The 243,793-nt window shown below is 46.3% G+C and overlaps 2 protein-coding genes across 2 annotated transcripts; one reads left to right on the forward strand and one right to left on the reverse strand.

The window, feature by feature from the left end:
- Positions 1 to 8,248: 8,248 nt before the first annotated feature.
- On the reverse strand, positions 8,249 to 172,664 carry LYSMD1 (LysM domain containing 1). Its single transcript, XM_069649860.1, has 3 exons — positions 171,791 to 172,664; positions 23,760 to 24,079; positions 8,249 to 9,206 (listed from the first exon to the last, which is right to left on the reverse strand). Exons 1-3 carry the CDS (start codon positions 171,962 to 171,964, stop codon positions 9,035 to 9,037), a joined length of 666 nt encoding a protein of 221 aa, XP_069505961.1. The 5' UTR covers positions 171,965 to 172,664; the 3' UTR covers positions 8,249 to 9,034.
- A 145-nt stretch (positions 172,665 to 172,809) lies between these two features.
- VPS72 (vacuolar protein sorting 72 homolog) lies at positions 172,810 to 238,015 on the forward strand. The gene is made up of 6 exons (XM_069649852.1): positions 172,810 to 173,174; positions 198,093 to 198,245; positions 219,198 to 219,324; positions 220,198 to 220,374; positions 229,712 to 229,856; positions 237,386 to 238,015. Exons 1-6 carry the CDS (start codon positions 173,058 to 173,060, stop codon positions 237,759 to 237,761), a joined length of 1,095 nt encoding a protein of 364 aa, XP_069505953.1. The 5' UTR covers positions 172,810 to 173,057; the 3' UTR covers positions 237,762 to 238,015.
- The last annotated feature ends 5,778 nt before the right edge of the window (positions 238,016 to 243,793 follow it).

Here is a 243,793-nt window from a genome sequence, read left to right on the forward strand (position 1 = left end):
TCTTGAAAACGTAGGTAGTAGTCCAATCATAACTCGTTCCCATTAATTCAAGTAAGTCAAATTAGTCTACCGAGGTCAGGCCACAGATAGAATTTCCATACATTTATCTTGCAAACCTAGATGACTGTATTATTGTCATTCAGGAGCCATTTTGAGAATTAGAACAATAATGATTTACGGTGAAACGCATGACCCTGATCCCTGGCCACCAACCAGTGATAAGGTTTGAGAACACAAGATAAATTGACAGGTGAAGTACTTTAGAGAACCATGGTCTTCAGTCCCACCCAGGGGCTATCATTTTGGTTGAACTGTCTCATAATTTCCAAAGCAGTCTCTGGATTTGGGGAATTGAGTTGGGAAAAGGCTGGAAAGACAATCTTATTACTCCAGCTGATCAAAACCAACCCTTCTAGGGTGAGGTTCGGATACCCGTCTGGTTAAGACAGGCATTTACAGTTTTCCGCTAATGAAAAACACTCAATTTTTGGGAAACACCAAAGACTGAAGGTATAATTCAGGGTGTTCCAGCGCTGGTCCAAATCCCGTTGACCCAGATTAGTCAAATGAGGGAGGTGTTCAGATTTGCAAAAAGACAGTGGATTAACATTGAACTTCAAAGCTCTTGCGTTTCTATTCATATTACTCTATAATTAATTCCTCCCTCCTTCTGAATGGAAAACGCTGTTGCAGTTTTGTCGGAGAGGATCTGGACTATTTTGCCTCAGGGAATTCACAGGAAAGAGGATGCTAAGTGAACTCCCTGTGGCTGTAGTACGTTTACGTGGAGAGAGTTGTCAGCATTTGATCGCTTGACCTTCTCTATATCATTTCAGGGTGCCTCCATCATGTCCAGTAAGCATCACTGACGACTAAAACCAGAGCTCTCGGGGCAGAAAAGAATCTCCCTTTAATGAGATTAGATTTTGTTGAGCACCAAAGAACCAATTTGAAATGACTTGTCAAAAGTATCCAATCATTTCGCTCACCTTCCACCGGGACCACTGAAACCGCTTCTGCTTCAGGTGTATGGACATATGGTGACATATGGTGTATCTAGGAGGGTGATGGGGAGGAAGAGGTGGCAGTGTAGAGGGAAGGTAGGCCTGGTAAGAGACTTAGCTATAAAAAAACAAGATTGTGAATAAACCATAGAATGTATCATGAACATCGAATGCACGCAGATAGAAAACTTGATTACCTGTAACCACTCTATTGTTGAACATGGGTACAAATTAACTGTTTTTTTTTAAAAACGTTGGCGAGCCAACATGTTTTCCTTTCTTGTGCTTATGGGGCAAAGAAAATTTAAATATGCACTGTGGAATCGTTGTTTGGGGAAGCTTTTCAATGGGGTGCTTTAAAAACATTTCCTGAATGTCCTACTTCAGTAGTGGAATGTGAGATTTGGGAACCACCTTTCTTTGAGGAAGGATTCCAGGCGGTTTCTGAAGAAACTGCAATGTGTGGCCAAACTGGAGGATGTCCAAGAACCTTGTACCGATTGTTTTATCCTTACACTTTTCAAAAGATGTGGAAATTAGGACTCCTGCCTTGTTGTTAGACGTCTGAATGAACTTTAAACCAAGTTTGTTTGGTTGCAGCGGGTTTTCGTTTTCTGGGTCTCTTTCATCCCCTTCTCTGGGCAACAGTAGGGTCAGGAACTACAGGCATTTACTCCTAATGGGGTCTGAAAGGTACAGAAACTTCGCCCAGAATGACCTTCACAACAGTCTCATTAACATAGCCCTTCCCATACCTGAATTAACAGCTCATTAACATGTTTTACAAAGCTATCTGGCCATTGAAAGGTGCACTGTCAGTGTTTCCCATAACAACCATTTGGGCTGTCGCTGCGATCACCACAAAACTCTTCTAATGAAGATGCCATTATTCACAGAACCTAAATCCCAGAAGTAAAACATTACAAGTTACTCACTGCAGTAACTAACATACTCCTAGTCCCTCGTCCCCCCTTTCCTCCATACTCTTTGTGTGTCACTAGTGAGGGACGTGACTGTAACCTTTTCTCCACAGAAAAATTGCCTTTCCCTTTAAATGGGGACGTGTACGGGGGCGTGGCCACAGGAGCAAGCGCTCCCTTGACTACACTTACCAGCGTCACACTTCAGTCCCATTTGACGCATCGGCTGCATTAATCCACCTATGGCCTCTGCATCTTTTTAAGGGGGAAGATGGTGGGAAGTATGGAGGAAAGGGGACTATGGACTAGGAGTACATTAGTCACACTGGTGAGTAACTTGTAATTACTCCTGCATCCCGTCCTCTTTCCTATATCCTGTTTTGGTGTTTAACACTAATCATAAGCCCTGGGGAGGAGTGCAGTTGAACTTCTTAGGCAAACCCCGGAGAGGGGTGGGACACCTCCCGACACTGCAGGGCCAGGGGCAGGATAGGCCCCAGCGGGAGGGGGATGGGAGGGCGATCCGCCATCTCCTGTCCGGCCACTGCAGCACTATTAGGATCTGCCACGGATGACGAGATTCCTTGACCTTGTGAAAGGGGAGTAAGAGGGGGGGATGAAGGAAATGTGTAGGTCCACATTCTGTCCCACTGCATCTCCAATGCATCCCCCATCGAGCATTGTCCCCTGCCCCCCAAGGAGGCGAACTGCTGACATGCCCGGTTGTGTTCCATCGCAAAAAGATCTATGCAAGTATGGCACCACATGTTGAAAATGCTCTGACGGACCTTCCTGTCGAGTTGTCACTCATAATTGTCAGACCCCAGCCTGCTGAGCCTGTCCGCCTCGAGGTTCAATACCCCCGGCAAATGCTGTGCTCAATGGCCCACTCCCATATGCTGATGGCCAGCCTGCAAAACAGGGGCACCTGGTACCACCCTGTTTGTTAAGGTAGTACATGCATAAGGAGTTGTCTGTTTGAATGCACACTGCACAGCCCCTGACTGTTGTCACAAATGCTCTGAGCGCAAGCCAAATGGTCATCAACTCCAACCAGTTGGTATGGTTCTGCTGTTCCTCCACCGACCACAGCTCGTGCATGGCATGGCTGTCCAGGGTGGCTCCCCAGCCCCGGGAGGAGTCTGACGTAACTGTGTGCTCTGGCTTGTTTGAATAGCCTGCCTGCCCTGAGGTTGGAGTCCTGCCTCCACCACCCAAGATCCTGGTGCAGGCTCGCCGGTATGGCAACTGCCGCTGACTGCACCCCGCCCTCCTGGTTCCAGGAGTCTGAAAAGTGTAGCTGCAGTCTCATTTTGTGCCTAACAGGTGCTGATACCACCATGCCGTGGTGACTGTCCTGATGAGGAAATGCCAAACAGCTGCCTTGATGATAGCCACATTTGCCCATGTAGGACATATCACCTGCCCTTGTGTGTCCCATAGGAGTCTCAGGATCACCAGGGTTTGTGTGGGCTGCAACTGCGACTTCTGGAAGTTGATGGAGAACCCCAGGTAGTGGAGGGTGGTCATGAGCCTGTCTGATGTGTTCTTGACTGCCTGGGAGACTCCCCCCGACCAATCAGTCATTGAAGTTCGGATAGACATGTAGGTCCTCCAACCCGAGTTGTGCAGCCACAGCGTTCATGAGCCTCGTGAAGACCCTTGGTGCTGAGGTGAGGCCAAATGACAGCACCTTGTATTGGAAATGCAAGCCCATGACCCAAAACCTGAGGAACGATAGATGGGGCTGCCAAATAGGGACATGTAGGTATGCGTCCCTCAGATCTAGGGAGGACCTCATCTCCCCCACACAGTGACTCCCCTACCAGAGCTGGCATAGCCATTTTGAACTAATTCAAGGGCAGGTACATGTTTAAGAAGGATATATCTAGGACCACTGGGAGGCCTGCCTGGCTCTTCTTCTCAATAGCGAATATGCAGGAGTAAAAGCCCAACCCCGGCTGAGGGATTGGCACCTTCTCTACCACTTAGCTCGCTATAAGGGAGCGTATCTCTGCTAGGAGTGATGGTGTCCCAATCTGCAGGAGGGGCAGAGAAAAGGGAGGGGGGACGGAATGGAGAGACAGAAGCCTTGCAAGACCACAGACACAAGCCAAGAGTCAGAGAACATTGTCCACCAGGATTCATTGTGGAGGGCCAATCTGCCTCCCACTGGAGTGCTGGGGATCTGATGCATCCCGTCATTGTTTCTTTGCCTCTGAGGTAGTGGTGTGGGAGAGGGACTGGAAGAACCCCTTCTGCAAGTATTTCTGTTGCTTCCGGCGGTGTTCACTGGGGGACCGGTCAGGCGGCCTGGCCCTTCGGTATTGGAAGCCCTGAAATCCGCCAAATGTTCGGGCTCTATCTGCCCGAGATTGCCCATGGCCATGGCCAAAGCTTTTGGCTGCCGTCTTGGTAAGAATAGCCATTGACTTGGCTGTCTGGGAGCCGTTTTTCTTTTTGTCAAGCTCCTCATCCATGGTGGAATGAAACAAACTGCCTCCTTTGAATGGCAGATGCAGAATTATTTCCTGGACATCTGGGTTGAACCTTGTGGCTTTGAGCCAGGCCATCCTTCTTATGTCTGTAGATACGTATATGGCTCTACTCGCAATATCAATATGGGCGACCGTGGCTTCCAAGAGATCATGTGCCACTATCTTGGCCTCCACCAATCCTGCCTTGAATAAAGCCTGCTTGTGGGCTGGAATGTCTGGGAGGAAGTCAGCGATTTCACGTCACAGCCTTTGATTTGCTGTGGTGAGGATACTGTCGGCATTTGCCTGCATGAAGTGAAGCCCTGCGTCGGAATAGACCTTTTTGCCATAGGCCTCAAAGACCTTCTGCTCCTTGCCCAGTAGCGCTGATGTGGATGTGCTGGTCGAAGACACCTGGGGTTTGGCATACATGAAGGCCGCCGCAATGATAGACAGCGGCTGAGGGTGTACGGAGAAGAGTAGTGCATTGCCCTCGACATGCCAAACTTAGCATCCAGCTTTGTGTTCACTGGCTGTGTGGAGTGTGGCTTAGCCCAAGTCTTCTTAGCCAGGGCTTCGACATCCTTATGTAGAGGTATACCTGACCTGGAGTCTATGCGATTGGTGAGAACCTCTGTCAGAACGCCAACTTCAGGCTGCGCCTTTTGAGGCTGGGAGATGCCCAGGTACTCCGCCAGGCTGGCGATCCTGTCATGCAACGCTTTCGCCGAGTGTACTGCTGATCGCCCGTATCAGGAGGGCCCACGGGGTCCACCAGAGGTGGAGTGGCCAGAGGGGGAGGCACGCCAACACCCATGGGGGGCCTGGAGGGTGGGGCCGGTGAGCCCATAGGTTGAGGGAGCGGGGTGCTTCTATTTGGAGCCTGAGGCTGGGCCCCCTGCGCTGGTACTGGCTGCTGAGGGAGCATGGGAGGGATTATGTCCTGGATGATGCCCTTTAGAATGTTACCCATCAGCGGAGACTGCATGAGCGTCATTTGTTGGAGAAACACTCCTCGCAGGCTGGCTGAACGCGCTCTTGTCTGCGCAGGCAGAGCATGTAGCCTTGCTGTCAGCCCCCACTGAGTCTGTCATGTGTAACTGAGGACTCTGTGTAGTGCATAGGCCTTCACACTGTCTGATAAGTTGTGGACCATGTGACCAGTGACGTAGATACCGGTGTCCAATCCGCTTTATGCATTGTTTCCCACCTTTGGTGTTCCCCCGACTGGCGTGCATCTTGTCTGCCTAGGCCACCATTTTGTCTGCCCCTTTAGGGTGTGCCTCTGTGGTTGACACGGGCCTGGGCTCGGCCTGTTTGCTGATGCACATAGGCTCTGCAGCTACCTGAACCTCAGGCCCTTGCCTGGTAGGTTTTTGACCCACGGCCATGGTCCCACTAGCGCTGTCAGCACTGCGAATAGGTGCCCCCTCAGGCGTAGGCCTGGTGACAGAGCAAAGCCCCTCGGGACACGTCCCAGTGTTTGAGCCAATTGGCTCCTTGGCTGTGGGACCAGGAGGATCCTTGAATCCCTCAGCCACCAAGCCAATAACTATTTGAGCCTCAGTACCCTCCTCTCTGCTGGCTGATCTTTCTGGGAAGGGGTCACCCTTGCAGGGTGCTTTGGAGAACAATATACTCATCTTCTTGTTCTTCCTCATACTCCTAAATGTGGTCTGGAGGAGGCACAGCAAACAGTTCCCTCCACTACGCGACCCGGTTCTTTAGGGACCAGGGAGTAAGCGCGTTGCATGCTGAGCAGCCGTCCCATCCGCGGTCTTCGCCAAGGCACCAGAGGCAGAGGGTGTGTGGGTCCGACCTAGGAAATGAACCGTCGCGGGACGGGCACCTACTGAAGCTCGCCGTGGCTGACATGTGCCGGGGACAGACGAGGCACCCGTGGATGGTGTATCTGTAAAAATAATAGTTAATTGAAACAAAACAACAAAGAAACTAGGGAAAAAGGCATGCAGAATTATAGGCTGCGAGGCTCAACCACAAGCACTGGAGAATTTGGTCTGATCCAGTCTATGTGGAAATGGGGACAGGGGTCTGGTGCTGTTGGGCGTTGTCAAGGGCCATACCCCCCGTCCAAATTTAGAGGGAAAGGCAATTTTTCTCGGGCGAAAAGGTTTCGGTCCCGTCCCTCGCGACGATGGGGAAAAAAGGACGTGGCTCAGGGGAAAAATGTTTTTATACCTTCATGTCTTGGTTAAAGGAAAATTCCCTCCAACACCAACTCAAAAATGTCCCTTTGTTTCTCTTGAGAAAGAAATTTTGTTAAGCAAATGTTTCCCACAAAGTTCCTGGTCATATCTTGTTAAAGTGGTCACTGGCCTTCATTAAAAGATGTCCGGTACACAGCACTTTTACCGGACCGGCCAACTACAACTATGTCGGAGGGGTGACTGATTTACTTCCGTAGGCAGGGGCCAACAGGGAGTTTAGGGGGTTTTGGCAGGTGCCCTTCAAAAATCAAGTATCAACTTGCTTCCTCAACTTCTGGATTGAATGCGATCCTGCCCTGTTGGCATTTTACATGGAATGGTTGATGTCACCTGGAGGAAATTCCCTTTGGAGTAACAGGTTTTATGCATAATGGGAGTAATTTTTCTCCCCCATCTGGATCACCTGCAACACAAGTGCAGACTGCAAATTGTGCACTCACCACTAGTTATTGACGTGTTATAATTGACTCTTGGAGAGTAGGAAATGGTGCGATGTGTAAATGTGGAATATGCAGGAAGTGACTTTTTAGATTTTCTTATGCCTGGCTAGTACGAACTTTTTACCCCTGATAAGGGGCATCATCTAGTAGTTGGAGGCGATACAAGCCCTGACAAGTCATCCTCCTCATCATATTAAATTCGAAGAGGGCCACCCCCTGGAAGCTATTATTCCTGCAGGAAGGTATGAGCCAGATCTCCTTAAGTTCTGGGAAGCTCCTCAAGACCCTCCTCATCTCCTCTTCTTTCTCTCTTCCTCTCCCCTTCCCATCCTTCCCTTGCTCCTGCACCGTTCTGCTGACTGGCTGCTTGGTGTTCCTCTGATCTTACAGGACACAAGGCCCCCCCTGTCCAGTCCCTCTGAACTTGTCTTCTGGTCTTCCTACTCTTCCACCTGGCCTCCCTTTCACTACCGGGTTGTAATTCGCCTTGGAGTCCCAGCCTTCCTTGCACTTAACTCAGGGCCCTGCTGCTCTGGCAGCACTTCTCCCCGTACCCCCGCACATGCACTTCTCGTCTGCACACTTGCACAATCTAAATGATACTAGGCCTATTAAGAATGTTTGTCCTGTCCTTCCTTGTCCCCCCCCTCCCTTGCCTGGTTGCGCCTTGAAACACTTGTGTATTGCGCATTATAAAAAACATGTCAATCAATCAATAGCTAGAGATCAATTCTTCCTCTGGTCTCTGACGTTCTTGGTGAAGTAAAAAAATCTCCTCAGGAGAAACGTCTACTGATGGACGCATATGGAGTTGCCCAAGTTCCTGAGGTTTCAATGTCATTAAACCTTTGCTGACAATAATGCATTCTAAAATAGCAACAATGATGGTAAAAGATGTTCATGAATTCGGACACCAAGGCACGTCTTCCCAGTAGCATGGCTCATCAGATTCCCAGGTGAACGTTTCAAGGTCTTCCTGTGCCAGGCCCAACACAACACAGCCACAAGTAAATTCTACAGTAGGAATCCCCGAAACTGTGCAAAACATTAACCCCAATCAGCACCGTCCTCCTGAGAAATGGCAGTCAAGGAAAGTGGAAGAAGGATGCTCAAGGTCGTTGCCAATCACACTGCAGTCAGGGCGGAAATGATGATGTCATCAAAGCATGGCTGTCTCAATTCTTTTGCTGGTGGGAGCCAGTGCAAACATTTTATTATTTTCAAGTTTACAAATATGGTTATGTACAGAAAGAATTACTGGGCTGGCCCATTTATAACTTCTTCCTCCTCTTATCCCACCCCCACTATAAAACACATCCCACCCGCCATATCACCCTCTCAGATAGTCCTTACGTCTGCAGCTATGGCTCAACAAGCCTGTGCCCCCTTGCCCCGTTGGAAGCGGCCTGCACCACATGTCTGATCTTCTGCAGGCGTCAACCTGAGGTTAAGGGGAGTGGGGGGTCAAATGACCACCAGAGTGTGTGAAATGAGTGGATGTATGATAAGTTTGTGGTATTGAGATATCAATCCTCTGAAGTGGGGATGGGAGATGTCTGGGTAGGACAATGCTGAGAGGCCACTGTGCGTGCCCATTTCCTTCTTCCACCCTGTGGACCAACATATGGCAACTCTATGCCATTGGCGGCTTGCCCCTCCTCAGTGTCCAACATGGCAGTGGAGAGCAGCAAAGCATCGCAGAGGTGGCATGGCTGCACTGCAAAGCCTGTGTGGAACACACACCCCTTTCCTCGCAGTCCTCTGAAGGGCAGCAGGGTGCTTCCGTCCATGGGCTCGCAGGGAAGAGCGCCATCTATAGGTTCACCCAAGTAGTGTGTAATGTGCCACTGGACAACCTCCTAGTGTTGCAATGTGGTAGCAAGTGTGCCACCCAGATTACTTTCTGGTCACAGCGTGAGAGGCTTATTCACGGCTTTTCCGTGTGCCACCCGGACACATTCTCTGTCAGAGTTTAAAGATCTCATCCTCTCGGTCCTTCAGTGTAGCAGCCAAGGTGGTTCTGGTAAGTGGCACTGGCCCCAGCAGAGATCGCTGCTGCGCATGCGCGGAGGCGGCATGGTTGGCCCTGGGGGACCGCGAGCTGCACCTGCTGCTGCACTCCGCTTCTCCAATGCCTCTGCAGAGAGAAAGAAAGAACAATAACATTTAGCAGAGCTTGCAGCTTTTACAATTCAGAATACAATACAGAATCTTATCAAACTATTCATTTAGCAAATGAAACAAAATAAATGGCAGTACATTCAATTCATATAACACATGAGCAGGAGTTCAAATGAATTTAAAATTGGAATCTACTAGCCACGTACAGAAATCACTCGTCTCCAGCACGAATAGCAGTTCTCCACATCTTGCCAAAAGTGAAAGATCAATCATGTGCATGTTTTGGCTCTCATTAGGACATCACCGGTGACATAAAATGTATCACTGAACACAAATAAGATAAATAATATGATTGACAGGGTAACTGTATAGAATCAATTAAAGTGCTTTTATAGACCTCAGGGCTAGTACAAAAAGTTGCCAATGACATAGGGCCTCATTACGAGTCACCCGGTCTGGAAATAACGGTGGCGGTAAATCCGCCGCCACCGTTGTTTCCGGAGTGGGTGATCCCGAGTCCTGCAGGCGGGAGGTGTCATTCCTGCCAGGTCTGACCTGGCGGGTTTAACACCACCCGCCTGCAGGCGGACGGGGAAACACCAGCACCATCACCATCACGAGATGGTGCCGGTGTTTCCACGTCCCCATTCCCATTCAGTCCTATCGGACTCAATGGGAATGGGGATTTACCGAATTCCACCTCCGGAATTCCCGGGTCACCGGGGTCGTAATGTCCCGGTAATTCCAGGAATCATGGAGGCGGCATGGTAATACGAGTCCGGCGGTAACCTGCTGGAATTTCAGTCACGGTTACCGCCGGACTTGTAATGAAGCCCATAGTCTCGAATGCGCTGGTATTAAGTCCATGGCAGAAATGAGGCAACAAATGCACAAGCTTAGGATCTAGGGTATAACACATACAACTGTGCTGCCATCTTTAAGGTCCCAATTAAACGTTGTACTAGCAGAAGTTTTAAAACCCTCTGTCTCTCCCTTAAAGGGTCAAGACATAGAAGAGGTCAGCCACAGTTTCCTCAATCCCCTTGAACAGTTGCAGCTCTACTGCCCGGGATCCAACAATGCAAGCCAAATGCATATTGTCAACGCTTATCTTGGTATAAGGACAGCAAAGGTTAGAGGAGGGAACTTAGAGAATCAACATTTGGTTTAAGGTACCAATTCTGTAGGTATTCACAATGCTGCATGAGTACAGACTATTGGCAACAATTTCTGTCAGCAAGCACTTCTCCCTAGTGTCTAAAGTTATCTCAAACGTCTGCCCCGGGAGGTGGTCTGCCAGTCTTCAAACACTACGCTTCAGGAGCTACAGAAGCTAGCAGCATCTTCCAACAGAAGTATATACAACAAAATGCCACACGATAAAATGCTGTGTATCCTGTGGCCAATCCCATGGTAAGAACAAGGCATGATGGAAGCTTGCCCATCAATCAGGGTACCACGGAAGCGTGCCCTTCAATGATCGTACCATTACTACAGAATCTTACCCTTCAATGAGGGTACCACAGAAGTGAGCCCTTCAATGAGGGTACCACGGAAGCGTGCCGTTCAATGAGGGTACCATTACTACAGAAGCTTGCCCTTCAATGAGGGTACCACAGAAGCTCGTCCTTTAATGATGGTACCACAGAAGCTTGCCCTTCAATGAGGTACCACAGAAGCTTGCCCTTTAATGATGGTACCACAGAAGCGAATCCTTCAATGAGGGTACCATTACCACAGAAGCGTGCCCTTCAGTGAGGGTACCACAGAAGCGAGCCCTTCAGTGAGGGTACCACAGAAGTGTGCCCTTCAGTGAGGGTACCACAGAAGTGAACCCTTCAATGAGGGTACCACGGACGCTTGCCCTTCAATGAAGCTACCATTACTCCAGAAGCTTGCCATTCTATGAGGGTAGCAGTACTGCATTCTTCAGAACAGCAGTCGGTGCCCCCAACCACATAAATGTGAAAGCAGGAACCTATCATCAGCCCTCACCAGCTCATCCTCTAGGAAACAGACCCACAATTCTGCCCTATACAAGCCAGCTTTAACAGTCTTTGCCTGATAAACATATACTGTAGACCCTGCTACCACCTTTCTCAATGACGCCTAAAATTATAGCACTCCACCCGCAGCTTGTTGTGGAATACAAGCGCTGTCTCCTAATGGTTTCTGTCAGCTCCAACCAACCAATAGAAACTGTGAAAGCCAGGTATAATCATGCACATCATTTGGTGCTGTAAATAACCCTTCTGCTTGACTCTTCAAGTTTCTAAGCAGGATGTTAATCTGTGACACCATTATCACCCAATCATGCTACTCAAGTTTAAAGACCTTGAGTGTAACAGACCGCATTCTGTTTCTAAGGTGATTGCATTGTTTCCGAGTTATCTACATGGAGGGAGAGGGGGACAGAGGGGGAGGGGGAGAGAGAGAGAGGGAGAGAGGAGGAGAGAGAGAGGGAGAGAGAGGGGGAGGGAGAGGGGGGAGAGAGAGAGGAGGGGAGAGAGAGAGAGAGAGAGAGAGAGAGAGAGAGAGAGAGGTGGTGGGGTACGGTAGGGGCAGGGAGAAGAGGGCATGGGAGGTTCCACCCCATTAAGAAGGAAAAAAAGGTCATATTGGCAGAGTCGAAGTAGAAGACCACAAAATAAATGTGGGTGATGGAATTACATAGAACCCTTGCAGCAGTGGGGGAGTGGTATATGCAGTGGGGGCAAGCACACAACAGTGCATCAAGGATTGCCCTACCCAGGAAGCCCCGGTTAATGCCCCACCCTCAACACTCACTCACTGTAATGCTTATTCATTTTCTTTAACCACCTAATCACAAAGGGGCAAGTTTAAAATAATCATGGCACAACATCTAAAAAAAAAAAAAAAGTATCAAAAAAATGGGAATAAAACTACAAAAGAAATTAAAAAAAACAGAAACAGTGAAGAATTGCAAAACCAAATTCAGCAAAATGTAGAAAGAGTGGCCAGTTAAAGGAGAAATCGAATGAATAATGCAAAGGAAGCGATATGCAGAGCGACGGCCAGTGGAAGAGCTGGAAGGGGCTGAGCTGAAGCCATCTATTTTACGGACCTGCTGAAAAGAAAGCAAATCAAGTTATCAATCGAATTAGGATATTGGTGAATTGGCACTTGAAGAGGCTCCCACAAGTGTGGAACTTAAGCTATGAAAGCCTGAATGGAGAATCTGCAGCCAGGGAACTTTGGGATTTCGAAACACACGAGTTTTTCTGCAAAACATACAAGTTCCTTTAGGGTTAATGCAGCGGATGACAAGGGTGTTGAGAAAGGGAGCCTGTGAGAGAGGGAGCCTGTGAGAGAGGAGAATCGACGGTCCAGAGGAGAGGAATCGCAAGACGAGCGAAGGGAGGACAGATGGAAAAGATCCTACCACCGAGGCAAGCTGGTGTTCTCTCCCTCTCTCCCTCCCTCCCGCCCCCCCTCTCTCCCCCTCCCCTTTGTGGGTAGCAATACACATTCTCAGACTGCTGCGGTAATTCATAGGAGGGTGGGAGCGTCAGGGGAAGAAGGGAACAAACAGGTGTCTGCACAACAATGTCTGAATGTCCCTCAGCGCACCCTACACAGCCCTTGGGTGCCAACCTCTCCCCATGGGTGCCAACCCCTTCTCAGAGCAGGTGCTGCTGCACCTTGTTTTTTTAGCAGCCAGGGCCTTCGGCTGCCCTCACACTGCCTCTCAATGGAGGTGGAGGACCAGACAAATCATTGACAGAGGGAAAGTCACCGTGAGTGAAGGGGCCCCTGGGCTCAATGCTGCAGGGCCGTTCAGTGCAGAACAGAGGGAGGGCGGTCATTCAAGGATCGCTTTACTGGAATACTCGCTACCTGCCATTGCTGAGGGGCAATGCACCCGCAAGAAGTAAGACATGGTGTGCTCGGGCCGTGCGAAGGACTGGCACTCATGCCACTGTGGCTACTATTTGCTACATTACTTTTTTCCACGCTCTACAGTATAGGGAAACGACTTTCTTCATCACACATGCGGTTGCTTTCACAGAGGCATGAAGTTGGTCCCTTTGTCAAGTAGGGTGGTACTGGGAAACACCATGCGCAGAACAAGAGAAATCAAGATCACATATCCCTCTGCAAAATAGCTTAATTTTTCAATATCATTAGTCCCTAAACTTTAAGAACACATGCAAAAATCTAAGTAAATCATCAATGTAAAAGATATATTTCCTTCTATTCCGTGTCATGTAAAGAAAGAAGCGTCAGACAAGCGTGTTCTAACACACGTTTCATATACTGTCCACCATAATGAAGGCCATTAGGACACCAGGTACAGTTCAGTTCAGATCCACTCTGGGTATTGCTAAAACAGACCAGTAGAATACAGTCTGCCCAGCTCCATAGATACACCTTATTCTGTGCCTCTAGTTTGCAGCAAAGGCCGACAAATTTCGGCAACTCGGTCACATTAATCCCACTCACGGGTGATTATAAGGCAGATATGATCACTCTCACCTCCATCTACTCTACTATCCAATCCTGTATGGCGGACAACTGGCTATGCCTCAATAGTGAAAAAACGGAATTTCTGCTCATCATTTCCACCACCACCTTGGGTAACCTTGATCAGCAATACATTTCCTTCACCATTCATAATATTCCCATCAAGGTATCCAATAACGTCAAGACACTTGGAGTTTACTAAGACTCTGATCTTACCATGGAAGACAAGTGAATGCCATTGCCTTCTCTTCAGCCTATTGCTCCAAAAATTCTCAACGCAGCAAGACCTTTCCTATCACGCCAGAATTGCCTTACCATTGCTAGGGCAATAATTGGATCAAGGCTTGATTATTGCAATGCCCTCCTCGTAGGGACCTCTTGCAAAAACTTGGCCAAACTCCAACTGGTTCAAAACAACGCCCTCAGGGCGGCCACTGGAACCTCAAGGAAAGATCACATCTCCGTAATTAGAAGGCAGGCTCACTGGCTCCCTGTCAAGAAGAGAATCCTCTTCAAAACCCTCTCCCTCGCACTTAAATGCCTCCATGATCTTGCACCCTCACACCTTGTCCAAAGAATTGTTAAACACACTGCCACAAGACCTCTTAGGAAGGGATACTCCAACATGATTCTCACGCCCAAGACTAAAAGAATCCACGCTGGGGATCTAGCTTTCCCTCTATGGCCGCCTTCCACTGGAATGCCCTTCCCACTCACATAAGAATGATTGAGTCTCACCAAGATTTCCGCAAAGCAATCAAAACCAAGCTCTTTATATGAATACTGTCAAATGCTCACTGTGTAATAATGTCTGCACACTTGTATGTATACTTCTGTACCTGTAATCAAGAGACCTTACGGTCGCATGTGAACCACTTAATCTAAAAACTCTACTCTGCAAAATCTCATGTAACAGCGCCTCGATGCCTCTGGGCTGCAAGTGCGCTATACAAATGCAAATAAATAAATAAATAATACATAGCTTGTTTTTCAGAACCCTCGAATCTTCAGGGCAGTACATCCTTACTTGAATTCGAACGGAAGCAAGGGTTTCAGTACATTTTTTATGCATTCATTAAATGTGCACCCTTTTCCGTTCCTTTGTGTACAACAATATACAAAAAGGTTTACAAGGACCTCCCTCTCAGGTTTGAAATGGCAGTCATATATTGTACATTTGAAAATAAAGGTGCTTCTAATTCTTGCCTCTTGAATGATCTGGGGAAGCGTATGCAAAGGGAAATATTTTTTCCGAGTGGTCTTCCTGCGCGCAAGAGAGACCGCCTGGGTCCCTTCATGTGCACTCGGAGTACTAGGATTTCCGAGCGATGGTGTCTGCACAGGGCCAACATCCCTCTAGATCTAGAACTACCTCACATCTCAAGGGTACTGCCACTGGCTTCTTGGTAGATAAGGGAATTGCATGTCCCAAACTGGGCAAAAGTCCCCAATGGCCCCAAGGCACAACCAGGCACCTGCTGACAAACGTGGCAAGGTCAATGGCCTCGCTATACAGCGGCCCATCCTCCGTTTATAGGCCTAAAAGGGTTTCTCCTCTCTTACTACAACAAAGCATCCCAATAACCCCCCCAAGGCCACTGTTTAATGAGTATCTTATCCTTGAGTCCAGAAAGCTTCCTGTCAAAGCACATTTGTTAAAAATCTACTGTTTTGGACTCACTTATCACCTCTGTAAGACCAGCACCCTTCTAGGCAGTTACCCTCAGCCTACCTACACTGGCATTTTGCAAGAATTCACTGGTGTTCACAGGAGTCGACCCCCTCCCTCCCAACGATAATAACATGCACGTGGCTTCTCCTTGTTCTTCTGCCATTGGCAGGGGAGACAATTTTTGAATTCCCTGGAAGGGCGGGAGTTAGGAGGAGGTCCTGGTAGCTAGATTTTTGAGAAATGCTACTGAACATTTATCACAGCGTTCCCCCGGGGGTTGGGGGCAGGGTCCGGGCACCAGAGCACCCACATACTCTGCGCCCTTGGGCATTGGGAAGAGCTATGTGTGAGTTTCCCTTCGTACAGTTCGGCCTCCCTTTTTTTAGTGTTGTGACAGATCATCCAAACCCTTCATAGCGTACCTATGTTCTGGAGGTTGTGATGGGGGGAATTTTCTGTGGATCTCACTGACCCACACGCAGGTGTAAAGGCCACATTGTTATGTTTGAGACAATTATTGCGTCTGCAGTATCCATCCCAGTCCCTTTAGTAGACTGGTTTCCTTCCCCACCTATCTAAGCTTTTCCTGGGAGCTTGGACTCTAGGAATCAGTCAGCCTTCGTGGAGATCTCCCTTGGGTGTTGCAACTTGGAATTTACTGAAATGTTGTCAAATAATGGATTGCCAGCGACAGAATGCAAAACATCTACAGACTATGCAATTGCGGCCCTTTGAACCTCCATTTGAATATCCATTTCAATCTCCTCACACAGCAGCCAGACACTGCTCACTACTGTGCTCCAGCTCCTTCACACTTTCACTAAAACACTGTATGCAAAGGAATTTCTGTGCAGTTCCTCAACTAAAATTTCAAATTATTCGGCATACCCACCCAAAAATGCCAAAATAAAACTCACACGCACCTCGATCTCAACAGAAACCTGAAACCACCACAAACCGCACACATCCTGCAGTGCAACACCCACTACCCCAAAAGCACCACGGAAAAAAGCCACAAAGATGCAAACCACCCATGCACACGCATACGCAAAACAGGGCTTCACCACTACCGACCAAAACACAACCAGCACACAGTGACCAGTTATTCCGAACTGAAACTACCAACAGCACATGAAAGCTCTTTTGCGCTCTCCCTCTGGATTCCACTAACCAACCCCCGAGCCCTACTTCCTTTTCAGATCCGCAAGAGCGCCTGGAGACCATGAAAATGGCAGCGGTGCGCAGTGTAACTCACACTAACAGAACATAACTTCTTCCATTTACTCTGTAGTTTCCTGTCGGTATCGGCAAAGCCTAAAATAGCTGTGGCTCCCACCTGGGATCAAAGACACCGCAAGCCTGCACTCGCAGGGCAGCTTGTGCAACGTGCACACAACTTCAAAAACCTTGAGCCAAGCTAAAGCATCCCACCCACAATCCTCCTTAAGCATATGCGCTGGAGGGATATGGGTAAAGCTTGCTGGGCTGTGGTGTGTGCTTCCTAGGATTGTCAGGAGATCCTTCAAACTGGTTTCAAAGCAACATCTGCCATTTGGGTTCCTTCCCATTGCTGAGCTTTTGGAAAACTTCTCACCTTGGCAGGCACTGCTTCCTCAAAGTATTTCTCTTTCACCACTGTAAGGATCTACTGGATTCAACTGTCTATATTTGTACTGCGGGCCATCTTGAGTTCGTCCACCAACTTTGCGCTGGAGACATATGGGACCAAGTGGAACCCTGTACACTCTACGCCCTCATTCACTGCACGGGGACAGTGAGCATTCAAGTCCAATGTACTCATCCGCCAAGTCAAGCTCTGTCTGTCACAGCTGCACTCTAACTTCTTGGGGTCTTTGGGGAGCAAGGCCAACTTGTCGATTTTCTGTATCTTGATATGGGTTTGATTCCTTGACCATCCGCTCTAATTGGTTGTTGGTGAAGGGCTGCAGGACAGCCATCTCGGCTCAACTGCTTAAAGCTTGAAAATAAAATATTTATGCTTGCTATCCCCAGCTTGCATATTTATATATCGCCTTCAAATGCACATTTAATGCAAAATACTATTCCTGAACAAAATGTTTGCCAGGTTTTTTACCTCTTCCAAAGACCTTAATATCGAGAAATATTTGAAATCAGCTGCACAGTTTCCAATTAGATTATTCTGAGCTGGTATGCAACTAGCTTTTGTTAAAAACCAAAAACGTGTATTCTGCAGTTGTGTGCAACCAATCGTTTAGGACATACGTGCAAGGTCATTGACTCCCTGTGCACTCTATGTGCCATCACTCCATCCGACAAGAAGAGTAAGATGTTGAAAACTGTAAAGTAAAATCCACAGGGAAACAATGATCTTCTCAAAAGCATACAAAGGACTTCAGAACAAGGCACCCAAAGCAACCAATTAGCTGGACAGTCACTGAAGCTATATGTTGATTGGATGGATGGCTGTGGAGGTCTGCATCAAGGAGAGCACAAGTCGTCATTGTGAGCCCAGACTTCTGTGCTGGGTGATGAAGAGTTCTTTAGACTGGACTGCACTGCCAACACTGATGAAGTCGGTTTCAGATTGGCCGGGGCTGCTCAGAACAGGAAACAAAGACTTCACTTAGTGTTTTCCACCAACAAGAAAAGAAGGATGCTGGAGGTTTGCCACTGCTTCTAATTTGGCGATTTTCCTAAACAAGTTACATAAATCCTTGTATTCAGCAGCCGGGGTGCCTTAGGAGTGGTGGCTTCAGCTGCTCCAGTACCCTGTAACCATGTTTACGGAAGCACATTCAATCCCAAGCTCCAAGCAATCATCTGAAGTCAACCTAAGAACAGGACTTCTACCACACCACTGCCGCCCAACCACTGCCTTTGCTACCCTAAGGCAACGTTTGGATGAACTGGAAACGAGCGAGAGTACTCATGATTCTCGATGCCCATAGATATTCCTATCCCTTGCAGCCATTCCAGAGGTCAGGCAGGGAAAGACTAGTGTATTTTTTAGAGGGGTACCTGCATCTTCACTGAGATGGGTCCTTTAGCTTCTTCAAGTCATAGGGGTTCGCTTAAACCTAAGGTTTCCAGCTTACTGAGTGATAATGATCCTGTTTGTTTGAAAAGAAGTAATATCTTAGTAATCTTTTCTGAGATACCCAGTCTGCCTTGTCGTCTGCTGATAATGTGAGAGTGGAATTTCCTAATCGGGCAAAGATTAAGCAATGCATTCTCCATTTTGGATCCGGTTGGTAAGGGAAATGGTCTTGAATGAAAAGGATATTTTAGAAAACATGGGATTTTTGTTAACACAGTATGATTGTCAGGAAGAGGAGATTGGATCCAAATATGGGGATAAACTATCCATTCCATCCTTTACAGATGGCACAAGGAACTCTAGGTTCCAGAAAATTAAAGAGTGGAGAAATGGGATGACCCCAAATTGATCTGCCATAACCTCGGTGTTGTGGAATGAAAGAACTCGAGGAAGCATATGGTAGTTTAGGCATATACAATTTGGTGGAAATTCGTTTTTTGACTTGGAATACCAGAGGGAATGCTCATCTGTTGACCAACGTGGACAGAGGGAATTGCCTTAAGGAGGCAAATTGTATAGTCCTCCAGGAAACGTGGCTTATGGTCATGGATGGGTATCAAGTAATTTCGCAGGCCTCCAGACAAGAGTAATTTGGGAAGACATGCCAGGGGTTTAACCATTGCAGTGTGTAACTCCCTGGGATTTGAAGCTAAAGTTTTGCCCAACCTCCCATATGGACTCTTGGCTGTCACTTTAATGAATTCTGAAGCCGCGAGTATACTTTTCATTAATGTATATTGGCATAGAGAGAGGTCTTTGTCCCTCAGATGACTTTCTTAGCATAATTACGGATTGTGTGATTCAATGGCAAGTTATTACTAGATAGGGCCATGTCCTCTTAGCAAGTGATTTGAATTCAAACTAACTTTTGAAATGGTCCCTGCTAGTTTTAAAACACTAGCAGGGTGGATATGTATTCTGTCTACGTCATCTTTAGGTTTGAACTTAATTAATGATAAGATTGGCTCGAAAGCAAGAAATCATTCAACGTGGTACTGTGGATCTACTGAGTCCACATTGAATTATATTTTTGCCGATGATTGCCTCTTTGAAAATTGTTAGGATTTTTCTATTAAAAGAAATCAGTGGAGTGACCACTGCATGGTAAAAGCCCATTTTAGAATAGCGATTAACTATACTGGGCTAGGCGGGCCTACTAATTTGGATGTGAACTGCAGTAATAACTCTATTCATTGGAACCCAAGAACTATTGGTATTTTGAACGGTTACTTGAATAAAGTTATGAAACATACTTTGTTCCAGTGGAAAATGGAAACTTTTATTGTAGTTCATTACGATACTGCGGTTGAAGATCTTTTAACTCCTCTTATGCAGTATCCCTTATGTAAAACTGGCAAGGTGAGGAGAAAGCATACTCAAACATTTGATGAAAATGTTGCTAATGAGAAGCGTTCTATGCGTCGCAAAATAAAAGAAATGAAAACACTCAGATGCCGTTAGGGAAACCCAGGAGTATAAATGTAAAAAGGTAAAACAAAAATATTAAATGTTTAAGTCCCGCCTGGCTAAGATATTGCAGAGAGACTCTTAGCTGATCCTTCAAGTACTAATTAAGAAGGACGTGCAGGCCTTCTGGACTATTGTGAAGGGACCAGATGTGAGTCACTGTATGTCAGCCGAATTCTGTTTTGGAAACTGAATGGGAAGAAGTTTTATGAAGAGTTATACGCACCTAATAATGCAGGTTTCGAATATGGGTCTATCAAATCTCAAATTTTGGATCGACTCCATAATTAATGGGCGGAAGTCAATATGGTTATAGATGTAATAAAAGTGAGTACAATTTCAAGAGCTGATAATTGGGCTAATCTCCCTCTGCCGGGCTCAGACCAACTTCCTATACGATTTCATCAACTACTGAAGACTTTTGAATGTGCGTAGGGCTTTTGCTTGACCCGTTGCAGGAACACTTCGATTTCACAATTCTTTATCCCTTTTCACATTTGCCACCTTTCAGCTAAATCCCTAACAGAGACTTTCGAATGAGCACCCACGTGGTGCAGGACCACTCGGTCTACGGTATCGTATCTTGGCTTCAAAGTTCAATCACTCATCCGCTGATTGTGTTCATGTCGCTTGCCCCAGACGCTTGACACACTGTTCTGTTTTCATTATACAATGTTGCTGCCTGCAAACTTGGCTTCAACACAGACCGTTCTGGTATCAGTCTGCCCAAGTCACCGGCTGTGCTGACTTCACTGACGCTGCTTTGTTGTAGGAGCCAAGGACAGTACCACAGCGGCAAACGATTCTCCCGCCTTCACCATCTACGTGGGAGATCCCTGGGTACCTCTGACACACAATGCAGCATTCTTCAGCCTCGATTCCTGTTCTTACGTTTCCTATTCTCGAAGGTTCATGAAAGTAACAGTCTTTCGTTGAAAAGGTCACGGGCACGTCCCTCCTTGCAATCCTCTTTGGTTTTGCCGTCTTTCGCCTTGTATTAAACTGTCATCTTGGAGCTGCTGCTCCCTCATGTGCTTTGCCTTGCTCAGAGTGTGCTTTTGTGCTGTGCCTTTTATCCATGTGGGGAAGGGTGATGGAAGTCGGGTGTGTGTAATGGTAAGTGATTGCCTGACCATTGTTTTGGGACATGTCCGGTATACTGTTCGGGTGTTAACTCATTTTCTCTCACAGTGCCCGGTCTGTGAGAATGTGTTTGTGTTGGGAAAGGGGGTGGTGGGGGGGCAGGGGTTTGAGTTCCTAAGTATCCTGGGGTAAAGGTGTTACAGGAAAGGGGATACTGCGTCTCACCATCCGGTGTCCCACTTCCACTGCCCGAGGACCCTCACCCAGGTGATCCTCCTGCACCGGTCCACCCCCAGGAACTAGATCCAAAAGCAAAAGCCATGTCCTGGCCACCTGGATGACAGATCCCCGGGGACTAGCGGGTGAGACACCTTCAGGATTTTCATATAGGCTAATTGACCAAGTGGGCAGTGGCCTGATGTTGTTCACCATACCTGGGTTTCGCTTTGCTTATGTGCTGCTAACGGGCCAAATGTCCAAGGTTGGGAGAGAATGCCAACCAGTCATGAGGGCCTATGTAACAATGGACCATACATTGTTGCAGAAGCCAATCTGCTGCCGTTATTCTGCCATTAATCTGTATTATATGTAGTTGCAGGTAGTTCAACGCATGCCTACCAGATAAGGGGCAGCCAATGGTGTTACTAACACCTAAAGAGAGTATAGGTATATATGTTCCCCTAACCAATCCCTCCTTTCAATAGGTTTTTACTATTTGCCACGTAGGATGACGTCATAGCTGACATACATCGAGCTATAAAGTTTTTGTCATTGAAATTTAATCGAGAGTGAGCAAGCTGCAATCTGTTTGTTCACCAGATTTCCCTACTTTATTGAGCTGATAATAAAGTAGTATTCTTCCATATTCTTTGAGTCTGTCTGGTTATTTGGGTCTGAGGTAGTTTATTGGTAATTCCATCCAGCACCTGGCATGCTCCAAGTGCTACTGCACATTTTGGTAGCAGTGTGGATGGTTCTGGTCCAGTCTCCTGAGTCCAGATCTATAGCGGTCGGCAGGTGCCCCTTTGAAGAAATTCCACTCTGATTCCCACAGGTGCCCCGCGGACCGAAGGCGAACTGGTCGACTGGGGAATATTCGATACAGAGGGACTCGAGCTGAGCAACAGATATAAGTAGAGTGTCGAAGGTGGCAAATAAAGGGGAGGGATTGCACTGCAAGTGTGTACATAGATCTATATAACAGGATTTGGTTTAAGAGAAAGAGAGAGATACCTCCAAGGGGACAGAAGGACACGCATTAAACTCCCAGAAGGTTTTTTTTTTTTTTTTAGAAATTCCTGAGGCAAGGCCGAGATGAAGAATGCATGTCACACTTCAAAATGGGTTAAACTAGAGATGAGCTACCTTTACTAGAGAAAGTAGAAGGCGATCGTAGGAAATTAAAGTGCACATTTGTTTGGGGTTATAAATATGTCAGCATAAAACGTTTAATTTGTTAAAACTAAGACATAAAACGATAGTAGTAATCTAGTTGGTTATCAAGAGTCTGAAATCAAACGATTGACGTCAATCGGAGGAGGATAAAAGTTGAGAAAAAAATGTGAAATAAGATTCTTAAAGTGTCAATAGCAGGATGGCAAGAATCAATAGGACTATAAACGAAGGAATGAAGAGAACATTATTGTATTGTGTATTGTATTTTTGATTCATGGGCCGCGATTGATGGTGCCGGCCCGAATGGATTGTCGTGATATTATTAATTTAAGCAATAACAGAATAAAGGAACTGCTAGGTATTGACAGTTAAAGGCTAATTGTCATTATGGGGGACACTCTCCTGCTACACTTATGCAAAACATTACTGAGATAGACACCGAAGATTAGGAAGTACCATGCCGAATGGGTAAAATGCACGGCTGACAAAATGTTAATGCGTAGGCCTCAAAAAGGTTCACTATCAAGAATATTGCAACACATGACAACATATTTACATGTTGTATCCTCAGGGAAGAAGTTACAGAAAAGAATAGCCATTGTAGAATTATGGAAAATGTATCCGAGCAACAGAGAAGACCTGCCCAAAAAGTGGTGGTTGCTTAAGAAGTATAAAGGGCAGGACACAATGCCCTCGGCTCCTCCTCCTTCTGAAAACAAGTGTACAGACACTGGCAAACAGGGGTTTTATCCTTTAAAGGGGTTAAAAGCAGCAGTGTGGTATGTTAACCCGACATATGCGCCCCCAGTTTATAATAGGGAGGACAACATGTAAGAGAGCAAGATAAAAGAATATAAAGAGCATGATGAAAGAAGGGAGACAGAGATAGAAGAGCTTAAGAGACAAAAAGAAGGGAAGGCCAAAGTCAAGCAAGTGACAATAGTGCAGAACGAGTGGATGGGAGGACAGATATTACTCAAATTAGACGGAAAGGTCATCAACGATATTAGAGAAAGAGAAGAAAGAGGAACGGGAAAATGAGGAACAGGCACGAGAAAGGGCATACAAAAAAGAGAAGGAAAAAGAGAGGAAGCAAAAGGAAGAATGAAGAGGTATGAAGAACAGACAAAAGCAAAAGGGAATAGAGAAGAAACATGACTAAATAGAAACACAGATTGAAAGCACATAGGTTGCAAAGAAGGCAAGAGTAAGAAGCGAAAAGGGAGATGAGAAGAAGGGAAGAAGAAATGAGAAGGAGTAGGGACACAGGGATGACGAAATAGATCACATTGTTAATAGATGTATAGTACCAATTGAAGCAAGAGAATGCCAAGTAGAACAATACTAAGAAGAATGACAGATGTGGCACAGTATATGCTCAGACTTACAAGATGTCGCCCTCCTTAAGTTTTTTCACTGCTGCAGATTTGGACATGCGAATCTTTGAATCAAGGTTCTGGAGAAAGTCGGTAGCGGACATATCCTGGGGATGGGTGGCTTCTTTGGACTGGTTTCCTGATGGGTCCGTCCTCCCTTCATCTGCTTGTGCTGCTGAATCCGTACCCTCCAACCCTTCTACTGTCTCCTCATCATGACTTTTTCCATTATCCAGTTGTTTAGGGTCTGTCAATATTGGAATATGCAGAGTCTTCTTTAAGAATATAGAGTCGTTAGTATACAGTCTGTTGGCTCGTTTGATTTGCTCAATCTGCAAAAATAAGGCACAACAAAGTCTGGTCAGTATCTATTCAGTCAACATGTGCATATTAATCCATGCAGAAATTTACACCGTTCAACAACAGGCAAGCAACGCCAAAAAATGACCTGCTGAAAACAGGGAGAGAAAATACTATCACATTAATGAAGGCATATAATAGGTACCAAAAGAACATTGCCATTAAAATATTCTGGACCATTGGTGTACCCCAGCATATAAATTCACTACTTATCTACAAAAAGATGGACCCCACTTCATGCAGTCATATATTCATTACATTAGGGAAGAAGAAAACAGAGGCCTAAAACGGCAAAGTTATGTACAGCGTATTAGGTTAGAGACTGAAACCAAAAGCAGGAAAACAGACTGCAATGTCCGATACTACGGCAGTGCTCTAATCGCATCAAAATAAATGTCTGTAAAGTACTCACTCCAGCATGTCACTGTTTTAAAATGTCCTTGTCTCCAGTTAACATGATAGACAAGTCCTGGTATTCCCTCATCAACATTTGAGAGACATAGGCTGAGTAGTTACTCGTTAGTACTGGCCAGGGAAAAATTAATGTATTTGTCCCCCTTGGAGTAAGGGTCTTCCGATGCAACTAAGGGTTTACTCCATGCATTCGAGAAGAGGGGCTCAGTTCCTCTATAGCGTTAGATCTTGCCATGAATGGAGGCACAAACTATTTTTCTGGGTCTTCCCATTCCTTCCACATGACCTCCATCCTTAGGTTAATAAGGAGCAGTTGCAATGAGGTGGTGGTGACAAAATAACTTAAATATTTGTGGAATGGGTGCGCAGCAGAAAGCCTGTTGAATTCCCCTTTATCCCGGACTCTCTAGAGCTTGCCTCTTAAATATTATCCCCACGTCCTCCTGAAGTGAGTCCTTCTTTAGTGTCAACGACATTCCTCCCTTCTTCTCAGAGGATGCTCTCAATTGTGGGGTCCTCCTCCTCCTTTTGGGGGCAGCAGGCTCATTAAGTGCAATGATCAGGGCTACCATCACCTCTGCAAAAATGGCGGTCACTAATGCACCATTGTTCCAACGTTCACCACTGGACAGAAAACCAACATTTCCACCAATGTGATATATATATATATATACCCTAGCAGCATATATATATATATATACATATATATATATATATATAGGGATGTCTTTGGTTCACCAGAAATTCTTTTTCAACATTGTACCAGGCAGGGAGGGCAACATACCTGTTCCACTGTGGGCTTCCTCTAAGATTCTTCTTCAGGGGAACAAAGCCACTCTGATGGTTTAGACCTGAATGCCCCAGAAGTGAACCTCTGATACAGATCACAAGACAGAGGAATCCAAGGAAAGACCCACCTGTGGGAACCCTTGGAGGGGAGGGATGTGGGGGCAAGAAAACGTTTAGGCATGGGCACGTAGCGGACAGCGGAGACCAAGAAGGACGCAAAGACCTCTTAATCCTTAATAAACCTGTCAATGAATTACATACAGATGGTTAACTAAAAGGTGATGGGGAACTTCTCCAATAAATGTAATCAGAACAAAACGGTCATGATGGATTTCTCCTAGTGACGGTTTTTCCCAGTGGCTGCAGGTGCCAGGCCCATTAGCCCTAGCGTTCAAGTCCAAGCCTTGGAACTACTGGGCTCAACTGCCACCTCACTCTGCTCTGGCATTTGTGGGTTCAGAACAGTCTTTCCTTAGCTCTAGGTGTGGAATTTCTGAGGTCCCACACCCCTGGGCTACTACACTGAGTGCTCGAGTCCTTTTTGTAGATGGCATGGAGACCTCTAGATGTCCACTGAGCATCCTGTCCACACCTGGGACGCCTTATCCATTTCCGCTCTACACTGATCATACTCTTCCCTGACCCTCTCGCTTTCCACCTCCCACCATCTGGGCCTACTATGGCCAACGTGGACCACTGTAACCGGCCTATTTTGGCTGGCTTGGTTCCCATTGTCCTCCCAGTAATTTTGCTTTGTAGATCTTCTTCACCACCTCCTCTGTAACACTTTCCTCTGATGTCACAAATGGTTCAGTCTCACATCCCAGACTCTGATGTTACCTCCTCTCTCCTCTTCACTCTTGCTGTAACCAGCTCCTTCCAATCTCTACTGTTATTACTCCCTTTTACTTCCCCTCTGCTTTCAATGTATCCCTTCCAGTCCACTCCAGATTTGACGTCCTTTTCTCTACCATCCCCGCTTGAACTCTGCTGCAGATTTTACCTCCTACTTTCCTATCACCACCACCATGCCTTTCCTTCCACTGCCTTCTTCAGACCTCATCACCTCCTCCTGCTCTCCTCTTCTCCATTCCTGCAGCCTCCTGGTCTTCCACCACCTTCCATTCTCCATTCAGCCATCTCATTCATACCGAGTTCTCTCTTGTCCGTGAGTGGAGCTTACACCGAGGTTCTCCACTGTGAATGGTGATTGAGGGAGGGCTGGGAAAGGCTGGGTTGCCCGCGTGCACCTGGGGCCGATTTGGGCTCCGGCATTATGGTTCAAGCATATATCTGGCCTGTCTGCGACTTTACGTTTTAGATCGGTTCCTCTGATCCTCCCTAAAGGCTCCCAGCCCTGTGTTGAGAGCTTCTGCTTTTCAGCGTGTGAATGTAATACAGAAACTAAAGACAGGATAAGCTTCGTCCACTCACTGAATAGTCTGTGTGCTTTGGGAACTTGTAACATGTTATTCTCGGCAGGGAATTCCTCTGCCGAGAGACAGTGCTTTTGTAACTTGGTTTTCCCTCCCATACAATCCTCAGCGAGAAAGTCAAAGGGTTGAAATCTGCTGTACTGCCCGACTCGTCCAATGTCTCTTGAGTGGTAAAATAACTACCGGGATGTTCTGAACAAAGTTTTAGAAATGTTACGGGAAATGTTTTCTTGAATGGGGAAAGGCACACTTTTCTTCACTGGAGCTCGAGGTCTGTTTGAAAAGGGCTCACGTCAAGGCTCTCTTATTTGGCGAGTGAGTACCTTCTTAAACTGCAGGCTTTCCCCATAGGTTTGGGTAGGTGTCATTGTGGGGACAGAAAATCATTCATGAGGTTTTAAAATGTATTTGAACACAAAAAGAATTGGCATAGATAATGGCAGTAGCATGAAATATTCAGCCATCATGGTTGATAGCACAATGAACTAGGCACTGTCTTTGGCATGTGGGCCCTGGCAAAAATAAGCAGATAAAGGCTGGATCTGCCCAGGGTGCTTTTTGTATTAGACGGCGGAGGGTAGCCCCTCAAAACTACCTCCGAGGTGGGAGACGGCAGAAGGAACGGAATCATGTGAATAAAGGAAGCGACATGTGCTTTCATTAACGTTGACAAGCTGAAGTTCGCTTCCCTGAAGTGAGAGACTGCACCTTCCAAGGATATGAATTGGTCTTCAAGGATGAATGAGGCGTTTATAAGGAGGTCCATCAGCGCTTCAGAAGGAAACGAAAGACACAGATATGTTCTCTGGGGGTAGTTGCTGCCTTTATTTTAAACATGGACTTGCTGCCGGTTAATTGTTGTATTACATTTCAATGTAATTACCTTCCCTGTATGTACTTTGCGTTCTTACACATAAGGTTTTTATCTTTATGCCTTCCTAGTGGACGGATGTATTTGGGAGGTTTGAGGCCTGCAATGAAGCATTATGGCCGTCCCATACCATGTCCTGGAAACCAAGGTAAAGTAACATGCTGCCCGCAGGCCCATCCACCACTGGCTTGGGATGAACCAAGCCCCTAAATCACTGCCTTGGTGGTTTCCAGAACCAAGCAGTAGACTATGTCACAGCATATAGCTACAAGCCTGCCTGGGGCGTAGACAGATCTCAGTTTTGTAAGAAAGATGGGGCAAGAAGACTAATAAGTTTCTTTTCTTTGCAATGCCAATGCATTGAAATGCAGATCTTTAGAGTTTCCTGCGTTGGATGGTCTGTTCTTTTTCGGCGACATCCACTTTGATTTTTGCTGTACTACTGAAGAGGGGCAGAGGAACGTGTCCATCATTGCGTCGGCCCTTCCCCCATGTTGATATTACAGAAAGGAATGGTGTACATCGCTCCTGGCATCTACCCCCTCCCCAGCATTGCACCACTGGGGGTGAGAAGCTACTCGCTCAGGCAACTCTACAGACCCTACCCAGATGACTTCATTGAGGCAATAAACCTGTAGACAGTGTAGCAACTAGCTGTAATCATGAAGAAGGCAAATACCATCATGGCTGAGGCCAACACATGTAGAAGCATTAGACACGAAGCGCCTACACATCCAACACGAAGATACACAAACACCAAGTCAAATTACACTTCGACACGAAGAACATGCTTGCATCCACTAGGTTAGAAAACATATACTCTCTTTTCTATGCTGAAACACAAGATGCACAAGAATACATATAAAGCTTGCTTAATGCAGAACGCAACTGAAATAAGTGGCCATGCAAACCAAGATGGAGTATGCAGCCACACTTAGGTGAATTGGAGACATCAAGAAGCCACAAGACTGCAGGGCGACCCTGACTCACTGAGTCAGCAGAAAAGCAAAGCCTGAACAGCTCAAGTGCACATGTTTAACCAAGGTTATCAGGGAAGGAAAGGTTTGGATTAGCACCGGAAAGGTACAGATGGTAAACATGTCCCAGGCGTGATCCTTTCCGAGGAAGCAAAGAAACAAATGTTGCTGGAACGTCAAATTCCCCCCTACCCAGATCTGACATCGACAGGAAAGTAGCTCGAACAAGTCTCTAGAGGCCAAGGGAGGTAATGACACTCACAGTAAAAGGGCTAAAATACTGAGCAGAATCATTTGTGACCTGTAGCTGGCAGAGAATGCCTATTCATTAGAGCCAGACATGGGCAGACATTTGGTTCCCTTCCATTTCTTTGGGACTAAAGATACAAGACAATGTGAAGTTGAAAGCTAAATGTCCTGGCTTGCGGCCTAGGGAATCAGAAAATGGTAAACTCATTGGGACACGCAGCACCTTAGGGCCCTTCTAATCTCCTTCAATTATTGCTCATGTGCTGGTAACCGCCCAGGGTTGCAGGGCTGAGAAAGTCCAACCCCGATTCACCTTTAACGCTGTATGGGTTTGTAGAGGTGTGTGGCTTTAGCCATAGTTTATGGGCTAACCAGCCATGGCGCTGTATATCCTTAGGGCCGCAGGTCATGGGAAACTACAACCCCCATGTTTCCCAGCGGCAACGTGGCACACGCATGTGCCGCCAGTTCCTGATGAGCCTGCAACTGCCTGTGCTCCTTGCTGATTGTTTTGACCTTAGTAGCATGGGCAGGACGTGGAGCGGGACGCTGGAGGCAAGAGTTTTTGCCGGACCCTGGGGCGGCGGTGAACCCGCAGGAGCGGCGGTGAGACTCATGAAGTCAGACAGAGGTCAGAACAGGAAGCATTTTCCCCACTCGCAGCGTCTTCAGCTACGAAACAGTTGATACATCACGCCTTCAGCTATATGCTTGGGGAAACAGAACCCGAGATAAATAACCAGCTACTGTGAAGCAAGTTAATGCATGCATGCATAAGCGGAATGCTAGTGCTCTAATGGGAAGTTGCTTCCCAGGCAGGGGTTGTGATCGGTCTTGCATGACATGGATTGTGAGAATACATTGTGCATCTATGTGCACCCTGTGAGGAAACACGGCCGCGATTTCTGAATTTCTCTTCCTGCAAGCCATGCGCTGGGATTGCAAGTGTTGGGACAGTCTTTTTGAGCTAGGAGAAAGGACGCTGTGTGAAACCATTGCAAGGACAATAAGGGTGCAGTGTCCATGGGGTCCTAGGAAGATTTGTGTTTGTACCTCAAGTATTCATGTGTATCATTCCATTCATGGTTTATTTCATCCTGTGACCATCATTCCAGTATGCTGTGCTCATGTGTATTTGTTTCATTATGGTCCCTTCATGTGTATGTTCATTGCTCTGGTTAAAATAGGTTATAGGTAGGAGTTTCAGTATTGGAAGGACTGTGCAGACACTCAATTAAAAGGGTGTTACTTATGGGTTCAGATTTGCATGACTTTCCCTTACATCCCCCATACCTATCCATTTATGTTAACCTAATCCTCTGTCCGGTGACCCTCTTTCCCCGACCTATCCACAACCTTTCCATAACCCTCTTCCCACCATTACCCATCTCGTGATGAAATGTTTTGCAAACATTAGGGACCCGTGTCAACCAAGGTAGGGGAGGGGGGTCGTACTCCATTCGGCATCCGTGGTTAAGGAAGGGTTGCGGATAACCCCCGCCCTTTTGGTGCGACAAACGCTCATCTCAACAGTGTTGCAGCCACCACTCACAGTGTGCCCCGATTACATGTTATCTTTTTGTAGGTGGTTTCAGGTGGAGCTACTAGATATGGCCTGTTGGTGTACTAACCCCCTACTGAACCCATAACCAATTGAGTCACTCACCCAATCCCATCCCACCTTACTGCTTTTTCCTGCCGCAAGCCTGAAGCACTGTGTCGTTCCGGGGAGGACCGGATTGCCAATCGCGGGTGAAAACCCAGACAGTCGTCAGAAGCCACCTTGGGTGACATTTCTGCCTGCTCCCCACGGGACGACACTGCAGACCGGAAGGCAGAGTGGCAGATTGTGGGAAGAGACGCTCTGAAGGCGTGAGCTGACCAACTGATGTAAGTATGAAACCAGTAATCTGACAAAGGTGGGCAGGAAGTGTTGTATAAGTTGTGGGAAAGAAATAAAGTGAGAAAGTTTCCCTGTAGCCAAGGCAGTAGCCAGGGTTGTGGAAGGTGGCACCTTATTACGTATTACCGAAAAAATTCAAATAAATCAAAAAACTAAGAGACGATTCCCTGTGTCAAGGCATAGAAGAAGGGCCACATCCCTAAGGGGCAGTTATAAGAAAACTATCATAAGTGAGGCAAGAAGACAGCCGTGGGTTTGGGGTTATCGTGTTGTTTTGGGAGTGCACTCAGACGTATGTGTGTAGAGGTTGTTGACGTCAGTAGAGAGAGGTGAGGAAGATCGACGGAGGGGTACTCGCCGGAAATAAGTTCTAAATAGGATTGGGAAGATTGATAAGAGGAGGTTGTTGGCCCATGGCAGGGGGCACATAGATTGCAGTGAAGTGACAGAAAAGATCTTGGTCTTGTGGCATGAGGTAATAACCGAATAGTGGGGAGCCGGCTCGAGGTTGTGGAAACAGGTTGTTCTGGTATCGATGCAGGCTCCAGGAGCACACAGAAGTTTGGAATTGGCCGTAAAGGGCAGAGTTTGGAGTATGGGCAGCGGTTGTGGTGCACGCCTCAATTGGTGCTGGTGAAGCCAGAGAGGATTGCAGGAAGGTTTGAGAAGTGTTGAAATTTGAAGAAAATATATTGATTTTTGATAAAAGGTTACGAAAATAGAGTGAAAATACTTGTGTTATGAACAAAAGCCCATTTTGATGTTAAGTAAGTATCGTCAGTCAGAAGTGTGACGTGCCATCATGGGAGACACTCCCCTAATGCATACGTGCAAGCTCCTTCCGCTGTATAAAGTTAAGATTTCCAAGTATGGCATGGAATGGACTCGCGAGACAGTGGGCAAGATGGTAAAACCTTGGCCCCAGGAGTGCACTCTTTCGAAACCTGTGCTGCAATACATGACCACGTATTTACATGCCAGATATAAGGACAAGAAGCTGCAAAGCAGGCTAGCAGTTCTAGAATCATGGGCGATGTTTGGGGACGAGGTGGAGGACCCACTCAGGAGAGAGTGGATACTTAATCTGCTCCTCCTGCGGCTAACTCACACTCTGACGCAGGCCTCTTTAACGTGCATCTCTCCATCTCCAACACTCTGGCAATCTATGCCCCGGTCATGAGAATCCATCTGAGGCCTACCTCCAAGTCCAACTCTTGGTATGACTTTGATCTCGCCAACCTTAAACGCAAGTGCAGGGTGGCAGAGAGGAAGTGGAGGGATTCGGGGGCATCCTCTGACAAACACGCCTGCCGGCTACTCAAAGGCAAAAGACAAACTCTATGTCATCTCCAAGAAGAGAGCCCATATCCAAGCCTGCGTCCATGCGGCCTCTAACAACACGGACAAATCTTTAAAATCTGAAAGAAGCTGGCCAATACTACTGCAGTCTCCACCTCTCTCGTCCCAGACGCTCTGCACAGAGCTGGCATCTCATTTCACCGCTAAAAATCAGGACATCCTGTCCTCACCTTCCTCTTCCTCTCACTCTCTCAGGCACCACTTGACGGCATCTCCTTCACCTCTTCTTTTTTCCTCCTTCTCTCTCGACATCCGACGATGTTTCGAGACAAGTCCAATCGATGAAAGTTTTGTCTAAACAGGTGCTGCCCTGCTCTTCCAGAACCATCAAGGACCACATTGACACCCTTGCTGCAGTCTAGGCCGATTTCTGCAATCACTCTTTCACCACTGGATGTTTCCCCTCTCTCCTCAAGCACTCCCTTATGCACCCCTCCTAAAAAAGCATTGTGCCAATTCTGCCTGCCCAATTTCTATCACTCCTTTCCTGGGCAAACTTCTGTCAAAGTTGGCCATTTCCCAGCTTACTCTCCAGACTGAATCAGTTGGTTGCCTCCACGCCCATCAGTTTGGCTTCAGAGTAGCCAGAGGCACGGAAACTGCTCTTCTGAACACCTGTGAAGATCTGCTCTCTACTCTTGACTCTAGCTCTCCTTCTGTCCTCATCCTCTTTGAGCTTTCTTCTGCTTTCGACACAATCACTCTACCCTGACAAATCAACTTTGTGAGAACCTGGGCATCACTAATCAGGCTCTGGCGTGGCTGACCTCCTTCCTCTTCGACCGGCCCTCCCAGTTGCAACTTGGATCCTTCCTCTCAACCACCACTCTCTCTACATATGGTGTCCCCCAGGGCTCTATCCTCTCACCCTGGCTCTTCAATGTCTATCTGGCCCCTTTGGCCCACCTGATCTCCACCTTCTCCTCCAACTTTCATTGTTATGCGGATGACACTCAACTCTCCTTCAGGCTTCCCTCAGCCGCCTCTTCTGCCTCGCTCATTCCTAACTTTCTATCCGCGATTCAGAATTGGTGCTCCTCCAACAATATCTGCCTTAATGCCAGTAAGATGGAGATCCTTCTCATTGGGACCCTTGCTCCCGTTTTCCCTCTCTCTGGCTGCCCTCCTTGCACCCTCTACCCTCGCCTTCCTGTGAGGCAAAAAACATTGGTGTCAACTTCGACTCCACTCTCTCCTCTCCTCACATCACGGACCTTGCCAAGAAGGCCAACTTCCAGCTCCACCTCCTCAAAGGTATTCTATCTATTAGAGTGGCCCTTTGGTGCATAGAGTGGGTCTTAAGTACGGACATTTCTCTTTCTATCTTTTCCCCCTCAGACCACTCTGCCTCCTGTTCTGGGTTTGCTCCCATCAGAGGGGCCGTGTGTGCTTCTCCTCTCCTCCTCATCTCCACCTTCCTCCTTGCCCCCCCCATATGCCTCCATTCTCCCACAACTGTCATCATGCTCCTCTTCCTCCTCAAAATTCAACCGTTTAAAAATGCTTTTCCCCGCCGCCCTTCATGGCTCTAACGATCTTGGATCCTCCCTTCCTTTGCGGAGACCCCGCTGTGCTCCTCGCTACCTTGAGGGTGGCCCCACTCTCCCTTCTGCTACGATATAATGTCCCAATCCTCCTTAGTATCCCCTCATCCTCGCCGGGAAGCGTGTGATTTTTCATCATCGCCTCCATTTCCCTAACCCGGCTCTCCCAACTCCTTTCTTTTTCCTCTTTACTTTTCTCCTCGCTCTTGCTTAGACAAGCCTTTTAACTCCGCCTTCTCTTCCTTTTTCTACTCAATTGCACATCTCTCCCTTTCTTCCTCTCCTTCCCTTGTTGACCTTCTGCTTCCTTCTGTCATTCCCTTTCCTCCTCCTTTTTTCTCATTGTTTCCCTGTCTTCCATTTCCTTTTCCGTCTGCTTCTTCTAACTCCCTCCTCCTTTTCTCCTGACGCTTTCTTTCCTTTGATTTTCCTATACCTCTTCTATCTCTTTGCCATTCTCTTTCTTCCTCCTCCAACCTCTTTCTCTGTTGTGCTTCTTTGTCTTTAGCTTCTCTTTCTCCGTCTTTGGGGTCGCTCTTCTGTTGTCAGTCTAGTTTAAGCAATATCTGTCCTCCCACCCACTCGCTCTTGTCCCTCCCTTGTCACTCTCTGCTAGCTTCACCTGCAGCTTGCAGTGCTCTTTATACTCTGCGGATGCAGTGACTTTGAGTTATCTAACTTGGCTCCATCTATTGAGTCTTCACTGCTATATGCATGGGGTGCACACATGGGATTACTGTAACCTGCCTCTGCCTTCAATTCTACCAATAACACCATCATAGTTCAAAAGAAAGTCAAAACCTTAGGAGTAGTCCTTGATGAAGAACTCTCCATGAAATCCCATATTTCTGGCATTAAATCTAGTTGTGGTGCTATAAACAAGAGAATTAGATATATTCGACCATTCATATCGGAAGAGAACTGTGCTCTATTGTCCACTGCATTGATAAATTCAAGATTGGACTATTTTAACAGCCTCCTGGCGGGCACCACAGCCTCTAACATCCAATCCTTACAAGTGGCACAGAACAATGCCGTGCGTAATATTTTCAATCAGTCACGTCACACACACATCTCTACTTTTAGGAAAAAACTCCACTGGCTACCCGTCAAACACCGCATAACGCATAAAATGCTTACTACGACCCATAAATGCCTCAGTCTCAGCGGACCAACCTATCGGTCATCCCGTATAGGCATCAAACCTAACGTGAGGAACCTTCGCTCTTCTTCTGCGGTCACTCTCAATTATCCTAAATTTAGGACAGCTAAATTTGGAGGTACTACATTGGATGCTGAGGGTCCCCTTTTATGGAACACACTTCCAGCTGGTATACGGCAGATCCAGAGCTATACAGCATTCAAACGTGCCGTAAAGACTCACTTATTTAACCTGGAATAATCTCCTGACTCGCTTCTCCATCTGCCTCTTATGCTTGTTTGTCTTTGTCTTGTTCTTGTTCTTTGTGCGCCCTGAGGCCCACGGGGATGTTGGCGCTTTACAAAAATTAAAATAAATAAATATTTGCCCCAGTGTCTCTTGGTATTGGTAGTTCTGCACCATAAGCAAAACGTTTAAAGAAATCTTTCTCTTTAAGCATTCGCCTTTTCACTTCCCCTTTTGCCAGGGTTAATCTTGACCATTATGCATTTCAGAGTTCATTCACTTTGCAGCTTCAATTCAGGAGTCAATGTTAATATCACAGGCTTGGTTTTACCTCCCCATCTCTGTCGTTCACCCGAGAGGGTCGCCGGCATCCTTGAAAAACAGTGCAGTCTTCTTGTCTGGGATTTGGCTCTCTACATGGTTTCCCCAACCCTTTGCTCTGGTCCCTCCTGCTCCAGTGGGTTCCCCTTTGCCCCAGACGTTCTGATCCTTCTTGTGTTACACCCTGCTCCAATTCTCATGGAGCTCCCTCAGTCGAGCTCGGACCCCTTTTTTAGCTTTTCATACGGGTCTCCCTCAGTCAGACTCAGACCACTTTACTTCACCCATGGGTCTCCCTCGGTCGGGCTTGGACCCTCTCGTTTTGCATAAAGGTTCAATAAAAAATAAATTCTGGACTTCAGATCCCACACAATGCAGCTTTCTTATTTTGCTCCCAGTTCGCCAGCTCCCCAAAATGGCATTCTGCAAGTTCTGGGAGTTTGTGGGGTTTCCAATGGGGCTTTTTCGGGGTCAGGGTCATCCTACCTACCCCTCATGGGCCTGGGTTTAAATTTTACACCCAGGGGATGAGCCTTGGCTTGGGTTCTGTCAGATAGCTCCAGCTGCCCCTGGTCTGGCTGCCTGGAAGCACAGCTCTCTTGCCACACTACAGCCTCTCCTGCACTCACAGGCCCAGTGACTTGGCAGCCTGACCTCCTTCTCAGAGTTCCTTACCAGGGTCTCTTCAGCTTCTCCTTGGCTCCTTTGGACAGCACGATCCTCTCAGCCTCGCCAGCTCGCTCAAATGTGCCTGTGTGCTCTGCCTTTTATACTGACTGGGAGGCTTAACAGGTTTCAGGTGGGAATGATTGTGGAGGGAGGCCTGACCTTGCCTGGCCTCATTATCGGGACACAATGGCGACTGCCCATAGGAATCCCTGGTGCATTGGCTGCGATGGGTAATCTTCATAGCTCCCTTTTTCTTCTTCTTCTCCTTCGTAGTATTGCTAAACAATGGGTGGAGGTGGACATGTAATGGCATTGCATATATTTCCTAAAGGCAGAGTGGGCATGATGGTGACTGAGCGCCAGACCCTGCTTGGTGTTATTAGTGGGAAATGGCACTTGCATATCATTATAGGCAATCTTCCTAGTCTTGGTCTTTGGGTTTTTATAGTGGATGAAGGCAGTGTGGGAGTTTTCATTTTTCTTAGGGATCATCGAAAAACCATGTGCATATTTATCAGGGTGAAGGGGGCAGATTTATTGTTGTGGGTGAATGGGTTTTGGGCGATAATATCCCCTGATGACTGAGGGGATGTCGGGTAGGGATACATTGGAACAGGGGGAATGCCGTGTCTCGGCCAAGGGTCTTCCTCCCACATTCTGCAAGGCTCCCTTTCCCAGGTGATCCTCCTTCGCTTGTCTGCCCCCAGGGTTGGATCCAAGAGCTATAGCCCTCCCCTGGCCACCTGAGTCAGGGATCCCCAGGCACAGCATGGGAGAAAAGCCTCAGGTTTCTCACAGTAAACTCAACATGACCATCTCATTTACTGAGCAGGGGATAGTGTGCTCCACTCCAGGGATCCACTAAATGAATGCACAATAATTTATTTGAGCATTTTGTGGCTAGACAGCACAGAGGTGGGGTGCCCCTAGATCCAGAGGTATTCCATTATGGAGTGAAGCCCGTAGAACTTCTGTTCAGACCAGAGATTCCCATGGACGAGAGGAGGGACATGTGTTCACACTAAAAACGGAAGCAGTTATAGTAAGGCAAGAGAGAGTAATTCTTCATGGGACGGATGATGAGGGGAAAGCATGGCGGGTAGTAATCGCCCTAGACGTAAGACTGACTTGGCAGATGAAGAGTTCTTTCGAGATGACTATTCGTGTTATGAAGTGGTGTGCTTTATAAGCATTACTTATAGAGAACAGGGAAGTACCACACAGGATGACCCTCATAAAAAGGGCACCATCATTTCATGACACAAATACCAGATGTCTTGTGGACCAACAGTCAAATTTGACGTTGGCCTACTGAATGAATTGGGGGCAGTCAAGATTAAATTGAAGCCAGGAGCAATTTTGCCCAGAATGAAGCAATATCTCATGTCCAGAGAAGCAGATAAGGACATTTCTTAACAAGTTCAGCACTGTTACAACAGGGGATCCTAGTGCCATCTGAGGCCCTATGTAACACGGCTGTGTACCCAGTGAAGAAAGGAACCGGGGGGCTGAGAGGGGGGGGGGAGACATGCAAATTTATTCACGATTTGCACCCCTAAACAATATTGCTGAGGCATAATTTCCGTTAGTTTCCAACCAAGCAACCATATAATGCAAGCCATCCATTTCACAGTGAATGATCTGAAAAATTATTTTTTCTCGATAAACCTTCGGGAAGAATCACAAGCTTTGACATTGTTTTCATACAAAAATAAAAAGTGTAAAGATACAAGATTACCTTTGGGGTACTGCGAGTCTCCTTCTATATTTAACAGAGTACTTCAAACGGATTTGGGGAAAGTACACAAGTTCAGTGCAGTAATTTAGTATGTGGACAATATTTTGGTGTGCAGTGAGACAGAAGAACAGTGTTGAAAATACTGAGTACAGCTGATGACAGCCTTGGCATACAAGGTGGACAAGGCCAAGGAACAGTATTGGCAAAAGGAGGTTGTATACATTGGGCAGTTGATCTCAAAGGAAGGCACATACATTAGACCCCTTCTAGCAGGGCTCAAAGAGGTTCAGAGAGAGAACAGCGAAATAGCCTGAACAAATGAAAGTGTAGAAGCCTTTGACAAATTGAAAAGAACAATATGTAAAGCACAGCACCGGTTTTGGGGATCCCGGATTACAATGAAGAATTCTACCTATTTTCACACTCCAATGGGGTGGTGATGACAGCAGTACTCACACAAACCCTTGGCTCACTAAAGCAGGCTTTTAGATCCTGAAATGAAGGGCCATTACCCCTGTGAACAAGCATTGGCTGCAGCAACCTGTGCACATGAGAAGTCAGCGAATATTACAATGGGCTGCAGAATAACACTGCATGTGAAACATGCCCTATATGCCATTCTTGAGAAACCCAAAAGCACATTGACAACACTAAGAACATCTGGGTATTATGAAGGCATCATGAAGCAAGACACAGACAACAGACTTGTATTTCAAACTAAAGCACTTTATTAAATCAAATGTCGGGATAGTTGAAAACCTATCTTGCCCTATGCTGAAGTGGGATTTCCACATTGGGATAAAACTAAGGAAAGTCTGAGACAAATAGTCCCACTTGAAAGTCTATCTGTGTCCACAACCTATACTTGCCCTCACCATTTAGACTCACAATTTGTAGGGATGTTAATAACCAAAGAAGCAAAGTTCATGCAAAGTTTGGTGCTTCTTCCAGCTCTCAGGTCTCTTTCCCCTAGTATATGATAGAGCCACAAAAAGTCTCAAGATCACTTTGCTCGAGCTCCAAGCAACATAGTTCAAGATAACCGTCAGGGTTCCCTTCCCCAAGTCTCATGCAACACAATTACAAATAAGAAGGGAGGGTCTTGAGAGCTCGCTCTCAAGACAACATGAACAGGTTTTTCAGTCTCAGGACTCCCTTCCCCAAGACTTCAGCTTCACCTTTTGTAGTTCGTTTTACTAGTTGGTTTTCCCAGTATTCTGGGTTTTTAGTATTCAGGGTTCACTGGTCTAGGTGCAGTGATCAGACCACATGGGCCACCCATGATAGGTCGCACAACCAGAATCCCTGGGCTCTTCAGCTCTTGCTGGTTCCTTGGCACTTGCTCCTGTGCCCCCAAGGGATTCCTTATTGCTTGTTCCTGTGCCCAACATTGTTCCATGGTATTTCTGCTTAATGTCTTTAGGTGGGCCTCCTAGCCTGGTATACAACGTCTCACTATTTTGGCTTCCCCTTGTCAGTCTCTTGAGCTGTACTTTAATGTTCTTATTGTGCTCCACACATGTACATTGCTTAATCGTTTTAATATGCAGGGATTGTGAATTGCTTTCAATTTAATAGTTACTTGTGTTGCTTATGGTTTTAAGTTTCATTCTGAAAAAATCACTCTTGTTTATTTCGAAAATGCATTCTTTTAAGTTGAATATAAGTTTGCTTTTCGTTCGGTATTCAAGATGCACTTTGGTAGTTATATATAGGTTTATTTTCAGCTCGGTATTCAGAATGCACTTTTGTGGTTAAATGTAGATCTGCTTTCAGTTCGGCATTCAAAATACATGGACAGGCACTTGCCTGCAGTCCGTTTCAGAGCTCCGCGCTGTCTGCGTGCACTTCCGACAATCAACAGCGGTCTTCTCCTTCTCTCAGCAGCTCCTGCTGTTTCTACTCTGCTTTTTCAGCTGGGAAACACCACCGTCGGGAGCCCTGCTCACCTGCCAGATGCTTCTTGGTCCAGTTCTCCTTCGGCTTTCCAATGGACGTGAAGGGTGTCCTCTGTAATCCTGGTCTGCCGAAGGGCCTGGTTCAGCGTCCAGTCCCACCACGGCTGCCTCCTCAAAGAGCATGTCCCTTGCTTCTCCCTCTTCTCCCTTGGGTGCGCCCAGTCCCTCAATTAATTTACCTGCAGCCTTCTAACAGGATAAACAGTATTTAACCAGATTGGATTACCTTCACCTGTTCTGAGTAAATCCCAAATGTTCAAAGGAAAAGAAGACATCTTGAACCAGTTCTTAAAGGTTCCAAGTCAATATAAAAGTTCACAAAAACCCACTGGTAATAATTCTTCAGCTTTCAGTTGAAAAGATCCCCTTCCAAGTTCAGCCAATAAAATAGCACCAATGGTAATCCTGGATGTTCTCTTTCTAAGATTAATAGCCACAGTTCCAGGATTAGGTTCACTTCTTCACCAACTGTACAATTGATTAATACCTCTGCAGTGCTTTTGCTATAATTGTCAGGATGCTACAGTTTCTATGAGAACAGTCTCCTTTGTTCCACAGTATACTACTACTTCAACCAACTTCAATGTGACATTCACTGATAGTTTTTACTCCACCACAGAACAGGTACTTCTGTTTCTTCTTCTACCATTTGGTACTTCAGTATTGTTAGGCATATAAAGACAAGACTCTTCAACCTCTACAGGTAGGCAAGGCACTCTCATCTGCCTTTCTGTCACTTAAGTAATTCTGCTTCACTCTTTACAAGTAACCAGCTCCCTTCCTCCGCTTTCCTTACACCTTCTTTGTTCCAGTAACTTTTGTTCCAGTAACTACCCTTAGGCTGTATTTCCACTCTTCCAGCTTCAGGTAGTAATGCCACACTTGTATCAGAGGACACTGGACCTTGGACAACCTTCTAAACCAGATGAAGTTCTTAATAGGGCTGGCATTAATGTGCAAAGGGTTCGCCTCTTGGCTTGAGTAATGCTTGTTCTTTGAGACAATGGAACAACTTCAAGAATAAAGGTTCAGTCTTCAAAGGAAAACAAAGATTTAGGCACACGCGATCACTCTTTCATATAGATTTTTAGCTTTAAAGAGATGCCAGTGATTGTATTTCTTATTTAATATCACGAAGACGGCTTCCGACTCCTGTAAGGAAATACAATAGGTCACACGCAAACTTCCTTTGATGCTCAATGTTCGTGTAACACTTGGGGAAAGTAAGGTTTTCGGAGTGGCTATAAAAAAGCGTTCCCCTTTTTATGAGAGAACCGCAACCACTCCTGCAACAGTATATCCTTCGACAATGGTATTAAAAAGGTTCTCCTTTTTACGTGCACACTATTGCACTCCCTAATAGTGCGCTCGATACATTTTCATGGTTAAGAAGATTTCCACAACGATTAACAGTTTATACTCACTTTAAACCTCACGCAAGTAACTTCTGAGCTGGTAACAGTTACTGGCAAGGCTTGTAAAGTGAACCTTAACGCAGAGCTTCATTCACCGGCTACAGGAAAACTGTGGTTGCAGACTGGTTCACGATTGCGACTTCAACTGCTACTACTGCTTCTTGCACTCTTGGGGCCCACATCATTCTGCAGCACTGGTGTCTGGGGTCAGGCCGCGTTAAATGGGAGCCTCCTTCACCCATCAGTCCCTCGGCTTGCCTTCTGCTCTGGGCCTCAGGCTTCAGTACGGTCACAGCAACTAGGCACACTTGGGGTAAGCTCCACTCTCAACACGTCTTCCACAGTGTAGCCACGGCAATGGCGGGTTTTAAACCATAGCACCCTCTCAGAAATTACAGGTGAAATCTGCTGTCGCCACGCTCCAGCGTCCTTTCTGTGATCACACTTCCTCGTGAATTGCCCAACTCATGCTCTGCTACTACTGCTTCCACTGCCAGCCTTCCAACTCCTGTTCCAGCTCCTTCTCCCTCTCCTCTCCTGCTCCGACCTTTTATGCCTCACAGGTTTGCCGATTGGCTTCAGGTGTAAGCCATTGACTTAATTGCCTGACCTGTGCAATTGCCTGACTACTACTTCTACATGCTTCTTCAGTCCTCTTCTTCGTCTCAAGTCCCTGTAAGATCCTGGGACATGTAGTTTACTTTATCAAAGTAAGATTTTTCTATTTCTGAAATATCTTTAAGTGTAGATTTAATTCCGTATGTGATTATAACAAAGGAACTGCATGTTTTAACTGGGCTAGGGGAAGATGATTTAGAGAAGACAACATTTCTGCCATTCCTTGTAGTGTACCTTTGGTAGTGAGGAGGGATTTTAATTTTAGGCACCAACAAGATTCCTTCTTTTGGCCCAATAAGTTTTGGTGCTACAATTTTAGGTTTTAGCGAGATTAAAATGACAGTAAGCTTTGACCTCTTCTGGCACAGTGGTAATAGTCTCCCCATTAGAGTAAAAATACTGTGTCTCATCACACAGCATCTCCTCACTTCTGCAGGATTCTTCACAACTGGCTCATAAATTCACTAAAATTCACAGCGACCATTGCCATGGTAAAGTGCGCAGCCCACACGAGGGGGGGACATAATCTCCCACGGCAACAAAGCAGCAGATGCCAAAAGAGCAACATATTTTCCTGAGATTACTGAATTTGACAACCAACAAATGCACACGAGCATGCAGCATGATATTGCAGGAAGATTTTAACTCACTGCCCATTACACAGATCATAGAACTACAGGGAAGAGCCACGCCAGAAGAGAAGGTGCTGTGGGGGAGGAAGGGATGTTCAGTGGCCCCCACAAAAGCTCTATGGTGACAGGAGACGCAGGTAAACCGGTTATGCCCCTTGCATTACAGCAGGTAACATTAGAGCAGCTCCATAATCCAACCCATACAAATAAAGAGAGTCTTGCAGCAAAGATTGCGGAGCACTGGTTCACTCCAAATTTGGCAGCGCATGTTGCCGCCTTTGTTTTTAATTGTGTTGCGTGTCAAAGATATACAGCAGGACACACATTTTGAGTAGTGAGAGGAGCAATAACCCAGCCCACTGGGCCCTTCCAACATCTGCATATAACGTCTACAGATACATGTTAATAGTCGTATGCCCTTTCTCTCACTGGATTAAAACTGGTTTGTGCACCAACCCTGACTTTACCTGTGCTGCAAAATTCCTCATACAAGAGGTATTCCCATGATGGGGTGAGTGCGAAGTCCTCCGGTCCAGCAATGAACCACATATCGTGAATGAAGTCTTTGAGCATCACAACCCTACTGGGGATTAAGCATAAATTCTCCTGCGCTTATCACCCGCAAGTGAATGGAGTTTGTGAGCGTCTCAATGGCCTGCTCAAGGAGAAAATAGCAAAACTAAAGATGGCATTGAAAAAAGGATGGCTCCATTCTTACACGTAGCCCTTTTTGCACTACGCAACCTGCCCAGCTCTGACCACCACTTAACTCCTCATGAGCTGGTGACAGGACGCTATATGCTTTTCCCACTTCCTCCTCCCACTAGAGCTCGAACCGATGCCCAGAATGCTGCTGTTTTGGGAGCTGAGATGCAGGAGTACCTTGCAGCAGTGATGGCTAGTGTTTCTCCCCTCCCCACAACAGATTTAAGCACAGCAGGGGAGGTTGACGAACAAGGAAGACGAAGGATCAGTAGACCCCCAAGAACTGCTCAAACCCCCTGACCCCACACCCCATATACTGGAAGGACCGTTTTGCTGAGAAACTTTAACAGGATGTGGTAGAAGGCACGTTTTAATGTACCCTTTACAGCGGATAGTGTCACCCCCACAGTAGTGAAATTGGTAGGGTAGGAAAGAGAAGTTGTTTCCCTATTGGAAGTGTCAAACTCTGTACAGGTGAGACCCCCTGCCCAACGTCCCAGGCGTAGCAGCGCAAGAAGAAGAACAACAACAAAGAGTGCAGACATGGGCCATGACAAGAAGCAGACTAGCATTAACAGAGAATTAGTGCAGGCAAACTCAACCAACGTACTTGCATGAACTACATCCGTAGAAGATTTTTACCTACAGGGTAAAACGAGAGAGGAATTTTTTCGATAAACAAAGAGAAAAAGTTTCAAATTTGAATCTCTCTTTTTTCCATCTATGCCTTTCCCACATATGTAGCCAATAGTTATCAAGTACTAAAGAAAAGCAACCTATTACAGCCTTACTCAACAACCCAAACATCCAATTTATCTTTGTGTGTACATTATTAGCAATATTGATTCAGTTCTTTTTGTAGAGTTCTAGCATTTACAAAATAAGGGTGAGAATATAGAGAAAAGAAACACAAAACAATAATGATGGTAAACAATGCTGTAGATTTTGCTAAGCATCAAGTTATAGCTTACAGACAAAGAAATGACATGCACACTTGCAACACATAAATTACACTGGTAGGCAATTGTAGCTATATTTTTTGCATTCTGCTATCTCTACCTCTTTACTCTTCTAGCATTACGGAAAGCAGCACTGTATCATGCACATGTGACACCTAACAGAAGTAATGACCCAACCCCTTACTAGTGCCACGAAAGAGAAAAAGAGGCTCAAACGGAGCGTCAATAACAATTTCGAGCATGTTAATGCCTACATAACCAATTCGGCCCACATTACCAATAATATGTGGTACCGGCACATGACCCATGTGGGGAGAGAGTCATCAGGAGAGAGCTGCTATGTTTGTTCTCTCATTCCCTACGCCATGAGCGCCTCCAGGACTTTCGTAGCCACCGAAATCCCAGCGACTCGGGCACAGTGCCTAATGCACTTAACACTTTGCATGACTAGGGTCCAGTTCCAAGGGAAGTGGCCTACGCTATGATGGATGTCACAAAGACGTTTCCCTAGGAGGACAGCTATATAAAAATGCAGACATTGATAGAGGATTATTGGAGCACAGATAAAATTATACAATATACACTAGATGGCCCAAACAGAGGGGAGGCTAGAATCGTGGCACAAAAGGACTTGCAGTGCCTGATAACTGGAAAAAGAGAGGCAGGGGGAATGCCTGGATGCTGGGAGCAGCCCAAATTACTAGTCTATGGACAGGTATTTAGAGGAGAAGGATGGGTCGAAGGGCTGAAGGGATGCAAAGTACAAGCGCTCCTGACAGTTCCAGTGGAAGTGGTAAAAAAAAGATGAGGCACACACTCTAGTTCCCAGTCATGTATACCTGCTGCAGTTCAGTTGATCTTCTCCTCCAAGCGCTTTCATGTCTCTAACAATTTTCAGGGAGGCAGTCTTTCTTTTCAGGTGTTACTGATTAGGTTCAATTTAAGTCTCAAGGAATTCTGGTAGCTGTAGTGATAGCACCATTTTTTCAAGTCAGGTGACCAAGAACCAACTCCACTCCAAAAGCACAATGTTTTCCCATAATTGGAGAGGGAGGAAAACCACCCAGTGGAAGTGGTGCAGAAAGAAAATAGTTCCTGAAGGATTGAACAGCATATTCAAAGTACTCACATGGGTAGAAAATTAAGCCGGCCCTCTACCCATAATGCCTCACTATGTTACAGATGACGGTCCAGTAAAGGTTGGAGAAAATAGAGGGTGCAAACACATTTTGAAGATACTTGGCATGAGGGTTAGCACAGCAGTACTTATGGACCACTATTGGGCGTGTGGTTCCAAATCTTACATGCAGTTGCCCCCAAACTGGGCAGGGATATGTTCCCTGGTTCTATTGAACACACCAGTCTTGGTGGTGCCCCAGAAAGACAAAGATAGATGGGCTCCCCAAAATGGGCGCACACCAGAGGAAGAAAGGGTCCCTGGAACTGAACAGATTGAAGAGAAGAAATTACTTTTCCAGCAAGATGGAAGTGACACTTAACGAGATACCAGAGGAGCATAGGCTGTTCAGCAGACCAGAGATGTTTTTCGACCTCTGTTGTTCCTGGAATACAGGCAAATGTGAACACCAAGTTGTTGCACATTACGCGTTGGGAGCTGTTACAGACAATGAACGCAACAGTAAAGGGGTTTAACGCCATCAAAGAAGAGCTCGGAGCAGTGAGGCTCATGACTCTTCAAAATAGGTATGTCCTCGACTGTATTACAACAATGGAGGGCGGCGTCCTGCTGTACTTATATACTTACCCACGATGAGCAAAATGGGACCCTCACAGAAGCAATAAAGTTGCTATCAGCCATGCATGCTAAAATGGAAGGAGAAACAAACGCAGTGGGGGCGGATGACGATTGGCTGGCAGATGCAGCCCTACAGATAAGGTGTGTATCGGTCACTTTTACCCACCAAAAATTGGTACATACTCCCCAAAAATAAAAGCAGGGAGTAAAAATACCCCAACAAAAAATAGGGAAAAGACATGTAAAATCCTGTACCCCTACTTTCACCCTCACAGCTCATGGAAATATTTGGACCAGTAGTTCACGTAGCACCACTGAAGAAACTACTATTGTAACTGCCTGAGTGGAAAAAGCAAACATGTATCTCTTTTAATGTGCATGAATAACTAGGTGCAAAGAAATAAATATTACAAAAATATTTCTGTTGTTCAGTGAAAACATTTTTACTTGCTTATAAAATACTGTCACTGGGAAATAGACTTATGTTTTGACTCCCTAAAAAATTATTTCACTCCCAACTTTAAAAAATAGGGAGTAAAGTACTACCACTTCCAAATCTTATCTGGAGTACAGGGCGTATGTCTTTTCATGGATCCTCTAGTCGATGGCCAACGGGCTAAAAGTACTCATAGCTGCACTAGTGTTAGTGTTAGTGTTATTCGGATTCTGTGTCGTTAGTGTAGCACAATGTAAGACGTCAACCCAGAAAAACGATAGGAATGAAAATACTAGTAGATGTGGATACTAGAGAGAGCGGAATGAAAATACTAGTAGATGTGGATACTAGAGAGAGCTGAGCAAACACAAACCTTTGACGTGCTGCAGTCACACCTGAAACAAATTTCCCCCTTTCCTCCAGGTACGAAATTCTTTTATCCCCGGGATGCCCGCAATTACGTGGGACGTTGGTTATGGTACAAACCAGACGGGAAGTGCTGCTGTATCACCTGGAGTGTGGAACCTGAGGGGGGTGGTGAAGGTGTGGAACCCCCAAGGCACACATTGGTGGGGAAGGTCCTCCAGTAAGTGTGGTTGATGACTTGATCAGAGAGGGAATAGAGAGGCAGATGAACGTGTCCATCATTGCGTCAGACATTCCCCCGTTTTGACGTTACAGACATGAACGGTGTACATCGGTTCTGGCATCTACCCCCTCCCCACCATTGTGCCGCTTGGGTGAGAGACGCTACTCGGTGAGGCAGCCCTACAGACCCTACTCAGATGACGTCACTGAGGCAATAAACCTGCAGACGATGGAGCAACTGAATGAGCTGTAATCATGGCTTCATGGCCGAGGCCAACACACGTAGGAGCATTAGGCATGAAGCACCTACACATCCAACATGAAGATACACGAACACTAGGTCAAATTACACTTAGACACAAAGAATATGCTTGCATCCACAAGATTAGAAAACATACACTCTTTTCTATGCTGAAACGCAAGCAGCACGAAAGCACATATAAAGCTTGCTTAATGCAGAACACAACTTAAATGAGTGGCCATGTTAGCCAAGATGGAGGACGCAGCCACACTGAATGGGAGAAATTGAGATGCCTCAAGCCTGCAGGGGGACCCTGTCTAGCTGAGTCAGCAGAAAAGCCAAGCCTGAACAGCTCAGACAGCAAGTGCACATGGGAAGGAAAGGTTTGGATTAGCACCCAAAAAAGGTATAGATGGTAAACAGGTCCCACGCATGAGGCACAATCCTTTCAGAGGAAGCAAAGAAACAAATGTTGCTGGAAGGTCAGATTCCCACCAACCCAGACCTGACATCGAGAGGAAGGTAGCTTGAACAAGTCTCTAAAGGCTAAGGGAGGTAATGGCACTTGCAGTAAAAGGGCAAAATCCTTATAAAATACTGAGCAGAATAATTTGAAATGCGATCTCCGCACAGGTGACCTGCAGCTGGCAGAGACTGCCTATTCATTAGAGCCAGACATGGGCAGACAGAGACCTTTGCTCCCATCCATTTCTTTGGAACAACAGATACAAGGCAATGTGAAGTTGAAAGCCAAATGTGCTGGCTTGCGGCCTAGAGAATCAGAAAATGATCCTTATTGGGACACGCAGCACCTTCGGGCCGTTCTCATCACCTTCAATTGTTGCTCATGTGCTGGTAACTGTCCAGGGTGCCATGGCTGAGAAAGCCACCACTGACCAATCCCTCTTCACCTTTAACGCGCACCTCAACAGTATTGCAGCCAATGACATGTTTCCCCATGTATCGTTTTGTAGGTGGTCTCAGTCGGAGCTACTAGATATGGCCTGACCAATTGTTGTACTAACCCTGCACAGAAACCATAACTAATTCAGTCACTCACCCAATCCCATCGTAGGATTTCTGAATGTATCTTTTACTGTGACGTTATATTTGCTTACAAACTGTCGACAATAAACCTGAAAGGGAGGGGGGAGGGATTTACTCTGGCGACTATCTACGCCCCAAATAAGGGTCAGGACACTTTTATCCAAAGTGTCTTGGTTAGGCTGGAGAAATTCACGAAAGGCCCCATAATACTAACAGGGGACTTCGATATGGCTTGGCACCCAGGAAAAAATAGGTTGACAAAAACCAAAGGGACCCAAGGGAAACCCTCGATGGAACTAGTAGAAAAGGTCGAGAGGTTAGGTTTAGTGGACGTATTGGAGGGAGAAAGAAGGGGACAAGGAGGGGTTCACGTTCTATTTGCACATCCATTGCTCTTCTTTAAGAATAGATTATGTGTGGACCTCAGAAAACTCCTGGGTCGGGTGGGGGCCATCGAGGTGGCGGCGATCCCATTATCCAATCACGCTTCCATATTGGTACAAATAGCTAGAAGGCGAGGGCCCCCCCGGGTCTCTGGAAATGGGGGTACCGGGGGCATACCTTCTTTGGAGACAACAGGGAGGCAGAGACTTCAGGGAAAATGAGATGGGATTACTTTAAGGCTACTATTATGGGAGGAATCGTGGCAATCAAGTCACGTAGGGACATGGAGTTAAGACTAGTGGAAAAAAAATCTAGAGGGGAAATTAAAGGGCGTAATGGCCAAGATGGGCAGGTGAGCCAGTGGGGCTACGAGAAAGGAATACAGAGCAATAAAGGCCCAGCTGGAGATCATACAGGCTAGCTCAGCAGAGAAGACATTGGCGTTCTTAAAACAGAAGTATTATATAAAGGCCAATAAAGCAGATATACTGCTGACCAGGATGCTGAGAAGGGAGGAGAAAGCAAAAAGGATTCTTACGGTAAGGGGTGAAGGGGGCGGGGGGACTAATACAGACACTAAGGACATAGTGCAAGAGTTTTCAAGGTTCTACTCAGATCGGCCAAACCTTTAGAACAGAGTCAAACTGAGTATTTGAAAGCAAGGGAGGCGGACCAAATTACGACTCAAAAAGAAGCACTAGAGCTAGATATTTCGGTGGAGGAAGTGTAGACGGCTATCATGGTCCTCCCCATTAACAAATCGCCGGGACCGGATGGTTTCAATACAGAATTTTATAAAATGTATAGGGAGAATTTGATTCCGTATTTGGTCCCACTATTTAACAAAATGGGGCGGGTGGGAAGAATAACAGCAACCATGGAGGAAGAGAAAGTGGTCCTCCTCCCTATAGAAGGGAAAGGTCCTACGGTATGTGGCTCGTATAGACCATTAGCCCTAATCAATACGGACGCAAAGATCTACACAAAGGTCCTGGCTAACCGCTTGGACCAATTACTTCCCAGGATAATTGCCCCCGACCAATCAGGGTCTATTAAGGGTAGACAGACTAGTGATAACACTAGGAGAATAGCTCAGCTCATAGAAAAGGTTAACAAAACAAAGACCCCAGTGGTCCTAGAAGTGTTGGGCGCGGAGAAGGCTTTCCACAGGGTAGAGTGGCAGTTCCTGCTCATAACAATGCAGCAAATGGGCTTTGGGGAGAAATTCCTTACAATGATTAAGGCCAATTACCAGAACCCATCGTTAACACTGTCTATAAACGACCTATTGTTGGAACCCATAAAGGTTCAGAGGGGTACGAAACAGGGATGCCCTCTCTCCTCCTTGCTTTATGCTATTTATATGGAGCCCCTTTTGGCTGCAATACGAACAAATGGGGAAATAGAGGGGATCCCGTTCAGGGGAAGGGTCCACAAGATTGCTGCCTTTGCAGACAACATGCTATTGACAATGGGGGAGTCAAGGGGTCCCTGAGAGCTATGGAAAGGGAGATGAGAGGTTTTGGGAAGGAAGCAGGGCTAATGTTCAACCCACTGAAAACAGAAATATTGAACCTTACAACTCCAAGGGAGATTGTGGAGGGGCTTAAGAGCAGCCTGCCATACAGATCGGCCAAGAAACCTATTTTTGAATAAAATGGACTAGAACAACAGAGGAACTATTTTCAGTCAACTACATGCCCCTACTAGAAACAATTAGAAGCAAACTGGTGAACTGGGGGCCCCTATCAATAACCTGGATGGGTAGGATCAATGTGTTGAAGATGGTGGTTCTCCCACAGTTATTGTATTATTTTACGACTCTCCCCATCCAAGTCCCGACCTACTTCTTTCGAGCAGTACAAAAACATACGGGCAGATTTGGAACAATAAAAAACCAAGGATAGCCAGGAGGGTGATGATGCTACCTAGTAACAGAGGGGTGCATGGAGGAGACGGATCTGATAGCCTACATTAGGGCAGCTCAGATTAGGATATGGAGGGACTGGTTGAAAGATGACCGGGGAAGATCTAGAGGGCAATGAATAGTGCCGTTATAGGGGGCAAACATCGAGGAGTTACTGTGGAAACCGAAGGGAGATAGACCCAAGAATATGTGTCACAGTAAAATACTGTCTGTGGGAGGTGACCCCTGGGATGAGGCAATAAAATGGACCCAAATTACCACATTTCTGTCACTGTTTACCCCAATATTTGACAACCCAGGGTTTACCTCGGGTCAAGGGGAAAGGGGTTTTGGAACATGGTGGGGGGGGCGGTTGCCTTAAAGTGCGGGATATGTTCACAGGATCAGAATTTAAAATGTTCCACATTACAAGGAGGACTTTGGGCTGGAGGAGTCAGAGAGATTCTGATACTTTCAGATAAGACACTGGGTCCGGCAACCCACAATCAAAGGGGCAGCTATGTGAGAGTTAACCCTCTTTGAGAAGTACTTAACATCTGACTCTGGAGATAAACATATAGTGGGAGCAATATATGCTTTAATCAAACTGGGGGGGACACCAGGTGAAAGGAAATACATGACTCTTTGGGGGGTAGCCGGTCAAGACTTAGAATTAGGGGACTGGGAGCAGTTGTGGGCCTGTATACTAAAGTTGACAAGGTCCCTACGAATACAAGAACTATGGTTAAAGTTCATGTTCCAGTGGCGTCTAACCCCAGAGAAACTACATGCATTCTACCCCTTGGTGTTGAATCTTGGCTGGAGACAATGCAGAAAGGTGGGCACCTGGAATCATATCTGGTGGGAATGTCCCCACATACAGGAATATTGGTGGTTAATAGAGGAGGCAATGGCTGAGGCTCTGAAGCTGAAGGGAGGTGATAACAGAGGCCTGTCTATTTTGGGGATGGGGGGTCGTCTGCAAGAACTACCATCCAAAGCAGAGCGGAAAATGTATATCATTTTGACAATGGTGGGTGCATTGGGAGTAGCACAAAAATGGAAGGCAAAGGAGCCCCCTACTGAAAGTGAGTGGGAGGGAAAAGTGTGGAACTTTGCCCTCCTGGAATGGGCCACTTACTCTTTGCATAGCGACCAACAGGGCTTTCAGGAGGATTGGTCAAGGGTCATGGAATTTATCTAGAAAGGGACAAGTGGGAACTGGTGTCCAAGAAAAATTAGATTGTTAAGATTGGTGAAGTGAACCAGGAGGATATCGCTCAAGAGGTTCAGACTCAATTGGAGTCAAGATAAGCTTCCCTATTGGAGGTCGGACTGTGAGGGGGTGGTGGGGTTACAAATGTGTGTAAACGTTATGAAAATGATAATAAAAAGTTACAAGGGAAAAAAAAACTGTCGATTAGCCTGAAACAAGTTGAGAGAAACTGTAAATCACTGTGATAATCACTGCTGTCCCCGTTTTATATGGCTACCATTTTTTGGTCATGGGATTCCCCCTGGCCCAGCCGCTTGCTTATCCATAGGAGGTTTCTTTCCCATTACAATACTACTCTACAGCTTATGTTTTAGGACACTATGGGCTTCATTATGAGTTTGACAGCCAAACTCTGTTGCTGTTGCCGCTACTTGGATCAGTGATATGGCAGGAAATACTCCTTTTATTCCAGCGTGTACGGTAGCTCCTGCAGGATAGATTATGTCATGGTAACAGCATCTCTGGCTAGGAATATTATCAGTGCCAACATGCTCCTCCGAACCCTCTCAAACCACTCCCCGGTATTAATTTACATTACAGGACCGATTAAACCCACAAAACTATTACGCTGGCAATTTAGGGCTAGTGCACCTGATGACATGATGTTCAGGGAAGAAATTGGACATCATATACAAAGTTACTTTATAGCTAACGTGGGTTGGGTCTCTGACCCAGGGGTGGTATGGGAAGCCTTTAAGGTTTATATTAGGGGATGTTGTATTTCAAAAGAATGAGGAGTCCTGAAAGCTCTATGCAGGTCCATGAACACACTGGAGACTGTTATTAAATACATGGAGATACAACAAGGATCCCAGGATTCCCCACTGGTACGGAATACGCTGAGAATGAAAAGGGAGGAGTGGAGTCTATTGGCAGCCAGCGAGGAAAGGTTTATTGGAGACCCTATTGCCACGACTGTAAAATACGGTGAGGGCGACCAACCTATCAGGACGTTGCCCTGGGCTATCAAGCGCGACCAGCAACTAGAGGCCATTATTAAAGTAGAGGACCCAGATGGGACATCTAGTAAAGATCTTGAGGGAGTATTTTTGTGATTTATTTTACGACCGTCTGTACACGTCCCAATTGGATGTTGGACATAACACTATAGCACAATCTCTAGATAAAATAGCTCTGGGGTGTTTGAACCTCTCACGGACGAGGTAATCTGCAATGCAGTCCTCTCCCTCCCTAGCGGAAAGTCTCCCGGCCTGGATGGGATAACGACTGAACTTTACAAGGCCTATGTGGATTTCCTGTTGCCACATCTGCACGACATGTACGAGGAAGCTAGATCCACAGGTGTCCTCCCTGAGCCTACCAGAACCGCCCTTGTGACAGTGCTGCATAAACAAGATAAGGACCCCCTAAAATGTAATTTGTACAGACCACTGTCCCTAATCAACACGGATAACAAAATCCTAGCTAAAATACTTGCTGACCGACTTCTACCCTACATGCAGGCACCGGTCCTCCCAGACCAGGCGGGCTTCATACCGGGACGGTCCACCCAAAATAACCGGAGGCAACTATTTACGCTTATGCATAATGTCAATCCAGAAATTCCAATTGCTGTGGCCGCACTGGACGCTGAGAAGGCCTTCGATTCTGTAGAATGGCCTTTTCTGTTCGAGGTCCTCCGTCGCTCCGGGTTCTGCCTCACATTTCTACATTGGGTCTGTTTGCTATACACTGCACCCAGGGCCGCGGTGTACACTAACGGAATGACCTCTGGATATATTTATCCAACACGGGGGATGCGTCAGGGCTGCCCCTTGTTACCAATTCGGTTTGCCCTGGCAGTTGAGCCATTGGCCTGTTGCATACAAGAAGACCACTCCCACCGGGGTATTAAGATTGATACATTATCTTCTTGTAGGTGGATGACATACTATTGCACGTGAAACATCCCGGGTAGAATCTTTGACCATTGGTACAGGAAATAGGCAGGTTCAGAGACCTCTATGCGTTCAGAATAAACTGGTCTAAATCAGAGGTACTACCTCTGACTCCAAGTGTCCAGCAGTCAGACATAGGAAGGGACTTCAGATGGTGCCCACAGGGCATTCGGTATCTGGGTATTCTAGTGTCCCCATCTGTGGGAGATCCATACAGGGAAAACTATGTGAAGGCACTCGAAGTTTGTTTATTTGTTTATTTATTTATTTGTTATGCGCACCAAACCCGTAGGTAAAAGGGCGCAGCAGAATGAGAATGCAAGGCTTACATAGTTACAAACACAAGTTACAAAATTAGCATGAATACAGAATTTTACAGAAGGTCAAAGTATACACGTATTTACAGCGGTATCAATATATGCAGAAGGGAAAACCCTTTGCTGATGCAAGAGAGGAGCCAAATAGTGTGCCAGGGTGCACACATACACAAATCACCTCTGTGTATCATTCAAGGCTCTAGGTTGGGACCTCGTAGCAGGCAGTCTTACAGGTCACAGCTAGGGGTCTGTAGCGATGCTATGTTTATAACATTTTTTCTTAAATGACAGTAGTGTTGGGCAGCTCTCAGGTCGTGAGGCAGTGAGTTCCAACATTTGGCGGTCTTTATGGGGAAGCTATTACCACCAATGGTTGTAAGTTTGTATTTGGGTATGGTCAGACAATTAGCATTGCCCATTCTAGTAGGTCTACGAGTGATTCTTCTCTGGAGTTTGGCAATCAGATACGTGGGTGCCATGTTGTTGCGAGCTTTGTTTGTCAGAGATAACAGCTTCAGCTGTATTTTTTTTATCTGTGGATAACCATTTATGGTGTCGTCTAAGGGGGGAAATGTGGGTTCTTTTGTTTATGCCTAGGGCTGCTCTTAAGGCATTACTTTGTAGGGTTTGGAGCTTGTGAATAGTAGTTTTATTAGCACCACTGTAGAGAGCATTGCAGTAGGTGATTCTGGAAAGTATTAAGGCTCTGGCCAGGATCAAGCAGCTCTCGTCGGAGAAGAATGGCTTTCCCGCTCTGAGAAGCTTACACGTGTAGGCCGTGGAGGAGGTCAGTGATTTGATCTGTTTATCGAAAGACAGTGTAGAGTCTAGGTAAAAGCCGAGGGTTTTTACCTCTTTGGAGACTTTAATGGTATTCCCATCAATGTTGAAAGAGGAGAATTCCTGCCCTAGTTTTTTTATATTAGCTCGTGAACCCAGAATTATCAACTCAGTCTTATCATCGTTCAAGCAAAGGCCTTGGGTCGTCATCCATGCTTGGATGATAAGATGTACTTTGTTCACCAACCCCGTGTCTTTGCTGTGATCCCCAGAAAGCGGGAGGATAATCTGGGTGTCATCTGCTGAAGAACTGGAGCACACAGGTAGAAGGATCCATGATCCCACTATCTCCCAAGCTGCTTGTATTTCCCTGGCCAAAATGGTACATATACTTAACAATGCACCCTCCTGGCTGCCTGCAAGCTTCTGGTCCTGGCTCAGAAGCCTGATGGTGCAACTAGCCTGGGCGGGCAAACAGGGAAGATTGTCCTACGACACCTTTTCTCTTCCCTAGGAACGTGGTGGGTTGGAATACCCAGATTTATATATATACTTCGAGGCTGCACAGATTCAGTACTCTGTGTGGTGGTGGTCCCCCACGGTAGAACTCCCGCATACACACTTAGCGAAAGCAATCACTTACCCAAACGTCTTGAAGGGACAGCTATGGGGAAAGCTGGAGAAATTGGTGCGATCCGAGATCCAACCAGTGGAAACCACATGTAAAGCCTTGAGTCAAATATGCCGGATGGTGTGAGGGGGGTGCCTGTTATTCGTTGAATCTGCCCATATTTAAAGTACACAGTGTCCCTGAAAGCCAGAGGCGAATGGACGGCGGTGACTATGCTGCTCTATTTTCATCTCAGGGAGATAATCAAATCCAAATGGTCAGGTTTCCCACAAGTCCTGTCCCCTGCCCAATACTTCAATATGTTATTACCCCGCTGTCCACGAGGAAATTGGTATCCACCATCTACAGGATGATCAAAACACAGAAGGAATTGAAGGGTCAGAACTTTAGAATCAGGTGGAACTGGCGCTGGGGAAAGTGATAACTGAAGAGCAGTAGAAAACCGTTTTCATGCAGACCCATAACCTGTACCTGAATAGCCGGTTTCGATGAATCCTTTTTAAATTCCTACATCAGGTGTACTATTCACTTGCCCGCCTGTATCGGTTCCGCACATATCGGACCCTTCTGGGAAAAAAAAGAAAAAAAAAAGAAAATCGAGGATGCCATGTCTCACATGTCAACGTCGCCGAGGCATTACTCCCCAGAGCTGTAGTTGTTGGCAATGATTGAGGGGCGGTGGGCGGCGGATTGGCTCCCGAGCCGAAAGTAAATTGCTGGGGATGGCATCAGTAATTGCCAGATCTCTAATTGCTAAAACCTGGGGAAAGCATAAAGCACCAGGTTTTCAGAGATGGCTGATCTTTATGAATACGTGCGAAAAAAGAGAATCACAATACTCAACAACGCTGCCAAGTGGTAGCAGACTACTTGATTACTGGGATCCTTTCAGACACTACTTTGCCATGCAGAACTCACCAGCCTATGAAGGGAGTCTTACAGCAGCGGTGTCTCACTTCCCATGAGAATGCATAACTCCATGTATGTGGGAAGGTACATTTGGTAAAAAACTGAGCCATGAGCTGAGAACTCCTGTGTGCTGGGACAATATACGGTTATGTGAAATATTTGGGAACCAAGCTTAACGTGGTCAAATTCTTACAACACTGGGACAGACCCTGTCATATTGTATCATGCCTAATGGTTGTATCTGTATGGTTAAATTCGATGCACTGTATTTGGTTGCTCAGTGGGAGGGACGGGGGCGTTACTGTTCTGTTGGTAATGTTATCAGTTACCGTTATATCAAACCAATAAAGAAAGCTTTAAAAACAAAAAAAATAACTATGTTGCCTCTTTATAATGCAGGCGTTTCCATAGACTCACATTTATAACATTACAGCCTATTGGCTTTTGTATAGTTTGGTTTAGCTGATTTTTATGACTTTGGTTGTCAAAACTATCTAGTAAAACTCTCTCCCTCGCTCGCAAGTGTTGCTTTTGCTCTGCTTTCATAGCAGAGGATTCAAAAGTGCTTGTCAAGTTACTTTTAGCCACACACAAGTGTCTCTGACTCGCCGAACAATTTCCTTGCATATGCGAGCAGGAAACGATCGCTCCGGTATCCCACACAGGCTGTAAACTCACTGGGTAAGACATGCTCTTCTATTACTCTTGCAGGATTATTCTTCCTTTGGCTTCTCATGATGCGGCAAACCTCTTCTTCCAGCTCGCCGCCACTTGAAAATTGAGCCGTCATTGCTCCTGAGGTTGTCTAGTGTACGCCTGCCACCAGAAACCTTGAGACACTCAGGTGCACACTAGTCATCTGTGACGGCCTCTGGAAAGGGAAAACGTCCCTCGACTTCGCTTCCCGCGGCACAGCCTCTGCAAAGTAGGTTGCTAGAGGGCAAGAGGGCAAGCTTCCCTCCCAAACGCTTCTTGCTGCACGCCCTCTGCAATTCAGGATTTGAGAGGCACAGACCGTCTTAGGACCGACAGTTGCTCTCTGCCACGCAATGATCCTGCGTCTTCTCTCTCCTCAAGCAGTTTTGGACTGTCCGCGTAAACCAGGCTGCTTCTACTTCCTGCTACTGCTTTCTCCTTCTCTCCTGCTACTCCTAATGTCCTGCACCCGATGGGGCAATTTAAGGTGCAAGTCATTAATGTAAATGACCTGACCACTCCTAGAGTACTGCACCTCTTCAGTCATCTTCCTCGTCCCAGTAGGGGACTTGAAGTCCCTAATGACCAAGTGAGGTTTCTTATGCGATTTTCACTTCAGCACCTCAGGGTGTAACGGAGGTCTTGAGTTTTACAAGTCTCTGGGGTTTTAAAACGCCTTCTATTTCCTCTATGGTCTACGAGTTTTGTGAATGTTTTTACCCCTGTTTACATGTGTATTTTGTGATACGGCAAGATGTTTTTTTACAACAAGCCTTTCAATACTTTGGCATTACAGCCATCCTCTCTAGAGGAAGAAAAATACTGCCTCTCGTTCCCCTGAGCCTTTTCTTCTCAGAGGTTATCCTCCTGCAGAACACTACCCCCAAGGTCAGGATCAGAAAGCATCTGGCCTTCCCTGGCCACCTGGGAGGAGACTTTAGGCAGGGAATTAGTGAGGAGTCCGTAGGATTCATCACACATAGTTCAGAAATAGGGTGCAGCTTGCAGGCTCAGCCTGGAAAAGGGGCACAGCTGGCCAACTCAGGAACTGGCCTTCAGCCCAAAACATCAGGTATTAGGCATCAGCCTGCAGGGTCAGGAATGGGTGTAGCTTACAGGCTCAGGAACTGGGCTTCAGTCCACAGAGTCAGGAATGGGCCACAACTCACCGGCTCAAGGATTACATGCAATTTAGAGGCTCAAAAATTGGGCACAGCTTACCAGCCAATAAATGCTGCCCTGCTTGTGGGATTGAAGATAGCATGCTGTTCTCTGTGATGATGTTGATGTCATGTCACCTGTGGAACCAACCATGGACTAACCATCATTTAGATTGCTAAAAATGTTATTTTACTAGCGATTTATATTGTATTTGTCAGGCTTCTCCAGCTCCTAAACTCCAAACCCGGAATTGAATCCACGTTGCATTGCTTGTTCTTGTTCCATAGGTGTGTGTGGCCGCTGAGCGATTCTCCTGGTCTAAATGGTTATGTTTAAAGGGGGCAATTACAGAGATTTGAAGGAGGCAGGCGAATGAGAATGCTGTGCAACGGGGTGTCTGACAAACTGTCCTCTTCAACATAGACCCTCAGTCCTCCATGTCTAGTATTTGCCTTTTGAGGATTTCCCTCCATGATGTTGCCTTTGATTACTATGGTTGCTATGATTCCAGCCCATCGTTGAGTGAGAACTAGGTCTTGTCATTGTCTTGAATGGGGTATGAGATGTTCTAGCTAGTCACTGTAAGAGGAATGAGTTCTATTGATTTCATTCTACTTCGAGCTGACTGGGTGCCAAAGTGCCACCTAATGAGGACAAAATAGGCAAAGATGGCATTGTGGAGGTATAAAGGTTCTTTGGTTCTGCTTATAGGTTGAGCTTTAGCACCATTATTAATTTTGGCATGTAGGGTATGCTTTTAGCACCAACAGTGGTTTTGGCTCATATTAGCACCTGCGACAGGGGGCACCAGTTTAGTACCCAGTACGGGGGACTGAGAAGCTTTGGGCCCAGGGATGCCACCCACGCTGTGGACCGCCCCCCAAACGCACCCCCCACCCAGAGCTCGCCAGCCCTTCATGGAAGGAACTTCTAGTCTTAGAGGGCTGGAGGGATAGAGGGCACCTCATTCAGACAGGCCCAACGAAGGTGAAAGAAGTGACCGTAAAACACAGGATGGCATGAACCCCAAATAATTGCAGAGGAGAAGGAATCAAAAGCTTTGGTATTTGGCCCCAAAATATACAAATGAGGGGTAATTCACAAAACATTTTCCCAAATCTGCAGGCAAAGTAGGATCTCGGGATGAGTGGACACTGGACACAGCAAGACTCCTGAACATGACTCTCCAATGTTGGGGCCTTCAAGGACTGCATGTGCTGGGTATTAAGTCCAATGATTCGCTGAACACAGTAAGTTTAAATGGTCTTTATTTATGTTACAACATCAGCAGCCCCACCCATTACCCATAACCACAAGGGTCCTTCTTCAAACATTAACATTCTCCCCTGGAACCGTGGGCGCAGCACAGAAAGACACACGGGGGAAGCGAAAAGTGTGTGTGAGTAATTTGTTTAGGGATAGGGAAACTGGTGCAGTGCAGGCATAGCAGGCATAAGGGTGGAGGTGCAAGGTGTTCAATGGGGTATCGTGGTAGGGGACGTTAGAGCAATATGCAAATATAAGAGAAGCCATGTTTTGTAGGCCCAGGTGAGGAAAGTATTCTGTAGACAGCTTATAATAAAGGGCTGCAAGCTTTTATGATAGCAATGGTCATTTTTGTGAATATTCAGCAGAAACAGTGCACAGAAATGTTGCAAGACTGAGGTTTCCCAGGAGAACGCAGCTATCAGAGTCTCTCCATGAGACACTTCTGAGGCCACCGAGCGAGGGACCTAGGTGTCCAAGAAGAATTGGTAGAAGAAAAAAATAATTTGGGGCAAACTAGAATTTGGTCCAATTCCCATTTTCTATTTATTTTGTGTTACATCATTTAGTGCACGCTGAAAGGTTAGTGTTGGGTAAGGGCCGAATGTACCTTACATGCTGCCTATGGCTGGCCCAAAAGTAAGTAAATGTGGGTGGGGGGGGTGGTAGTCGGGTGCAGGAGGTGTGAGGGTTGTCAGGTGGCCGGAAACCCCCAAAGCAATCGTACATACCCCTTCCATACACCATGCCCCATGAACCCCCACAACCAAACGCCATGCCCCATAAACCCCCACCCCCAAGCAAATGGCATGCCCCCCAAACCAAACATCATGCCCCACCCCCCAAGTAAATGCCATGCTCTATGACCCCTTCCCCAGCAAACGCCACCCCCATCCCCTTCCCCAACAAACCGCTATCACCATGCCCCCTCACCCCGCCAACAAAACACCATTCACATGCCCACCGCCCACCCCAAAACGCCACCCCATGCCCCACCAACCCAAAACACAATCCCCATGCCCCCGCTGACAAAACGCCATCTCCATGCCCTACAGCAACCAAAAAGCCATCTCAATGCCCTACCCAACCAAATGAGAATGTACTTACCTGGGGAAGGAGAGAAGGCGGTGGGCATCTTCATAAACATGTGCTGCGGCTGGCAAGGCTGAAATGCCTTCTGGCAATAAGCATTATTAACCACGCCAGCTACAGTGCTGGCCCTCCATTTGTACGCGACTCGTACTGAAATAACAGAGGGTCAGTATTTTTGCCAGCCCGGCAAAGACTTTCCTAATGGAGGGCGGCCATTGTTGCTTGCAGAACACGCTGCATTAGGAAATTAATTAACCTTGCTGGGCCGCAAAACACAACTTGCCGGGCCGCATGTTGTGCACCCGTGAGTTAGCGTAATGTCTAGGAACGGAGTTAGGGTGGAGGTTTAGGTCAAAATTAGGGCCACAGCCTTGTTCTTTTATGTATTTAAAAATAGCTTTTTTGGCGACCTTATTGCCGGCAACATGTTCACATTTTGTATTGTTTGTATGGAATAGCTACATTTTTTTTAAAACTACTTTTTGCTGACCCAACCCTGCAAATGCCGCTCTCCTGACCAAGTCGTCAACATACGATTCCAGGACTCTTAGAGACGGACCTTGTGGATCCCACCTGCTCATAACTGCGTTGTGCCGAGTTCTACAAAGAGGTCCTGGGTCACAGGAGTCAGTGATAGACTACAGGCGACTTTACTGTTCAGGTTTATCTTGGAGCCTGCTGCTTTATGTGTAGTGTTAGGCTCAGGAAGCTCAGGTGGGCTTGGAACCTGACACTCATATTGGGCTGACTGCCCGTGTGCCAGGCCCTTGTCTTAAGTGTTGACAGGTATGCTTGATACCTGTTGCCCAAATGCTGTCACAACAACAGCCTGCTTTGGAGATGGGCCTGACAGTGCTTGCGCTGCCTTACCACAAAGGAGGAATAGCCATTGCATATCAGTCTTGGTCTCGCCCACAAGGGCAGTCCAACACCGAAATGCCAGGCAAACCTCTTTTGTACAAGAGTACCAACAGCAACCCCAGACACGTGTTTCAGCCTTGTGGGTCTCATCAGTGAGGTGGAGCTGCGCCTCTCTCAGGACAGTGAGCAAGGGGTCCACGTCTAGGTTCCCCCAGGTAATTTAGGGTGACGCGGGACAAAGACTGATATGCAAATGGTTATTCCTCCTTTGTGAAAAGTACAGTGAGCAAAAAAGCGATGGCTGTGGACTCTGAAAGTGGGTACAAACCACAGAACAGGTTATCATGCCATGTTCCTTCTAGAGAGGGGCACCTGCTACTTGTTTTTGTATTTTTGCAAGGAACTTGGGGTTGGTCACCCTAAATTACCTGGGGAAACCCAGACGTGGACCCCTTGCACGCTGTGCTCAGAGAGGCACAGCTCCACCTCACTGATGAGGGCCGACTGATGAGGGCTGAGTAGGCCGAAACACGTGTCTAGAGTTGCTGTTGGCACTCTTGTTCAAAGGAGGTTTGCCAGGCATTTCGGTGCTGGACTGCCCTTGTTGGAGGGACAAATACTGATATGCAAATGGTTATTCCTCCTTTGTGAAAATTACATTGAGCAAAAAGCAATGGCTGCGGACTCTCACAAAGGGTAAAAAGCACAGAAACGGTTATCATGCCATGTTCTTTCTAGAGAGAGGCGCCCAATACTTTTTTGTAAACGTGCAGGAGAACATTCTACAAAAAGGAACAAAAAAGGTAATTCTTATACTGAGCAGCAAAGCAAGAGGAGGCAGTCAGAGACACGGAATGTGATGGTGAAGGGGAACAGGTGATCTGACACATGAGCCTATCAGTCTTGGACTACAACAAATACTGATTTTGTTTGGGATTTGTAATTTGTTCTTGTTCATTTTTGTTTAATGTGCGTGGCTGCTCGAGAAGTAAAGGGAAGAGAAGAGCGTGATATGAGCCTCCGGTCTTGCCAGAGGGCTAGATAACGGGTTGTGTAGAGGTACTGTACGATCAGACGGCAAAAAAAGGTCCGACCGTACAATATGACCGAAAAATACCACCAAAGGTTCAAACACCAAAAGTTCGAACATTTGGTGGTAGCATTGCAGGTAAGTACAAAATAAAAAAAAATAAAAAAAAAGACTGCAGGGGTGTCCCCCACAACACCCCACTCACTATACTCTACAGCAGAGTATAGTGAGCGGAAGTTGCGGGGGCAACCCCTGCAGCCCCTGTAGTATGTGTGTTCGCATGAGAAAGGTGCAAACTTTTGGTAGTTCGCACCTTTCTCATGCAAACTTTACGGCCGTGGCAAAATCAGCCGCGGCGGATCACTTAGAATCTGTGAAGAGGCACTGTTGGCGAACACAATATATCTCTCTCATGGGAACTATTTATGGATTTCACTTAAGATGAAACATTAAAAAAAATCCCACTGTGGGGCAACAAAGGATTATCCATGATGGTCCCTGTGTTTGTTAGTAACAGGAGATGGGCTCCATTCCTGAGTGCCTCGAAAAAATACGTTTCTATTGCAGTTTGTCTGACAGTCTTCCCTTCACAGCTGGACTGGGTCGGGGAGAAGGCACGCCCTGGCCTGGTACCACCAGCATGCAAGAGTAAAGAAAGCATGGGCTACAGTGGGATGTTCCATTATTAAACAGAGGGGGAACTAGTGAATGCGTCCTTTAGGTTCCTCGTGACAACGTCCTCATTGGCACTAGTTAACTGAAATCCCCTAAATATTTAAGAGAACAACGGTTTGTTTGTGGAATAGACAACAGTGTAACACGAAAAGCAAAACCGATCTAGAAAATAAAAAAAAGACAGCAGCACTTACGATCAACAATAAACTAAAGAAACACACTTTTTTATATTGAGAATTAGCCTACAGGATACTTGGAAAAACATCCTCCCGATAAATGATGGCACACGGTCCCCAATTTCCTGGGATGTGCACGAACCTCGTTTTAGGTAATAAGAAGCATGTGAGATGAGAAATGTAACTAACTAAGCATGTCATCTTGCCACAAGTGAATCATTCATACGGTTCACAAGATATTTTTCCAAAGTAATGTGTTTTACAAATACGACCAGAACATACTAGAGGTTAAGCACAGGGGTATGCCAGGCATAACATCCACAGTGGCCAAGAGGGTGCCCTGCTCCCAATCGTTGCAGAGTTGCAGAATGTGAGGAAAACTCTAGTTTTCTGGATTAGAACTCACTACACACATTGAGCTACAAATCATGGTGCTGGAACACTATTTGGTATTGCACAATCCCATTATCAGCTTCTCGCTCTTACGACAGAGGTTTGAGGACCATTTCTTTGCTTATTTACACTACCCTAGAAGACTGCTACACTGGCAATCGGTCCTTACGAGGTAGTTGAAGCACGATGGAAGCAGCTATTCCGGGCCAGCAGTTCAAATGGAGGAGAAAGGCGGAGAGACCTGGAGGGACGATGAGGAGGGAATTGCCATGGCTCTTTTCAACTCAGACCCACAAAGCCTCCAAAAGGGAAATCATAAAACCGGGAAATCCTGCGGGCGTGTGGTATGACAGCGGCACAAAGGGCTCTCCCGCGCTTAAAGTCAAACCGGGAGAAGCGTTTGCCGCCGTGATGCCGTCCTAACCCCCCCCTGGCCCCCCCTCCCCCCCCCCCCCCGAGGCAAAAAACTCCAACAGTTCAGCACAGCCGGTGAGTCAGAGAAAACAGATAGAAAAACTGTCTGTGCTGGCCCAAGGTTGCAGGCAGCAACCTTGATGAACAAAGAGCTTGTGTAATTGAATATTAAAGAAACCCTAGAAAAAGGTTCAGAGGCAGAGTGATAAGGCGTTGCAGGGGCACTCATTAGAAGGACTCTGACTGGAGCCCTTTTGGGTTCTATTGTTTTGTTGAAACTACAAAAACCAAGAGGCCTTGGGAGAGACTAGTGTGAGGTGTTAAAGTGGTGGTCCTACGAGGGTCGAGCCAAACCCCTCATACACTCGAAAGTCTTTGAAACATTGGAGAAAACTGATTGAACTGTGAAATTGGCAATTGTGAACCCGACAGAGGGATGCCTGCGAGTTGAGGGTAAATAGTGATATACCCATGCACATTGTGATGACAAGTGTGAACCCGGCTGAGGGATGTGCACAATGGATAGTTGGTGAAAAGAACATCGAGACTGTTGAATTATATGTTTCTTGAGTGAAAGGCCATAGTGAACGTGATTGAGGGAGGCGAACGTTGCAAGAAGGATCAGAGCCCAGCTGAGGGGATGCAAGGGGCGAAGAGCAATCGCCAAACGTGGAAGGATTACAAAAGGAACTTTTGTTTACTGTTTATGGCACAGCAGGCCTTCTAAGGCAAGAGACATTTGCAGGAAAGCGACTTGACCCCGGAAGGTCCTGGCATCGTTGAAAGGAACTTTCACCTTGCTGTGCTCAAAGATCCTGCCTTGTCCAGTGCTAAAAACGTGGGGAAGGGAGACCCCAGCCATACCATCCTGACTTATCATTTGCTATGTTATTAGAGTTTATATAGCACACTTTCACCCGGAGGCATCTTGGTGCTGGGAGCACACAGCACACATCTTGGTGCTGGGAGCACACATAGCTAAACACTGTAGCCTAAAAGAGAAGGGTCTTCAGGGATCTCCTGAATTGTAGATGATTTGAGATATTTCTAAGTGCTGGCCGCAGGTCATTCCACAACTGAGCTTCCGCCACAGAGAAAGAACGCCCTCCCACCCGAGAACGGCGGATGGAAGGTACACAAAGCAAGCCAGCAGAGCTAGAAAGCAGAAACCGATTAGGGACATAGCTACTGAATTTGTCACAGAGATACTCCGCTCCCAGGCCTGACAAGGCCCGGATAACCAAACACATTGATTTAAATTTCACACGCTGAGCAATGGGTAGCCAGTGTAGTATGCGCAAGACTGGAGTATGTGCCCTATATACGCGGATCTGGTGGACAGCCGGACAGCAAGATTTTGTAGGCGCTGAAACCGCTTGACGAGACCGAGGGCAATAGTCCGACCGACTCAAGACCATAGCGACTACAACTGGCGGTCTAAGTTTGGAGGGTACAAGGGGAGGGGGTACTTTCCTCAAGACCCTCAAATGAAAGTATCCTGCCTTACACACTGCCGAGACCTGGTGCTCCATCGAAAGGGTCAAGGAGATCACAACCCCCAGATTCTTTATGGTGGTGACAGGAACAGGAAGGGAACCAAGGGAAGAAGGCCAGAAGGTGGACACCCAAAGTGAAGAATCCGGGGGGCACCCACCACCAGCACCTCTGTCTTGTCACCATTAAGTTTCAGCCAGTTGTGGTTCATCCAATCTCCCACGGGAGAGAGACACCGGAAGAGGCATGACAAAATCTCAACCTGCTAAAGATGTAACCAAATAAGGATCTGAGCGTCGTCCACATTTGAATAGCATCTCAAGCCGAAGGAGCAAAAGAGACACACTAGTGACTGAATGTAGATATTAAAAAGTATAGGGGACAAGGTGGAACCTTGGGGAACACAAGAAAGGGAACAGCAGAGTGAGAAAAACAGAAACAGTACAAGAATTTGGCCTCTCTCTGCCAGAAATGAAGCAAACCAGGCAAGTACTTGTCCGGAGATACCAGCTTGGGCTAGGTGGGCCAGCAGGGTGGGGTGGTTTAGTGAACATCTTTCTTTTCTTGAGAACACTGTCCCACACTAATTTGTAACTTAGTTGTAAGGATTGGCAATAGGCTTTTTTAGTATAGGCCCTTTTTATTTGACAAGACACCACTAGGACTGCCTCATTATCATAGTTTGCTCCCATCTTAGATTTAGGTTGAGATCAGGTGTTTTTCTAAACCCATTATAAAGTTTAATAAACACCCTTGAACTGTGATCACGTGTGTCTGTCTTTACTGTTGCTGCCATGAGTTCCTTACAAAGTCGACCCTGAGACATTGCCCCTTACCATCCACAGGTGGAAACCCAATAGTGTTTTATACTAGCCTGCAACCCTGTCCATGTGTTCAGTTCCCCTAAGAGGATATCAGTCACATCACTTATTCATAGCCCAAGTCCTGCCACGCTCAGCACTGTGTTCAGTTATCCTGTAGCACCCGATGAAGGTGTCACCATGGCTGCACCTGCAACATAGAGTTCACCAGGGCTTAGCGCGCATGCCAGTGCTACACCAGAGGAAAGAGGCACCAGACTAATTGCTTCCTCCATAGTGGATGCCTTTAAATATGTGATGAATGCGGACATCGCAACAACCATCCGAGCCTGGCCCCTATGTCCGCCTGAGACCCTTATCAGGGAAGAAACAGACCAAGAGAAGTGAAGAATATCAAATTTGAGCGGTCCAGACCAGATGCATGACTGGAGAGCTCCAGATTGGGAGAAGAGGCATTGCGTCATCGAGAGTATGTGCGACCCTCCGATGAGCCATGCATCCAGACCCCACAGCGAGGGACATGTACATGCATGATGGAGTGTTTGGAGCGACCGATTCCGGCACAGATCTGATGATTAAATACTATGCCACCTGCCTCAAACAGGGTGAGAGGCTCTCAGAGTATCTGTCGATCCTACAGCTGATTTTCAGCTGAAGGGTATTTAACCAAATAGCCTGAAACTGGTCGGGCTGCAACAAGTTACACATGGAGTAAGATCTGCTTATGCAGTTAGGGCTCAGACAAAGGCCCCCAAAAAAACCTTTGATGGTCTGGTCTGGGAGGTGGTACTCTGGAAGGGGAGATCAAGGGCACCAAGTCAACTGTTGTCCCCATACACCGCCTCAAAGTATGATCCGAGACATCAAGTGGAGGAGTTGCGCCAGACTATCCAGGCGATGCAGCCAGACTATCTACGCAATGCAGCAGCAGAGTGTGCCTGTCAAGCCACCACCTTTAGTGACACGCAGGCCACCAAAGCACAGAAGGGGCTCTACACTGCCAGCCTGGCAGAGGGAGCACCAGCTCTTCTGGCGTGCTCAGGAGCCATGGCCACCCCAAGTGTACCAACAGCATGTGTGGACAGCAGAGCCACCTTACGTATGTGCACGGAACGAGCCGCAGAGCGGTTCCAGGCCTTGAATACTGCAACAAACGTGTTGGAAGCAAATGCCAGCGAGGTCAAAGAAGCAGAGCACATGAATCTTTGTGATCACAAAGCTCAGAACGAGTCAAGACTGAGATCAGCAATCTTTGCCACCAGATGGGCCCAAGGCTGCAGTGACACCGCCGGTGGGTAAGTCATCTGGGAATGAACAATCCACCCAGGCTGGCTAGTCGACCTGAGAGGAGGATCACCTGTAGTCCAACTACCAGCAAATGCAGCACCTGAACATCTTGGGGAGTACTAGACCGGTGTGTAGGACCACCAGACACCATCCAGACTCTGACACAGCCCTCTCTAAATTGCATCGTTCTATCTCCAACACTCTGTATCCTTGCCTCTGTCATGAGAGTCCGTTTGAAGCTTACCTCCAAGTGCAACTCTTAGCATGACTCCGACCTCGCCGCCCTGAAATGCAAATGCAGGGTGGCTGAGAGGAAGTGGAGGGCTTTGGGCGTATACTCTTACAAACTGGCCTGCCGCCAGCTCCAAAGGCAATACAGATTCTCTGTCCTGTCCAACAAGAGAGTTTACATCCAAGCCTGCGTTTCTGGGGCCTCTTATGAACACAGCCAAACTCTTTAAAATCTGCAAGAAGCTGGCCAATACTTCTGCAGTCTCCACCTCTCTTGTTCCCTCCCAAGACTTCTGCACAGCTCTGGCTTCTAACTTCACCACTAAAACTCAGGACATCCTGTCCTCGCTCTCCTCGCCCTCGCCCTCTCCCTCTGTCCCCCTCTGGCCACCTCCTCCTTTCTCCTCATTTTCTCTGACAACACCCAACGATGTTTTGGACAAGTCTGATCTATGAAAGTGTCATCCAAACAGATGCTCCCTTGCTACTACAGAACCATCAAGAACCACATTGAAACCATTGCTGCAGTCCTGGACGATTTATTCAATCACTCTTTCGCCACTGGACCTTTCCCCTCTCTTCTCAAACACTCCTTGTGCACCCCCTACTTTAAAAGCCTTCTGCCAATCCTACCTGTCCGGCAAACTATTGCCCGATCTCGATCACCCCTTTCCTGAGCAAACTGCTGCAAAAGCTGGCCATTTCCTAGCTTACTCGCCACACTGAATCTGTTGGTTGTCTCCATGACCATCAGTCTGGCTTTAGAGGAGCTACAGGCACAGAAACTGCTCTCCTGAACACCTGCGAAGATCTGCTCGCCAATATTAACTCCAGCCATCCTTCTATCCTCCTCCTCCTTGATCGTTCCTCTGTTTTTGACACAGTCAATCATGCCATCCTGATCAATCAACTCCGTGAGAACCTGTGCATCACGAATCAGGCCCTGGAGTGGTTGACCTCTTCCTCCTGGACGGACTCTCCAAGGACCAACTTGGGTCCTTTCTCTCCACCACATGTGGTGTTCCCCAGCGCTCCATCCTCCCACACTGGCTCTTCGATGTCCAATTGGCCCTGTTGGCCCACCTGATCTCTACCTTCTGTTCTAACTTTCAGTGTTATGCGGATGACACTCCACTCTCTTTCAGGCTCCCCTCAGACTCTGCTTCTCTCTTGCTCATTCCCGACTGTCTATCCGCGATTCAGGTTTGGTGCGCCTCCAACAATCTCTGCCTTAATGCCGGTAAAACGGAGATCCTTCTCATTGGGAACCCTGCACCCGCTTTCCCGCTCTCACTCTGGCCGCCCTCTGTAGGCCCTCTTCCTTTACCTTCATGTGAGGCGAAAACCATTGGTGTCATCTTAGACTCCATTCTCACCTTCTGTCCTCACATCTTGGGCCTTGCCAAGAAGACCCACGACCAGCTGCTCCTCCTCAGAGGTATTCTTCCTTTTCTCACTTTCCCAGAAGCTCACTGTCTCCAGAGCCCTGGTTCGCTCTAGGCTGGACTACTGCAACAGCCTCTATCTGTTTTCCTCTACTCTCCGCCCTCTGCAACTAATCCAGAACAGGACTGCAAGACTTATCCTTGGCCTCAAGCCCAGGGACTTTATGTCTCCAGTCCCAAAATCTCTCCACCGGCTCCCAGTGGCTGCAAGGATCAAGTTCAAGATCCTTTGCATCATCCAGAAGGCTTTCTGGGGCCTCAGCCCGCACTACATCCAACTCTCTCTTCCAAATCACCATCCTTCTCGAGCCCGTCGCTCAGCTACCTCCAACTCTCTGAGGCAGAGAGAGGTGGGTAGATCTCTCTCCTCTACAGATGCCTCCCTCTGGAATGTCCCCCTCAAACTTGAGCCAGGCCACCTGAAGTTGTGGAAGCAGCCCAAGACCGTCGTCGTTTTTATTTATTTTTTTTTTCTCCCCCTCCCCCTCCCCCTCCCTCTCCCTCTCACTCTCTCTCACTCTCTCTGCCCTGCTGCGCTGACTGGTTGCTTGGCTACCCTCAGAGTCTCAATGGGTACCAGGCTCCTCCATAAACAGTCTCTCTCTGCATTGCCTCAGGCCTACAACGCACTTAGGGGCTGTAACTACCCAGTACACAAGTCTACCTCTATGTTTATTCGGTATGCATTGTAAATAGTGTTTTGGGGATCCCCCTTTGTATGCAAAACTTCTAAAACCATGCTGGTGTACTTGAAGAAAGGCAGAAGTGATCAAAAGAACTTAGGAGACTGTACACCAGCATTTCATTGAACGCCTTTGCTTTTGTGTGCCAAGTTATTATGACCCAGTGTTTTCTTCCTAAGGGGTTTGGGGAATTCTGTCCTAACCTTTGCATGTCTGTTCCTGTCAACTTCAAAGAGGTCCACCAAGGTACCATCCCGCCGCTACACAGGAACTCCTAGAAGATTCTGGATTGGATGCCAATGGATCCAGAATGCCAATGGACCCAGGATGGACAAGCTACCAAGAGGAAGCCCAAGGTCATGTCTGTGAAGAGTTGAAAGGCTAAGCACTTATGGAAACATCCCAGAAAACAATCCAAAAGTAAGAGGCGCGTAACGCAGCATTGCTTCAAAAAGGAAAGACAGTGATGTGACTATGCAATCCTTGTGGAAGCCTTTTAGAATGTTTAACTACTACAGCAGCATTCAGGGATAAAACGATATTCAACAAAACTTCCCTCTCAAACGCCACTCTAAGAGATGAAGCAAGGACATGTATTTTCCAAGACAACCAAGGGTAGAACAAAGGGATGGCATCAAAATCCACATCAACACCTTCTCCAAAGTTAACCTACATATTGTTGGGAACCAAGGTCTGGTAATCCAATAAAGTACAGCCAGGATTAGCTGTGTCATCTCCCTTTCTGTCTGGAACTGGGATGCGAAAGAGGCGTCTAGAGTAATGAACACTAAAACTACAGTTCACCACTTTGGTACTGGGACAAAGAAGATGCCTGTAGAGTGCATGGAAAGTCAGGCATGTCCCTTTAACTATGGTCATGCAAGCCCAATTGGGTGTCCCCACCAGCAACCTGTTAGGTGGTTGCAGGTGTACAAAGGGAGAACAGTGGAACAGCAGAGAGAGCAGTAGGGAGGCCTGTACGGAAGAGACCAGCAGGGAACTTGTGTCATGAGGCGACAGCTGTGGTGAGACCTGAGAGGTAGCCAGGACACCCAACGAGAGGGGATGCAGAGCTGTCAACGTGTGCTCTGAAGCACCTGGAATATGAGCGGGGCATACAGAGACCAGCCAGCTCGCCTGTAAAGCAGATTAGAAGCAGGAGGCACTCGAGTGAGAGGGGGAACACAGAGCCCGGCCCACTCGTCTGTGAAGCAGAATAGAAGCCGCGTAGCAGCCAGAGGAGGAACGCTGAGTGTTGGTGAGTGGAAAGAGGTGGCACTCAAAGCAGTGGGCTATGCATGAATACTAGAGTGCCATATGACCAATATTGAATACCAAACTGAATGAAAACTCAAAGAAGAGTACAACTATGCACATTAAATACCGAACTGAATGAAATTTTGAAACAAAGCAAAACTACATGCGTTGAATATTAAAATTGAATAGCATTTGACAGGCAAAACTAATAATGGATGAAAGTTAAAAAGGAGGTGCCCTTTTTGAAAGCAACCCACGGAAAAAAGTGCCAGTGTGAGAGCGTGCAACAGAAAGGTGGGGAATACATAAAACCACCTTGAAGGGAACTTTTATGAATAGATACAGTGCAGCAAGACCAAAGACTGACAAGAGCTGTGTAACACATAATGGCAAAGCCAAGAGGCTAAAAAGGAGATGCCATGAGAGGGCAAATCTTCACATAAAGCCAAGAGGTCGACAAAAAGAAGCAAAGTGAAGGGGAATTCGGACACGGGCAAATACAGAAGAAGGGCTGAAGAGCCTAGGGTTACTGGTTGTGCGACCTGTGATGGGTGGACCGTGTGGCCTGACAAATGCGCTTAGTCCAAAGAGCCCTGAATTGTGAAAGTCTAAGACATTGTGAAATATTACAAGAGCACTGTAAGTAAGCTGGGTATGAAAACCAGAAGGAAGATCAAGTTGACCCGGAGTTGTGTTGAACTTTGAAAGCCTGAAAGCCTGAAACAAATATTAGTTGCTACTTTGACGTCTTGGGGAATGGAATCCTGAGACTTGACGAACTGCAAACAGTGTCTTCAGAACAGAGCCTCAAGACCCCTTTTACTTTTGAACTGTGCTGCTTGGAACTTGGGAAAGGGACCCCAACAATTTGTGAAACTGCCCTGAACCTGAGAAAGGTAATCTTGAGACTTTTGTGGAACTTTCTTGAACTTGGGGAAAGGGAGCTGAGAAAGAGGCTAAGAGCTGGAGAAGCTCAGAACTTTGTGTTGATCACCATTTCTTTGATTACTGACATTCCAACACATTGTTTAGCTTTAGTTTGAGGGCAAGCAAGATTTTGGACACAGGCAGATTTTTAAGTTGAACTCTTTGACTCAAACATTCCTTAGTTTCATTCAGGTAGGGAAATCCCACCTTGTCAAGTTAGGCCTTCTGCCATCCTGACATTTAATTTAATAAACCATTTCGTTTTGAACTTTGAATCTGCTGCCTGTGTCTTGCTTCATGCGTGTGTCTTGCTTGATGATGCCTACACAAATGGCATCACGAGTGGGGTGTGCCTCAACCAATACAAGTCGGGGGACCTTAAGATTTGAAAAGCCAAGTTGGGGGACCCTAAGATTTGAAAAGCTACGTGGCAGAGCATTAGACACCTCGGTAGCTATCAAGGGCTTGATTGGGTTTGACATCTGTAGTAGTAGGGATGAAACAATTCCTCCAGGTGAAACAATTCCTCCAGGCAAAAGAAGATTGATACCTACTGATTTGATACTAATTACACCCCCCGATACACACATAAGACTAACACCCAATGTATTAGCTTGAGTAATAGACCCAGACTTTAGAGGTGATGTTAAGGCGTTGTTACAAAATCACGCAAGAGACCCATTCCAAATTCATCAAGGCGATAAAATCGCTCAGAGGGTACTTGAGAAAGCAGTTTAAGGAAAAGTTTTGAAAGGAAAGAAAAGATAGAGATACTCAAGGTTTTGGAGCGGCTGTCGAGACATCTGATGGCCCTCCCAACCCTGAACCCAGAAGGGCTAATGGGGAATAGCCGGAGACCATTTTAGACTTAGCCTTTGCCCAAAGAAACAACACCCCTTGTTAGCTGAAGCATTTTTTCCAAGTGGTATCAGAGCCTGATGGTCGGGAGAAAGGGGAATCCTTTTTCATTTTAAAACATGGACTTCTCTATAGAGGAGACAACACTTCAGAGAGCTTGGTAAAAAACACAGTTGGTGGTCCCTAGAAATCACAAGCAAGTGGTCCTAGATATCTCTAGCTATCGCCCATTCATATCTGACGCGAGGCCATCTGGGGCAGTCTAACACTAAGACATATAGCAAACCAGTTCTACTGGCCCGGAATCCACATTAACATTAAAAACGTAATCCAACTGGCCACCAGGGGGCGCAGAGACGTCCATGCACTCTGCGTGAGCTCCGCTGCAGCCGCCCCAAAAGATGGACTGAGCCCCCATTTTTTGGACCTCCCCCCCCCCCGGAGATAAAGCGTGAAGCTGCTGTGTGAACATCTCCCCCAACACCGGGAAAAATCCGGACCGAAAACGGACCTGGGATCCCGACGAAATCCGACTTCCAAGCGGCGGCCGTCCGAACCGGAGAGAAACCAACCTGGCACACGTGCGCTGCAAGGCATTCTCGGGAATAGCCCACGACAGGAACTCGCGAGCGGAGCCTACGCGATTGCGGAGGATCACGGCCCTGAGTAAATACCTGACATAATCAGGTGGGTGCCCTAACCCTAAACCCACCCGAACCCTTGTTCGAGATACCTCCTCTCCCAGGCATCCGCGAAGGCCCCACAACACGAGGCGAGGCCTGTTAACTACCCGCCCCCCTTCGTGTGGCCGAACACGGAGTTCAGGGCTGCTCGACATCTGCACCCCACGACCCCCGGACCGCATTTGCTCCCCCCCAAGCGACCAATAGGCTACCTAACGGATCATCCGGGAACTAAGTCGAGGAGAGACTACACGGCACGCCCGGCTCCACCTCGGCAAGCGTGGTGCACCCACGGACCGGCCTCCCTGCACATTGTAGAGGGGCCCCGCCGGTCGATCACAAGCACCCCTGAAACCGAGACGAGAAACCCACCGGAAGTATAGTCTGCCGAGGACCCACCAGCAGACGGGGTGAACGGGACGACCCTCCGAACTACGAACCCCGGCGCAGAACGCCGTAGCGAGACCCCAAATCACGGCACGTGAACCGAACAGTGCTCCGACTGAAAATACATGCGACACATCTTCAGACCTGAGGCCTCTCCGGTGTACACCTCGCTGGCGAAACCATACCAAACGGAGGGAAAGGCCCCTGGACACAGGGCGTGTGCCTCCTCTATCCAAAGGAACCGAGTACACATTCCCCGCCAGCATCACAGCAGTGTATTTCGAATACCCAAACCTAAAGCTGCAACCAACCCGCCACTGCCAAGAAGGAACTACCCCATGTGCCTTCTAGCGGATCGGTACAGAGGGTAAGGCACCCAAAACAGGGGCTTGTGCCTCCTCTGCCCGTCGCTTTGAAGAGAACCCCGCATGAACTTCAAGCACAAGCTCCTGCACTTCGCCTACGTTCCCACCCTTCCCGCTCTGACTGAACCAGCAATGGCAAACAACATCACTGCGGGAAATGAACTAGCGGCGGCAACGAAGGGAGACATTGCTGCCCTTCTGGGCGAGATAAAGAACTTGGGCACTAGCATAGGAGGCAAAATAGACAGGATTACCCAAAGACTCGACAGCATGGAAGACAGGCTTGAAGGGGTGGAAAATAACCAGACCTCAACCGATACGTTAGAGATACAACTCGGACAGAGAATAAAGGACCTGGAACGCAAGGAAGATGAGTTCAGACTCAAATTGGATGATTTGGAAAATAGAGAAAGAAGGAACAATATACGCATCTTTGGAATTCCTGAGAAAGAGGGGGAAACGGAGGCAGATCTCAAGGAAACACTTCACAATATTATTAAACTCCTCACAGCAGATGATGAAGTGGACGAACCGATAACGGAACGAATACACAGAGCAGGTGGCCCCACGGGTGGTCCACGATCGGTTCTTGCCCGATTCCATCGCTTCAGAGACAAAGTCAGAATTCTCGAAAAAGCCAGAAGGAGCGACGAGATCACGCTAGGAGGAACACGAATCTCAATTTACCAAGACCTTTCCTCCCTGACCCTGGCCCTAAGGAAAACATGCGGTCCGCTCACAAAGATGCTCAAAGAAAAGAACGTTCGATACAGGTGGGGCTACCCCTTCTCACTTTCATTCGAATATGATGGAACCAGGGTCAGGCTGAGATCCGAGAAAGAAATACAAACGTGCATATCTAACCTCCTTGGCACGCAGGGAGAGGAGGCCGGCCCAGGGGAGACACATGAAGGACGAGAGTGGCAAATCCAAGGTCCCAGGAGAAAGAAAGTAAAGGGGTCACGATCTCCCCAGAAGCAGAAAATAGAATCCAAGTGACACTGGTAAGACAGTTCCAATTAAATAAGCAAATGATGTAATACGGAGATACGAACACGCACACGTTTCCCTAACTCTAATGACTAAAATTAGGGGGGAACCAAGGAGGGGCTCACTCCGGACAAAGATAACATATTCGGTTAAGGGGCGTGAAGTAACGGCCCCCCAAAGTGGTCCGATGCCGACCTGGAGCAACAGGCCGGGTTCGATCGGACGCCTTCAATTAGGACTGGGGAAGGGACGGAGGGAGGGTGTGGGACAGGCCACAGGGCCGAGGTGGGTCAAAGCAGCGCACATACTAAACCAAGACAAGCACAGCAGCAAGCAATCCACGAGTACAAAGCATTACCAATCACACATGAAGAGACTGTTTCCCATGCGAAAGAGCAATGACAACAGACACTAATACAAGGAAAAATGTCTCCTTGAGAGTCGGGACACTCAATGTGAAAGGACTCAATTCACCGACGAAACGGTCCCTCGTTGCCAGAGAATTCCGTAGGGCTGAAATAGACATCCTCTTCCTGCAGGAAACGAAATATATAAAAGGAGAAGAAAGACCGATCCTTGGGAAACGAGTTGGGAATGAATACTGGGGCTCTGGCCCGCTTAGAAAAGGAGCGGTGGGAATCCTCATCAGGAAAGGCATAGCATTCACTCCTACCAGGACATGGTCTGACGTGGAAGGACGAGCTCTGCTCGTGAACGGGCAAATAGGTAAGGTGAACGTAACAATTGCGACCCTGTACTCCCCGAACACGGGTCAATTGAGATTCCTCTCTAGAACGATTCCCAAGATAATACTAGAAGCCACCGGGCACATTATCTTGGGCGGAGACTTTAACCAATGGGCGGACCCGGTCAAAGACCGTAAACCTGGGAACCCCAACACGAGTCAGCAGAACAGACTTGAGCCAACTGAGCTCGCGCAAATGATGGAAATGTACAATATGATAGACGCGTGGAGGGCACATCATCCCGAAGAACACGGTTACACCTTCTATTCCGCTCCGCACAATACATACACCCGAATTGACTACATATACTTATCCAGAGACCTCGCTGAGGCTACAGCTAAAGCAGGCATTACCCCGATTACATGGTCAGACCATGACATGGTCCTCACAGACATCCAGTGGGCAAATCTACCGACCAGGAGTGGCAAATGGCGATGCAATGAGAGCCTCTGGAAAGACGCTGTCTTCAGAGCTGAAATGGAGATGGAAATCTCCCAATTCTTCGAAACAAATGACAATGGGGAGACGTCCAAGCAGACCGTCTGGGAGGCAGGGAAGGCTACCTGGAGGGGGATTCTGATACGAGAGGGCTCCTCAAAAAAGAGGGAACGTAACCTTATCGAACAGAGGCTACGAACAGAAATCCACCAACTGGAGAGCAAACCTGACCCAGACGCAGAAATAGACCCCATAAAAATGAGTAGAGCCAGAGAGAAAAGAAACGAACTGAAACTATTAGAACACGAACAAGTGGTGCGCAAACTGAGGTTTCTGAAACAAAAATTTTATGAAAAGGGGGACAAGTCAGATGCACTTCTCGCTGCCAGGCTTCGAGAGCAGAGAGCGGAACGAAGAGTACTGGAAATCTCTGAGGATAACTCCCCAACGTCATACGCTCACACCACTATCCCCGAATCCTTTGCCAACTTTTACGAGGCACTCTATTCATCCGAAGCGAACCCTGAACAAATAGATACAGAAACGTACCTGTCCTCGATAATTGTCCCCCGTATACCACAACAAGAAGCCGAATTGTTAGAATCCCCTATCACAGAATCGGAAGTCCAAGCTGCCATAAAGAGACTAACCCTAGGTAAATCCCCGGGTGAAGATGGTTACACCGCCGGATTCTATAAAACTTTCATTGCAACTCTATCTCCCTTCCTCACAACCCTTTTCAATGAGATAATGGACACGGGGAAACCCCCGGACTCCTTTACCAGGGCACTGATCACAGTGATCCCCAAGACAGGGAGGGATCCCACGAAATGTGCCTCGTACCGCCCCATCTCCCTACTTAATCTGGATGCGAAAATGTACACTAGAATCTTGGCTGCAAGGCTGGAAACGCTAATCCCACAACTCATACACCCAGACCAGGTTGGATTTGTGCTCGGGAGACAGGGGGCTGACACGATGCGCAAAACCCTCCATCTCATTCACACTTCCCAGACCCTAGATAATGACCCGGTCCTACTCTCTGTTGACGCAGAAAAGGCCTTCGACAGGGTAAAATGGGGATTCCTAAAAGCGGTATTAGGTAAAGTGGGAATGGGCACGAGGTTTATGACAGCAATACAGGCAGTATACTCAGATCCTAAAGCCTCAATATTCGTGAATGGTGAATATTCCAGATGGTTTAACTTGCAGCGTGGAACTAGACAGGGATGTCCCCTCTCGGCTATTCTCTTTGCACTTTCACTAGAGCCCCTGGCAATAACGATGAGGGCCGACCCCGTCCTAGAGGGTATTCGTATGGGGTCGATGGAATATAAAATTGCCCTCTATGCAGATGACATCCTTCTCCACATTACTAACCCCCTTTCTTCCATCCCTCGAGCCCTCTGCCTGCTGGAAGAATACGGTAGACTATCCGGGTTCAAAGTAAATAAAACCAAGTCAACACTCTTTCCCCTTCAAGGCTCAGAAGATGAAAATAACACCAAATTCTCTCCCCTGGGCCTTAAAATTGAACACACAAAACTACAGTACCTGGGGATACAAATTACGAAAAAGCTGAGTGGCCTATATGAGGCCAACTTCCCCACCTTATTAAACCAGTTCCGGTCTGACCTGGCAAGATGGGATAAGCTCACAATATCTTGGCTGGGTAGACTTAATGCAATAAAGATGGTATCCCTCCCTCGATTCCTATATCCCTTCCAAATGTTACCCATCAAGATCCCGATTGGTTTCTTTACTGAAACCAAGAGGGCCATGCTCCGATTCTTATGGCAAGGGAAGAAAGCGAGGATCCCGTACAAGATCTTAACACTCCCCAAAGACAAGGGAGGGGTCGGTCTCCCTGACCTACACAAATACTATGAAGCATCTCAACTAAGAGTACTAATCCCACATCTGCGTAATCGCACAGTCATTCAGTGGGTCAACATGGACAATCATTATTTCTCACCAGCCACGGTCTCGGAATGGCTCTGGGCCCCGAAGGAAAGAATCCGAAGAAAACTCAAAGGTCACCCCATACTGAGCACCATTTGGGATATCTGGACACAGGGAAAAAATATGCAGAACATTACCACCTGGCCAGCCCCTTTAAGCCACCTATGGTCCCCTGGAATCAACGACCACATTCCAAACGTAGGACGATATCAAGCATGGTATGAGGCGGGATTGGAAAGAGTTGGGCAACTACAAAGAAAAGACTAATTTATCCCTCTCCCAGAATTAACCGAAGCCCTCGGAATAGGCCCACTATCCACTTTCCAATATATACAAATCAAAGGCGTCTTGACGAGACCTCTGTGGAAGCCTAAATTCATGAGAGACCTCACTCCCTTTGAAAAGATACTCGACTCAAGAACTGAAATGAAGGGGCTAATATCCGACATGTACACGGCACGGATAGAAGGGGAGGGAGTGAACACGGACGCACTAAAAGGCAGATGGGAAAGAGACTTTGCTGAGGAGATCACACCGGACCTATGGAATACCATATGCCAAGCGGCCACACAAATATCCATCTCAAACCAATACAAGCTCCACGCAATCAAGTTGCTCCATAGATGGCAATACGATCCAGTCAGGCTATCCAAGATGTTCCAGACAACCAAGCCAGAATGCTGGAGAGGATGTGGGGAAAATGCAGACTACTGGCACATGTGGTGGGGGTGCCCCCGAATAAAAGTCTTCTGGTCTGAAGTGTTAGGATGGATTAAAGAAGTCGACAGCATTATCAGAACAGCGAATCCCTACCTCATGCTCTTCGGCCTCGAGAAGGATGGTGATGACTGGATCAAAATAAAGGATATAGCCCCATAACTGCTACTAGCGGCAAGAGCAACGCTGGAAATGAAATGGAAAGCCCCCACAACCCCTACGAAAAGCGAATGGACCAACGTTGCCAACAACATTTGCATAATGGAACATATCACAGCGTCACTACACGGAAGATCGTCGCAGATTGAAGCCCTCTGGATGGAATACAAGAACATACACCTACCCAACGGATGCCTCAACCATAGACTGACCACCCCAAGAACAGAAGAGAGAAACGAGGCTTAAATAACATTGAGTCCGCCACCATTAAAACGTCCTTTCAGGATTGAGGAAGTTCCCGACAACACACACTAACTCTGATTATCATAAGATTAACGCTGCAAGAACTGTGCCAAACGCTGCTTGACCACGGGAGGGAGGGGGGTGGGCAACAGGGGTGGGGGGGAAGTCATGTTTACAACCGAACATTATGTATGAAGATCGTGTCTGCCGGACAAACACGGAATACATGGAATTTTATAATTCAGTTCTATTGTTATAAGATATGTACTGCTTTTCTTATTGATGTACCATGACTCACACTTGTAAAACTTAATAAAATCAAATTTACAAAAAACGTAATCCAAGTGTGTGTAATCTGCCAGAAAACTAGCACTCACATACCACCACCAGTTCCCTTAAATCTGTTACAAATAATTGAGGTCCCCTTTTCGCAGATTGGTATGGACATTGCAGGACCCCTAGAAACTTCTAAATTGGGGGATAAATACATTTTGGTCATAGTGGATTACGCTACACGATATTCCAAGGCTTTTCCCATGAGGGCCAACATAAAAAAATAATTCTGAAACACCTGCTCCCTTTCTTCTCTCGAGTAGGGTTTTCAAAGGAGATATTGATTGATCAGGAATCTATGTTAATGAGCAAGCTTATAGAGGAAGTTAAACAACTGTTGCACATCACTACCCTTAGAATATCTGTGCTTCTTCCCCATACAGATGGCCTTGTGGAAAGATTTAATAAGACCCTCAAAACCATACTCCGAAAGTTAGTTGAGCAGGTTGGTAAAAGAACTCGGATCAAAAGATACCCTGGGCCTTGTTAGCAGTACAAAAAATCCATCGGGCCTCAACAGGATTTTCACAGTTTGAACTCCTTTATGCACAGGAACCACGGGATGTCCTGGATAGGTTGAGAGAAACATGGGAAGAGAGAGAGAGAGAGGAGGCCCAAATTCCACTTTCCCACACAGCAAATAGACTGAAAGAACACATGACGGCTCCAAGATCTTTAGCCTAGACTCACATGGTTAGAGCACGATGTAACCCCCCGGTCGGGGGAATGAAAGAAAGAAAGGATCTCTGGTGTGTGAAGCCACGCCGGGAACCCACAAATGGAAAAAAAGAAACTTGGATCACCGGCGCAAGAGCCACGCAGGGGATCAGGAAATAAACATTAAAAAACTCGAGTAAGTGAGGGTCCCTTTACTCTAAAATTAAACAAAACGGTGCTGGCACGAGCCTATCGCCTGTCATAATGGAAGAAAACCTGCTAAAGCGGTTGAGGCACTCTGCTCTGCGCCGTCGCAACGCCCTATGCTGGCGCTCCCTAGGTGGTCACTGATCTCCAGGCACCTTTGATTACTGGAGCTCCCCATAGGTGGGGAGTGCCCAATGTATTTAGAACACCCTGCGGCTGATTTTAAATCGAGGATCCACCCCCACCCCACCCCCCACACCCCTTTGACAGGTGACCCTCCTGGACTCCCTGGGCCACACCTGACAGACGTGGCCCAGTTGGAGTGGAGTTGTGGGGGGGCCCACGCTTAATAGAAGTGTTGAGCTGCTGCAGTCAACTGCCATCATCTGCCCCGAAAGCCATCACAGAGGAGAGCAGAAGACAGAAGATCAAGAGAGCAGCAGCTAGAGACCTTGAGACAGCCCTGGCCAGGTTGTCTTGTAAATAGGGTCTTTATAAATAGTTTTTAATACAGTGCACTGTACAGACTTTGTATATATTTTTAAAGGCACTTTTATATTTTTAATGGACTCTTTTTTGTGATTTTTTTGTAGTAACGCAGCTGCTTAGAAGTAACGTGTGTTCTGCCCCTTTTTGTACAAAATTCACAAAACTCTGCTGGTGTATCAGAAAAGTATATAAGTAAGCTTTTACCAACTAAAAAGAACCATACACCAGCATTCCTTTTGTCCGCCTCTCCTTTTGTTCGCCATTTTCTCTAACCTTGTTTTCTCTCCTTAGGGGTATTCGGAGGTGCCTGCTTCCCTACCCTTACCATCTTCCTAGCGAGGTACACCAGGGTTGATCTTGAACCCAGGAGAGCAGGGTTTGGAGACAGGCAAGAGGCGGGTCAAGTTATAAGTGAAGGGTTAAGCTATATATTTGTGCCTGCCTACACCCGTCTCCCAATAGGGTGCATTGGAAGATCAACCCGCTACATTTTTTGGATGCACTGCTGAGATCACCTTTGGTGTGCGTATGCCCTCCCTATCCTACCTACTTACTTACCCTATGCCTACCTTTATCCCTTCCTGGGGTAGTGTATAGTTTGCTAATGTAAGTTTCTGTTTTCTTGTAATCAGTTTTTTGTGCATGTTTTGGATAGGGGATTTGTATATAGTATTATAATCACTTTGTTTTGATTTTACTGATTTGCCACTTTGTCTGACAGGCAAGTACCATCCTCATGGATCGGCTTCAGGTAGCCAGCTGGGCTGAGGGTGAGGGGATTAAGCCTGACCATTGGCTTATCATAGACAACGTCCCTTGGAGCACACATCTACATCAGGTGCTCAGGTTGACGGAGTCCCTAGAGTCCCTCTCTGGCCAGGTTAAATGCCTGGGTAAAGCTCCTGGCCTAGCAGGAACCAGTATCCTGGTCTGCTATGGTACTAAGAAAGTCGGTCCTGAGGCATTAGCCCTTACCATCCATGTGAGAGGTCCAATAGTGTCCTATCCTCTCTGGGCATTGAACACATGGTCAGGGTTGCAGTCTAGTGCACCAGTCACACCACCTGTGCTTACCCCAAATCCTGCCTTGCCCAGCGCTGTGCCCCTCATCCTACAGCGCCCGGTGTAGATGCTATCATGGCTGCACCCGTAAGCACCCTTATCCTACCAGAGCCGAGAGCACGTGCCAGTGTTACACTAGAGGACAGAGACGCCAAACTGATCACTTCCTCCATGGCGGATTCTTTCAAGGACATGTTACACGAGGCCATCAAGACACCATCTGAGCATGGCCCCTATGTCCGCCTTAGACTGTTCGAGGGAGAAATCAACCCTGAGGGGTGAAGAGGAATACCAACTTTGTGCAGACCAGACCAACCAGATGATACACAACTGGAGAGCTACAGACCTGGAGAAGAGGCACTGCGTTATTGAGAGTCTGCACGGTCCTGCATAGGGAATCATCCAGGCACTGCGTGCCACGCATCCAGACCCACAGCGAAGGGCATCATGCACACGCTGGATGGAGTGTAGTCCCATGCACAGCTGATGGTGAAGTACTACATCACCTGCCTCCTAAAGGGTGAGCGTATCTCCGAATATCTGGCCAGGACCAAGACGATTCTTCAGCTGGCTTTGCAACGGAAGGGGATTGAGTCAGACAGCCTGAACCTGGTCAGGCTGCAACAGGTCATGCATGGAGCAAAATCGTTGCTGCTTCTGCAGCTACAGCTCTGAGAACAGACCCAGAAACCACCAACCTTTGATGAACTGGTCCGAGAGGTGCGTACTCTGGAGGGCTAGATGAGGACAGAGTGGATAGTTTACTGTGTCAACTGGTGTCTCCATATGCTGCCACGGATGATCTGAGACATCAAGTGGAAATGTTGTGCCAAACCATCCAGGCGATGCAGCTGCAGAGGGTGCAGGCCAAGCCACTGTGTGTAATGACATCCAGGCCACCAGAGCGTGGAAGAGGCTCTACACTGCCATCCCTAGAGCAAGATAACACTAGCTCTTCCGGAACGCTCAAGAGCCATGGCAGCCCCAAGTGAACAAACAGCGTACCACACCACTCCAGCCTTGGCAGTTCTGCCATAGGTGTGGACAGGAGGGCCACACCTTCCATATGCGCACAAACCCACCTGATTATATGCAAGTCGCAGCAAGATTCCAGGCCTTGAATACTCCAACAAACGCAATGATGGGAAACGTCAGCGAGGACCAGGAAGCAGAGCACCTGAATACTCAATACTACTATGCTCCAACCGAGTAGAGAAAATAGGCCCAAGGCTGCAGGGACACCACAGGTGGGCAAGTCATCTGGGAACCAGCATCCACCCAGACCGGCTAGTCCACCCGAGAGGAAGATCACTGTAGTCAAACTACCAGCAAGCGCAGCACCCGAACATCAAGGGCAATACCTGACAGGCTCTTAGGAGGACCAAAGCACTTCTGGATAGCGTCTCACAGATGACCATCGTTTATGAGCCGTTCTAGAGAAAGCACCTGGCGCATATCCCATTGGAGCCCTTGGCTGGGCTGAACCTTCTCGGCGAGGGAGACAACCCTTGCAAATATCTGGAGTACACCCGGGTCAGACCGCAGTTTCCATGTGATGTATCTGGAGTCAGCGCTCCTATCGACACTGTGGCTCTGGTCTGCAGCAGTCAAGAGTGAAGAGTGAATCAATTTATCGATGTTAGACGCCCTGGCTGCATTATGTCGGTAGATGGCTGGACCACAATATGCCAACACGTTGTCCATGCACTCCATGTGCCAACAGGCATACTTTCAAAGAGAGATGCAGGCCAGAGCTCCACCTGATGGACCCATTGAAGATGTTCGTACCACCCGGTTCAGGCAGATCAGAATCCCGGCACATGCCACTGTGATGGTTCCTGGCAGAGAGCAACTCAGCGGGGAGAAACGACCAGGACGTATTGTGATGGAGGCACCAGAACGTGGAGAGCTCCCAGGGCGTTTACTGGTACAGCAGACCCTGGTGACAACGGATGGAACTGACCTGAAGACCATCAAGGTACCGGTCATTAATGTGACCAATAGTATGATCCTTGTACCAGGATGCAACATCATTGAACAGTTCCACCTGACCACACCTGTAGCACCAGCGAGTGTTGCCACCAGCTCATCCGAAACAGCATTGGATCCAAAGACTTTGGTCTTTGGAGACTCTCCAATCTCAGAGAGTGACAAGGACCACCTGAGGGAGCAGCTCAACCTGCGCACTGAGTCATTCTCCACAAGCTCCTAGGACATTGGCAAGGCCCATGGAGTGGAACATCGGATCCGAGTGTCTGATGACAGGAAGTGGTCACAACGCCTGGCCCCAGGAGACCTGGAGGATGTATGCTTTGTGAGAAACCTGAAGGTGTCTCACCCGCTAGTTCCCGGAGATCTGTCATCCAGGTGGTCATCGATATTGAATCCAGTTCCTGGGGGCGGACCAGTGGGGGAGGATCACCTGGATGGGGGTGGGGGGGGTCTTCAGGAGTGGAAGTGGGACACCGACGGGTGAGATGCAGTACCCCCTTCCTTATAACACCTTTTCCCCATCCTACCCGATAGGATATTTAGAAGCTCTACCCCAACCTTTCCGACACAAACACTTTCTTACACCATGAAAGACAACGGACTAACACCAGAGCGGTTTACCTGACACGTCCCAACACAAGGGTCATGCAGAGTCATTCAATTGACGATAACTACACACACCGGACGGCCCTTTCCCTTCCCCCAGGGATAAAAGGCCAAGCACGATAGCACACTTTGAGCAAGGCCAAACGCATGAGGAGGCAGCTATTCCAGGAAAGCAGTTCAAGAAAGGTGGCGAGACCGGAAAGGACAACAAGGAGGGGAAGTGCCCTTGCCCTTTTTGAACCAGACCCGCAAAGCCTCCGTGAAAGGAATCATAAGACTGAACTACAGCTGACGGGTGGTGTAACAGATGTCAACGTTACGCGAGATCCTCCCGCACTCATAACCGAGGTGGGGAGACATGCTTGCTACCGTGGTACCGTCCATGACTCTAGAGACATGATACGACAAGGAGTTCAGCACAGCCGGTGACTGACAGGGTGAACCGATAGTAAACCAGACAGTGTTGAGCAATGGTTGCAAACGGCAACATGATATGAACAAAGAACTTGTGTGCTAATTAACCTTTACGAAAGACTCTGGCTGGTCCCCGTTTCTTGTGAACATTATAGTACCAAGAGGCCAATAGGAAAGGCCGACATAGAGAAGGTGGTCATATAAGGGTCGAGCCAAAATCTCTTGCACAATCGAAAGTCCTCAGCCCATTACCAAGTCCTCAGCCCATTACAATGTCAAACTGTTGACATTGTGAAACAGTTTGCGCCCGGCTGAGGGAACCGCCGTGAGAACGTTGAATGTGTGAAGCCTGACGGGGCGCTAAGGTGAAGCCTGACTGGGGGCTAAGGTGAAGCTTGACTGGGGCTGTAGAGAAAACCTGCTGGAAAACGCTAAGGGAAGTGAATCCTGCAAAGTGTTTCAACTAAGTGAACTATGTTAAACTGGCAAATGTGAACCCAGCTGAGGGATGCCCACGAATGAGAGCAAAAACATAACACCCCTTAAACATTGTGTCAACAAGTGTGAACCCGGCTGAGGGATGTCCACAGTGAACGGTTCTATAAAAAGAAATTGAGTGTCTTGAATGCTACAAATTGCTGATATTGTGAACTAAAGGCTGTAGTGAATTCGGAAGAGGGAGTACAACGTTGCGAAAGGATCAGAGCCCGGTTGAGGGGGATTCATGGGTGAAGGGAAATCACCCGACGGGAAGATTACTGAAAGGAACTTTTGTTATGTTGTTTATAGCACATCAGGCCCACTGAGGCAAGAGACGGTGTAAAAGAGACTTGGCGACAGAAGGGCCTGATATTTTGGAAATTAACTATAAGCTTGTGCTGGAGAAGCCCAGGAGTGGGCTGTGCTCGAGGGTCCTGCCTTGTCCTGTCCTAAACACGGGGGGGAAGGGAGACCCCAGTTATACCATCCTGACTTATTTTTTTTAATACTTCTTTCTTTTCTGGTGAACATTATCCCACACTATTTTGTAATTTAGCAGTAAGGATTGGCAATATTATTTTTTTAGTATAGGCACTTTTTATTTGACAAGACACCAGTAGGACTGCCTTATTATTTGATGGGTGTAGCCTGCTCCCATCTTAGATGTAGGTTAAGATTAGGCATTTTTCTAACCCATTTTACAGTTTAATAAACACCCTGGAACTGTGATCACTTGTGTCCGTCTTTACTATTGCCACCATGAGTTTGTTACAACCACCATCTTTGGATGATCTACAGGCAGGGATTATCCAGGAGTCCAGGAGCCCCTACGCTTCTCCCATTGTCGTCGCCTAGAAGAGAAATGGGGATGTCAGGATGTGCACTGACTACCGTTGATTGAACAACCGCACTATTCCGGACCAGTACACCATGCCCCAGGTGGATGAGGCACTCGACTGCCTGACTGGGAGTAAGTGGTTTTCAGTCCTGGACTTGTGTAGTGACTACTACCAGATCCCGATGCATCCGGCAGATCATAAGACTGCTTTCATCAGTCCCTTGGGATTTTACGAGTTTGTCAGGATGCCGACGGGGGTATCTCCGGTGCGCCAGCGACTTTCCAACGCCTTATGGAGACAACCGTACGTGCCATGAACTTCCTGGTGGTACTGGTGTACCTAGTGCACATCTTTGTGTTTGGGAGGACCCGGGTGGAACATAACAGGAGGCTCATGAAGGTGCTGGATCACATTCGGGAGCAAGGGCTATAGGTCAGTGTGGACAAGGGCCAGTTTTGCCAGACAAGTGTCAAGTACATCAGACACATAGTCACCGCAGATGGCATCGCCGTGGATCTGGCAAAGATGGATGCCCTCTTCACCTGGCCAAGACCTCAAGGAGTTACAGAGTTTCCTGGGATTCTGTAATTACTACAAGAGGTTCATCGCAGGATATGCCAACATCGCCCCGACCACTTGTGGACCTCACCAAAGGGTGCCCACCTTCCCAGAGGAGCCGGAAGAACACTGCCAACACTGTGGACCATCTATATCACCCATGGGAGTCCTGTGGTGAGCATTGGACTGACCAATGCTTGCAGGCCTTTGAAGGGCTCAAGCAGACTCATCACACAGCACCAGACCTGGCCTACACAGATCCGCAGTTACCTTACATCCAGCATGTGGAAAGAGTTTGGAAGGATTGGGAGTTGTTCTCTACCAGGAGACCAAGGGTGAGACAAGATCGGTCACTTTCGCCAGCCGAGGCCTGCATTCAGCAGAGAGGAATTACTCAGTCCACAAGTTGGAATTCTTGGCATTGAAGTGGGTCATTAGAGAGAAGTTCCAGGATTACCTCTACAGCGCCACCTTCTGGGTGAGGACGGACAACAACCCTCTTATGTATGTGTTGAAGTCGGCTAAGCTGGATGCTACCGGACACTGTTGGCTCACTGCACTGTCCACATACAACTTCAGTCTACAGTACAAACCTGGACACACCAATATCAATGCCGATGCCCTCTCTCGGAAGCCTCATGCTCAGCAGGATGATAGAGCTGGATCCACCTCGTGGAAAGGAGTGGGCTTCAGCAGGCATCAGAGCGATCTGCCAGACAGTGAGTCAGCAGGAATCAGACAGATCCAGGAGCATGGATTGCTTGGGATCCTCTGCTGAGGCGGTACCTGCAATCTACTGCAACATCACCAGTCTGGAGGTATATGAGCTACCACATCTGACCCGAGATGAGATCCGTATGTCACAGCTAGCGGATCCTCTACGGACTCTCGCGCCCCACCGAGGACCTCATACTGCAACATGCTGGACGTCTCTCCCGGTAAGTGGGTGTAGTGAGTACTATCACTCATGTGCTCATGTACCTATACGCGGGAAGGGACCCAGCATTCCGCCATTCACACCGGAGGCCACTTCCACACAGCAGCCCAGTCCTTTCTTGACGCTAGGTGTACCCTCTTGATCTCGGATCACAGCTTTTACGTTCATTCAATTTTGTATTTCCCCTGTGTTTCTTTACTTTATCAGATTTACTTTTCCAGCCTGCATCTGCCTGACCCAGTTCCTAAGTAATTTGGTACAGCTTCCCAATAAGCTGAGGCTAGTCGCCTTACAGCACCAAGGTAAGCCATCTGCCTCATGTCTTTTACCTTCACTCTTCTTGAGCCCTTTACTATTTTCCTTTAGCCGCTGGCTTTTTCCCAATCCCATTGTGTTTTTCTTGCAGCTCTCCATTTGAAAACAACCCAATTATTGGCCTGTTTGACATCTTTTGGTCATCTATTGACGCCTATGGACCCCTGGCGCATAGATTCTACATAGGCCTAGGTTGGTTCAATTGTTATTTCATTTAATTAGTTCATCACGGCTTTTCTGCCCTCACTAGCTGGTGGTGGATGGGGTATGTAGGTGTGGTGGTAGCACTTTTCTACACTTGGTCTAGCTAGTAATTTTTGGATTTGTTAGACTTAGTTTTTATAGTCCTGGTTTGTGCTTCCAGGGTCCACAATTGTCGTTGGTCCCGAGGAAGGTGGGCATCACATGTACACAGTGCAGAAACACCCCTTTTGATATTATTACATTGGCGTTGACGCTTAACGATCATCAATAGTATTAACTGTTGTACATATTATGTCTTCATAAAGTCATTGTTTGTATTCTGTAAATCTCTTTGAAGCGTTTGATCATGGTTTGCCTTCTGTAAATCTATTTGAAACGTTAGCACAATTAATTTGGATCGAAGTAGGAGCATTTATGCCCAACAAGGACTTATGCTCAGAAAACATTCATGTGCGGTCTAATTAATTTCGCCTACATGTAATAATAATAAAACATATATACATGCTTACAAATCTACTCAGCCAAGTGTTTGAATGTCCTAAGCATCAGGACTCAGTCCTGCCTTGCATGTTTCATGCAAAAAAGGTTTGTGAATAATTACTATTTTGAACCAGTTCTGATGGGAACATCTTGTTTTGTTACATAGCTAACAGATCCGGGCATTGCTCCCTTCCTGAAAGCCAAGACCCTGGAAGGGATGTGTCCAGAGGCGTCCTTCAAGACACAGAGCAAGCTGCAATTCCGGAAGGAGTGGAAGACGCTCATGCAGAAGGGTGGAATCCTGTACAATGAAAACAAAGTTAGAGACCGGCTCCTACATCAACTGGTTTTGCCACAGACATTCCGCTGAGCTATACTGTACACACTCCACGAATAGCACGGATATCTTGGCAGCGACAGAACCTTCGAGTTGGTCCGCTCAAGATTTTTCTGTCCCAAACTAGCAGCAGATGTCGAGTATTATTGCCAGCGCTGAGCCAGGTATAGACCCTGTCTCGTCCTGCAGCCTATCTTCATCATCTGCAGAGTTCCGGGCCTATGAACCTCGTCTGCATTGACTTCCTCAAGCTGGAGATGGACAGGCGAGGAGCAGAGAATATCCTGGTGGTGACAGACCACTTCACTCGGTACGCGCAGGTGTTTCCCACCAAAGATCAGCGTGCCACCACTGCTGCCCGCGTATTGTGTGAAAAATACTTTGTGCACTATGGTGGGCCGGCCAGGATGCATTCCAACCAGGGATCAGACTTTAAATCGACATTCATCAAGCAGATACTGGAGATGGTTGGCATCAAGAAGACCCGTACAACTCCATATCAGCCTCTGGGGATGCCCAAGTGGAGACGTTTATTAATAATCGTATATTTATTAATCGTACCCTCTTGGCCATGTTGGGCGGCCAGAGGAGAAGAACAGATTGAGTCAGCATGTGGTCACTGCACAACTGTACGAAGAATGATGCCACCGGATTTACACCATCGCAGACCTGATATGAAATTAACATATGATACACCAGGGGTCCAGTGTGAGGTTTCAGTCTATTCCTCTCAGTCTTCCTTCCCTTTTCTCTAGAGAAGGTTCCTGGAGTTCAAAAGGTAGGGCAATCTAGATTCTGAGCATCCAGAAGCACGGTAACTGCTCTTCTGAACACCCATGAAGAACTGCTTGCATCTCTTCATTCTAACTCTCCTGCCATTCTCATTCTACTTGATCTCTCCTCTGCATTTGACACAGTCAACCACTCCATCCTCATAAAATACCCTAGGTATCTCGGAGCGGGCAGTGGACTGGCTGACCTCCTTCCTCAGTGACCGCCCCGCCCAGGTTATCCTGGGCACTTTCTCCTCTTCCACTTTTACCTCCACCTGTTGCGTCCCCCAGGGCTCCAATCTTTCTCCCTGGCTCTTTAACATCTATCTTGCTCCACTGGCACACCTATTTTCCACCTACTTCCAGTGTTATGCAGATGACAAACAACACTTCTTCAAACTTCCCTCTGATCCTCTCCTTACTTCCTCCATCATTCCTGACTGCCTATCTGCCATCCAGTCATGGTGTGCCTCCAATGATCTCTGCCTCAATGCCAGCAACACTGAGATCCTTCCCATTGAGACTCCTGCTCCCTCTTTCTTGCCCTCACTCTGGACACCCTCTATGGGTTCTCCCCCTTCTTCATCTGAAGCTAAAAACATTGGAGTCATCTAAAACGCCTCTCTTTCCTTCCTCCCTCAAACCTAGGACATTGCCAAGAAGGCCCACTTTCAACTTCACCTCCTCAAATTAATCCTTTCTTTCCTCACTTTTCACCAGAAGCTCAATGTCTCTAGAGCTCTGGTACTCTCTAGGCTTTATTACTGCAATAGCCTCTTCCTTAATCCATCTTCGTCCTTGCTACATCCCCTCCAGATAATCCAGAATAGGGCTACAAGACTTCTCCTTAGCCTCAAGCCCAGGGATCACAACTCTCCAGCCCTAAAAACTCTTCACTGGCTCCCAGTTGCTGCAAGGATTAAAGCTGGTGGCCAATCTCTCTCCTTGGCTGGCTCCCTACTATGGAACAGCCTGCCCCTACCCCTTCATCTTGAGCCGGATCTCATCGAATTCCAGAAGTTCCTCAAGACTTTCCTTTTCTCCTCCTCTTTGAGCCCCCTCCCTCCTTAGCTAAACCTCATAGTCGCTGAGATTGGTGACCAGGGCCCTTGCCTCCCATCCCCAGTCGCCTTCAGCCTCCGTCAACTCCCAGCACTTACCTTGAGTTCACCTGACCTCAGTATCATTCAGGAACAAAATGTGTATGACCTCATCAGACAGTTTTGTGCTTTAGCACCTGTAAGCATTTGTTGTGCTTGATGGAATTACCAATAAAATACTTCAGACCCAATAACCGGGCAGACTCAAAAGGGGATGGTAAAATACTGCTTTCATCTCAAGAAGTAAAGCAGGGCGAATAAACACCCATCAAATCGATTCATGCAAGATCACAATGTTTTAACATGTATGCATACCTTATATAACGCTAGATGCGTCACCTATGATGACATCCGACGTGGCAAACTTCATAAACCTATCATGGGATGGAATTGAATAGGGGATTATGTCTACATATAGAATGCATAAATATTAGTTTTTCATTGGCGGCCCCTTATCTGCAGGACACACCCGGAGCTACTTCTAATCGCATTGTTTAGGGTATTCGTCATAGCATCATAGCAGAAAATGTGGCAGCGGAATTAAAAGTGCATGGCAGGCTATTCCAATTGGTTGGCAACCCAAATTCAACCTTGGACATTCTGTTTGTTAGCAGAACGTACATAGAAACGAAAACCAGGTGGTTGGAGATACATCAGCTTTCCCTTCGTTTCTCAATTAGGCCACCCTCTCTCATTGATAGGCCTCATGCCAGTGTCTTCTGTTTGAAGGTTGACCTTGCCAGTCTGCACGGTCTCGCAACATTTGAGCGAGTGTAGGTACACTGCTATCTTAGCTCCAGGCCTAATTAATAGCCCTTGTTGCGAGCTCTTCAATACATGTTGTAAGACCATGAAATTTTCCATATCGACTGTGCTTTGAACCTTATTTGATTCAGCTTTTGCTGAGTGCAGTTCTCTTTTTAGCCTTTGGAGACTTGCTCACTCCATCCCATATTGACTCTGTGCCCTTTAGTCATTCAATATTTGGCATCAGTAAATCTTTAGAAAATATGTCCTTGCGCATGGTCTGCTCGTAGACTCCCTTCGTGATTTTCCTTCATCTCTTGAAATAACAACCTTGGTTCAAAGACAATGTACTCCCCTATTTATTTTCAAGGAAAACAGCCTCCACATAGTCTTTCCACATTAAAACTCTGGGCCCGCATTTTGAGTTAGTTGGGTTGATTGACATGAGCTGTCGACTATCTTGTTCTGATGGTAGTCAGAAACATTGAATTTATATCTCTCATAAGCAACCTATGTACCTTGCGTTTCAGCATATGTACAGTTGTTGACCAGTGAACATTTTATCCTTCTTTGTATTCGTAACTACTCCATCATCGAGCACATATTTCGATTACTCCTTCAGTTATAGCAGCATTCTTTTCATATTGTTTCAGCATACGGTCATATCTTCTTTCTGACATTCTTTTGTTATTAGACTTCATTTTAACGTACATCCAAGTCGCACACCATTTTATTCATTCTGCTTTTCGACAACTTGGCAAAGGACATCCTTCTTGATCGGTTTCCTCCACTGTTTCAACGTTAGGGTATCTTCTGAATGGCTGCCTGAGTGCATATAATTTTTCATATAGTCGATGTGGTATGGACATGTCCATTAACTTGTGCATGGATTCCCAATTGTGGCTCCTCGTCGGTCACTCCAACAGGGATGGGGTGAGGGGGCGTTGACTAGGGAGAATGCGTCCACTTGCTCCTCTACAGTTTACTGATGTTTTTCGAGAGGATGCTGGGAGAGTGAAGGATGTTTATCATCACATCTGCACGCCAGTGAAAAAAGTGGTGCACTTGTAGCCTTATTGGTTACCAAAGGTTAGAAAAGATACCATCATTTAGGAAGTTAAAACCATGCAAGAGGCGAATATCATCGAGCCTTCTAGTAGTCCTAGATCCTCCCCCATTGTGTTGGTGGCACAACCTGATGGAGATTTTGTATAGATTTTAGAAAGGTAAATGACAGCTCCACCTTTGACGCTTACCTAATACCCTGTATTGACGATTGCATGTCCCGGATAAAGAGAAAAATGCTTTGCCACTCCGATTATTTCAATTTGAATTTCCTGCCTTTTGGTCTGCATTGTGCTCCGGCAACATTTCAGACATTGATAGATAAAATCTTTCAACCATGCACAAATTTTGCAGAACCTATATTCCGACATTGTGATGCATAGCAGGACATGGAAACACCACTTATACCATCTTGACACCATCATGAGAATGCTAAGAAAATCAGGGTTAACCGCCAATCCTAGAAAATGCAAGCTGGCACAATCTGTGGGTAAGTATTTGTTTTTTTTGTGGGTAATGGCACTGTCCAACCACAACAAGAGAAGGCGAGAGCTGTTCTAGATACCCCCCCACTCCAAAAACTAAGAAAGATCTAAGGGCCTTTTTGGGATTAATCGTGTACTACTGCAGGTTTATCCCAAAGGTTCTCCAGCAAAACATCCAGACTAATAGACAAATTGAAAAATTATGAGCATCAAAAGATCAGATGAGATCTGTTACACAACCTTAAAACAGGTCCTATGCCAAAGCCCTATTTTAGCAGTCGCCGATTTCTCCAAAAAATTCATCCTTCAGACTGATGATTCCTCAATGGGATTAAGAGCGGTTCTGTCAAAAAATCATGATGGCTTGGAACATCCAATCCTGTACATCAGCAAAAAGCTCTTTCCCAGAGAGAAGAACTACTCAGTCATGAGGTTAGAGGCACTGAAATCAAGTGGGCAGTAATTAATATAAAATATTATCTCCTAGGTCATAGGTTTTGCCTAATAACAGACCACTATCCTCTAGTATGGATCAGTCAGAGGAAGGAATCCAGCCCTCGGGCAATGCAGTGGTTCCTGGACATTCAACCTTACTGCTTCACAATAGAACACATAAGGTCAGAGAGCAAGGTAACGTAGACTTACTCTCTCGGTTTCCCTGTGAAGCACCTTGGTCTAAACCGCATTGGGGAAGGGTATGTGAGAAACCTGAGGGTATCCTCACTCCTACTCCTCCTGGATCCTCTGCTCAGCCGGCCAGGGAAAGGCCCTCAATCTTGGATCCCGACCCTTGAGGTGGAGAAGCGAGGGAGGATCACATGGGTGAAGGGTCCTTAGAGATTGGGAGTGGAAGTGTACAGGAGGACGGAGCGTCCTCTGACGGGCCCATAGGTCAGAGCTCACCCTCGAGTACCTGTAAGACAAGATAGCTGCACCTTGAAGAGGATGGGGTGCTGGATTCTCTTACTCCGACACAATCCAATAAGGACAACTCAATAGTTTGGCAAACGGAAGTCCGTTTAATGACAAGTACAAAAAACGGGGAAACAAATGGTAATCAACAGTGTCGTGATCGCCTGTCTCGCTTCAACTCCCCCGTTCTCCATTCACACAGTCATTCTTATGGGCGAAATTCATCATCATTTGACGTGTAAAACTCAAAGTTTGGCATGCAATTCTATTGGTTGGAAAATGTAACTTGGGTATAGGTGCTATATCTGTATATGGTAACAGAGCGTGAGGATTGGATAACTCTTATCGGGTGGGCGTCTACGCCCATCCCTCTACATCACACGTGATAGACGTCACTACAAGCACGACGTCTAATTGGTTCTACAGGCTATAGGACCCTAGATTATTTGGTCCATTGGGATTGTGTGGGTTACACCCCTAGGCATAAATCTCCACTTTAATTAGCAGCATGCAGAATCGACACCCAGATGCGGAGTGCCCCTAGATTCACCTTGCCTCCCTTCCATCAATTAGTACTTTTAGGGCTATGTGTCAATTAGTTGGCTGAGGATGGCCTCGAAACTGTAGTTTATTATGAGGAAAAGTTATGGCATCCTCGGGTTCTGGGTGACATCAGACATTGGTACCTCTTCTACCTTGGCTGGTCGCGTGTCTGTTCACCGTGAATCTGCTTCATGTTCCTTGTATTCGTGTATTTGATTCTCCCGTTGCCTCGCCACCTGCCTGGGGCCTCTTTATCGCGACCTTCGCTGGCTGGTATGCTCTGTAGTTTTGATTCTCCGAGGTTGCCGCTCTCCTCCCTTCCTTAGGTTGACCTCGAATTCCCAGACATGAGCTGCTTCTTACTGAGTTTCGATTCCGCTCTTTCCTTTGGCTTTGGCTGGAATATGAATCTTGGCCTTGAAAGCCCTTTGCAGCCTGGGCTTAATTCTGCTTTTACAAAATGGAGTCGCACCTGTATAGTGTGCTTCATTGAGGTAAATATATAATTGGCGCTTGCCGCTCTATTCTTCTACCAAGCATTGCAAACAGTTCGGTTTTCTTAGCATTGTGCATTCCAAGCCTATTTACAAGCGTTAGCTGGTTGGATACTTCCATCTTGCTTCACAGCTACGTTTCCTTACATCTCTCTATGTATCAACATAGTTTCTTCTTATAAATCCATTACATCATTATTCATTCCATTTCGTCCTTGTGTGTATCTTTCGATTGTTGTTCATGTTCAGGTTATCCTTTTCGCTTGTCGTTTATGTGCATCTGTACGACTGTCCAGGCTCTTATGTCCTCCATTAGGGCTCTTTGGGTCTCTTCGGGGACGGCCTGTAAGTAGTCTTCACTTCGGGCCAGCTGCTGGTACGGTTGCCTCGGCGGGTACCGAGCCGCCCATGGTTGTCTGGTTATAGGCACTTCAACAGGTATTGCTCTTCTGATGGGCACTGGGCATAGGCTCAGTGCAGCTCTCTGTTGGTTCAATTGTTCCTCATACGTCACATACTTTGGCGAATATGTTCCTGGTACCTCAAACTGTGGGGTTGGTGTGTAGGCCATGTCTGGGACCTCCTCTACAGAGGGCCCACACACGAGACATGGTATCCCTTTTCCTATTGAAGACCAACCTAACCCTTCCTCATCCTTTATGGGATGCTGAAAACGGCTCCCCTCATTTCCACATTTTTGACCTCTGAAAGTACTGGGACGAGGAAGAGGTGACTAGGAATAATGAACACTAAAACTACAGTTCACCACTTAGGTAATGGGATGAAGAAGATGCCTGTAGAGCTTGAAAAGTCAGGCGTGTCCCTTTAACTATGGTCAGGCAAGCCCAATTGGGAATCCACACCTGCAACCTGTTAAGTGGTTGCAGGTGTATAAAAGGAGACCAGTGAAACAGCACAGAGAGCAGCAGGGAGGCCTGGATGGGAGAGACCAGCAGGTTACTTGTGTCGTGAGGAGAAAGCTGTGGTGGGACCTGAGAGGAGGCAAGGATGCTGGCCGATGCCCCAGACAACCTGTGGAGCCCAAGGCAAGTCAAGCTGTGAGGCTGTCACAGGTGTGGAAGCCTCCGTTGCCCAGAGAAAGTAGCTGGCCCAGAGGAAGAGAGGGGACGCTGGCCGCATCCGTGGGACCGGGTTGCCGAGCTGCCGACGTGTGCTCTGAAGCAACCGGAATATGAGCGGGGCTCATGGTGACCGGCCTGCTCACCTGTGAAGCAGAATAGAAGTTAAGTAGCAGCAGGAGGAGGAACACAGAGTACCGGTGAATAGAAAGAGGTGGCACTCAAAGCCGGGGGCACTCCTAGGGATCAATACTAAAGTGCTGTATGACCAATACCAAAATCCCGAACTGAATGAAAACTCAAAGAAGAGTTACATTATGCACATAAAATACTGAACTGAATGAAATCTTGAAACAAAGCGTAACTACATACGTTGAATAATGAATTGAATACCATTACACAGGCAAAACAAATAATTTATGAAAGTTAAAAGGGAGCGCCCTTTTTCAAAGCAATCCACGGAAGCACGTGCGACTGAAAGGTGGGAATACATAAAACCACCTCAAAGGGAACTTTTATGAATAGATACAGTGCGGCAAGACCAAAGACAGACAAGGAGGTGTGTAACACATAATGGCCGAGCCAAGAGGCTAAACAGGAGATGCCATGAGAGTGTAAACCTTCGCATAAGGCCTAGAGGCCACGAAGGAGAAGCAAAGTGAAGGTGAATTTTGACACAGGGGCAAATACAGAAGAACCTTTGTGGGCTGAAGAGCCTAGGGTTCCTGGTTGTGCAACCTGTGATGAGTGGACCGTGCGGTCTGACAACTGTGTCTAGACAAGAATTGTGAAAGCCAAAGACATTGTGAAATTTAACAAGAAGGAGCACTGTAAGTGAGCTGGTGATGCAAACCAAAAGGAAGGTCAAGTTGACCTGGAGTTGTGTTGAACTTTGAAAGCCTGAAACAAATATTAGTTGCTACGCAGAAGTCTTGGGGAATGGAATCCTGAGACTTGATGAACTGCAAATGGTGTCTTGAGAATGGAACCTCAAGACGCACTATTTTGCTTGGAACTTGGGAAAGGGAACCAAAGGATTTGTGGAACTGCCTTGAACTTGAGAAAGGCAATCTTGAGACTTTTGTAGAACTTTGTTAACTTGTGGAAGGAGAGCTGAGAAAAAAGCTATGAGCTGGAAGAAGCTCAGAACTTTGTGTTGATCACCTTTTCTTTGATTATTGACATCCCTACACGTGGTTTAGCTTTAGTTGCAAGAGCAAGCATAGGTTTTGGACAAAGACTTAAGTTGAACTCTTTCACTTAAACTTTCCTTTCGTTCCGTTCATGTAGGGAAATACCAACTTAGCTTAGGGCAAGTTAGACCTTCTACCATGCAGGCATTTGATTTAATAAACCATTTCGTTTTGAACTTTGAATCTGTTGTCTGTGTCTTGCTTCATGATGCCTTCACAAGTGTCAGTCGCCCACACCGAGTGGTCTGGAGATCAGGAGTAAAAGAGTTTCCTGCAAGTTTGCCTTCACAGCACATAAACCCATTATTGGTTTGCCAAATGTGTTGCATGTATTTGGAGAAAGGCTGCACAGCAAAGACATTATTCCAGAAGTGGTGGGAATGATGTGCATAGATAGTCCGCTCTCATTTTCAGGATGTCTAGGCCATCAGATGAGTTTCACGGTCACCATTTATCAAGTGTATTTTTGTGCTCTCTAGCCAGTTTAGTTAAGCCATTGCCATCATATTGTGGCTCCTAATCCGAACAAGATAACCGTGTAACTCTGCTTCTAAGGAAATTAGAGCTCGGAATATCGCTTGGAGCTCTTTCCAGTTACATGACCGTTCGAAAATGTTCTTGTGACGACTTTCCCTGAAATTCCATTTCTCTACACATGACACCCCAACTAATTCCACTTGCACCAATGGTCACTACTTCTCCTTTGGCTGCTACATAAAGATACCTTTTTCAAAACCGACTGAGCAAACCCTGCATCTGTTTCCGAATCGCCAATGTTACTGGGATCACTCCCTCGAACTCCTGGCTCTAAAGGTCCAATTTTGCATTATACATTTTACAACAGGTTTTATATGAAACCTCACCCATGGTACTAGAAGCTAGGCCCCAATTATATCTTGCATCTTACATCTTGCTGATGCTTCTTGATAGATCCACAACTGCTGAAACCTCGCATGAGGAAGGAATGCACTGCCCAGTTGGGTGCTTATCCTGGCCCCAAAGAACACTATATTGTGAAAAGAAGACAAATTAGGTTTCTTTTTATTTACCAGGAATCCCAGATGTTGAAGGAGATTATATGCCCCTGGAGTAGCATTCTTTGACTGTAGAGATGTACATGTAACCCTACCTAACGGAGTAGATCTATAACTGGGTTGAGCACGCTGGTAAACATTCATGTTGCCGTTTTCAATCTGAGTGGCAAGACGGAACCTTCTGCCCTCACTTTGCATGTCTATTCTTCCAAGGACAACCTCTTCAAGTTCCGAATAAAGAACTCAACTTGTCTGCCTGGAAGGGTATGGAAATTAAGATTTAATGAGCAGTAGTTAAAACCAGCTCCTGGGTTTCAGGCATTAACATAGTGGGTGTGAGCTACTGCTGGGGAACCAGGAACTAGTACACAGCTCACTGCACAGCTAACTTCCACCGAAGATGTACACTAACATTCTGCATAATCCATTATAGTTGTGTCCTAGATGTGTCCTAATTGTTATTTATTTGCATTCTCAAACACTCAAGTTTGTCACAGATGCAGGTTTGTATGGGACCAGTTGGCCTGGGGAGCCAAACGTAGCTCTTGATAACTATTGGTTTTAGGCTAACCAGGCTCTCCTAGGGTAGAAGCTGGAACTAGATATCCCCTAGCAATTTTGAATCATACACATATATAGATATCTTCTTGCAGCCACTGTTCAACTTTTATTAGTATTAGTGTATTTATTGAGCATGGACCAAGCTTTGGGAATCAAAGGAGCGCTTTACAATCATGGGGGTTGGGGAATGGTTAGGCAAGCAGAGAAACAATGAGAGAGGATCTAACAATAAGGGAGGATGGGCATTTGGCAGCAAGGGATCTACAGCAACCAGGGGAGGAACAGTGGGGATGAGATCACCCAGTCTCAGGTAGGGTGGAGAGTGGAAGGTGTGTGAATCTAGGTGTTTGGGAGGAGCCATTCATTGAAGAGGAGGGTTCTGAGCTCCTTCTTGAACTATACAAGCGAGGGGCGGGGGGGCAGTCTAATGTTGATGGGGAGGAGTTTCCAGAGTCTTCAGGCGTAGGTAGAGAAGGCCTGCTTTCTGGTTCTTTCTTTCCTGCACCAACGGAGTTAGAGTCTGCACATGTCCTTACTGCTGGTGGATCACAGGCCTCCAGAGAAGCAGAGTTTCTCAGCGAGGTAGCTTGGGGTCTTCAGGGTGACAGCCCTGTAAATGATGCTGCAGGATTTAAAAATGATAAAGGCGCGGGGGCGCTGTTGAGCGCCGAACAAGATGGCTGCCTGAAGCTCGAGCTCCGGGGCCGGCAGATCGCAAGATCCTAAATTGGCACCCTCACCACCTGATAGCCGATCCCGGCTTACACGTTTCTGGAGCCGCTACCCCAGGGACCCAGCTGATCGAATCCCGACAAAAATCGGAGCTGTGGAGCGCGATTCCTGGGCGCCGCCGTACCATCCCCCCACCTGACTGCAGCGCTCCCGCGCCAAAACTCAGCCCCGGTGGAGCGGACAGACTCGCCCGTGGGCCTGCGGCGTGTTCCCGCCTCGGTGGATGTGCGCCGCCAGGTGGCGGTCCGCCTCTTCCCTGACTGGTGGTGGGATCTGGAGGCGGCTGAGGTTCGTCCTGAGACCGCGCACTGCCGGCTCGAGCGGCCGCGACCCGGGCACACTTGGAGAGACGTCTGCCCTGCATCGGGGCTGCCCGGGCCCCTCTCTCCGTCTGCTGGACCTCGCCGTGGTGCCGCCTCGGCGGGAGCTCTCCCCCCTCGCCGACAGTGGGACTCCGGCGTCCGGGGGACGCACGCGGTGCTACCAGATCCTCGCGGCCACCAGGTACGTGGGTCGGGGAGGCCCCGCGGACTTTCCTGGGCGGCGACATTGCCTCACCCCCTCCCTACAGGGGTTTGCGGATTACCCGCCGGCACCCCCCGGCCTCTGGACCCATTGGCGGTGGTGTCGCCCCGGGCCTGGCGCTTCCCCGGCCTGCATCTGTCTTGGCTCCCCCCCGGAATTTCTTTCATCCCCTCGCTCCACTGGTCATCACGGGCTGCGTGTGTCTTCATCCTTGGGGGTCTCCTATGTTCTGAGGGGGCCGCGGGGATCTCGGTGTCACTACTTCGCCCAGGACCTTTTGTTCACCGGCTGCCTGCCCTATCCTTCATCACTGTGCTCGAGGCTACGGCCTGTCCACCCTGCGGGGCATTGCGCTGGGAGGCACCCCCCTTCACTTATCGCACTCGGCCACCCATATCTGGATCCCGGCTCTCACAGTGTCCGCTGGGCGTCAACGCCCCCAACCCTGGGGTCTCCCACCCCCGAGGTCTCCTCGCGTTTCTCCCCACGCCTCCCTGGGCTGGCTGAGACCTCGCGGCCTGCGCGGGTGGCCGCAATATCGCATCTATACGGATTCACAGCCACGGCTCCCGCTGCATTACTCCCTGTCTCATACCATACTTCGCACTTTCCCTCAAGTGGTACAGGGCCTGAGCTCCCCCCTTCACTTCTCCTGGGGCGGCCGGGGTCCCCCCCTCACCCCCACTCGACCTCCAACATCGCCAGGATGACCAAGGGAGGGGCGAGGAAACAGAGCTCCATCAACATGTTTACTAAGGCTGCGACGAGATCATCAGAGGAGACCACTGAGCAGGCCCCTGCTGCACCTCCACCCGACACAGTACCGGAATCCCAAACTATGATGGACTTTATTCGCGAGGGCTTCACCGCACTCCACTCAAAACTGGATGACATGAACGGTACTATATCCTCCATTAAGGCCCACATCGAGCGGACTGACAGCCGTGTGTCAGAAGTCGAGACACGGGTCGGGTCCGCAGAGGATGCACTGGGTGCCCTGCGCTCCGAGGTCACCGCTCTCTCCAACCGAGTCCTTGAAGTAGAGAAGAAGAACGAGGACTTGGAATCTCGATCGAGGCGTAACAACCTCCGCATCATCGGGGTTCCCGAGAACGAAGTTCATGAACCAATGGAGGACTTTGTCGAGCGCACATTGGTCTCGCTCCTGGATTCTCCCAAGCTCTCCCCGCACTTTGCCATTGAGCGGGCACACCGAGCCCTGACGGCTAAGCCCAGGCCTGGTGCTCCACCTCGGCCCATCATAGCCCGGGTGCTGAACTTCCGTGACCGAGATGCCCTCCTCAGGGCCGCTAGACTAAAAGGGGAGCTACTATTGGACGGCGCAAGGATTCATCTTTATCCGGACTTCTCTACGGCCGTCCAACGTGAATGCAAGACTTTCCAGGCTGTGAAGCGCAGGCTGCGGGACCATTCAGTCAAATACGCTATGCTCTATCCTGCCAAACTCTGCATAGAACACGCCAACCAGGTGTTTTTTTTCACAATCCCGGAGGAGGCCTCCAGGTTCATCGACGAACATTTCCCTGGTTGACCCCTCCCCTCGGTTCACGGTTTTGCAGTGATCCTTCTGTCCCGACGTGGAGGGCCAGGCAAGGCCGCCTTCCTGCATCGGGGTTACTCTGATCCTCTATTCCGGAATCTGATTGTTTTGTTCATTTTACAAATATGTGCCACATTAACATGTGCCAGAACCCTGTTCAAGTTATTTGCAAAGGTCTACTGTGGGCACCTTTTGTCTTATTTGGATCTGCCGCAGCCCAGACTGCGGCGGCTAGTCCGGCCCTCAGGCCCCCAGGCGCTGATGCCTCTGGTTTGGTTTTGGTTGAGGGGGGTTGGGATTGTCATCCCTCTGTTTGGGGGGGATGTGGGTGGGTCATGTCAGGGGTTTTGTTGTTAAAAAGTTGGCGTTGGCAGCGAAGGCGAGCCGCGAGGTCGTGCTCAGGACTTGGTGCTGCAGGGCTGAGAAATTCGCCCACTGGGTATTGACATTTTTCCTTTTTCAACCACCACTGCATCTGTGACCGAGAGTGACCTAACCTTCATGAGCTGGAACGTACGTGGGTTGGGAAACTATAAAAAGATGAGACAGCTCCAGTTGCAGACCGAGCGTCATGGGTCCAAGATTCTGTTTCTACAAGAGACACATGCCCGCGCGGAACAGTGTATGCGTTTTGCCAAAACCTGGGGTCCCCATAGATTCTTTACCGATTTCTCCACCCAAAGCCGCGGGGTCATGACCCTCATCCACAAGAGCCTCAAGTTTTCTCTTATTTCCTCACAAATAGACCCTCAAGGCAGATATGTGCTGCTTCATGCTACGCTACAACACAGGGAGGTGGTCCTGATGAACATTTACGGCCCTAACCTAGATGACCCTGATTTTTATGTACAGGTCACTTCCCTCCTTGACGGCTTCCACCTTGTCCCCATCCTTTGGGGGGGCGACTTCAATACGATTTTCGATGTGGCCCTTGACAGATCTGGATCCAGGCCCTGTCTACTCTCCAGGGCAGCCTACGCTGCACTATCATCCCTGCCCCGTCTCGCCATGGTAGACGCGTGGAGGTTCTTCTACCCGGACTCCCGTGTGTACTCTTTTTACTCCTCAGTCCACGATTCCTATTCCCATATTGACAGATGGGTGATCTCCAACGAACTGGTTAAGAGCGTTATACAGCTAATGATCCTCCCCAGAACCCTGTCTGACCACTCTCCAATTACTGTGACCATCGGTTGGGGTCCTGATCCCGGTCGGACATGCAACTGGAGGCTGAAACCCCTGTCCCTACTGGACCCGGAGTTCTGTTCCGAGCTCGAGCGGTCGATTGAGGAATTCTTCGAGACTAATACGGGTTCGGTAGCGTCCCAGGCCACTCTATGGGAGTCATTTAAGGCTTATATCAGAGGAATTGCGTTGTCCAAAGAGAATGGGGTCCTTAAGTCAATCCGGAGGGATCTTGCTGCTAGTGAATCCAGACTCTCTACCCTGGAAGCTACATGCTCACTTCACTCCACCCCGGGCAACCTGGCTGACATAGGGTCGGAATTGGACACGTTCCGATCCCTCGCGGATCGCGAACAAAGGTTTTTGGATAGTCCTGGCATGGCGGGGAGATATGGGGACGGGGAGCGCCCCGGTCGATTTCTGGCACGACTGATCCGTCATGAGACGGGGTCCCCACACATAATCGGAGTCGAAAGACCTGACGGCTCCATGGCTGTCTCTTCGCAAGACATCAACAGGGAATTTTTCACATTTTACGAAACCCTATACTCTAACTCAGATGAGGTGTCGGTAGTGGAGATCGACTCCTTTCTCGATGCCCTCCCTCTCTCAGCCCTGTCCCCGGAAGCCGCGGCTTCCCTCGATTCCCCTCTCACACTGGAGGAGCTGTCGGACGCTATTGACTCCTTATCCTCGGGGCGTGCCCCCGGTTCGGACGGTATCCCGGTCGAATTTTACAAGCATTTTAAGTCACAGCTGCTCCCTCACTTGCTAGCTCTTTGTGAAGAGTCTGTGGAGGACGGTGTATTCCCCCCTTCACTCCGGGAGGCCACAATCGCAGTACTACTAAAATCAGGTAAATCCCCCTTGCAATGTGGTTCATACCGGCCGCTCTCACTTATAAATTGTGACGTCAAAGTATACGCCAAGGCTCTGGCGCTCCGGTTAGCTCCCCTCCTGCCATCTATCATCCATCCAGATCAGGCGGGTTTCATTCCGGGTCGCTCCACCTCTCTGAGCCGGAGGCACCTATTTAATATAATCAACAGAATCAGTCCTGAGACGCAAGCAGTGGCTGTCACCCTCGACATGCAAAAGGCGTTTGACTCGGTTTCTTGGAGGTACCTATGACGGGTTCTCGAGAGTTGCAAATTCGGCCCCTCCTTTCTCTCCTGGGTCAGATTGCTTTACTCTTCCCCGGTGGCCAGGGTCCGCACCGACGACCACTGCTCCCCCCTCTTTGAGATCGCCAGGGGGACGAGACAGGGGTGCCCCTTCTCTCCCTTGATCTTTGCTATAGTAATAGAGCCCTTCGCTGATATGCTCCGCCAACTCCATGCTCACAGAGGCCTCGGCACTGCGGGCCAGTCGGACATAGTGTCCCTATATGCGGATGATGCATTGTTGTTTGTGCGCTCTCCCTCCATCAACTTACCCCCAATATTGGAGGACATCATTCGGTTTGGTCGAATCTCTGGTCTTAAAGTTAATTGCTCGAAATCCACTCTTTTCCCACTCACAGAATGCACTCTCCCTCCTCCTGACACCTTTGGCTTCACATGGGTTCAATCCACATTCACCTACTTGGGAATAGCAGTAACGCGCCAGCAGGCGTTGACCTTCCAGGAAAACTATCAGAAGTATCTCACACACCTGACGGCTAAGGTCCGGGCCTGGGACAAGCTCCCGATCTCCCTGGCAGGCAGGATAGGGCTATTGAAGATGGTGGTGTTGCCCCAGTTGCTTTACAGGTTCGCTAACATACCCTTGTGGCCAGGGGGGGGGCTTCTTCCGGGACTTGACTCGCACTGTGAATTCCTTTCTCTGGCACTCGGGTGCGGTCCGCCTTAAAATTGATACCCTGTCTACTCCCATCTCTAACGGGGGCTTCGGTGCCCCTAACTGCCTCAAATACTGGCTGGTATCCCAAATCCAATATACTTCTCACTGGTTTAATACAATTGACCCTCCCCCGCATGTCCGACTCGAGAAGCTTGCGGTCTGTGACTGGGATATCCGCTCCTTGGTGATACAACCCGCTCCCTTAGCACTGGACTCACAGAGCCCGGTCGCCTGCACATCCATCGCATTGGCGAAGATGTGGAGACTAGTCAAAACTACTTACGCCTTTCACGGCAACCTCCCTCTCTGGAATTTCCTCCCGGGGGTCCCGCGGGTCCCACCAGGCACGGTTCGTCGCTGGGCGGACGCAGGCTACGAGCTGCTGCGTGATGTGTTTGACCAGGGTATATTTGTTGAATGGCCCGATCTCCCGTTGCCCCTGAGGAGTGACCAGGGTGTATGGCTCCAATACGCATCCCTCCGCAGGACCCTCAAACGTAATTATCAAACGTTCCCCGCGCTGCCTCCGGACGACCCTGCTATTGAAGAGCTCACCTCCCCTGGCCCCACAAGAGGTAAAATCTCCAGGTTATACACAATGTTGCAATCCAGATCTGTCCCAGACTTCACTAAACTGAGGCGTGTGTGGGGGGTAGACCTGGGTGTTGAAATGTCAGATGAGCGCTGGGCACATCTATGCGAGCGTACACATCGAGTGTCCTTCAACTCCCGGCTTAAACTCATTCAGTTCAAAGTACTACACAGGTTTCACTACACCCCAATCAGACTACATCGCATGTCCAGGGATCACCCTTCCAGCTGCCCTAGATGCTATCGGGACGAAGCCGACTACATTCACATGATTTGGTCCTGCCCTTGCCTCTCACAGTTTTGGGAGGCAGTTTGCTCGACAATGTCTGCTGTTCTCGACCATCCCATTGTTCCTTCCCCGTTGGTATGCCTCTTTCATGACCTCCCAGGCCCCTCCCGTGATTCCAAAAAATTAGCCGGCCTCTGCCTGCTACTGGCGGTGCGCTCCATCCTGCTCTGCTGGCTTCGCCCCTCACCTCCCACACACGCCCAATGGCTGAGAGCGGTCACGTGGGCCTCGGACTCTGAGGAAGCCTGGTCCCATACGCAACCTGCCCACTCCAGACCTAAAAATGTCTGGCTTAGGTTTCGCTCTTACATGTCCGATCTAATCGCGACACCGGATACCTCCCCCCCCCGCCCTCTTCCCCCCACCTGCTCGGGTCCTCACCCCTATCACGGTCTTCTGTTGCCCTATCCATGCTGTGATTGTACCCATTGATTGTGCTATTATGTGAAGTAACCTCTGTGCACCTACATTATGTATACTATATTCATATTGTAACGCCTTACGCTGTTCGCTTGTGTTTTGCTGCCACGCTGAATAATAAAAAGAAGCTTAAAAAAAATAAATGATAAAGGCCTGCAGCAGGAGCCAGTGCGGTTCGAGCAGGGTCAAGTTGATGGCTGAATTTGCAGAAGTCAATTCCAGTAAGAGCTGCTTAATGGTCAGTTCTTCCAAAGTCTTATTCTTTCTCCATCATTGTACATAGTTTAGAGTCCTTTAAGGTTGACTGTGCTAGGTACATCATATGCATCCCTGATATTATAAAGATATTACAGTGGCATCTCCTGGGGGGCATATCTTCTGCAGCTCTGGGTGCTTTGCCCAATCATGATGGTGATCATGGAATCTACTTTGACATTCTCCCCCAGGTTAATATTGTTGCCTTGTATACAAATTTAGGTCACATGATCTTCTCAAGATAAGCCTATTCTCTCCCCAGAACTTTTTGAACAGTGAGTAGTACTGACACTTTGCTGAAGCATTCTATGTGGTCCTCCACTTCAAATTACTGGGTATGGGAATTCCAAATGTTCCAAAAGGTGGGGTGAAGATCCCTGGTCTTTTATCCGAAGTGTAGAGGAGCAGCTGAATGCCTCTGCAGGAAGTCCTTCTCCCCTACCTCCTGCATGTTGGAGGCCTGAGTTTGGTCCATATTTTACACCAGCATTTGTGACCATACCCTGGAGAATATTCGAAAGGAGGTACCCACCGAGAAAACCCTATCAAATGTATCCCGAGGAGACAACAATCTGAGGGAGGAACTCCACGAAGGAATATGAAAAAGCGCTAAAGAGGAGATGGTGATGTTAGGAAAGGCGAGCGCGACTCCGAGAATATTCACTGAAGAGGATGATTGGACCTTATAGAAACTGATGACGAAGTTAAGAATCAAGTAAACATTCACTAGTGAAAAGAAGATTGCACGTGTGACACACTGCAGAAAATGCAAGCCGTTCAATAATTGTACAGATGCTGTAACGCAAGTAGATTAAGCAATCTTAGAAGCCGCTATAAATAGTGATTAGACTGTAGGCAAAGCCGCCATTGTATAGAAACTAGACACCAGTGTCACAAATTTAATAAGTCCAGACCCATGGAGAGGATAGGCTGAGAACTGTGTTGCAGCAAGAATTAGCTCCGATCGTGGACACGAATGGCGAGGTTGTTTGGCCTCGTGTCAAAGCAGAAGCAGCCAAGACTGTTTATCTATTCTTGAAGGCAGTGAACGTGAGAAGCTGAATCCTCCCTTGTTAAGGTGCAAAGAAAGAACACCAGGTGTGCCAAGTTATATTCATTTAAGATATTTAAATGCTGAAAAATTGACGAAATCGTAGTCTCCTATCACGTGAGCCAAAAATGGAAATAAGAGTTGAGCTTGGAGTTCGAGAACAACAATAGTGCGTGCTCGCACTCCCTTATATTCCGAGAGACAAGAATACCCTGTAAGGCCAAGTTCAAAGACAATCTTCATGGCAGAAGGCATGGGTAATGAGAGATGTTGGGCTTGTTGGGTAGGAAGGCACAGTCAAGTCCACCTGCTGGCACCTGGATTTGAGCTCCGTGTTGCTTCCAAATGTTCCAGACATGGCATGAGCATGCCAACCAATTATAGAGGGCCATATAACGAAGGGCCTTATAGTTTGAGAGCCAATGATGCAGTGTGTACTTAATATTGTTGAAGATTACACGTTTTAGAGGTAGGCATAAGTTGCCCACCTGACAGACATCCAATCACAATCCCACCCCTTATAGAAAGTATACTCAAATGTTTTACCCCTTGAACCAATCACAACCCCACGTAGGTTTTTCTTATTTTTATTTTAGTATATAAAGGTGATTTTTTGTGAAATGTGCAGAGAGATCGATTGAACGTCTGTTGATGTCCTTGTAACTCCCGTTTTATGGACAAATGATATTAAAACAGCAAACTTCGCTATCTTCCTGAGTTGGTTTGATTAATTGGTGTCACAGTTATTCTGCAACCACATCCATTGCATGCAAGTTATCCAAAGGGTTCTAAGCTCACAAGGAATATATTTACATTTGGCAACAGGATATTGGTCTTCCTCTCAGTCATGTGCCTGGAGCACTTTTTCCACTTTCTTCTTTTAGAGCTTGAGAAAATGCAGGGATCGAAATTACGAATGAATAAGCAGAGCTAAAACTAGCTACTGGGTATTGTGAGAATTCAGGAATGAGACACGGACACAGAGAGCTTATGACTGGGGTCATACATTATTACTAAATCAAAAGTGGGTTGGAAATTGACTTACTAACCCTAATCTAGGAGGTATTTCCCCTACATCAATCGAAAACTAAGGCCTCTGTCCTTTGTCAAGATGTCCAAAGCAAAAATATGTCCTGTGTCAGAAGTCCTATCCTGTCACTCACACGCTAAACCTAACTCTATGCTGCAAAAGATGTTCTCTCTGGTTTTCAAAGTGCACAACTGTTCAAATCCAACACACAAAGGTGTAAATCCAACCATAAAGTTCCAAATGGACAATGTTCACAGTTTCAGGGTATGGCTCCCTTCCTCAGATTCAGTTTCACCAATATGAAAAGTTCAAACAAAGAATATCCACTTTTCTTGTAACCCAAGAGGATAACTCCCTCCTCCTGATGTATTCACAGTTCTCGAGGAAATGGCTCCCGTCCCGTTAGCCGCTGCGCCTTTGCCGTGTTCTGCCCTAATGAGCCCGGTTCCCGCTGTCTCGTGCAGTGGGCTTTCTGCTTTCCGGCTTCTCTCTCTGTCATCTGGCTTTGCTTCCGATGGCATGCCTTCTCTCAGCAATCTGACCAGTGCCAGCACAGGTCGGGTACAACTCAGCATGCACAGCTCTCCCTTCCGTCTGTCAGCTGTGGCAGATTTACATTTCCTGGCATGATTGAACAACTTCCAAAGACTAGACTGCTGTGTTGGTTTATCAGTCTTAGTCATCTTAATTGCTCTGTCCCTCTTTCTCATCCCAGTTGTTAGCATGCTGTTTCTTGTGTGATTTTGAGTTAGATGATGATGGAACTCATTGGGAGAGATCATCACTACCCATTGCCTATTCCTCATCTCAGTTGTTGACACACTGTTCCCTGTGATATTGGGGGATACTTGAAGTAGACCTAGCAAGTGGTTGAGGGAGACCGTTGCAATATCACACCAGGGCATCAGGAATGGAGGGAACATCCATAAAGGTGAATGGGGGTAGAAGACTTTCTCCAACGATGTTGTGTCATCTTCCGGAGGGTCGCCCTCCACGCCCCATGTGGTCCTCCTTCATATAGCTGACCCCAGGGTCAGGATCAGGTAGTGTATGCTGTCCCCTGGCCACATGTGGAGAAGCTACCTCTAAGAAAGATGTGAGGATATCATTAGATCCATTGCAGTATCCAGCATTAGCCAGTGACCAGGAGCTACCACTTGTGAGGGGTCAGAAATGTGAGGTGGACAATTTTGTAAAGAGTTTTCAACTTAAGCTGTTTTATTAAAGAAAACAGGTTGAATAAACACCTCACTATCCCTACTTTGACGAGGATTTCCCTGCCTAAAACAAACTAAAGGAAACCATCTAACCAAAGGCTATCTAACCCTCACACTAATTCAACAATCAAAGCAAAACGCAAATGTTGAATTACAACAATATATAACATATGACATGGTTCGCAACGTGAGCAATGTATCTTGTCATGATCTGGATGAAATTCCCTTCCCCAGATCAAAAGAAAGGATTTCTCCACAGTTCAAAGGAAAAACAAGGAATACGTTTTAACAGAAAGTTCCTGTGCAGTTCTTAAATTCTTGTACTCAAATTCGCAAAGTTCAGTTGCTTCAATAAAGTACAACAACAAATAATTTGGTCAGGATGGTTTACCACAACTTTAACTGCAAAGAAATGTGTAACTTTTCTTCAACCAGCTTTCACATTTCTTCAACCAGCTTTCATTTCTTTTTTTGTTGGTAATTTACTGCCTATTTTTCTCTTTTTGAGCGTATTTGCCAATTTTTTGGGAGTAAAAGTGGCCGATACACAGCTTATCTCTAGGGGTGGATAGTAGTGCCTCTGTCACTCGCACACAAACAAAGCGGCTGACCTGGCGCACACAAGCAGCACCCGAGCGCTCTGGTACCACTTGCAAGTGGGGAACTCGCTGGGTAAGTCGCTCTTGCGCAGTGCTCGCTGTCCGTTAGCTTCTGTGGCTCGCCTGGATCTGGAGAACAGTTCCTTGCTGTTTGATCTCCCTGCTGCTACCACACCAACTCAGAGCTTCCCAAGCTCTTACGAGTCCCCTACGCGACCCAGTCACCAGAGTGGTTGCGGCTATTCCCACCATGCCAATCATCTGTTGCACAACCTCTGCAAGGGGGATAAGTAAAGGCACCAACCATCTCAGGCCACTCAGTGGTCCCAGCATATTCTCGCTCTCATAAGCAATCGGTCCGGTCCAATAGCACAGCGAGTAGAGCGCTCGCTTTGACATCTGTGCAGAGCCGGCTGGCGCAGGTTCGAATTCCGGCAGGGCCAAACTGAGCCTTTCATCCTTCCGAGGTCGATAAATGAGTACCACACCGTGGGTAATAATAAGCAACGCTCAGATGCCTGAGGGTTCGTAGCGCTATATAAATGCTAAATTATTATTATTATTATTCCGCCTCCATCTGCAGACACGGCCCGCACAGCATACACTGCTTCCTCTTCATTGGCCTCCCTGGCTTCTCCAGCTTCTCCACAGTATGCACCTGAGGGGGCCATTTAAACCACCCAGTCTCCCTCAGATGTGGACAATCTCCACTAATTATCTGATTACTACAGTTTTGTTGCTCTGCATCCCTCTTCCTCCACCTATTAGTAAGGGAATTATGGGTCTTGAAGTCCCGAAACACAAAATTTGTTTTCTTAACTAGTTTCTTACCCTGGTTTTGGTCTATTTCTTATAACCTTCACTGAGGGAATGTTATGCAAATCAGCTATCAGACTGGTTTGAAAAGATGAATATAGGTCTTTAGTCTTACACTTTTGGGAATTAGGCAAATGTTCAATTGTCCAAGTTCCCGGAATCTGAGAAAGATGTCCATCTTTATTCATACAGGGTTTCTGATTAATTCCACCCATACTAAGATGGTTAACTCGTGCAACATAAGGGTTATGGTGGCAACAAGCCATGATATATTTTGGGAGAGTAAACATTTTTCCTTTAAAAGAAGGTGAATACTGTGCCTCATTCCCTGGATTCCTCTCACCTCACTGAGCCTTTTCTCCTCAAAGGTGATAGTCCCGCAGAGCACCACCGCCAAGGTCCAGATTAGGAAGCATCTGCCTTTCCATGGCCATCTGGGAGACAATTTTTATTTTTTTTATTTGCTTTTATTTTATTGAGAATGATTGTTTTAGTTGATAGAATCAACTTTTTCAATAAAGAGATTTCATAAAATAGTCAGTTACAGATTAAAACAAGATACATAATATAAGTTAAGTGCAGAGCATAACGATAAATACAATATAAAGCAATAATCTAATAGCATTCGAAAACAACAATTTTGGGTTGATTTTTCATGATCAGCCTATTATAGATGCATACTTTGAGGATTTAAATTCAGGTGTATAATAAACTTTACAGTGTCAATGATCAAGGAGCTTTTGGATGCATTAAATATTTCGATCCACATTTGGTCTTTAGTTAATAATTGTCTATCTTTAAAATGTTTAAAAAAGTATAGTTTTCTTCTCTCAGATAATTTAGTGCATTTGGTTACAAGATGAAACATGGTTTCTGTTATGCCGTCTAAGTTGCAAAATCTACAGTTTGTGCAACTTTCCTGGTCCTTAGAATATAGAGCAATTTTAACTTTGGTATAGAATAGATTCAATCTAAAGTGCAGAAAGGTATTCGCAAATTGTTTATCTGGAAATATTTTAAGATAATTGGGTATCTCATTAAGTGGTTTTGTTATGAATGCTCCAGATTTGTACGCTTCATAGGTTTGAGATTTCTCGCATGTTAGAATCCAATCATGGTTATACAATTTAAGTTTTGCTTTATGTGGAAAAGTAAAAAGTAAGTCGAGTGAAATGTTTGCATCATTTAGAATATTGAGGCAATCAATTTTCCATTTTATAAAGGAGAAGAGCTCTCTTTTACTATAATTTTTCTTAGTACCTGAAACATATTTCTCGAGGAGGGCGTTGAAAGTAAAAATGTTCTATAAAGTGATATCATAGCCCATGAGTCAACCACCTTTAGAGATATCAAGCCAAATTTGTATCTAATAAGGGCAATCAGAGTACTTTGAGGAACTGGTAGATCTATTTTCCAAAACGTGCTTTCAAGAAATTCCCAGTTAACAGATTTCTTCATGATTTGGGTCCGACTGCCATAATTGATTATAGGCATTGCTTTCTGTAGATAGAACATCCTGGCAGGTAGCCTGGAGAAAGCTCCATATTTTTACTGTAGGGACTTTGCTTGAATAGCTAAAAATCTCATTCTTGGAAGAAGTTTCTCTTTGTAGAGTTTATCGAGGGGATCACAATTAATATTGACTCCTAAATATGTGTACTGGTTTGTTTTAGTCAGTGCAAGTCCACTTGAAGTTCAAGGCAGGATTTTTACGCGAGTGGTGAAAGATTAAGATGTTGGATTTTTTTGTGTTAATTTCTAGCTCATTCTCATTCGCATTAAAGCTGCTAGCTTCCTCTGCAAACTAATAGTTGTTCTATAAAAGAGAACCATTTCGTCGGCGTATAGTAGGTACGGAATATGATGGCATCCCAATCGGGGTGAAAAGGAGCTAATTTTATTTAGAGTTATAAAAAAATCACTAATATAAAAGTTTAAAAGTATCGACGCAAATGGGCATCCCTGTTTTAAGCCTGAATTAGTGGAAATTGGGCTGCATAGTAAGCCATTAGTTGAAAATTTGATTTTAATGCTAGTGTTGGAGTAGAATCTATAGATTAGATAGAAGATATCATAAGGACAATTAAAATGTAATAATTTGTTCCATAAACCTGATCGAGATATCGAGTCAAACACTTGTTTAAAATCAATCAGGGCCACGTAGACTGGTTGCTTATTTTGGATAGCTTGAATTTTGATAGCCGAGATTATGAACAATTTTAACGAAGTGCCAATCCCAGGGACAAATCCCGATTGGTGAATATTTGTGGGGTTATTATCAGTTAGCCATCTCATGAAATCGCGAATTATAAGCCTCGCTAAGATTTTACCCGGCACATCTTGGAGTGCAATGGGCCGATAATTTCAAGGATTAAAACGATCATCTTTTTCAAAAATCGGAATTATAATAGCCTTTTGCCATGACGGCGGTATTTGCTTTGATGTGATAACTTTTGAGAATATTAAAAACAAAATTTCGGGCCAGACCTCAGGGTTTTTTTAGAATGGCATTTGTTAGCATGTCAGGGCCGGAAGCTCTAGAGTTATTACATTTTTTGATTATCATTAAAATATCTAAAGTATCAAATTTAAAATCTGATAAGTTTGAAGATTCAATATCAATCTTTACATCAAGAGAGATTTCTTCAGGCTTCAAGAGGAGTTTTTGAAAGTGTATTGTCCATGACTCTTCGTCAATACAATTCAATTGAGTGGACTTTTAGGCATTTGAAGGAACACAGTTTATTATCTTCCATATAACACCAGTTGATTTAGTGAGTAGGGCACTTATCATTCGTTCAGCATCCTTTTGTTTTTGTGCAGCAAAGACCTGCTTGACTCTATTTCTATATTTATTTTTGAGTTGTCTTTTGTCTCTGGCGTTTGTCTTAAAAGATAATAGTCTTAAAGCTTTGCGCAATTCAGATTTTAGAGTATGCACTTCAGAGTTCCAAAGATGTTTGCAGTGGAACGTCGGTTTTGTTTGATTTGAATTAATTTGGCTATCATTTGAATAAAGTCATTGTAGTATATCTGATCATCTGTTTGTTTGTCACAGATCTTCTCGCGAAGGAGAGATGTGTGACGAAATGTCCATTTAAGGCGATTACCAGGACAATTTAGATCCAGCATAGGTTTATAGTATAGAGGGGTCTGTACCAAATTCGCAATGCAGCGAGTTTCCAATAAGTTGTGGTCACTTTTTTCTGTAGGAATGACTTGAAACGCCTCGATAAACCTATTTGTGTTGTTGGAAATAAATACATAATCCAAAAACTGAAGAAGAGGCGCCTCTCGACCAAGTTGGTTTAGGAGGAATATCATTCGGGAGCGTTGCATTCAAAATTGAGAAATGTCTTCATTAGGGTTAACCATTTATCAGCTCTAGTATTCGTGGTGGTAACAGACTTGATATAAATTCATGTTAAAGTCACCCAAGATTATGGTGTTAGCAATGCTGGGATCCAATAGAGTTTGATCTAAAATATTCTCAATCTTATCAATAAAGTAATTTGCAGTTGGAGACGCTGGGTTCCAGTAGATATTTAAAATCATTGTTGCTGGAAACAGAAGATGGTTTACATTATTAGTACGAATAATTATAGGTTGTATCCCAGAATCAGGACTTGGCCATGATTCCAAAGTCAGATTAGAGTAAAATCTGGCAGCTAGCAAAAGGCCAGCAGCAGGTCTGCCCATTGCCGCTTTAGAGGCTGCAACTGTAATGACATGGTGATCAGGCCAAATAGGTGAAGTGATCATCCATGTTTCCTGCACGGCAACTAGATCGTATTTGTTTAGCAGTAAGGTTTTAGACAAGAGCAGATGCGAAAAGCCCAGAGTATTCCATGAGATTATACTACACGCATGTTGTTCCAAGGGGGATTGCTAATAGTTCTTAGCATCTTTTTCTCTTGCATTTGCTAACCAACTCCATTAAGATAGTATTGCTGGAGGGGCAGAGGAACCGTTGCAATTACAGCATGGCTCAGCACGAGTGTTCTGGTTACTATGTTGGTTAGGAGGCTGATTATCAGTAGAGTTGATTCCTATTTGGGGATTGATGAGTACGACTTCTGTTAGGAGACCGTTTTCAAAAAGAAGATGTCTTTGTTGCCAGACATCATTTTTGATTATATGAGAGGCTATATTTACATCGACAATGTCCTGATGGCCCGGAATTGGATAGCTTGAGATATCAGAGGAGTTGATATGTTTCAATTGAGGAGTAGTTTGAAATATTGTCAACAAGGTTGTTCTATTTGGAAAAGGGTCAGAGTAAACTCTATCAATCATTGTAAATCTTAATATTTCATCTTTAAGATTCCTGGTTAAAGAATCAGTTTGATTATGCATGATATCAAGTTGCGAGATTTGGATTCGGAATTTCTGTAGTGGGTAAAGTTGGGAAAGGGTTACTTGCTAGAGTTGTTTCATCAGCTAAAGGAGGGGAGACTTTTGGAAAAGCAACTCTTTTTACAATTTCCTTCTGTTTTTCTTCAACGGTCATAAAAGACTTTGTGTCATGGTCTAAATTGACACAAAAAGTCGGTGAGAGCACCGGGGGGGTTGCTTTTTGGTGATGCAAACTGAGATGGATAGATTCTGGCATTGAAATGTCATTATTTGAGTATACGGACATATTCATCAGTTGATCATTAGTGACAGAATTGTTTACATTATCAATACCATTAGTCAACATGTCATGATTTGCAGGTTGAGGAGTAACAATAGAAGCCTTACCTTTAGATGACTCCACACTTATGGTAGGAGGGAGGACCAGGATACATGGGTCTTCTAGGCTCGTTTTGTTATTTCTGACAGGTGACTTCACATATTGAACTTCGTCCCCAAAGATGTTTGAGACACATTTTTTAGTTTTTGATTTCTTTTCATTATTTTTTTTGGCTGAAATGTGGGTTTTAGATTTTTTTTTGGGGGGGGGGGTGATTTAGAGATATATTTTGCTCATGTTCAAATTGACAAATTCTTTTTCTGTTTCTCTTCCGTTTTCTGCGTTTATTTTGTGATGGACGAATGAATATGTCATACAGAGGCGGAGAGATATGGAAATCATGATAATCAGTAGGGGTAGGGTGAAGTAGTTCAGCGAGGTTATTGTGTTCCATGGAGGGCGAAATTGGTTCATGAGAATTTGGATTGGAGCCGACGTCCTCATTTATGTCCTCCGTCTCACCTGGTAAGATGTCATTTAGGGAAGGTATATCAGCAGATGAAGTAGCATTTGCAATAGTTGAAGGGTCAGCAGTTATCTTCTACATCGCTGGTAAGTTGAAAGCAAGCCAATCAATTGTTTTGGTCAAAGTTATGATCGGGGCTTCCTGAGATGAAGCTCTGGAATCTAACAGTTCAAACAATTTAGTCAATGTATACATTGTTGTATTGATGGCTGTTAAGGGGGATTCCAAAGCAGGATTCGAGAGGGTTGTGGCATTGGTTTTGCAAATGAAAGTGGAGCTGCCAAATTTGCAGATTCAGGGGAAGAAATTAGGTCATCTGGACAGTCCGTAGGAAAGAGATCAGGGGAATTAGATAGTCTAGATGCATTGGGCAGAGGTAGTGTGTGCATTAGATCTTTTGCATTACTCCGACCAACTGCCATCACAGGTATAGCTGGAGTGGAATGAGCAATTGGAATGATTTGCGTTAAATGGGATGTTGACTGGTGAATGTTCAGAGTTTGCAGGGATATGGTGTGGCCCGTTTAGAATTTGGGAGTACAAAGCGGGCGGTGAAAGAGGGGTTATTGAGGGAACCAAATCCCTCGAAAGAGAAGGTTGATAAGAAGGAGTAGTAGGTGACTGGACTTGATCATGGATGCACTCATGCCTAGTTTTATTCGAGAGAATATGAGTTTTGAGCAAGTTCAATGTTGTCACGGCAAAAGGAATACTCGTGCCATTTGTAGCATAATTATCAGATGTTTGAGTCTGAATAGTATTGTTACGCTCACCTGGCCACAGGGACGCCACCCAGCCGGGTTACTCGCTGGTATGCTTCTCAGATTTGCCCTGATGTGGTCTGCAGGGAAGGTTCTGCCTGAAAATACAGGAGGACTGTGTTCAAGGTTGACTGACTGGGGTAAGTATCCTCCCTCCACCCCGTATGATTTCAGTCCCTCTGGCGCCCTCTCTTCACCTTGTGGTAGAATTAGGCGTGCTCTCAGCCCTGCCTTCTTTGCATTGTCTTTCATGGGTGAGTGCGGTCCAGTTGCTTCACTGACGCCGGCCCGTTTGATATTGTTCAGGTAGGTCTTATTGCTGTTCTTTAGTTTTGTTGCTATCCTGCATGCCTTTCTTTGTTTAAAATGTCTTTTTTTTCTCCCTTACGTATGCGGAGCTTCAGTGCGGCGAACTGGCTTGGTTGAGCCCCGCTGGTTAATGATGGCGCTTCAAGTGCGCTATGATGCGGTAAGTAAGCGCTATGCGCAGCGCTGAAAAGTCTTGCCTTTGTTAACCTGTGTTTTCCTTCCTTGTAGGTCGCGGTGTTGTTCAGCGCGAGTGGAATGTCCAGAGTGGTGCCAGCCAAGAGGTGACCAGCCAGGTAAGCCTTTTGAGCAGTTCGTAATTTGTAAATGTTGACTCTGTCTTCCTCTTTTAGGTTGTTCTGTTTTAGAGGCGTGCAGATTCGAGGAAGCTGTTCTCAGTAGCTGCGAGTGTTTAAAGATGAAGACTGCAGGTAAGATGCTGCTGCTAATGATATTCCTTTTGTCTCCTTGCAGGATCTGCTTCTCCGAGGTTCGAGGGAATAGCTGGACACGGTGAGCGTCACGTTGCAAGCTGCAAAGTAACGCAAAGCATGTTGTCTTGCTCGGGTGTGGTTTAAATAGCCCAGACAAAATAGTCCAGGTAAAGTAGTCCCTAGGCTACCACACCCAAAACACTAGACCGCTTAGCTTGGTTCTTAGGAACCAAGCTATGTGGATGCCTCCATGTTGGCTGACAGTACAATAAAGTAGTTCCCAAGCGCATTGTTTTTCATGGTGTATGAGCCTGGCGCCATAAGCACCAGGACTGGCCCCAGGAGGGCTTTTGAAGAGGATGCCAGGCTTAAGAGGCCCGAGTCCTGACTCCACCTGGCCAATGGGTTTGCCAGAGGGGGTTTTGGGCGAGGGTCATGACAAGTATACACTCATGATTGAGCAAATGTAGTACCTAGAAGAGAAGATACATGAAATTCTGGGCGGATGTGAACAGAAAGCCGAGGAGCAAAGAACGGGGGAGGATACGGCATGCCGGAAGTTAGTCTATTCATATCGTGAAGAAAGGTTAGAAACTTATATTGGACAATAAACATGTGGCTACAGAAGTAGCCCGTGAGGTCTAGAGTTACGTTCTGGCCAAATGCTCAAGCAGAGACAAAGTCCTCACACAAGTTCAGCAGTTAGCAGAATTATGCACTACTAATTGGGGCGGGCGAAGTAGCCCGCGTACCACAGCAGTGCAAAAGGGAGCTGACCGTTTCCACGTGGGGAGAGAAGAGTCAAACAACGTAAGTACAGTTTGCATACGCGGCTATGTCAGGGATTCCACTTGGTCAGAAAGAAAACAGCTGTACGGTTGGTCACGGCATGTACACTCGGGAACAATGAACGGCGAACGTAAGCGTTCCAGACACAGAACAGCAAACAGCCACAGGGTTCTAGCCGGAGGAGACAGATTGTTTGACAACCAAGCAAAGGGGTTTCATAGGAAGGGACAAATAAGAACAGTCATGTGTAACAAGGCGGATGAAATAACAAAGGTTTGCAAGGAAACTACCTCTAGATTAATGGCACACACAAGGAGTTGATTGTAATAACTGAGCACCTAGCATCCAGCGAGACAGTGGACAGCAGACAGTACTTGCCAGTACTTGTCGCAGTGCGCGGGATGCAGGCTTTAGGGCAGGAAGTAAAGGGGGCATGGCTAGAGAGAAGATAAAGAAAAAAAGAACGTTATTAGCATTACACGCTAATAAAAGTCTCTGAAATCTTCACGTTCAAAACGTGGATAGTTGAAGTTATGTCTTTACCCAACGCAGATTGAAGGAGATTTGTGAAAGTAGAATCCAGCAGTAGTTCAGGCAGGGACTCCCACAGGACAGCAGACAGTACTTGCCAGTACTTATCGCAGTGCATATTTATTGTATTTATTTCAGCACACAAAGCCCTGAGGAATCTAGGCGCTAGTTACAGAAAGTGCGTGGTACATAGGTAAAATGCAATAATATACATAAGGTAGTAGATATAATTGGAGCATATACGTGGACTGGCAAAGCCTGCCCTCAGATGTGATATCACACTACTCTGAAGAGGATTTCCCTGCCTATCAAAATAAACTAAGGGAAACACTCTAACAAAAGGAATCTGTCCCTCACACTTACATACAACAAATGTACATAATATATGTCAATTCAAATATAACAGAAATAACAGTTCTGTTCAACATAGACCTGATAACTGTTTCTCTTTGTAACCTGGGTAAAATCCCTTTCCCCAGATTCAAAGAAGGATTTTAAACCAACAGTTCAAAATTAACCAAGTTCTGTCTTGTCGCAAAGTTCTTACTCCAAAAGTCTCACTTGGATTTTGGTCAACAGTTCAAATTAGACTACCAGTCTTTGTCTCTCCACTTGTAGCAAAGAGTTCAACACAACTTCTTAGAAAACAAAAACACTTCTACAGTTAATCTGTATCAACAATAATGATTTTCCAGGATGATTTCACAGCATATTTTAGTGGTCTTGCCACTTCTTCACAGCCTTTCACCACAACAAAATACTTCAATGGCTTCTACTAACCTGCCAGGTCTTCCCCTACAACGTCCCTGTCCTGGTATACTCGCCTGCCAGGACTAAAGAAACTCCTAACACTACTACAAGTACTTCTCTGGTAAAGTCTACTTCCAACAACTTAGTAACTTTTCACTTTCAACAACTTTTTTTAATCGACGACTTCTCCTGGGAAGACATGAAACACATTGGTGCCGTTTGTTCCACACTTGTGATTGCCACATGCAATGCAGGTTATGCTCCTCTCCTCCTAAATGTTTCCTATCAGGGGGGCTGCTCTCCTAACACTCTTGTTTTCCCACTCTAACATCAACCAAATGCTAAAAATTACTCTCACACCTGCTCTTCTTGGGCTTAGACAAGGCTTATTTAGGTATTTTCCAACTATTGTCCCCTTCTCACTCTAGCAAAAGGACCTGCAATCTGCTTGCTTCGTAATTGCCCTCTTTTGGCTTTGGAAATACTGGTTCTTATTAACTGATTTTAGTATTACCCTCTCTTGACTTTGGCAATAATAGTTCTCGCTAGCTTCTTGTGATTTTGCCCTCTTTTGGCTTTGGCAATTAACTTTTGTAAGTATAATTATAACCGTCTTGTCTGTTCCCAAAGCTCTTACTTTGCCACTTTAGCTTCTTTGTATCAGTTTGATAAGCATAGTCTTATTATTCCACCTAAACTTCTTAACATCAGTTTGGTATTCAAAACCATTGTTTATGGCCAGTGGGCTAGTACGGAGTATTCCGGGGTTACACAATGCCAGTCATATGACATGTCATTTATAACTACTCTGTACGCAAGGGTTTCTAGGCGTGACAAGAAAAGGGAGGGAAGACTGAGGGGGGGGGGGGAGACAAGAGTTAACTGCAGAGTTACAGTTACAACCCCCAGGTCTGCGGTAGGCCCAGAGAAAGTCCAGGGGAGATAATCATGAAGGAGCCTGGTGCCCAATGAGACTCTGTGGGTAGCCAAACAGCCAGTTGGCGCAACAGACAGGTAGGTCAGCAGAGGAGTGAGAGAAAGCAGAGGAGAAAAGGAAGGCATTGAGCTGCTTCCTGAACTTCCGGTGGTCCAGCACATGTTTGAGAGGGGCAGGGAGGCTATTGCAGAGGGAGGCACCTGCGAAGGAAAGGGATCTACCCCCCACTCTCTGCCTGGAGAAGCACCTGACCCTCAGAGTTGGGGAAAGCTGAGCGAAGGGCTTGAGAAGGTAGGTATTTGGGAAGAGAGTTGGATGTGGTGCAGGCCCGGCCCCAGAAAGCCTTGTGGGCAATTGAGAGGGTCTTGAACTTAATCCTGAGCCACCAAGACCCAGTGGAGAGATTTCAAGGCTGGAGAGATACGGTGCCTGTGCTTGAAGCCAAGGATAACTCTTGCAGTCTTGTTCTGGATTAGTTGCAGAGGATAAGTAGAGGAAGGCAGATTGAGAAAGAGGATGTTGCAGTAGTCCAGCCTAGAGAGAACCAGGGCTCAGGAGATAGTGAGCTTTTGGGGCAAAAGTGAGAAAAGGATGAATACCTCTGAGGAGGTGCAGCTGGTAGTTGGCCTTCTTGGCCAGGTCTGTGATGGGAGGAGGTAAGGAGAGAGTGGAGTCGAAGATGACACAAGGGTTTTTTCCTCACATGAAGGAAGAGGGCCCAAGCAGGGCAGCCAGAGAAAGTGAGAGCGGGAGTAGGGGTCCCAATGAGAATGACCTCCATCTGACTGGCATTAAGGCAGAGATTGTTGGAGGTGCACCAATCTTGAACGCGGATAGACCAGAGGCGCCATTTGTGGGTTGCCAGATGTCGCAACTGCGACCCCTGTTGTCTTCCTTGTTACTACCCCTGTGGTCTCCTTTGCTACCCCTAAAAAAATTCTTTTTTTAACAAATGGAAGTTCCTGGGCTGTTTCCAGCACCATGTGGCTCTTTGCTTCTGGAGTGGCTGGCTTTCTTGTCCAGGCCTCTTAAAAACAGGGGGCTACTTCAAATGTAACAGTGACCCTAAATAAGAAAGACTAGGAATAGGAAATAGGTTGTCTTTCTGGAATTCTATATAATAATTGCTGCACTCATTAAAGGTTAATTTTAGGAACACTTCAGGGGTTGAGTCACTGATTTAGTCTGTTCTTAAACACCTCAAATTCACAATGCAGACAAAAACTTCAAAAAAGCATTTAGAGTAGAATAAGCATCCATTTCGGACTATGTATTTTGCTTTTCACAGGTTGCAGTTATAGCCTGTTTTTTCTGCAGTTGTCTGTGTTACTTTCATCACAAGACATTCCATCTCAGTGTCCTCGGTCACTTGACAAAATCCTTGTCCTAAAAGCTTGTGTACAGTGTAGAAATCTTTGACCATAGCGCATAAAGTGGTCCTTGATTTCACTGTGCCACAATTAATGCTTTGTTCCATCTATGAGGTAACAAGTGCCCAGAGTACGAGATGCCGTGTGAGTGCACTGCTTTCCCTGCACTACTCTAAATTCTTTAATACACAGTTATGAACCCTCCCAATGGTATGCATGTTGCCAACCTATGAAGCCTGAAAAGTAGATAGACGCAAGCTTGACATATGGCCAAATTTGCACCAGACCTTCAGATGAACTGGCCTGCTGTACACAGGTATCAGTTTAATTGTATCCACTATAGAATGTAATTTGCTTTCTGACTTTGAGAACATTTAGGCATGTAATTGCTAATTTTACTATAGCCGGTAAGATAGCTCAATGGGTTGAGCGCTCACTGCTGTGATGTGTGTGTGATCTGCAGGTTGCAGGTTTGAATCCTAGCAAGGCCAACTCAGCCGTTCATCCTTCTGAGGTCAATATAGGAGTACCAACATCGGTCGGGTGATATTATATGTACATTTGTTCTATATAAAGCACTTAAGCGTTAGTGCTATACAATGACACATTATCATTTGACCTTGGGCATCTGCTTGCATTCACAGTAATTTGGTAATATGGGCTTATACATGCGCTTATACACACTGATATTAATGATACATATGGTGATCCATTATTGTATGAAACGTATATCACATTATAGTGATATCATAACCATATTTTTCGTAGTGTACTTAGGAACAATGCTATGTGATGCCAGTTCCTGTTTGGTCAAGGGGTAAAAGGTTGTGTGCCACTGCATCCCGTGACGTCACTTTGGGGTGTGTTCAAATGACATCACTTCCTGTGATGTCATCGGAGGTCAAGGGTCGTGTGATGTCACTTCCGCAACCCCTGGCATTTTGGTGAAATGACGTCCCTGGGATAGACAGTCAGGAATGAGCAAGAGAGGAGAGGAGGTTGAGGGGAGCCTGAAAGACAGCCGAGTGTCATCTGTATAACACTGAAGGTTAGAGGAGACGGTAGAGATCAGGTGGGCCAAAGGGGCAAAGTAGACATGAAAAAGCCAGGGTGAGAGGAAAGAGCCCAAGGGAACCCCACAAGTGGAAAGAGAAGTGGCATAGAGAAAGGACCGAAGTTGTACCTGGGAGAGTCGGTCCAGGAGGATGTAGGTCAACCAATTCAGGTCCTGATCTGTGATGCCCAAATTCTCACGTTGATTGATCAGGATGGCATGATTGACTGTGTCAAAAGCAGAGGAAAGGTCAAGGAGGATGAGGACAGAAGGACGGCTGGAGTCAAGGTGGGTCATTACGAGTCGGGCAGCAAGGGATACCGGGCACCGGTAAGGAGACCGGTGCCGGTAATCCCTTACCGCCCGATTCCGAGGTCCCTTGGAGGGAACCGTAAGGAACGTGTGGTCAAACCACACGTCCCTTACGGGTCCCGCTAAGGGACTATGGCGATAATAACTGGCTTGCTAGTCGCGAGCCCGTTATTAGCGCCCTCCCCATTCTCATTGAGCCCTGCAGGGGCTCAATGGGAATGGGAAATGGTTTGTTCAATGGGAACTTACCGGTCCCGCCAGGGTCGGACTGCACCGGTAAGTCGCCATTGAACAAGACCGATGCCGGACCCGTTATTGGAGGCAGTCATGGCGCAAATAGCGCCTTGACTACCTCCAATCTCAGAATGAGGCCAAGGATTAGAGAGCAGATCTTCACGGGTGTTCAGGAGAGCAATTTCTGTGCCTCTGGCTGCTTTGAAGCTAGACTGATGGTCATGGAGACCACCAAAAGATTTATTGTGGAGAGTAAGCTGGAAGATGACCAGCTTTTCCAGGTCTTTGCCCAGGAAAGGAGTGATAGAGATTGGGCGATAGTTTGCCAGACAGGTAGGATCAGCAGAAGGCTTTTTAATGAGGTGGGTGCACAAGAGAGCATTTGAGGAGAGAGGGGAAAGATCAAATGGCGAAGGAGTGATTGCAGAAATCTGCCAAGGCTGGAGCGAGTGTGTAAATATGGTCCTTGATGGTTCTAGAAGAGCATGGGAGCACCTGTTTGGACAACACTTTCATAGATCGGACTTGTCTAGAAACATCAGGGAGAGAAAGAGGAGAAAGGAGGAGGAGAGGAAGAGGTGGCTGAGGGCTGGTGGGGGTCGTGAGAGGGAGAGGAAGAGGACAGCGAGGACAGGATGTCCTGAGTTTTATTGGTGAAGTGAGAAACCAGAGCCATACAGAGGGCCTCACCAGGTACTGCATACGCATCCACTCGCTCCGCTGCCACAATGCCTTCTGCTTCCTCGGCTTCACTCTGCACGGCAAACTGATTCTCTTCTCTTCCCGCAGCCCATGCCGTTTGAGAGAGGAGCGGTCCTCGCTCCACAGACACTCTGTGCTCGCCTGCCACTGAAGCCCGAGTTACGAGGGGGAAGGCTTTTCAAACTCATGCTTACCGTTGCGCAACCTCTGCATTCAGGGCCATCAGAGGTGGGAATGCTTTCCATAGCAACACTTCCTGATGCGCAATCTCTGCATGCAAGGCCTTTCAACTTAGAGACTCTCTCAGGACAATCATCGGCCCTGGCAATAGCGATGGTTCCGGCGTCTCTGCTTTTCTGTTTCTTCTGCTGCCACTGCAAAGTGGAGTCTCTGCAGACATTCCACTGTCTACTACTCCCAATGGCCTGCACCTGAGGTGGCCGTTTATACTCAACAGTCCCCCTCAGGTGTGGATCATTAGAACCACTAGAATGCACATTACAGTCTAGTGCCTCTGCATCCCTCTTCTTCGTCCCAGCACTTTGGGGACTTTAAGTCCCATAATGCCCAATGTTGAAATTATCTCTTATTCTGGAAAAGGGTTTTAAATTCACCTACTTTATTTTTATCATTAGTTATACTTTCAAAAGGAATTTTAAAAGGACTCAATGATAGGCTTGGATGTAAAGGACAGTTGGTTTTATCAGAACTTAAAAGATGTTAATGTTCTTATATTCACTTTTAACATTCTCCTGTTCACTAATGAGTGCGTCTTTAACACTATAAATGTGGGCACCCTTGGAAATTGTAGTTTTACAAATGATTGATTATGACAGTTTTCACAACCACCTAAATGGATAGTTTGGGGAAAGGAAACATTACTCAGACAACAAGCCATTACATATTCTGGCATCACTGAAATCTCTTCCTCTGAGGAAGACAAATATTGTGTTTCTCCCAACTGAGTCCTCTTATTCCTTTGGGGCCCTTCTCCTCCCAGATGTTCCTCCCAGCCAATACCAACCACAGGGTTAGGATCAGGTAACAGATGCCTTCCCCATGCCACCTAAGAGGAGACCTTAGGCATGGTTGTTGCGAGGACTCAGCAGGATTCATCACACACTTTGGAATAGTGTTCCGCCTATCGAATTTCAACATAAAATACATACCTATAATTTTGTCCATTAATTATGACCCCTTATGTTTTAAATGTTGTATGGATGTGTCTTAATTTTTATTTATAGATTGTCCAAAACGCACAGCGTTAAATTCACAAAATAGGTGTGTTTGTTCGGAATCAGGTGGCCTGCAGAGCCAAACGTTGCTCCTGGTAGATTTTGATATCAAGCCAACCAAGCTCTTCTAGGCAACAAGCAGGAGCTAACTAGCTCCCAGCTCCCCTCAATTTCGAACCCCAAAATGTATTTTAGTTGCAACACTTCTCTAGCTTTGTATTTATTATGTGCTATATGCCAAAGCACTGTACAATTGTCACAACACAGTGCAATAAAACAATTACAATTGCATGAGATCAACCAAGAAGAAAAGCTTTAAGAGCAGAATGTAAGAGTGAATATGAATGCATAGAGAGTAAGGATAGGGGAAAAGCGTTCCAATGTATATGAGCAAGTAAAGAGAAGAAACGGAAATCGAGACTGAGCACAAGGTGGGGATAGTACAGTTAAGAAAAAGAGATACGGAGAGCGAAGAGCTTGCGAAGGAACATAAAGGGAAACAAGAAATGAAAGGTAAGGGAGGGCAAATTATAAAGAGATTTAAAACCCTGCAGAAGAAATTACATTTAAGGAGAGATCGGAAAAAGAGCCATCCAAGAGATAATAATGATAAAGAAATAGAGTCACAAGAGAGCATAAAAGACGAACAGAAGAATTAAAGATAGATTTGAGAGGAGCCAATCACAAGACAAGAAGACCAAAGAGAATACAGGAGCAGTAGAATAGGCAAGAAAAGATAAGTGATGAGATTAGAAGTTTAGCTTCATTGAAAGTAAGACATGGTCTAGCTTTGAGAATATAGAAAAGATGAAAGCGGAGCGTAAGAGTAAAGAAATGAAAGCTCAAGATCAAGATAAAGACCTAAATTACGGGCAGAAGAAGAAATGGGAAGCAAAGAGGGCAGAAAAGAGATAGTGGCAGGGGGAGAAGGAGGAGGAATAGTAGTAGCAGGAAAGAAAATAAGTTAAGTCTTATAAGAATTTAAGACGAGATAATGATCAGCCATCCAAGATTTAATAGCTAAAAGGCAAGATGAAAAGGTATCATGGAGAGCAAGAGTAAAGGAAAAAAAAGAAAGTTGAGTGTCATCAGCATAAATATGGCGAGACATCCCAAAAGATGAGATTATAGAAGCAAGCAGAGACGTGTAGAGAGAAGAGAGAAAAGAGAAAGCGGCCCAAGACCGAGCCCTGGGGAATCCCATGTAGAAGAGAGACAGATGCAGAAGACTTACCGTTCCAAGACACTGAGTACGAGCATAAACAGGAAAGAACAGACACAGAAAATACAAGAGAAGAAAGAGAAGTCAAAAGGAGACATGGTCAACAGTATCGAAAGCAGTAGATAAATCAAGTAGAATTAAAAGATTAAATGTTTCTAATATCGAGCTGAAAGTAGTGACTCACAAAAAGAAAGGAGAGCAGCTTAGGTAGAATGAAATTAACGAAAACCAGATTGAAAGCGAGGAAAAATAGAATTGTCTGGGACAACAGGAGGAAACATGAGAATAAACCAGACATTCAAGAAGATTTGAAAGACAAAGAAGGAGAGTTATAGGCCTAAAGTTATAAGGAAGAAGAGAGAAATCTAAAGAAGACGACTTTCTCGTGATAGGAAGAACAGTTGTGTGTTTAAATGAAGAAGGAAAAGTTGAAGAAACAAGAGAAATATTAAAAAGAGAAATTAAATAGGAAACTAGAGAAGTATATACCTTCAGAATAACTGAAGAAAGAATCAGATAGGCTGGCACAGCTGTAGGGTGTGCAAGAGCTAGCAAAAGCATAGTGTCAGAGTTAGAAATTGGAGAAAAAGATGACAGAGCAGCAGAATGTCAAACACAAATGTGGGTATAACCCTCTTTTTGTTATAGGGCGGCCCGACTCATGAGGGACTCATCAAATATCATATACACACAATTGAGTGCAGGCTACCCCCACCACCCTTCCAAACAATATGGTACGGATAGTGACCAACAGCCAGGACAGGGGTACACATCCCCTATCGTTTTGATAGACAACAATCAAACTGTTAAAACAAAATATATTCACTATTAATATTACAAAACAAGTATTAAAACAACATGTAATAAATCATATTATAGCACAGCTAAAACGTGGAGTATAATTCTCACAGAGTCAATCATCAAGACTGCACAAAAATAGTGTAATTAGTAACTGGTGTGATTTAGTGCACTATGTTGATCCTACGTGCACTACATTGGTCGACACTTTTGTATGTCCAACTTGGGGGTCAACTGACATTCCAGTTTACATTTGCATGAAAATTGAATAAAGGTTTTACAAGTTATACCTTTTGTGTCAGTGTCATACTTGCAATACAATGCCTCCCTTACATACCACAAAATCTGTTTTTCCTTCAGGCAACTTCAACAAGACTCTTGACCTCTACAGGTTGGAAAGGCACTCTTCCTTCTTATTTTAACAAGAAGGGGCCACCTCTTTGCCTTTCCTTTCGATCTTGCAGCTACCACGAAATCTGTCTTTGGCTCCCAGCCTGCTTCTTCTTAGCTTGAACAGTCTCAGCTGTACAGATTTAAAAACAAGTGTCTTTAACAAGTACCCAACTCCCTTCCCCAGCTTCATATTTATTTATTATAAATGTTTGTAAAGCGCTACTCCCACGGGGGCCTCAGAGCGCACAAATTAGACAAAACAAACAAACGACACCGGGCCAACATGGCAATATCAAGGCGGAATCCAGAAGTGCATGTTGGTCAAACTGGGAGATTGTAAAGCAAAGTTTTAATGGCTTTCTTGAACTTTACTAAGGTAGTGCAAGATCTTAAAGCAAATTCTTGAGGAGCCGGTACATCAAAGCTAGAACCCTTAAAGGTTTTCAACTTTAAATGAGGCTAAGGAAGAGTCTGGGAGTTATTAGAACAAAGTGTTCTAAATTTTTCCTGACGAGATATCATATCAAACAGGTATTGAGCATTTAAAAGTCAAAAGGTGAGAATCTTGTGCCTGATTCAAAGTTTTACTGGCAGCCAATGTAGTTTTCTCCTAAATTCAGACACATGGTACATTCTGGACAGACCAAAAACAGCTGTGACTGCACAATTCCGTTTAGTCTGGAGGCTATCCAGATTGGACTGTGAGGAACCCGTAAGCAGGATATTGTAATAATCAACCTGTGCGTTAATTAATGCAGTGGCGAGGAGAGGTCTACCGTTTACAGAAATAAAAGGTCTGATCTGATGGAGAAGCCTAGTAATGTATCCACAAGAGGACCTGTTGCTTCTTAGTATGTTCTGAGTCCAGCACGTCCCCAAGGTTTTCACCTTGGTGCTGACTGGAATTACACTACCCAAGATATTAAAATGGGAGTATCGAGGATCAAGCTATTTTTAAGCGCTGGCCAGAGGCAATCACTAAGAGCTCAGACTTATTATTTAATGCCAACGGGTTAAGAGACATCCAGTTTTGAATCTCATTGTATACATTATATATGTGCTCCACATCGATATCATAATGCCATTGAGCTCAAAAAGCACCTGGGTATCATCTGCGTAATTCACGTAGACGACACCCATGTTATCTAGTAAGTCAAGAAAGGTCTTACATAAATATTAAAGAGCGTGGGGGACAGACAGGAACCCTGTGGTACTCCACATAAGGAAGTAACCAGGGTGGCCTCAGCATTGCCCACGGCCACTCTAGACGATTTAGGTCCAAAGATAGATGAAAGCCATAAAGCAGCCTTCTCGGAGCAGTTGGCAACATTCCTCATCCTCTCATGGAGAAGTCCATGATCTGTAAGATCGAATACAGCGGGGCGGTTCAACAGCATTAAGAGGGCAGGATGGCCCTTCTCCACGATACTCGACATACTAGACTTAAGATCCAAAAGCGCAGTTTCAGTCCTGTGTTGGGCTCTGAAACCTGACTGCCGTAAGCCTAGAATGCCATTTGTCTCTATATATTTTTGCAACTGCACATTGGCGACCCTATCAATGATCTTGAAAGGAAATGATACAGATGTAATGGGACGGTAGTTCCCGGCAACTTGTCGATCCAAGGTAATATTCTTCAAAATCAGTGTGATCCAAGAGCTTTTCAGTGAGGCAGGAACAGTTCCTTCACAAAAGGAAGAATTTATCATCTTCATTATCCAAGGGATCAACACATCAGCAGATCCCTTGATTAAATTCGAGGGACATGGGTCACCAGCACATGAGGTGGATTTCAGGTTCATAATGGTATCAGGAATCTCCTGTTCCATACATTGATGGGAGTAAAATTTAGGGCAAAGTGTAGGAGAGTTCATTTTAAGGGATGTTTTAAGAGGGATCGAGTCCTGCATGGAGCAATGTTAGCTAACTGTTTAGCAATCTTTGATGAACACTTTCATTTAAGAATTCATCCTGAATAGACTGGCACCAAGCAATATCCTTCGTAATAGGGTATAAAGGGGAGGTTTTATTTTCAAACTCTGAGAATTTTGTAAGTTCACTAGATGAAGATTTGGCTCCATCAATGCGAGAGTTGAGGTTTTGTGCCTTAGACTCGGTATTGCTCATTTTTATAGTTCCGTACTGCATTCTTATAATTACTTAAGGTATGAGAGCATAGCCATTTGCGTTCCATTGCGCTTTTCTAGCCTCAATGATGGATTCACTAAACCAGGTCTTTTTAAGACTTTCAGTCTTCTTAATGATGATGTTTTCTGGAGCTAGAGTGTCAATAGTGCCCTGAAGAGATTGGACTAGATGGTGAGCCAAATGAGATGGGTTGTTATACATGGGAATCTCACCTAACCTGGAAACAGGTTTTCTGTATTTTATTTCAACCAATTTAAGAGGTAGACCAAACTTAAAAATAATTAACAAGTGATCTGACCATGGGCAGGTCTGAATATGGATAACAGGGTCTGAGATATTTTGAACCAGGATCCAGTCCATTCAGTGGCCACCTTGATGGGTTTTTGCTCCACAAGTTAAACAAATCCTATAGCTTCAAAGGAGTATAACAATGAATGGACATTAGAGCCCCTTTCCTCGAATATATACACACACACATATACACCTTCTTGTCTCCAGTAGTTACCCCAAAGCTGTATTGTCACTCCTCCGGCCATGGGTAACCTTGTCACCCTTATATCAGAGGACTCTGGGTTTTTGACAGCTTCAACAACTTTATAACAATGAAGTGCAGATCCTAATTGAGCTGGTTTCTCCTTCAATGGGTTTGTTCTACTGGCTTGGGTAATACATGTTCTTCTCTTCTCTTCAGCAACTACTACAACTGCTGCATTAGATTTCAGTCTGTTACAAGCACTCAGGTTCTTAAAAGAAACAAAATTAGGCATACGCAATTTTGTTTAGATGACAAACTGCCACTTTAAAATCATGCATTTCTTCTTTTTGGTCAGTGTTATGCATCAAAAGAACTTGGGAAACACACTTTCATATGCACACCCTCTTCTTGATGTTTTACAAGCCTGTAACAAGGCAGGTAAGACAACTTCTACTTCATAAGGCTTACCGGCAGCGTTCTCCTCTTTAATAGGAGACATGCCACCGCTCAGCAACAGTTTATTTTTAACGATGGGGAAAAGCTTTTTCTACACGCAGGTACTTTAACTTTGTTGGTATAAGCATGTGATACAATTGCCTTGTTAAAATGACTTGACACTTCTACAAACAACTTTTACTCTCTTTTTTGTGCACAAGAGTGTGAATTAAGCTGGTTACAGTTACTGGCAAGGTTTTCCTAATGATATGGATTCTGGAGTTTCCTTCACCAACTCCACAATCACAGCGGCTGCGGGCTGCTTCTGCTTCCCGACTTAATTTCTTCTGCTGCTACTGCTACAGGCGCTCTTGGGACCCACACCCCTCTGCTGCATGGGTGTCTCCAATCCAGCCTCATTAAGGGAGAGTCTACAACTCTCCAGTTTCCCCAGGCTTGCTTCTGCACACCTTGGGTGGATACACAACTTCAGCTCTGCATTCACAGCAATTAGGGGCACCTGGAAAGACTGCCTTTTTCTCCCAGTCTCTTCCAATGCTGCCACCGCCAAACAGGGTTTGAGATCATAGGATCAACTCCGAACCTGCAGATGAAATCTGCTGTTCCTCTGCTCTGGCGTCCCTTCTGCGGTCACACTTCCATGTGAAATGCCAGCCTCGTGCGTTGCTCCATCTACTTCTGCTACGGCCGACCGACCTTCCTGCTCCAGCTTCTTTTTACTGCTCCCTCATGCTGCAGTCTTTTATGCCCCTGAGATGGGTTAATTGGCTTCAGGTACAGGCCCTAACTGCCTGCCCTTACCAACGCTATTAGGCCTGCTTGCCTGTCCTTGACTCCTGCCTGCTTCCTCATCACTGAGGGATTGTGGGACATGTTGTCCATTTTATAGAAATATGATTGCTCTACTTCTTTAAAAGGGTTAATGATGGTCTTTCCTCCCTTGGTGTTATTAATAGAGGAGTTATAGGGTTTAACCTTTTTAGAGATGGATGGTACAGTAAAAGGCACATATCCAATGTTCCTGTTGGCATACCTTTGGCATTGTGGAGGATAAAGCATTTTAGGGGTATAAAGGATTGGTTCAACACTACATGGAGTCACTTCCTTAGGATTTACCTTCTTTTCCACTTCAACAATATATTTGCTCATTAATCATTTGAGGTCTAATGTGAACTATGCCACTTGAGCCAAGAACACATATTCCGGTCCCCACCCGTCATCATAGAAAATCTTTTTATGTGGTTTAAATGAAGAACCGTGTCAATGTCCGATCCATCGAACATGAGGTTGAGAACCAGTTGCCAGGGTCTCATGCTTGTCAGAGTTTTAAATAGAATGTTCAGTTGACAGCTAATCGTGCTCTGAAGGAGTTTACGGAGGACCAACTGTGAGTGTCTATACCTTCTGAGGCAACTTAACCAATGACCAATTGTCAGCATCTCAACCTTGGAAGCAGATTTAATGGATTACTTATTCCTAAAAAGGGGAGTTTGTGTTGACCATTGGTTAGCTTCTCATCCTCCTGTTGTGAGTTAACTGAGGGCCCATGTTCATCTTCTTGTCTGAGGTGCGTTAAACTTTCTGTCATGGATTTATTCACCACTTGGGGGGACAGAGGGCATCAAGCCGGTTTTGTTTTACTAGGTGGTTAGGACGTGGCAGGTAGGACTCCACAAAAAAAATATAATATATATAAAATATGTATAATATAATATGGCTCAGGAAAAGGACCATAATGCCTTATCTAGATATGCAAATGTAAGCTGGTAAGCAGAGTATGCGCATCTGCTGGACTTACAAGCTCCATGCCGTCATCTATTAACAGGACAAGGTAACAACTGAACAGCACAGGTTGAGAAGGGTAGACAAGGCTGAATTATACACATTAACTCCCAGAGGTGCACATCTTAAGCGCAGAGGAATCATGCCTCCCACACAAGTATAATCATCCCCATGACGTTCCTAGCAGGCCTCAAGAATTCTCAAGAAGCCCAGTCCACGGCTTTGCTCCTACAGGGGATACAGTTCAAAACCCACTCTCATTGTAAGTATCTGTAGTTCATCTCAGATTTCTGGTCTAGAGAACCTGGCTCTTTGTGGCCGACGAAGCAAGTAGACGAGCGCATGCTCTACTATTCTTTGTGCATGGTTTCAACAGACCCAGGGTGGCAAGGACACCTTGGCAGTTGTGGAAGGCTTAAAGGCCTGACTGCCTCTGAGCCAGAGCAGGTACACATCATCATGTAACACAAAAGGGTGTCTGTCTGGCATTGTATAAAAAAGGAAAGTCATCTGACCCTTCTCTCCTACTTATCTTGTTTGTCGTACATCCGTCTTTCACAAAATCTAATGAACACAACCTGGATTGGGAGCTTGGGGTATATTTTCTTATTATAGAGGATTACCTATTACTATACTTTGATAGACTGATCTCCAGTAAAACACCAGAGTCTCCAACATGAACTAAAATAAGTCTAGCACAACAGACATGGAAAAACCTCTTAATAATAATAATAATAATAATAAATAATCTTTTGGACATCAAGGTGCCAAGCTTTTCAAATTTTACAATATCAAATTGACCACTCCATTCCCTTACCTTCTGTTACCAACAACATTCATTTTTAAATAGTCTATTCTGGATGATGTCCCACTTGGCATTCACCGAATTAACAATTTGGAGTGTGATCTGATGTATGACATATAGAGAAGGTGGGACAAAAACTGCCAAACTTCAAGGACTCCTCGAGCGAGTGCCCCTCGTGCATTCAATACATGCCTCAAAATGTGCACTCGCCACTAGCGAGTAATAATTGATGCTTGGCGAGCAAGAAATGGGTGGTGTGTGTGTCTATGCATCTAAATAACCGAGAGAGTGCGAGTGACTTTTTGAGCCTGCTGTGAGAAACCTGAGGGTATCCTCACTCCTAAACCCCCTAGATCCTCTTCTCAGTTGGCCAGAGAAAGGCCATCGCTTTTGGATCCTGACCCTGGGGGTGGAGAAGCGAGGGAGGATCACCTGGGTGGAGGGTCCTCAGCGAGTGGGGTACCCATAGGCCGAACATGGTATCCCCTTTCCCTATTGGTGACCAACCTAACCCTCCCCGGACCTTTATGGGCTACTGCAAGACCTGTGCCCTAATTTCCCCACATTTAACCTTTGAAAGTACTGGGACGAGAAAGAGGAGACAGAGTAATGAACACTACACCTCAATTTTAACACTCTGGTACTGGGACAAGGAAGATGCCTGCTCAGTATGGTGAGAGTCAGGCATGTCCACTAAATTATGGTCAGGCAAACCTAACTAAGGAGCCACACCTGCAACCTGTGAAGTGGTTTCAGGTGTATAGAGCAAGAGCCAGAGAACACCACAGGGAGCAACAGGGAGGCCGGCGGGGGAGATACCAGCAGAGGGCCCTTTCCAGGGGGAGTGTTAAGGAGATTTCTCACTGCAGTGCTAAATTCCTCCCTTCTTAGAGACCCCCTGTTTGTTTGCCGGACTTCGGGACTTTTTGACCTTGGAGTGAGCCCTTTTTCTCCCTCCTCCAGGTGTTTTGGTCTGATTTGGATTCTGTATTGTCTTTGTTTTTGGAGCCTGACAAACTCCATAGGCGTCATCTTTTTACCTTGTGACACACAGCACCTTCAGTGCAGTGGCACAGGGGAGTCCTTTAGATTTCCCAAAGGTTTAAATACCTTCTCTTGGTTAAACTACTGTTTCCAAGAGCAGTAAAGTGAAATTGACTTTACTTACCTTTTGTAACTTTGTAGACCCAGCACACACTATCTTCCATATAGTGCTGGAGTGGTTACTAAGTATCCCCTTTGTCTATTTTCTCATTTAACATTTTTATGTTAGCCTTTCTACAGTTAATGGCTGGTGGCAGTGGTTTACTTTTTCCTACCATTGTGTGTTTTTACACCGGGCTGCAATGGAAGCTGCAGTATAGCACCCATGGGTGCCCATTTTGTAAAAATGGCCCGATCTTCTTTTTTTCGCTATTTCTTGTTGTAAAAGTCCTTCTTGAGATTTACTTTGCACGCCAAACAAGGTTTGGTCCCTTTGTTTGATTTGTCTTTGGCGGGGTTCACTGGTGAAGCCCACCTCTGGCTCCAGCGTGTCTGGCAGGGCAGGAAGCTAGAGAGGTGACCAAAACTCCCTGTGCTTAGTCTCCTTGGTTACAGGAATGTACCCAAAGGCGATTGGCTGGCTGGCTGTCCTTGGAGGACAGTCACCCAGCTGTGTGAGTGACAGCTAGGCTACGAATGAATGGCAGAGACTTGCATAAAAGGGGAGGTCCTTTGCAAGGAAGGCAAAGCCAACGAATCTAAGTGATTTGACCGCAGCTGAAACTACCGCGGGCAAAACGTTTGCATGAGAAAGGTTTGAACTACCAAAAATGTGCACCTTTCTCATGCAAAGAAACATACATACTCACAACCACACACACACACACAACACACCCATAACACCCCCCCCACCCACATCCCCAACATAAACAAACCCCACTTCACACCGGGTTCCTGCAGCGCCAGTTCCCTTTCACTTCCTTGAAAGGGAAACGGCGCCACAGGGTCCTTTTCTTTTCTTAACGGAAGGCTGCGGGGGTACCCCCCGCAGCCCCTGCTATCTATCCAATAAAGTATAGTGAGCGGGGCAAAGCGGAGGACACCCCCGCAGCCCCAGTTTCTTTTTTTACAATGCTACCACCAAAGGTTTGAACTTTTGGTCAATGCGACCCTTTATTTTCGGCAAAATTGGCCTAGACCAAGCCAACTACTGGACGAAGGAATCCAAAGAAGAACTTGGAAGAGAAGCTTGCTGCAACTCCAGGACCGCTGGTTTGCCCGGTGAAGCCCTGCTGCAGGGCCGAAGCTCCGAATTTCCCTCAACTAGAGAAGCCATGCAAAGGACGACTTCTCCCCTTGGGTTGGTGGGACCAATCAACCCTAAAACGAACTTGTCTGGAAATCCTCTCTTTGCTGGCTGTACTTCCATTGCTGCTGCAGGAACCGAGTGTCAGGAGACAGGAACACCAGAATTGAGTGCATTGTTTTTAAGCCAGAAAATCCAGGAAAATCCTCCGAACTCCCTCTAAGCAAGGCTGACCAAGCCTGAGCCACCTCAACAGAGTGCTGGACCCCAGAAGCAAGGAAAGCCTACAAGGTGTCCAAGAACCGCATTGGTGCTATCGCAAGAAGTTGAAATCACAAAGTGCCGCTGATCTGAACTTTGCCATTTGCTGCTGCCGACCTTCGAATCGTAGTGCATGAGTCCCCAGACGTTCTCCCCCTTGTTTCTACGACTGAGGCCCAGGAACAACAGAATCTGCCGTACTACAACAACAGAAGCCTGCTGGAACCAATTTCTTCAGACCTAAGGTACTGTGAACTAAGGGGTACTTACCTCTTGTTGTGTAGCTTGCTTGCTCTCAGTTGAGACTTGCATTGGCTGCCTGTTGCAGAGTTCATTTTCAACACAACTCTCTTAACATTGTGCAAGACTTTTTACTCCCCTTCAAGAAGTGCCTCAGCTCCCCTAGACTTGCTCCAATGCATCAGGCTCTTCTAACCTCTGACTTTGTGTTTTGATCTGTCCCTCCAAATGTCCTACATTCTTTACTTGTATAGCTGGGAAAGGGTTAACTTACATTGCTTTGGGAGTGGGGGGGTTCAAAAGTGCTTACCTGTTTGAGAAACTAGTTAACCATGTTTCCTTCCCTAACCTTTTCCTTGTTTACATCAAACTCAGTATTGCTTTAAATGTACGAGTGATATATCAATGTCCACAGTGGCCTAACTATTAAAGTCACCTCAGAGTGTAGGAAGTGTCTGTGTGCCATCCCCAAAGGGTATCTACTGATTCATCGAGGGTGTATTTGTGTAGTATATTTTAACGTGTTACATATTGGCACCCTTCTAAAACAGGCTTATTCAAACTGATGCTAAATTAATAAATAATTGTTTAATCAAGAAACCTTGAGTATAAGTGTTATTTGGATACTTGTCGCTGAAAGTCTATGTTACAACCCTACAGCTCACATTGACCCGTCTTGAGCTAAGCCTGGCTGCTCAGTCACTCTGCAAACTTGTGCAGTACATGCTAATACCAAAGGATGGGTTAACTATTGCTAAGAGGACAAGGCGGTGCAGTCTCCCACAGGCTACTGCATACAATCTCGCATAACATGTTATATTTACAGGATTTTTGGATACGACATCCTCATTATTCCCAACAATAACAGCACAGTATCAGCAACAGTTGAAGGGCATTCACATTAGAATTTTGCCTTGAGAAAGACCGTAGAAGGTCGAAACAGTCAGCAAATTACTCTGGCTAATGATAACCACTTGAATACAAGATCTATTTGACATTTATCTGTGCGACTCCAGTGAATTATTTTTTTTTTGGACTTTAATTTGTCATCACATTTGCAACTTCATGTAACCATCTGAATCTAGCAACGCGAATCACCAGTGGAACTCAACCCTTGTTGGTTTTGTTGTCCATGTTGAGTAGGTTAGAGGTGCCTACAAGTTCCACTACCTTGCAGCAGCTAGTGAATTTTACAGCTATACTTCGTGAATTGGATTTAGGCTCGAGTGCTACCGTGATCTGGCATACCTCAACCTAACTGTTGTTTGAATGTGACTCTGACATGTATGGGCTGAGGAGCCTAGGGATCCTGGCTGCGCAACCTGGAATGGGTGGACCGTGTGGTCTGACAACTGTGCCTAGACCATTGAGCCCTGAACTGTGAGAATCTCCTTTGGCCCAGGCTCATACTTAAAGTAGACATGTGTTTAGGGAACTACTTCATTTGAAGTTGCCAGCCAACATGGAGGCATCCACATAGCTTGGCTCCTAGGAACCAAGCTATGCGGTATAGTGTTTTGGGTGTGGTAGCCTAGAAACTACTTTACCTGGACTACTTTCTTGAAGCTATTTAAACCACACCCGACTTGGATAACACGCTTCGCGTTAGTTTGCAATCCTGCAACGTGACGCTCACCGTGTACAGCTATACCCGCGAACCTCGGAAAAATAGCACCTGTAAGGAGACAAAAGGAACATTGTTAGCAGCAGCAGCTTACCTGTAATTTTCATCGTTAGCTGACCACAGCTCCTGCAAACAGCTTCCTTGGATCAGCGCGTCTCCCGGACCGACGGATCTGCAAAAAAGGAAAGAAACAAGATATTAGAGACTTTTCAACATAACGAACTGTGCCGAAAAGCTTACCTGGCAAGTCGCCCCTCGACCAGCATCGACTCGGAATTCCACACTCTGGGTGAGCCCCGCGATCTATGGGAAAGAAAAGACAACAGGTTAGCAAAGGCAAGGCATCACGGCGCATAGCACCCACTTACCGCATCATAGCGCTCATTACACGCCATCATTTACCGGCGAGACCTAATTCAGCCAATGCATCACACTGGACTTCCGCACATCTAAGGAAGAGAAGAGACATTTCTTAAACCAAGAAAGGCATGCAAGAACAACAACAATATACAACAGCAATAAGACCTACCTGAAAGACTCCAAACGGGCCGGCATCAGTGAAGTAACTAGATCGCATTCGCCCACAAAGGACAATGCGCCCCTGCCAAGAAGGCAGGACGGAGAGCACACCTGAATTAACAATAAGGTGAGGAGAGGCCCCAGAGGGGCTGAAGGCATACAGGGTGGTGGGGGGCTGATTACCTCAGTTGGCCAGTCTTGAACATAGCCCTCCTGTATTACAGGCAGAACTTCCCCGCTGGCCAGATCTGGGAACCGCAGAGAAGGATACCAGAGTCCCTACGGCTAGGTGGCGTCCCTGTGGATACCAGGTGGGCGTAACATATACGTACAGTCGCTTCCTGAGATAAAGTGCCATTTTCAAGTTTGTGAGTAAAGACCAGCCCACACGTGGGGAGTCCAACCACAACAAATATATTAGGGAAGGCCGATATTGTGCAAAACCCAATTCCTGCAATACAGGTCGTATAAGCCATTCTCTGGCCTGTGCATAGGCATGACAAAACAAAAGCAAATGTGCCAGGTCCGCGCAAGGTGCTTCACACCGGGAAAGATCGCTCTGCACACCCCTTCCCCACCCCACCCTGATCATGCTGCCACTACAGCCCTTAGGTGGATGGAGTTAAACATTGCCCTTGTTACCAGAACAGGATCCGCAGGGAACTCTGCCCATAGCAGATAACGCTGGACGCCCGGGGACATAATTGTCATCAACCCACAGTTCTTTGGCTTCAATATTTATGTGCTTTCTCTTTCCATTCTCACAGACTCACATAGGCAGGCAGTCCATCGGTTTATCTCTCCCCAAGAGAGCATGCTACTGGGAGGGTACAAATGCGAGGTATTGATCACCCTCAGCGGGTTCTTATGTGAGACAGCCATGGGACCTTTCCTCCCACGTTCTTGCCCATCAGGAAGATTATCAATTCATGGGTAGGTGATGCTTTACCATTACCCCAAACCTGAGCCAGTGTAATACCGGCTGTAGAGAAACCACGTCCCGATTGGTATACAGCCTAATTCCAAACGTACTCCAAAATTCGGAGCCGAGGCTGGCAAACCCAGCAGATTCTTGAGGAATTGATTCTGCAGGGTCTGGACCGCATGGACATTTGAATATCCCCACAGTTCCATACCAAACCTGGCAATCTAGGCCGCTTTGCCCTTTTACAGTTGCAGCAGTGGAGCAATTGGTTTAGCTCTGAACATAAACATGGCCCTGGAGACCCCACTCAGAGCCTGCTTGAACTGCCAGGCTTGTTTAGTTACATGGGCCATAGGGCCAACGTTAGCAGAGAATCTAACCACCAAGCAATCAAGATAATCAACCCTGGGGATAGCACTGTTAATACAATGCACAGCCCTAAAATTAATCCTCTGGCTCCTCTTCCAACAAGCCATCACCGCCGACTTTGCTGTATTTACCACCAAGTCCAGCCCCTCCATAAAGTCAGCATATTCCGAAATAAGGGCCTGCAGAGCTCTAGGTGTGCGGGCCTTCAAGACAGAGCCATCTGCACACACAAGGACCGGTAAAGGCCAGCCACCCAGTTTTGGTATGTCTGGGGCAGAATTTAAGAGGTGCTTATATAGACCATTTATGTATATGCAAAAAAGGTAGAGTCGCCAAAACGCATCCCTGGCGTACCCCTAGTTTCACTGGAAAGAAACCTGTGCAGTGCCCATTTGTGCAACTCCTGACACATGCTTGTGTGGAGCCATGCAACCTGGCCAGAAGGCTTACCAAGGAACCCGGGGCAATTTATGGACCTGAGCATATCCCATAACTTTGTCAAATGCTGTGCTCAGATCCATGAATGCCAAATAAATTGGCTCCTCTTTCAAGTCAAGTGAATGTGCCATTACCAAGTAGAGGTTGAATACCTGCTCAGCTGTGCCCAATCCTGGCCGAAATCCTAACTGAACCCGAGAGAGGACCCCACTATTCACAGCCCAGTCCTCTAGTCGGGCCAAGATGGCACGACCTAGTATTTTAAACAGAGTACAAGAGTGAAATGGGTCTGTATGAAGCCGGGGAAGCCTTGGATCCCTTCTTGTATATTGGCTGGATAACCACCATGGACCATGAGGGTGGGATAGCCCCACCCGCATATATTGCATTAAACTCTTGTGTTAATACTGGTGCCCAGAGGTCCAGAGCCATGACAAACAGATCAGCTGGGACATTATCCGGGACCGGAGCTTGGTTACAACGCTGGCAACCAATGGCCTTTTTAATTTGGTCCACTGAGAACACAATGCTTGCCTCAGTGCCTGTCCTTTCACTACATTCCTGACTTCCCCTAGTCGCTTGCCCATCTTCATCGGCCCCACTCCCGGCACTATAAAGAGCTGAAAAAGGGTCCATCCATGCCCTGTCTGTGTTAGGGAGAATTATCATAAATGTGCTAATTCCCTCTACCTTAGAGCCCTCCAGCTCTTTTGCTAACCTTTGGTGCTTTGAACTTTTCAATTCTGTTTGTTTTCTGTGTTTATTTCTTTGGTTATGGAGTTTTAGACAACTCCATAGGCATAATCTTTTTTTGTCACACAGCACTCTCAGTGCAGTGACGCAGGGATGTCTTTTTAGACTTCCAAAAGGTTTAAATACCTTCTCTGGGATACGCTACTGTTTCCCAGAGAATGTAAGGTTAAATTGACTTTACTAGTCTTTTTAAATTGCTAGACCCAGCACACACTACCTTTCTATAGAGTGCTGGAGGGGTTACCTAGTATCCCATGTGTCTAGAAACTCATGTAGCAATCAAATGCTACCCTTTCCTACCAAAATGGCTGGTGGCCGTGGTTTTACAACAAACTACCACGATATTTCCCGACCGCGAACACCGGTAGCTAAAAATCATGGGAGCCATGTTTTTCAAGATGGCGCCTTAAGCCCCTTTGTTTAAACGGGTCCTGGTCTTCTTTTTTCGCCATTTCTTTTTGGAAAGGTCCTTCTCGAGTTTGTGTCTGCGCGCCAAACTAGGTTTGGTCCCTTTGTTCATACGCCTTTGGTGGGCTTCAGGACTGAAGACCGCCTGAGTATCTGGGGTGGGCAGGAAGTGAGGGATGTGCCCGAAACTCCCTGTGCTTAGTCTCCTAGGAGACCTAAATGCACTCTGGCGTGATCGGCTGGCTGATTGTCCGGCAAAGAACAGCCACCCGGCTGGGTGAGTGACAGCTAGGCTGGAATGAAAGGGAGAAAACTGTTTAAAAGGTGAGTCTCTTGGACTGGAAAGCAGAGTCAACCACTGGAACGAAAGAACCGAAGAAGAGCTGGAAGAGGACGGCTGCTGCAACTCCTGGACTGTTGGTTTGCCCGGTGAAGCCCTGCTGTAGGTCCGATTTGCCAAGTTCATCTCGACAGAGAAGCCCCTTCAAGGGAGACTTCTTCCTTTGAGTGGGTGGGACCAATCAACTCATAAGCCACCTGGATACCATTCTCGGAGCTGGTTAGGTTTTAACCAGGGGGGAGGACACCAGCTTGTGTGCTTGACGACAGCTACTCGAACCGAAGATCTTCCATTTTGCCAGCTTGTTTGACCCGTCCCCGTGAAGTGCAGGTGTCCCCCGACATCCTCCCTCTTGTCCCCACGGCTGAGGCTCAGGAACAGTGAGATCTGCAGGAAATGCCAGGGACCAACGTCTTCAGCTGCATCTTTTCTTCATATTAAGGTCCTGTACCAACCCGATTGAGAGAACTTACCTCTCGCCGTGAAAGTTTGTGAAACTTTCCCAACTTGCAGGCCCAATCAGCGTATGACCCAACATATGATTCTTTTTCGTACAAACTACTTCTGAGAACTTTGGCATAGACTTTACAGTTTACTACAAGAACTGCTCTTTCCTATCCAAGACACTTGCCCATTGACTTTGGCCTAGGCCTATTGAACTGAATCGAGTCCTCTAGTGAACTAAAACTATTTGCACTGCCTAAAGAAAGTATTTGTGATCTATCTGATTAACTTGTGCCTTTTACTACTATTTAAAAGTAACTGAAATGCCATTTTGCTCCTATTTCAGGTGAGCCTAATTTACTCAGAAACTTAATGGTTTGGTATTGAAGTATATTTTTGTATAATATTAAGTTGCCTCCTTCTAGTGAATGTTTTCTAAATGACTATGTAATAAATTAAGAAGTGTTTTACCAAGAAACCTTGAGTGTAAGTGTCTACTTGAACCACTGTGATTGTAAGACCTCTATGTAACACCCTTGTACTGCTCACATGCCCTCTTGAGATAAGCCTGGCTGCTCAGCTCGCTACCAAAAACTGTGTAGTACAGACTTATACCAAAGATTGGTTTTGCTTATACCTGTAGTTCTAATTGTGTGTGGTGGTCCCGGAGGGTACTGCATGCAATTCTGGCTAAACTCTGGCGGAAGGAAGCCGGCCACAAGAATAAGGCCAGTGAAAAAGGCCCCGTTACCCCTTGTGCAGCCCATTCCAGCACCCCTCAGGAGACCGAGAGGGCAGCAGCCCTTCTCCCCCTGCTTCTGCAACTTCACCCCCAGCCTGCATGTCGATGTGCGATCTGCCCTCTGCACGTGTTCTTCTGACTCCAGGAATCGTGCTGAGATCTGTCCAATGGCTACCTTACATTGCGGTGAGCAGTGCAGCACCTATCAGTCATTTTTTAATATTTGCTCTGCGTCTCAATGCTAGCAGACATCGCTGTAGCAGGATCAGCTGCTTTCTTCAGAGACATGCCTGGCTCTAAAATGGCTGGCGTGACGCGGCCTCATACTGAGGCTGGCTTCAGTTGCTAGGCAAATGGCCTGCATTTACTCAATACACATCCGCCGGCAGGCGGAAGGAAGCCAGCCACGAGAATAAGGCCAGTGAAAAAGGCCCCGTTAGCCCCAGTTTGCTCCAGTGAGCGATGCTGTGGAGCACCAAACCGCGAGGCTAATTTTCCATGCCACACCAAGGATACCGAGACACTAACACAGTACCGCAACCAGCCTAAATTCCTAGTACCATTGCCAGCCATCTCTTGTGAGTAGACCTCCAGCTGCATTTCGCCCTCCGCTATATGCCGTGCCACTGCCGCACTTAACGTGATTGTGCCGTACATAGACTTCTAATTGTTCTTAGCCTTCTGCTACATTTTTGTGCCGCGTTTTGATTACTAGTTGTATTTAGCCCTCCGTAGCGTACCATGGCATTATTGCATTAATCCAAATTGTATCGTGCCTAGCCACTGCCGCATTTCGTCCAGCTACGACCCACACCCCCGCCTAACACGGCGAGACTTTGCAATGCGCTCTTGATTTGATTGCTGCCCTATCAATTCCGCCACACGGAGCTTAACCTGCAGTCAAATGCAGCTGTTATTTAATGACCTGCCCATGTATGCATATTTCGCCTATTAAGAAATTCCTGCTGCTAAACTGCCTCTCGTTACTTGCACATGACTTTCTATGCCGTGCAATGCATAATATCATTACCAGCACAGCATAATGTATGGCCTTATACACTAACCACGTTGTACAATGCCCTATAAACCACTCCAAGTGTTCCACAAATGATGTTCTAAAACACTCTTGCATCTGCTGTAGTTACTTTTAAGTTTTTATGACAATATGACTGCTGCCTGTACGCTGTTATTTTAATGTTACCTACCAATGAGTGCCACCCAGCCTGATTACTAGCCCGCATTGCAGACTACTGCACCCAGGCTTAACCTAGCCCTCTGTGACCACGCTGTTAAATCTAGTCCACTGTGCCTTAGCTTAACGTTGCCTACTGTGACTATCGCAAACTTAGCCTACCGTGACTACATTGAACTTGCCTATTCTGCCTATGTTGTTTACTTTAGCCTAGCATGTTTATGCTTGACTTAGTCACTGTGTCGATCTCTAACTTAGCCTACTGTGACTACATTGAATTTAGCCTATTCTGCCTATGTTACTGATCCTAGCCTACTGTGCCTTTGCTCAACTTAACCGACTGCGACTATATTGAATCTAGCCTACTCTTCACATGCTAACCTAGCCCATGCGAACCATTGTGCCAAATCTGAACATAGATTATCGCAGCCTACCACTCATACTCTGAATCTAACCTGACCTAGCTTACGCCAACCAGGTTTTAGCTTTAGCCCACCTGATCCTACCTACAGTTTCCGGTACTAACCACCACACTATGTATGTCAGTAAAACCTTGCTGCTATCAGTACCTTTGCTGCTCCTACAATGAATCTCGATAACCATGAATCAAATTAAATATGCACCCTGTCCTACACTGAACAGAAATACCAAGCTTCGAGCTAGACTCTCTTCCCTCTACGAACCTAAAATGACTAGCTACACCCACTTAAACCGCCGTACCAATCCTAAACACACCACTCTGCATATGGCGCAAGTTCACAAGCAAACCACTTCTGCTGCCAAAACGAAAGAACACATACCAGTAACCCTGAAATCCCAGAGACTACCTAGTATAACTACGATAGCTGGAGCATTGATTAATGCCAGATCCGTTGTTGCTCACGCCACCGAAATAGCTGATATTCTAACATCCGACAACCTCGACTTCCTAGCGGTCACAGAAACCTGGCTGCATGATGCAGCAGGCCCAGTGCTCACATTAGCGATCCCACAAGACTATCAACTCTTAAGAATGGACAGACCTAATTCCAGAGGAGGCGGCTTAGCTATCATTGCTAAAGCCAACCTGGACTTAGACTATCCACGCTATCCCCACTAAAATCTTGCGAGCTACTATCGGCGAAACTGCCCATATCCCCATGCCGCACTCTAATGATCTACCTTATATACAGGCCACCAGGACCCATAGGCTCATTTGAAGAGGACATATCTAGCCTCTTAGCTAACAACATAAAATACTCATCCCAGGTAATCATCCTAGGAGACCTCAACTTAGGATTCAATGACCCGGATGACAAATAAGCCCAAGCATTAGCATTAGCTACCATGCTTGCTGAACACGGCCTTATTCAAAAAGTCCTCGACCCTACCCATGATAAAGGCAGGACCCTAGACTGGGCAGCTACCCTAAACTGCCCAACAAGGATTACTATATTACACCCCAACTCTGGACCGATCATCATCTAATTGATTTCAGCTTAACACACAAACCAATAAAGAAAAAATGATGGCACCCCCTCTTCCCACTAGATCGAGAAAAAAAAACGTCACACCAGACAACATCCGACCTCTTCTCCTCCCTGTGATTAATGCCTTGCCAAGCAATTCCGACCCACATATGCAGGTGGACCACTATAATGACACTATGGCTAAGGTCCTAGATACTATTGCCCCACTTAAGGTATGCAAGAGCAAACAACAAACTCACCTTAACACCTGGTTCACCCCTCACCTTAAAGAACTCAGGCTGAAAACAAACTAAAACTCAATAATTACAAGAAGGAAATTATCCAAACAAAAAAAGTCTACACTATTTGTGATCCTGCGAGAGTTAGAATCGCCCAAACCCCCACCGGACAACGTACCTAAAGACAAGCAATGGTGCACTTGCATTCAAAATGCCCTAGTAAACAAAATAAAAACACTACAAACTAAAATTGCAATAAAAAAGCCTCTCTCCCCTTGGCTGAAAATCCCACTACCACCACTCCTAATGACAAGCCTGATTTAGTTCCACTTAAATTCTCCACGGTTTCCCTTCAGGAAACTGAAAAAATCATTGCCTCTCTAACACCATCAAACTGTAAAGGTGACAACTGTCCAGCCCAAATAATTAAGGATGCAGCCAGAGATCTAGCCCCCTGTATCTCTAAACTCATTAATGCCTCCTTTTTATCTAATACTGTCCCAAGTAGCTTAAAAAAGATCCTGGGTTCTACCCCTTCTTAAAAAACAAACGTTAGACCCTTCCATCCCTGCAAACTACAGGCCTACCACAACGGTCCCATTCCTCCTTAAGACAATAGATAGAGTAGCCTATCTGCAAATTCAGAAGTACCTTGAGACCAACCAACTCCTAGGCTCTCGCCAATCGGGTTTCAGACCCCAACACGGCACGGAGACAGCACTAATAGACCTTAATGTTCAAATTGACGAGCTCAACGACAAAGGTACAGCTATGCTACTCCTCCTTGATCTGTCGGCAGCTTTGGACTTGGTGGATCATGCAGTATTTTGCAAATACCTACCTTCGGATGCCCACTTTTCAAGTGAAGCCATAGCCTGGGTCCAGTCCTTTTTAGATAACAGAAGCATACACGTCTTCTCCACCTCAGCATTAGCATACCCAATTCAAACAACATGTGGCGTCCCTCAGGGCTCCTGTGTCTCACCAACCATGTATAATATCTTTACTAAGCCTTTATTTGACAAATTGGACAGACTGGCTGTCACCTACACAAATTACGCAGATGACACTCAGATCCTCATTCCCCTTTTGGGCAATTTCACTGCCTTAGTAAATGAAATTTACATCCTCATTCAGGCATGGATGGCAACCCATGGCCTCTGCTTGAATGACAATAAAACGGAGATCCTGATCCTTGGCTCGGTCAATAACCTAAAAAATCTTGACACCAACTATAGTGCCTTCAATATTGATGGTAACACAATTACAGTCGCCAAAGAAGTGAAGACACTTGGCTTCTATCTGGGCTCCATGCTAAATCTAAAAAAACAGGTAAACTCTTTGGCCTCATCCACGGCTTACACTGGCAAACTCGGAGCATGCAGACCTTTCCTCTCACTAGCAAACTGCATTATCTTAACTAAATTGGACTATTGCAATGCACTGTACTTAGGAGCCAATAAATACATCATTAATAAATTACAAATATTGCAAAATAACACGCTTAGAACGGCCCTAAACCTCCCCACAAGAGAGCATATATCTAATGCTAGGAGAAACCATCACTGGTTGAAAATTAGCGATATGATCCTCCTTAAAACTATATCATTAGCTTTCAAATGCCTCAACAATGCAGCCCCTCCGTACCTGAAGGAAAGAATAATTAGAAAAACTTCTGTACGACCCACTAGGTCATCCAACTGCTACTGCTTCCAAATACCCAGATTCAGACTTAAAAAAACAGGAGGCAACAGCTTCCCAGTAAAAGCAGCCTAGCAATGGAATGCACTACCAGTTGAGCTCAGGAGGGATCAGTCTTATTACAGTTTCAGACGCAACACCCGCACTTGGTTACGCCTTAATGACCACTAGACTGACGACTGCAATTGTATGCTTATGTATATATTTCCTACCTGTACCCCGTCGACACTTGTAACTAAGCCTCCAAGTATTCTATGTACCCGTCTATAACTGTAACTAAGCTTTAAGTATTCTTGTGATGTTGTGCGCCCAGCTTTCTAAGGGTTTGGTGCGCCCTACAAATAAATAAACAAACATGTCCAGAACAATTTGGAATCATTATCTCTTGCGGCTACCAGCCAAGCTTCCCATGCTTCTTCCTTAATTGCCCTTTTTCCGATGGCCAGGGTTTTCTTATAATGTGATCTAGCACTTTTAATGGCAGTTTGGTGAATTCCATTACTGCTCAGGGCAAGTAGGAGATTCAAACCATCCGCCCCTTCTCTTACCTCTGTTTGCCTGGGGCACAAGAAAACACCTGTGAGAGTTGGGTCAGCATGGTTCCAAACTCCTCCAGGATGATTTCACCATCCAGATTCCCCGAAAGCAGAGTCTCAAGTTCATGCGAGCTTGATGAGCCTGCCTTTCTTAATAGATCATCCTTCATATCTTCCCTCCATTTAAGCCTTCGCCAGGAGACACTTCCAGGGGACACACTTGGCAGGGCCTGAACACCCTTGGAGCTGACTAGATCTCAGCCTTGATGGGAAAATGATTGCTACAGATGTTATCCAAAACCCCAAACCATGAGGCCCCAGTGCTCAACTGGCACATAAAAATAATCGACCGTTGAGCTACTGATTGCGGAGGAGAAAGTAACTCTGCCAGGGATGTCCCCACCAAATCGCCTTTTATAGTGTGAGAGCACAGGTAGTGTCACACTCTCATACTCTGCGCCCACGCCAGCGCCATATCTCTCACCTCAGGCTCGGCTCATATCGGTAAATTTGCCTCGCAGTAGCTTTATCCTTCAGCAGCACACCAGCACGGCCAGTCACGGAAAGCACAGACAGCCGCACCCTTTCCTGTGACAGGCATCGCCACAAGGGGGACCATGAATGGGTTTGAACCCTTCCTCTTCCTCCCAAGCAGTGACAAACAGGGGGCATGGCCTCCGGGAGCAACGATGTCTGAGCCTCGGGGTCAGCACACCAGCGGCACCATTTCCCACAGCAAAATCTTGGGGAAGGGAATCCTGAGACTCGAGGAGCTGTAAGTATTTTTCTTGAGAACAAAGCCTCAAGGCCCTTTTCTTTTGAACTGTGATGCCTGGAAATTAGGGAAGGGAACCCAGAGGATTGTGTGAAAGTATTACCTTGAACGTGAGAAAGGTAATTCTGAGACGTTGGTGGAATTTTCTTGAACTTGGGGAACGGGAGCTGAAAATGAAAGCTAATAGCAGGAAAAGCTCAGGACTTTGCGTTGATCACCATTTCTTTGATTATGGACATCCCTACACGTTGTTGACCTTAAGTTGTGAGGGCAAGCTTAGGTTTTAGACACAGACTTTTAAGTTTAACTCTTTGACTCAGACTTTCTTTAGTTTCGTTCAGGTAAGGAAATGCCACCTTAGCATAGGACAAGTTAGGCCTTCCACCACACTTACATTTAAGTTAATATATTTTGTTTGATCTTTAAGTTTGTTGTCGGTGTGCCTTGTGTCACGATTCCTTCACACTGCCTAGTAGTTTACAACTTGAAATGTTTACCCATGAAACTTGACTTTGTGTACTAACTTACAATTCTCAAAATCTGCTTGGAAACACAAATCAGCACAGAAGGACAAAGCTACCACTCTTGCCAGTGCCAGCCTGTCCATAATGGGAGAGGGACGCTGACCCACCAGTACCCTCTCCATAATGGCGGAGCAGAGCCAGCACAGTGTAAACACCAAGCACCCCTCCATTGTATTGTGAAGCAGAGGGAGCGCTTCTGGGCTGACTTAAACAAAGGGAAACGTAGTAAGTACTACGCTTATTGGGGCATCATGATCGCTAGCCCTCAGGGCTCCCCAAACCACAAACCACTTCTACCTCGCAGGTGGGTGCGCTGCTCCCCAACATGTTCAGAGCGGGACTTAATGCATGCATTCGGCTCTTCCAAGAGCAACTCAGCTGGCAGGTGGATAGATGACTAGATTAAAGAAAGAAAACGCTGAGAGCAAATTAAGGGGGAAGTCTGTCTGGGATGAAGTGTGATTTTAACAATGATGCTCCAGGAACTGGTCCGTTCAGAAACATCGAATTCTCCCCACCTCCTTGCAGGGCTCATGATATTCTTTTTTTTTTCTCAACTAAAAAACTAAAACAAAACAAAAAAAAACAGAGAATGCGCAATATAAACATGGTTTACAGCAAACTTTCGAAGTAAAAATGTTTGTTTTGGTGTTTTAAATCCTACATATTGCAGAGCTGATGTGATCGAGTATCTGAACGATCTGCAGTGGCACCATGACCACTGCATTCCAATTCAGGCTTCCCCAATTGAACAAGTGGTGTGACCAAGGAGGAGAGGGGTCCCACAGCATTTCCCCCTCCCCATTTCCAGCACTGATTGTAGTAGTCAATAAAGCACTTTATAAATCTTAAGAGGTTTCAGAGTTTTGTGTTTTAGTAACTCCCCTTTGTAGCATCGCCAGCAGTCACATGTGGGCGTGGCGTTGTGCACAAGGGTCAGCTGACCCACGTTGATGTAAGCGCGCCAATAAAGCAGTTACCCTGCAACATCAACCTAGTGTAGACGTGCATTATTTGTTGTCCTGTTTCCCGTGCTGCGCTCAGCTTCCCGAAAGTCAGGACATCACAATGGTGACGAGGGAGTGAACCCAGGCTTCCTGCACCACAACACGAGCAGGATCCCGGTTTGAACCAGCCTTACTCCTTCCAGGCACGGGAGGCCGACAGAAGGCGCAAATGCACCACACTACACATCATACAGCAAAGAGGGGCATGCAAGGCACATGACTCCTGGGAGCACGAGGAAAAGTGCAAACAACAACGAGGGCTACCACATCAGTGCAGCCTGCACTGCACACAGTGGGAAAACATGGCAACAGCTAGTGCCCCATCACCTCCAACATAGCTCTCAACCTTTCATGTTCAGTGGGCGGGTGAAAACACCCGATTTTACATTTGGCGGGTGAAAGCCCATTGATTTCTATGGGCGTGTAGCAAGCTTGGCGGGTGAGAGACCTGCCTAAGTGGCGGGTGACACCCGCCAAAAGCGTGCGAGTTGAGAGCTATGCCTCCAACATCAAGTCAGACCCACGACAGGGCCAGAACCAGGCCGCAGGGATTCTCAGGACCGCCCGGCAAGGGAGAGAGTCACTCCTGGTGCCATCCATTATGCCATTTTACACCATGGACACCGCCAGCCTTTGTCCAAGGTGGACCAAAGAGTTTGATGCCTACCTGGATGCAGTGGGCCTACAGGAGGATAAACAAATTATCGGACTGCTCACCATCACAGCAAGTCCCGAGGTGAGGGACATTATTTTTGAACTACCTCAAAACGTGGAGTACAAATACGACAAACTCAAAAAGATACTTAAGGAACATTTGCAAACTACAGGAACGTTGATTACGAATGACATCTATTTCACACAATGACAATTATCGGGAGAAAGTATGGACAAACTTGGAACGCGCCTCAGATCCAGGGTCAACTACTGTGAATTCAACTTGTACAACAATGAGGAGGCCATCAAATCCCAGGTAATCACAGGTTGCAAATCCATCATACTGAAGAAAACGTTGCTACAAGAGCCACACACGTTGGCTGAGACCTCGTTTTGGCACGAACATCGTCAGCGTTGGACCTCCAGATATCGACACTGAGCAAGACGCACATTTCGACACCGACCATCAAAGAGGAAAGCATTAACAAACTCATGAACCAACCTCACGTTTCACAGGATGCTTGACAGGAGAAGTGATAATGCTTCAGATGCGGGTATGACCTTCCCCATGACGGGATATGCCCGGCCATCAGTCAAATATGCTCGGCCAGTGGAGGTGAGAACCATTACTGAGTCATGTGTCGGAACCCAAAGGCAGCAAGAACCAGTGCTTTGGAAGAAGGGTGGTGCCGAAACAAATCACCACCCTGACACCAACGGGAGGAGGGACATGAGGCCCTGAGAGACCACAAAGAAAAATGTCACACAAGAGCAAAACATTCACCATCACCAGAAAATCGTCAGAAAAGCAGGAGAAGAATTCAGCGACTCCACACTAACACTCGTTCCACAAGCGAGTCCGAGCCCCACTCTAGCACGGACAGAAGGAGAAGAGGATACCTATACGCATTAGGAAATCCCACAGTATCGGATCAGAGCCCCACCCTGCCACTTACCATTCAGAGCCACGAATTTGAGTTCCTAGTCTACTCTGGCGCCACCATAAATGCCATGCCAGAAGCAGAATACATGAAGCTCAAGAGCAAGCCCAAGTTGAAGGCGGTACACGTGGCTATCTATGCTTATCGGGACAAAGACCCACTCCCATGCTTGGTAGCATTCAAAACCTTTTACCGACACAAGGACAAACAAAGCCACATACTGATACAAGTTTGCGTGTTAAGTTTCAAGTCAGTGGTTCAAATGGGCATAATCCAAATACTCTGATGCACATTCTCAACAGGGCAACAGTATTTTCGCACCTAAGATCTCAATAAAGGATACCATCAGATTGAACTCAGTGAAGAGTCTCGATACATCACAACCTTCACCACACACTTGGTGTTATTCCGCTACAAGCGTCTGAGTTTCGGCATTTCATCAGCGGCAGAAGTCTTTCAGGAGGAGATTCGCTGGATCATTTGCCACATTCCTCACTGCATAAATTATAGTGATGATATTGTGATCTTTGGCCGCTCCCAGGATGCCCACAACGCCAGCGTAATGAAGATCTGCACGGCACTCAACAATGCAAAACAACAAATGCAAACCTGACCCTCAACAAAAACAAATGCGACTTTAATAAGAGCACTCTAAAATTCTTTGGGCACATATTCTCTGGGAAAGGAATTCGGCCAGACCCGGACAAGATTCGGGCGCTCACAGAGGTGCCCCGCCCAACAACTGTAGCACAAGTAAGGTCATTCCTGGAGCTGGTGGGCTACTGCACTCAATACCTACCAGACTTTGTGACCACAAGCGTGCCAATTCGTTCGCTCATAAAGCAGGACAGATCTTTCGAATGGGGTCCAGCTCAGCAAGAGGCGTTTGACAAAATCCGAAAGCACATAGTCACGGCCGTTTGCATATCATATTTTGATCCAAATCTGCAAACCGAGGTGACTGTTGTGATGCTGGAAATGCATCGGAGGAACAGGGCCTCTGTATCCTTGTCCTTTACTGCCTTTTTATCGTGTTTTCTGTCATATTTTCCGCGCCGGGGTTCATGTGGGACTCCTGGCGGTGCAGCTCTCTCTTTTGGTTTGGTGAACAGACCCCTGGAATACCCTTACGGCACCCATTGGTGGGGGGTACAACCCTGTGCCCCTAGTGTATGTTTTTGGGCACATGTGGGTGGCCCGCAGAGCAGGGTATGGGCTGGTGGCAGCTCCATGCTGACTTTGACAGGTGTGCTGAGTATCCTCCATTTTGGGATCCCCAGGCCCTGCCATCGGAATCAGTTGATTCCTGATGGAAAACAAGATGGCCCCTGTGGCCTCTTGCTTTCTATTACCTGTTACTTTGTTTTCCCAAAGTCCTGGGAAGCCCTGACTCTGTCCCTTCCCCCTGACTGGCTGTTGGGTGGAAGTTCCATATATGGTGTTGTTGTGAAGTCCAGTCCAGACTGACTGGAGCCTTCCCAGTGACTGTTTGTTGTGGGTACGCCCTGTGGGTGGGACCTGGGTGAATGGAGTGTGTGACCAATATGCACTTCTTGTTGTAGCGGTCTGGTTTCTGGGATGAGAGACAAAGACTGAGACAGCCCTGCCCGAAACTGTCCTGAATGCAGTGTGTAGTGTTGAATGGCTAGGTACTTGTCCCAATCCACATTCCTTGTTGTGAGTGTCTGAGAGGGAGGAGGATGGCCTGAAGGCACTGTGTGCCTGATTGGCTGACTGACTGCATGGATGCCCTTCTGTATGATTGGCTGCTGAGAGTGACCCAGCAGTGTGGATGAGAGACAAGATAGTATATCTGGGGACCTCTCACCACTGGAAATTGTTCAGAAGCTGTGTCTACACTTGAAGAGTAACTGGAACTGCTGATCCTCGACGCCCAGCTGGAAGAAGAAGACTTGCTGTTGCATTTGCTTCGACCCGATCTGAAAGCTGCCGAAGTCGTCGAAGACTGAGCCGAGAGAGGACCTGGTAAGGCGCCCTCTTCCTGTGCTCCGAGGGACCATCGAGCACCGCTAACCTTCGTCGAAGCTCCCTGGAAGTCAGACCCTCGAAAGGCTGCCTACGCGAGATGGGAACGCTGAGGAGAACGAAGCAAAGCACCCGGACTTCACCGCTGTCGAAGTCTATTGCCGTCGACCAGGGTTCGCAGGTTTGTGTAACCGCTGGAAGCCCGTCTAAGTTGTGTTGCCCAGCCGTGGGGACCATTTGACGCTGTGCCGCCGACGACCGGAGCCGCCCGCTCCTTTGACTAAGAACATTTGAATCCAAGGACTCCCTTGTCCGCAGCGTTGACCGCTTTGTCCCGCCAGAGAAAGTCGAGGACGACCAAGCGCCCAGGAGAATCCGCCGGTGGGTTTCCCCCCACCTGAAGGCCACAAAGACTTCGACGACTCGACGCCCTTGTTGGGCCACAGTTCTTCTGAAACTCTTTGCGGTCCTGAACAATCCATCGCGGAGATGCCCCGCACACCTCATCCTCGCAGGACGTCGCTGACGAGCACCGTCTGGATCGACATCGGCGTCTAGGCACCCTTGAACTTCTCATCGCCGCCGTCGACGACAAGTTCACCATCTTCGACGCCTCTCGACGATCCGTGGCTCCTGCTTTAAAGGGAGTCACTCAAGAAGGATCCTTTGACGCATCTTCGAAGAACTCTACTCCACCAGGTACATTGGGGGTAAACCCTTAATAAGAGGAAACAAGGCTATTGAACAATATATGGACTGGGCTTGTGCTATATATCTTTATTTTACAGGTTGCCCAGGTGGGGGGGGGGGGATCTCCCCACAGAACTGTACCTAGTGGTAGGGGTCAGTAGTCTGCCTACCGTGTCAACCCTCTTGCTTTCCTTCCTATCTCTATTGCTGGTTTCCGCGTTATTGATCTGTGTGACATTTTAACCGTACAGTTGATGCACTTTAATGAGATTCGATAACATTGGTGGTACCACTTTAGAATTGTATATATTTATCATTGTTGATTTCCGAGTACAAAGTGCATTATTGTGATTGTGTACATACCTTTGAATATTAATTATATAAAGACTGTTTTCAGTAATACAGTGTGTGGACATTCCTTTGTGGGGGTTCGGGGACTACACTGTACAAGAACCAGCCTGCATCACCTCCTGAGAAGCTAGGCCTTGATTGCTCGACTATGTTACCAATAATAGAGAATCTTGGCTGGGGTCCTCTGTGCCTGTCCTCTACCATATAGAGAGCGGAAGTACAGACACCCCCTCCAGTCTTTACACTGGTGGCAGCGGTGGGATGCTTATGGTTTTAAGAATCAGTGTATAACCGTGCCACTTACAAAATATCTGCACTTTATTGAATTTAGGTTTGGTTTGGTTGTGTACAAAATAACTGCATTACAAGCAATGGAGTCTATTGCAAATGGTAAATTGACTGGGATGAGCTTAGAGGCTCTCCAGAGTGCTTGTGAAGCCAGGGAGTTAGACGACTTTGTGGATAAGTCTAGGGCTGAGCAGATAGCTGCCCTGGTGGACTACCAGACTGATGGTGAAACTCTTGATGAGGGGGGGAGGGGTGCAACCAATGAGGACTCTGCCTCTGGGGGGGTTCTACTGAATCTGTTTCTGGGAATGCCACCATTCCTGCTGCCTTTGTTCCGAACCCCAGCACTGCTCTTCAGGGGGAAGCCCTGAAGATTGAACTTTTAAAATTGGAGCTACAACAGGAACAGTTAGCCTTTCAATACAAAAAGTTGGCAACCGAAGCTGAGTTGAAGAAAGAGGAGTTGGCACAGCAAGTGATACTCAAAGATAGGGACACTGAGAACCAAAGGATCCAGCTAGAGAAAGCTAGAGTGGAGACTTCAGCTAAACCAGTTGAAAGTGGCAGGTCCCCAGCCACCAAACTTATGAAAGATTTGGTTGGTGTGTTTGTGGAGGGTTCTGATATCCTCCAATGGATTGAAGCGTTTCAAATGGCTTGTGCAATTCATGATGTTGACAAAAGAGATTGGGCTAAGTGTTTGTTAAGCAGAGTGTCTCAGACTGGGTATGACTGTATTCTGAAGCTGAGTGTGGAGGACAGGGGTCAGTATGAGTGTATGAAGTCTGCTTTGATTGCCAAGTTTGGCAAGACACCTACCCAATACCTTAAAAGGTTCAGGGATTTTAAGAAAAGACAGAACGTGTCTTGGGTTGACTGGGTGAGTGAGCGCACATGAACATGATGGGGTGGATTGATGGCTACAAGGTGAAAGCTTTTGTTGAATTGTCCCACCTGTTGTTTTTTGAGCATTTTTCTGAAGCCTGTTCACCGGAGCTGCGTCAGTTTGTTGCTGACCAGAACATTTGGATCCCTTTAAGCTGGCTAGGCTGGCTGACAAGTGGGTCTCCCACCGGGTGTCCCCTAAGGACTCCAGTGGGAAGGACAAGGAAAAAGAAAAAGGGGGCCTCTCAGAAAGCTGAGGAGTCCGAAAAGCAGTCACAGTCGGGAAACCTAAACCCTCCTCTCCTAAGACCCAAAACTCTAGTGGTGATAAGTCATCTGTGGGTGGGAATAAGAGTAGTGGTCCACCTGCTGCAAAGCAGGCTCCCGGTGGTTCCAGTACCGTACCCCGCACTCCCGGCACTTGTTGGGATTGTGGGGCTCTGGATCACAAGAGGGGTGACTCCAAGTGTAAAGGTAAGGCACTTGGAGTACAGGCTGTCAGCCTGACCTACCCTTACCCCATGCCCGAGGTGGAGGCCACTGTCCTCCCCTCCTCTACAGGGATCACATTTGGTGCTCCTGTAGAGATTTCCTTAGTGTCCCTTGGGGCCTGGGACCAGCACGCGGAAGTACTGGCGACTATCCCACAGAACACCTGGAGATTTTTGAGAAGTGTCCTCCTGAATGGCCAGCCTTCTACTGGTTTGAGAGACACTGGGGCAAGCATGACAGTGGTGGACAGGACCCTGCTCAAGCCAGAGGACTATGTAGGTGCTCCTCTGAGAACCACCAGGTTAGCTGGTGGGCCTCCCAAATTATCGCCTGTAGCCTTAGTCACACTCTTAATTGGAGACAAGACAGCAAAGCTTCCTGTCCTGGTTCAGGACATTGTCCCTGCTAACATTCTGTTAGGTAATGATCTAGTCGAGTTGGGATTGATCGCGGATGGTCTTCCCATGACTGCTGCTGCGGTCACTAGGTCACAGGTGACCCCGGGTCTGGCTGTGAGTCAGGTACCCGAGCCAAAGGCGCGGCCTAAGGCAAGACGAAGGAAGAACAAGAAGGCCACCTCTGTGGAGGGGAGCGCCTTCTCTTCCTGCTGTTCCTACAGCACCCATTGGGATCCATGCTCCAGACGGGCTGGGTCCAGTGGTAAACCCCGTCAACTCCTGTGGGAGAAGAGCCAGAAGACTCTCCTGTGGGAGAGGTTCTCAACCCGGAGGATCATCCCGATCTTTAATGCTCGTTAGCTGAAGGGGGACCCTCCCGGGCAGACTTCTGTGAAGGACAGAGAGAGTGCCACTCTCTCGAGGGTCTGAGGAAACAGGCACTGTCCCAGGCACAAGGAGAAGTGCCTAGGACGTTCCGGATTTATTGGGAGGGTGAGCTCCTTGTTAGTGAGCCCACTAAGCCTGAATCTGGTGCCCTCAAGAGGTTGGTGGTACCCCAGGTTTACAGGCCCTTCCTACTGCAGTTGGGGCATGAGGTGCTCTTAGCTGGTCATCTTGGTACCAAGAAGACTAAGCAGAGGCTCTCTGCCCATTTCTACTGGCCTCGGATGGGAGTAGAAGATGAGCCCCACTGCAGGACCTGCCCAACTTGTCAGTTGTCTGGCAAGACTGGAGGCAGCGTCATTGCCCCACTGCAGCCATTGCCAGTGGTTGGCACACCATTTGAGAGGGTGGGCATCGACATTGTCGGTCCCCTGGACCCTCCCACTTCAGGTGGACATCGGTTCATCCTGGTTTTGGTAGATCATGCCACCAGGTACACTGAGGCTATACCCCTTCGGACTATAACTGCCAAGGTGGTTGCCAGGGCTCTCCTGGGCATTTTCACCCATGTTGGATTCCCCCGAGGAGGTTGTCTCTGACAGAGGATCCAACTTCATGGCTAGTTAAATGAAGACCATGTGGAAAGAGTGCAGAGTAACCTATAAATTCTCCACATCTTACCATCCTCAAACCAATGGTCTGGTTGAGAGATTTAATAAAACTCTCAAGGGCATGATAGGTGCTTTGGAAGAGCCCCTAAGGAGGAAATGGGATCTCCTCTTGCCATGCCTGCTGTTTGCTTACAGAGAGGTACCTCAAGAGGGTGTTGGTTTCAGCCCCTTTGAGTTACTCTTTGGACATCCCGTGAGGGGGCCCCTTGCCTTGATCAGAGAGGGTTTGGAAGCCACGCCTCCAGGTCCCGCCAAGCAAGTGGGGGACTATGTGTTAGGCCTCAGACGGAGGATGACACAGATGATGGGTCAGGCAACAGCGAATCTCAAGGCCAGCCAGGACTTGAACAAATACTGGCATGACCTTAAAGCATCTCAAGTGGATTGGACTCCGGGACAGGAGATCCTCGTGATGGAGCCTACCAAGCCTCGGCATTGGCAGGTAAGTGGACTGGACCCTTCAGGATAATTTCCAAGATGGGTGAGGTCAATTATTTGGTTGGCATGGGAATCCCAGGGCTAGCCCCTCAGGTATTCCATGTTAATAGGCTCAAGCCTTTCCACAGGCGAGCCTAAGTCTCATGTCTCTTGCTGGCTTCAGAGGAAGAAGAGGATGAGAGTGAGCCCCTTCCTGATTTTCTGTATAGCAACCCTCAGGATGGCTCAGTGGAGGGAGTGCATCTCTCTCAAAATTTGAGAACAGAGCAGCAGAGGGCCTGCAGGACTTTGCTCCAGCAGTATGCCTCTCTGTTTTCGCTGACGCCAGGCCTTACACCGTGGTGTAAGCACGAGATTGGCACTGGTGACAGCGTGCCTGTCAAGAGCAGGAGCTACCGTATGTCAGACACTATTAAGAACCACATCCAGGCTGAGGTCGCCAAGATGTTGGATCTGGATGTAATTGAACCCTCAACTAGTCCCTGGTCCAGTCCCGTGGACCTTGTCCCCAAGGCAAGTTCCCAGGCAGGTACCAAGAATTGGAGGTTCTGTGTGGACTACCGAGGAGTCAATGCCGTCACCAAAACTGACGCGCACCCATTGCCCAGGGCTGATGAGCTCGTGGACACCATAGGTGCTGCCAAATTTGTGAGCACCTTTGACCTGTCCTCAGGTTATTGGCAAATAGCTCTGATGCACCATGCCAAGGAAAAGAAGGCGTTCTCAACACCAGAGGGACTCTACCAGTTTAGGGTCATGCTTTTTGGGTTGAAGAATGCCCATGCCACCTTCCAGAGATTGGTCAATCATGCTCTCAGTGGGCTGGAAGCCTTTTGTGTGGTTGATTTAGACGACATAGCCGTCTAAAGTTCCACTTGGGAAGAGCATTTGACACATCTGGGTAAGGTGTTGCAGGCCTTGAAAAGGGCTAACCTCACTATCAAGGCCACCAAGTGCCAGATAGCCCAGGGGAAAGTCACATATCTTAGTCATGAGGTAGGAGGGGGTCAAATCCAACCTCTCCCCAGTAAGGTACAGGATGTACAGGACTGGGAGACTCCCACTACTCAAACCCAGGTGAGAGCCTTTTTGGGCCTCACTGGGTATTATCGCAATTTCATGGCGGACTATGGAACCATAGCTGCACCACTGACAGCTCTGACTTCCCCCAAACAACCTAGGAAGGTTAATTGGACTGAAGACTGTCAGAGGGCCTTTGATGGCTTGAAAGAAAGTCTGTGTAGGGCACCTGTGTTGTGTGCGCCTGACTACAGCCGACCCTTTATCGTCCAGACGGATGCCTGCGACACCGGAATTGGAGCTGTCTTGTCCCAGTTAGATGACAAAGGGAGGGAACATCCTATCATCTTCATCAGTAGACAACTTAAGGGTAGAGAACTTAGGTGGGCTACTGTTGAGAAGGAGTGTTTCAGTATAGTTTGGAGCCTTAGGCGTTTTAGGCCCTACCTTACGGGGTCTACCTTCAAGGTCCAAACAGATCATAAGCCCCTGAAGTGGCTTATGCAGATGAAGGGTGAAAATCCGAAACTGCTCAGGTGGTCCATTAGCCTGCAAGGGCTAGACTTCACCATAGAGCACAGACCAGGGAAGAGTCACGATAATGCAGATGGCCTTTCCAGAAGGTATGTTGACCGTCTGGATGAGGGTGTCTATCCCGTGGGAGATTAGGCACCCTCCACCTCAGTCTGGGGAGGTGGGGCGACTGTGATGCTGGAAATGCATCGGAGGGACAGGGCCTCCGTATCCTTGTCCTTTACTGCCTTTCTATCGTGTGTTCTGTCATATTTTCCACGCCGGAGTTCATGTGGGACTCCTGGCGGTGCAGCTCTCTCTCTTTTGGTTTGGTGAACAGACCCCTGGGATACCCTTACGGCACCCATTGGTGGGGGGTACAACCCTGTGTATGGGCTGGTGGCAGCTCCATGCTGACTTTGACAGGTGCGCCGAGCATCCTCCATTTTGGGATCCCCAGGCCCTGCCATCGGAATCAGTTGATTCCTGATGGAAAACAATATGGCCCCTGTGGACTCTTGCTTTCTATTACATGTTACCTTGTTTTCCCAAAGTCCTGGGAAGCCCTGACTCTGTCTCTTCCCCCTGACTGGCTGTTGGGTGGAAGTTCCATATATGGTATTGTTGTGAAGTCCAGTCCAGACTGACTGGAGCCTTCCCAGTGACTGTATGTTGTGGGTACGCCCTGTGGGTGGGACCTGGGTGAATGGAGTGTGTGACCAATATGCACTTCTTGTTGTGGCTGTCTGGTTTCTGGGATGAGAGACAAAGACTGAGACAGCCCTGCCCGAAACTGTCCTGTATGCAGTGTGTAGTGCTGAATGGCTAGGTACTTGTCCCAATCCACATTCCTTGTTGTGAGTGTCTGAGAGGGAGGAGGATGGCCTGAATGCACTGTGTGCCTGATTGGCTGACTGACTGCATGAATGCCCTTCTGTATGATTGGCTGCTGAGAGTGACCCAGCAGTGTGGATGAGAGACAAGATAGTATATCTGGGGACCTCTCACCACTGGAAATTGTTCAGAAGCTTTATCTACACTTGAAGAGTAACTGGAACTGCTGATCCTCGATGCCAAGCTGGAAGAAGAAGACTTGCTGTTGCATTTGCTTCGACTTGATCTGAGAGCTGCCGAAGTCGTTGAAGACTGATCCGAGAGAGGACCTGGTAAGGTGCCCTCTTCCTGTGGTCCGAGGGACCATCGAGCACCACTAACCTTCGCCGAAGCTCCCTGGAAGTCAGACCCTCGAAAGGCTGCCGACGCGAGACGGGACCGCTGAGGAGAACGAAGCAAAGCACCCGGACTTCGCCGCTGGCGAAGTCTATTGCCGTCGACCAGGGTTCGCAGGTTTGTGTAAACGCTGGAGGCCCGTCGAAGTTGCGTTGCCCAGCCGTGGGGACCACTTGACGCCATGCCGCCGACGACTGGAGCCGCCCGCTCCTTTGCCTAAGAACATTTGAATCCAAGGACTCCCTTGTCCGCAGCGTCGACCGCTTTATCCGCCAGAGAAAGTCGAGGACGACCAACGCGCCGAGGAGAATCCGCCGGTGGGTTTCACGCCAAGGCCACAAAGACTTCGACGACTCGACGCCCTTGTTGGGCCACAGTTCTTCTGATACCCTTTACGGTCCTGAACAATCCATCGCTGAGGTGCCCCGCAAACCTCATCCTCGCAGGACGTCGCTGACGAGCACCGCCTGGATCCGCATCGGGGTCTCGGCACCCTTGCACTTCTCATCGCCCCCGTCGACAAGTTCACCATCTTTGACGCCTCTCGACGATCCGTGGCTCCTGCTTTAAAGGGAGTCACTCAAGAAGGATCCTTCGACGCGTCTTCGAAGAACTCTACTCCACCAGGTACATTGGGGGGTAAAACCTTAATAGGAGGAAACAAGGCTATTGAACAATATATGGACTGGGCTTGTGCTATATATCTTTATTTTACAGGTTGCCCAGGTGGGGGGGAGGGGGGGATCTCCCCACAGAACTGTACCTAGTGGTAGGAGTCAGTAGTCTGCCTACCGTGTCAACCCTCTTGCTTTCCTTCCCATCTCTATTGCTGGTTTCCGCGTTATTGATCTGTGTGACATTTTAACCGTACAGTTGATGCACTTTGATGAGATTCGATAACATTGGTGGTACCACTTTAGAATTGTATATATTTATCATTGTTGATTTCCGAGTACAGTGTGTTATTGTGATCGTGTACATACCTTTGAATATTAATTATATAAAGACTGTGTTTTCAGTAATACAGTGTGTGGACATTCCTTTGTGGGGGTTCGGGGACTACACTGTACTTAGGAACCAGCCTGCATCACCTCCTGAGAAGCTAGGCCTTGATTGCTCGACTACATTACCAATAATAGAGAATCTTGGCTGGGGTCCTCTGTGCCTCTCCTCTACCATATAGAGAGCGGAAGTACAGACACCCCCCTCCAGTCTTTACAACTGAAGAGGCAAGTCAGGTGGGCCTGGGAGCTGTCCTGGCTCAACACTGTGGAGTGAACACGCGCAGAGGAAAATTGTTTCATACGCCAGCAAGAGCCTTGCAGAAGCGGAACAAAGGTACTCGCAAGCAGAGAAGGAGGCCCTAGCGGTCATATGTGCATGCCAACAGTTCGACTTGTTCTTCTACGGAAAGCCGTTCACAATAATTACAGGCCATCAGGACCTTGTCACAATTTATGGGAAGCCAACTGCACAGATGCCACCCCGCATAGCCAAATGGGGGCTGTAGCTACAAGAATACAAGTACGTCATCAGACACAAGCCAGGGAAGGATGATAGATTTTCTCTCGCGTCCCCCACTAGAAGGCCCTCAGCCCTCGGGCAGCCAAGCAGACGGATACGTAAACTAAATCATCCACCATGACATGCCTACACCATACCAATGACAGAATTATCAAAATGCATGGCTGAAGACACTACTCTCTCCCTGGCCATGTCCTGTATAGAAAATGGATGGTGGAATTCTGCAGTCGCTCCGTCCAGGCACACCAGGCCCTCGACGGACGCCTCCTCAGGACGCTGGCGAAATCCAAAGAAAAGCCGTTTGTATCTACGTCGTCCCTGGTACTTAAAGGAGACCGCATCGTAATGGCAGCAGTGCTCCAGCAGTGCACAATTGACATTGCACATGCGAGTCGCACCGCGGCCTCATTTCAATGTTCAATATTCCCACTGAGCAAATTGTACATCTTAACCCAATTGACTACGACCAAGGACTCTTTATCACTTCGGAGTCAAACATGTCGCTGAGCCTTGCTGAACTAATTGTACCTAGCCCTGCTGAACTGTTTGTATCTAGCCATACTGATTTAACTGCATCTAACCGTGCCGAATTGTTTGCATCTAGCCCTGCTAAACTGATTGTATCTAGCCCTAATTGATTGCATCTAGCCATACTGAATTAAATGCATCTAGCCCTGCCAAATTGTTTGCATCTAGCCCTGCTAAACTGATTGTATCTAGCCCTAATTGTTTGCATCTAGCCATACTGAATTATATGCATCTAGCCATACTGAATTAAATGAATCTAGCCATACTGAATTAATTGCATCTAGCCATACTGAATTAATTGCATCTAGCCCAGCCAAATTGAATGCATCTAGCCATACTGAATTAATTGCATCTAGCCCAGCCAATGTGAATGCATCTAGCCCTACTAAACTGATTGCATCTAGCCCTGCTGAATTGATTGTGTCTGGCCCTGCTCAGTCAACCAGACCTAGCCCTACTGAATCAATTGGGTTGCCCAGCCTTGCTGATCCTAACACGTTGCCCATCCTTGTGGACTGTCACCAGTTGCCCATAGCCCCTGATGAACCCAATGCACTGTCTAGCCATCCCGAGTCATATGTGCTGCCTAGCCGCACTGAGTATGACCATTTGTGCTCTGCCCCTGCTGAGTCAAATGTCCTGCCCAGACCCAGTAAATGGGAACAACAGCATATTACGCCATCCAAGCCTAATGTGATACCTAGCCTCATCGACACTATTCCAACGCTTAGCAATCCTACACAGCTTAATGCTGCATCCAGCCTTAGTGTTAACTCCCCAGCACACACCGCCCCGAAAGACACACAGACTACCACCAGTAGCGAAACAGCCATCAAGGGTGGTCTTATCAGTGCTAGATCACTTCTAGCCCACGCCCTTGACATATCTGACCTAATAACCACAAACCAACTTGACCTCATAGCAGTCACAGAAACATGGCTGCACCCCGCAGCAGTCCCTGCACTCTCGTTAGCCATCCCAGAGGGATTCACAGTATACAGGAAAGATAGAACCTCTGCCAAAGGAGGCAGGGTTGCCTTCATCGCTAAATCTGACCTATCCATCAGAGAATCACTCAACCAAGCCTTCCCCTTAGGGAAACTACTCTCAATCAAACTGGCTTACCTTAATACTGCGACCGCCAACATGCACATCATAGAAAGACCACCAGGCCCACTCCAAACCTTTGAAGACAACTGTTAGGCAGAATCCTGTGCAGTTCCCTTGGGGAACACTGCAAAAAGATTAAGACTACTGGAGTAAGCAGTAAACCCAATTGGTAGCAGTCTGCACCACCCAGATTTACCTGGTAGCTGTGGCTGAGCAGTCAGACTTCTCTCAAGAAGAGCAGGGCAGTATATAGAGTATACACAATAGAGCTAAAAACACAGTAGAGCAAACAAACACTGACCAGAGCTTTGTATAAAAAGTATATAATTATTTATTTAAAACACACTTTAGGCAATACACTAGCACTCTAAATAAAAAGCAAGTTAAAACACAGTCAGGTTAAGTATACACACCTCCCTTAATCACTATTAGACAGGTCAGAATTAAAACACCACGATTTGTTAAACAGATGTGAGCGCATAACCTGATGGCACTGTAATAGTTTGGTTAAAAGGGGAGGAAAAGACAGAGCATAGAAATAAAACAGGTCCCAACACTTTTAGGAGTTCTCAGCAAGGGAATAAAGGCAGTATACACTGTAGAGCCAAAGTTCATAGGCCAGGCCCACTTTAAATGGAGCAAAGCGAAATGTGCCCAGGATCACACTGTTTAAAAATGCACTAAAAGTCTTTGCAGAATGTTCAAAAGAGGTTGGGGCGATTCAAGAAGGTAACGTTAGAAGGTCTGGGGCCATCCCAGTTGGCAAGCCAAGGATTTAAGGGTCACCTTGGGCAAACCGAAGAAAGGGAGGCCAGGCTGGACACAGTACCTTAAACAGAGAGGAAGCTCCAGCGGTGGCAGTTGTTCCTGGCAGTGGTTGCAGTTCTTGTTTCGACCAGGGGAAGAGAGGATCTCGTCGAGGAGGAAACGTGGAGTCGTTGCACTGCACAGGGATGAAAGCAGCCGCGGAGTTCGTCAATAAAAGGAGCGTTCCTTTTATTCTCAGTCAAAGTAGTGAAGCTTGGCTATCCGGCCGCCGGGGTGCTTGGCACGGGCGATTCGACCAAGAGACGTCTTTGGAAGGTGAAAAGGGCAAACTGGTTGGTCCCACTAGCTCAGAGGAAGAAGACTCATCCAGCAGAAGATCTTCTCTTGTCGTCGGGAAAGTGGTGAGGTAGTTGCAGCAGGGCTTCACCGGTGGTGTCGTCGTTGCAGAGGGCTCAGCTTCTTCCCTCTTCGGATTCTTAGGTCTTGTGGCGACTTCTGAGGTTCCAGTCCCAAAGGCCCTGCTTTTATGCAGAAAAACCCCCATTCATCAGCCTAGATGTCAATCACACATGCTAAGTGGTGAGCCGGGCGGCTCACCACTGGGCCAATCAGAGTAGAGTGCGACTTGGGTTGCCGAGGCAATGCAGTCCAGGGTGCCAATTCCCCCCTCCACCCTTCCTGTGGAACCCAGACAGAGTGGCACCATTTGGAGGGCTTCTGTGGAGAAGCCCGTCAAAATAGTGGAACAAAGGGCTCGACCTTGGTCAGAGTTACAGAGACAGACACGAACGCCATTTTAGAAAAGGGTTCTGGCAAAAAGACCCAACCGTTCATTTAATATTAAATAAATAAACCGGTGGTATCTTTAACATTGCACCAAAAAGTGGTGCGTTTAAAATCAATGGGAAAATCCCATAGAGAATATTCTGGTGGAATATTTCGCGTGGTAACCACTGCCACCAACCAGAAACTCAACAAGGGGGGAGGACTGTACAGTTCCCCCTTGAAAACAGACCCAGGGGCAATATAATTAACCCCTTCCAGTACTTCCACAATATGATGGTTTGTACTGGTTCTGTTCACAATTTAAGACTAGTAAAGTCAATGGTGACTTTTCATGTCATGGGAGACAGTAGTCAGTCCCAGGGTATGGAATCTATTTTTGGGGGTCACTGTGACACCCCTGTGTTACTGCACTGAGGGTGCTGGGTAACACATACACAAAAAAAAACAGATGTTACCCTATGGAGTAAAAGACCCCATAGCCCAAAATCACACAAACTTTCAGGGACATACCTCAAATCATGCCTAAGAGTGGGAGTAAAAAAGTCTCACTCTTAGCAGGAGAAAAAAACAAACCCAAAAAATCCAGCAAAGCTGCTGGGGGACTCACTAGGTTTGGGAAATTAGCCTTATAAGAGAATTCTCCCTAACAACAACATTACCCTCCTCCTCTCAAAATACACTGAACCATCTACCAGAATCATCATTCTAGGTGACTTTAACCTCGGCCTTCACGATAGCCTTGATCCAAATGCCATGATCATTCATAGCACAATGGCAGCCCTAGGACCTATGCAACGCATTGAACAAGTTACCCATGCCAAAGGCCGCACTTTAAACTGTCTGGCCGACCTAAATGTATCAACCAGCATTACAGCCAACTCCCCTTCCCCCTGGTCGGACCACAACATCATCACAGTCACTATCCCCAGACAAATCTAACCTAAAATGGCACTGCACCTAAACCCAGCTACTCTCGCAAGAAACACTCACAACATCAAACGTACAAACTTGCTTCCGTTACTAGGCCCCATCACAGAAGGCATTCACTCCTCGGCCAACCCATCAACCATGGTAGACCTCTATAACACTACTATCCTCCAAGCCATTGATAAAATTGTCCCACTCAAACAACGCAAACCAAAACCTACAGCTCATCTGAACTCCTGTTTCACACCTGACCTCAAGATTCTTAGATCCAACAAACGTGCCACTGAATCTCTTTGGAAAGCCTCACCATCCAAAAATAATAGAGACCTATTTATTTCGTCCCCCAAAAAATATAAACAAGCTATACTACTAGTAAATAACATCACATACAACGAGCGCATAGAAAATGCCAAATCTGGCAGTAAGGAACTATTCACCATCTTCACCTACCAGTTCGCCAGACATCTGTCAGAAAGATGAAACATGGTGCACTAGCATACAGCATGCACTACTGGACAAAATAGCAATGCTCCAAACTAAAACCGCTAACAAAAAAGATTAGGTAACTATGCCAGTCACCAACACCGACCTTACAACCCCAAGTAATCCAATCCCCCCTCCATTCGAATTTAGGCCAGTCTCTACAACTGAGGTCATCAAAATAAAATCATCTCCAGTTTAAAACCCTTCAGATGTCAAGGCGACATATGCCCTGCCCACGTCAAAGACTGTTACACAACCTGCCCCATTCATCACATCCCTCATCAATAATTCCTCTTCACAAGGCACAGTCCCCAAGAACCTGAAAGAAGTGTGGGTCCTCTTGCTCCAAAAAAAAAAAAAAAAAAAAAAAAAAAAAAAAAAACCTTCCCTTGACCCCAGCATCCCAACCCCTTACTTTTGAAAATACTTGACCGCGCCACCTAACCCCAGATTCAGGAACATCTAGAAACTAACACTCTCTTGGGCATCAATCTCTTGGGCTTACGCTAATCAAGCTTCAGACCTAGACATAGCACAGAAATGTCACTCCTCGACCTTACAAATCAAATGGATGCCATAATCGACAACGGAAACTTAGCCATACCACTTCTCCTAGACCTTTCCGCTGTATTTGATTTAGTAAATCACAAAATACTGTGCCATCATCTGGATAGCGCAGCCAATTCTCACCTAAAGTCATCGCCTGGATAAAATCATTCCTCTCAGAGCGCACAATGAGAGTTTTCTCCATCCTAGCTAGTGCCGTCCCAGCCCCCGTTCTTTGCGGGGTACCCCAAGGATTATGCGTGTCACCAACGCTCTAGAATAATTTTACCAAGCCTCTATTTGACCGCCTAGATGAACGCAAAGTCTCCTATTATGTGGACGATACGCAGATACTCCTGCATCTCTCTGGAAACTATGATTCTGCTTCTATCACCCTCAATGATGTTTACCATATGATCCAAACCTGGATGGCCCAACATGAACTTTGTCTAAACGATGTCAAAACAGAGGTACTTCTAGTGGGCACTCAAACAAGCCTCAAAAAAACTTGACCCCAAATACAAACGCTTCATAATGGATGGGAATACCATCACTGTCTCCAAAGAAGTCAAAATGCTGGGCGTTTATCTGGACTCCTCCTTAACCATCTACAGACAAGTCAACTCAACAATCTCATCAGCAGCCTACACTGAAAAACTCATTTGCAGACCCTACTTATCAACCAACAGTTACCTCACCTTAGCAAGAGCCTCATTCTGTCGAAACTCAACTACTGCAATATTCTATTGGCAGGCACAGCGACAAGCAGTATCAAAAAACGCACGTTCTCTCAAAACAACGCCCTATAGGCCGCCCTAAACATACCAAGAAGAGAGCATATCGCTAATACCAGATGTAAAGTGCGTTGGCTACCGGTTCAGGAGCGAATCAAATTCAAAACAATGTCAGTCACCCACAAACGCCTCAGTAACATTGCTCCCAAATATCTCACAAACCTGCTCATTCCAACCCAAACCACCAAGACAACACGTTACACCTCTGCCTTACTTCTTAAAGTTCCTAAATTCAAAAGAACCAAGGCCGGGGGACGTAGCTTCCCAGTTGTGGCAGCCAACGGCTAGAACACCCTACCCCTAGCCATTAGAGGTGACCCCTCCCACGCCTCATTCCACATAAAACTTAAGATCTGGCTCCTCACATCCAACCTGTAGTCCCTCTTCAGTGAGAGTATTCGCTAGACTTTGCCTCTATTTCTTCAGTATCATCACTATACAATAACACTATCTGTAAATACGCACGATTACTGTATCTGTAAATACGTATGGGAATAATACTGTATCTGTAATTTACATAATACTTATGGGTTCACTATCTGTAAATATCTATTGACTGTAAATACGTACAATCTGGCTACATGTCAAGCCTATGTCCACCATTGTTGCCTGTGTTAACACTTGTACATTGTATCACCTGCTTTCCAGCGCCCAGATACCCACGGGTTAGGCACGCTCTACAATTGCCAAAAAAATATTAAAGAGCCACAGAAGGATGATATTGACGAAACGAATGCTACGAAGCAAAGAATGGTTCCCAAGAATGGACAAAAGGATCGAGACAACACTGCAGGTATGTCATATCTGTCTCAGTCTTCAACCCCACACGTTCCAAGAACCACTAAACATGACCCCACTCCCAGAAGGGGTATGGGAGGAAGTGGCCATAGACTTTTTTTGGCCCGCTTAGATCAAGGGGATACGTGTTGGTAGTGCTGGATGAACACTCAAGGTATCCGGAAGCAGAAATGGTATCGTCCACAGCAGCAACAGCCACCATACTGGTCCTGGACTGGATCTTCTCGGCGTTCGGAGTGCCCAAAATAGTGAAGTCAGACAATGGCCCTCCGTTCACCAGCAAAGACTTTCGAGATTTTGCGGCATACATGGGCTTCCAACACCGCAAGATAACCCCATTATGGCCCCAAGCGAACAGGACAGTGGAGCAGTTCATGGGAAATGTCAAAAGGGTCATTTGCTTCGCCAAAATTACACACATGCCCATCGAGCAGTCACTCTATTAATTGCTGCGGGACTACCTCAACATCCCTGATGACTCCACTGGAACGTGCTCGGCAGAGCTAATGTTTGGTCACCCAGTGCACTCAAGTTTGCCCCAAGAAGATCAGAGGGTCGAAAGAGAAGGAGAGGTGAGGGAAGTAAGAAAGAGGAAAAACCAGGCCAAGATGAAAATGAAGAATTATGCAGACAGACTGAACAAAGCATGGGAGGCAGACCTGGAAATAGGAGATCAAGTGTTGGTGCGGCAAACACAATCCCACAAGGATGTCCCGTTCCTTCGACCCCAGGCCGTTGACCATCACAGCAATGAAAGGATCAATGGTGACGGCTGAACGAGATGGCTGTACTGTAAGAAGGAATAGTTCACTGTTCAAGAAAACCAGAGAGGATGGACCACAAAGATTACAAATCTGGAGTGAAGAAGAATATTTTTCAAGAGAGACGTCTGGATACTCAGGAGATGAAGATGAATCATAAAAAGAGAGGAATAGAGCACAGCAGAAGACGCACCAGAGCTAGAGACGGCAGCGCTGCACGCCAACGACATGCCGTATCGCATCATTCGAAAGCCAAGGAGATGGATCGAGGAAACGGGGTAGGACGATGATATTTTGGTGGGAGATGTAGACTCTCCGGCAGTCACGTGTGGGCACGGCGGTGCGCACAAGTGTCGGCTGACCCCACGGTGATGTAAGCGCGCCGGCGCGCCAATAAAGCGGTGACCCTGCAACATCAATCTGGTAAAGACGTGCATTATTTGTTGTCCTGCTGCCCGCATCCCAAACATCGGGACATCACACCTCTGTTTTTGGTTCAACTTTGACGGAAGTTCTTGCCATGTCCCCTTCATGGATGTGTACTTTTGTAGTTGCAATACCATCTCATATAGTAATTGTGCACGTCACCGCCAGAGAAAATAGAACATTTCCTATTTACGAATCTATAGCAAGCGATAAGGCTGCATCTTGTCTCAAAATGTACTCACCGTGACCCCATACTTCAGTGCCAAGCCAGGCAAGGTATCGCCAACTTCTACTTGGTGCTCAATCCTTCTCTGTCTGACTGGAGAGCAGGGGGACTGCATCAAGCTACCATACGAGCGTGTCCGGTTGCCGATCAGGAGCCCAAATCCTCCAACATGTCCTGATGAAGACGCCATGGCTGCCCGCACCAAGCCAGATAAGCTATTCTTTCAGATCCACATACCACGGTACACCCCCCTGGGCAAACAAGCTATACCAGATGAGGCTAATGTGCGATTGCACTGCATAGTGCCCACAGGGAATTTAGGCTAGGCAAACTAGAGAAATACACTGACACTGGGTTAATCAAGATACCACTCAGAGGTGGCAATAAACCCCCTGCCCACGTACTTTCCCTGCTTCTTCAACACATCTATTATACAAGAAGTACACCGAACTTGGCTCTTGCTGTCCAAGCACAATGCATCCTGCTGTACCCTTTCACTTTGTTTGCTAGATGGGTCTGTGAAGCCCAACCCACAGTGAGGCTGTCACACTCTCCCACCAATCACTGCCCAAGTAACAAGGCTTGTAACAATTTCACAGTTCCACGCCCAGCTTGGACACGAGCCATCTCGCCATGCTAGTTGCTAACTCGAACTCCATCGCCCAAGGAGCTAAACGTCATACGACGTGGGGGCTAGAAGGGGTCTATAGTGACATTTGTTCCAATAGATTTTTTTTCCGCAGCCTTCTTTCATACATATTATCTCAGAGGTGCTGTGTGTGATATGTGCCAGGAACTCATTCCTCCCCCTTTTAGTATTAGAAAGGAAAGACGCCCAAAGAAGTCTCTACGAAAAAATTTACTTCCGCGCATTCTATTTCGACCTATTAATAGCCTAACCGTACAGACCTCGAGCGCTGGGAATCGACCTCTTTATAGAAAGCGCTTTAAGCGTCCATCTCGGCAGGTTAACATCCCCGTTTGCTTCTATTTTGAGAGTATATATTTCGCATTAACGTTTTCAGAAGGCGAATCCCATTCCACGATGGCTGCCACTAGCGCGCACCTTGTGCTCGTCCTTCTTTTATTTTCCCGACTGTTGACACTTTCTTTTGCTAGGCAAGCCGGGAGACTGGATCGCTTGACTGTGATGCCGTTGAAAATTGTAGTTTCTGGTGATATCAACTGCTAAACTGCAGTTGGGGATCCAGAACACCAACCTCTCTTCTGAAGTCCGAGGATCCCATTCTTCCCACCTACTGTAGCAGTGTGACCGCCTCACCATGAGTTTGGCCGGTGCCCGCGCTCCACGAAAGACTGCGGGCAACCGCTTGTCTGGGCTGCTGCAAGCCGAGGAGGAGGACGACTTCTACAAGACCACGTATGGGGGCTTTAACGAGGTGACCTACGGGGGGGAGAGCGGACAAAACAAGGGCAGAGGGTGGCCGTTGGCGGGCGCCTTAGATTAAGCTTTTTCAAAGGCTCGTTTCTGTATGTTTTTTGGCCAATTCACACGGTTTAGGTACACGGGGTGAGGCAATCAAAGAACTAGAGTCATGGGGCTGCAGGGCGTTTCAAGACAACTTATGACCTGATGCTTCAACGAGCTGCTATTGCAGCTGGGGAGGCAAGGAGAAGGCCCCAAAACACATGCCCACTTCTCCGTAAGTATCTCCTCCCCATGTGTTCGCTGTGCTTGCATGAGAGTCTGATGTAGTGATTATTTCATTACGGGAATGCTGCCCCACAGAGTGGCAATGATGGTGCGAAAGAGTGACAGGCACTCACGTCAGAGTGTAACAGTAAACTGGGCGAGGATGTGCCGGTGTTTTGCCATGTACCTTTTTTCTTCAACTTACTGGGAGGCGGAGGAGGTCCTGCAAAGGGTGTGGGGCGAAACTCTGCTGGACGTGGCATGAAGATTTGGCAGACGGCTTACACAACAGCCGTCTGACCCAAACAAACTACATCATGTGGCCCTGCAAACAAGTACTTTTGGCCAAATGGCATGGTTTCAGGCGATCATGTTGTATTCAGTCTCCATACTGTAAATAAAACTCCCTCTAGTTCAGTTTCCAAATAAATGGCTCTCTGTCAATACATCCCTTTCTGACTCTGGATCTGCAAGTAAATCACCCTTTTTCCTGTAAATAAATAACCCAATATAGCTTTTAATTCCGAGGGCTGGGAACCACAGAACTCAACTGGTTTGCTTTTTTTGTCTGATGGAGGTTCTCTCCCCACCTTGGGCTAGAAAGCCCCAGGAACTCTCACTGAGAATCACTAGTCCTGGGTCATGATAGAAATCGTCGATGTCCACCCGTTGAATAGGGTGCATAGCCGTCCCTCATCTTTGTGCGGGGAAGGCCCACGTTTAGGCCAAAGGAGAGGAAGTGACGTTGGGTTAGGGAAGGGTTTCCAGGATGGGGGCAGTGTTGCCAACTTGGCGACTTTCTCGCTATATTTACCTAGAAATTATGGCCCCCAGGCAACTTTGTCCAGAAAAAGCGGGTAGCGAGAAATCTAGCTACTTTTTTCTATTGTTTCTCCACACACTCAGAATTAAGACATGCACCACACTTAAATTTGTGCGTAACTTGGGTTTAATATTTGCCCTTAATGATGACATGTGTTTCGGCTATATAAGCCTTTTTCAAATCAGGGCTGATGATAAATTGACATGTAAACCAATATAGCATAACAAAATGTCAAAAATTCTTTTTATGTATCTCACAGTTTTAACCACAAATCCATTGAATACCGAAAAGAAAAAAAACACACAGTTAGGGTTGGAGTAGGGGAGGATTAAACAGAGTTGGTGAAAGGGCAAACACACGAGACAGGAGAAACAAAAAGTAGCAAATGAGACAGTTTTTTGGCGTTTAGTAAACTTGAGTCATCTGCTTTACACATTGCCTACTGCAGCTTATTACAACTGGATTTAAATCAAATTCCAAATCGGTTTCTAAAGATAAACAGGTTACCTTTATGCATAATCACATTGATAGTCTTCAAAAGTAGTTTTGGATTTTTAAGGGTTCGATCCCTGCAAATAAATGTCATAAATTCACTACATTATAATTCTCATATTTTATGGGACTCTAATTGTTGTTAATTATACATATTGCCATTTTAGATGTCCTCATTGTAAATCATAATTGAGAAATGCCCATTGCCATAGTAGTATTCAGTACATTCTTGTCCAATTGCGTTATATAGTTAAAATACAATCCTTTCCATCTGTAACATGGATTGCTTTTACTATACCCCGTGTGCGTGCACTCTAGTGACCACATTAATAATATGCACAGCAATCGCAGATTCATGCCTGCCCGCCGAGCATTACTGAACGTTTACACGCATTCGAAAGTGTATTAAAAAATGTGGATGATCTCTTACCTTGGGACAGGGCAGTCAAAATCTCTCACGTCTGCAGGAACTCAACATGTGAGTAACTTGTCCGTATAACCCTTCTGCTAGTAGTTGCCAAGGCAATGTTTACTACCAAGTCCCTTTTTGGTGTCAATTATTGACACATCTTTGGCAGTCGTCATCTTTTGGGAAGTTGATGACATTATCCATATAAATTCGTATGCAAACATTCCCAATGTTTGATTAAGGTGCTCGTGTGTGGATACATAGCAGTTACACCATGATACCCAATTATCTCCTTGTCATCTGGGCGTACTTAGCATCACATTTAATTATCTACATATTATATTATTACTGGATAAAAGTTGTAAATGCTTAAAAAAAGCTATATATTTATAAAGAACATCACATTTCATACTATATTCAAAACATCAAGCCGATCAATTAAGATTAACCCTAATGGGTCCTAAGTAAGTCTCAAGATTAGCCTGTTCAAATTCATCATTGTTTGAAATTACAAATTCACAGAATTGTAAACCAGTAATTAGAGAAAGGAAACCATCTCATTGTCCGAGTTTAAACCTGTGACTGTACTGTAAGTTTGCAGATGATTCTTGCTTCTGCTTGGCGAAGCGCCTTTTCTCCGTTGCCACCTCTTTTTCTGAGTTGTACCTGTTGCAGTCCAATAAATCTGAGGTCAGACTTATTTTCCATTTGATGTGTTTTCTGTCAGTGTGCGGCTAAGGGGCAGTCTTAGGTCCTGGCTTCCTATCTTTGCCAAATGTTCCCTTATGCAAATTCGCAGTTCTCTAATAGTACTGCCTATATATATTTTATTGCATTCACATAGGAGTCCATAAACCACGTACTTTGTCAGACAGTTAATTACTTGTTTAATTGGTATAATTTTACCGGTTTGGTCCTTGAAAATGTCAGTCAGTTCACTAGCAAATTTACACATGGTACAATTGCCCCATTTTCGAAAACCCTTACTGTGTGGTAATGACCATGTCAAATCTTTAATATCTGGTAGTAATGATGGGCTGAGTTAATGTTCCTGCTTTTTTTTAAAAAATGATTCTGGGTTTATCTCCCACATGATCTCTAATATTTTTGTCAAGTTGCAAGAGTTGCCACTGTTTTATCAGTATCTTGTTGATCTTCTGGTGTTTATTGCTGTATTTTGTCACAAAGCCTACTTGCCATTGCTGATCAGGGTCTTGCTTTTTTACTGCTGGGAGCTAGTGTTTGCGCCTGAGTCAAATTCTTTGTCTTATTATAGGCTTGTTTCACACAGAGTACTAGGTAAAGCCTTGTTCAAGGAATCTAGACTTAAGTAAGGTACATTCTTGATCAAAAGTGCTTTGTGCACAGCAGTTCCTTCTTGCCCTCACAAATACACCTGTAGGGATGTTGACTATCGTTGATTTCCGGTGACAGCTATTGGCATGTAGTATGGACTTGAATTGCGTGTCTTTCCTGAAAGTCTGGGTTCTTGACCTGTTGTCCTCCACATATATTGTCGGATCCAAAAAATTGATTGATCTTGAATCACATGTTCCTGTAAATTGGATACCCAATTGGTTGTTGTTTATTCTTCCTGTTAAATCCTGAAAATGTTCCTCTGATCCTGTCCAGGCAATCAATACATCGTTGATAAATCACATCCATTGTACCAAATGGTTTTAGTATGCTATATCCTTGTAAATCACTTTGTCCTCAAAGAAACCCATGAAAAGGTCAGCAAGGGCTGGGGCATAGTTAGTACCCACAGCTACCCCTTTTAATTGTTTGTAGAAACAATTATTGAAGTTAAAGATGTTAAAGTCAAGTGTTAGTTTCAACATATCTTTATCATCTGAATTTGTTGCTACATGGAAGCTGATCCCGCAAATGTTATCTAGATATTCTGAAATATTTCCCGTCGCCCAACCAATACTGTTTAGGATGGGCCGGCCTTCTAGTATGGTGTCAAATGATTTATGTACTTTAGGTAAAAAGTACATGATCTGTGTTACTGGTTCCTTGATCGTTAGCTTTTTTCATCATCGGTTAGAAGTACATTCTAATGCCAGGTGTTAATGTCTTTCTCTATTTGTTCTACAATTGATTTTTTTGGGTTGGTAGAATTATTGTATAACATCCTGGACTTTCTAAATGATTGTTGGCCATTTGCAAATAGTCCGTTCTCTCCATTATCACTATGTTGCCCCCTTTGTCGGCTTCCTTAATTACCACAGATGTATCCTCAGTTAAGTTCTGTAAAGCTTTGAATTCCTTGAACGTTAGGTTATATCTTTGGGACTTTTTGTATTTCTTTTCTGGTAACTTATAGAAATCTTCTGTATCTACTTTGTAAAAGGTGTCTTAATATTGTCTGGCTGTAATTGTGGTACAAATTTCGATCTCGGTTTCAGTTCTTTCATAGTAATTGATCTGGTTGGATGTTCAATTCCTGCAACACATTACTTATATCGAAGGTTCCCAGTTCTTCTATGGATCTATTTCTTGTATAGTCAGTTCACTTTGTTCCACTCTTTCTTGTCTGACAAAATCTATTGGTGCTCGAGTTGCAAAGAACTTTTTAATTTTAATTTGCGAACAAATTTGAACAGGTCAATATGAATATCGTTATAGTTGCATGTTGCTGTAGGGGCAAATGAGTCCTTTGAGTAGTTTCTTTTCGTATTCCGTAAGTGCTCTTTTAGATAATTCAGGACTGTTATTTGTTCCTGTTGTTTTCCTTCAGGCTGGCTCTGGTAAATCTTCTGTTGCTATTTTTGGAGGTTTCTTGGTTTCTTAGATCTTCCTTCCCCTCACCCCCTCCTTCCTCTCCTCCTTGTGTAGATTGCGTTAATAGCGAGTTTGTTGGGAGTTGAAAACAGACCTGCTTCTGTGGTATATTTCTGTTGCCTTTCTATTATCTTTTTTGTAACGTTTAATCTGAATCATAAAACCTTGGTTGTTTCTCTCTGTTCCTTTATTAGTATTGGAATTAGCTGTTGCTGCTGTATCTCCCTCAGAATCTCATCTGAGCTTGCTGAAGATGTTTGGTGTGCTATTTTTGGAAGAGGTTTTTCAATATTGATTATATTATTCTTGAAATGTATAGACTCGATCGTCTCTGTAGTCTCGCTCATCCCTATAGTGTTTCCTTAGTTTCCGCAATTTTACTTCATCTTGGTAATTTTTCAAAATGTCACTTATTTTTTTTCATAATTCTTTTCCTTGGTTGCTTCCAGTGATTTCATCTCCATTATTTCCTTCTTAATTTTGTCGATTTGTTCTTTCATGTTCTCGTGTAGCATGCTCTATTAAGAGTTGCAGCATTTTCTTTGAGTTACTTTTTAGGTTTTACTCCCACAGGTCCGCAAGCTGCACTCTCATTCGTGAAATTGGGAAATATTAGAATCCGTAATCCTCGAGGGATGAGTTCATTCTAATTCATAATTCTCCAAAGATACAATCTCCCAATGTTTGTCCATTTCCTTTTCGGAAATCCTTTCTAATTTAATAAATAGCAATCTCAGATCTTCTCTTTTAGGGTTCAGGGTGGTGAATGCATGATTCATACTTGCTCTGTTGGTGAATAGGTTGGCAGTTTCCTCCTGTCGATTGCGTAAATATTCTGCCATTTTTGTCTGGCGTTTTTGCCAGTCCCGTTATTCAAATTATGAAACTGTTGGCTTTTTTTGAAAGGTCTGGTCGGTTGGGCGACACTTATCTTGGTTGACTGATATTATATTATGTTAGCTTGACAATACATTCCAATTGGATTATTTAAACTGGGTTGGTGAAAGGACGAACGCGTGAGAGAGGAGAAACAAAAAATAGCAACTGAGACTATTTGGCGTTTAGTAAACTTGAGTCATCTGCTTTACACATTGCCTATTGCAGCTGATTACAACTGGATTTTAAATCAAATTCCAAATCGGTTTCTAAAGATAAACAGCTTACCTTTATGGCGTAATCGCATTGATAGTCTTCAAAAGTAGTTTTGGATTTTTAAGGGTTCGATCCCTGCAAATAAATGTCATAAATTCACTACATTATAATTCTCATGTTATGGGACTCTAATTGTTGTTAATTATACATATTGCCATTTTATATGTCCTCATTATAAATCATAATTGAGAAATGCCCATTGCCATAGAAGTATTTCGTACATTCCTGTCCAATTGTGCTGTATAGTTAAAATAGAATCCTTTCCATCTGTAACATGGATTGCTTTTACTATACCCTGTGCGCGTGCACTCGAGTGACCACATTAATGGAATGCACGGCCATCGCAGATTCATGCCTGCCCACCGAGCGTTACTGAACGTTTACACGCATCCAATTGTGTGTTAGAAAGTGTGGATGATCTCTTACCTTAGGACAGGGCAGCGGAAGGGTTACCTGCATGTTGAGTTCCTGCCGACGTGAGAGATTTTGACTGCCCTGTCCTAAGGTAAGAGATCATCCAAACTTTCTAATACACGTTGGAATGCGTGTAAACCTCCAGTAATGCTCGGCGGGCAGGCATGAATCTGCGATCGGCGTGCATATTATTAATGTGGTCACTCGAGTGCATGCGCACATGGTATAGTAAAAGCAATCCCTGTTACAGATGGAATGGATTCTATTTTAACTATATAGCACAATTGGACAGGAATACTACTATGGCAATGGGCATTTCTCAATTATGATATACAATGAGGACATATAAAATGGTAATATGTATAATTAACAATAATAAGAGTCCCCTAACATATGAGAATTATAATGTAGTGAATTTGTCATTTATTTGCAGGGATCAAACCCTTAAAAATCCCAAACTACTTCTGAAGACTATCAATGCGATTACGCCATAAAGGTAACCTGTTTTATCTTTAGAAACCGATTTGGAATTTGATTTAAATTAAGTTGTTATAAGCCGCAATAGGCAATGTGTAAAGCAGATGACTCAAGTTTACTAAACGCCAAATAATGATCTCATTTGCTATTTTTTTTGTTTCTCCTCCCTCATGTGTTTGTCCTTTCACCAACTCCGTTTAATCCTCCCCTGCCCCAACCCTAACTTTTTTTTTCTTCTCTTTTTGGTATTCAATGGATTTTTGGTTAACAACTGTGTGACACATAAAAAAAATATTTTTGGACATTTTGTTATGCTATATTGGTTTACATGTCAATTTATCATCCGCCCCGATTTGAAAAAGGCTTATATAGCCGAAACACGTGTCATCATGAAGGGCAAATATTTAACCCAAGTTACGCACAAATTTTAAGTGTGGCACATGTCTTAATTCTGAGTCTGTGGAGGAACTATTGATTTTGAGGTGGTTTACTGGGCTTTTTAACCATCAAACTAAGTTGATACGCGACACAAAGAGTGAAATAATGCAATTCGAACTTTGTCAAGCTAGCATAATGTCAGTCAACCAAGATAAGTGTCGCCCAACCGACCAGACCTTTCAAAAAAAGCCAACCGTTTCATACTTTTTTCTGGTGGTTTGTAGACTTGCGTCATTTACGCAAGTTTCCAAACCAATAGAAAAAAGTTTGCCTTTCAGGGGTGAAAAGTGCTTTCCACATCATAGGTTCACAACGGAATAGCAACAGAAAGGGCCGCCTACCTTGGCGCTTCTGTAATCTAATAGCTGATAACCGGGCAGGTTTTTTCACAGGCCTCCAGATTTTGTTAATATACATATTCTGTACCGCAAAATACGCCTCGCATGGTAAACAAAGGAAGTCGATTTCAAAAGTCTCTGGTCCAAAGTGTTGATCACCAACACCAGGCAAAGCCAGGCAATTTTCTTTCTCCCAAATATCGCTTCAGGCGAGGTGGTGAACATGCAAATGATCTGTGTGGGGTTGAAAAAAAATAAATAAAAGCACACACAGGCAATTGATTCCATGCCCTTTTATCTACTGCATTTGCATGTCTATGTATGCATATGGGTATAATGAGGTTGCATCTGTGCATTCGCCTTTTATTACAAAAAAGGGGTGGGCTCAAGCCCCCATCCCTTTTCTTATAACAGTTTTCCACTCTCCCTGAATAATGAGCAAAATCAATGTCAATGCAGTAGTTGAACATACCTGTATAAAGATGTCAGGGAATTGAATTTGCTCAAAGTCTTAACAGAGTAGTGGAGAGGCTGCCTCTTAGGGTTGTGGAGAAATGTACGATTAGCTGGCTGAAAAATTGAATGAGAGCCTATAACAGCTCCAGGGTGCATTACCCTGTGCAAGAGCCCAGTCAGGCGAGGAAATGAGCGGTGCACACTGCACAGCCACGTGGTTTGAAAGCTACCACAGCTCAGTTCATGAGGGTGCCGCCAGGAACTGTCAACGCGTGCTGCTGCGCCTCCATGCAAAGGTGCAACTTGAGGGACCCAGCTCTTCCCCCTGCATGGTACCGGGGACAAAGAGGAGCGGTAGCCACTGCACAATGACAGTGCGGCCGGCCCTGGAGGGCACCGGTGCACACAGCCATTTGGCGATAGCGTGTCTAAAGAAACTAGCGCCACCTGCAGGGCCTGACCACTCTCGTGCGCACAAGAGGGAGGGGGAAGTCCTCACAAAGAGGCAGCCTCACACTGGCCGGAGCGTACAAACCGGCTACAGCAGGTGAATTCACTGCACCCAGTGGCTGAAACAGAACTACTTTCTTTAATCTCCAGTCACCGTCTCTCCTCACTCACCAAACGTCAGTTCTAAAGCTTATCATTGATCCTGTCTTGTATGGCACTGAGGGCTGAGTCAGGACTGGTTAGCTCGTGGTCACACATTCAGAAGCTCACCCTTGTTTTAAAAACAAAACCCATAGATGTTGATGGCCCTAACGACATGTGGGTTACACCAGCGAATAGAGTAAGGCACCCTGGTAGTTTTAGAAAGTATAAAGAAATGAAAGAACCACAGGCATGGAGGAAAATCTTTATCAATTAGAGTGTGAATGGGAAGGAAGCAAGGTCACTGGTTGGTGGATGGGGGAGAGGGTTAGCAGGAAAACGATTCAACTGCAGGTGAGAGTTTATTAGCTGTTTTCTATGGAAATATCGAGCATTCTTGGACTCAAGACGATTGGCAGAAATATATTCATGACTAATCTAACAGTAGTTTGAGCATTTATGAGTAACCCCTTCTTCATTGACTGAACAGGCAGCCAATCGCTGTTTATCCCGCCACCATTTCAAAATGTTTTCGCTCTTTTAAAGAGTGCAAAGGAAAGGTCTTTCTCTCAAAAGCCAAATCCTTTCTCCGTTTCGTTGGTATTTCATATTATTTGGCTGATGTACACATGGTAATCTTATCAGGATTTGTTGGCATCGCATCCCCTTTTTGCAGATTTTAGCCTGAGAACCAAAAAGATGGAGCATACAGAGACAGCCAGAGAACCAAAAATATTACGGGCACTTTTGCACCTGTATAGCTCAAACTCTCTCTCCCTCCCCTGCTGACCTATCTGTCTGCTGCACCGATTGATTGGTTGCTTGGCTACCCTCAGAGTCTCACTGAGTACCAGGCTCTTTCTTGATCAATCACTATTGCACTGCCTCTGGGCCTACCAAGCACATAGGGACTGTAATCCTACAGTGCCTTGTTCTCCTTGCACTATTCAGAGCGTTGCTGCCCTGTTTTCCCCTCCCCTCTCCCTTGCACTCCCCCCCCACCCCCCCTTTTCACTTCTCGTTCTGGAACGTGCTCGATCGGAATGACACAAGGCCTAGTAAGATAGTTTGTCTTTTCCTCCCTCCATCTTCCCTCCCTTGTCTTGTCACGCCTATAAATGACTTATCATAGAAGAAGATTAATTTGTCATTCCAATTGCTTGGCAGATGTTACAAATTCTTTATTACTTGAGATTGAAGCCTATGCCAGCGATGTCCCCAGCGGTCATTGAAACTGTGAGAAACGCTGTCGAGGTAAAGGGGTTAATTCTTCCTACTACAGCACATTTGTGTGTACTTATTGCGGCTGTGATCAAGTCTTAAGAAAGTAGGCTCCTGAAAGCAAAATAAATAGGTGATTGCTAGAAGGTTGTAAGGTTGTAGGGAGACTCCCTCAACGCTCTCACCAGAAAAAATGCAACCCACTGTGGGGGTTGGGGGGGTGGAGAAAGCCCAGCACACCTCTTGCAAGGAAAACAAAGTTTTATTCCCAAAACAATAGCTAGTAGTCCACTAGCAAAGAACTCTGCTGCCACAGAACGTTCTGCCAAAATCAATCAGCACAAACACTTTCCGAAGGCCGACAGCTTCCTCAGTGATGTTACTTACATACAGTACAAACCTGTGTGACTGGTTGGTTGAGACCCTATACATACGCTACCTGCTCCGTAAGGGATGCCAGGCCATTGGTCCCAGCCCCTTCTGTCCATCTTCTTCTACGTGAGTTCTTCTTTCATGTGATTGGGCGTGAAGCTACCACTGATTGGCAGTTGTGTGAGAGAAAAAGAAAACAATACAAGCTCTATCTCTAACCTGGTGTGCACCTGGTACTGCAGACATGGGCTAGGAGGATACTTCGAGGCCATCACTTCTAACAAACTACAGCTTGATTCCACACGTTGGCGCTCGACCAGAGTTCCCCACCCTCGTTTTAGCTATGTTGTTTTATCCCTCCTGGCACCTCGCAGCATAAATCATGTGACCTATGAGGAAGGCAACTGATCCTTGGTTTCAGATCTTTTCTTATTGATTGGGAGCCTGACCGGTTTATGGTTGGTGGTCTGGGGTTGACTGGTACCTTTTGAATGGCTGGGGCATTTGTGTGCTATTACTTGGAGCTAGGACAAGAAGTGTCGGAGGCTCATGCAATCCTTCTTGTGGGATCGCTTTTCACTGTGAGCTCTCAACCCCCTCGTGGTCTTGTAGGGCACATTCCTTCTGGGATACAAAATGTTGGCAACATGAGACAATGAAGGGTCTATGAATCCCTGCAATTCTGTCCTTCCTCACTAGTGCTCAGCAACAGTCTATTACCACCTCCATACACTTTATTTCTATGTGTGTGACTTGGATCTGCGGCCCTAGCTTCAGTGCAAAACTAGGCCCGATTCCAATATGGCTGCTACTATCTAAGAAAGCATTTGGATTCCCCATGCATTACCAGAGCAAGACACACACCACCCTCCCCTTTGTAACCTCCTTATCCCCTACTGCACCTTCCTGGGCCTCTGTTTCATACAAAAGTGCTAGTGGGGGTCTGGCCTGGGGTCTCCCCCCCCCCCCCCTTTCGTTAATACTATATTAACAAACTCCCACGGAAACCCCTCGTCCTTTTCACCCTTTCTTTCCCTCTCCACACTCTCAGCTTTCAAATATGAAGGTGACCCTTCCTTGGGTACCCATGTCCTGCATACGATATGATATGGCATTTGTAACGCGACTATACACAAGTGTTTACGGACTGTAAACTTTCTCCCACCTGTGCCTATTGCTCGGATGCATGTCCTATATATCCCCACCCACTGATAGTCTACCCAGTGCTCTGTGTTGTGCTCGAGGTCAGGTGGGGCAACTGTGATGGTGCGTGGAGGGTGACATTGCTCTATCACAACCATGCATGGCTTATTTTGATCGTTAATCTGAACCTTGCTATCTTTTGTACCACAAGGTGCCCCTTATCCCATTTGAAACCATCATCATTGTGCTGCGAGGCACTCTTTGGCCAACACTGGAGACCCAGCTGGTAGGTGCAGAATATCATGAACACTATCACGGAAACCAATATCTTCATGATCACCCCCACCCAGGACGGTGCCCAAGAAAAAAGTCAATCAAACCAATCAGTTTCTTGTATGCCCGCTTCTATTCGCATATGCGTGCAGAGAACGTCTAGGGCTCCTATTATATTTGGATGGGACCTGTTTTCTGCTTTCTGCATTGTTGGGGGTTACGTAGGTACAGAATGAAGCCCCCTTTTTGTTGCAGACCCCTCCCTCCATGGCAGTGAGGAGGTCCAGCACATCTCTATTCTGCAGCGTCTTCAGCCTGATGGTGTACATTTCCATCTTGATCATGTTGAGGCCTTGCTCTGTCATTGGCCATCACTTTCCACTGCATGCACTGGATCCATTTGGCATTTGCGGCAGTCTGCACCCCTGATAACAGTGATGCAAAAAATGTTTCTTTTTTGCTATACAGCCGGTACTGATCTGTTATTTCCTTTTAGTAATTGTGAGGAATCTTGCGATGGGTAATCCGATCTTTTCCTCCTCACAATTTCTCTTTTTTTTTTTCCTTTTCCTAGCAGGATGCGAAAGATATGTTCCTGTAGTGGCAATGTGGTGGTGGTAAACTTTGTTGTGGTTGTTGGGACTGGCAAACCCCCTGGTCCCACTATTAAATGTTCTTCAGGGACCACCGAAAGCGCCAAGTGCAACGAAGCCAGCCAGCAGTTGCCCCTCCATGATGGCGGGAGGTGCATGAAAGCTTGCTGTCCACACACCCCTTAGTTCCATAACAGCAGCTATCCCCTTTTGAGATCTGAAAAGTACAATGTTTTGTTGCATCTATTAACCCCCATGAGGACACTCCTTTCGTTGTATTCTTCTTGCTTTTTCACTTTTACGTGTTTTTCCATTGCCTCGATCCATGTGAGTTTTGCCACTTGCTCATTCCAGTATCCACCACACACACCATTGACTTTGTCTATTACTTCTTCTCCAAATCCTACTAGTCCTCCTGCCATGCATCTGATTGTTTCTTGCCATCTGTTTCCCACAAACTTGACACCTTCCATTTTCAGATATGACTTTTGCAAACACGGCACGCTCTTGGGGTTTTAGGCACATTGCAGTTGATCAGGCTCTGACACTTCTAGTCGCATGCTTTGTGCCTGTACTTTGCAGCAGCACAATGGCCGATGCAGTAAGCATTGGGCCTCCACAATTGGAATTTCTTGCAGCATTAAGTGTTTGATGGCTCCTGACACATGTGGAATCAAGGAGCATACGTAACCACTTCCATTAAACTTCTTGTTTTCCTCACTGAGCTGAAGTCTACGTACCAACTATTGCTTAACTCTGGATGGTGCGCATTTTCTATTGTATCTAACACAAGTCCTTGGCATTGGTCATATTTAACCCTTCTAATTTGTCTCAAGACGTTTTGATCCATTAGAAAAGAAAGTCTCATTCACCAGTATGTTAGAGAACACATTATGAAATGATAACGTGAGCATATTTGCAGCACTTCTTGTTCGTTGCTGGGTGACAAGAGTATTATTTGGCGCTATGGCAATTTCATTGTGGACTGCGGCCGCAGTGGTGTTTGTGTCAGTTATATTTGCAATTGCTGTTGTAGCTTTGTCACATGGTAAATATCCCACAGGGTCCTTAGTAAGCAATCCATTACCACTAGTTTAATTTCCTATTCCCCCCCCCTTTATATCACTACTCCATATAAAACTACATCCTAAATATATTCCTAATCCAAATGTAGAAATAGCAAATATACCAGCTACCCAATGCGTTTACACATGTACGTTGGGGAAAACCCAGTTACAAGAGTAACTTGCTAAAAACAAAAACGTTGCTTGTTATAAATGAAGTGTTTGGACCCACGCACATCCATTGTAAGGTAAATAAATGGAGACGAAACAACCAGAGAAGAAAACGGCTGAGAGAGAGAGAGCTCTTAGTGCAAAAAATACATACAAGCATTTTTATTTATCATAGAGGTAGACCTGTTGTGGTAAATGTTTGTTTTTGTTTTGTTTTTATTTAATTTTTGTTTAGCAACTTCTGCCAATCTGCAGTTGACTAATAATTGATAGTATTTTAACCTAGGGACAGGGTATTATTTGTCTGGCACTTCACATGCACAGTTAATTACTTTATTGATTTTGGGTTGGAGGTGTGGTTTGGGGCGCTTTGCGAACATCGGATAAAAGCACCCAGTACCGTTACTCACACATTTTTACTGCAAGAGGGTTAGCATACACGACCTCAAAAGGGCCGATCTGGGTTCGTTCCACCGGCAGACACATTTTTTAAATAAAAACATGGTTGCTAGGAAATAAATCTGAAGCTGATGAGGAAGTGGCGTGGGTGGAGGATCCGATGCAGCGCTGGTTGTTTCTTCCATCCTCTGTCTTGATGAATTTAGGGTGGTGTAAAGTTTGTTCTTGAGAAGACCATTTATCCTCTCAGCAACCCTGTTGGCCTGGGGGTGGTAAATTGTACACATCCGATGCTTGATGCGCAATAATGCAGTCATTTCCTTAAAAAGCTCATTGAAAATATGCGTGCCGTTGTCTGACCTTTTTTGCACACGCCCCATCGAGGAAAAACCTTTCACAAAAAATGTGGCTGCACATTTCGCATCAGGGTGTGCACAAAGACCAGCCTCAACACACTGATAGAAGGGACACACAACCACTATGAGATAGCGGGATCCATTTCACCCACGTTCGCGTAGTCCATGTACAATTCGCGGAATGGCCCAGTAGGGCAGGGCAGTGTACCTCGGATAGTTTGTAAAGTGAGACAAGTACTATAACTTTGACATGTGGTACAGTTGACAAACATTTTAGTAATTGCCTCCTGCAGATTGGGGACAAACCAGTCCTCCTGTATATCTGCAGCAGTATGTTGTTTGGATACATGGGAAGTGTGATGCAGTTGGTCAAACGCGACAACCAGCGACAACCTGAACTATAGTTGAAAGTTGCTGACCCATCAACGAAAAGCACCTAACCCCGCCCCCACACCATTTCAAGAGGGCTATTCTTTGCATTCAGGATATCATCTTCTCCCCCTCAAGGGACACAGTCACGTGCTACTAGATCCTCCTCTGCATGACTCTGTTAAAAAGGTGGCAGGATTTACAGTTTCACACCTCCCAGTATGAATGCTGTGGCTGGACTGCATATGAAATCATCCTGATGTCCGCTACGTGATCGGTTGACTTGGATGGTTCCAAGATGGCGAACACTGCGTGCTCCACATACAGTGTCACAGAACACCCCATAACAATTGTGGAGCTTTTCTCAATCGCAAATGCAGCTGCAGCAAGTGCCTACTCGTATGGAAACTGGCCCTGCATTACAGAATCCAGCAGTCCGCGGTAGTAGGCCAATGGCTTGTGGCCCATTGTGCTTTTTTTGTGGCAGTACTGCAGTCATCAATTGGCCATTTGAATGGGAAAAGAGAGAGAACTCTTGTGTGTAATCAGGAGTGGTCAGCACTGGGGCCATGGAGATCGCTTCTTTCAGAGCATTAAAATTGGTGAGCATGTCCTCCCTCCATACTATTTTATGATAATTCTTTTGGGCCTCTTTGAGGCCCTGTAGCATGGGGCCTGGTGTATGCTGCATAGCCTAGGATCCATGCCCTACATTAATTGCACAACCCTAAAAATGTCTGCATCTCCTTGACAGTTTTAGGCTGCTGAGTGCTTTGCACTAAAGCAGCATGATCAGGTACAATTCTCTTCCCGTGTACAGATATTAGCTGGCTCAAATGGAGCACTTCTTGGACACCATATTGCAGCTTTGGCTTATCTACCTTTTTTACCAGCAGCTGCATGAGGGCGATGGAATCTTGACCGCACTGTTGTTCACTGTCGCTGCACACCAGCAAATCATCAACATACTGAATGATAGTATCGGGCACTTGAATGTTCCTTAAATCAGAGTGTAGAATCCTGTTAAAGATGCTGTGGGGCTGTATTGCTCGCCCAGAGTGCACAGACAGTCATTATTCACCAGTGCAATTACGGAGCCAATACTTTAAACGCAGGCAGACGCAATAACTTGCAACCACACACACTCTTAGAAAATAATGAGCACTTATACGGCTATTTATTCAAAGCTTGGAAGCAACAAGTGATAACATAGAAATAAATCGCAGAAGAAACTGAGAGTTCAAAAGAAAATACATCACCGTGGGCGTAACTGGATCCCTCATCTCGCCAGAAGCGGCTGGAAGACCCCAATGACAGCCAGGCCGAGAGCACAACAGCCCACAGGTATGCCGGACGAAAGGGTCCTCCCTCCGGCTGTGGTCTCACCTGACCGCTAAGGGGTTCCGCATATATGCACTCCTCAAAAAGGTGTGGCAATTTCTCGAACCTTCTGGCAACGCACTTGCGCATTGATGAGCAGCCGTTGGTTGCCAGCTGGGTCAACCGACAGTAACCTCAAGGAGCAAAGTGCTTCCCTCCTCTAAAACCAAGTACCACCGACCACAGTCCCAAAAATCATAACAAGACATAACAAAGCTAGCTTTCCCAGCAGAAATGTCCTTGACTACATACCAGGTTTGGAAAGCATGTTTTCTTCAGCATCGTGAATCTAGCTCTCAGCAAAATGAGTACAGCTTTTCACAGTGCTCCCAGAATACACTGCGCACCAGCGCCATGTTTTAGCTCAAGCATAACAGGGACTCGCAGTATCCCTGAGGCAATCTTGTGTGCTCGAAACACATTTCCTCCATGCGTGAACGCAGTGAGGTACTGTGAATCGTGGTGTAGGGGTATGGAGAAGGTGTTTTTAACATCTACCACAGTGAAGTGGGTTTCCTCCTTAGGGATGCTGCATAGTATCGTTGTAGGGTTTGGAACTACAGGAAATTCTTCCTTGAAAATGTCATTCAGAGGACGAAGGTCCTGAATCATCCTCCAACGCCCACCCTCCCTTTTTGGTAGGGAAGGTAGATGGCACTATTATCCCCTGAATCAGGAGTGCCACAATGGTATCCCATATGCCCACCTCCGCTTCTCTGGACAACGGGTACTGTTTAACTTGGGGCAGCACTGCGCCTGGCTTCAATGTTGTTCTAACCGCCGCCACTCCCTGCTCTAAATCATTCTCAGTAAATCGGGGCGGGGTGACACAGGCCATCAAAGATCATTGTACCTTCCGGTATTGTACCATAATGTCGCAAGGGATACACAATTTCCCCATCATCCCTGTCCTCAAACATCTCTGCATCTGTCACTTCCTTGAGGGGCACAGTTGGGTCACTACACATCACTGTCTGCCACTCGCACCCATGAGTATCTGTACCAACGACAACAATCCTTTTGGCGAACCAGGCCCTGCAAATCTGGGGACAATATTGTGCCTGCCACAAGCTCTGGGGTCAGCACAGGCCAGAAAATTAACATCTGATGGTACCGCCAACATGCCTTACCAATCTGGGGCACGGCATCAAATAACACTGTTATTCTGTAGACAAGCATGTCAGGGTCCATGGGGATGCCGCAGCCCTCTACCTCTCCTCCTCGAACCTGATCATTGCCCGTAAGGCACACATACCTGGGGTGGCGTATACCACCTCACGGTCCATAAAGGAAATGGTCTTGTGCAGTTGCTTAACAAATCCCAACCCAACAGGTTTATGGGGGAGGCCTCCAGTTATAGTATGGGTGCACGCACCACTTGTCCTCCTATTTTGATAGCTACCTCTTCTGTGTAGGGAACCGTAGTGACAGCCCCAGAGAATCCTTGCGTGTCGAGAGTTTCACCTGATAGTGGGAAGTTTCTTTCACTGATGCATGATTTAGTGGCACCTGTGTCGGCCATAAAGATGAATTGCTTATTACCTATCTCAGCACCCACCAAGGGTTCCTCTTCGAGGTGGGATGTCATGGATGGAACTGGGCATGCAAGAGATTTCTGTGGGCTGTCCTAATTAGGATACGTATTGGTACCCGGCAACGTGAAGGGGTTTCCTCCCATGACACTGGCCCTTCAGTAAGGTGCTACTGGTCTGTTTGGCACTGCATTTGGCGGGGGCATCTGACCTCTGTATAAGGTGTTTCGCTTGCGGCTGCGCACTTGGTGGTGCTTGGGCCTGCATGTGTGGGCAGTTTAGGGGCAACCGGGTATAGGTCTGTTGTATTTCGTAAGGTATGGAAGTGAACCTGGGTGGGTGCGGTAATGTTGGGGCAGGGTGACTGTTGTATACTCCGGCCCCTGCCTGCTTCTGCCTTCTCTTGCAAAATGTCCCCATTTCCCACAACTCGAACACTGAGACGGTCCCATACCACCTCTAGGTCCCAGCATATTGCAACATCCTCTGTCCCCTTGAAACCCTTCTCTTCCCAGCTGCTGACCTCCTTGATGCCACTCAGGATATCGAGGTGGCTATACACCACCCCAAAATGCTGTTATCCTTACGTCTGCGTGAGCTGCAGCCTGCTCCGCTGAATGTCTGTTTGCCATCACCGCCCCTTCCACTGCAACTTTAGCTAACTTTTTCTGTACAAATTTCGCTTCACTCCGCCTGCAACCTCTGAGCCATTTCCTTTTCTCGTTCTTTGATCCTTTTTCAATGGTGTATTATTATAGTCTGAATCTCGGCCCTTCCCTTCACCTCTATGCCCACTATCTTGTCAAGCTCCTTCTAATCTTCCTTGGACAATCCCCTTTAAATAACGAAATAGAAAGGGGGAACTGATCGGTCACACTGGTCACTCGTCTCCTTTCGCCACATCGCCTGGATTTTTTTAATGTATTAGGTGTCATCTTCATCGTCCCCCATTGTATACTGCATTATGGACTGTAAGTCAGAGGTCTCGGGGTACACCTGTCACAGTAAATCCCACACTTGTGCCCTGGTATTAAAAGGTGCGCATTTTCTAGTTTTACGTCAGGGTATCCTGCCTTGACCCACACATCCCCAGCTTGATCCCCCACAATTACGACAAGTAGGCTTTTCATGTCTCCTACCGACAAGGGTACCCCGATGTCTAAGGCGTATATCCCCTTCCCAGCCACAGCGGCAGTAAGGGCTGGGATCGCCTTGATCACATTCATTTTATCCATTTGTGCCCATGGCACATAATTCATCCTCCCGGGCCCCTTGTCTATTAGCAGCATTTGGTTGCCTAGTCCTCGCCATGCTCTCTGCTTGCCACTTCCCGTTTTCCTTGCCACTGCTACCCGCCCAACCCTGCTCCTCAATCGCTCACCCCACAAACGCTCTACCGTGGGCGTAATTTCTGGAGCCCCTTGCGCCTCATCCCCCTACCCCCATTGCACTCTTCTAAACTGTCCAAATATCCTTCCTGTACCTCTTCACGCACCTCCCTGTCCGACCTCACGGTCCCACGACCTGCACCTTTCTCCCCTCAATCTTATCTCTGTGCTTTTTGATACGCACATCCTTGATGGCAGTGCTGTCCAATCTGAGCAAAATGTCTGCAGCCCTCCACTCGTCCAACCCACACCCTTGTTTATTCTCTCCCCTCCGCCTCCCCCCCCCCCCCCCCCCCCCCACCTTTTTACTGCCCTCAACTGGGCCAACTCTGCTTGTTGCCTCAAATGCCTCCTCTAACTCATTTCCCACAGATCTGAAATCTCTTTTTGCTTTTGCAATAATTTACCCTTATACTTGGCTGTTAGAAATGTGCTCTAATATGTCTTTTATTAGAACCATGCTCTGGCAAGGGACTGGGCATTCCCCCTTGGGTCTCTACCAACCACTGCTTGTGGTACGTCTCTATTTTATCATTGTACAATGGCACCGCACTATACATATACTCCAGCGGAGTCATTTCCCCCATATTAACAATCGTATATTCAACAAAGAAACATTTAGCTGTCCCATACAATTATTTTACCGTCTCTGCCCTCCCTCCCCTTCACTAACTCACACCCCTTGCACACCGTGCACTTGCACTATTTCCACTGGTCCTCCCTTGACCGCCACCAAGTTCACAATAACAATTCAATAAACTAAAACAATAAACTAAAATAATAAGCTAAAGCAACAACCACTACCTTCTTCTTTCCCCCCACCCAGAATATTTTGGGCACAGGAAGCCAAGCCCTCTAATTATACAGAGCTCCTACCCTTGTATCCTCCTATCACAATAATAAATGGCACCACCTTCTCTCCTTACTCGGAGAGGGTGCCACAATCCTTTACAAGGTGGAACATTTTCTTTTTTTTTTTTTAAATCTCCTTAATAATATAAAAATACACAACCCGCCATGTGGCCTTTTCTCCCTCTCCCATCACCTGCACACAACCCGCCATGTGGCCTTTTCTCCCTCTCCCATCACCCGCACACAAACACACTTCACTTCCCCACTCTTACCCCCTTTGTTGTCGATCGCAAGAGGTGTACTTAATTTGCATTTTCACCCGAGCTCCTCCGTCACGGGGTCCCACCAACGGCCTGCACACTCCTAGGAGCCACGCCCGCTTCAAAAAGCAGACCGGAATTCTGTGAAAACTGCTCCTGTACACCATTGTGGGTTGCACGCTTGGGACTGGTCACTGTAGGTGGGCACAGCCCCTCCAGAGCTGCAGCCTGCAAACCTCTGTCTTCGCATGGGTTGCTGGGATCACGTCGGGTTCACCAAAACTGTAGAGATCCCTCAACGCCCACACCAGAAAAAATACAACCCACTAGAGAGAAAGGCACAGCCCATCTCTTGTAAGAAAAACAAAGTTTTATTCCCACAACAATGGAAGTGCACTAGTAAAGAACTCTGCTGCCATGGAATGTTATGCCAAAATCGGCACAAACACCACTTTATGAAGGCAGATAGCATCATCAGTGTCATAACGTACATACTGTGCAAACCCGCATGGCTGGTTGGTCGAGGTCCTATACGTAAGCTACCTGCTCCATAAGGGATGCCAGGCCATTGGGCCCAGCCCCTTCTGTCCATTGTCTTCCGCGTGTGTTCTTCCTTTCGCGTCATTGGGTGTGAGCCTACCACTGATTGGCAATTATGTAAAAAACAAAAAACAATACAAGCTATATCTCTAACATGATGTGCACCTAGTACTGCAGACCTGGGCTAAGCGGATACTTCGAGGCCATTGCTTCTAACAAACTACAGCTCGATTCCAGACACGTTGACGCCCGACCAAGTACCCCATCCCTGTTTTAGCTATGTTGTTTCATCCCTCCCGGCACCTCGAAGCACAAATCACCGACCTATGGTAAAGGCTTGGTTTCAGATCTTTTCTGATTGATTGGGCCCTGACAGGTTTCTGGTTGGTGGTCTACAGCTGACTAGTACCTTGGAATGCTGGGGGTCCTGGGGGTGGAGCTTTCAGGTGCGATTACTTTAGAGCTGGGACAGGAAGCGTTGGATGCTCATGCACCCCACCTCGAGGGATCGCTTTTCACTGTGAGCTCTCAGCCCCCTCGTGGCATTGTACGGCGCATTCCTTCTGGGATACAAAATGTTAACGGGAGACAATGAAGGGTCTATGAATCTCTGCAACTCTGGCCTTCCTCACTGATGCTCAGCTACAATCTATTACTGCCTGCAAACACTTTATTTCTATTTGTGTGACTCGGGCCTATGGCCCTGGCTTCAGTGCAAAACTAGGCCTAGATTCCAATGTGGCTCCTACTGTCTAAAACAGCATATTGATTCCCCATTCATTACTAAAGCAAGACGCACGCGCCCCTGTAACCTCCCCTACCCCCTAACGCACCTTCCCGGGCCTCTGTTTCATATGAAGGCGCTGGGGGGTCTGGGCTGGGGTCTGAGATGATCGTCCCTTCTTCCCATCAAGGTACAGAATTAATCTTAAACCTCTGGCAATTGCTCTGGGCAACACTCCAGACCATCATTGTTCGCCTGCCAAGCCATTACACAAAGTGAAAACACCATATGCAAATCTGGATTTGACCCACCCCCAAAGGGGCTGTCCTGTTCAAACTGTTAAGTCACATCCCTTATGCACGAGACCACACGAATCCCCACACATGTTTTGGCCTCGCAAAAGGCACACCCTAGACCCTATGGAAGTGTCAGTGCACCATCTTTTACACTAGTCAAGAGATGTGTTCTGGGCTGCTGCGCCAAACCAACAACTTTCTATGTGCACTGGTGTTTCAAACAAAAGTTGTTAAATGGTTCACAAATTCAAACTGTCAGCAGGTGATGGGTGAGGGACCAAAACACCCACAGTCCAAGAATGGGTCACCCTGCTACAATGCGCCCTGTGGCTATGAAACTCAAACTCTTAAATCCTTTGGTGTGATTATACTTGTCCTATTTATTATACAATCGTGAAAACACTAAAATGTCAAATACTTTTTATATACACGTGATTATGCTGGATATGATAATCTCGATGTCTGGTAGATGAGCAACATCGCAAGGACCAGTTGTGCATCATTGTTGCCACCTTTTTATATAGTATTTACTTTCATGAAATCCATTCGAGTTTCTTTACACCAAGGAACCTTGGATTAACCAATGTATACTGCTGTGGGTCAGAGCTATCTCATTGTTGCTTTGACGATTGCGTGTTTAATTGTTGTTGTTGTATATCCTATGTGGCAACAATGATGCACCACTCGTCCTCGCGATGTTGCTTATATACCTGATATCGAGATTATCATATCAAACACAATCCCGTGTATTTATAAGTTATTTGACATTTTAGTGTTTTCATGATTGTATAACAAATACCACAAGTATAATCACACTAAAGGATTTAAGAGTTTGATTTGCAAAATTGTAGCAGAGATCCATTTTGTATACTTTATACATCATTTACACTGTGTGCTACATCTAGGCAAGAGGCAAGGCTATCGCATACGTCCCTGAAGGTTCACCTCTCGGCCATTACTGCCTTAAGCAACATCTTCTCGGATCCTTTGGTCAAAAGCTTTTAAGGGTGTTCTTCGGTCTTTCCCACCAGTACTGCGATCTCCACCATGTTGGCAACGGAACAGTACTGGCAGCTCTAATGAACTCACCCAATGAGCTGATTCACAAGTGTGAAAATGTTCTTCTCGTGGAAAGTAGCCTTCTTGATTTCAACAGCTTCGGCCAGGCACATAGGCGAGCATCAAGCCTTCTGGGTCAATCCACCACTTGCGATCTCGGAGATGGTGCTTACAGAGCTCATTGTAGTGCCAACCTTCTTTGGAGAGGGCTTCACGCTGGCTGACCATACCTACATTCACCGGACATGAAACTCATCCTCAAAATCTATGTTCATCACACAAGTTCTATTTGTGCGTCATCCTGCTTGTTCATCACCTTTGTGGGCCCTTATATGGGCAAAGCCATTTCCAAACACGGGCGAGCTCGCTGGGACGCCAGGCACAGTGACCGCTCACTCCACCAGAGGTAAAGTGACCACTAAGGAATTCCATGCAGGTGTCTCACTGAAGGACGTATGCAAAGCGACCACATGGAGCACACTCCAAGCCTTCATCAAGCACTACTGCCTAGTGGAAGACACAAGAAGAAAATCGGCAGTTGGTCAAGCAGTGCTGCAACATGTCTTTTCATATGGTAGGAGCAACCTCACCCTCCTATCTTCTACCCGTGGCATGCAATGGGTGTACACATCGGTGCATGTTCGCACAGCGGAGCCTTGGCACTAGAGTGTACAAGAGTATGGTACACCACTGCATGGGTAGGGTGTCCATGTTCCAAATTCATGGTATTGTATTCAAGCATGTGACTCTATGAAAGATCCAATGCTGGAGAAGAATTAGTTGCTCAACTGGAACAGTCATTTTCCAGCATTGCTATATATCACATGTGCCCTGCCACCTCCCCTGTGAGGGTGCTCCTACCATACAGTCTGTCACTCGACTATAGGTTAGAATCTGAAGATGGCTGCCTGGGTTAGAGCTAAAGACCTAGCCGCTTCATTGACTGGGGCCAAACGAACCAAAATGAGGTGGATAAACTACAAACTGAAGCCCTTATGGCTGAGTAAGCAATTTAATTGCTGTGTCTCTGACATTAAATATACACCGGACGATTCCCAGTCTGAATACTGCGAATGATGAAAGATCCAATGCTGGATAAATAATATTCTATCTATATGAGGTGTTCTCTAAAAATTAGATGTTTAAGTGACTTCGTTTGCTATAGGTCTACCTGTAGGTTTCCCTGAGTGACTTTTGAAATTTCGGCAGGAAATAAATCGTAGGTTGGGGATTTTTGTCAAACTGCTTCTTAGTCCTCCGTCATCCCCCAATCACACTATTTAGTTAGCATGATTACCATATACATTTTTTAACCAGACAATTGGCCTGAAAAGTCCAGTGAAGTCGACAGTTTTAAACCTTTATAGCCTCTCTTTGCTCAATGACCTAAAACACAGTTGCGCTGCATATGTGAAAAAGTACAGTTTGTAAATAATCGCTAAAGTTATGCAAATACTGGCATTTCTTTCAGTGCAGATATTTCCACTAAATCCTCTTAAATATGTGTTTTTTAAATTTATTTTTTTAATTAAAAACAAGGATTTTACAAAAACTGTATTATATGCATATTTAATACCACAGCGGTTTCTCCATTAAAGTTTTCCCCGCCTAACTCGAAAATATTTCCTCATCACCCGTTCAGGCACATGGTGTTGCCGAAAACCTTTTGGGACCATTAATTGGTTTATTGCAGGCAGCGATCTATTTACATCTTCAAGTAAGCCTGACCATACAATGTGACTTCAATGGTCTGTTAAATAAAATGTACCAGACTGAATACGTATCAGAGTATGCAAAATTATATTGCATTTTCACCCTCTCAGTGATGGGCCCTCCGGCTGCTTACTTTTCAGTTAAGGGAGAGAAGAGCATGTGGGGCAGAGTTGGAATCCTATTGTAGCAAAATGTACACATATCGTAGTAATGGTTGAACCCTAGCATAAAGCGTTCAGTGCTCTATCATTACTTTAGATGCCATGGTCCACAGAATGTATACTGAAAAACCAAGTTGTGGCCTTTATATAGACGTGTCTCATACGTTAAATATCATCCTACTTTGAAGGTCGAGTCTTGCTGCCCTATGATGGATGGGGACAATAGCGGATAACCGGATGGGCCTCCCATTGTGGCGTTGAGTCTCACTGCCATGCAATGAACCTAAGATCAATGCGTTTGCTTCAGAACAGTGTCATTTGCCTATTCTGTATAGAGTACACAGTTCAGTGTTCCATTGTAGATTTGCACATCAAGCTCCATGTATAATCCACAGATCTCACTCGCTTTTTCTTGCTGCAGGAGTCTGGTGATGATGAGTACAAAGGAGAACATTCGGACAGCGAGGATGTGGTAGACTCTGATTTTGACATTGATGAGGGTGATGAGCCGACCAGTGACCAAGATGATGACGAACCGAAAAGAAAACGTCGCGTGGTCACCAAGGCGTACAAGGTGAAGCTCACTTTGTTTTCCTCAATAACAAAAACCCAGATTTCCGACTGTATTTTTATTTTTTTATTTTTTTTAATTTTTTTACAAACACATACATTTTTATTTTTTGGGGTGATCTTAAAGGTGTCGACTTAATTGTACATTAACCGTTTTTCAAGTGTTTTGAAAATTAAATTTCAGTACGACTACAGCATCTGATGGGTCTGCCTTTATCATCAGCTCTCCTACTAGATGAGGGGGAGCTGTGGATTTGACAGTGAACAGGAGCAATAGTTTGATTCCGTGCTAGCACGCCCTTTGCACTTCCTTTAAACAGACAATGCTTCCTCTGTATCTTCTTGGGAGAGCTAAGAAGGCAATGCACTGCTGCCAGTATCATAAATGATTAGAAAAGACACACTCGTTCCTGAATGGGTTGTAGTTTTCATTTATGTACACTTTCTGGTGTCTATTTCACACATACTGAAGAAAGAAAGCGACAACCAACACATTTTTCATGTTTTGTTAAACTACTGTGAGGGTGACGAAAATGGATTCGAGGGAGAAGAGCAAAGAATTATCAGCACATGAACTGCCCAATCTGTAATTTATTTTTTGTTCTTCTTTTCCTTTTATCAGTCTCCATCCCCTTAAAACCCGTGACTTTCAACACCTATGGCCTGTACCTTATTTCATTTCCCAACCTCCTGGGGTATGCCCAGTGATTATTTTGTGTTCCCTTTTCTCTCCCCAAACCCCCTCAGAACCCTCACAAAGAGGGCCGTGTCTTCTTTTACTCTCGTATCAAAACATGTCCTCGCATTTACAACTGATCTGTTGCATTAGGAATACAAAGTATTTGGTGCCTTTTTAAAAAATAATGTAGCTTTAGATCACACTCTTGAGTTATGTTTTATATAGGTTTTATTAAAAACATATATTCTGTGCGACTGCTACTAGTTATCAAAGAACAATGCACAGAATCACTCTGCCCCCATGGCCTTATACTTGTATGGAAAAATTGAGTTCAAATTGAATGCACGGTTCTACTTGTTTATGAAAATTGTATTAAAAAAATCGACACATTCCTATCTTTGCTTAGGCTTTGCATGTAAAAACTCTCTTGGCAGTTACTTAAAATATGTGTCTACAATAAACAGCTAGAAATTGCTGTCACAGTTTGCACGTTCACCTGCTTTTATTATTTATACATTTTTGCAACGCCTAGACCCCGGGGTATCACAGCGTTTGTTACAGGTAAGCAGGTATAGTAGGTATGTGCATTGAGTAGGAACATAAGTCATATTTGTCAAAGAGCCAGGTTTTTACCAGCTTTTTGAAGGAAGCATAGGAGAGTTAATTTCTGATGTGAGCCGGCAGGGAGTTCCAGAGAGTGGGTGCTGTGACGCAGAAGCTGACCCCTCCTGCTCTCTTATTTTTGGAGCGAGGGATGGCAAGTGAGATGCCGCTGTCGGATCTTAGGGAACGCATCAGGAGTTTTTGAGCAATACTGTTAGAGGTAGAGTGGCTGAGGGGGGCCTCTTTGTAGATGCAAAGATGGGCCAATGACAGTTTGAGTCGATGCAAGCTTTAATGGGCAACCAGTGGACCTCACATCTGGTTTCTGAAATGTGTTATGTCCGTCATAGGCCAAGTGCTGCACGTAGGGCTTTGTTCTGCAGTAGTTGGAGTTTGGCTAGGTTGACGGCTCTTGTGCCCATGAGCAGGACATTGTAAAAGTTCATTTTGCTGATTGGTGCTCTCGCCAGTGTGAGGCAGTTACTGTCGGAGGAATTGCCTGCTCAGGGAAATGAGCCTGGATGTGTAGGCGTGGATGAAGCTAAGGCATTGATGTGTCTGGACTTGGTCAGGTTAGCAGCCAGGTGAGCACCCAAGGTTTTGACATGTTTCAGGACCGGAATGTCCGAGCCATCGATGCTGAGGGTTGGACGCGGATGGGTTGAGATTCTTTAGCCGGTTAGGGGGAGCCCATGATGAGAAGCTGTTTTATCATCCGTTAGACAGAGGTTGTGAGTGGACATCCAGTTTTGTATCGTACTATAGACTATTGATTGAGGCTGTGTCGCAGGTGTATGCCCTTGTGATAGGGATGAGAATTTGTGTGTCGTCTGCCAAGTTGGTGTAGATGATGCCTAAGGTATCTAGGAGGTTGAATAATGGTATAGTATACATATCGTAGAGTGTGGGTGAAAGGCAGGACCATTGAGGTACTCGGCGGGGGGGTTGGGGGGGAGACCGAGATGGGGTTGGAATTGGTTCCAAGGAGGTGGTTCTGTTCTGGGAAGCATTGCATTTGTGAGTAGGCAACACGGTTAAGGATTTTAAGAAGAAAGGTGACAGTAATAATGGGACGATAGTTGTTGTGTATGGTGGGGTGCAGAGAGGGTTTCTTAAGGAGGGGTGTGATCCAGGCTGATTTTATGCTAGTATGGACTTCGTTTGACAGTGAGGAGACATTCATAAACGCTGTGATGATAGATGTAAGAGTGGCAGCTCAGAGCTTATCTATATGTGCTGCATAGGTGTCTTGCAGTTTGAGGACTTTAGAGATGAGTTTGTTGCCAGGAATCCCTCTAGTGTGACTTGGGAGAAGGAGATAACTGGCCGTTAGGGGATACTCTGTATCCTGGGGTGAAGTGGCTTTAGCCGCTAGCATGGCTTTTTTTGTTTCAATTTTTATCACAAGTGAATCAGTTTTGTTTGTGAGGGCGTGGTGGTATACCATGCTTTGTTCTAGTGAGTCGGGCCAATTGCCCGGGTAGAGTTCTCTAGCTTTTTCAGGATAGAGAGGAGCTCTTTAGTGTTAAGCTATGATGCAATTTCTAACCCAAATCATATTTGGGCCCATACAAATGGAAAGCCCAAACCTGGCTCGCTTACTTCTTACTCTCCAAGTTTGCCCCTAAAATCACATAAAGGTGCAATAGTTTCCGAAGCACAAATTAACTGAAGGGGACACAGTTGAACTATCTGAGGTAGCTTCACCCAAATGTGATCAATCAAAGCCATAATCTTCAATCTTCATTCAGATTCATTTGCATCCTCCAGCCGTGTGAAAAAGAAATTGGTTCTGCAAAGATCTACATTTTCATATTGGAAGGCAATTCTTTTGTTCCTCTAAATAGCTACTATGTATTGTAAAATCTCATCTGTTTATTTGCCACATTTTCACCGAAGCAGTAGTTGTATTGCATTGCAGTACTCACTCAGGTTTTCAACCAGTCTTTCACTGCTCTTCTCGCAGTTAAAAAACAAACATACATATTAACGCTTTACACTTCTCACACTGTGTGCCTCTGTCAATAACGCCTCGTGGTTGGCTTTGCATGCCCCCACATTGCTGCTGGCATTCTTTCCAGCGTATGTCTGTTTCCTACAGTATGTTATTTCAATCAATATAATCGGAAGCCTCCTTTTTAAAAAAAAAAAAAAAAAAATCATCATGCTTCCCTCGAAACCAGTGCCTTAGTGAACATCTAGTTAATCTAACTAATCATACGGAGAAACTCCCACATAACGGCATTGTTTGGGGCTGCCTTGTACAGTTTTAAATGAATTGTATTCACTTAGCATGGGGAGGTACTTCTGTTTGAATGCAAGACTGCACTTGACAGAAGGAATGGCCTCCAAAGTAATCTGACTGAGGAATTGGTCAATGTTTATATTGCATCAGTTCCATTTAGCCCGAAGGTCTAAGCTCTTCCTGTCCACCACAAGTAGTAGTAGTTTACCTTTTGTATGGCCTCAAAGCGCATTGTGGTAGAACTCCCTCTGGGACTGTTCAGGTATGGGAACATTCTCAGAAAAGGTTTAAAGTGTATGTGTGCATTTGGCCAAGATTAGGAATTGGCTGGGCTGGCCAGGCTCCAGTAAGCATCTCAAGAGGTCGGGCATGTGAATGGGTGCTGAATGAGGTCACGACAGAGCGCTAGTGCTTGAAATTCGATATGTGACCAGCTAGATCAAAAATGTCCATAGGTTGTCGCTGTATACAAATGGCAGGTGTTGAGGCAAGTCTGGTGTCGGGGTGAAGCAGTTAACTGTCTAGCTAGACCAAACTTGTCATAGTCTTAGCTGCATTCTAAAGTGTTGGATGGATAGCCGTGCCTGTGGCTGATGTCCACCGAAGTAGTGCGTTTATACATGCCTTCATCTCAGATGGAGCTTATCTTTGATGTTGCTGTGTCATCTTATCGTCTGTGGGGAAAATAAACCAGCTACCCTCATAGACTCTTCTAGGCACTATGGACAGGCTACCATCAAATCTACCAAGCACAATAGACTGTCCTAGAATATCTTCAAGGCGAGACCAACTACCATCGGATATAGGATAATGGTATTTTCTAGACAATAGACAGGATACCTTTTTATAGTCTTACTCAAGATCTTCCAAGTTCGATAAACGCTACCAACAGAAATCTACTAAATGCTAAATCAAGGATACCTGCATATAACCACTGTGCGTTACAATGGTTTACTTAAGGAAGTACAATGGAGGGTTACCAATATATATCTTCGAGCATAAATAACAGGCTAACATTATAAGGCGCAACGCAAGATGTCCACTCCAAGATCCATCTGATGCCACACACTGCTCACGCTCCGATCCGTCCAACTAATACAGTTCTTCTTAGTGCAACATTAGTGCCAGCCTTCAAAGTTCTTCAAGTGCAATAGGTGTGCTAAATTTGCATAATTTCTTCTAAATGCAGTGCATGTGCTACCTTCCCAATTCTTTAAGAGCAATACAAGTGTTAGCTTTCACAGTTCATGTGTAATTCGTGTGTCAACCTACCCAATTCCTTGCAATACAGGTGCCAGCCCGCACAATTACCTCTAGGTGCAACTCAATTTTCGTCCTTCACAGTTCTTCAGGTACAAAACAAGTGCTAGACATACCCAAATTCTTTTATGTGCAATAAATGTGCAATAAATTGGCTAACCTATGTCCCAACTTACCAATATCTACCAAGTGCAGTACATGTGCTAATCTTTAATTATTCCATGTGCAGTACATATGATAACCTACGTGTGCTAGTCTTCCAAGTACAATACCAGACTACCTGCATATCTAAATTCAAGCCCAAGGCTATCCTCACTGGTATTGTAAACTAAAGGCGGGCTTGCATCAAGATTTTGAAAATACGAGGGAGGGGCACTACTGGTTTTACTATCACTAAGAAGTTCTGTGTAGGTATAGACTCCAGATGTAACATGTTTCTGGTGAGTAGTAATAAGCACTTCTGGTGCAAGCGGTTATGGTGCCCGGCCCTGTAGAGACTCAAAACAACTAATGTACAAACTCGCCTCTTGTTGCCAAAAGGTAACCCACATGCACTCTTTCAGACAAAGGGCCCCATTACAAACCTGGTGGTAGCCGTGTCTGTTAAGCAGGCACGGCTGCCGCCGGAGTTGCATTTTTTCCGGCACCCAGAAATAGGCAATTACTGGTCATTATGGGCTTGCCGGACCCGGTATTTGCCCATTCTTGGGCGCTGGAAAAAAATCGTACCCATTTAAGCCCTGTAGAGCTCAATGGGAATGGGGAAGCCGGATGCACAGGCACCGTTATCAACAGTGTCTGTGCATCCGAAATGCTGTGCTCGCAGGTGCCTTTCATTCCACCAGATCAGATCTGGCGGAATCAAAGGCACCCGCAAGCACAACTCTGAGTTTGCCGGTTCGGATACGACGATACCAGCAAGCTTACCGGTACTGTTGTATCCGGACCGGCAAACTCGTAATGAGGCCCAAAGTGTCTTTGTTTTTCATACAGGAACGTTGAAAGAAATTATGCTTTGTAGAAAGCTTAAGCTTAAATATGTTCCTATACAATTGAGTTTCAATATTAGAAAGGACCAATCAACATTTTTTAAAATTATTTTGTTTTCAGGGTGCCGTCAAAACAGGTTCCTTGGTTTTAAAGTAAGTTGCACCAAACATAAATATTTTTACTAATCCTAGAGTATCAAACAATTCTCTTTAAAACAAACCACTGTGTTCTTGCAAACTGTCAACTCAAACATGTGTTTTTTGCCAACGCGTTTCGGATATAAAATATTCAGATTTGTTGTGAAGAAAGACAACTTAAAAGCTCTGCAGCTGGATATTGTATATCCGGAACACGTTGGCAAAATTTAACACATTTGTTTGAGTTGACTGTAAGAACACAGTGGTTTGTTTCAAGGAGAACTGTTTGATACTCTCGTAAGGATTTGTAAAAGTATTTTATGTTTGGTGTAACTTTAAAACCAAGCAACTTGGTGTCACGGCACCCTGAAAACATAATAAAATATTTGTAAAATGTCGATTGGTCTCATGTGAGCCTTTCTAATATTGAAACTCAATGGCATAGAAACATAATTAAGCTTAAGCTTTGTACAAAGCATAATTCTGCTCAACGTACCTGTATGAAAAACATAAACAGACTTTGTTCGACTAGAGTGCATGTGGGCTACCTATTGGCAACAACAGGTGAGTTAGAACATTAACATCAAGACTCTGTCAGGTCCAATAGCAAGGCTGGTTGTAGTGGCAAGCTATCCTGACAGATTGTTGGGGAAGGTTTCCTAATGTTTACCTATGGTGAGACTTAATAGAACTATCCCTTGGTTTACAGGACCCAACCTCTAGTACAAGTCTATACTACTCAAGGTTTGGTAGACCTGGCTTATTTTAAGAGGTGGATGTGGGCTGTAGGTAAGTACAGTGAACTCAGTAAAACCATAGTGTGAGAATCCAGATGGTGTCTCACCCGCTAGTCTTCGGGGAATCTCTCTCTCATATGGCCAGGGCACGGCCATCGCTTTTGGATCCAGACCCTGGGGGTGGACCTGTGCAGGGGGAGGGGGATCACCTGGGTGAGGTGTCTTCGGGAAGTGGGACACCTGATGGTGAGACACAGTACCCCTGCAGCCCCTCCCTCCCCCAACACCTTCACCCCATCCTACCAGGTTTACTGCCCCCCCCCCAGTCCCCACCCCCACCTCGCTCCTCCATACACGAACACTTTCACACAGACCGCCCGCTCTGGGAGAAAACACTTATACCCGTGCAATGCCCATGTCATGTCCTACTGCTATGGTCAGCCAATTACTTTTCAGAACTTAAACCTGACTTCCATTAAGCTTCCCCACATGGGTAAAAGGTGGAGCACGAGACAACACTCTTGGCGAGGAAACACACACGAAGGAGCAGCGTTTTCCAGGCTGCAGCTGAAAGAAGGGAGAGATGCGGCAAACCGAGAAGGGAGAACGAGGAAGGAGATACCCTTGACCTTGTTGGCGAAAAATCGTTACTTTCCAGAAGCCTTCATATTAAAAGGAGTATGCTCAGGAAAGAAGACTGAAGAATCCTGCATTGTGTGTCGGAGATACCCGGGGCCCTCCTGCCTGACTGGCCGAGTTGGGGAGGAGTAGCAGCCGCCGTGGTACCGTCCTTGGCTCCAAGATCAAAGCGACGCCAGAGAAATCGCCACAGCCGGTGACTTGGGGAGACTGATACAAGACCGGCCTGTGTTTGTCAAAGTTGCAAGCGGCAACGTTGTATTGAGCAAAGAATATTAACTTGTGTGATGAAGATGCGAGTAAAGCTCAATTGCTGATGGGTGTTTGAACTTTAATATGAATCAGAGAAGGTACGATACAAAGTAAGAGTGGTCCAGCCCCGTGGGTGTTCTCAATCAAAGGTCTCTGTTTGAGGTGCCCAGCCAAGAAGTGGCAGAAGCGGCAGTAAAGCCAACTGCTCAACTATCCTGACATATTATTTCTTGAACACTTTTTTTTTTCTTTTGCATACATCATTTCCCCACACTATTGTTTCTTGGAGGTAAGGATTGGCAATAGGTTTTTGACGGAGACTCCACCAGAACTGCGCTATTTATTATTTCATGGTCGTAGCTTGCCCCCATCTTTAGGATTAGATGGGCTTTCAACCAACCCACTGAAGTTCAATAAACACCCTTCAACTGTGATCACTTGTCTGTCTTCGCTTTTTAATACCATGCCTTCCTTACAATAGGCCAAAAGAAACTCTTACACACTTGTAGTTATTGTGAAGTAGGTATTTATTTTAGAAACACATGGTAAAGTTATTCAGGTAAGTAAGTACTATTTTAAAATGAGCAACACAGTAGAAAACCTAAGCAATACTTCAGGTGAGTAAACCTAGTCGGGAATTATACAGATCATGAATGCAGTTCAGTGGTAAGTAAAATCACTTGTTCTAGCAACTCATAAAATGTTCTGTTGTAGGAATAAAAAGGGTTGTACAACACCAGACCTACCGCACCAATACCTCCTCTCGCCATACCTACACTAATTAGAAACAACAAAAATATCACAGCTGACAATATCCTGCCCCATATCCTACCTAATCGTAACTCCTTATCAGACCATACTGACCCAGGCTCACTAGTGGAGGAATTTAATAATGCTATGACCACTGCTCTCGGCAGCATTGCTCCGCTAAAACCTAGGAACAGCAACCCGAAAAAGCATCTTAACTCTTGTTTTACACCCCACCTAAAAAACCAAGATTACAGAAAAGAAAATGCGAAACGGCATAGAACCTACATCCTACCGCAGAAAATGAAACCAATCTAATAAGTATCTCAACGCAATACGATATCAGCTTCGCCAAACAAGAAACATATAACAACAGGATCACCCAAGCCAACTCCAGCATGAAGGAGCTCTTCTCTATTCTAAAGGAATTGGAAACCCCAGCTGCAGTATAGGATGACTCTATTAAAGATAAAACCTGGTGTACTGACATTCAGTTGGTACTAACCAACAAAGTGGCCAACCTCCAAACTAAAATAGCTCTAAAGAATGCTTCACTATCAGCTCAAACCCAAATTCCCCTGAACAAAACACCAAAATCTAAACCCAAAGAATTTACCCAATTTAAGTCTGTGATCGAGGTAGAGAAAACTATTCTTGCGCTTAAACCATCCAATTGCAAAGTTGACCAATGCCCAGCACAACTGATCAAGGACGCTGCTAGAGATTTAGCTCCCTTCATCACCAAACTTATCAATGCCTCCTTCACTACTGGTACCATCCTGCGCAACCTAAAGAAATCTTGGGTACTCCCTCTTCTGAAAAAACAAACACTGGACTCCAACATTCCCACAAATTACAGGCCCATCACCACGGTGCCATTCCTACTAAAAATACTAGATAAGCTAGCATACACCCAAATTCAGAACTTCCTTGAGGCGAACCATCTCCTAGGCGCTCGCCAATCTGGTTTCCGACCTCAACATGGCACAGAGACTGCACTTATCGATTTAAAGGCCCAAATAGATTCACTCAGAGACGAGGGAAAATTATCACTCCTCCTCCTACTAGACCTCTCAGCTGCCTTTTACTTGGTGGACCATAAAGTCCTGTGTAATCACTTGGACTCAGCTGCCCACTTCTCAAAGGAAGCTATAGTCTCGATACAGTATTTCCTTAGTGACTGGACTATGAGGGTGTTCTCCCCCTCGGCGGCAGCAGACCTGATACCTATTACTTGTGGAGTGCCCCAGGGATCATGCGTCTCGCCAACACTCTCTACAATATCTTCACCAAGCCACTCTTTGACAATCTTGATTTATTTTAATTTTTGTAACGTGCCAACATGCCGGCGGGCATCAGGGCGCACAAATCTGGGTATCACCAATACCAACTACACAGACGATACCCAGATTCTCCTACCACTTACTGGGGATTATGGGGGAAGATCTGATTCTGGTAAACAGTCTATAGCATTGTTCGGGCATGGATGGCCAACCATGGCCTATGTTTGAACAATGACAAAACGGAGCTCATCATCCTGGGCACCGCAGCTTGCATCTCAAAACTCAACCCAAATTACTCAGCATTTATTATTGATGGGAACACTATCAAGGTCGCAAGAGAATTAAAAACCTTAGGATTTTACCTAAACTCGACCTTATCCCTTACCAAACAGGTAAACTCGCTGGCCTCATCTACGGCCTACACATGTAAATTAATACGAGCCGGGAAAATCCTATCCAGAGCCCTCATCTTATCAAAACTCGATTATTGTAATGCCCTCTACATAGGGGCAAACAAACCATCAACAGAATACAAGTGCTCCAAAATAATGCACTTAGGGCTTCCCTAAGTATTCCTAGAAGAGTACACATTTCTGAAATAAGACGGAAACACAAATGGCTCTCCACCCAAGAAAAAATTTACCTCAAATCGGCCTCCCTCATCCACAAATGCTTAAACAACAAAGCCCCTCGTTATCTAACAGAACGATTTATCAGAAAAAACTCCATTAGACCAACACGATTAGTCAGCCGCGACTGCCTTCTAGTGCCCAGATTTAAACTGACCACTATTGGAGGGTCCAGCTTCCCAGTTAGGGCAGCTCAATTGTGGAACTCACTACCTCACTCACTTAGATCTGACCCAACGTTCAACAATTTCAGGAAGAACACATTAAAATGGCTCACTGAGCATGATATGTAACCCACATTCTCCTGATGTATCAACCTAGTACGCCTGCATGTAATGTACTTCTGATATCGATTTGACAATATGTAAATTAAAGATGACATGTTGTCTACATCTGCCGTTGTACATGTACTATACTGCCTTACCTTCATCCTGTTGCCCCTAAGAAAGTCCTTTTTACCTTTGTTTTGTAACTTGTAACTAAGTGGTAAGCCCTCTTTTCACCTGCGCCCTGTTACCTCAGGGTCCGGCGCGCTCAATAAATAAATGAAACCAAACAAACCAACAATAGCAGTTCAATACTTTCAAAGACGTATAATACTTTTCAGTGGCCTTGAGGCTTTAGCAGGCCATCCCTCTATAGCAGGGGTGCACAAATGATTTTGACAGAGGGCCGAAAGTACCCTACATGATGGCTATAGTGGGCCGAAAAGTAAATGTGGGTGGGGCGGTAGGGGTGGCGTGGCAGGAGGCTTTTCCAACCCCTAATTTTTTGCCCCATAGCCCCCACCCCTCATGCAAACACTATGCCCCAAGGCCCCCACCCCTCATGCAAACACTATGCCCCAAGGCCCCCACCCCTCAAGCAAACACTATGCCCCAAGGCCCCCACCCCTCAAGCAAACACTATGCCCCAAGGCCCCCACCCCTCAAGCAAACACTATGCCCCATTGCCCCCACTCCCCAACCAAACACTATGCCCCATAGCCCCCACCCCTCATGCAAACACTATGCCCCAAGACACCCCCCTCAAGCAAACACTATGCCCCAAGACACCCACCCCTCATGCAAACACTATGTCCCAAGACACCCACCCCTGATGCAAACACTATGTCCCATGGCCCCGACTCCCCAACCAACCACTGTGCCCCAAGACACCCACCCCTCATGCAAACACTATGCCCCAAGACACCCACCCCTCATGCAAACACTATGCCCCATGACACCCACCTCTCATGCAAACACTATGCCCCATGACACCCACCCCTCATGCAAACACTATGCCCCATAGCCCCCACTCCTCGACCAAACACTATGCCCCATGACACCCACCCCTCATGCAAACACTATGCCCCAAGACACCCACCCCTCATGCAAACACTATGCCCCATGACACCCACCCCTCATGCAAACACTATGCCCCATGACACCCACCCCTCATGCAAACACTATGCCCCATGACACCCACCCCTCATGCAAACACTATGCCCCAAGACACCCACCCCTCGAGCAAACACTATGCCCCAAGACACCCACCCCTCGAGCAAACACTATGCCCCATGACACCCACCCCTCGAGCAAACACTATGCCCCATGACACCCACCCCTCGAGCAAACACTATGCCCCAAGACACCCACCCCTCATGCAAACACTATGTCCCATGACACCCACCCCTCATGCAAACACTATGCCCCAAGACACCCACCCCTCATGCAAACACTATGCCCCAAGACACCCACCCCTCATGCAAACACTATGCCCCAAGACACCCACCCCTCATGCAAACACTATGCCCCAAGACACCCACCCCTCATGCAAACACTATGTCCCATGGCCCCCACTCCCCAACCAAACACTATGCCCCATGACACCCACCCCTCATGCAAACACTATGCCCCAAGACACCCACCCCTCATGCAAACACTATGCCCCAAGACACCCACCCCTCATGCAAACACTATGTCCCATGACACCCACCCCTCATGCAAACACCATGTCCCATGGCCCCCACTCCCCAACCAAACAATATGCCCCATGACACCCACCCCTCATGCAAACACTATGCCCCAAGACACCCACCCCTCATGCAAACACTATGCCCCAAGACACCATGCCACCAAGCATGCACATGCATGCATACTCATACAGACCCCAACGCCCCCACCCCTGCATACAAACTAACAAGCATAAACCATGCACCCATACAGACCCGAACCCCCACCCCCAACTCAGCACACAAACCCACAAGCATACACCATGAACCCATACAGACCCGAACCCCCCACCCCCAACTCAGCACACAAACCCACAAGCATACACCATGCACCCATACAGACCCGAACCCCACCACCCCCAACTCAGCACACAAACCCACAAGCATACACCATGCACCCATACAGACCCGATTTCCCCCCCCCCCCACCCCCAACTCGGCACACAAACTCACAAGCATACACCATGCACACATACAGACCCGAACCCCCCCACCCCAACTCACCATACAAACTCACATGCATACACCATGCATCCATACAGACCTGAACCCTCCCCACCCCCCAACTCACCAATCAAACTTACAAGCATGCACGCATACAGACCCGGACCCCCCACCCCCACATCTCAACATACACTGAACGTGCACACAACAACAAACATTCAGGCAGACACGACCCCTCCAACCTCCCCCCCCCCCCCCGCCCCCACATCTCAACATACACTGAACTTGCACACCAACACATTCAAGCAGACCCGACCCCCCACAACCCCTCCGCATCTCAACACACACTGCACTTGCACACCAACACATTCAAGCAGACCCGACCCCCCACAACCCCTCCGCATCTCAACACACACTGCACTTGCACACAAACACATTCAAGCAGACCCGACACCCCCCCGCATCTCAACATACACTGCAGACATACAAATACAAACACACCCATACACACCCGACACCCCCCCCCCCCCCCCCCCACCTCCGCATCTCAACATACATACAAAAACAAAAAAGTCAGGCTGGACCCGAGACAGACGCACACAAACACACAGCCCCCCCCCCACCCCCCACCAGACGTGCTGGAACGCTGGCGAGGCTTCTGGCACTACGGCTGGCGTGGCAAGCAAGGCTCAAATGCCTTCCGGCATCAAGCCTTACTGGCCACGCCAGCCGTAGTGCTGGCACCCCATTGGTGCAGCACACACGCACTACATGGCTCATAGGAGCTGCGTGATTCGTGTGCACTGAAAGTCTTTGTGCCTCGCGGGCCGGACAAAACGGCATGGCGGGCCGCAACTGGCCCGCGGGCCGTATGTTGTGCACCCATGCTCTATAGGTATGAGTTCTTCAAAGATGGGAGCTAAATCCAGCAGCAGAAAAGAGACCTTTCCAGAGAATTCTTCTATTACAGGTAAGTAAGATACTTTTGTGAGTCAAAACGTTTTCAGGGACCTTGGGAAAGGCACCCTATGGGCACACAAGCGTTTGGCCACGGTGAACCGCATGGGCAAAAGCCGTAATCGGCGTTCAAGCAGGAAAGGAGCGACAGAATGACTTGAAGTAACTACTAACACGGTTCCACAGTACCTGAGGAGTTGTGAAGAAGATGCAGCTGGATTCTTTACAGTGTAGCAGCGGTGGATCCAGTCTCCTGTTCTTTTCCTAGTGACTAAAGGAGGGCCTCTGGAAGGAATGTTGGAGCAGCAGTCGGGAGAAAGGACTTGCAGCAAAGGATTCGTTTGTATTTTGTCGGTCTGCAGTTTTGGCGCCTTGTCACAGGCCCAACGGATGAACGTGTACCGCCTGGTTGAGCTGCTTCGATTCGGTCCTTCACTCTGGTGATGGGACTTTGAGGAGAGGTATCTTGCTTCTCAAGATCCAACTGGAGCTCACCAAAGTTTTGGGACGATTTGTTCACAGGAAGATGATGCACTGCATTATGGTTGGAGGTCCCCGGTAATTGGTGGTTTGCAGTCCAGGAAGGTCACAGCATGTGGGGGGGATGGCTCGTCTTGCAAGTCGTCTTATGGGTTGTTGGTCCCACCAGCCAAAGGGAAGGAGGAGTCCTCTTTGGAGCTCCTCTGTCGATTTTAGAATAAAGGGTCAGGACAGCAGTGGTCCCTTTACGGTTGCTTGAAGGGGCTGCAGGCGTCTCTGGTCGTTGTCTTCTTTGGTTCATCTGTTCCAGTGGTAGACTTGTCTTCTGCTCAAGACCCTCAACTTTTATCAGGAATTCACCCTCCTCTGCAAACTCTCGCTGCAGTTTACAGAAAGGGGCGGGTGGCTGGCCAATCAGGACAACCAGCCCCCCAGTGGGAACTAGTTTCTTTCCAGCACACCAGAGGACAAAGGATAGCAGAGTTTTGGGATGCTTCCTGTTTTTGCAGACACACAGCACACTCGGCTGGCTACACAAAGGGTTCCAACCAAAGACAAAACTCAAACCAGGACGGTAGAAGGACCAAGAAAGCACAACCACACACATGGCGATAAAAGATAGAAGCCACCTTGTGTCAATGGTGACCCTTCTGTGCATAACCTCAGCTGTGAAGACAGTCTGCAAGCAAAAATTGCACAGATGCCAGTAGAACACGTCCACTGCCACCAGCCACAATTGTAGGCCTATCACTGTAACCGAAATGTTACAGGAGCAGTGAGCAAGGTGATACTAGGTATCCCCTCAGTCCTACACATAGGGAGGTGTGTGCTGATCTCACAAAGGAAAAAGCTAAGGATAAAAAGTACCCTTCTCACCTTGAGAACAGTTCTTAAGGAACATATAAGAATATAACAAATGAAGCCCAAAGGACTCCCAGCAACACTGCACAAGTGTGGTGTGTGCTGCAAAAGTAAATTGCATATGCCTTTTTAAGAAAGTATGGAGGGGAAAGTGTAATGACTGGAGGGGGTATCTGTACTTCTGCCCTCTACCTAGTAGGGTAAAGGCACAGAACACCCCAGCCAAGGCTTTCAATTTGGTAGCAATGTACGAGCAGCCAGGCTTAAGCTTTCAGGTGGTGATGCAGGCTGTTTCCTAAGTACAGTGAATCCCCAAAGCCCCACAAAGTGCGATCACACATCTTCTTTATGTAAAATAAGATTCAGGAATGTATATACATTCAAATAATAAAACTTTGTACTTGGAAATACTTATTCAAAAGAATGGCAATGCACTATGATGTGCCACACAATACTAAAATTCAGTAATAGCTGCATTACTGCAGACAGTTTTAAATAGGAATGTGAATTCTTAAGTGAGGTAAGGGCAGGTTATTTGTGAACAATGGCAGAATGCTTTCGTAAGACTAGATTTATTTATTTGTATTTGTATAGCGCACTTACAGCCCAGCAGCATCGGCACTGTTACATGAATTTTTGTAAGAGATTTTGATTAAATGGTTAACAGGCGACCAGGGAGGTCTCTTGGTTACAAGAACATTAGCCATGGAATGATTACATATAAAACAGGTGAGGTCAGTGCATTCGTCGTAAAGTGATTACATATAAAACAGGTGAGGTCAGAGTTGCAATTCTGTGTGAAGACCCTCCGCACATGGGCACAACCTGTAAGGGAAAAGTTAGGGAATAATTTATCTTGGATTTTACAGCCCAGTCCAATAATGTTCAATAACCTTCTGCTTTCTTTAAAAGGTTCTACCACCACAAAGTACCTGGCAGACCACAAGAGAACAGGATCCAAGAGAAAGATGGGACCCCTGGATGACTCCTGAGGCTAGAAGATGCTCTTCTTCATCACAGTACCTTAAGTGGCAGAGTTTCTCGGTTTCACTCGATGATTTCCTCTGAGGATGGACCCCCCCCTCCCTGGGATGCTGAGCCCAAGAAGAAAAATTGAACCAGTCTTTCTGAAATGCAGCAGTTTTGCTCTTTGCTGTGTCTCCTTTGGTCAACGTTTTCTCCAACTGTAGAAGTCCTGTGAAGATGAAACTTGCCGTGGGCTCTTTTTTAAAGGCTTGGCAGATGAGAGGAAGACCCCTGGGATCCTTCCATGACGTCTGGCGGCGACGGGTGCATAGGTCACTTTTGGTGTCGGGTTTCAGAATATCTGGGTTTTCCAACTTTTGGTTCTTCGGTGCTGCAGCCACAGCATGGACCTCTGGACAGCTTCTGGCATTCTGGACTCGACCACTGGAGTGGACCACAGACCGTCACTAAGTCTGGACCATCAGGACGTCTTCACTAGCTTCTGGTGGTGGCAAACCCATCGACGGACCTTCCTCTGCCCTCAGCAACTCTGCACTCTCTCCGGCGGGAAAAAGTGATCAGTGATGATGGCAAGGATGTCCCTTGAAATGTTCTTGGGCAATCTGGAACTTTCGCAGCTCCAGGTGTCCAGCAGCACTATGCTTGGGGGTGGGCGGAAACTCACTTCTGGATCCTGGGTGCCACCAATGGACTTCTTCAACTCGAGATGTCTAGGCACACCTTGAGGACTCACGAAGACCCCTTCTCTGGGCGGCAGGCACACGGAACTGGCTTCCAGGGTACTTCTGATTAAGTGTAGCAGGTTGCACAATGGTCCCTCATAGCTCGGGGAGAGGTCTCCTTTGTAGAAGGTTGCACAATGGTCCCGTCTAGCTCGGGGAGAGGTCTCCTTTGTAGAAGGTTGCACAATGGTCCCTCATAGCTTGGGGAGAGGTCTCCTTTGCAGTTTCTCTCTGGATCAGTCCTTGGAAGAACACAGCCGCTTTTAGATTACATTAAGAAATTTCAGCAGCAGACTTCTCCTCCAGCTGGCCTTCAAGGAACAGCTTCTTCTTACTTTAGCTTTGACTTCAGCTTCTGAGCAAATTGGTTAGTGGGAAGTCTCCAGGTATACACGTAAATTCCCCATTCATTTTGGCTGAGCCAGGCTCAGTCAGCCAATCGCGCAGAAGGGCATTCATTCATTCATGCAGGCAGGCGACCAATGAGGCTCGCAGGCATTTGGGCGCTACACTGCATTCATGGCAGTTGCAGTCGGGGCTGTCTCATTGTGTGTCGCACACAAAATCCAGACACCCATAACACAGAATTTGAGTTCACGTCAGACTCCACTTCATACAGGTCCCAACCCTAGTGTGTACCCACAACACACAGCCTCTGGGAAGGCTCCAGTCAGTCTGATAGGAGGCAATCCCAGAGCCATATATGGTGTTTCCACCCAACAGCCAATTAGGGTGAAGGAACCGAGGCAGGGCTCCCCAGGACTTTGGGGAAACAAGGTAAAATGCAATCGAAACCTAGAGGCCACGGGGGCCATCTTGTCTTCTATCCGGAATCCATTGATTCCTATGGCCGAGCCTGGGGGTCCCAAATGTAGGACACTCTGAGCCACTGCCAAGTCAGCATGTAGCTGCCACCAGCCCATACCCTGCTGGTAGGCAACACACAGGTACCCAAAAACACACACAGGGGGTGTAAGTGTGTACCCCCACCCATGGGTACATTAGGGTATCCCATGGGTATTGTTCACTAAAAGGAACACATGAAGAGCTGCACTGCCAGAGGTGCAGGCTGGACCTCAGTGGCAGGAAACATAGAGAAAACACACACACACACTTAGAAGCAATATTACACTAGGAGGCCCTGTCCCTCCATAAGGCATTTCCAGCATCACAGAAAGCATGACTCCATAAAAACAGTAAAAACGCAATGAACAGCGTTCCCAGAGTCGGAGCAAAAAGAATGAATGAAATCGATCCAGAAGTCCAGCACAAAGTGCTGGTGGTGAGGAGATCTCACAGTTAGAGGATATTTGGCATAAAAATGTCAAATCTCCCTAACGCAGATCTTTAAGTGCAGAGGGGGCAATCCTAATACATCTTCTAGGTGCAGTAAACCGTCTGTCCTCAAAGGACTTCAGGCACATTGTGCCGGTTCTCCCTATGATCTACTGAGTGCTGAGGACAGGATATCATAGACATCTGCATAAATGGACAGGCTAATGAGAGTTTAACACCTTCCCTACCCCCTAACAATCCATCTTAAGTGCAACACATTTTCCACCCGCAACAATCCATCTAGTTGCAACACCTTTCCTACCCCCTAAAATTCCTTTTAAGTGCGACACATTGCCTACCCAACAGTCCGTCTAGTTGCGACACATTGCATACCCCAACAATCCATGTAAGTGCAACACATTTCCTACCCCCAACCGTCTATCTACTTGCGACACATTTCCCACCCCCAAATACAGCTAGAGAGCGGTGCCTTGCCCCTAATCAAGTATTAGAAGGTGGTGGGGTTTAACTGGAGTACAGTAAAGACTGTACTGTTACCCGCACCCACCCCGGGACCACCATACCTGTTTGCTATAGGTTTTCTCACTGGGCGCTCAAGGGCAAACCGGGATGGAGGCTACCCAGATGCCCTTTGCCAGCTGCTCAGGCAAGGCTGCCCTGGCAGGAACATCAAAGTATGCACTTCTGTTGATGTGGGGGGCTGTTTGGCCTATCGGAGCAGCCTGTGGGCAGGCAGAGAGGAGGGAAAGTGGGTGGCAAGGGGCACTGAGCAGGGCAAAAACCAAATAAAAATGGCTTCCGAGGCCACAGGGGTGATCCTTACCAGCAGATGGTGAATTCTAGCAATGGGGGTAGAAGAACATTCCGTCTTGTGCTACAATGAGACTAAGTTATTGTTGGGATCATTTATGAATTCCTCCTTGTCTCTTGCTTCTGTCCTTTCCATCAAACCTAAAAACGATGCTTAGGTTTAGAAGTGCAGCTTGTACAATAGCAAATCCATGCTGCTGGCATGCCTCTGCAGCCCACTTTCGAATACACAAGTGTAATTGTAGTGCGTTCTTAAAAGAAGTTCTGAATGTGTTCACATAGTCTATTATTCCACGTAATGTAACGTGTTTAAAGTTTAGACACTGTTATTAAGCTGTTGCACAATACATTGGGATTAGCTCTCTCGCGCTCTCTTCCCCCCTCTACACGCCACTACTACACTCCACCCACAGTCACTTTTCTTTCGCTCCCTTAGTCACCTTCTCATTCATTCCCTACTCTCTCGCTATTAGTTCCCATCCTATACCTTGCACGCACACTCAAACCCAAGTACCACTATCTCCTGCCAACCAATACCTCAACTTGCAGACTTTCATCAATACTCTTTTGCGCCGTCCTTCCTCTCCTTTCTCTCTTGGACCTCCTTCTCCTCCCTGGATCGCACCTCAATAATCCACACCTCCACTTTTCCTCTGCCCCCTTTTTTATTCTCCCCGGCCCCCTCTCCATTGGCTCTCTCCCATAGCTCTGTGACTCCATTGCAGGCAAGGATATTGTCTTTGGGGGTTTTGCAGAGTACAATTGTTGGAATGAGGAGTGGTCTGCCCACATATTCGTGAACACATTTTCGTGTTCCAGTCAGTCTCACTAAGATGGTTGCTCTGCAGCATCGTAGCTCTCTGCTCTCTGCTCTCTCTCTCCCCCAGGTTTGGTTGCGTGCAGGTTCTTCCACCCAAGGCATGTTAGATGTCGTACAAGACTGAAAAGAAACTGGCCAGCATTGTGCAGTACATGCATGGGACAAGAAAAGTTGGTATTCGTTTCATGCAAGCAGGCACAAGTATAAGGGATAGGGACTGGTGCCCTCCCAACTCCCACCTCTGAGGCGGCACTCACTCTGGTGAAAACCCTGTTATGCCACCCACCACAGGTTGATATTCAACAGTTTCTGAAATCGCAGGGTAACTGTATTGCTTTGGGAGACTGCTTTTTTCATGCAGTGAACACGAGTGCAATACATTTAAAATGATGACTCCTTTGTGGAAATGATGCATGGCAGTTCGTTCACCTACCTAAAAATAGACTGTAAACTGAGAGATATGTCGGATATATTCTAATCCGCAGCCACATTCATGTTGTGCAGTTAAGTTCCGGGTTAACGCTGTGAAATGATAGGGTCTTGTAGATTCGCAGGTCATGGTTAACTTCAGTGTGAGAATTATTGGACCACAACCCATAGTGAATTATTGCAAGCGTTGCCAATTCTAGTCTATTTAGTTACAAAGAATTCAAAGTATTTCAGTCCATGTGATGTGTTTAAATTGAGATGTCCTTCCCCTTCCTCGACCACCGGGACTGGCTGGCTTTCTTTAGGTGTTTAATATAGTGCTAGTAATCTCCCTTCGGTCTTTCCCTGAAACGAAACCAATTTAAAAAATGGTTTTTCAGATGTCTGCATAATGTAGTTGATGATATCGTGGTTGACATAAACACCGGAGCAATGAAAACCCCAGAGGTGAGGATGGTCTTTGTTACTTAGGATATCTGCTAAGTTCAATGCCTTGAGCCTGCAAGCCCTGCCAGCACCCGTCGCATTGTGGTAACTGGTCCCGCCCGACCCATTTCTGGGGTCCTTTGGTGGAGTTTCGCATTGAAGGCGTATCACCAAACAAAGCGCTGCAAAAAGGGCACACAAGTGATTGAATCACATTACAAACAGACATGCTCCTTATAGTGGTCTATGCTGGGCAAAGGAGAGTCCATGCCTGCAAGGGGAGTATACCATTTGTGTAAGCGTTTAACCCTAGTTCAGACAAAACGGTGAGATTGATGGTGAAAAATATCTGTGCAGCTTTATCTTGCAAAAAGCTTCTGCAGAGAAAGATCTGCCTCCTTTAGAATACCTATATGGGTACGTGATTCTTGGGCCTATGGTGTTTTAAAAAAATGTTTAAAGGCACATTTTGTGGTTACTGTCTTTTTTGATACAAGGTATTCTCTGCTCTTGTCCCAATTCTATTTAAGGAGCCATTAATAAGCTTAAAACCACCGAAACCGAAAGTGAAAAAGCCAGACGCCCCTACTAGCAGTGCACCAAAGGCACGGCAGGAGAAGGCCCCCATCCAGGAGCCCCAGGATGAAGCCTCTGACAGTAAGTGCATGGGTCAAACTCCAAGCATGACTTTTTGTTTTGGTGGGCTTGTGCTGCATTTTCAAGCACTGTTCTGAGTTTTGCTTACTAGCTTGACTCTATTAGCGTATGGGTGATTTTTGTAACTCAATGAGAACATATTAGATCCTTGGAGCGCCTCAGGAAATATTCCGCTCTGTTGCTGAAAGTAGAGATACCTAGCAGATCTAGCAATGGAATTGTTAAAAGTTCTTTGCAGTCTAAATAATGTGTGGTCTGTTGTACTTCTGAATAATGTAGTGAAATGTGTATAAAACTGCTTATTTGTTCAGTTATATCTGTATTTATATCTTTTTTTTTCCATGTTACCGTAGGAATCGGTAAGTAATGTTTGATCCACTTAATACAATACAGGTAACCAATTTTGCTTGCAGCTGCTTCAGTATAATATGTTTATTTTTTCATCAGCCCCATTACCGGGCTTTGTGGAATTGTTTCCCCCAAGTTTCACTTCAGATACTTATGGAAGATTTGAGTTCTTTCTTCATCCCCCACACCACATAGTCACAGCGACACTCCTGTCCTTTCTGTACCTGCTGTTGGGGTGAGAGAGCCCCGAAATCTGATGCCAGCAAAGTATTTGAAGCCATGGAGCATACATTTGTAATCACAACTGTAGAAGACCAGGAGGAACAAGATAAGGTGGTTTTTGGGATGGTTGCTTGGTATGAGGTTAATTTTTCTGTTCCCACGATCACAAATGTTTTCTGACAACCAGTGACTTCCTGTCTAGTGTATGTCAGTAAATAGTGTAAGACCGGCATATGGTTGTGGACGAAAGCACCATGCACAGTATTTTTTGCGTTGATAACATTTTATATACTGTTTTCCAAGGTCGCAAGTACATGCGCCAGTCTACGACAGAGCACACTCGCCAAACCTTCCTGCGTGTGGCGGAGCGCCAGGTGCAGACAAAGCGTAAGAAGGGAGCACACGCTGACCGGCCACTTACACAGGAGGAGTTGTTGGAGGAGGCAAAAATTACAGAGGAGCTGAATATCCGTTCATTAGGTGAGTCTAGTGTTTGGCGGGCAAAGGGAACACTTTGTATTTGACATTCAGTGAATCTAGAATGTGGCTGGCAACTTTTATTCACCACATATTGTAATTGTAAGGTGCAAGTCAACCAAACCTAACCGGTAAATACACCCTGAGTGACATCTGCCTAAAAATGGCATCAGAGGAAGAATGTAAAGCAGTACCATAAGTTAACCTCAATCAGTCATAGTTCCTAGAGAAATTAACTGTGCCTATTGTTTTTAAATAAGACAAGATGCAACAATACCACACCTATAAGCAGTGCTACAGATTCTGATGTGGGAGTAATTTACTTCCTGTTTTTTAAAGTTGGGAGTAAAAATGTAAGTCCAATTCCCAACAGAAATGTTTGTGTGATAATTATTTCTTTGAACCTAGTTATTCATGCACAATAAAAGATGCAGGTTTACTTCTTCTGATCAGGCAGTAATAGCAGTTTCTTCCTGTGGTACTACATGCAGTAGTAGCCCAACATATCAGTGGAGCTGTGTGGTGAAAGCAGGGGCACAAGCTCCTGTTCCTGCTTGGGAGTATTTCTACTCCCTATTTTTTTCTTGTGGGAGTATTTGCCTATTTTCAGGCTGTAAATCTGTAAGGCTGCCTATAAGCGACCCAAGACGAACAGGAGGAAAAGTGTGAATTATAAATCGGACAAATGGGTAATTGAAGGGAGTCCATATGTCCTCGTACTGATAGTGTTTACTTCTCGCCTGCATAAAAGTTTATCTCGCAGGCAGAAGACTTCCAATCCTCACAAGCTTGTTTCTTAGCAGACGCCCTGACCTATTCAATCATAAACTGCCCTCCAAACGTCCAAAACCTTTATAATTCCATACCTTAAACTGCTCCACAGGCCCAGCGTATTTGTGATTCCCTTAATTTTCTATGAACCGGCTTTGATTGGTGTTAATACAAAATGAGTATGATTTTCTGCTGCGTCAGTCTCTGGTACAAATCCACCTTCATGACCTTTATATTACTGCAAGCTCTAGACCAGCATTCCTCACCAATAGTCCTTCCAATCCTACTCTTGACCCAGCGTCACCTAATAACTACCAGCCCATTACCACAGTCTGCTTCCTACTAAAAATACTTGATAGAGCAGTTTACTTGCAAATACAACACTAGAATCAAACCTTATCCTAGGAACCTGCCAATTTGGCTTTGCCCAGGACATGGCACAGTCAGCTCTCCTCGACCTGAAAAACCAAATGAAGATTGGAGACCAAGGGAAACCTGCCCTACTGCTCCTCCTAGACTGGTCCACAGCCTTCGACTTGGTCAACCATATTATTCTCTGCCACCACCTTACCTCCTCGGCATCCTTCTCACAAGAAGCATCCTGGATCGCTTCCTTCGTTGAAGGTAGAATGAGTGTTCTCTAAGAATGCATCTGAGACACTGACCCCTATCAATTGCGGTGTACCCCAAGGTTCCTGCATCTCGCTTACCCTTTATAACATATTCACAAAGTCCCTCTTCGATGACCTAGATTTCCCCCAGCACAGCCTACACCAACTATGTTGACGACACACAAATCCTCCTCCCCCTCTCTGGCTCCTACATCAGCAGCAGTGCTACGCTGAGAGCTAGCTACACCACCATCAAAGCCTGGATGGCAACCCACGACCTCCGTCTTAATGATGAGAACTGAATTTCTCATCATTGGCCCCAAGTATGCAGCCTTTAACATTGATGGATCTCTGATCCAGGTCTCTCCAGCTGTTAAAACTCTTGAAGTCTATCTTGATGCAACGCACTCTCTCACCAGGCAAGTTAATGCCATCTCATTCTTGGCAGCCCACTCAACTAAGCTTCTAAATGCGGCCTGACCCTTCCTCTCTAGTGATAGTTGCCTGACAATTGCCGGTGCTGTGATGCACGCCAGGTTGGATTATTGCAATGTGCTATTTGCCGTTATTGCAGCCCAAAACCTAAAGAAACTCCAGACTACCCAAAATAATGTCCTTCACGCTGCTTTCAACATACCTTGGCGAGAACACATCTGAACTGCCCACAGAGCATCTCATTGGTTCCGGTCAGAGAAAGGATCTCCTTCAAGACCCTCCCAATCATCCACAGGTGCATCTCTAAATCTGTCCCGCACTCCTTAGTTCAAAGTATCACCAAGACTCACTCAACCAGACCTACCAGAACCCCCTACGCCCACAGACTAGTTCTTTCCAAATTCAAACGAGCAAAAGCGGGCAGCGCCAGCTTCCCAGTCATTGGCGCCAAGCAATGTAATGCTCTCCCACATGCACTGAGAGCAGAGGAATCCTACTGGGTCTTCTCCAGTCACTCCTGTTGTCCACCAAGTCCTTACCTAAGATGCCATAAAGGATTGAGACTGTGAGGAGGCTTTGTCCAATCAGGGTAAATGAGGGAGGACTCCACAAATGTCCCCTGCATTACATTTGTGTCTATCTAAAAGGGGGCAGAATTAATCAAATCTGCTCCTTACCGGGTGGGGCATCTTGTACTTCAACTTAAGGATTCATACAACAGGGTATTATCAACTCGTATCACTCATTTTATATGTAGCTGTCTTAATCTACCTATGCCAGTGCATCTTTTTATTACTAATTGTTAGGTACGATTTTCATCTTAATCTTCCTGATCTGTGTGAACCCCAGAACATTTTCCTTGGACTTGGTAATTTTACCTTGTCCCCAGGTGAGTGGGAATCTCTCCACCCCCTCACCTAGTCGTTTACTCTTTGTTTGGGTGACCTTTTTAATGTCTCTCCGTAGTGTGTGGTTGGAGTTATAGTTTCCTATAACTTTGGACTGACTGTGATATACTATGGCAGCACATAGCTTTTCTAAATGCAGTAGGCTTCCTTTTAATTCTCGTATGTCTTGAGTTAACTACTGTTCTCAAGAGGTAAAGTGGGATTCACATCCCCTTTGCATTTATTCTAGTGAGCCAGCACGCCCCACCTTATGTGAAGTGCTGGGGGGAATACAATGTATCTCCTTTCTTACTTGCCTGGTAAAATTCTTGTCACAATTACAAGTTTACTTGAATGACTTGTGGCAGTGGTTTTACCTCATGACCTTTTAGTCATATTGTCAAAGCAGCCTCTTTTTAAGCACAGAAGGGGCACCATTCAGTTTAAATGGTGGGCTCCTTCTTTGTTTGCCATTTCTCATTTGCTTGTTGTTTCTGAGGTTGTCTTTTGCCATTCTAGATGGGAACTACCTCGGTTGAAGTTTTATCTTCAGCGGGAATCCTTTGTATTCCATGCTTAGGCTCCACAGTGTCTGAGAAGGCAGGAAGCGAGGGAGAGTCCAAAACTCTGCAGCCCTTTTGTCTTTCACCTTGCCTGAAAGGAACCAGCTCTCAATGGGAGGGTGGGGTGGGGGGCTGGCTGTCCTGATTGGACAGCCAGACAGCCCATTTCTGTAAACTGCAGGGAGAGTTTGCAGACGTTGTGCTGTAGTTCCTGCTTATGCAACTCTTTCTTCCAATTGACCTGGGGAAACTCTTACCTAGAGACTGGTGAGATCCACTAGTGTCAAGAAGACCTGCATTTTGAGCCATTCCATGGCGTGCTACGACCTTGCTGGGTTGCAAACCGCCAGTACCCTGTGACCTCGAGCCAGTGTGCGGGGCATGGTCCTCTGTCGTCTGATTTCGTTCGTAACTTGGGTGGACTCCTTCAGGGTCTCAAGATTCGAATCTTGGAAATCACCTCTACAGAGTGTAGGACAGAGAGGGTGAAGAGAATCCTACCTGCTATATTAGTTCATCTGGCTTCTGTAAATGGGCACCAAATCCAGAGCCTCTAGAATCCGTGAAGAAACCTTTACTGGGAGCCTCCTCTGACTGCTGCTGCAAGTTCCCATCCAGTGTCCAGTTTTATCGCCTCTAGACCAAGCATCTAGGGACCAGGTCCTGTGGTGCTGCATCCTGAAGGCATTTATTTTAATTATTGGGTATTTATTATGCGCCTTTGCAGCAACAGGTGTTTCAAGGCGCAACAAGACAAGAGAAAAGAGGGGGTGGGGAACAGGGATGAAGAAAAACAAAAACTGTCCCATTAGGCCTTGTCATTTGGATTGTGCAAGTGCAGTAACGAGGTGTGCAGGGAGAGTGGGGGGTGCCGGTAAGGGTGGAGGGCCCATGAGGTTATCCGTGTGCGAAGGAGAGACCTGATGGACAAGTGCCAGGGAATGCAGAGTGTGCAGGGGCAAGAAGGTCCACATGCTAAGTGTGAGGGATGGGGCTGGAAGGGCTCCAGGGGTGCAAGCTCAGCAGGCTAGTGCAGGGGGGGTGCAAGGTCAAGTGCAGGTTAGGGGGGTCAGGGGAGACCCAAGTGCAGGGGGTAGACCGGTCTAGGAGGGCCTGGTGCCCTCTAAGAATCTGAAGGAACCAGGCAGCCAGTCAAAAAGAGGCGGGATGGGAAAATTAGCAGTGAAACACTTGTGTATGAGTGCGATATAAATAAAAAATATCATATCGGGGGAGGCGGAGAGGGAAGGAGGAAGAGATAAGGAGGGTCTTGAGAAGCTTCTGGAACTTAAGACGATCCGGCACAAGTCTGAGAGGGACAGGGAGGCCATTTCAGATGGGGGACACATGTGGAAGAGCGAGATCTACTGCCACACACACAAACACTCTGCTTGGAAAAGCGTCTAATCTGCAGAGAGTTGGAGCTAGAAGAGATGCAGTCCCTGGGCTTGAGGTCAAGGATACGTCTTGCAGTCCTACTTGGATTAATTGAATGGGGCAAAGGGAGGAGGTAGGCAGATTAAGGAAGAGGTGTTGCAGTAAATGGCCTGGAGAGGACCAGAGCTCTGGAGACATTGAGTTTCTGGTGAAAGGTGAGGAAAGGTAAATTGCTTCTGAGGAGGTGCAGCTGTAAGTAGGCCTTCTTTGCAAGATCTGTGATGAGGAGTCTATGATGGCACCAAGGTTTTTTGCCTCAGGGGGGGTTGGGAGCTTATGGAGGGCAGCCAGAGTGTAGGAGGGAGCTGGAGTCCCAATGAGATGGATCTGTCTTACTGGCATTAATGCGAAGATTGTTAGCAGAGAGAGAGGAAGAAGAGGAGGGAAGCTTGAAGGAGAGCTGTCATCCGCATAACACTGGAAGTTAGTGAAGGCGGGGATCAAATGGGCTAGAGGGGCAAGGTAGATGTTGAAGACTCATGGCGAGAGGATGGATCCCTGGCGGCCACAAGAGGTGGAGGGTGAGATGGAGGAGAGTAAATGGTCCAGTTGAACCTGGGAATGTCGGTAAGAGAGGAAGTTTGTCAGCCAGTCCAGAACCAGGTCTGTGATGCCAAGGATATCGTGAAGCCGATTTAGAAGGGTAGCATGATTGACCGTATCAAAGGCAGAGGAAATGTCAAGAAGGATGAGAACAGAAGGAGAGTTGAAATCCAGATTAGCGAGCAAGTCTTCATGGGTGTTCAGGAGTGCAGTGTCCATGCCTCTGGCTGCTGTGAAGCCAGACTGGTGGTTGTGGAGACAACTGACGGATTCATTGTGGTGGATAAACTGGGAGAGCGCCAGTTTCTCCAAGAGTTTGTCCAGGAAGGGGATAATGGAGATAAGGTGGTAGTTAGCCGGACAGGCGGGGTCGGCATAGGGCTTTTAGAGGAGAGGGTGCACAAGGGAGTGCTTGAGGAGTATTGGGAATAATCCAGTGGCAAAAGAGTGATTGCAGAAATCAGCCAAGGCTGGAGCAAGGGAGGCAGTGCTATTCTTGATAGTTCTGGAGGAGCAGGGGCGCACCTGTTTGGATGAGACTTTCATAGAGTGGACTTATCTAGAGACCTCCTCAGGTGATATGGGAGAGAGAGGTAGGAGGGGGAGAGGGGAAGAGGGGAAGCGAGGGAGGCCTGAGAGCAGGTTAGGGAGTGGTGTAGAGAAGAGAGAGGACGGGATGTCCTGTGTTTTGGGGAGGAGGTGAGAGGCCAGTAAAGTGCAAAGTGTCAGCGAAGGCAGAGGAGAAATGTAGACTGCAGTAAGATTGGCAGATTCAAGTTCAGCCATGCTCTTGGTGGCCCCAGAGATGCAGGGATATAGGCCCTCTTCTTCGAGCGGAGGCCCTCTTCTTCGAACGGATGGATAATCTGTATTGCCTTTAGAGCAGGCAGCAGGCCAGACTGTCGGAGAATCTGCTCGAAGCCTGCCACTTCTGCTCAGCAGCGCTGCACTTGCATTTCAGAGAGGCCAGGTCGGAGTCCTACCAGATGTTGGGCTTGGAGGCAGGCTTCATGCGGATCCTCATGACTGGGGCAAGAATGTCCAGAGTGTTGGAGATGGAGAGTTGGAGGTAAGTACGCTCAGAAGCTCTTCTTTTCTTCTAGCGTAGTGTGTTGGCTTGGGTAATATTTACCTTAAGTCTTGTGTGAATTCTGTGAGGCTGAGTGGGTGATTCATGTAGTTGGGAGTTTACCATACTACTCGTCTGGGCCCAATGCTGAAACGCATATAGGGCGGAGTCTGTGAAGTCCATAAACGCTTGCAACTAATTCTAAAGTGAATACTTATATGGAACTCTGACTTTCCTGCAACTGAACCCTGTCCTCGCCTGCCTAAAGCTAGTTCCTAGACCACTAGAGTCCCTCATCTGCCTGACTCTGAAGAAACTCATGCTATAGACCAGGGAAGGACTTTAAGGATTTTCTTGAAACGTTTAACAAGTGTAAAACTACTTACTTGCTGAAGAAGTGAGTGTGGTAACCATATCTCTGTAATAGAATAAGTGTCATTAACTTACCTTTGAGTTGCATTCTGCCCCTCTAAAAAGTATTCTATTTACTTACTTTGAATGGTGGTTCTCTCCCCCCAAACCCCATCCACCCTCCCTTCTGAAAGGTAATATGTTTTGGTACTGTTTTATTATTCTGAACTGAATGAGTGTAAAAGCTTACCAATAGGGTTTACCTACCTTGAATAACAGACTGTCATTCTTAAATTATACCAGTGGGTTTTGCTTTCCTTGATCTGCTTAGTGCATTTCTAAAACGGTCTTAAAGTTAATACTTGTCTTTGACTTGCGTGTAACCCCTCTTAAAAGTATATGGGTCTTTCCTTACCTGGAAGAGCTGCGGCTCTTCTAAACTTGCAACACTGTGTTGTTCTTTGACTGAATTGCTAGTGCATTCTAAAATAGTTTGGGTGTTCATACATATCATTGAGTAGCGTAAGGCCCCTCCAGAAAGTAGAAGTTGCTTAACTAGCTCTAAACTGTTTTCTTCGAAGTAATGTCTGTTACAAGGTGTATACTTGTAACTGGGTTGGTTTATTAAGTGATTTCCGTAGCTGAGTGCCACTGCATGACTGACAGTGTCTACTACCCTTGATTTACTGATCTATATTCTCAAGTATATATAACCTGGTTTTACCCCCCAAAAAACTGCCACTGTCATTTTTAATGTGTTGTAGGTTGGACTCGCCTTCATTGCTTATTGTAATCTAAATAAGGTTATACTTTGAGTTGGATTCCATAGGTATTGAGCTGGTTTGTTTAACGGTTTATATGAGATGTTAGAGTACTTCCACAATATTTAGCTTGGCCTACTTGTTTTTAAATACACCCTTTAATTTTACAATACATAGTGTTTCAGTGTTTCTTTGGACTATATGTGTGCTACAATTATTTCGTTGTACCAAGCTACAGCCATCTCTCCCTCCTAAAATAAGCCTCTGCTTGGCTGCTCTGTCTACGTTACCAAATGTTCTTGGGTGGTACAGCCTTATACTGAAAGTGAATCTTATGTACTGCCTCAGATGTAGGGTTTTATGAAGCCCTTGGTTGGACTTTAGAAAAACTGTCCTAACAATAATCTGTAGAGCTGGGTTGCCCATCGGTGAGTAATTGCTTTGAAGCTACTTTCCTAAAATTAAAGGTTATCATGAAGCCGCAAACACGTGGTGTTGGGCAGAGTTTACAAAACTGTCATATGAATCTCTTTGGTACTTTGGTATGTCGGTGATGGAAGTAGTTACTGTAAGGGAATGTTATTTAGAATCCCATTAGCCGAAAGCATGCCTGGGAGCTAAAACATAAAGGGGCAACACTAATCCCTTTTTCTGTAGCGTGACCCCCAGCAGAATCTAGCTGATGTCTCAATTGTCTACCCATAGATTATTCAGTATTGCAGAAATGTCGAGCAAAGTGTTTGGCCAACAATGGTAATGAATAAATATGTATATTTGAAAGCGATTCTTGGAGAAATCAAGGAATCCGAGTCATCATAGATTATCAGGACACCGAGTGGTGAATGGTTCTTTTCAGAGTACAGCCAGGCTCTGCAGATTATTTCTAGCTCCTCTTAGATTTGTCATTGATAGAGTAGTGGCTACCCAGTTACAGCGTAACCTCCAGCACCAGAGTATACTCATATTTGCCATTGATAGACTGGTTTATTTTTCCATTTTTTATGATTTTCGCCAAATATATATTTTCCCATTACAGATGTACAAAACACACACCAGACTACCTTAAAGCTTTGTTAATCAGCACCTTCTCAACTGTAATGCTTACCCTGCACCTCCATTACTGTTAACAGTAACTGTTCTGTTTGAGGAAATGCTGAATAAAAGCAGTATGCTTTGAAAAGTTATTGGTGTGTGGACAGTGCGCATTTGGTTAAGATTTAATGTATCTAATAGTGTTTTTATCAAAATGTATAGACAATGTGTTTGAGAGAGGAAACAAGTGGGTTATTTATAAAATGTAGTTAAATTGTTTTCACAAGTGTTTGGCTCAAAATCTAGGCTTCACTTTGTAATACAAAGCTGGCGTCTGCTGGCCACCCACATCTTAAAATGGATTCCTCCTTGCCTACGGCATAGATCTCAGGAGAAGCTTGGATGCCTTTTTGATAGGTGTTGCAGACCTCACTTTGGTACCGACTCCATTGAGAGGTCTAATACTCCAACACAGGCTCATAGTGGACTATATTTGTTGCCATCTGACTGTTTGTTGCCTAGGTGCTGAGAAATGGGCGTGTGGGCGAAGGAGTCTCTATTCTGTGCATTTGCTGAAGGCTCATTTAGTGTAAAAACACTCAACAGCGGCACGTTTGCTGGGAGTTTCAGCAGGACTCTATTGGGCTCATTGGCAGGTTGTGCTGTCTGATGTTCTGTCCGGAGCCTAAAGTGGATGTTCACTAGCCAGCATGGTCAGATGTTACCCCATTATCTGTTCCTCAAAATGTTTGGCTTTTCACCATGAGGAACAGCAAACGGTTAATGTAAAACTCTGCCCTACCCTTTGTCTGTGTCCAGAGGAGCCTTCATTGCTCCGAAGGTTTTTCCCTGTCTAATGCAGTGTGTTGGTCCTTTGCAGAGAACTATGAAAGACTAGAGGCCGACAAGAAGAAGCAGGTCCATAAGAAGCAAAAGTGGGATGGGCCGACCATCCGCTACTGCTCTGCCACCATGCCGCTAATAACTGAAGTCAACATGAAGGAGGAGAATGTGGATGTAGAAGGGTGTGTGTCCAGAACAGCTATTCTGTTTTACGCTTGTTGCAGAAAAATGTAGTTTGTCGATGATGGCGCCTTCCTTTGGACTAACACCATTGGGTGTTGGCCCAATGAAATGCTAATTTCCACTGAATACGTTGCCTTGTCCACGCTGGTATTTGCCTTGCTCTGCATTCAACCCTCACTAGTTCAACCTTCTAATGCCCACGATGGCGTACCCCCTTTTAATCAAAGACCTGCATTTGAGGCACACAATATGTTGGAAAGCTTTCCTGTTTAATTGGCTTACTTTTCTTTTGGTTGCCTGACCCTATAATCTCCCTGTGGTGTACTGCAGAACCACCACACTTGTCTGGGATTAATGTACGCTTTCTGCAAAGGGTTCCGCACAACGTTTTTTGGCAGTGTAAAATTCTACAGCCGATTTAAATGCTGTTTTTTTTATTTATTTTGTCGCAGGGTATCATTTTAAATTTCTTATTTGTGAACGTCGGTTCTTATTCAATTCTTTTGTTTAAAAGCAAAACATTTTGCGCAGTAGCCGTTCTGATAGATAAAGCAACATTTTACAAGACTCGTGAGGCCTGCATGGCGGGTAATGAAATAGTGGTGCCAGGAGAGCGGGACTAACTAGGAGGAGGAGGGCAGAAAGCTAAACAAATCAAATCATTATTTCATTTTATTTTGATTTAAATACAAAAACATTACACATTTTAATCAATTTGGTTATAAAAGCATTCTATAAAACATGCATCCAAACATTCATTCATTCAATCTAAATAAATCCCTAACATTTTTTTAAATTATTTTGACATACAACAGAGAAATGTACAATTAAAATCCAAATCTCTTCACATATACATCTAACAGTAGTTCATTCCAAATAAAGTATCGACTATTGGTGCCCATAAATGCAGATCTTCTTTAGAACACGGGCTTTCCAGTTGGTAAATAGTTTCGACTTGACAAAATTTATAAGTCTTCATCAGGATCGGATGAACATTAACAGATTGTAAAAGTAAAACAAATACACATATAATTAAAAATAATTAAAATAGCTTACTGTCTCCCTTCACTCAGTAGTACTCACAATTATATTAACAAAGAGATCAATCTAATCTCTCTCTCTACCCATCAATTATATCTGGTATCCCATGATTAAGGTCCAAATATTGGCTAAATACCTCCATGTAGGCAAATACCTCATACACATGCCTCAAAATTGTAGGCAAACTGTAGGCAATCTATGTGGGTCCTTTATATATTTAATGGGCAAAGGTATGACGCACAGAATCTTAAATTCATTTTATTCAGTGCCATATTTCAAACTTTATAATCATCCCTTTTCCAAATCTGTTGTGACTCGGTGAAAAATAGAAATAAAAAATAAAAATATATAAAAATAATTATTAGCATACCGACAAACCCCATTGGGTTCGCATAATGGCTTATGTTCCAATGGCTTGGTAACTTGAGCTCCATTCACATCTAGTATATGTCAAAGTTGTTCACTCTTCAAAAAGTGGACTAATGGGAAAACAAACAATAATTTCAATGCCCGCGAAAGTTTTACATGAAAAACGGCATAGAGTTAGTTAAAGGCAGACGAATACCTTTGTTTGTAACCACTGGTTAGTCCACACGGCGAAACTCATCAGAAAAGAGTCTCTATTTTGGTAGGCACACCGCCTCCTGTGTAGGCATCTACCAACAGCGGAACTATTCGTACCGAGCAGGACGGGAGCGCTGGGCTCTTCACGAGTCGTCGCGCATACACATTCTGTTCAGAATCTGTGTGAAAACAAGCAATGGGAAAAGCTAAAGTAAATACGCTATGCTTTCACTCAGAGGACGTGCAAGCCCGCTTGATCTAAAAAAGGCTTACCTTTCGAACAACGTGCATAAATCGATCTGGAACTCGATCGTGGTGGCGTCGGCGTTTAGATGGAGGCGGCCAACGGATTCTGAGGAATAGAGGCTGTCTTTTATTTCACTTAAAAGAATAGTGAACACAAAGGACGGACCCTTAGACTACTCGCTTAATTACTCAACGCTGGTCCAACAGCTGAGGGAGCAGCATGGTAAAGGTAAACAAGGGACTAATCCCAACAAGTGTTAGAAAAAACCACTGATAGCAGTGGGAACAGGCTGAAGAGGGAAAACGGAAGGAAAAAAGAGAGGGGACGAAATCCGCACTCTGTATCCAATTCAACGAGTACACCCAAACTAAGGGAAAGAAACGTACATAAATTCAGCCGTCATTTCCACTCTTCTTGCTGATTCAGTCCCTTGTTTAGACTATTAGTGTGGTATATCCACCATTGTTCTATGGTGTAGGGCAGTTTGAGATATCCCTTTTTGATCAGAGGGCTCTCCGCCGACTCTTTTTAAGCCCACTTGACCTTGCTTTTAGTTGGGCTGGTTTGCTTTTGTCCCATCCCTGTTTCAGAATGTCGGCTTCAGACTCAAGTTTCTTTCAGTGAAGAGCAGCTAGCTGAGATTGTTAAAATTCCATCCTTTTTTGATGAATTACAGTTAGATAATGTGACTGGTGACTATCTAAACATTACCAGTGACAGTATATTACGACTCAAAAAAAAGAAGTTTAAAACTGAAATGCACAGCCATCTGCTCACTGAGTACCTGAAGAAAAATATTATTCCTATGGTGTTACTCGTCCGCAATGAACCATGTCTTTTTGTAGACTATGTTGAATAGAAAAATGCCTTCTCTGGGGTAGGCACTAAGTGTAGCAGAGACTGGATACTCCTCACTATAAATACAGCACTGAAAAAAAGTGTGGCAGTGGTCGAAGAGATTGAAAAAGCTGAATTGGGCTTTAAAGCACACACCACTATTCTTAATATTAAAGAAAAATTAGAAATGATTGAAATCAAGTGATTGATTTAATAAAAATCACTACTGCCAAGAAAATGGAGAAGCTCATTAAGGATGTCAAAATGTTTTCGAGAGAGACGGCATACCCTTATTTAAAGGCGGACTATCAGGACCCAGTGAACTGGAGAGATCCAGATGACAGTACAGTGGGGGTACCCACTAGCAAAAAAGTGACCTTTTCAGATACCTCATCTAGTGACAGCGATGGTTATCAAAAAAAATAAGAGAGGTAACCAACAAAGCTACAGGCAAAGAAACAGAGGGTCTCAAAGAGGAGGGAGAAGAGGGAGACAAAATGTTTTTCCAGTATCCACCATATTTTTACCCTCAAGGGTTTGCACCTCCAGGACAGATGCAACCGTACCCCCCACAGGAACTCCCTTTTCCGCCCCAGCAAATAGGCCCACCGCCATTAGGGAATGTATTTGAGACCAGGAGAAGGGCATACAGAAAATAAGCACACCCTCTGCAGTCTATAATTTGTCGGAAAAAGTACTGACACCCAAGGAGACTTCTATACTTGAAAGGGGTTTCTCATTCATACCCATGAAGGATCCTAGCAAAATGGACGTGGAAGTAGAATTGAGAAATTTCTTTCATAAAATTAGACTCAAGGACTTTTTTGGTAATATAGAGAAGGACTCTGCTCACATTAGGGCCAATACTCCTTTTAAACCTCCGTCCAAGTTTACTCCCTCTTTGAATATGATATCAAAAGAAACAGTTATATTTGAAAAGGCAGTACTCTGAGACTTCAATGCCGTCTATGACAGTAAAAACAAAAACAAAGACAAAAATTGCATTAATTTTTTGAAAGAAGACTGGGCAGGCCTTAAAAACGTACAATCCGACAAGTCCGTTGTGATCAAAAAAGCGGACAAGGGAGGTGGAGTGGTAGTGTGGGATGCCTGCAAATATGACCTCGAAGTCATGAGACAACTTAATAATCGGGAAGTGTACGTCAAATTGCAGGGAGACCCCACTCAGAGTATTTTGAAAGAAATTGAAAGATTGGGGAAGCATGCTTTAGAAAAGGAAATTATTACTCCAAAAGAACTTAGTTTCTTGGTTCCTAGTAACACCAGGACTCCCCTAATCTACATGTTACCCAAAATACATAAAAGCTTGACTAGGCCACCGGGTAGGCCTATAGTGTGTAAGTGGTTCCATTTTGGAACCCGTGGGCCAATACTTGGACTTTTTTCTGAAGCCTTTGGCTAAAAACACTCCTACTTATCTTTCGGATTCCTCAGACGTCATTATGTTGGTTGAATCTTTTCTATTTAACAAGGACCAGGACCTGCTTATCACTTTGGATGTGGAGTCCTTATACTCCAACATTCCACAGGAAGACTCTTTGGGCATTATGAAAACATTTTTACAAACCAGGACAGACACCATCTCTGTTCCCAGTGATTTTCTGGTGGAGTTATTAGAAATTGCACTTACAAAAAATGTCTTCAGGTTCAAGAACACGTATTATATGCAAATTAAGGGGACGGCCATGGGGGCCTCTTTCGCTCCTAATTACGCCACCCTATATATGTGGAATTTTGAGGAATCTAACATTATGACTCTAATCCCTTCAAACCTGCTCTCAAACTATATAAGAGGTACATAGACAACATCCTCATTATTTGGGACAGCTCTAAGGGGGATTATAATGCTTTCTTCCTATGGATCAACAATTTGAATCCTAATTTGCGATTTACAATTCAGACCCCCAATAAGGAACTTGCATTTTTGGATCTGTAAATCAAGGTGGACAAAAACGCCTTGGTAGTGGACCTCTATCGAAGAGTCCGATAGGAACACTATATTGCACCACCAGAGTTTTCATGCCCAATCCTTAAAGTCTAACATCCCATATGGACAGTTCCTAAGGGCCCGGAGAAACTGTACCAAAATGGAAGATTTCATTAAGCAAGCATCTGCCATTGAAGAAAGATTAATTGAAAGAGGTTACCCCAGAAAACTGCTGAAACACTCAAAAAAACGAGCTTGATATCAGCATAGGGAAGTCCTATTGAAAAAAGAAAGAAAGCTGGGGGATGACCAATTGGTTTGTGCTCCGACTTATAATACTCGACACAATAAGATCAAGAAGGTTATATCTAATCACTGGCATCTATTACAGTTAAATATGGTTGATTTACCTAAACCTATTTATGCGTTTAAAAGAGGCAGGAACATTAAAAATTAGGTTTCTAAGGCAGACAGAAACCATGTGCAAGACAATCAACCGACCCTAACTGCGACCTGGGGCATGGCCCCTATTATGGGACATTACCCCTGCGGGAATTGCTCTAATTGTGCAAGCACCACAGCGATTTCCACCATCAAAATCCATGAAAGGGACTGGAAGCTGAGGCATCATACCACCTGCCTCAGCCTTAATGTAATATATGCAATACTATTCCCTTGTAATGTAAAAAAGCGTGTGTTGGTAAAACATCCAGAGCGATTAAATTGTGCATAAGTCCAAAATCAGGACTGGTCAATTGAATGCTCCTTTGACTATGCACTTTTTGGAGTTGAAACATAGCCCAGAAGATCTCAAATGGTGGGCGATTGAAAAAGTGCTTGGCACTGATGCAGCAAATACGGCTGCACGCCTGTCCCAGAAGGAACAATGGTGGATATACCACACTAATAGTCTAAACAAGGGACTGAGTCAGCAAGAAGTGTGGAAATGATGGCTGAATTTATGTAAGTTTCTTTCCCTTAGTTTGGATGTACTCGTTGAATTGGATACAGAGTGCGGGTTTCGTCCCCTCTTTTTTTCATTCCTTTTTCCCCTCTTCAGCCTGTTCCCACTGCTATCCGTGGTTTTTTCTAACACTTGTTGGGATTAGTCCCTTGTTTACCTTTACCATGCTGCTTCCTCAGCCGTTGGACCAGCGTTGAGTAATTAAGCGAGTAGTCTAAGGTTCCGTCCTTTGTGTTCACTATTCTTTTAAGTGAAATAAAAGACGGCCTCTATTCCCCAGAATCCGTTGGCCGCCTCTATCTGAACGCCGACGCCACCACAATCGAGTTCCAGATCGATTTATGCACGTTGTTCGAAAGGTAAGCCTTTTTTTAGATCAAGCGGGCTTGCACGTCCTCTGAGTGAAAGCATAGCGTATTTACGTTAGCTTTTCCTTTTGCTTGTTTTCACACAGATTCTGAACAGAATGTGTATGCGCGACGACTCGTGAAGAGCCCAGCGCTCCCGTCCTGCTCGGTACGAATAGTTCCGCTGTTGGTAGATGCCTACACAGGAGGCGGTGTGCCTAACAAAATGGAGACTCTTTTCTGATAGTTTCGCCGTGTAGACTAACCAGTGGTTACAAACAAAGGTATTTGTCTGCCTTTAACTAACTCTATGTCGTTTTTCATGTAAAACTTTCGCGGGCATTGAAATTATTGTTTGTTTTCCCATTAGTCCACTTTCTGAAGAGTGAACAACTTTGACATATACTAGATGTGAATGGAGCTCAAGTTACCAAGCCATTGGAACATAAGCTATTATGCGAACCCAATGGGGTTTGTAGGTATGCTAATAATTATTTTTATATATTTTTATTTTTTTATTTCTATTTTTGACTGAGTCACGACAGATTTGGAACAGGGATGATTATAAAGTTTGAAATATAATAATAATAATGGCACTGAATAAAATGAATTTAAGATTCTGTGCGTCATAACTTTGACCATTAAATATATAAAGGGCCCACATGGATTGCCTACAGTGTGCCTACAATTTTGAGGCATGTGTATGAGGTATTTGCCTACATGGAGGTATTTAGCCAATATTTGGACCTTAATCATGGGATACCAGATATAATTGATGGGTAGAGAGATAGATTAGATTGATCTCTTTGTTAATATAATTGTGAGTACTACTGAGACAGTAAGCTATTTTAATTATTTTTAATTATATGTGTATTTGTTTTACTTTTACAATCTGTTAATGTTCATCCGATCCTGATGAAGACTTATAAATTTTGTCAAGTCGAAACTATTTACCAACTGGAAAGCCCGTGTTCTAAAGAAGATCTGCATTTATGGGCACCAATAGTCGATACTTTATTTGGAATGAACTACTGTTAGATGTATATGTGAAGAGATTTGGATTTTAATTGTACATTTCTCTGTTGTATGTCAAAATAATTTAAAAAAATGTTAGGGATTTATTTAGATTGAATGAATGAATGTTTGGATGCATGTTTTATAGAATGCTTTTATAACCAAATTGATTAAAATGTGTAATGTTTTTGTATTTAAATCAAAATAAAATGAAATGATGATTTGATTTGTTTAGCTTTCTGCCCTCCTTCTCCTAGTTAGTCCCGCTCTCCTGGCACCACTTTGTATTTCATTGTACGCTTCTACCTCAAGGTGCCAGTGACTGTTGAGGTTCCCACTTCGGGTTTTGTATACTGCATGGCAGGTATACATTGCTTTAGGACCACTTTATTGCTGCTTTGGTTACTGATAGAACAAAATGCGGACTCAGCTTTCTCCAGGCCATTTCAAAGTTTCCCCCCTAAATATCAGCAGTGTTAGTGGCTTCTCTGTGAAGTAGGATCTCATGCAAACTGTACTGGTGATCTTTTAAGTCGTTTATAAGTATGTTTCTGTTCCTTCACTAGGCTGGACCCAGATATGCAGCACAACGCAGATGCCATGACCGGATCCGTCGGCAAGTGCTCACGTACCTTCATCACGTTTAGTGACGAAGAGACCTTCAAAAAATTCTTCCCGAGATCAAAGGCCGCCAAGGTCCCGGTGAAGGAGATCTGTCCGGTCACTCATAAACTAGCTCAGTACCGTGATCCTATTACAGACATCCCCTATTCAAGCATCCGGTCTTTTAAGATCATCCGGGAGGCCTACAAGAAGTATATCACAGCTCATGGGATCCCAAATGCTGCTATGGCTGCAGCTATGGGCACTGGCCCGACGGCGACTGATACTGGTATTCGCTCTGGCAGGCAGAAGATCATACTCAAGCAGGGTGGACCATGAACCTCGTTTGGAAGACTGGTGGAGCGCTTGTAAATTTGAGAGTAAAGTACACTTGAACGTTTCGTTTGTCTCAACCAGAGCCTGGAAGATGCCATTCCGAGCGGTTGCTCTTTCTTCCTCCAGTACTCTTGTGTACACCAACCGTCCTGTTTTTTAGCACAGGAATTTTACTTTCTTTGGAAGGTTCATTACATTGTAAGCTGCTTGTAAATTGTTCTTGCTGTTAAAAAGCATAAACAGTGACACAAAATGGTCTTCTTTGACCCAGTTTTGCTTTTCGACATATTGAAACAAATGTTCTAAACATGTTTTATGTGGTTGGGCAACTTTTACTTAACAAAGATGCAGCATTTAAACATACTTTGTTTGTGGTCCCCTAAATCTATAATAATCGGTAGCAGAATTAATGATGCCTTGAAGCTTGTGCTATGCTCATATATTCATAGGAAGTGTAGTTTGTTGTCCACCTTTGTTTCCTCGTGCACTAGTTGTGATTTTTGTGGGTTGTGGTTCTGCCTTTATTAGTGATGCCTTTAGTTTGTTTGTTTGTTTGGTAATGCGCACCAAGCCCTTGGGTAGACGGGCGCAACAGAAACAAGAAATCTTAAAACTTAGTTACAGTACGAGGTAGCAATACATAGAGCAGTGATTGCAGTAGGAGCAAAAATACAGGTACAAGATACATTAAATACAAAGCAATGGTCTTGGTAAGTCAGAGGCATTATCGTGAGTAACAATATATGCACACCTACATACACAGATATGTATATACAACCTTACATGTATACGTTAACGTGTATCCATGCTGCATGCAAATATGACAGAACATACGACCATGTGTGTATAGTTAACCAATCTACAGTGTAGTTTGAGGGAACAAAGGGTCGTGTAGGGGCTGGAGAGGTAGAAGTGTAGTTCGGCATTTTAGTTGAACATATTCAGTGCCTGCCAGCCAGCTGGCTGCAGTGCAGGCCAGATGGTGTGGTGTCTCTTAAAGCGTTAATAGCAGCCTCATATGCTGATACAGATTGCAAGAGGGGTCATTTTTTTTTTTTTTTTTTTTAATGGCCTATTAAGCAAAGTGCCACCACAACCTCTGTCAGTTTGGTGCAACCTGGTTTGTGTGTGGTTGAGAGTTGCTGTTTTTGAGTGTATAACATGTACATGTGATGTCATGTGGAAAGTTAGCGAGGCAATCGCACCTGGCAGGGTGGGTCAAATTTTGTGACTGCCTGCTCAAGTTAAAGGCCAGGGCTTGAGTGGCCCTAACAAAAGGCCTTGTGGTGCTGTTACTGCCAGTGTCAGACCACAGCCACAGATTATTGTCCTTGGCGCCCACAATCCATACGTGGGTGCTAAATGGATTTTTTCATGTTCATAAAGGAAACAACCTACATGAGGTATCTACTCACTGATACCCTACTGCTGAAATCCGGTTTCAGTTTTGATTACTGTGACAAAAACAACATGGAGAACGGATTTGAGATGAGTGGTGATGACGATAGTTTTATTTCTTTTTTCATTTCAAAGGACTCTTTAGTACCCGCAACCTAGGTGCTGGTGGGGGCATCTGGGGCAACAGTTGAGTGGTAAGGGGTGTGGACCTCCCTGGCACAATCCGCTGCATACTTTGTTGTGCCAATAAATACAGCCTGCGTGCGGAGCACCTTGATGGGCAGCACAGTCTTCCCTGGGTGCTAATTTGTGATCGCTTAAAATGTTCTGTATGTCACTGTTCGATCTTGAGGTGTTTAGTAGAGCCGATCTTACTCCTGTAACCTGGAACAACAAAGAAGCATGCCACCTTACTTTTGTACTCCGACTATAGAGTCATTTTAAATTTGATTGCAATACTTAAACTTCTGAATACCGCCGTCAGTAAATTTGCATCTCATGTGCGAGTATAGTTTTTCCAATGCAACGCCTCCGAGCTTGTCAGTCTGCCTAGATAGATTGGCTCGCCCTTCATCCAGTGAAGTTTATACTGTGTAAAGGCAGAAGAATAGGGGAGCAGATCTTGCAACCCTATTTCTCATGGGTGGGAGAATTTTGTTTGTGTGGGTGACAGCCCAGTGAAATGAATGGATGGGGAAGAGGCTTGGGGGAGGGTGAGTTCATGAATTTCAAGGTGGGTGATAACCCTGGGATTTTGTCCAATTGTATCCCATATGTACATAGCTCATTACCTTTTCCCCCCAGAAAAGTGTCACATGAGACCTGTTTGTTTTTTGGCATAAAAGAGCCGCAGATTTATTCCACAATAACATAAACCAAAACCACACTGCACACATTGTGGAAAACATAACTCCTAAGATGCGGCGATTGCTCCGTGTCCAAAAGTAAACTGCTTCCCCCTTTCTTCCCCAAGCGAATAGGCCCAACTCTGCCAACCTTGGCGTCCGAGCCTCTCCTGCCCCTGCAGATGCTCCTGGGTGGGGAGAGTGCCGTTTCCATGGGGGAAGCTGAGCCGTAGATGTTCCTCCCAGACGCCCCTGCCGCTTAGGCTGCCAAGGGGTGCTGGGTCTGAGAAGAGCGACGACCCTTCTCGCTTTCCCCTGGCTCATCCGGAGTCTGCCTCATGTGTTTGTCAGGGCAAACACCGCCACGCCTCATGTGGGTTTACCGTCCACCGAGGCTCCCCCTTCCTTCTTACATTTCCAGGATTTTAGTGCAAACATTCCAGAAGAATAGATCCATGCCCAGCGGGGTCAAGTGAACCCCGTCCTTGCAAAAGTATTCTGGTGATTTCAGGTTAATCAGCCCGTGTCTGATCTGGCCAAAACCCCTGCCCTTACAGAATTTTGCCATAGCGCAGTTTAATTTCCTCCTGGATTTCTCCACTGCTGCGTGCTTGTCCGCACCTCTCCATTCCTGTCTCGGGATGATTTCCGACCAAATAATTTCTGTTTCTCCCAGCTGTCCTGCTAATTCCTGCAGAGAAAACATCATTTTGCGCATCAACGCCCCCCTCCCCAAGCTTGTGAGGTCGTTACCCCCTAAGTGGATAACCAGTATGTCTGGCTTGCGCCTGTTCTCCCCCAACCTAAGAACCTGTTCCTGCAGTTGGGCCCATCTTATCCCCGGCACCCCGTGCCACTTTATTGAGAACTCGCCCGCCGTCAGCTTTTCCTGTTCTTCCGACCAGCTTGCCCTTGCCCTAGATACAAAAGAGTGTCCTACCACCCAAACTGTTCTCTTCCTTCTTTGGGCAGCTGCTGGAGAAAAAAGGGGGGAAACATGTAACTTTACATTTTCTCGGGTCTAATGTATCATTTGTAGCAACCTGATTTCCATCTCCCAATCTACTTGATTTCCACTTCCCCCATGCCCACTGCTGCTGCCGAAGTCGCCGCCCCTATACGAAAAGAGTGTGTACCAAAAACCCCTTCCATTTCCCCTATGGCTTCTAAAGCCAGCTCCATCACCCTTTTAAACTGGAAGTGACTTAGCGAGGAACCATCCTGATGGATGAGCAGCGGGGCTTCCTTTACTGACGGTGGCCTCAAGCCGAGGTACCTTGTAACTGCACTGATTGCGCATATCGGGCTCCCTGCGATGAGCCGTAATGACACCGTGCAGCCTTTGCCATCCTGGTCTGTTTTAGACCTTTTTAACCATAACATTACTTGTTGCTCTGAACATTGTACATCCTGAATTTGCAAAAACCTAAGCCCTTTTGCGCCTTTGTTCTCAGGTACTAATTCACTTACCCTGAATGCCCTGAAAAATGCCAGGGTAAAAGCTGCTTTGAACAATGCTGTTTCGTAGGCCCCGTGGCATATTCCCCCAAGACAACATACCACTTTTTGCAACTTGCCTACATCAATGGGCCTCCTTGCGTCCTTCTCCACTGTTATCTGTCTAGCCCACCCCTTCATTGCCATTCTGATATAGTGTTCCTTAGTTGGATCGGTCTCCCCCTCCAGTTTGCTGAAATGAGCGATAGCTGCTAGATGGTGTGCCATCCAAGATCTTGACCTCCCCGCAGACCACCCCCATCCCATGAAGGCCCTTACTGGCAAACCTTGATGGTTTACCCCTAGTACCTCCCGCTTAAAATTCTGGTAGCGTTCCCAGCCAGCTTTATACCTCCTTGTCGTGCCTGGTGCCAGAGCCGTCTGGATGAGGGCATTCAGATTACCCCAATCATGTCCCACCACTGAGCTTTGAACGGGGACATCACCTTCTCTGCTCCCGGGCAGTTCTCCTGAAATTTCCCCCACTGTAAACGAGAGAGAGCTGCCACGTTCAGCACCCCAGGAATGTGTCTCGCTCGCACTTCAATTTTTCCAGCCAACATGCATTTCTGCAACTCTCTTAGCAGCTGCAACACTCTTCTGCCACTGGCAGCCCCTTGGTTAATGACTTGGACCACTGCTAAGTTGTCCGACCAGAGTATGACTCTGCTGTTCGCCAGTTGTTCCCCCCCACAGTTTGAATGCTACCACAATGGGGAAGAGTTCCAGCAGCGTGATGTCCTTTGTGACCCCTTTGCGCTGCCATTCTTGTGGCCATGCCTTCCCACACCATTTGTTACCCAAAATTGCACCGAACCCCTTTGCTCCTGATGCGTCTGTGACCAATTTATGCCTGCCCTCGCGACCATCTTGGCTGCGCCAGATCAACACCCCATTAAAGTTGTCCAAAAAGCTGTCCCACATTTCTAGGTCATCCCGCAACTCCGCCCCTAGCCTGACATGTTGATTTGCATGTTGTAGGCCGACCATTTTTAGTTCCACATTCCTTGCAAATGCTCTGCCTACTGGGATGACTTTCCCTGCAAAATTAAGGTAACCGGCCAGTACCTGCAGTTCCCTGAGTGTCGCCTTCTTCTTCCCTCTCAGCCCCCCGATGACCCCCTTCAATTTTGCTACTTTGTCCTGGGGCAGCCTACATTCCCCCTTCATAGAATCAATCTCAATCCCCAAGAAGGTAAGACATGTCACTGGGCCCAGCATTTTCTCTCTGGCCAACGGTACCCCCATGACCTCCATCAGCCTCTTAAACGTGGCCATGAGGTTCTCGCATTCCCTAGACCCTTCACTCCCAATGAACAAAAAACCGCCCAGGTAATGGACTACAGCCCCTTCGTGGCATTCTTGCTTCACCGCGAACTCCAAAAAGCTGCTAAATGCTTCAAAATAGGCACAAGAAATGGCACACCCCATCGGTAAACATTTGTCATAGTAATACAGATTTTGCACCTTAAAGCCCAACAAGTGCTGGCTTTCTTCGTGAATGGGTAGCAACCGGAATGCTGACTCTGTCTGATTTTCCCATAAGGGCTCCCTTCCCGGCAGCCATCACCACCTCCACGGCGTCCTCAAAAGATGTATAATGTACCCTGGCCCTATCTCCGCTAATCCCATCATTGACTGACTCCCCTTCTGGGAAAGAGAGGTGATGGATCAACCGAAATTGCCCTGCTTCCTTCTTGGGCACCAGCCCCAGTGGAGATACCACTAAGTTTGGCATTGGAGGATGCTCAAATGGGCCAGCCACTCTGCCTAGCGCCACCTCTTTGGCCACTTTCTTGGCCACCACTTCCGGCAAGCCCAGCGCTGACCGCAGGTTGGCTGCCTCTTTGCCCTTTTTTCTCACTATACTCGGGATCTTGAAGCCCACCTGAAACCTTCCCACAACATTCTGGCATCTTTATAATTATGATAAATATTTAACCATGGAGTCATTGCCTGTAGCTTAACCGGGGTTGGCAACCCCATTTTAATCATACCAATACATTTCTCATTCTGGATCATTTTTGACATTGTGTTACCCGCATTAATCTTTTTTGACCTTGTCTCTACCCTTTGGACTACTCTTGCGCCTCCCCTTGCTGGAAGCGGTGTTGCGTTCCTTGCTGTTGGCTCCACGAGGGTGCCTAAACCGGCACGCTTTACCAAAGGGGCAACCCTCTTCTGAATTGACCCTCCAGCATTCTGCTTGCTCCCCCTGGAAGCTGGATCTGTTGTTCCAGGAGGAGTCCCCGCGAAAGGACGCCCTCGCCCGCCGGGTGAAACCCCCCCTGCGTC

Source organism: Ambystoma mexicanum, chromosome 1p, assembly GCF_040938575.1.
Source record: "Ambystoma mexicanum isolate Mex_15411 chromosome 1p, UKY_AmexF1_1, whole genome shotgun sequence".
Classification (NCBI taxonomy): domain Eukaryota; kingdom Metazoa; phylum Chordata; class Amphibia; order Caudata; family Ambystomatidae; genus Ambystoma; species Ambystoma mexicanum.

What these genes read in the sequence shown, in the direction of transcription:
- LYSMD1 (XM_069649860.1), bottom strand. Translation starts at nt 171,964, where the DNA reads ATGGCGTCTTCATCAGGACATGTTGGAGGATTTGGGCTCCTGATCGGC. An exon ending in CACTGAAGTATGGGGTCACG is followed by an intron (nt 24,080 to 171,790) that starts GTGAGTACATTT and finishes TTATTTTTGCAG; the next exon opens with ATTGAGCAAATCAAACGAGC. An exon ending in CTTAAGGAGGGCGACATCTT is followed by an intron (nt 9,207 to 23,759) that starts GTAAGTCTGAGC and finishes TTCTCTCTGCAG; the next exon opens with AGGCATTGGAGAAGCGGAGT.
- VPS72 (XM_069649852.1), top strand. Translation starts at nt 173,058, where the DNA reads ATGAGTTTGGCCGGTGCCCGCGCTCCACGAAAGACTGCGGGCAACCGC. An exon ending in CGTATGGGGGCTTTAACGAG is followed by an intron (nt 173,175 to 198,092) that starts GTGACCTACGGG and finishes TTCTTGCTGCAG; the next exon opens with GAGTCTGGTGATGATGAGTA. An exon ending in TGGTCACCAAGGCGTACAAG is followed by an intron (nt 198,246 to 219,197) that starts GTGAAGCTCACT and finishes ATTCTATTTAAG; the next exon opens with GAGCCATTAATAAGCTTAAA.